The sequence below is a fragment of the Lynx canadensis genome, chromosome A2 (assembly GCF_007474595.2).
Source record: "Lynx canadensis isolate LIC74 chromosome A2, mLynCan4.pri.v2, whole genome shotgun sequence".
Lineage (NCBI taxonomy): Eukaryota > Metazoa > Chordata > Mammalia > Carnivora > Felidae > Lynx > Lynx canadensis.
The window spans coordinates 161235771-161524128 of record NC_044304.2 but is presented as its reverse complement, the minus strand read 5'-3'; the positions used below and the strand labels follow the sequence as shown (position 1 = coordinate 161524128).

Here is a 288358-nt window from a genome sequence, read left to right as displayed (position 1 = left end):
GGCTGTGGTTCCAGGGTGATGCTGGCCTCAGTGAATGACTTCGATAGTGTCCCCTCTTACTCTGTTTTTTGGAAGAGTTTGCATAGGATTGATATTAACTCTTCTTTAAATGTCTGGTAAAATTCACCAATAAAGTCATCTGATCCTGGATTTTCTTTGTTAGGAATCTTTCAAATTACTAATTCAGGAGCGCCTGGGTGGCTCAGTTGGTTAAGTGTCCGACTCTCGGTTTCGACTCAGGTCATAATCCCACAGTTCATGAGATCGAGCCCTGTGCTGATAACGCAGAGCCTGCTTGCGATTCTCTGTCTCCCCCTCTCTCTGCCCCTCCCCCACTCTCCCTTTCAGAATAAAGAAAAAACATTAAAAAAGTACTAATTCAATTTCTTTACTTGCTATAGGTATGCTGCAATTTATTTATTTATTATTAGGTATAATTGAGATAACATTATATTAGTCTCAGGTGTACAACATAATTATTCAATATTTGTATGTATTTCAAAATGGTCACCACAGTAAGTCCAGGAAACATGTCACTATATGTAGTTATAGAAAATTTGTGGGGTGCCTGGGTGGCTCAGTCGGTTGAGCGTCCGGCTTTGGCTCAGGTCACGATCTCACGGTTTGTGAGTTCGAGCCCCGCGTCGGGCTCTGTGCTGACGGCTCAAGAGCCTGGAGCCTGTAATGGATTCTGTGTCTCCCTCTCTCTCCGCTCCTCCCCTGCTTGTGCTCTCTCTCTCTCTCTCTCAAAAATAAATAAACATTAAAACAAAAAAAGAGAAAAAAGAAAATTTGTTTCTTGTGATGAGAACTTTCAAGATCCAGTTTTCTCGCTGGTTTCCAATCTGCAGTACAGTATTATTAACAATAGTCACCATGCTCTACATTACATCCTCTTGACTTACTCATTTTATAACCGAAAATTTGTACCTTTTGACCATCTTCACGCATTTTCCGCCCCCTCCCCCAAACCCCCTGCTCCAAGCAATTCTCTATCCGTGTGCTCGCAGCTTTCTGTTGTTTTGTTTTGTTTTGTCGTTGTTTTTTAGACTCCTCGTGTAAGTGAGATCGCACAATATTTATCTTTTTCTGTCTGACTTATTTCACTTAGTATAATGCCCTCAGGCTTCATTCATGTTGTTGCAAATGGCAAGGTTTCATTCGTAACGGTTGTATAATATTCCATTGTAAATATACAGTATATATACTATATACATAAAGAACATGTCGCACGGGTGCTCGGGTGGCTCTGTTGGGTAAGCGTCCGACTCTTGGTTTCAGCTCAGATCATGATCTTGCGGTTTCCTGAGTTGGAGCCCCGTGTTGGGCTCTGCTCTGGCAGCTTGGCGCCTGCTTGGGATCCTCTCTCTCTCTCCCTCTCTCTCTACCCCTCCCCCACTCGCACTGTGTCTCTCTCTCTCTCTCAAAATAAGTAAAGAAACTTAGAAAAACTTAAAAACATTCATCCATCGACGGGCACGGACGTTGCTTTCGTATCTGAGCTGTTGTAAATCATGCCGCAAGGACCATGGGGGGACAGATATTTTTTTGGAAGATGATGATTTCATTTTCTTCAGATAAATACCCAGAAGTGGAATTGCTGGGTCCTATGGCACCCCTGCGTCTCTGGATCTACGGTGAGCGTCTTATAAGCAGCATATGGTTGGAACGGGAAGCAATGACTTACGGGGCCACAGGGTATTCTTCTGGGGTGTTAACCCTGTCGACTGAACTTTTCATTTCAGGTATTGTACTTTCCAGCTGCGGACTTTCTCTCTGGTTCTTTATAAAAATAATCCCTATCTCTCTGTTAAGATTCCCTACTTTTTCACACTTCACACTCGAGATCTCCTTTAGATCTTTGTCCATGGCTCCTTTGGTTCTTGGGGCATATTTAACACAGTTCATCTGAAGACTTTGTCTCATAAGTCTAACGTCTGGGCTTCCGCAGGGATGGTTTCTGACAATTTTTGTCTTTCCTGTGGCTCAGCCATCCTGTTTCTTTGTATGCTTCATAATGTTTGGTGGAAAACTGGACAGTTTGAATATTGGAATGTGGTAACTCTGGAAATCAGATTTTTCTCCCTCTCTGGGGATTGATGTTGGTGCTTGGAAAGGCCGATAGTCATCTGTTTAGCGACTTTTCCGAACTGCTTTTGCTACGACTCTATTCTTTGTTATGTGTGGTCACCGAAGTCTCTTTTCCATCATCTCCATAGTCAGCCTGTGATCTGAATGCCTGAATCCAATAAGAAAAGAAAGGAACAAAAGGAACTATCTCTTTAAACTCTTTCCACAGAAGCTGCTTTGGCCCGAGTGGTTGAAACACGGCCAGATCCGTGTAGGTCTCTCAATGATTCACTAGGCACATCGAAACACACAACCTTGATTTTTGGAGGACAAAGTTTTTCTTGCCCACCCCAACACCATCACACCATGCCAAGAATGTGGGCCACCTTCTCTGAGGCTCCCGGCTGTGGGGCTGGGGGTCAGGGACTAGTAGCTGTTCCACAAACAAAAATCAAATGTTCTTCGGGATCTATTTTACAACAGTAATGACAACAATGACTAAGCAGCTGGGGTGTCCTCTGGCCCCCGGGGCTGATCAGTGTGCCACATGAGGCGGTGGTGCTCAGAAACCCACCCGGAGGTTCTTCAGAAGCATCCGTAACCGACAGCAAGGAGATCGTGCCACCGAGGAGGTAGGTTGTCACCAAAGAATCCAGCTTCCTGTGGTCGATTTTGTCTCTTTCCCAGTACAACCTCTGTTGTCGGTTAACTCCTTGCTGCAGTAGGAAGCTCACACTTCCGTTCTGCACAGATGGAAGCAAGGAAGGAAAAAGAATTATTTCTGGGGACGCCTGGGTGGTGCAGTCGGTTAGGTGTCCAACTTTGGCTCAGGTCGGGATCTCACGGTCTGTGGGTTCGAGCCCCGTGTCGGGCTCTGTGCTGACAGTTCAGAGCCTGGAGCCTGCTTCGGATTCTGTGTCTCCCTCTCTCTCTGCCCCTCCCCTGCTTACGCTCTCTCAAGAATAAATAAACATTTTTTTAAAAGGAATAAGCTATTAAACCAAGGCTTTGAAAATTTTGCATATTTGCTCAGTGGATTTTATGAAATATTTATTCACTCAATTGTTCATCCATTCCAGAGGCACATCTTTTTTAATTTAATGAGAATTTCATTTTCTTTCTTTCTTTTTTTTAATTTTATTTTGTTTAATGTTTATTATTTTTGAGAGACAGAGACAGAGTGTGAGTGGGGGAAGGGCAGAGAGAGAGGGAGACACGGAATCCGAAGCAGGCTCCAGGCTCTGAGCTGTCAGCACAGAGCCTGACACGGGGCTGAAACTCACGAACCACGAGATCATGACCTGAGCGAAATCAAGAATTGGATGCGTAACTGACTGAGCCACCCAGAGGCCCCCGAAACCCTTATCGAGCACCTGGGAAGTGGGAGTTTGGGTGCCGGGCACAAGGAATGCTTGGGGGAAAGAACTTGAGAAACACTAACTCTCCAGCCAGAAAAGTGGGTGGAGAATGAGAAAATGAGACCGTAGGGAGCAGGATAAGGGCCACACAGGGGACTCTGCCTGGAGGTGATGGAGGGTGTTTTTTGCCAAAGGCAGTGTGGCTGGGGGTTCAGAGATGGGGTGGGGGGTGGTGATCAGAGAGCTGGTCCCTGGAAAGCAAGACATTTGATATCTGGATCAAAACAATGATCAGTCCTTAAGGGACCACGCAGAGGAGACGTCGTGGGGCTGCTGCTACAAGCCCACTTTGCCACACAGTGTGAGTCTGTACACTGTTCTTGCTGTGCTTGTCTCTGGAACTCTGATCCCAACACACACACACACACACACACACACACACACACACACAAGAGCAGAGGCCATAATTCAAGCAACTGAGGAAACACTATTCAGATACAAAAGGCAAAGTGGTTTGGGGAGCAATGGGAAAGTTGCTTCAATTACTCAGATGTTTGTTTGCTCTGATTCGTCATTTCCTGTAACCAGTTGAAATCACGATGAAGTTTGGACTAGACATCATCTAAAGTGGTATTTCTGGGGGTGCAGCCTATTTGTATTTCTGTCACTCAGCCACCAGCCCTTGCCCCTCTTTCCCACTGCAGAAAAAAGAAACAGAAAAAGAAATATGTATTATTTTTGTCCACAATCGGGAGCTTTGGGGAATAAACATTACCCTTGTTATTTTCTCTGCCTTGCTCCAGTGGCCAGTCTTATTTTCTAGGAAGGAAAGATTATGCTGGTTTTATTATTGTTTTTAATCATCATTATTATTTTAAACTAAAGCAAATATAGTAGAACAGGGTGGGGGAGAAACTAGAGGGTTTCTCCCTCTTTGCCCCGCACCTTGGTTCTCATCCACAAACTCCTCTGAACAGAGTGGGGAGGGCTGAGCTGCCGAGAGATGCTCCCAGAGACAGATATTGACAAGCATTTGCAGCTCAAATAGGGGACCAGGACGGCCAGGAGAGCCTCGATCCTCAAAAGGGGACAAGCGGGGGAGATTGTCCGTAGTCCCCTGAAACCGCTCCTCCCTCCCCAGCAAACAGGCACCCTGTAGAGCCCTCCTTTTTCCTCAGCTGCCATCTGAGGCTCAACCCTCAGCTTTATCCCGGAGGGCTTCTACGGAGGAGATGGGCTTCAATCCCTGGAGCCGGAGGAAATTGTCTGGCATTTAGGCTAAGTACAAACAAAAGAATCAAACCTGCAAAAGACCATGTCGGGTTAAAAAAACAAAAAACAAAAAAACAGGAAAATAAAAGGGAGAGAGAGAGAGAGAGATTACATACCATCATAATTAAACCTAGAGGGGCGCCTAGGTGGCTTAGTCGGTTCAGCTTAGGTCATGATCTAACCTTCGTGGGTTCGAGCCCCACGTCGGGCTCTGTGCCGACAGCTCAGAGCCTGGAGCCCGAGTCCAGGATTCTGTGTCTCCCTCTCTCTCTGCCCCTCCCCTGCTCACGCTCTGCCTCCCTCTCTCTGAAAAATAAAAGAAATATTTTTAAAAATTACACAAAAGAGAACAAACTTAGACAAAAGAATAGTGTTGTTCCTGGTTGTTATACGTACACTCATTTTAAGACTGTTTTCCCCCAAAGCGAAAAGTTTGAAAAGTTATCTTTGTAATTGGTTAGAATGCAAGGCTATCTTTGTAATCGGACACAAAATCAAACCTAAAAAGCCAGTCAAATTTAGCAGTGGGGGGGTGTATACCAACTTTAGTGACACTAATGTTAATAAGTTCTGATACCCCACTGCCATCGGACCAGCCGAGAGGAGTACTTTCACTTTCGTTATATAAATCTCTTAAGTAGCTACTCCAAATAACTTAGGATGACATGTTTCAATAGGCTTTAACAAGGTTTCATGTTACAAGAACTGTACAGTTTGTTGGTACAAAAATGTATATGTTTCCCGATTATCGACTTTGAATGTTAGACAGTTTGACACAAACTGATATTCAAAATGAATGCAGTTGCATGATGGGAAATCGACACAAATGACCAGGTAGAAGCTTCTTGCCCTTCACAAATATCTCAGGACATTCAGGGCTCACAGAAAAAAATGAACATAGTTGGGCCAAGTATTTAGCAATAAAGGGAAAAAAAAGACGTGTAACGTCCGCAAAATGAGCTTCGATTTTTTTTTTTTTTTAAATCGTCCTCCTGTCTATAATCTGCAAAATGCCTTTCTGATTCGAGGCAGCAGCAGATGGCAGTAAACACACAGAAGATTCACTTTCTGTCCACTCGGTGCTAGCTAGAGCTTTGGCTAGAGAACTTCGTAGCCAAGAACAAGTTATTGTTCACACTCGGTATTTCCCAGAATTTTTCTTCCCTTCCTAATGATCCCTAATAGTTACAGTAGGTCAAATACTTATGCCACGTTTAATATGACCGTATCTTTCAGCTTTAAGACTGCTGTTACTATTTAGAAGTTGCCATAAAGTGCCCAAAATAGACTTTTACCAATGGTTTTGTTAGTGGAGTCCCACTCACTGGTTAGCTATGAGCCCCCCTGGCAAGAAATGGCACATGAACCGGGAAAAAGGGATCAAGAAATCTTAGTAATTTTTATCTTTGCCTGCCAAAGCTTTTGTTGTTGTTGTTGTTGTTGATCTGAAATTTACGGTCAAATTGGTTTCCATACAACACCCAGTGCTCATCCCAAGCCTGCCAAAGCTGAATTTTCCTGTTTTAAATATTTTAGAATGCTAAATGTTAAGTGAATTGAAGGTTTCAGGGACAGAAGAAAATGTGTGTTCAAGAGTGTAATTAACTTGGGGTGCCTGGGTGGCTCAGTGGGTTAAGTGTCCCACTTCGGCTCAGGTCATGATCTCACGGTTCAAGATCTCACGGTTCAAGATCTCACGGTTCGTGGGTTCGAGCCCCGCGTCGGGCCCTGTACTGACAGCTCAGAGCCTGGAGCCTGTTTCCGATTCGGTGTCTCCCTCTCTCTCTGCCCCTCCCCTGTTCACGCTCTGTCTCAAGAATAAATGAACATTAAAAAAAAAAAAAAAGAGTGTAATTAACTTGAATGCTTAAGAGATGTCACTTTGTAAGGAATAATGTTTGCCAATTTCATACGCATTGAGCTTGGCCAGTAACTGGAAGTTTTTTAAGTAACCAGAATGAGAATTAGTATAGCTCCCTGGGAACCGAGGCTCAGAGAAGGAAAGGGCTGAGACTTCGGGAGAGTGTAGACGGAAGATACTGTCTCTTGTCATCATCCTTATAATCTCTCATGCAGTGATGATAACTGATTGCCAAAATAGGTTAGCTGGGGTTTCCTGGAAGCCTGAGCCGTCCAAAATTATTCTCCCTTTCCCCACACTTGAGAGGTTTTTTCATTCATTTGGATGGAAGGCCACTCTGGTCTCCGACATCTCTCATCAAAATGTAGGTAATCAACCTCTGTTTAACATGGTAGCCTGCACACATGCAGTTTTTCTGAATTCCTTCTCGAATCCCCCTGTCGCTGAGTGAAATAATAGAAACAGGACAAAGAGAAGAGAAAGGAACCCCACTGCCCGGAATGGGGTTCGTTGCCTAGAGTTGGAAAAACCATCCCGAAAGCATGAGGACAGAGGCCCTCACTAAAGATGGCCTGAGACAAGGAGAAAGAAATCCTGGCACATTGACGTCACCTGGGCCTTGCTCCAGCCCTGGACACTGCTCAGCAACGTGCTTCCTGTGACACGAGGACATGAGGACAGTAAGCGTGCATGGGCTCAAGCCACTGTCATTTGGGTTTCTCTCTCTCTGCCCCTCCCTCCCTCTCACACTCACACACGCACTCTCTCTCTCTTCTCTCTCAAAATAAATAAATTAAATAAAAATAATTAATTAATTAATTAATTAAAGGAAAAAATAAGTATATTTTCTAAAAATTATTCGGGAAGACAAGGAACAAATTAGCAATAGATGCAACACCATGAATAATGTCAAGAACAATAGTGAACAAAAGAAGCCAGATCCAATGACAACATTTTTTTAAGTTTATTTGTTTTTGAGAGAGAGAGAGGGAGAACGAGTGAGCACTAGAGTTGGGGAGGGGCAGAGGGAGAGAGAGAGAGAATCTTAAGCAGACTCCAAGCTCAGCTCAGGGCCTGACTGGGGGTTCGATCTTATGACCATGAGATCATGACCTGAGCCAAAGTCAAGAGCTGGACACTTAACTGACTGACCCATCCAGGTGCCCCTAATGACAGTATGTATGTATGTATTTATTTTTGAGAGAGAGAGTGTGAGTGAGTGAGGGGCAGAGAGAGAGAGTGAGAGAGAGGGAGTGTGGAGCCCAAAGCAGGGCTTGAGCTCACCTGATTCGGTGCTTGAGCTCACAAACCCCAAGATCATCACCTGAGCCGAAGTTGGATGCTTAACCAACTGAGGCACCCAGGTGCCCCTAATGACAACATTTATATGAAATTCTAGAAAGGGGAAAACTGGTCTATGGTAAGAGAAGTAGATCTGTGGTTGTCCGGGATGGGGTGAGGACAGGAAAGGGCCCTAAAGGAACTGTTTTGAGGTGATGAAAATATTCTACATCTTGATCGTGATTTTGTGTATGTACACATTTGTCAAAACTCATTGACCTGTACGATTAAAATGGGTGCATCTTACTGTATACAGATTATTCCTCCCTAAGGATAAAAAATTAAAAAGAAGCATCTAAGTAAAACAAATCAACGTATTTAAAGAAAATATTGTGTAAGTAGCCATTAAAGCGGTGCTTGGATTTCACGAAACCCACAGGGTGGGTTTCACGTGGCTGTGACTCGAATGTCTCTAACTTCAGTGGGAGTTTAACCGGTGCTGAGCTCAGGGTCCTACAAATACAGCAGGAGCGCACGTTCCCTGGGCTGGAGGGGGTGGGGGTGGGGTGGGAGCTAGCGGGCAGCCCGGGGAAGGGGGTCCCAAAACAAGTGGAAAGGTAGATGATATCATTAGCCTACCTGAAGGCTGGGCTTTGGCCGACCTGGAAACACGGCAATTCTTTAGGAAAATGGGCCATTTGGTCACAGGGGTGAATACTTTTCAAGCGCTAACCTGTGCTTTTCTTTGGAATATACTGGAACCCCTTCCATGGCCCTTGCTGTCTTCAGATGACATTTATTTGTTTATTTGTTTATTTTATTATTTTTCAGATGACATTTAAATGCCCTTTTATTTATTTATTTTTTCAACGTTTATTTATTTTTGGGACAGAGAGAGACAGAGCATGAACGGGGGAAGGGCAGAGAGAGAGGGAGCCACAGAATCGGAAACAAGCTCCAGGCTCTGAGCCATTAGCCCAGAGCCCGATGCGGGGCTCGAACTCACGGACCGCGAGATCGTGACCTGGCTGAAGTCGGAAGCTTAACCGACTGCGCCACCCAGGCGCCCCTTAAATGCCCTTTTAAACGCACCTCTGGGTCCTGTCTTCCACAGGCCCATCTCTGCAGGCTGTCCACAGCCCTGCCCATGACCCCTGCTCTCCCGCCACACCCGAGAACCGCCTGCCATTAGCCCCCTGCTGTCCAGTTCCCATCCACCCTGCGGGTCACGGTCACGAGCTGCCTATTGGCCTGGAAGGAAAGCAAATAGCTATTTAGAGGGAATCTTTCTGTGGACAAAAACATCTGCAGCCAGCTCTGTCTAAGCCGGTCTCCCATATGCATTCCCCCTGTAAAAATCTCTGTGCTAGGACTGCCTGGCTGGCTCTGGCAATGGATCATGTGACTCTTGATCTTGGGGTTGTGAGTTCGAGCCCCATGTTGAATGTAGAGATTACTTAAAAATAAAATCTGAGGGGCGCCTGGGTGGCGCAGTCGGTTGAGCGTCCGACTTCAGCCAGGTCACGATCTCGCGGTCCGTGAGTTCGAGCCCCGCGTCGGGCTCTGGGCTGATGGCTCAGAGCCTGGAGCCTGTTTCCGGTTCTGTGTCTCCCTCTCTCTCTGCCCCTCCCCCGTTCATGCTCTGTCTCTCTCTGTCCCAAAAATAAATAAACGTTGAAAAAAAAAAAATTTAAAAAAAAAATAAATAAATAAATAAAATAAAAATAAAATCTGAAAAAACAAAAAAATCTCTGCTTTTGATCTCCAGGTCCTGAGTTCGAGCCCCACTTGAGGCATAGGGTTTTCTTAATGTTTATTTATTTTTGAGAGAGAGAGAAAGAGAGAGAGAGAGAGAATGGGTAGGAGAGGGGCAGAGAGAGAGGGAGACACAGAACCTGAAGCAGGCTCCAGGCTCTGAACTGTCAGCACAGAGCCCGACTCAGGGCTCCAACTCTCAAACGGTGAGATTATGACCTCAGCCAAAGTCACACATTCAACCGACTGAGTCACCCAGGCGCCCCAGAGTTTACTTAAAAAAAAAAAAAAAAAAAGAAGTTAAAAAATCTCTGTGCATGGGATGTAAACAGCCACCCTTCTGAAATGCTGGAGGAGAATGTAACTGTGGAAACAACAATAACAAAATGTCGCCTTTGGGCAGAGATCACCACGGAATGTGGGGGGAAAAAGGCAAGGGTGATGTTATAGTGATAGAAGGCCAGGACGTTCCCTTCCTTGCAAAAAGTGATTTGTAGGACACATTTTTGGGAGGGCGATAAAAACGTCCTAGAACCGGATTATGGCAATGGTTGGGCAGTTCTATAAGTTTACTAAGAATCACTGAATTGTATGGCACGTAAATTGTGCCTCAATACTCTGTAAGCTGGTTATAAGCTTTTACTTGTGCTCTGATACGATTTTAGCAACGAGTGAAACATTAGAAAGTAAAAAACAGGGGCGCCTGGGTGGCGCAGTCGGTTAAGCATCCGATTTCAGCCAGGTCACGATCTCGCGGTCCGTGAGTTCGAGCCCCGCGTCGGGCTCTGGGCTGATGGCTCAGAGCCTGGAGCCTGTTTCTGATTCTGTGTTTCCCTCTCTCTCTGCCCCTCCCCCGTTTATGCTCTGTCTCTCTCTGTCCCAAAAATAAATAAACGTTGAAAGTAAAAAACAAACAAAATCTAAAAAATCTGAACGGGAATCAGGTGCTTTATCATTTCAGTGGTCGTACAAACGTCTGGGGAGGTCGTGCTGGGTGTGGGGCCCTGCGTGGTGTGTGCCTGGAAGATGCTGGGATGATCAAGAAAGTTTATCTTCGGGGCGCCTGGGTGGCGCAGTCGGTTAAGCGTCCGACTTCAGCCAGGTCACGATCTCCCGGTTTTTGAGTTCGAGCCCCGCGTCGGGCTCTGGGCTGATGGCTCAGAGCCTGGAGCCTGTTTCCGATTCTGTGTCTCCCTCTCTCTCCGCCCCTCCCCCGTTCATGCTCTGTCTCTCTCTGTCCCAAAAATAAATAAACGTTGAAAAAAAAAATTAAAAAAAAAAAAAGAAAGCTTATCTTCTAGGAGCTCAGCTGAACGCCTCACCCGTGGACTGTGGTGTGTGCGACTCTCCAGGGCCAGACTGGATCCAAGTGATGAAACTTCTTTTTGCTTACTGGCAGGTGAATAATCACTTAATCCCTGAGAGCCGTGTCAGTCAGAAAGGAGGACCCCCCCCGACCCTGCTCCGAACGTGCGAGGCCAGACCTGGGGGTCCATGGAGGGGGTGCCACACGTCCGGCTGCTGGAAAGGAAGCGGCATTGGGGTTGGGGAACGTGGGCAGGCCATCTGGGGCCCTCACAGCATTGACTGAACCAGGGAAACAGGAGCTTGAGTCACTCAGGTGACGGAGCTACAGGTCAACCCGCGGAGACAGCCCGTGTTCACTGGGTTTTCTATTTATTTAGTTTTATTATTTTTTAAATGGTCATTTATTTTTGAGAGAGAGAGAGCATGCAGGTGAGCAGGGGAGGAGCAGAGAGAGAGGGAGAGAGAAGAAAATCCCAAGCAGGCTCATGCTGTCAGCTAAAAGCCCAACTTGGGGTTCAAACCCATGAACCGTGAGATCATGAACTGAGCAGAAACCAAAAATCCGGCCCTTAGCCAACTGAGACACCCAGGCGTCCCAATTAAGGGATGCGTCTTACAACCTCCTGGCCCCGACCAACCTATCCCTCTGTATTCCACACTCTATTATTGTTGGGCCTACCCTCCAGCCTCGGTGCATCAAACCACACCCCAGAGGCTCCTCTAAAGGCATCTTTGGGGTTCATCTGTCCCAGTAGAGAACAAACAGAGGGTTGCTGGAGGGGTTTTGGGAGGGGGACATGGGCTAAATGGGTAGGGGGCATTAAGGAATCTACTCCTGAAATCATTGTTGCACTGTATGCTAACTAACTTGGATGTAAATTTAAAAAAAATGAATTAAAAAAAACTGTGAAAACATTTTTAAAAATATTTATTTTGAGAGAGAGAGAGAGAATGAGAGAGAGAGACAGCATGCACCAGCAGGGGAGGGACAGAGAGAATCCCAAGCAGGTTCTGCACTGTCAGTAAGAAGCCCAACTCGGGGCTCGATCTCACAAACCGTGAGATTGTGACCTGAGCGGAGATCAAGAGTCAGATGCTTAGCTGACTGAGCCCCCAGACGCCCCAAAACCTTTTACAAATTATTACACTCTTTGGGTCTCTGATGAAAGTTATACATCTACGCTCACAAAAGTGCACACATTCAATATGCAATGTCAGAGTGTTCACCGACCCCCTAGCCTGACCACGAACTCAGCTTAAGAAAAGCTCTGAATCTGAATCCGAGGAATACGGATGGCCAGCTGCAAAAGTCATTCAGGTGTGTCACATCTTCCCTCCTTTTCTCCACCTGCTTCTCTGTCCCTCTGTCCCATCCAGAGCTGCCCTGGGGCAGCAGTGCCTGCCCAGCCTTCAAAATTACCACATCCCCCCCCCCCCCAGTCATAAAAACCCTTATTTCCCTAGATCACATCCAACAATAAGAAACGCATTAATATATTTTATACATCTAGTTGTGAGATGGAAAGTTACTCAGCTTTAAAGCTGAGAATTGTATAGGCACATGGGTGGCTCAGTCGGTTGAGCATCTGAGAATTGATTTCCACTTAGGTTCTGTCCCCAGGGTTGTGGGATCGAGCCCCGTGTCGGGCTCTGCACTGAGCATGGAGCTTGTGTAAGAGTCTCCCTCTGCCTCTCTCCCCCGCTCGTGCTCTCTCTCTCTCAAATTAGTTAGTTAATTAAATTGAAAATTGTTAAGCTGGGTGGTACAAAGGAAGTCTCCCACATAAAGTTCAGTGGGAAAACAGAAAGCAAAACAAAGACTGCACTTACAAGACAGACTAGCAGCAAATAAGAGTGTAGAGAATAAGCCAAGAAAACTGAAAATCCGAAGTTTGATATATCGGGACAGTGTCTGTTTCCTTTGCATCGCGTATATATAACCTCCAATACTCGTGTTGTAGTATTGTTTGGGTGATCATCAGAAATCTCATCCCTTCGTTGCTTCCAGCTGGGCTAGTCGGAATAACGAAAACAGAGTAAACAAATCCCCGTGTGGTGTAAACAACCCCACATAAACGTCTGTATCTGATGTAAATGGAATTCTCCAGACCCAAAATGAACCTGTAAAGGGACGTTAAGCAACCAGAACGTCACGAACCCTCTGTAAAGCTGAGCTGCGGCTTCTTCCCACGGTTTTCCCACTTGAAAAAGGAAACAAGCAGGATGAAACATTTTCAGGTGTTTCTTCCAAGCCAATCAGCCCTCCTCTTGGGGAGGCTTGGGTTTTGAAGGTGGCACTTGGTATTCACAGGCTGGGATCCTGAAGGATGTGGGCCCCAGGACAGCAGCCGGGGAGGGGCAGGGGGCGGGGGCGGGGTACTCCTGACACCTGCCTGGGCTCCTGCGCTGTGGGACAGGCGGTGTCAGGGTCTGCGCCTCCGGGGAAGGACTTTGTGCGAGGGTCTGCGGTGCTGAAAGCCCCCTTCCGGGGGCAGAGCAGCGGTTCTCGGTGTTTCCAGGGTTCTCCTTTAACAGGCTCCACCTGGAACTTGCAGCCGTTGTCGAGCAGGCCCCGGGCTGAGACAGGGCCGGGCGCGGGGAGCGCGGAGCCACCAACCACAGGGGACAGCCGGCCTTCATCCTTGTCCAGGGGAGAGGATCCATCCCGCGGCATCCTTTGGTGTCAGGTGAGGCGGCAAGGCCCCCGCAGACTAAAAACAGGAACGCTCCGGGCGTTCTGGTGTGGACAGGCTGACCCCTCGGGAGCTTTTTTCCGTTTTAAAATCTTACTTCTTTCTCCTCTGTACTCACCTCTTTCTTTCTGCCTACACCTCTTGCCCCATTCCCAGGACCAGCATTTCTGGCAGACCTCTACCTCCAGCAGGCCGTGCTGGGGTGGGAACGACCTGGGGGGGGGTGGGGTGCTTGGGGATCTGGTGTTTTCCCCCACTCTGCCACCCCTGGCTGTGTGGAACCCATTTTGTCTCTCTGCGGCTCTCTTCCCTCCTTTGTAAAACGGGAATGAGAATATCTTATGGGCCCAAATGGGCGGAAGTGTGAACGTGTAGGGGCCCTGAGGGGACCTGGTGCCACCGTTTGCTATGTTCCCAGTCTAGACTCGCCGTGGCCAGGACGCTCATCTTTCTCCTTTGTGACTCAAAACCAGTTCAAAAATTGCCTTGTTCAAAGTCTGCCTGTCGGTGAGTGCTACATTATTAAGGGGCACTTCTGGGAAGTTTTATTGCCTTTTTTTTTTTTGCATCTATGTTGAACTGTGTTCAAAGACAATCCTTTATAGTTGGAGTCAAATAATGTTGTCGAAAAGCATATAGTTTACAGCAAAACAGCGTTCAGCTCTGCAATATAGAAAATATCACGCCTATGAAACAGAGAGCAGGTAATAATAATAATTATTACAGTAGTCAGCATTAATTAAGCACTGGCTGCTTGGGACTGTGCTAAGAGCAGTCCTTTACCCTCCAGACAATTCTGTGAGATAGGACTATTGTTAGGCCTGTGTTTAAAACACTCAGATGCAACTGACCTGTAACCTTATGTTAGCATCAGGTATATGCCTAATGCAAATTCGCTATTTCCACACATTGTGAAATGGCCACAATAAGTCTGGTTAATATCTGTCAACACACACAGTTACATAGTCACAATTTTTTTTTTTTTCTCATGAGAACGTTTAAGATTTACTCTCAGGTGCCTCTGGGTGGCTCAGTAGGTTAAGCAGCTGACTCTTGATTTCGGCTCAGGTCGTGATTTCACAGTTCATGAGGTCCAGCCCCGCAGAAATAGGTCGCTTAACCAACTGAGCCACCCAGGTGCCCCTGGAGGTTTGTACTTTGGACCACTTTTACTCGTTTTGCCTAACCCCTCCCCCTCCCAACCCTCTCCATCCCCCTACCCCCACCTCTGGCAACCACCGATCTGTTTTCTGTATCTGTGATTTCGGTTTTTGTTTTTTGTCTTTTGGTTTAGATTCCACATATAAGTGAGATCATATAGGCATTTGTCTTTCTCTGTGTATTTCATTTAGCATAATGCTAAGGTCCATCCATGTTGTTGCCAATGGCAAGCTTTTCCTTCTTTTTTATGGCTGAATGATACCCCATCATATATGCCACAATTTCTTTGTCCGTTCGTCATCAAATGGACACTGAGTTTGTTTCCATGTCTTGACTATTGTCAGTAACGCTGCAGTGAACATGGGGGTGCGAATATCTTTTCAAGTTAGTGTTTTCATTTCCTTCTGATAAATACCAAGTAGCGCAATTATTGGATCGTAGGGTAGTTCTGTTTTTTAAATCTTGAGGAACGTCCACACTGTTTTCCATAGTGGATGTACTAGTTTGCATTCCCACACGCAGGGTACGAGGGCTCCCTTTCTCCACAGCCTCACCAACACATGTTGTTTCTTGTCTTTTTTATAATAACCATTGTAGGGGTGCCTGGGTGGCTCAGTCGTCTGACTTCGGCTCAGGTCATGATCTCGCAGTTTGTGAGTTCGAGCCTCACGTCGGGCTCTGTGCCAACAGCTCAGAGCCAGGAGCCTGCTTTGGATTCTGTGTCTCCCTCTCTCTCTGCCCCTCCCCTGCTCACACTCTGTCTCTCTCTGCCTTTCTCTCAAAACTAAAGACACATAAAAAAATTAAAAATAAAAAAACAAATATAATAACCATTGTAGCAGTTGTGAGGTGACGCCTCACTGTGATTTCGATTTACATTTTCCTGATGAAGAGTGATGCTAAGCACCTCTTCACGGACCTGGTGGCCATCTTTACGTCTTCTTTGGAGAAACGTCTATTCAGATCTTCTGCCCATTTTTAATTGGATTGTTTGTTGGTTTGCTATTAAGTTGTTTGGGTTCCTTATGTATTTTGCATTTTAATCCCTATCAGGTAGATAACTTGCAAATATTTTCTCCTATCCCACAAGTTGCCTTTTCATTCTATTGAAAGTTTCTTTTGCTGTTCAGAAGCTTTTTAGTTTGATGTAGGCCCACTGTTTATTTTTAATTTAGTTAATTAACTTAACGATCTTAATTTTTAAAAAGTAATCTCTACACTCAATATGGGGCTTGAACTTACAACCCCGAGGTCAAGAGTCGCATGCTCTACAGACTGAGTCATCCAGGTGCCCCCCACTGTTTATTTTTGCTTTTTCTTTTTTTTTTTTAATGTTTATTTATTTTTGAGAGAGAGAGACAGAATGTGAGGAGGGGAGGGGCAGAGAGAGAGGGAGACACAGAATCCAAAGCAGGTTCCAGGCTCTGAGCTGTCAGCACAGAGCCTGACATGGGGCTTGAACTCACAAGCTGTGAGATCATGACCTGAGCTGAAGTTGGACGCTTAACCGACTGAGCCACCCAGGTACCCGTATTTTTTGCTTTTGTTGCCTTTATTGATTGATTGATTGATTGATTAGTGTCAAATTAAAAAAAAAAATCATCACCAAGGCTGATGGTGAGGAGCTTACACCTGTTTTGTTACACTCATTTTATGTTTCATTTTTAAAAAGTTTATTTGAGAGACAGAGAGAGAGAGAGAGCACAAGCAAGGGAGGGACAGAGGGAGAGGGAGACGGAGAATCCCAAGCAGACTGCATGCTCAGCGTGGAACCTGATGCGGGGCTCAATCCCGCCACCCTGGGATCACGATCTGAGCCAAAATCACGCATCTGACTGAGCCGGCCAGGCGCCCCTATTCTTATACCCATTTTAATACTGAGAAAACTGAGCCTAACTTGTGCATGAGCACACGTTGCTGCTAGTAGTAGAAATGGAATCTGATGAGCTGTGTCTCAGTCAGCTCAGGCTACAAAAACAAATGACCATAGACTGGGGGGCTTGGACAGCAAGCTTTTGTTTCTCAGAGTTCTGAAGGCTGGAAGTCTAAGAGCAGGGCACCAGCAGATTTGATTTCTGGTGAGGGCTCTTCTCTTGGTTTGCAGAAGTCTGTCTTCTCACCGTGGCCTCGCAGGGTGGAGAGAGAGAGATCATCTCTCCTGTCTCTTTTTAGAAAGGCACTTGTCTCATTCATGGGGGCTCCACCCAAAGACACCACCACCAAATAACATTGTATTGGGGATTAGGGATTCAAAATACGGATTGAGGGGGACATAAACGTTCCGTCCCTAGCAAGGTGACAGCAGCCTTTTGGTTTTAGCCTAGCAACCTTCTCTAGGCACTCGGGACCTTTCTCTGTATGTGACATTGAGAGCAAGACACCCGCAATTAAGTCATTGGATCCTGACAGCACCTATGCTATAGAAAGTGGCATTCGTTTGTCATGAATATCCACCGGGTGTGCACTGAATACAGGAAGCTATAGGCATGCAACCTCACTTCTGCTGAGTGGTCTTGCTTATTTCCTCCCGGAGGAGGCCAGTGAAAATGACAAGCTATTTCAAGGAAAGCCAAGAGACTGTTGCCGCGTGCTCTGGCTATTTCCTTCCCCACGAAGTGACCTTGCGTGGCCTCAGAGAGCTCACTGTCCCCTGTTGTAGGCGGCCCTTTACCCTCCACATGCCTGGCGGTTTCCTCCTCCCTTTTTTTTTTTTTTTAAAGGTAATTTATTTATTTTGAGTGGGAGGGGGCAGGAGGCAGAGAGAGAGGGAAAAGGAATCCTCAGCAGGTTCTGTGCTGCCAGTGAAGAGCCCGATGTGGGCCTCGAATCCACAAACCGTGAGATCACGACCTGAGCTGAAACCAAGAGTCAGATGCTTGACCGACTGAGGCCCCCCGGGCGCCCCCTAGCAGTTTACTCCTAACCAAACTCTTAGCCACGAGCACATCCCTCCGTGCCTGATGGCATCACATGACCATCAATTCCCGTCAGTAATTGTCAGTCAAAAATTATATGTGTTCGGGGCGCCTGGGTGGCTCAGTCGGTTAAGCCTGCGACTTCAGCTCAGGTCACGATCTCACGGTCCGTGAGTTGGAGCCTCGCGTCCGGCTCTGGGCTGATGGCTCAGAGCCTGGAGCCTGCTTCCGATTCTGTGTCTCCCTCTCTCTCTGCCCCTCCCCCGTTCATGCTCTGTCTCTCTCTGTGTCAAAAATAAATAAATGTTAAAAAAAATTAAAAAAAATATTACATGTGTTCTTGGAAATATATTCTTTTGCTATTAACATTCCTTACTACATGTACTGTTACACTTTTAACGCAGCTATTTTCTTTAGCAATTTTCACAAACTGAATAGCCTACCCTATAAATTGCATTGTGCTTATAATTTTCTTTAAAATGCATTGAAGTCTCTGTCTTTTATTTTTATTTTATTTTTAAGTAATTTGCACACCCAACATGGGGCTCGAACTCATAACTCCAAGACCAAGAGTCACGTGCTCCTCGGACCGAGCCAGCCAGGTGCCCCTAAAATTCGGTAAAAGCTCTTCAAGTCATAAATAGTCTCTCTCTCTCCTTGGAAATTCCTCAGGCGGGATGTATATTTCAACACATCCGTCAGGATTTTGGGACGGGGCATCATGCTTCGCATCAGAAAAGTGGAGTTGAGTTCTGGTTGGGTCACTTCCCAGCCGTGCATCTTTGGGTGAACCGTCCAACCTCTCCAGTTTGAAGTCCCTGATCTGTCAACTGTGCTACGGGGACTTTACATCATACTTTAGTGTTCTCATAGACTTTGGACAGAAACATAGTGGCAGGTAAATCATTTATTTGGCTACTTGAGGACCGAGGGTTTTTCTCTTATGCGTTCCTTGCCACAGTGCTTGCTAAAAGCGGGTGCCAGTAACTATTGACAATCTCCTTATTAAAATGATGGTGTTCATGACTTCATGTAAAGGATGGAAAAGAGAGGAAAACTGAAGGGTTAGCTCATGGACTTGTAGGATCCATTCTGAATTCAGGTGCTTAGGGATTAAAGGAAGTCCCTGAGGGCCATTATTTAAATTCCTGAATAATGGCCAAATGAATACAAATCAAGGAACCATTTGAAAATAGCACTGTCCAACAAGAGTAGTCTGGGAACTCATCAAAATGGTCAAGTTCAGAGTGAATCCTCTGTCCTGCTGAGTTTCATCAATATTCTTAGCAGTTTGGAATCGCACAAGGTTGGCTGCAGCAGATTAAAGATTAGAAACTGAGCACCTTTTGGTGCTTGCATGACTTCTGAAGCCACCTAGATCCCGTCTATAGTTGAGAACGTGGATCCTTGGGGATGAAAACTGTTCATGCACTTAAAAGTATTCTTGGTGGGGCGCCTGGGTGGCGCAGTCGGTTAAGTGTCCGACTTCAGCCAGGTCATGATCTCGCGGTCCGTGAGTTCGAGCCCCGCGTCGGGCTCTGGGCTGATGGCTCAGAGCCTGGAGCCTGTTTCCGATTCTGTGTCTCCCTCTCTCTCTGCCCCTCCCCCGTTCATGCCCTGTCTCTCTCTGTCCCAAAAATAAATAAACGTTGAAAAAAAAAAAAAGTATTCTTGGGGTGCCTGGGTGGCTCAGTCGGTTAAGCGCTCAACTCTTGATTTCGGCTCAGATTGTGATCACAGGATTGTGGGATCGAGCCCTGTGTCTGTGCTGGGCTGGGTGTGGAGCGTGCTTAAGATTTATATTCTCTCTCGCTCTCGCTCTCTCTCATTCCTTAGAATAAGCAACGCTTGTGTACAAAGCGTTGCCGGGCTAATGAAATGGATACAATTGCATTCCCAGCACTAAAGAGGTTCTAATTTGCCTGGGGACATAAGACACATTTATAAATTATTATAGAACAACAAAGGATATGTCAAGTAGTAACATACAATAAAGGTATAAAAAGGGTCTTTTGTGGTTCCCAAGAGGAAGGAACAGACTTAAGGGAGAGAATTGTCCCAGGAAATGGAATCAGCAAGGACCTTGCCCTTGGTTATAACCAGAGGGAACACACCCAGCCAGGTACCCTCACAGACAAAAAAGGAAAAAGAAAAAGTAGGCTTCTCACTAAAGGAATGCTGTGAAGTAACTAGTCCTCTGAGGTTTCTAACAGGATAGCTGCTGTAAAGCCGTCTCCCAAAAGCCAGACTGCAAATCTGGCGTGAGTTTGGCTAGCATTCCAGTTGGACACATAAGACGCGGGTTAGCCCAATGAGCAGAAAGTTTTACTCAAAGTCTGATAGGTTACTTTAAAAAAAAAAATTGTCAGGTTTTACATAAAGACCCAAATCTGAATTTGCTTTTGTGAGCTTGTTCCTTCCTAAATTTGCCCAAACACAGATGCTTTGATTTCTTTTCCCTTCCTTCTCTTTTTTTATTTTTATTTTGTTTTAATGTTTATTTATCTTTGAGACAGAGAGAGACAGAGTGTGAGTAGGGGAGGGACAGGGAGAAAGGGAGACACAGAATCTGAAGCAGGCTCCAGGCTCTGAGCCATCAGCACAGAGCCCCACGCGGGGCTCAAACTCAAAAACTTCGAGATCCGGACCTGAGTCGAAGTCGGATACTCGACCAACTGAGCCACCCAGGCACCCCTCTTTTCCCTTCCCTTCAGGAGAATGTGTGAAAGAACAGTAATTTGATATTTTGTATATTTTCTAAACCCATCAAATCAAAATATTATCTGAGTAGAGGTGAAGTTTAACCACAACGAATAAGAAACTATACTTTGTTATTGTGTTGATATTATTGTATGAGACACAACTAGAAATCAGAGCAAACAAGCCAGATAGCTTTGTAATGAAGAGCAAAGACCCAAATCCGACTGCCTGGCTTAGATTCCTGCCCTGGCATTGGCTTTTTGTGCGCCCTGCCCTCCAGCAAACCCTCTCTGCCTCACTTTTCTGTCCATAAATCAGAGACGAGAGCACCTAACTCAGAGAGTAATCATCAGTGGACATGTCATACATTTGCTAGATACAAAGTAAACTCGGCACAATTCGTTCATTGAGTCATCTGTGTATTAAATCTAAAGCAAGCATTATCCCATTCACAATAATCGCCTTGGAAGAATCATTCCAGGGATGTAGTCATTGGCGAAAAGAGATCGGAAACCAAGTGAAATTGTCTTCGGAAGCTGTGCCATAGTCTTTTTTAGTATTCCTTGTGGTGGCGAATCTTCCTCTTTGGAAGGTAGGGGTTTTTTTTGTTTGTTTTTTGTGTTTGTTTTTTTTTAGAACTGTCAAACAAAGTCAAGAAGGGTGAATACAATGAGAAGACGCTGGGATTGGCAAAAATGAGGACTGATTAAGCAGTTCACTTTCTCGTGTGGATCAGCCCTTGAGACTTTGGAAACAGAAGCCTTTGGAAACAGAAGCCTTCGAGATCTGCTTAAGCAATGGCCGCGCTTTTTGGTAAAGGGCATGTATGTATCAGTTATCTGTTGCTGCCCAGGATTAAGCCCAAATTTAACAACGTAAGACAAGCATTGGCCTTCTCACCATCTCTGGGTCAGGAATCTGGCCAGGCTCGGGGTCTGTCACTCTGAAATGGGCTGAAATGCAGACATTAGCTGGGACTGTGGTCATCTCTAGGCTCCACTGGAGACAGCTGCTTTCAAGCTCATGGGGCCTCAAGCCTGACTGCTGTTGACTGCTGTTCTCTACCTTCTGGCCTCCTCCAAGAAAAGAGGAGAACGAGCAGGAAAGAGAGAGAGAGAGCACAAGAGCAAGCAAGAGAGTTCCAGCGGCCTCATAAAATCTACAGACTTTTTCCAGTCTAATCTTGGAGGTGACACCCATTATTTTTGCCTTATTCTTTTTCTTGGAAACGTGTCAATGCATTCAGGCCTCCCTCAAGGAGCTGGGAGTACACACGGGGATGGAGACTAAAAGGCAGGATCATTGAATAATTCCAGAAGTGACAAGGTTGGATGAAACCCTCATTTCCACAAGATCTCCCTCGAATTGATTTTTTTTTAATTTTATTATTTTATAAGGATGCTACATTTTTTCCCTATGATATAGATATCTTTGTGGGAAGATGACCTGACACTAACAACATGATCTGAGGCATTGGCATCATAGGCCTGAGTCATGGGTTGGAATTATATAAGCAAAAGCTTACTTCTAGCCATCTCCCACACCACAGACCTCACCGGACAGGTTTTGAGTCATCTGAAGCAGAGAATGAAATGCCCGTCATGTTTACAACATTGACCAAGCTTCTGGTATTCTAACATTTCTAGACAACCAGACTCCTCGAATTTGGAGACTTTGTATCTTAATTCTTTTTGATTCAGGATTTAACTTAAATATTAAGTTTAACAAGCCTGACTGGCAGGAAGCACCCATTTTCAACAAGCCTCCATCAGCCTGTGAATGCAACCTGCAGGTGCTTCCCAGATAAGTACCGTCCTCATTAACAAATGATGCCCTTTTTTGTCTGTCAAGATTTAGCGGACCTAGAACCTTTCCTTCGGATTTTTCAAGTGGGTTTTTTTTTTTTTTTTTCTTAAAGCACGTTCACAATAGAGGGTGCAGATTCTCAGCAAAGCTGTCGAGTTTATTTCCTAATGAAGTCGTCCAATGCGTTGCAACCTGTTGCTTAAATCTTAGTGTCAACTCTTAACAGATCACAGCAAAGAACCAACAAAATGACAGCTGCTGGCTGACAACTGAAAGGATGGATGAATGTTGAGCAGGAAGCCTTGATACGGAGTGGAAACTGACACCTCCTCTCCAACCTGGTTTTAAACTGGGTATTGATCCCCGACTGTGAAACCTACGCACTTTATATGTGAAATAAGCAAGCCTTCGTTAAAAGTGTACATTCTGAGCTTACTCCCAAATACCTACAAAATAATTAAATTTATGGCAACAAACTTTCTATACATATTTTTAATTCTGAAAGGTTCTTTAAATGCCCTCCTTGAGTTATGTAAACAGTGTTAACAATTCGATGTATATCTTCCAGATTTTTTCTATCCATCTACAAACATGCCTGTATTTATATACACAGATACATGAGATGATACTATACATATATTCTTGAAAGGAAGGTTCTTCAACTGATTTTTTTCCATCTTCCCTCCTGATTTATAATGAGAGATACATTGCTGTTTAGCCACAAGTTAACAATCTTCCTTATAGGATTTCTAAAATCCAAATATGCTCTTGAATAGGTTTAAAGCTAATCAAAACTATGTCATTCTTGTAGGTTGTTTTTGTTTTTGTTTTTCTGCAGGCACTTTGACGGTTAATGCATAAATGCTGCTGGCAAGCTATTTTTACTAAAAAAACTACAGACAACTAGATGATTTGGAAAGGCTTTTCCTTTTCACATCATAAACTAAGGTTACTTTCGTATGCACTTTGGTTAATTTATGTAAACATTGCCTATGGTGACCATTCTAGATGGGGCAAAAGGCAAAGCCAGTCAAGTGTGGTTGTCGGGGGGAGACACTGTTAAACAACTTAACAATAACCCACAACCCTCGGACCAACTATGAAGTAAGCTGCATCTCCGATTATTTATAGTTCCTATCCAGACTATTTTCTAAGTAAGGAGACTTTTCATGGCCTATGCCATAAGCATGAAAAATAAGGCGTGTACAACTTCCCTGTTAGAACAGAAGGTAAACCAAACAAAATCGCTATTTTTAAAGTCGTATCTGTAAGAATTACGTTACCTACTAACCTTTTTTGCATTTCGTTTTTACAAATGCATTGTGGGTAGTGCCTAGCTGAATATGAAAGTAAACCGGGAGGGTGGCTGGCAGCCACGAGGGTGAGGGTGGCGCCTGGGTCTGGGCGAGGACAGCTGGCCCCGGGCTGGGAGGGGTCGCGCGCTAAGCTGCAGAGGAAACCGAGCCACGCGCTCGTCTTGCGCCTGCAGGCGGGGCGCCCGGGGCTGTCCCGCTGTCCTGGTGGGTTTCGTGTCAGTGTCGCGAGCTTGTGGGCAGCCAGGGGAGGGAGGGGGCGCCGGCGCCGGCCTGCTGGTCGCTCTCCCGGGCCTGGCAGGTGCCACCTTTCAGCTTCGTTTTATCATTAGGAGCCCCTTCCCCCCAGATCCTGGACGTCTACACCCACGTCTCTAGTGGTTAGGGATTAAAGGTGAGTTAGGGAGTGAAACAGGTGGCTCCGGCAAGACTCCCTTCTCCCCCCCTCCCCAAACCTCGTGTGCACTAAAAGCCCTATCCTGGGAGTTCTTCAGCAGCTTGAATCACCCATAAATTACTTTTTCTAGACCCCCCCTCCCCCACCAGAGGCCCGGGGTATTCCTTTAAAAGCACTGATTAGGCAAATGCAAAACCATTGGTGACCTTTCAAAGCTTTAAATATTCGTGGTGAAAGTTAACAAACTGAGAGGAGATTGCCCGCGAAGTATTTTGCACTTAAAACACATTGCCAACGAACACTTGAAGTTCTTTTTCTTCAGGGAGAGGGCTTCGAGGGAGGATGTAGGGTTGAACCTTGGCTTTATACGTAAGATATGAATCACGCCCTGGAAACCAAAATGTGAAATAGATTTAATAAATGAGCCCTTCGGATATCGGCAGCATCTGAATTTTTTGGTAAGGATAGTTTCGATTTGTTTTTTTTTTTTTTTTTAATTAAAAAAAAATTCCTGTTGGGGAAACTGACAGATTTCCTGCACTTCGTCAAGCTAAAGCTCTTAAACAACATATTTCTTAGGGTTTTCCTACTAACTTACTGTTCTTTCTTCCTGTAAGGACAAAACCAGGAAATTATTCAGAAAAAGGCTGAGCTGACTTCCTAATTCCCTATTGTGATTAGTGAGAAAAACTTTGGAAATTGGGAATTTTGGGGCTGGGTTGAGAATTTTGGAAAAATGGAGAAAACCTCCAATTTAAGGTAGTAAGATTTGAAAATTGTACAGCTAAAAATGTTCGTACAAAAAACTTAGATTCTGAAGTCTGAAGTAGCTGTCTCGGTGATTAAAAATGTATATAATTTAAGAAAGGCAGTAGATTAAGAAAGGTATTAGGTCGTCAAATGCTGTATTTTAAAGGCGGATAATTACTCTAGTGGCATTCTTACAAATTTTAAGATTCTTTGTTTTGACAAAGGAATTTCTGTAGTAGTAATCTTTAGCTTGTACAACAACTCCACTTTTCTTTCTATATCTCTGGTATCTTTAGAAGTTGGTGAAGCACATCAGCTTTTCCTCCCCTTTGTAATGCTTACAGTACTTGAAGGGAATCTGGATATGTCACCCCAAAATATGCCACTTCGACACGAAATTATTTTGAGTTGAGGGCGACTGAGAATCCACAGAGGACTATCGACTTTCTGGAGTTTCCCTTATCTGACCAGAAGCAGCAACTTCCGGGAAATAGGGTTGCCATAAATTTCCTCTTTGGGGAAAGTCTACTTACTCATAAATGCCCTCCCTGGGAGAGTTTTATGGCTCTCCAGAAGACAGAAAGACCCCGCCCCCCAAACTTGTACAGACAACCATTATCACAAACTTCCTCATCTCTGCATTTGTTCTCCTGAAAACCTATCTGTCTTTCCGAAAGAATCCTGTGTGTTCTTCCCACAGAGCCTTCCCCTCCCACTTCCTCTCCCCTACTAAGTATATAAATTCCAAATTCTAACCCCCACCTTGGAGTTACTCATCACGGAGTGTTCCCTCGGCTCTGGGTGCTACACGCGCAAATCTACTCTGTTTTCTTCTCTTACTACTGTCTTTAGTCAGTGCAATTCATGGAGCGGGACACTGCAAGTGAGAGGGTCCAGGAAAAGCTTTTTCCTCCTCTACAGACCTGAAGGAATTAACAGGAAATCTCGGAGCAAGTATGATCAAAGAGGTTGATGGGGTGTGGGAGTCGGGGAGAGGAGGTTAGCCCTTGATCTTTATAGAAATGGTCTCGGGGCGCCTGGGTGGCGCAGTCGGTTAAGCATCCGACTTCAGCCAGGTCACGATCTCGCGGTCCGTGAGCTCGAGCCCCGCGTCGGGCTCTGGGCTGATGGCTCAGAGCCTGGAGCCTGGAGCCTGTTTCCGATTCTGTGTCTCCCTCTCTCTCTGCCCCTCCCCCGTTCATGCTCTGTTTCTCTCTGTCCCAAAAATAAATAAACGTTGAAAAAAAAAATTAAAAAAAAAAAAAAAAAAAAAATGGTCTCAGTCCTAGATCTGCAATGTCCAAGGTAAGCCAGCTCTCTTTTAATGTTTTTTTGGTTTTGTTTTGTTTTTCGAGATTTACTCCCCTGACGAGCACTGTACTGAGAGCTTTACTAGAGCTCATTTCACCCTCAAAACAACTCCATCAGGTCAGTAAATCAGAGAAAGTACATAACGTTTCCTGTTCTTTCTCTTGCGGTGGTTTGATGGAGTTTCAGGTTTTCTCGCTCTTTCTGGGCTATATGGTTCTTTCCAGGCTACTTTGTAGCAAGTTGAGTCCTGAGCATCAACTTCTACTGGAATCCAAAGATCTACAAGGAGCTTCGGTCTGTCAATAGGCTTTCAATGGTATAATATTTTGATAGTCTAGGATATTGGCTCTGTCTTGTCTTTTCTACCTTGATATCAGTGATTTGTGAGGAATCCTGTAGTTTGCATTCGAATGACTTCAGGATGCTTTAGTTCCACTTTTTGATTTGAGCCAAGGAAGCACTCGTAGGTTTTGAGTGTTGCCTGTGTGTTTGAGAAGCCTGAAGTCATTAAGATAAAACCTAACGGGGCGCCTGGGTGGCTCAGTTGGGTTAAGTGTCCGACTAGCGCTTTGTAGAGTAGGGCTATGTGCCGGCAGCTCGGACCCAGGAGCCTGCTTCGGATTCTCTGTGTGTGTGTGTCTTTCTCTTTCTCTGCCCTTTTCCCGCTCAGGCTCTCTTGCTCTCAAAAATAAATAAAAACATTTTTTAAAAGATGTTAAAAAAAAAAAAAGAAGGATAAAACCTAACATCAAATTGGAAGCCAAGTAACTTGTGCAGGAGGCACATAGAGAAAATACTGGGTGGTTTGGCTAGACCATAATTATAACTAGGGCAGGGTGCAAAGACTAGATTTTCTGGTTTTCAAAAATTGGAATCGTAATGCATTTTTTTTTGATGTGCTAGTTTAATTTTCAGTAGCAAATGTGTATGTAGAAGGTCTTATTAAAATTGAAACTTATTTGAAAACAAAACAAAACAAAACAAAACATCTCCTGGGGCCACGTACTGTAAAAAACGGAGCAGAGGGGGCGCCTGGGTGGCTCATTTGGTTGAGCATCTGACTCTTGATTTGTGCTCAGGTCATGATCTCACGGGGTTCATGGGATTGAGCCCCGAGTGGGGCTCTGTGCTGATGGCTCAGAGCCTGCTTGGGATTCTTTCTCTCCTCTCTCTCTGCGTCTCATGGTCTTTCTCTCTCTCTCTCTCAAAACAAATAAGTTAACAAAAAAAAAAAATGGAGTAGTTACCTTCTCTGAGCTACAGGGTGCTTAATCTAATGCCTCAATAAAGATTTGTTTGAATTCGTTCATTAGTGACTACTGAGTCTGATTCTCCAGAGTTTTAATTTTAATAACTGGCCAACATTGCATCAGTGTCCTCTTTTCCTTTCCTGTTATGTGTTTCTATTTTCCTGGATTTATGCTAATGATACCTCCTTTTCTCTTTAATAAATTTTTTCAATGTTTATTTATTTTGGAGAGAGAGAGGCAGAGTGTGAGCAGGGGAGTGGCAGAGAGAGAGGGAGACACGGAATCCGAAGCAGGCGCCAGGCACTGAGCCGTCAGCACAGAGCCTGACGAGGGGCTAGAACCCACAAACTGTGAGATCATGACCTGAGCCAAAGTCAGATGCTCAACCGACCGAGCCACCCAGGCACCCCTCCTTTTGTCCTTAAAGCTATCTAGTCAAATACAATTGACTCTTGAACAACGCAGGGTTGAACTTTGCGGGTCCACTTATAGGTATGTATTTTTTTATCATACAGTACTGTAAATGTATTTTCTTTTCCTGATGTTTTGGTTAATGACATTTTCTCCCTGTAGCTTATTTTATTGTAAGAATACAACCTGCAATATATATAACATACAAAATAAGTGTAAATCAACTATTATCGGTCAGGCTTCTGGTCAACAGTAGGCTATTAGTAGTTAGGTTTTGGGGGAGTCAGAAGTACTGTGCGTATTTTGGACTGTGGCAGGTGGGGGAGATCGACGCCCCTAACTCCTGAGTTGTTCAAGGGTCAACTGTATAGCCAGCCGTATTCATACAGCTAGAGAAAGACGTATCTGCCAGGTGGGCCACACATAGGAATGAGACAACTCAGGTTTTTTTATTTTTTATTATTATTTTTTTTTAATAAGAGAGAGCATGAGCAAGGGAGGGGCAGAGAGAGAGGGACAGAGTCCTAAACAAGGTCTGCACTGTCAACACAGAGCCTGACACAGGGCTTGAACCCATGAACCCTGAGATCGTGACCTGAGCTGAAGTTGGACGCTCAACCGACTGAGCCACCCAGGCGCCCCTCATTTAACTAACTGTTTGATCAATTTTATTTCAGTGTGAGTGATGAAAAACCAGTCTCTCACCTCCCTTGCCTGGCTGTTCCCTCTTAATTAAGGTTTCTAATTTCTGTGGGTTTTCTTAGCTTTAATGCATCTCCAGGTAGCGTTAAAATAGTTAAATTCTATGCTGTAGGTTATTTTCTGAGAACAACCTGTGCTCTTTCAAGAACTAACGTGCTGGGGCACCTGGGTGGCTCAGTCGGTTAAGCGTCCGACTTCAGCCAGGTCACGATCTCGCGGTCCGTGAGTTCGAGCCCCCGCGTCGGGCTCTGGGCTGATGGCTCAGAGCCTGGAGCCTGTTTCCGATTCTGTGTCTCCCTCTCTCTCTGCCCCTCCCCCGTTCATGCTCTGTCTCTCTCTGTCTCAAAACTAAATAAACGTTAAAAAAATAAAAAAAAAAAAAAAAAAGAACTAACGTGCTAAGTGACCCTGGGTAGCTCTTTCCACCAGCCTGGGCCCCAGAAATCCATAAAATGAGAGACACGCGCTGGACCTGCTTGCCCCCCGAACATCCTGAGAAGCGCAAGTTTGGCAAGGCTAAATGAGAGAGGAATCCCATGGGCACGTGTGTTTAGGCAATTCTGAGCTACATCAGGTGTAATTTTTACATTTTATTTTCCCTCTAATATTATCGGTTATTCGGTAGCATTTAGTGAACGCCTCCTAAGCCAGACATCATGCGAGGCGGAGCCCCCTCCCCCCGAGGAGACCCCGCCCAGTGAAGTTCATGGGTGTCACAAAAACACGCCATGGTGGATTCCAAGGGAGCTATGAGGGGGAGTCAGGGGGCAGCGGAGGGGCAGCCGTCAGGAGCTTGGAGCCCTGACAGTGGTAGGTTAGGGGAAAAAGTGGCAGAGAAAAACGCAAATAACATTTTATTTGCGGAGAGGGCACGGACTGCTGGAGAAATCGGAGAAAGGCCTGACTCCAGATCATTATGGAACTTTAAAAGCCTTTGGGGGGATTTGGGGCTGTGTCCTAGGGCAGAGACAAAAAGCTATCGAAAATTTTAACTGGGGGAGTGACGTTTGTGTGCATTGCAGACACCCTTCTGGCTGCTTTGTGGGGAATAGACAGAACCGATGGGAGGCCTGTGATATTTTAGAGGAGGGGTACCGGTGACGCTGGGTGATGGGTGTGAAAATGGGGCAAAAGCGGCCAGCTCTGAGAACAGCTCTGGGGAGGAATTGCAAGAAGTAAGGGAAAGAGCGTAGTTAGAAACAGCGCCCCGGTTTCTGGTGGGATTGGGGGGGATCTGGACACCCGTTCCAGGAGGGCGCCGCAAGTGATACTGATACGGAGAAGGTTTCTGAGGTGTGGAGGCCGATGCACTTGGTTTGGGAGCCGATACCGTGAGCCCATTTCTTCTTGGTAGAGCAGCCCTCTGGGCCAGGGTTCCACGGAACACGTTTTGGTAAACGCTGTACGAGTTGCTCTCAGAGGTCTATTCCAGCTCAGATAGTATCTTTTCCCACGATGCTAACAATGACCAGAAAGCAAACCGCACCGCCTGATGTGTTACACTTTGAAATTCAAGCGTAAGGGACTTACCAGGTGCACAACTGAATTCTTATAGGGAGCAGGCCTGTGTCACCGTCTGATCATCGGGTCTGTAAATCAAACAGCGGGTGGCCCCAGGGAGGCTGGAGGGGCTCAGTAGATCCCTCCCCGAACTCAGTGGCAGAGAGGGGCTTAGATGTCACCTCGGCCATCCCTGTACACGGAGTACAGCAAGAGTCTGGGGCACTCGGCTTCTTTCCTTGAAGAGAGGCTTGGTAACCAGCACGCGAACCGGAGGAGGGCCTTCATCTAGGGATGGCCTTGCCCGCCAGGCGGCCGCCGTACAATCTCAAGAAGAGAGGGAAGTGTCCTCATCCACCTGCCCAACAGCCTCCAGCGGCTCTTGATTCCCTGGGTTAACGATGGAACCACACAGGGTCAGTATTTCTAGGGTTAACGAGTGCTTGAACTTCACCCTCTGCTTCCTGCCTCGGGAATGGACTGTAGATGCTGATGCCTCCGAGAGAGGCAGCTGGTGGCAGTTCAGTGTCTGAATGAATGAATGAATGAATGAATGAGTGATTGACTTCCTGGACTGAAGCATGCCTCCCTACCTCTTTCCATGGTTGACTCTCCAATCTGCTGGCCCCATTTGCAACGTCTCACTCTCAGAGAAGCTATTCCTGTCCCCGGAGCGGGTCAGGCTCTCTCCTTCTATACATCACACCACCTTCTGCCCCCTCCTAACACTGAGCACCGTTCCCGTCAGCGCTGGGAGGCCCCAGGCCCGTGAGGAGGTTGAACAAGGTAGCCTAAGAGCGTGGCCGCTGACGTTAGACCTCTGGGTCCAAGTCTCTTGCTCCGTCTACTGCTTACTAGCTGTGTGACCTTGGGCAAGTTACCAAGCTTCTCTGTGCCTCCGATCCTTTACCCGCTGAATGAGGATCAGAGGATGCTCATCAGAGTCCTGCTGTGAAGAACAGAGGAGAATGTCCATGTAGAGTACGGGGCGCGCTGCTCCAAGAACCCGCGCTGGACGAATGAACGCTGAGTGCGTCTGGCTGTTCCCGCTGAAGGTGGAGGTTCTGGGAGGTCTGAACGTCCGAGGAGAGAGGCGGAAAAGCCAGCACGGGGTGGGGGAGGGCAACGGGAGGGAGACTGGGACTTCTACTACACGTTTCATTTCAGGGTAGGGCCTGACTTGCTTTTACTGTATAAAAACATGCTTCTGGGCACTTGTCCAGGTTAGAATGAGTCCGGCCGGTGTTTGGATATAAATGTCGCAGAGCCTGTCCTTTCTGCCGGCTTCTGTCATGGCAACGCGGGTGGGGGTCAACTCTGTTGGTGACATTTGGCTCCTGGTGGCTACTGAGTCTGATAACCTAGTGACAGTGTAGGACTGGAAAGGGTGGGGCTGGCCTCCGACGTGCATGTGATTCCTGTGGACGTTCGTCCTTCGCAAGGGGAGCAATCATGGGTCCTAGCACTGGAAAAGTCTTCTTGAATTCCTCTTTTTTTTTTTTTTAATTTTAAATGTTTATGGGGGCACCTGGGTGGCTCAGTCGGTTGAGCCTCCAACTTCGGCTCACGTCACGATATCACGGTTCGTGAGTTCGAGCCCCATGTGGGACTCTGTGCTGACAGTTCAGAGCCTGGAGCCTGCTTCGGATTCTGTGTCTCTGTCTCTCTCTGCCCGTCCCTCACTCGCTCGCTCGCTCTCTCTCTCTAATATAAATTTAAAAAAACATGAAAAAAATAAAATAAAATGCTTATGGATTTGGTCTCATTCTACACGAAAAATATTTTTACGGTTTGGGGCTGTGGAAGCAGCAGGAAATTTCCGAACAAGCCTTTTAGTTTCTGGCCTAGTTAATATGTGGTTTTGAAGACTGTGGGGACTTGTCAGTTCTCTAGATCACTTCCAGCCCCATAATTCTATGATCTAATAGAGGTTATAACAATATGTATTCCAGAAGTGACTTACTTTGAAGGGACTGCAGATGGTTCTGTAAGTATATACTTTTAGAAGAACATAATGCAATTTGCTTTCTAGCCCAGAGCCCTAAAAATAATTAGGTAGGAGTTCAGATGGGTGTTAAAAGGCAGTTGTTTCTGGTGAATCCAAATGGATTTAAAAAATCAATTTCCTTTATCCGCAGAGGAGGGCTTGCATTGTAGATTTCTTATGGTTTGTTGAGTGGTAGGTAAAGCACAGTGACCACACTCACATGAAAAAAGTAAGCGGGGAGAAAAATCAGTGCAACGCTGCAAGTTCAGATGAAGCATAATGGAGCAAGAAGGAATTTCAGAGTGCTGGAGCGAGCAGTGTAACCAAGGCCTCCAGTGTCTGCTTTTGGGGCTTCTTCTTTGGTCAGATGTGCGACTTCTACCTATGGCTTCCGTCTGATGACGTCTGTAGCCCCTCGTGCCTTGGAATCGCCCTGATCCATCTGGTTTCCTCTCATGAGATCTGAGGGAGACTCTGTCACTGAAGTTCAGGGCAGAGTTCAGCTTCCTCTGTGTGTAGAAGGGTGGAGACCGTTCGGAGGAGGCAGGCAGGGCAATTGAGGGCATGGGAACAGTGGTGGTCACATGGTGGAGAGTCTTTGTGGAAGCACGAGGGAGCCTTTTGGGGTCTTCTCTTCCATAACCTTTTATAGTAAAAGGAGGATACCTTTAATGTGGAAAAATTAGAAAAAACAGAGAAGTATAAAGAGGAAGTTATAATCTTGTGTTTTAGAGCCATTGTGATTGCTTCCCTTTTTTGTGGGGGGTGCTAGTGGTGGGGAGGGACATTATCCAAGTGATATTTTTAGGAACGAATATGACATGGCAATTTAGGGTGTACCAAGGGAAGAGCTAAGCCAGGGAGGCTATTTAGGAAGCTAATTCATGGGTCACTGGGCAAAATGGTGGTGGCAGCAGTGACTAAAAGGAGGAGGAGAAGATTTGAGGCAATTGGAAATGGGAGATCAGAGTCCGGATGAATTTAGATGTGGACAGAGAGACTGAGATGGAGTAAAGGTAATGTGGAGAGTTCCACTGGATGGTGGGAGAATACGACATTCGTTCATTCATTCATTCAACTGAAATGGATTGAGTTCCCACCACCTTCATGAAACTTACAGCCTAATGGAGGGGGACAGACAAAAAAGAAAAATAAATAACTAGAAGACATAGCGTGTTAGATGGTAGTGAGTGTTGTGGGGAAAATTAAGCAAATTGAAAACAACCTGATAATACAAAGCCAAGGTCAGAGCTAGGAACCATGGGTCAAGCTCGGCATTTCCCAAGAAGCCATGGCTGTACCGTTGTATTCTCATCTGGTGACTTACCTCGATGAAGGATTGATCCTGCTGTGGGGCAATACATGGCCCTGTCACCTTTATTTAAAATTTTTTTTAAAAAAGATTTAATTTTTAAGTAATCTGTATATCCAGCATGGGGCTCAAACTTAGAACCCTGAGGTCAAGAGTTGCATGCTCTACTGACTGAGCCAGCCAGACAAACCCCCCCCACCTTTATTTAAAAAATTTTTTTAATGCTTATTTATTTCTGAGAGAGAGAGAGAGAGAGACAGAGCACAAGCAGGGGAGGGGCAGAGAGAGAGAGGGAGACACAGAATCCGAAGCAGGCTCCAAGCTCTGAGCCATCAGTACAGAGCCTGACGTTTGGCTCGAACCCACGAACCGTGAGATCATGACCCGAGCCAAAGTCGGATGCTCAACCGACTGAGCCACCCAGGCACCCCATCCCTACCTTTATTTTAAAGGGTGGATGAATGAGTAGCCAATTTAAATCTGCTCTCCGGCCAATGTTGAAATTCAGAAGAGATTCTAATATTTAAAGGTTCTTATGCCTTTTTTTGCGGCGTCAAGAAAGTCCTTGAGAATACAATGGAAATTATGGATCTCGTTTCCCATAAAACTGGACTTATTCTCATTACGTGCGGTACCCACGAATTCACACGTGGGGAGTCAGCCAGCCCGTGAGGAGGTGGCCCACCGAGAACCTGAAGGCGTGGCCACATTTTTCCTATGAGAACTAATTAGAACTTCAAATCTTTACCCCAGAAAATACTGGGCCCACTTCATCTCCTATAGCAGGACAAAGAAGCTTTGGGCCTGGAAGTTTTCAAGGGCACCGGGGGGCCAGGGTGTCTGGTCAGGAGATGGCAGGCACCATTTAGGGGAGAGGCCATGAAGGCCCTACTGTGGCTCTGGGAAGGTCAAAGCCAACATACATTCAGGAAGGGCGTGGGTGGATCGGCTGCACAGAGAGTGAAGGAAAAAGGATACAAACAAGACTTGAGTAAGGGGTGCCTGGCTGGCTCAGCTGGTAGCACAGCCACCTCTCAATCTCAGGGTTGTGAGTTCAAGCCCCACGTTGGGCATGGAGCCTACTTAAAAAAGAAAAGGACTCTGGGCTTGCAAGAGAGGCCCCGTGACCTAAGGTAAACAAGGGAACAATTTTGATGGTAGGTTCCATTTGTTGCTTATAGAATCTTTGTCAAGCCCATACTCAGTTTGGAACCTTCTAACCCTAATCACTGAACTCGTAGACATGACAGAAATGATAAACCGCATTCACGGGCATTCTGAACTTTCCTTTCATGGCCAACATGGACTTTAACTGCTGTTAGCTTCCGAGGTGTAGCTCGTCTTTTTCTGTACGACATCGGTCTTCATTTGTCGTAAGACCTGTATGATTATATTGTACATAGTTGTGTAACAACAGGGCCCTAACGTTAAATGCAAATTGCTTTAAAAAGGTACTTATAGGGCATCTGGGTGGCTCAGTCGTCCCACTTCAGCTCAGGTCATGATCTCGTGGTTTGTGAGTTCGAGCCCTGCTTGGGGCTCTGTGTTGACAGCTGGGAGCCTGGAGCCTGCTTGTAATTCTGTGTCCCCCTCTCTCTGCCCCTCCCCTCCCTGTGCTCCCTCCCTCTCTCAAAAATAAATAAACATGAAAAAAAATTTTAAAGGGTACTTACAGTTTCTATCGAATACCCAACCTAAATCATAAAAGCTCAAAATTCTCGGAGCACAACGTGAAGAGGTTATACTGTGACGAAATTCAGATTGAATATACAGGCCATGTCTAAGGGGGAAAGGACAACCCTACAGGCTTATGGAGGCTTAGGTTTAGAAAGAGAGTGACGTTTAGAATGGGGTGAGTTGAGGGGATCTTTTGGATCTTTCAGTTTTAATTTTTTTTAAGGAGGCTCTGTCCCCAACGGGCGGGCTCGAACTCTTGACCCATTGACCCCGAGACCGAGAGTCACGTGCTCCACTGACTGAGCCATCCAGGCGCGCCTCATTTAAGTCTTTTATTTTTTTATTTCATTTTTTAAGTGTTTATTTATTTTTGAGAGAGAGGGAGACAGACGATCCAAAGCGGGCTCCGTGCTGATATATGTGCAGGGCTCAAACTCACGAACCGAGAGATCATGACCTGAGCCGAAGTCAGATGCTCAACCGACCGAGCCACCCGGGCGCCCCTCATTTGAATCTTTTAAATGGAGAGTGTAATTTACAAATTACTTGTAAAATTTAAAACAATCAAAGAAAAATGGAGGCAAAAACCTCAAGCTGGTGCAAATCGACACCTAGACCTTCTAGAAAGCGGTAAAGGTCAACTCATCCTCAGAACACTGTAGATAGACTTTTTTGTGGTCTTCAGTAAAACTTGTGCTCATTTGGTTTGCCGGTGTGAGGAGTAAAATCAGTGCTGCTTTCAGAATTTCTTCCTGAAGACGTAACCTGCCCTTCGGCAGTGCCCAGGACACGCTGTGCCAGGTGGCTGGACCCCCTCATGGGCCGGGATCTGTTCCACATCCACGCAAGGAATTGGCACCCTCGATGCGTTCTGCTCTCAGAATGTGACCGAACTTGTCCCGGGTGTGAACCACCAAATGACGGTTAATCATTGCCCCACCCTTTCTGAGCTGGTTTTAGAAAAGAATTGAACGGAAACAAATTATAACCAGAGTTTTCTAGTTATTTTACACAAAAGGCTCCCCACAGTCCTGTGGCACCTGCCTCACAGCCTGTTTTATTTTTTTATTATTTAAAAATTGCTTTAATCGTTATTTATTTTTGAGAGAGAGAGTGTGTGAGCGGGAAGGGGCAGAGAGAGAGGAAGACAGAATCCGAAGCAGGCTCCAGGCTCTGAGCTGTCAGCACAGAGCTTGATGTGGGGCTCGAACTCATGAACCATGAGATCGTGACCTGAGCCGAAGTTGGAGCTTAACCGACTGAGCCACCGAGGCGCCCCCCAGCCTGTTTTATACAGTGACAAAAACTCTCGGGAAGATGAGGGGTCTCGTCCAATGTCTACACGTGCCTGGGTCAGTCTCCTATGGCTGTTTTAACAAAGTGCCACCAGTTGGGGCGCTGAGAACAACAGAACTAGATTGTCAGACAGTTCTGGAGGCTGGAAGTCCAAAATCAAGGTGTCACCGGGGTCAACCTCTCTTTGAGACTCTGGGTAGAATCCTTCCTTGCCTCTTCCTGCTTCTGGTGTGGCTGGAAACCCTTGGTGTCCTTGGCTTGTAGATACATCTCTCCAACCCCTGCCTCCTCCAGTCTCTGCGTCTGCAGTCATGTGACATTCCCTTGTGTGTCCCATGGTGGTCTTCCTGCTTCTTGTAAGGACAGCAGCCATATTGGATTAAGGGCCCACTCTACTCCAGTATGACCCCATCATCACTAATTACATCTGCAAAAATCCTATTTCCAAATAAGTTCCCATTCTGAGGTGCTGGGGGCTAGGACTTCAATATATCTTTTTCCACCCCATAATAACATAACAAAGCTAGAACTAGGGCTCCGTTCTCTCCTTCCCACCAAACCAACCTTATAATGACTCACTTCCCATCGCTCCTCCCTTTAAAAAATCATTACCTGTAGACCTGGGTAACTGACAGTATCGGGTACACCAGGAAAGTTCTGGAGGGAGGATGTAGCACCTGCTGGGGGAACTAATCCTGGACAGAGGAGAATTTACCGGGGGGGGTGACATCCTGGCAGGAAATTGTGGTACGAACTCCTGGCTACTGTTAAAACACTTCTGACTCTTCATTGTGAGATTTTGCCAGCCGAGAACGTTGTAGTAGCCGTGGCTGACGTCATTTGAAATTCTGTAGGCTTGACATCTCATCAGCTGAGCGAGTGTGTGTGTGTGTGTGTGTGTGTGTGTGTGAGGTCGGGGTTTTGATGTGACGATGATGTCAGTAGACAGTCTCAGGATTTCTACAGAACATCTCCTGCTAAGGGAAGCCTGATCTAAAGCCTGTAGATTTGAATATTATGGCAAATTATGCGGAGGAGTTTAAGTGATTTTCTTCTTTTAGCGACTAGTAGAAGTCAGGATTATTATTCTTTTTTAAATGTTTATTTATTTTTAAGAGAAAGAGAGAGACAGAGTGTGAGTGGGGGAGGGGCAGAGAGGGAGGGAGACAACAGAATCCGAAACAGGCTCCAGGCTCTGAGCAGTCAGCACAGAGCCTGACGCGGGGCTTGAACTCACGGACTACGAGATCATGACCTGAGATGAAGTCAGACACTTAACCAATTGAACCACTCAGGCGCCCCTTTAATGTTTATTTTTGAGAGAGAGAGAGAGAGAGAGAAAGAGAGAAAGAGAGAAAGAGAGAAAGAGAGAGAGAGAACGAGTGGGGTCGGGGCAGAGAGAGAGGGAGACACAGAATCCGAAGCGGGCTCCAGGCTCCGAGCTGTCAGCGCAGAGCCCGACATGGGGCTCGAACCCACAAACTGTGAGATCATGGCCTGAGCTGAAGTCGGGCGCTTAACGGACTGAGCCACCCAGGCACCCCCAGGTGACCTTTTATTTATTTATTTATTTATTATTTTTTTTCCAGGTGACCTTTTAAATAAAGCTTTGGGATAAGAGTGGAGAGAGCATAAAAGCTACCATGGGAAAAATTAAGAACTAGTAGAAAGATTCATTTATATATTACAGAGTTCGTAATTAATTTCAAAATTTGTGTAAAAGATGTGTCATCCTTTTTAAAATTTTATTTTATTTTTAAATTTATTTTTATATTTTAATGCTTATTTATTTTTGAAAGAGAGAGAGAGGGGCGCCTGGGTGGCTCAGTCGGTTCAGCATCTGACTTAGGCTCAGGTCATGATCTCACGGTCTGTGAGTTCAAGCCCTGCATCGGGGTCTGTGCTGACAGCTCGGAGGCTGGAGCCTGCTTCGGATTCTGTGTCTCCCTTTCTCTCTGCCCTTCCCCCATTCACTCTCTCTCTCTCTCTCTCTCTCAAATAAATAAAACATTTAAAAAATTTAAAAAGAGACAGAGAGAGAGAGACAGAGTGCAAGCAGGGGAAGGGGCAGAGGAGAGGGAGACACAGAATCCAAAGCAGGCTTCAGGTTCTGAGATGGCAGCACAGAGCCCGACGTGGGGCTCGAGCTCATGAACTATGAGATCGTGACCTGAGCCATAATCAGTAGCTTAACCAACTGAGCCACCCAGGCGCCCCAAAAGGTGTATCATCTTAAATCCAACACTTGTGGTAGTTGTAAACATGTCTGTACATGTAAGGGTGTATTTACTATTAGACTGTGCATTGAAGGCATCTCTGATCACGGGATAGTGACCACCCTCCGTGAAAACTTGGGTCGCCTTGGAGCTGCCTCTCCGGTGAGAACGGTGGAGGTGTTCGTTGGGTCAGATTCACCAGGTCAGAAAGGAGAGAGCGGTGTTTTTAGAGATCAGACCATTCACCCCGAGGCTTGGATATTAGAGTCCGTAGTCTTAGGAAAGGAATCAACTATCCACTTAACCTCTTTACCGAATACATTGGTAAGACCAAAGTAAACTGTAGAAGTAAATTAAAGCAAGGCCTATAAAAAAATTCCTTTGGAGGCACAGCCAAATAAGTAGGGAGGTTTGCGTGTGAGGTAGAACTTCACCAAATCCTAAAGCCCCAGGAACTACAGTGAGACTGGATGTGAAACAGACACCCAATTCCTGGCAGGGTTTCTGGATAGATTTCCTCTCACATGGATGGTTGTGTTGGCATTTTCCAAGTCAGACTTAGGAAGTGGGTAAGCCCTTTATGGACAAAGAGGAATTTGAAAAATATGGCCAATATTAATATTATTCATATGTTAATTCAACAATGAAAATTTATTGAGTGTTTGCTCAATGCATGCATTTTCAGTACGTGCGATTTTTTAGACGCCTGCTTTTTAAATTATACTTCTCTTGCATTCCAAGACAGTGCTCTCTTTGTTTTGTTTTGTTTTGTTTCAGGAAAGCCTGTCTGATTTTATAAGGGTAGGATTCATTTAGCAGGAATTCAATTTAAGAAAACTTTAAAAAATTATAGTCAGTGTGAGGTAAGAGATGTCTACATCCACTGAGAAAGTGATATTAATAGGCACTTAATCAGCAAAAATGCTTACTTGATATCCAGTATGTGAGCTTAAATCACCAAAGAATAAAATGTTTCACAGTATGCTCTTTTTCTTTTTAAAGTTTATTTATTTATTTTGAGAGAGAGAAAAAGAGAGAGAGAGAGAGAGAGAGAGAGAGAGAGAGAGAATCTCAAGCAGGCTCTGTGCCATCAGCAAAGAGCCCAACGTGGGGCCCTAATCCCCCAAACCGTGAGATCATGACCTGAGCTGAAATCAAGAGTTGGGTGCCCCAGGTGCCCCCAGTATATTCTTTCTTAAAGGGAGAAACCGTGTCCTAAGAGACCTCTGCAAAGGCAGAGACCACACCCTTACTACCTTCGGTTCACCCACAGCCCCCAGCTCAGAACTTGGAATATATAAAACACGCTCCAAGCATGTTCTTGGAAGGAATGTTTGATTTGGGCATCCAAACCTGAAAGTGCCATTTCTTGACCTACGACTGTCAGTTGTTGTGTTTTTTTTTTAAATGACATTTTCCCTGCTCTCGGTGATAATTAATGCTCAGTTCAGACTGCAGGGTCTGGATGAAGAAATCTGAACAATAGCTAGGCAAGACAAAGCCTGTTAAATCTTCTGCAGGCTTCTCCCTGTACTAATGTGGTTTAGAATTATATGTTAGGAGCATTGTATACCAGAAGAATATTGATTGCATTTCAGATAATGCAATTTACAGTTAATAAGATGGTTAGGCTGGTCCAGGGAAATATTTGTTTTGTTCAATAACGTTAGACAGAAAACATACATTTTAATAAATACTGCATGAGAACAATCCTTTTGGGTGAACTTTAAGGAAATAAACATACTTACCATATGGCTACACGTCGGCAAATTTTCACATTTCTGAAATCTGGAGAGGTATATTCTCAGTAATTCTTTGCTTTACAAATATATGATTTTTCAATTGTTCTCGTTTTAGCATCAGAACCTTTGCCTGGCATTTCTTTTTTATGCAACCTTTAATATCTAAGGACAATTGTTACAGACTGGAATACATAGTATGATTCCATTGGTTTAAATATATATATTTAATATGTATATAAATATACATACACACATACACACATCTATAGGTACACATAGCTCTGGAAGATGATCTAACCTCAGTGCTCACGATGAGGAGCCGGGCAGAGTGAGATGAGACTTCTTTTTACCTTTCGAGTTACAGATTTCGATGAAACTCAAATTTTACAACAAGCGTGTATTTCCTTTGTAATCAGAAAAAGACATATTAATATACAGAGCTGAAGTGGGTGACATCGACAATAAAAACAATATTGCCAAGAGCTTGAAAGTAATCTACTTGCTATAATCCATCAAGATTGCTTCCTTCCTGCGTGCGCTGTCTGAAAGGGCAAAAGGTTTGCCACCATTTGAAAATCCATTGTCAGAGGGAGAGAAGGAGGACATTTGGATGTCTGTCTGTCTGGCCAGACTAGGAAAGGTGGGGGGCACGAGATGAGAAGCTGGTAAACCTTAAGGGGAGCTGTGTCACATGGGGGGGGGTGGCGAGGAGGGTTTGTGTCTTTGCCACATGGTTTTCAAAAATTTAATATTAAAAGGCTCTGTTTAGGGCCACCCCCTCCCCCCAGTTATCGGTCAGGATAGGACAGGATTCTGGTGGGATAGTTCTTGTCTCCCCCCGGTGGCCTTCTCCCAAGGGTGTCTGTTATATTCTTCCCCCAAACAGGGCTTCTCCAACCATTGAGGGGGAAACACCGGTTTTGTTTTGCCTTTTTTTGTTTCCCCCATGCCTTTGCAGACTGATACTTGAATAAAATCATTAAAAATGAATTGCTGGAGAGATGAAATTAAAAAAACAAGGAAGACATACAAAATTCAAGGTCCGATGTTTTTAGTATCGGATTGAAAAGATAGAAAATCCCTTGGGCAAATTGCTTTTAAAAAGGGGCTCTCGGGGCGCCTGGGTGGCGCAGTCGGTTAAGCGTCCGACTTCAGCCAGGTCACGATCTCGCGGTCCGTGAGTTCGAGCCCCGCGTCGGGCTCTGGGCTGATGGCTCAGAGCCTGGAGCCTGTTTCGGATTCTGTGTCTCCTTCTCTCTCTGCCCCTCCCCCGTTCATGCTCTGTCTCTCTCTGTCCCAAAAATAAATGTTGAAAAAAAAATTAAAAAAAAAAAAAGGGGGCTCTCAACTGGCAGGGGGGTGGGCATGATTCTGCGCCCAGGGGACAGGGGGCAATGTCTGGAGACATTTTTTGGCTGTTGCAGCTGGGGAGGGGGTGTTACTGGTGTCCGGTGGGCTGAGGCCAGGGATACTGCTAAATGTCCCACAATGCACAGCACGGGCCCCGGCCCCCACCCCACGAAGGAATAATCAGCCTCAAAATATCAGCAGTGTCAAGGTTGAAAAGCCTGGCCTTAGAAGTTTTGAGGTGGTTAGTTTTTGTATTTTTCTCTGGGCAGCTTGGTAACAGTTTGGACCCAGCTCCGCAGACTATGCTTTGGGAAGTCTGCCCTCCCTGATGTACTTGCTTTGAACGCTCACCCAGGAAGGTTGCTGGACACTTCCCAGCCAGAATTCTCTAATGCTTGAAATTTGTGAGACTTCTGCGTAAACAGGAGACTAGAATGAGCACAGGAACATGAAGTGTAGCCATGTGATCAAATGAAACAAGAACAAATTATTCTCGTAGACAGGCAGGAGGGGCTAGCTGAAGGAGCCTGGGAAGGCCTAGTTACTATCTCTGGGCCACCATTTTCGCGTCTGTGAAATGGGAACCCTGCCCTCTTCTTGAGGCGATTGCGAGGAAGAGGTGTGAATCAGAGGACCTGAAAACACCTGATCCACAGGGGCACCCTACACACAGCCTTAGGTTACTTCTCTCCGCAACTCCTCTGTCGAAGGACTCCACCTGACCCAGGCCATCGCCAACCTCAGAGCATTGTCCGTTCTTAATCTTTCCCTTTTTTGTGGTGGGGCGGCGCGCAACATTCCTGACACCTCTTTAGACAAGACCGGGGCTCACCAGAAGCTTTCGGCCTCCAAACCAGAGAAGGAGAGCAGGGCGGGAGCAAAGCCTACCTTTCCCTGGAAGACAGAAGGGACTAGTGATGCAGAAAGTACCAGGCAGATGGGAGGAGCCCCCCCCGCCTTGGTTCGGCGGATATTTACGAGATGCCTTCGAAAGAAAGCAGTGGGAAAGGAAACTCGAGGGAAAGAGAAAAGTCTCTACGAAACCTGCTGCCTGGTCACCAGCTGTGCCTTTTGTCCGACCCAGAGCTGTGTGAAGAGCGGAGCCAGGCTCCTGTTGGCTCACTGGCAAAAAGGACCGGGGAGGAAAAGACAATTAGGGGAGAAGCTTCTCGTACAACTCGTGAGGCAGCCGCGGGGCAACCAGCTCAGGCTTTGGCAGGACCTGCTGGCGAGGTGTCACCCAGCAGATTCCAGCTCCACCTTCACAAGTGACGTCCAGCTGGCTCTCGTCCTCCTGTGGGAAGGGAGCAGGAGGCCCAGTGCCTGGGACCTGGCACCGCTGACCGTGCTGTCCCCGATCTGGGAACGGGGAGGGGACGACGCGTGGCTGTGACAGTTGAACTGCCATCTCCCGTGGGTGGACGGGGGACTGCAGCTGGGATAGGAGATCCTGTCTGGGGGGGGGGGGAACCTCTCCCTTCTGCGCAGAAGGACCCCTGGCAAGGGTACGGCCCAACGGAGGTGCACTAAGATCTCTGCTTCCAGAACTCTTTTTCCGGAGAAAACGTCCCTCTCCTTCATCACTGCCACGTCCGAGTCAGGCTCCGGACTCCGCGGAAGCTGGTGGGAAGGAGGACCTGTGGTCGGAAGGCGGTTCTCTGCTCCCGTCTGAGTCTGCGGCAGGTGCTTCGGGGAGACGGCTGCCCCGGAGGCTGCCGTCGTCGGGCGGCGGGTAAGGAGGGCCTCACCCAGCAGTCCAGAGGCTAGAAGTTACCCCGCCGGCCGAGACAGGGATGGATGGGGAAGGTATGAATGAACGACAAATTTGTTAACAGTTACCCATAGCTGCCTGGGAGGAAAAATCTGTTCTGTTTCAAATCCCCATTATTTCGGCTCCCTCTTCACGTCTGCATCACCCACAGCATCTTTGTTGCTGTCGGTGGAGGGACTGGAGAAACACGGCTCATTGATCACCTTCTGTAGCCGAGGCACGGGCAGACCCTGGGTACATGAAGACAGTTAAGACATAATTTATCTCCCCACAGATGCTCACAGCCTAGACAGGGACATGAACTATAAACTAATAATGAGTATGCATGGGTCAAGTGCTATAAAAGTGCATTTCACAAGGATTTGGGAACAGAGGGGAAGGAGCCCATGAGCGTCCAGGAACAAAGAAATGGTCCCTGCGTGCTCCTGACACGTTTGGAGCCCACGATTGGTATCGTGCTCTGACGAGGTAGCAAACACTTTCTCATTTTATGACTCTTTAATTCTGATTCATATTCTCGGATTTTGCTACGGTGGCAAATCATACGGTCTGAAACTGTATCTTAAGCCCACTTACCCAGATTTTCTCCTGGTACATTATTGAAGCATGTTTTTACCCAGCACATGCTTGGTGTCGCTATCAACTTACATGCTGTATCACGTGCCTTTCGTTTCCAAAAGCAGTTCGTTCATACAAATGTTCCTACAGGTTATTAAGTGTTGTACCCTGGTACTGGGCGTAACTGGAGGCTGAATCTAATACACATCTGAAACCCACAATTCCAACACATACCCATACAACATTTGAGATCTCTTCCTATTTGCAAAGAAAGTGATGTATGAGTATATGCTATATACACATATGTATATATTATATATGTGTATGTGTATATATATCACTTATATGTGATGTATACTTTTATTTTGCATGTTAGTCTCAAATAATTATTTTTTTTCTATTAAATCAGGCAATGAGTGCCTTTCCAAGCCTGAGGGAGTTCTTGGTAGGTGAGCCCTGTGCTTTATCTATGCCACGATGAGATCTTCGAGGGGCTTTTAAAAACATGGAGACATTATTAGGACTAGCAAAAACAGCAACCTCAAAGTCATGCAAACTGAAAGTACAAAAAAAAAATCATTTTTAGCTTTTGATGGTTTGATGAAACTTTCTATTCACTGGCTTCATAATTCATAAGCATCAAAGTCAAGGAAATTGTGGTGACATAATTTGGCAGTTACAACTTCTGAGTCTCAGAAATGCGTCAGCTGAGTCGAATGTAATATTTCTTTCTCATTGAAAGTGGGTAAAATATAGATTCATGGTTTTAGAATCAGAATCCACTTAATGACTGGAAAAAGCCTTTGAGAAAATTTGTCCCAAGCCCCTCATGTAACAGATGAATACTATCAGAATACAGCTGGTTTATGACTGGAAGTTCCTTTCACCTGACACGGGTTGACTTCCTGGGCTGTGAAATGAGACATTGGGCTGTGTGAACACTTGATCCCCTACTGCTGCCACCATATTGTAGGATTCTAATGTATGGTTGTTGAATAATGCAGTTAATGCCCAGAGAGGCTGGTTGATTTGCCTGAGATCACACAGCTCGTCAGGGACAGATACAACTCTTCTGACTCTTAGCCTTTGGTTATTTATATAGCACAAGCTTAGAATAAAGACCTTGACTCTTGTAAAAGTAGACATTAATGGGGAATACATCATAAGAAAGACAGAGCAAAACCCAATTTAAATCTATACTAAAAGCAAGTCAAACAATCTTCCACTCACATTTCAATTATCTGCATATCCACTTTTTAATCATAGGCTGACTTCCTTTAGATAGCTTATGTCCCTTGTGTACAAGGGTTGTGGGTTAAATTGTGTCCCCCCCCCAAAAAAAAAACCATGTTGTAGTTCTTTTTTTTTTTTAATTTTTAATGTTTATTTATTTTTGAGAGACAGAGACAGAGCATGAGTGGGGGAGGGGCAGAGAGAGAGAGGGAGAGAATCCGAAGCAGGCTCCAGGCTCCGAGCTGTCAGCACAGAGCCCGACTCGGGGCTCGAACTCACAGACCGTGAGATCATGACCTGAGCCGAAGTTGGATACTTAACTGCCTGAGCCACCCAGGTGCCTCAATATGTTGCAGTTCTAACCCTCATTTGACCTTATCTGAAAATAAGATCTTTGTCATCAAGTTAGGATGAGGTTATTAAGGTGGGTCCAAATCCAGTCTAACCGGTGTCCTCAGCAGAGGAGGGAAATTGGACAGAGACAACAGTGAAGAAGGCCATGTGACATTGGAGGCAGAGATTGGAATCTTGTTGCCATTAAGCCAAGGAATACCTGGAACTACCAGAAGCTGGAAGAGGCAAGGAAGGACCCTCCCCTAGAGGTTTCAGGGGGAGCACGGCCCTGCTTACACCTTGATTTCAGACTTCTAGCATCGAGAGCTGTGAGAGAATGAATTTCTATTGTTTTTAGCCACGTGGTATATAGTACTGTGGGAGGGCAGCCCTAGGAAATGAACGTACCTCTCAAAGTTCTGTAGGCTTCCTGGGCTCAGTTGGGCCCTTCTCTCTCAGGAATCTCAGATGGTGGCTGGGACTGGAGTCATCTGCAGACCCAACGGGGTTGGATGTCCAAGATGGTATGTCTCCCATGGCCACAGTTGATGCTGTGTTTGGCTGGGGGCTTAGGCAGCGCTGTGGGCCGGAGCACCTGCGTGTGGCCTCTCCATGCAGCGCGGATTTCTTGCAGCAGGGCAGAAAATTCTCTTCCGTTCCCAAGAGGCGGGATGTGAAAACTTTAGGGCCAGGGAGGCTTTGGTCAGAAACTGCAATGACATCTCTTTTGCTGCGTCCTATTAGTCACACACATCAAGGGGATGGAACTCAACTCAAAGCCAAACTTTACTGACGGAAAGACAGTTCTTTGAGATGGTCTGCGCCACTGTCTCCGAGCTGTCCGCACAGAGCCCGACTTGGGGCTCGAACTCATGAACCATGACATCATGACCTGAGCTGAAGTCAAGCATCCGATGCTTAACCCAGGTGCCCCTCCTTGCTTTTGAATCACTTATTGCAACTGTTATACTATGTTCAGCGAGTCCCTAGCTGATGAGGAGAGAATCCCCCTACAGGCCTCACAATTCTTTGTTCAGTGTGCCTTTGTTAAATACCTCCGGGGGTTCTGCACTGTGTTGGCCCCTGAGACAAGGAAATAAATAGGAAATAAATAGGAATTTTAGTAGTTAAAAAAAAAAAATGCCTGCCCTCTAGGGAGACGGAACCAGGAAACCTCTTTTTCTCTTGCGTTCTCTTTTCTGAGCAATGGAAGGTGTAGGAGCTCCGGGCCCCAGAGCTGTCCTGGCCACATCTGTCTCTAAACACTCTTTCTCTTCCCGCAGGGTAGCTGGCCTGAGATGCTGTCTGGGCCGGAGGGGATCCCCCGGAGGTCTGGGGCAAACACGTTCTAGTTATGCGAGCTCCTTATGACCTGAGAGGTGTCAGGTGGGGCTAACGCCTGGAAGGATCGTCCTCTGGGCAGTAGATCCCTGCTATCCATTTGGGGGAGGAGTCCCAGGAACGGAAATCAGAGTGGGTGGAAGAAAGGGCCGCACCCCGTATGTAACGTACCCTGCGGAAGGCTGCTCTGGGTTCTTCACAGAAGGGGTTGTCCTCTCGTGGTGGGGATGGTGGCTTTCATACAGCCTGTGCCTTGAAAGACCCTTGGTGACATCAGGGACCTCCAAAGGGAAGAGTGAGGTGGGGGTTGGGGGGGACCAGAGACCCCTCATCCTTTCTAAAAGAAAATTTCTGGTGTCTGGGTGGCTCAGTCGGTTAAGCATCTGACTTTGGCTCAGATCATGATCTCGCGGACCATGAGTTCGAGCCCCACGTTGGCCTCTGTGCTGACAGTTCACTGCCTGGAGCCTGCTTCAGATTCTGTGTCTCCCTCTCTCTCTGCCCCTTCGCTGCTCATGCTCTGTCTCTGTCTCTCTCCAAAATAAACATTAAAACTTTTTTAGAAAATAAGAAAAGAAAATTTCCATGGACTTTATTTTTAGAGCAGTTTTAGGGTCACAGGAAAATTGGGAGGAAGGTACAGAGACTCCCCACATCCCTCTGCCCCCCACACACGCGTAACCTCCCCGCGGTCAACACCTCCTCCAGAGTGGGATGTTTCTTACAAGTGATGAACCCACACTGACGCATCATCACCAGTCAGAGTCCATAGCGGACTTTAGGGTTCGCTCTTGGTGTTGTACATCCTATGGGTTTGGACAAATGTTCAATGACACGTATCTGCCATTATAGTATTGTACAGAGCCATTTCTATACCCTAAAAATTCTCCGTGCTTCACCTGTTCATCTCTCCCTCTAACCCCCTGCAGCCACTGATTTTCTTACGGTCTCCATAGTTTTGCCTTTCCCTTTATCCTTTTCTAACCAGAACAGATCTGTTGTTTTTTTTAAGTGTAGTTAGGGGCACTGGGTGGCTCAGTTGGTCAAGTGTCCGACTCTTGGTTCCAGCTCAGGTCATGATCTCACGGTTCATGGGTTCAAGCCCCCCATCAGGTTCTGTGCTGATGGTGCAGAGCCTGCTTGGGATTCTCTCTCTCTCTGCCCCTCCCCAACTTGTGCTGTCTCTGCCTCTCTCAAAATAAAATAAATAAACTTAAAAAAAAAAGTGTATTTATTTTTTGAAGTAATCTCTACATCCAACGTGACGCTCAAACTCATGACCCCGAGATCAAGGGTCGCACGCTCTTCCGGCTGAACCAACCAGGCGCCCCATGAGAGCAGATCTGTTTTATATGCTGGGCTTTTGTTTCAGATTTCATTTGAAGACTAGGTTATGCTGCTTAAACCAGGGGGAAAAAAAACGGTTTATGTTAATGGGCAGTGTCTTGACCTCCTCCTTATTAGCTGTGTGACCTCGACAAGTCACTTCACCTCTCTGAGACTTGATTTCTCATGAGGTGGGGCTAATGAAGGCTGCCTCACATAAATCCTACTATGTATGTGTAGTGCCTGGCACACAGTAGGGCCTCAACCAGGGTGAATTTGCCTCTTTCTGCCGCTCGTGCTCACTTCCCACATTTAGTGCCCAAGGTCTGCCTATTTCATCTCTAGAATTCTAGAATTTCTCCCTTCTCTCATCTGTATTACAGCTCCTTTCTCGTCTAGCCTTGACCTGACGCAGCGTGTTTGAAAACAGGCCACACACCGCTGCTGAATGCTCACGTTTAACGCAAAGAAACAGGGAGACATTATTTAGCAATCCGGAGATGAACACGGGCAGAGCGTAGGCAGGAGTAGGCAGGCAGTTCTCTGGGGTCCTTCCCCCTCGCCCCCCACGGTCCCTTGACAAACCACCAGGACACCTGATGGTCCCTCCGAGTCTGAGGAGTTATCCTGGTGGTGGCATTTAGAGCCCCATCTCCAAGCTCCTTTCATGCCAGCCTATCTCTACCCTTGCTAGCCCTAACCTCACAAGAGGCAATGGGACAGAAACAACCACATCCACAGTCTTGGGGCGCCTGGGTGGCTCAGTCGGTCAAGTGTCCGACTTCGGCTCAGGTCATGATCTCACTGCTCATGAGTTCGAGCCCCGTGTTGGGCTCTGTGCTGACAAGTTCTGTCTCCATCTCCCTGCCCCTCCCCTGTTTACATTCTGTCTCTCTCTCTCTCTCTCAAATGTAAAATAAAACGTTAAAAAAAAAAAGAAACTGGGAATGAAATAAATTTTTGAGGAGAAATCTCAGCTCCCACAATTGGTGACAATGTCACCAAGTAGAACAGGGATCACAGGGAAACAAACACGCAGACTTGGGGACCTCTGCTCAGCACGTGGCACTTGTGGGACCCACGAGTACGGGTATCAATGTTGCCTCTAAGCTTCAGGGAGTCCCACGTGGGAAGGTGGCTTTGATCTACCCCAGCTGATTTTTTCTGTGTTTTAAGGGTCTCAGCTTCCTCTAATTTTTTATTTCTTGGGCAGGGATAATTCACTCTCACTCATGTCCTATTTATAAGACAATTCTTGTATGACTTGGCATCTAATGTGATGTTGGGGGAAATGCCAAGTATTTGCCTCTGAACTATTAGCTTATCATGTGGCTGAATTGACCGGTTACTAGCGTTTCGATGTGTGAAGACATATTACAAACATTGTGAAAGATTCACCTTATGTACAAGCGATAAGATCATAGATTCCTTCGAAAGGAGAATTAGATGTTGTATAATCCGATGCCCTCAAGCTATCAAGTAACTCAACATGCATTAATTGAGCACCCTCTGTGTGTATATGAACACATAGAGAGAAAATGAATGTGAAATGTTAACATTCAGGGAATCTCAGTGAAGGATGTATAAAAATTCTTTGCAGGACACCTGGGTGGCTCAGTCGGTTGAGCGACCGACTCTTGGGTTTCGGCTCAGGTCATGATCTCGTGGTTTCATAGGTTCGAGCCCCACATTGGGCTCCATGCTGGTGGTGAGGAGCCTGCTTGGGATTCTCCGTCTCCCTCCTGTCTCTGCTCCTCCCCTACGCGCGCTGTCTCTGTCTCTCTCAAAATAAACTTAAAAAAAAAATTATTTGCGCTATTTTTTCAATTTCTTTCTGTCTAAAATTTTTTTTCAAATTAAAAATAAAAAGAAGTTTAATACATGCTGCCTTACACCTTAAGGACTGAGAAGGGGTGTGGTTACGAGCTGTGCCAGTGGTGGGTAGGAAGCAAAAAACCTCAACAGGGTTTCCAAGAAATTGGTGATCGCACAGTCAGTTTCTACGTAATCACCTCAGCTTCTCAAATGTTTTGAGAAACAGTCTTTTTGGTTTTTTCTAGATGCAAAGAGATGTAGTTGAATAAATCAGAACAGAAAATGAAAAGATTCTCTAGTTGCTGCTATAGTGATTGTGAAATAGGTATAAATCTCAGCCCAGGAGGAATTAATGTGACTAACGTAGATGTAAAATCAAAATTAATAGGACCATAATCCCTTGGGGGATCTGTATTCGTTCTGAACGATCTTATCAAATGTTTTGGGGACACAGGACACGATATTATTGTTAAGCTACGCGGTGGGCTTGGCTGTGAGTCGGATGGAAGAAAGATACTGGTGGTCATGTGTTCGCCTGGCTTGGAGAAACCCGATGAAAGGTTGAGATACCAACTATAGAGCTTGGACTGTGGAACCGGGAACCTGACCCCAGGAGCCTCTTACAGATATGTTTACCCGGACTGCAACACAGATGTGGCCAGAGCATCTGGTCCTGATTTGTATCAGGGAACTGGAGGCTTATAGATGATCCCCTGCCTCAAAGGAAACAGAGAACACCCCTAAATGAGTTAAGGTCTTACCCCCCACCTTCTATTCTGAATGATAGTCTTGCTGGTTAAGGTCTTAATAAAGCCTAGCGAGATCTGCTCCCAAGGGGCAAGCCTCATCAGGAAGAGAGTCAAGGGAGGGCTGTTTATTCAGTATTAAATGAGTGCCTTCTATATATTTGGCACAATGCAGAACAATAGAATAATGAATGCACAATAGGATGAATAGCATCTACCCCATCTGGTGGCTTAGGAACCACCGGGACGGTTCCATGGCCCCCGCGCTAGACCTTCTACTCTTGTCTTAACCCAAATGCTGAACTTGCCCTAACGGTGCCCCCCCCCCCTCCCGCCCCGGCCCCACACCAAGACTGCTCACTACAGAGCAAACATGTATGTGGTGAAGAAAGTCAAGTGGTTTTCAAATGTGAATATATTCGGGCTGCAACAGTGATTTCAATTTGTAGATTTCACCACGGCTGTGCTATCAGGCAGTGTTCAGGTTTATTAATTTTATATGCATTGGAGTCTTTGAAATTGTTGGTTCATATGTATGGAAATAAATTTTCATGAAATGGACCACCAGCCCTGTTATCTAGGACAACTTTAATACTGGAGTAAAATAGCTTTTGCATTACTGGAATGGCAGGTTTCTGCGATACATTTGTAGAGAGAAAGGGGAGAGAAAGGAAAAGAAGAAGAAGAAAAGAAAGTAGATGTGAAATGGCTGTACTTCTGGTCAGGTTAAGGGAGAAATTTCCCCCTGGAACCCAGACCTGTCCCCACCCTATGAAGCCCCGTAAAGGCTGTGGTTATTTATGCTTGGGAGAAAAGTTGGGACGGCAAACCAAGTCGTTCCTGAACATAAATAAGCCACGGGGGCTGACGCTGAGCTAGAAGGAAACCATAAGGGGCCGAAGTAAGTTTGCGATTGTAGGCGGCCTCCAGCAAGCATCTGCTTCAGATAAATGGGCTCAGACTGGGAGTAAACAGGATCTCACAGTCACCGGGCTGGAACCGGAGCCCAGAGCCTCCCTGGATGGAACCAAGGCCCTGCCGGCTGAGCTGTGGCCCAGGGGGAGGGGTGGATGTGTCCCTTCCACGGTTCTCGCTGAGATCACATCGACGGCTCCGCCTGAGAATAGGGTTCTCAGACTGCTCTTTCCTCCTTTGAGTTCATTCCTCCGTCTGCCCTGGGCCACAGCTGTACGGGAGATATTTCAAGATGGCGCACAGAACGATCCAGGTTTTTACAAGATCAAAACTAGTGCAAAGTACAGGATCCCACGGACACCAAGAGAAGGAGTCACGGAGAACGTCCGTTGGTAGAGAGGAAATGTGGTAAGTTGAACCAGAAGCTTAGGATTTTTTTGTTTTTTAAAAAAAGCCTGAAGTTGCCCATGATGTTGCTTTACTGGACCGACAAAGAAGGCAAGAAGATCGAAAAGCAAATTCTCTTAATCTAGGCAGAGAAAAGAATTTCCTTTACGTTCCCCCCCCCCCATTTTCTGTTCTATTTCTTTTATATACTTGTTTTTCTCTGCCTAAGAATAAACTTTGAATCATCATTCTGTCTCACATTATTTCGAGGTGTGACTGCAGAGTAAGGATACTAATTCTCCCAGCCATGAATACAAATCACCGTTCTTATTTTATAATCAAAGCATACGCAGTCATCTGTTTCTGTAGAGTAGCAGATGTGATTTAGGACACACATCACTGGCAATCTCTGATTTTACTTGTTGGAACATGGAGTGAAGACTTAACTACCAATTCCAGCGCTTTGCATTTTCAAAAGAGGTTCCACTTCTAAAAGTCATCACGTATTATTTAATAACTTAACATTACGCCCTCCCCTTTGATGGCCCAAATGAGATTATTACCAGATTGTCTCAGATTACAGATTCTCAGCCTCGGGAGCCAGGTTCATGCAGTTTCCGTGTAAAATGCTCTGTAATCAGATGCTTGATAATGACTTTGCTTTGAAGAAGGAACTCAGTTTTTAACTTTTGGTCTCCGTATTTTCAACGTAACGAACCATGAAAATCTGATTTTTCTTGCTCTGCCATTTTAGATGTTCAGTTTCCTCGATGGCGAGCTCAGTTACGGAGAGATACTTAACTAGGTTCAGAATCAATTTCCCGGTCTCCCTTTCATCGAGTCGTGTTGTGGGCATGTGTTCCCTTTCTTGCCAATGAAATGCAAGAGGGAATCTTCAGGGAAGCTTCTTGAGTGTTTTTGCTTTTTTGCTACATGAGAAAGCAGTGGCTGACTCAGTAGTAGCTTCCCCCTTCTTTCTGCCTTGAAATTGCATGTGATACTTGGAACCACAGCAGCCATTTTGCAACCATGAGGTGACATGCCTGGGGATGATGGCCAATGTGCAAAGTGGAAAGACAGAAAGATTGAGGTTGTTGGTTTTTTTTTTTTTTTTAATGTTTTTATTTATTTTTCAGAGAGAGCAAGACAGAGCACGAGCAGGGGAGAAACAGAGGGAGACGCAGAATCTGAAGCAGGCTCCAGGCCCTGAGCTGTCAGCACAGAGCCCAAAGAGGGGCTTAAACCCATGAACTTTGTGAGATCATGACCTGAGCCGAAGCTGGATGCTTAATTGACGGAGCCACCCAGGCGCCCCTAATTCTGTCTTTTCAAAATGTACCAGCAGTATCTAGATGATGTTTTCATTGGATAACACTACCCTAGGATTATGCTAAAAACATACATGTAGGAAATGTTTGGGAAGAATCCGGAGTGGAAAGCATGAATCCTGTGGACCAAATAGTGTTCTTTCTGATATAAAGGATAGTGGACTTTACCTTATTTTTGGTTAACAATACTTAAATCAATAAACAGAAGTAATTATAGGAAAAGAGACATAATTAATGTAATTAATTTTAAGTGTACATGCTTTTCTGTTCCAAACATTACTATTTTTATAAACCCGTGCTATCCTATCCCATTGCCTACATACTGAAATAAAAAACTAATCTGCTAATTAAAGATTAGATTTTCGTTTCATGTTTTATTTATACTCTAGTAACTCACTCGGAAAATTGGAGGAAGGAGAAAGCATATTCTCCTCTAGTAAATTTGGTCACATTTTTTCTGGGCTATTTATGTAAACTTATGTATTACTTCATATGTATCTGTATCTGTTTTTATTTATGGATTCTAATTTTGAATTTTTATTTTTTTTTAAAGATTAAAAACAATTTTTTTAAATGTTGATTTATTCTCGAGGGAGAGAGAGAGAGAGACAGAGTGTGAGTGGGGGAGGGGCAGAGAGAGAGGGAGACACAGAATCCGAAGCGGGCTCCAGGCTCCGAGCTGTCAGCACAGAGCCTGACGCGGGGCTCGAACTCACGGGCAGTGAGATCACGACCTGAGCCGAAGTTGGTCGCTTAACCGACTGAGCCGCCCAGGCGGCCCTAAAGATTTTGTTAATGTTTATTTTGAGAAAGAGCACACACAAGCGGGGCCAGAGAGAGAGGTGGGGGGGAGGGGGGCGGGGGGACCAGAGGATCTGAAGGGGGCTCTGTGCTGACAGCAGAGAGCCCAACGTGGGGCTTGAACTCATGGACTGTAAGATCATGACCCGAGCCAAAGTCAGATGCTTAACCGACTGAGCCACCCAGGCGTCCCTATTTGTGGATTTTTTAAAAAAGCTTTCCTTACGGTACACCAAAAGCGAACGGACTGGAATTTCTCAGTTAGCTTTGGCTGTGTAACAAATGCCTCCCAAAGCTCAGTGGTTTTAACAGCAGTGATGTGACCACTGCTGTGTCTGCAGGTTGGTTGGTCCAGCCTGTGCTTGACTGGACTTGGCTCTGAGTTCCAGGCTGGATCCAGGTCTGCTTCACATTTCCTGGCCCAGCAGGCTGGCTGGGACACGTTTTTCCCATGGCAGGGACAGAAGTGCCAGCTGCTAGAGGGCGAGCCCAAATATACACTTCAAGCCTTTGCTTGTATCACACCCACAAACATGCCATTGGCCAGACTGAGTCATAGGGCCTCCAGGGTGTAGGAAAGGGACCTGAGTGCTGGTAGGAGGGACTATGCAGTCCGGGGCAGAGCTCACAGGAGGAGGGGGCAGAGGAGAACGAGAAGACAACGCCGCCCTGTAAGGGAAGGAGTTGGTACCAAAGGAACGGCCTCTGACGTTGTTCTGACACAGTTCTTAGAACCCGACAGGACTAAGAATTAAAGGAATTTTCTTCGGGGAGAGAGATGCCCAGCACTTCTAGTGTGGGAGATACAATTCCTCCTCCTGAACACAATTAGGCTATGCTTACAGGAACGATCTCAATAATGCTTTTCCAAAAGATCATCTACCATTGGTATTCTCTAGAACTAGCCGTGTTTCTGTGAAAGGAGATCAGTTATTTTATCATTATTATTGTCATGGTTTGTCTGTACTCTGAGGTGATATAGAGATTGTATTCACAAGATCCATCCGTGTTAATGACCACTATTTCTTTAAAAAAAATTTTTTTGGGGGGCGCCTGGGTGGCTCAGTCGGTTGGACGTCCGACTTCGGCTCAGGTCATGATCTCACGGTCTGTGAGTTCGAGTCCCGCGTCAGGCTCTGTGCTGACAGCTCAGAGCCTGGAGCCTGTTTCAGATTCTGTGTCTCCCTCTCTCTCTGCCCCTCCCCCGTTCATGCTCTGTCTCTCTCTGTCTCAAAAATAAACATTAAAACACATTTTTTTTAACGTTTATTTATTTTTGAGAGACAGAGATAGAGCACGAGCAGGGAGGGGCAGAGAGAGAGAGAGAGAACAGGAGACACAGAATCTGAAGCAGGCTCCAGGCTCTAGCTGTCAGCACAGAGCCTGATGCGGGGCTCAAACCCACAAACAGTGAGATCATGACCTGAGCTGAAGTCAGACGCCCAACCGACTGAGCCACCCAGGAGCCCCATGACCAGCATTTCTAACAATAATGGCTAAAACAATAGCCATATTCTTCCCATGCATTCTTTTGTTCAAATCTTCACCATAACCCTATGAAGTGGTAATTATTTATTATTTCCATTTCACAGATAAGGACATTGAGCCCCGGGGTGGTAAATAACCCGCCAAAGGTCCCAGGTCACAGAGCCAGAACATGAACCCGGTTAGGCTCAGTGAGCGCTTACGTGCTTAGCAAGACATGCTGTTCCTTCTTCTTCTCATGCCGGTGCTGTTCTAGCCCCGTCCGGCACGTGAGGCCGCTGCAGCCACATTGAGATCATGAAGTACAATGCTGTGAAATAAAATAAATCATGCACCTGCCTTGCATTTTTGTGTGTCGTAATACAGAAAATCGCCCACCTGAATTGCTTCTGAGCACTGGGTCCTGAGGATGTGGGTTGATTGCTAGCAAAAGAATGCATTTTGCAAAACAAGTGTGAATTTTTGAACACTCAGAGCCTTCTCACTGACCGGGGCCATGGTTTTCACTGGCCTCATTGGCGTCTCAATCCAACGTGGCCTGGGCCAGCCATGCTCACGGTGGACAAGCAGCCTGAAGCCTTGATCCCTGTCACTTTCTGCCATTCCTGGGTGGCAGAGCCCAGCCGCAGGGTCCCTTGCTCCCCCGTGGACCACCGAGGGGCGTCCGGGTGACTCTTCATGTGTCGTTGGTGCTTAAAAGCTTTTCATCTTTGTTCTCCTTGATTCTCCATCATGTTCCGTGTACTTTTCTGAAGGCTGGTGTTAGCTCTGCATGTGGAGCAAATTCACATCCTCAAGGAGCCTCCTTCTGGATCTGAATTTCGCTCTTCCATTTTCAAACTCATCCTTTGTTCATCGGTCCGAAAAAAATGAATGTCTGGACTTTCAAAGGTTTTCTTTAAAAAATTCATTCATTCATTCATTCATTCATTCATTCATTTTTATTTCATTTTAGAGGGGTGGTGGAGAGGGGCAGGGGCAGAATCTTAAGCAGGCTTCATACTGTGTGTAGAGCCTGATGGGGGGCTCAATCCCATGACCCTGGGATCATGACCTGAGCTGAAAACAAGAGTCCAACACTTGACTGACTGAGCCACCCAGGCGTCCCTTAAACATTTTCAGCAGTCACTTGAGTGATTGTCCTTTTCATTTCTTTTAAGCTATACAAATTAATTGCTTTAAAAAGGGCATTCTTGGGGCGCCTGGGTGGCTCAGTCAGTTGGGCATCTGACTTCAGCTCAGGTCATGATCTCACGGTCCGTGAGTTCGAGCCCCGCGTCGGGCTCTGTGCTGACAGCTCAGAGCGTGGAGCCTGTTTCAGATTCTGTGTCTCCCTCTCTCTCTGAACTTCCCCCATTCATGCTCTGTCTCTCTCTGTCTCAAAAATGAATAAACGTTAAAAAAAAATTTAAAAAAAAAAGGGTATTCTCAGGGGTGCCTGGGGGGCTCACTAGGTCAAGTGTCTGACTCTTGATTTCAGCTCAGGTCATGCTCTTACGGTTCGTGAGATCAAGCACTGCGTCCGGGCTCTGCGCTGACAGTGTGGAGCCTGCTTGGGATTCTCTCCCTCCCTCTCTCTGCCCTCCCCCTGTTCACGCTTTCTTTCTCTCTGTCTCTCTCTCTCTCAAAATAAATAAAATAAACTTAAAAAAAATACTTCTGCTATGAACTGGAAAGAGTAAAGCACATCTCTTAAGCCCAAGAATGTTTTCACATGACCCACAAGTCAACAGTTATTCCTTCAACTGTGTATTTTCGTGTAACGAGAATGGCATAATTTGGGGGGGGGGTCCTTTAGGGGGATGGCTAATGGAAATGGGAGGGCGATCAAGTCCTCTAGGGGGGTGAGGTTCAAATTATTTTCATAACTGGGACAGCGGAAGCGCTGACCCATCAGAATAGATACTGGTCACCAACAGCCCATGTGGCTGTTACCGATGTCACCTCACTAGCAGACAGGGCAGTTCCGGCAAGAGCTCCGCACCGCCCCCCCCCCCCCCAAGCTGGTTCCAAATTCCCTCAGGCGCTTTTGTAAATGGAACCGACTGTCGGGAGGAAAAGATTGGTCACCATTTAGGAGATTCCGTTTCTTTTTTTTTTTTTTTAATTTTTTTTAACGTTTATTTATTTTTGAGACACAGAGAGACAGAGCATGAACGGGGAGGGCCAGAGAGAGAGGGAGACACAGAATCGGAAACAGGCTCCAGGCTCTGAGCCATCAGCACAGAGCCCGATGCAGGGCTCGAACTCACGGAGCGCGAGATCGTGACCTGAGCCGAAGTCGGACGCTCAACCGACTGAGCCACCCAGGCGCCTCAGGGAGATTCTGTTTCTGAAGGCAATTTCAAAAGAAGGTTTTCAAAGAGAGTATGAGCAATGACTGAAAGAACTTATTCCTTCTTGAAGCCGACTGCTGGTTGCGAGAGTAGAAATTCTGCCATGTTTATTCAGGAACCGGTATTGTTATTTTGTCATACTTCCTGGTGACTGATCTACTTCGTAGCGGCTTCCTAGACGTGACTATCATTTTGATGAAATGTCAGGTCAGGTGACAAGATATCTGACTTATTTGGAGAAACCTAAGCCTAGAGAGGAAAGGAGATTATGGTCAGATTAGAACGGGACGTGTACAATGATCACGTTACAAAGAAGAAAGAGTCAAGCTTGGAAAGAGAAACCAGCTATCCCAGTCTGGCAAGCAGGGATAATGGGACAACCAACCCGTGCTGTCTGCGTCCAGCACGTGGCCTGAAAGATCGATGGTGTCTGGTGCGAAGCTAGAGCTCCGGAGCAGGATTGTGAAGAGCCTAGCCCTGGCTCAAGGCTTCTTTGGCCTCCAGAAGATATTCTTTTCACAGTGGATTTGCAAATAAGTTCTCTGAAAACAGAGCCAAGTGAAGACATGGGAAATGTGGGGTTGGCTCTGGAGTTTGTGACTATGCTAGAGTATTCCACCAAGGTGACTGCACCTTTGTCATATCATCTTATTTTTTTTTTTTAATTTTAACGTTTATTTATGTTTGAGACAGAGAGAGACAGAGCATGAACAGGGGAGGGCAGAGAGAGAGGGAGACACAGAATCCGAAACAGGCTCCAGGCTCTGAGCGGTCAGCACAGAGCCCGACGCGGGGCTCGAACTCACGGACCGTGAGATCATGACCTGAGCCGAAGTCGGATGCTTAACCGACCGAACCACCTAGGCGCCCCTCATATCAACTTATTTTAACTTTACCTAAAAAGGAAATGTAAAAATGCTATTTGTTCTAAAATGCCCACTCACCGGGGACAAGCTGAATAATTACAGCATGTCTGCAATATAGACTATTAATCAAGGGAAGCCTGGGTGCCTCAGTCTGTTAAACATCCGACTTCGGCTCAGGTCATGATCTCACAGTTAGTGGATTCTAGCCCCGCCTCGGGCTCTGTGCTGGTGGAGCAGAGCCTGCTTGGGGTTCTCTTGCTCCCTCTCTCTCTGCCCCTTCCCACTTGTGCTCTCTTTCTCTCTCCCTCTCTCTCTCTCAAAATAAATAGGGGCACCTGGGTGGCTCAGCCGGTTAAGCATCTGACTTCGGCTCAGGTCATGATCTCACAGCTTGGGAGTTCAAGCCCCGCGTCGGGCTCTGTGCTGACAGCTCAGAGCCTGAAGCCTACTTTGGATTCTGGGTCTCCCTCTCTCTCTGCCCCTCTCCCACTCACACTCTGTCTCTCAAAAATGAATAAATGTTAAAAAAACAAACTTAAAAAAAGAATATTAATCAGGCGTTAAAAGCTATGTTTTCAGAGGTGCCTGAATGGCTCAGTGGGTTGAGCGTCCGACTCTCGATTTAGGCTCAGGTCATGATCCAAGGGTGGTAGGACTGAGCCCGCATTGGTCTCCGTGCTGAGCTTGCAATCTGCTTGGAATTCTTTCTCTCTCTCCCTCTGCCCCTCTCCCCCGCACCCCTATCAAATAAACAAACAAAAGCCATGTTTTCAGCAAAGCAATGCTACATATTGTTCTGCACACACCTATGTTATGTAAATTGTCTAAAACCTGCACGGAAATGACAAACACCGAATTCAAATCAATGTGTTACTGATGGGGAGAGAGAAGGGACAATGGGGTTGAAGAGTGTGCAAACGGAGTTTATTAATCCGTAATTTACAACTGGGACAGCTCAAGCATTTCTCCAGCTGGATGGTGGGTCCATGGGTGTTCACCATATAAGTTTCCATGTTTTTGTATGCTCGAATTATTTAAAAAGTCATGTTTTCGGGGCTCCTGGATGGCTCAGTTGTTTGGGTGTGGGACTCTTGATTTCGGCTCCGATCGTGATCTCGAGGTTTGTGAGATCGAGCCCCGCGTTGGGCTCTGTGTGAGCTGACAGCACACGGCCTGCTGAGGATTCTCTCTTCCTCGCTGTTTGCCACTTCCACACTCATGCACTTGCTCTCTCTCTCTCTCTCTCTCTCTTTCAAAATTAACCAATAAAACATTTTTAGAAAACCATGTTTTCAAACTCTGATCACATGCTACTGTCATGATAAATATGAAATGAAAAATCAATCAGGGTATAAAATATATACGCAACATAATCTCAATTTTGTCTTAAAAATATGTATACAGGGGCACCTGGGTGGCTCAGTCGGTTGAGCGTCCGACTTCGGCTCAGGTCATGATCTCACGGTCTGTGAGTTCGAGCCCCGCATCGGGCTCTGTGCTGTCAGCTCAGAGCCTGGAGCCTGCTTTCGATTCTGTGTCTCCCTCTCTCTCTGCCCCTCCCCTGCTCATGCTCCGTCTCTCTCTCTCTCTGTCAAAAATAAATAAACATTAAAAAAAAAATTAAAAAAAATATATGTATACATATACATGTTTATCTGTATACATATACACATACATGAATAGAAGAAAGTACGAGAGGCTATCTCTGGTGATTTTTTATCTTCTTGATCCCATGTTTACGTTATCTGAATGTTTTATGATCACATGTCTTTCATCATCTAAGAGGTGGTATTTTTATTTTTATTATTTTTTTTAAATTTTTTTTTCCAACGTTTATTTATTTTTAAGACAGAGAGAGACAGAGCATGAATGGGGGAGGGGCAGAGAGAGAGGGAGACACAGAATCCGAAACAGGCTCCAGGCTCTGAGTCATCAGCCCAGAGCCTGACGCGGGGCTCGAACTCACGGACCGCGAGATCGTGACCTGAGCCGAAGTCGGACGCTTAACCGACTGCGCCACCCAGGCGCCCCGAGGTGGTATTTTTAAAGACTAAACGAATATGTTCTCTGACGGTGATGAAGCGCGTTGGACAGTTTCGCCTTTTAAAATTGTGTAAGTCATACATGAATTCGTTCTTACTATAAAGAGTCAGGTCAGCCACAGTGACCCTGAGCTGAGTGTGAGGCTCCCACCCCTCCGTCCCCCTCTGTGCTCCTGTCCCAGGGGGTGACAGTTTTGTGCACATCCTTCCAGCCCCTTTCTGTGCATTTTTCTTTGTATCTAGGTGTGTATGTGCATAGATGTGGTCATACCATACACGCTGTTCTAGAATTTACCTTTTTTCATTTTATACTGCGTCCTGGGAGATTTGTAAATATCAGTGTATGTAGGTTTACTTCCTATTTTTAATTCAAAACTTTAAAAAAGAAATTTGATCTAAATTCACTTAATCTCATTCATTTTAATAGCAACATAGTATTTGTAACATATATAAATATATATACGTAAAAGCTATATTACCCTTCATTTAACTCTACGCTTAATGATGGATATTAAGCTATTTGCTAATTTTTTCTATTATAAACAGTGTTTTGGTGACTATCCTTATCTTTAGGTGCATGAACAAGAATTTTTGTAGGAAAGATTCCTAAATGGAGGAATGGGCCCTCTGGGGGCCCATTATGCAATAATGATAAATATTCCCACACTGCCTTCCTGAAAGACTTGTCACTTAGCACTCCTGACAGGTATGAGTCCTGCGTCCTCGGTCCTCACGTTTCACTAACATCATATTTTGAAAAACACAAGTTTATCAAGAACGTTTGACCGAGCTTTGCGTCGGGCTCTGTGCTGACGGCTCAGAGCCTAGAGCTGCTTCAGATTCTATGTCTCCCTCTCTCTCTGCCCCTCCCCTGCTCATGCTCTGTCTCTCTCAAAAATTAAAAACATTTAAAAAAATTTAAAAAAAAGAAAAAAGTTTTACAATTAAATTGCAGCACGTGGTTGGCTTAGTCCGTAGAGCATGTGACTCTTGATCTTGGGTTTGTAAGTTCAAGCTTCACGTTGGGCGTAGGGACTACTTTAAAAAAAATAGGGGCACCTGGGTGGCTCAGTTGAGCTTCTGACTCTTGATTTCAGGTCAGTTCATGATCTCAGGTTCGTGGGATCGAACCCCATGTCTGGCTCTATGCTGAGGATGGACTTTGCTTGGGATTCTCCGTCTCTCTCCCCTTTGTTCGCATGTGCTCTCTCTCTCTCTCTCTCTCTCTCTCAAATAAAAATAAATTAAAAAAAATTAAAAATCTTAAAAAAATCAAACCAAAAAGTTGCTTTTCAAGACTGAAAGCAAATGCACCAAAATGGTGAAAGTGTTTCTCTTTGGGAGACAGGCTATGGGCAAGTTTCATTTCTTTATAATCTGAAGGGGAAAAAAAAAGTTATAATTAAAACAAGAACGTTAACGTTCAAACACAAATGTTACAGAAAACAAGACAGAGAGAGAGAGAGAGAGAGAGAGAGAGAGAGACGTCATAGGTCCTGTCTGGTTAGCCATGGGATAGAATAGAATTGGTTTGTTTATACTGTGAAGCAGTATTGGGACACTTGGTACACAAAAACAGTGATCTGGAATAGACACTGGTTCTTTAAGATATTGCTATTAAAAGGCATACGATTATTATGCTCTGAAAGTAGTGATGACTTAACAACCTAGCGAAAAATTTAGTAATCTCATTTTGTGCCAGAATCCAGCCTGCTTTAAAAGAACCTTGGCTTACAAAATAATATGAGGTCTGAGAAATAATAAAATTATGGGCGGAATGAGTGTCTTTTTACTGAGAAGTTCCTGCCAGTGTGCACTGACTGTTAGATACTATTTTCTTTTGCATTTATAACCTAAAAAGTATGGAGCAATTGATCATTCCCTTACGATTATCCTAGGATGATCTTGGTATGAAAGTATTCCAAAAGTGACTTATGAGGTCCATTTCCAGTAATGTTCTAAGCTTAGGGATTTTTTTGCAAACATTTCACAGGTGACATGGGTGTGACAGCAGCACACGATGAAGTGAATCAGCTCTATCATTGATATATTGTCCTTAGTTTAAAATGGCTGCTTTTTTTTAAACATATGGTTCCCGGCTGACGTTTTATCGCTGCTACGGGTTTTCCTCCCAAAAGATTATACACCACATTGATAAATTTCATCAGCGGGAAAATATTTTCTCCTCAAGTGAGGAATGAATTTCTGCAGTTGGAAACGCTCCTTATATTAAAAGTGTTGAATTGGAACATACTCTTCTTGTAATGGTAGGAACATCTTCAGTCAACAGTCAGAACATGGCAATTGTTTGCGGTTGCAAAGTGACACGTCAATAGAGTGTCGTGGAACTTGTACGAAGCCAGAGTTGCAAAAGGAATTGCCTTACTTGTCCATCCAGCCTGGTGTCCTGTGCCAGAGAAGGGGCAGGACGCCAGCCCTGAGTGTGTCCAGTAGCCTTCTGCCCACGGGTCCGCAGGGGCAGGAGGACACTGGGTGATCCAGAGAAATCTTCCGGCTGGGACTCACTATGACATACAGGAGTTCGAGGAGGGCACCACTCTGGAGTAGGAAAAGCAAGAAATCAGGTTGAGGATCTTGTTTCCGGAAAGATTTATTATCCAGAGAGAGAGAGAGAGAGAGAGAGAGCTCACCCCAGACTTAGAAATTCCCGTCAGAAACCTCATAGAGCCTGGTCCTGAGTTCAGGGTCCTGGGCACACACATTGCTGCTTCTGAGATCGTAGGCAACGAGGACTCTAGAGGACAGAGAATTAATCTTCTAGCCGCCCCTGCTCGCCCCTCCACCCCCACCATTCCCACTGGTCATAGGAAGGGGCTGCTGAATGGGTCCAGTTCACTCTGCTCTTGGGGGTGTCTACCTCACCTCATTGCTGACCTGGCCAACTTCGAACCTTGGCATCGCTAACTCCACTCGTCTGCTGCAAACCCCACATCTCTTTCATTCTTCCTTTCCTCCCATCCCATCCTTCCTTCCTTCTTTGATGTTTTGTTTTAAATGTTTATTTATTTTTGAGAGAGAGAGAGAGAGAGAGAGTGAGAGGGGGAGGAGCAGAGAGAGAGAGGGAGACACAGAATCCGAAGCAGGCTCCGGGCTCCGAGCCATCAGCACAGAGCCCGACACGGGGCTCGAACCCACGAACGGTGACATCATGACCTGAACCCAAGTCGGATGCTTAACCGGCTGAGCCACCCAGGCACCCCTCTTCTTGCTTTCTTGAGGAATCCTTCTCTGTGTCGTCTCCCTCTCTCTTCCCCCATCTGTATTTCTGATCTGGTACAAGCAGGGTGTGGACCAAAGCAAGCGTTAAGTAAATGCCCTTTGAATACATACATGAATGATCATGTATGGCTCAGACTTTTAAACATTTATGCAAACATTGTAAAGAAACTTTTATGTGTGTCTAATTATACTGTATTTTAGGGTAATGAGTTCCTTAAGCTTGCTACTTACCGAATGAAATCATTCTCAGTTGTGTTCAATATACATTGTGGAGAACGAAAGCCGTGCTTTTTAATTGAAACATCTTGGGAGTCATCGGAAAAACCTAGGTTCCCTTTATCCAGATGGCATGTGTTTTCAGAGAACTTGAACTCTTGATTCGTTTCTCCTCCTTTGTGTCTTCAGAAGACCATTGCCTGTCTTTATTGGGCAGAATTGCTTTTCTTTTCCTCCCTGGCCTCCACCTCCCTCTCTCCCTCTCTTAATCCTTCCAGGTACAGTGATCGAAAATGCTTGTTGTGTTTCCTTTTGTGGACACCTTGGAGTGTTTTGGTTTTGCTTTTAGGGGCTTTTTTTTTTTAGATTTTGTTTTTGTTATGAACAGCCCTAAACAAAATTCCATAGCGATACTGCCTGAGTATTTCAGGTAGCCAAGTTATAATAAAATATGCCACCAAATTAGAAGAAACCATATAGAAGACATTCTCTATTTCTTTAGCTACCAGGGTCAGACTTGTGAAAAGGAGGCATATATACAGGGATTTTGGAAAAACAAGTATTCATATAGCTCATTCACTCATTCTTTTATTCACCGACTGACTAATTCATGAAGTCCTTTATTTAATTGATTTTTATCAAGCACATCCCATACACAAGACACATTAAGTACAGCGAAGTATACAGAGATGAATGTAACAGGCCCTCTGCCATTAATAAGTATAACATTATCTGGAATTGAACTTGAACTAGTATGTAACTGGTAGTGAAATATTTGAACCACCTGAAACGAGGATAAAGCGTTTTGGTGGCAAAAGCTTATGTTCTTGAATTATGCAAAGGCGTCTCTGAACAGATTCTTGTCTCAGAAATTGTGTTTGGTTTTGCTTTTTCAGTTTGATGGTAAAAGACAAGCAGTGATTGTTGCCTTTTAGGCCGTAGGACTTCGCTTATAAACAACTGTCTTTCCAAGTGCCTTTTCTGAGGCTTCGGCTGATGGCCGAGAGGTCTTCTTTTCTTGTCTCAATTCTTTTTTCTTTTCTTTTAAACTTTTGTTTATTTTGAGAGAGAGAGATAGAGATAGAGAGAGGGAGTGAGGGGCAGAGAGAGAGAGGGAGAGAAAGAGTCCCAAGCAGGTTCCACGCTGTCAGCAAAGAGCTTGACTCGGGCTCAACCGTGAGATCATGACCTGAGCTCAAGTCAAGAGTCAGCCGCTTAACCGACTGAGCCATCTGGGCGCCCCTCTTGTCTGATTTCTTTCACTCAATGTTCTGTTGATCAGATTTATTCATACTGTTGCATGTAGCTGTAGACTGTTCATTCCCAATGTTGTAGGACATCCCATTATGTAAATTTACCACAATTTATTCGTTCTACTGTTGATGGGCATTTGGATGGTTTCCAGTTTGTGGCTTTTAGGAATAGTGCTCTTAGGAATATTCGGGTACATGTCTTTTGGTAAATATGTACATATACCTACTTATGTCCACATGTACATACCTGTTAGATCTATACTGAGCAGAATGACTAGCCTATAGAGTATTCAATATCTGTTCAAGTTCATTTCTTCTCAACCTTCCACAATGGTTGTATCAACTTATGCCCCTTGTTGGAGGAGGTAATTAAGAGGTCGCGGCTGTGGTTGAATTGAGAGCTGGACCTGGGCAGCTGGAGGCTCCTCAACCCCTCCCCTGCACTTGAATTGATGCCCCACCCGTTGTTCCCACAGTGGGAGCTATTCTGAGGACACCCCCTTGAGAGAGTAGGGTGTTGTGACAGCACAGGTGCTGAACCCCAGTAAGGCCTCTATATAAACTTTTTAATGTTTATATTTGAGAGAGAGAGAGAGAGAGAGAGAGAGAGCACAAGCAGGGGAGGGGCAGAGAGAGAGAGGGAGACACAGAATCCGAAGCAGGCTCCAGGCTCCGAGCTGTCAGCACAGAGCCGACGTGGGGCTCAAACTCACAGACCGTGAGATCATGACCTAAGCGGAAGTCGGAAGCTTAACCAACTAAGCCATCCAGGTGGCCCTAATTTTTTGAGTTTATTTTGAAAGAGACAGAGACAGCACGAGCAGGGGAGGGGCAGAGAGAGAATCGCAAGCAGGCTCCATGCTGTCCGCGCAGAGTCGGACGTGGGGCTTGAACTCAGGAAACCGTGAAATCGTGACCTGAGCTGAAGCCAAGAGTCGGACGCTTAACCAACTGAGCCCCCCAGGCGCCCCTATAAACTTTTAAGATTCTGGCAAGTGGATGTGGAGACCTAAGGCAGCTCAAGACAAGCCTCGTATGTAAGTTCCCTTGCTTATTAAAACCTCCAGTCACCCATCTGGACTGGTCTGCCTCTTTCTTTGGTCTCTCTCTGCCCTCTGAGTACAAGAGGCCAGTTTGCAAACCAGCTCTCCTATCGGCAGTCTATTAAGCATTTTGGGTGCCCCACATCTTTGCCAATGCTTGATATCTTCTGTATTTTGTTTGCTTGCTTTAGCCATTCTCGTAGGTACATAGGGCTGTGTATTATTTTATGGTTTTATTTGCATTTCTCTGATAACTGGTGATATTTCCCACCTTTTTATACGTGTATGGGACATTTGTGTATCTACTCTTTTGGGGTGCCCATTCCAGGTGTTGTGTTGTTTCTCTCCTGGCCATTTCCTAATACTTCGGCTTTTTAAAAAATTTAGGTTCTGTGGGAGCTCTTTATATAATACGATGACAAATCTGTTGTCAGATAGGAGTATAGTGGATTTCTTCTAATCTTTGGCCCGCTTTTTCGGCGTTTAATGGTGTCTTTTAAATAACAGAAGTTCCTAATTAAAAAAAAATTTTTTTTAATGTACACGTGAGAGAGAGAGAGAGAGAGAGAGAGAGAGAGAGAGAGAGTGAGTAGGGGAGGAACAGAGAGAGAGGAAGACATAAAATCCGAAGCAGGCCCCAGGCCCTGAGCTGTTAGCACAGAGTTGGACGCAGGGCTCCGACCTATGCACCGTGAGATCATGACCTGATACGAAGTCAGATGCTTAACCAACTGAGCCAGGTGCCCCAGAAGTTCCTCATTTTAATTTTGCTCAATTGATGATTGCCCCCCTTATGGTGAATACTTTTTGTGTCTTGTTTAAGCACTTTTTGCCTCCTCCAAGATCATAAAGATGTTTCTCTATGTTTTCTTACACATTTAGATCCGTAACCCATCTGGTGTGAGGTAGAAGGCCAAGATTTTTCCCCATGAGGATATCTAGCACCGATTATCACGAAGACCGTCCTTTCCCAACACACTGCTGGCTCACCTCTGCTATGAATCAAGTAGCCAAAAAGGTATGAGCCCGCTGCCAGGCTCTGTTTTGTCTCCCATTAGCGCCATTTTTGTGCCACTCTCACTGTTGTAATTACTATAACTTTAAAAAGCTTGGTTTGGGGCGCCTGGGTGGCGCAGTCGGTTAAGCGTCCGACTTCAGCCAGGTCACGATCTCGCGGTCCGTGAGTTCGAGCCCCGCGTCAGGCTCTGGGCTGAGGGCTCAGAGCCTGGAGCCTGTTTCCGATTCTGTGTCTCCCTCTCTCTCTGCCCCTCCCCCGTTCATGCTCTGTCTCTCTCTGTCCCAAAAAAAATAAATAAACGTTGAAAAAAAAAAATTAAAAAAAAAAAAAAAGCTTGGTTTGATATCCGGTTATGCTGACTCCCATGTTCGTCTTTAAGATTATCTCGGCTCCTCTCGGCCTTTTGTATTTCACATATATTTTGGAATCAACTTGCCAATTTTTAAAAAAATTTTTTTAATGTTTTATTTATTTTTAAGACAGAGAGAGACAGAGCATGAGTGGGGATGGGGCAGAGAGAGAGGGAGACACAGAATCTGAAGCAGGCTCCAGGCTCTGAGCTGTCAGCACAGAGCCTGATGCGGGGCTCGAACTCACACACTGTGAGATCATGACCTGGGCCAAAGTCGGACGCCCAACCGACTGAGCCACCCGGGCGCCCCTCAACTTGTCAATGTACACGTGCACATATGCACCCATAAACGCTGCAGGGATTTTGATGGGCGTTGTGTTGAATCCATGCACCTTCTAGATCATAAAAATGACATTGCCTCCACTTAAGTCTTTTTTCAGTTTTCCTCAATATTAGCTTATAATATTCAGCATATAGGTATTGTATATTCATTTCTCATCAGGTTTATTATGAGGTATTTGATGGTTTTCCAAAGGGAAGTGATTTCACTTTAAAAGTTTATTTCCGGGGCACCTGGGTGGCTCAGTCTGTTGAGTTTTCTGACTCTTGATTTCAGCTCAGGTCATGATTTGTGAGTTTGAGCCCCACATCAGGCTCTCTGCTGTCAGCACAGAGCCTGCTTCGGATCCTCTGTCTTCCTCTCTCTGCCCTTTCCCTGCTCATGCTCTGTGTCTCTCTCTCAAAAAGAAATAAACATTAAAAAAAAAAAAAAATAAAGGAGTGCCTGGGTGGCTCAGTCGGTTAAGTGTCCGACTTCAGCTCAGGTCATGATCTCACAGTTCGTGAGTTCGAGTCCCGTGTTGGGCTCTGTGCTGACAGCTCGGAGCCTAGAGCCTGCTTCAGAGTCTGTCTCTGTCTCTCTGTCTCTTAAATATAAAAAATAAAACATAAAAACAAAAAAAAAATAAAAAAATTAATTTTCTCTGTTTATTGGTGGCATATAGAAATTGATTTTTGTAAACTAGCCTTGAATCCAGTGACCTTGCTAAATGTACTCATTAACCCTGTTGTAATCATGAAATCGGTTATAATCCATTCATTGAACTTGATCAAATTTCTCTTTTAAAAGTCTTAAAATGAAATGGTAACATCTTGATCAATTCAGCTGAGTTTGTGTTCAGGAAAGCGAATAGTACAATATGGCTAGAATTTAGCGTAGTGGAAACATGAGACGAAACCGATATGACAGCTTGTTTCATCCAAAGAAGAAACGAGAGAGCCGTGGAGAGAGAGAGAGAGAGATGGAGAGAGAAAAAAGAGGTGGGGGTAGGTCCTAATTTCAGACGTGACGTTCTATCGCTCGCGTGGCTGTATTTTCTCGGTTAGAGGTGGGTCCCACCTGCACTCAAGGGGAATGGATGGCACAGGGCGTGAGTAGCAGAGGTGGTGATGACTGGGGCGCCTGCATGGCTCAGCTGGTTGAGGGACCCACTCTGGATTTCAGCTCAGGTCCTGGTCCCAGGGGTTGTGAGCTTGAGCCCCGGGTGGAGCTCTGTGCTGATGGCGAGGAGTCTGCTTGGGACGCTCTCACTCTCCCCCTCTCCTTGCCCCTTCCCAATGCGCACACATGGGCACGGGCTCTCTCTCAAAATAAACTTAAAAAAAATACATGATGACCAAATTAGGTATACACTTTTTTGTTAAAAAATTTTTTTTAATGTTTTTATACATTTTCTTCATCTAGGTGTCTATCCATCTATTTATTCCATTTTTTTTACATCCGAGTTAGGTAGCATTATAGTGCACTGATGATTCCAGGAGTGGAATCCAGGGTTGCACCCCCACCGTATAACCCCCAGTGCCCGTCCCCACAAGTGTCTTCCTTAATGCCCCTGACCCCTTTAGCCCCTCCCCCCTCCCCCAGCCCCTCCGGCAACCCTCAGTTTGCTCTCGGCATTTTGAGAGTCTCTTGTGGTTTGTCCCCCTCCTTGTTTTTCTATTATGTTTGCTTCCCTTCCCTTACGTTCATCTGTTTTGTATCTTAAATTCCACATATGAGTGAAGTCATATGACATTTGTCTTTCTCTGACTAATTTTGCTTAGCATAATACCCTCTGGTTCCATCCACGTAGTTGCGGTACATTTTTTTTCTCTTTACGCCACATCTTCCTTGGCCCAACCAGGGCTGCCTTCCAGCCTGCAGGGTAAGGCCACTCTTGTGTCTCAGGAGAGGCATCTCTCCTCAGACCTTAAACAGACACTCCTAGTTGGCGAGCTCACGTCTCTTACCCAAATTTATATCCCATGGCTCTCTGTTCTCAGAGAGAACGGTTCTCAGAACTTTTACCGTTTTTACTTTTGCTCTGTATGCCTAAAACCAAAAAAATTTTTAATTTATTTCATTTTTATAAAAATGTTTATTTTTGAGAGTGAGAGAGAGAGTGAGAGAGAATGAGCAGGGGAGGGGCTGTGAGACAGTGGTAGGATCTGAGAGCTAAAGTCGGAAGCTTAACCAACTGAGCCACCCAGGCGCCCCGCCAGTTTATCTCTTAACTCAGGCAAGACCCTGAGGGCGAAGCATCCCCTGAGGGGAACCAAACTATCCTTTGTAGCCCCTGGGCCAGCAAGACCCCACCTGTGATTGACCCCAGGACAATGATCCGACTTGACCCTTGCTCCACCTTTTCCTTATATAAACCCAGAAGTAGTTTCAGCACTTTGGAGCCAGTCTTTGAGACGCAAGTCTTCCCTGCGCTGGCTTCACTGAAATACACTCCTTTCTTGTTTCACCACTGCTCGTCTGTCTTTGGATTTTGTCAGCAGCGAGCGGCCAAACCCAGTCGGTTTGGGACTCCTGGGGCCAGGTGCTTGTGCACCCCTGCACCCGGCTACCACGTGACATCGCTACTTGGTTTTAAAATAGGCCTCTCAAACTCACTGTGTCCCAAGCCAAACTCTGATCTCCAAACCTCCATCCCCATCAACCCCTCCTGGTCCTACAGCCCCTGAAGCGTCCAACTCAGTTACGACTCACTTGCTCATCCACAGGCTTGCTTTCAACCTCTTTTTTTGCATCCTATATCCAATCTGTCAGCAAGTCCTATTGCCTATTCCTTCAAAATACATCCAGAATCTGATGTTTTCCTACCAGTTCCACTGTTACCACTCGGGCTCCCGGCCACGGTCACTTCTTGCCTGGATTGGTAGGAGAGGCTCAGAGCTGCTCCTCTGGTCTGGTCCCTGCCCCACGTCTGGCTACTCTCAACACAGCAACTGGAATGCTCTCGTTTTAAGTGCTGCCATCACCTTTCTGCTCAAAATCCTCTCCCTTAAGTAGAAAGTAAAGTCCTGGGGTGCCTGGGTGGCTCAGTTGGTTGAGCGTCCGACTTCAGCTCAGGTCACGATCTCGCAGTCCGTGGGTTCCAGCCCCTTGTCGGGCTCTGTGCTGACAGCTCGGAGCCTGGAGCCTGCTTCGGATTCTGTCTCTCTCTGCCCTTCTCCCTGCTCCCACTCTCTCGCTCTCAAAAATAAATACATGGTAAAAAAATTAAAAAAAAAAAAAAAAAAAAAAAGAAAGAGAGTCCAGTCCTAACTAAGGTCCTCAGAGGTCCTAAAAGGTCTGCCCGTGCCCCCTCACCTCTTCTGCCTCGGTCTCCGGTCCCCTCTCCCTTCCAGTTCCCAAAACACACGAGGCAGGCTCCCCCTTGGGGCCAGGCACTCACCCTTCCCTCTCTGTCAAGTATTTCTTCCAATGTCCTTTTCTGGGAGAGGTCTTCCCTACCAAGCCATTTTAAAATTACTGCATTTGCACTCAATTTACTCCTTTCGTGCCAGGTTTTTTGCCATATCATTGCCATTACCTCACATGCCACATCCTTTGTTTTTTGTTTGTTTCTCTTCACCAAAATGTCAGTTTCACCTTGGCAGGGATTTTTGCCTTGCTCACGTTGAATTCCTAGCACCCAGGACAGTGTCTTTCAACTAGTAAGCTCCTCCATAAACACTTGTTGAATGCAGAGTGAATAAATGAAATGTGTAGGAAGTAAATCCCATTCTTGGGGTAGAAAGGAATGCTCTGTGATGCTAATAGCCTTAACTTTGCACTTGACCTTCTCCTGTTCCCCCAGGAAAACCCTGGGGATAAATTGTGCGCCTGCAGTGATAGGCCCTTGGGAGTATAGTGCAGAGGTAACAACCCGACTTCGGAGCTGAACTGCCCAGTTTTGGTTTGCTCCCATAACTGAAATAGTTCATCTCTGTCTTCAACAGAGGACAGAATCACCTGCCAGGGGTAGTACAGCTGTAATCTGAACGTCTTTACAGAAACGAAAAAGCTTCGGGACTCTCACCCTTCACATTCACCTCGTGTTCAGCCTGGCTTTCTGTTTCTTTAAGCCCCCACAGTAGCTACCATTCACCCCCCCCCCCCCCACGCGCACACACACATTTTCTTGCTCTCCCTGCTTGGAAATCTTCAGAAAATTCTTCTTAGTATTGACCACAAAATACCTCCCCCTCCCAACTTTCCTGTATATGTCCATATACAAAATAGAATTGCAGCATACTGTATGCCCTCCATATATAATGAAATTCTCTTGCAAGGTTTTAAAATTATCCCTTTCTCCTGCCATCACCGTGACCTAAAATGTCTTGCTTACCCGAATGTCAGCACTGAACGAAGACAATATTGTCACCCATTGGCATCCCTACTTCCTGGTCCAAGTCAGCCTGCATATTGTATTGAACTTAAATATGTACCATATTATAAATATTATAATACAGCTCCACTTATTCTCTAAGCTACTCTCTTATTCTCCCAGTTGGGGCCCTCCCCTTTGTTATATTCTGCGAGTGGATGTTCATTCCCATTTCCAGTGCCCTCCCTGCCTCAATCTAGATCGTATGCTTTCTTCAGTCCAACTAAAATTTCCTTTTCTGAGTTTTGGTGGGGGAGGGGTGGGAGCGTTTTGATCTAACATCATTCCTTGATTTTAAATGCCTTAGCAATTCATATGCCGTTTCACACCATGCTGGATGTATTTAGATATGGCTTTGATTTGCATTCTGATAATCTGTTAATGTAATTTTCTTGATTTTTTCTTTCAATAATGTCCAGATTGTTTTAATGTTTAATATATAAAGTACAGGTAAAACTGATGTGATAAGCAACTTAGGGATGAGTAGTTAACTTTTGAGGTTTGAATTGCTGTTTAATGAAGCAATTGTAAATTGCTGGTCTAGATGAAGCTTTTTGCCTTGGAATATGAATGTGTTGGTGACTGTTGGGTATGATAGATGGGATTTTTATATTATTTTATGGTTACATCTCAGGTGCATTAACTCTTGCACTCTTCTTGTAATGTGTTCATAATTTTGCTTTTATTTGGGCACACGATTGTTTTCTCTGTGGCTCCCCTGCACATGTAATTCCAACACTGAATTGGTTCGGAATACACGTGAGGAATGGGATGGTGATTTAGGAAAAGGGGAAAATTACGGGTTAAATCATCAAACGAAGAATTATGGCCACTTAAAACCCTTAGTCAATTAAAAATACAACAAACACGATTTCTTTAGGCTTTTAACTCAGCAGTTCATAGGGGACCCTGTCTGAACGCACAATATGGGATCCCAGTTTACATGGGCGATTATTTTCCCGTGTAACTAAAAATAAATTCGGACTGATCTTAACTTCACTGACAGATAAAACCAAAGGGGAGCTTGTGTCCTCAACCGAATCCTCCTAATTCCTCTGGGTCGAGGCAGGTTTAGTCCCAGACCATCTTGTAATAATTGAAAAGTGTTGCAATTATCCTAACGTTTTCCAGGGGCATTAGCAGGAGGCAAGTGAAACACACTCATCCTTGATAAATGATTCTTCACGTTGACACGTGCACTGGAAGGCTCCGAACCAGGCGTCTTGAATGCGGAATGGGAAGTAGCTGTAACGTCGCTCTTGCCCCGGTCTCGCGGGCGATGGGCACTGCGGGCTCCAGCAGCCAGAGTCCCTCGGGCCGGGGGACCCAGCGGACAGAAGTAGCGGGCAGGTCGCTCGGGCAGGCGGCTCGCGGCTCCTCGCCGGCCGCGCGCCCGCCCGCCGGCCCCCGCTCCGCGCGCGGGGAAAAGAGCGCGGCAGTTGAAACCGTTACCACCCCCGAGTTTTTGAACTGGTTCAAACTTGGCTTTCGGCCCCGCCCCGCCTCTCCGGCCCGGGAACTCCGAGGCGGCGGTTCCCGCCAAGCGCCGCCAGCGCGCCGTCCCGCCCTCCGGCCGGTTCCCGCCACCCCACCCTCGCCGCCCCACCCCCGCCCAGGCTCCGAGCTCCAGGCTCCGGAGGCCCCCCCGTCCCCGCCCGCCTGCCCGCCGCCTTCCAGAGAGGCGCGGTGCGTTCAACGAAAGAACAAAGGAACGGCGCGGCGCTTCCACTCGGCGGCCGCGTCCCTCAGCGCCCGCCCGCGCCCGCGCGCACGCGCCGCCCGCCCGGCCCGGCCGAGTCCCGCGGGCGCCTCTGCGTGGGGCTGGCTCGGCGCCTCCGAGCCCGGCGGGCCCTGTGATTGGACGGGAGCCCGCCTCGCGTCCCGCCAATCGGGGCGGCGCTTGGTTGGACTGGGGGGGCCAAATAAAAGCGATGGCGATTGGGCTGCCGGGTTTGGCGCTCGGTCCGGGAGCGTCCGACACCCACTGGGACGCAGAAGGCGGTGGGGCCCCGGCGGCGGCGGCGGCGGCGGCGGCGGCGGCGCGCGAGAGCGGCGCGCGGGAGCGGCGCGGGCTGGGGCGCGGGGCGCAGGTAACGCGCCGCTGTCGGGCCGGCCGGCCGGCGGGGCGCTGGAGCCCGGCGAGGGGCGGCGGCGGCGGCGGCGGCGGCGCCGGGACATCCCCGCCGCCGCGTTGCCCGTCCGGGTGTCGCCCAGAGCGGGCTCTCCCGGGCGCCGCTTTTGGAGGCGGGGTGAGAGGAGACCCCTCGGCAGGGGGCCGCGGGGGTCGGGGCTGGCCCGCGCGCCCCCGCGAGCGGGCAGCGTCGGACCCCGGACACCCGAGGCGGGAGCAGGGGCGGGTGCCCGAGGGGGGCGTGCGGAGGGGTCCACTCGCGTGCCCGCCCCTCCCGAGGCGCCGGGGCTGGGCTGGGGGCGCTCCGGTGCCCGGGGCGGGCTGGCCGCCGGAGCCCAAGTCTCCTTTGTGTGGAGCGTCGCGGCGGGAGCGCCCGGGTGGGACGGGACACACACAAGTTGGTGGGACCTCGCCGCCGAGTGCGCACTCAGACAAAGGACGGACTGTGTCTCGGGGGAGCTCGGCGCGAGGAAGGGGCAGTGACACCGGGCCTGACAGCAGGCGGGAGAGGGGCGTGGGGAGCCCGGGCCGCGGGCGCGGGTGGGCGGGCTCGGCCCCACGCCCCCTCCCCGCGCGCGCGCGCGCAGGCTCGGCGGGGCCGCGGCGGCCGGGACGGCGTGCGGAGACGGGACTCGGAGGAGCCGCGCATCTGACGTTTCCCCCGGAGCCGCCTGAAATCTCTCCGGACCGGGCAGTCCCGGGCCGCCTTCGCCGCCTTGTCTGGCTTTCGGTTAAGTTTTCGGGAAGGGTCGGGCTGTTCGCCTCCTTTCTGGTTTGGCTCGTTTGGAGGGCTTTCCGTCGAGTTCCCGCGTCCTCGCGTATCCCCCTTCCAACCACCAGAAAGTCCGTGCCACGGGGTCACTTTTTGAAAACGGGAGAAATTGAGAAGCACAGTATTTTGGAAAACTTGGTGAACTCCCGCCCAGGGAGTTCCCACTTTCTAAAGAATCATAATCTTAAAAAAAAAAAAAAAATTACAAGCTGTTTTGGGCAACTTGTGTGATGCGTCCGAGAATGGCGACAGGTGCTAACGAAATCAACTGTCATTTAGGAAGCGATTACTCCCCAAATCCCTAGGGGTTGAATGAGGATGAAAGGTAGAAATAGTTGACGAAAATAAAACGCTTATGACAAATGCGCGTTTAGATGATACGCCTTGCAATTTCTTATTAATTGGTTTTATTTTCCGTGAACAATAGCTTTGGCGAGTTAGAAAAGACTGGTTGCAGAAATGTTTGTTGCCTACGAAATTGGATGTGTGCTGTCCACAGTTAAGCCAAACTTCCTTTGTTTATCACTCAGGGTCTTTGAAACTTAAATTCATTTGGAAATAAAAATCTGTCTTTGGAATTTAAAAATATTTTACTACAAGGTTTACTTTTCTTGGTTTCAAAGATGATCGTTTTAATTTTATGGCGTTTTAATATTACATAAAACAACATTTAAAAAAAACCTTTGGAAAACTCATGCTGGTACAGTTGGATATGCTTTTATGGGTTTTGGAGTTTATTTTCCATTACTCTTCATTTATGAGCATTAGCAATTTTAAATCATATTTAGGAATAAAATGAACAGGTGTTCAAACATGACTTGTTTATTGATAAGCATTTTCATTTAATTGCAAATAAAATTAAGATATATTTTGATTTTCTTTTCATAGTCTCTAAGTTGGGGATAGATGATAGCATTCTAGTCCTGGATATAAGGAATCCTGTCTTTTTGGAGGTGCATTAGGGTATGTAATGTTTAAAATCTTGGAAACGCTTAGAAAAATTGCATCTTCGGTTCTGATTTTTTGGAAAGTGAATAGATTCAAAGAAAAGGAATTCAGAAACACATAGGCGCTCTTCTGATTTGTGTTCTGAGAAAGATCTAATGTGCACGCACTATTTTTTTATGGTTTCATAAAAACGGGAGACAAAGAAATGCAGTGTAAAAGTCTTTATTATCCGTATTTTGCCGTGTTAGACACCACTGAACAGACTTTCCAGGGTTGAGATTATTAAATAATGTTTGCATTTAGTTGCTGATAATTGTATATTAAAAAATCCTGATAGTTTTTGTCTGTTGTTTCATGCGTTACGCAGGTTTTGGCAGAAATTTGGATCTTTTGGGATAAATTCTAGTTTTTCCCTTGTGTATTCTGTAATTGATAATTATTATCCTCAAACTTGCCCCAAGATTTTTTTTTAAAAGCCTTTTTGGGGAGCTGGCTTAAAATTTTTGTTTTAATTTATTTCTGGTTGAATTGTGAATGTATACAAATCAGTTTTAAGTAGCACTGATTTAAAAAAACAACACCACTTGTTGATTTAGGTCCCCCCAAAAAGTTCTAATACTTTCATACCAGCTTTGCCTTGCATGCGTGTATATATAAGTAATTGTCTTTGTATCAGCCATTTAAAAATTTTAAGCGGATTTCTCCAGGTCACAGATTTTTCTAGGATATCTTCTATCCCTTGAACTGGTATACTCAAGGAATGTGAATTAATTTCTGTATTGGTCTAAATAAATAGTGATTAAGAAAGTTGATCTGCTTTTTAAAAACTGACAAAAGTTTCTCCAGTGGTTTAATGTATTCTGGGGCCAATTAGAAATGATTTATGGATTTGCCTTGAAGTCTTTATGTCAGTACAAACGATGAAGACATTTTCTATGAGTTGTGAAGGATTCTGGACACAGGTGAGATCTTTAGTAGAGCCTCCGTGGAGAAGAACAGCTCATTAAATTCAGGGAAAGGTTCACAATGAGAGGATACCTTTACCTTCTAGGGGCCTTCCCTGAATTCCCAGGCACCCTTGTGTTCCACAGGGCTTTGTTCATACTTTATTATTAAAGCATGGATCAGATTGTATTGTAATCACTTGTTTATGCATCCGGCTCCCTCACTGCACTCTAAGCGCTTTGAGGCAGAGGCTTGTTTTTCTTTGTATACCTAGTAGTTGCTAGAGAATAGCAAACTATCATTTTCATTTCAAAATATGAAAATAATTTGACAAAGGAACTTTTTGCAAAGCACATAGGGTATGTTAATCCTTCCGTTGTGAACTTTGGGAGGTGTTTTTATCCCTCTTTGAGAAGCAGTGATTATAAAGAAAAATAATTGTCAAGGTGGATAAGTTCCAAGGTTTCTCCTAGTTATAATACTCGAAGACATTGAAAATTGTATATCCTTTAGGTATTCCATTGGTATTCAGATTTGGTATTTCAGGCAGCTAGAGAGAAACTTGATGAATGTCTGGGTACCTTGCATATACTATCTGCTTAATTTGATTTGATGTCAGTATTGATGGTCCTTGTACAGAAATAAAAGGAGGGGAAAGTGTTGGAGACAGTAGTAAATCCTTTAATTGAAAGGTGTCTAGTTAAATTGATGAGTTCTTTATTGAAATACTTCGAGGTGGGTTTTGGAGCTAAAACTGAAGGAAGTAGTGCCAGTGTAATTACAGATTATTTACTGGTGTAGCCTCTTCATTCTTTTAAAATGATAGGATAAATATAGATTAGCAAATCCAATAACCTCTCAAAAGGCATAGCTGATAAGTTTCTAAGATGGTCCCATATCTTGCCACTATACTACTTAGTACAAAGATATGACAAAAACAAAGATGAAAAAAGACATTAAAACACCTGCTGTTTGCCAGATGCTTTATTCATTGGCTGGTTTTGTTTCCTACTGTGGTAACATTTACGTGAGATGCTTTATTTTTAATTATTGTTAAAACCACCCTGCATCCATCAACCTGAGTGGATAAACAAATGGAGGAATACGCATACAGTGGAGTAGTACTCAGTCGTTAAAAGAGTGACATCCTGCCTGACACATGATACAGCAGCGTTGATGAACCTTGAAAACATGAGGGTAATAAGCCAGACACAAAAGGAGAAAAATTGTGTGATTCCGGCCATGGGAGATACTGAGAATTGGCAAACTCACAGAGAGAAAGGAGAATAGATGTTTCCAGGGCCCGAGAGCAGAGGGGAGTTGGGGAATTAGTGTTTAATGGGTACACAGAGTTCCTGTTTGGGATGATGCAAAAATTCTGGACGTGGATGGTGGTGATAGTTAAGCAGCATTTTGAATGTGCTTAATGCCGCTGAATTATACACTTAAAAATCGTTAAAACGTTAAATTTTGTGTATTTTTACAATGGGAAAAAACTAAACAATGGTGATAGCATTGCACTCTGCAAACCTTTACCGGTTAAGGAAACGTTGGTCTAAAGGGCTTAAGAATTTGTCCAGGATCATCCAGCTAGGGATTTGTAGTCAGGATCCCAGTTTAAATTGTTGGACTCCATATCATCTACTCCATATTATCTGCTGGTCTCCCGGATGATTAAAGACTTGTTGGTCCCAAGAAGAGAGTTTATTTGACTCCATCAGAAAGGTATATTTAAAAGTAGGTAATTTGTAGTTGTCTGGGAGGTACAGTCTGATGCCCTAGACAAACTAAAAGATGTCTTTGCAGATTTCTTTCTCAGCCAGAGCTTTAATGGTGTTTGCTCTAGGGAGGAGTACAGTTGAGTTTTAAGTGTGGTCTGTGGAGTCACTTTGTTTGGGCACAAGTTGTTAAATGGTTGATTTTTAGTTATTGTGCCAGTATTGATTTTGAGAATTAATATACTTTCTCATGAATGGAACTAAACACTTAGCAAGTTGAAATATGTGCTAAGGACCTATAAGTAAAGAATATGGTGCTACATATGCTTTATGTTAGAAATGTCTATTGATTGAGTAATAGGTGTTCAGTTTAAAATACTGAAACAATTTAGACTACAAAGTGAAAGCTTTCTCGATCCTTCCAATTCTAGTCCCTACCCGTAACAGTTTCCCCAACTTTTCAATGTATTCATATGAATATGCATTTATACATAAATTTTACAAGAATGGGATCAAGTTCTTTTGTCTGAGAACAGTTTTTTTTAGGTCAATAGAGACCTGTTCTTATTAAAAAATAACGAATATTTCTTTAGTGCTCACTGTGTCCTTGGCACTGTGCTCAGTGCTTCTGTTTACTTTATATATTTTATGTAGATACCGCAATAATGAGAAGTGCAGAGGGCGGGTGACAGCTAGGTAGCGGTAGCCTAAGGGTTTGGATTTGCACACTTTGTTTTCAGAGTTATGATCTCTCGCGTCCAGCCTGGGTTTTGTCTGTTATTTATTTTTTTGGTAGGGCCAATGAACTGCCAATGATTTTAGTATTTCTTAGAGTCGTAAAACAACAACAAGACTCCCAAAAAAGAATTCGCAAGGAGACTTGCACGTAGCCTGCTAAGCCTAAAATACTTCCGATGTGGCCCTTGATAGAAAAAGTGTGCCGTTTCCAACACTGAGCTATTAGGCCGTTTTGTTAAGTAGAATACGTCGTATTCCAGTTTATGAATGTGTCGTCACACGGTAAACCAGTTGTGATGGACACTGTGTTCTCTCCTCAAGAAGAGAACATCTTTCTCTATCTTTGATCATTTGTGAGACCACTTTCTACAAGGAGAATTGCTGTTTCAAGATTATGCACAGTTCAAGTTTTAGTAGACCTTGTCAAGTTGCCTTCTAGAAAGGTACCAGTTTTTTAGTTTGAAAAACCAGCTTCATTGAAGTATAACTTTCGTACAGTAAGATGAACACATTTGAAGACTACGGGCTGCAGAGTTTTTTTTTTTAAATTTTTTTTTTCAACGTTTTTTATTTATTTTGGGGACAGAGAGAGACAGAGCATGAACGGGGGAGGGGCAGAGAGAGAGGGAGACACAGAACCGGAAACAGGCTCCAGGCTCCGAGCCATCGGCCCGGAGCCCGACGCGGGGCTCGAACTCACGGACCGCGAGATCGTGACCTGGCTGAAGTCGGACGCGTAACCGACTGCGCCACCCAGGCGCCCCCGGGCTGCAGAGTTTTGACAAATGTATACATGTGTGTCACCGCCACCTCTGTCAAGGGGTGACGCTGGTGTCTTCAGAGTTCTTTTATGGTCTTTATACAGTCGTTTCCCTCTTTTGCTGCTGATCCCATTTTTCTCGTTCAAGAGTGTCCTAAAAACGGAGTGACACAGTGTATTCTCTTCTGTGACTGGCTTCTTTAATCCTGCATGTTTTTCAGATTTATCTGTGTTGTTGCCTGTTGCAGCGGTTTCTTCTTCATTTGAGTAGTAGTCCATTGTGTGACTGTACTGTTTTTTTAATTCATTTACGTGTTGGTGGACACATGGGCTGTTTCCAGTTTTTTTGGCTATTAATTCAGCTGTTAGGACCATTTGTCATATTTGCGGGCATATCTTTTAAATTCTCTTGGGGAAATACCTCGTAGTTGGATTGCTGGGTCATACGGTAAATACTGGTTTAACTTTGGAAGAAACTGCCGTACTCTTTTCCCACGTGTTTGTGCCATTTTACGCGAAGGGTTCTGGTTCCAGTTCCAGCTCCGTGGGTCTGAGTGCACTTGGTCGGCCCCTAAAAACTGTTAAGTATCTCATTGTGGTTTTAATTCAGATTTCCCAGGTGATCAGTGATGTTGAGTATCTTTTCATCTGTCTCATTGGCCATTCGTGTACGTTTTTTTGATCAAGACTTTTACCCATTTAAACTGCGTTTTTTTGTCTAAATGAGTTGTTGAGAGGTCTTTGTATATTCTTGGTACACATTCGGTATCATGTATATATTGCAAATGTTTACTAAATTTTTTGCTTTGGTTTTTGTGTGTTACTGACAATGTATAGGTCAAGTTAAGAATTGTTAATGCTGGAGGCATAATTGTTTAAATTCAGTTAAATTATGTGAAAATGAATTTATTCTTATTCCAAAAGTCATTTAGTTCTTACTGTAACAAACTGTTACGTGTTTGCAGAGACCTGAAAATGAAAAGGATATTATTTATGCGAATAATATTAGGTGTGTGGCATGGGGGATTTTAATTTTTTAGGTTTTTAATTTGGAATTTTTTTTTTTTTAATTTTTTTTTCAACGTTTTTTATTTATTTTTGGGACAGAGAGAGACAGAGCATGAACGGGGGAGGGGCAGAGAGAGAGGGAGACACAGAATCGGAAACAGGCTCCAGGCTCTGAGCCGTCAGCCCAGAGCCCGACGCGGGGCTCGAACTCACGGACCGCGAGATCGTGACCTGGCTGAAGTCGGACGCTTAACCGACTGCGCCACCCAGGCGCCCCTAATTTGGAATTTTTATTAAGTTTTTTGGGAATTTTTAAATTGAGCTGTTTTCGAAAGTAATAATATTTAGTAGTTCTTTAAATTTTCAATTTTGGGTAATTCAGACCTTTTCAGTTATTAGAATTAAAGGATAGAGAGAATATTAAGAGTCAGTCAAAAGTAATCCTCATCTTAGAATCTGGTGTGCAAAAGTGTAAGACTGCAAGCTTGGTCTACCTATTTTGACAGTTAAGTAAATTTTTTGTTATATACACAGATGGTTTTTTTTTTTTTTTTTTAATTTTTTTTTTCAACGTTTATTTATTTTTTTTGGGACAGAGAGAGACAGAGCATGAACGGGGTAGGGGCAGAGAGAGAGGGAGACACAGAATCGGAAACAGGCTCCAGGCTCCGAGCCATCAGCCCAGAGCCCGACGCGGGGCTCGAACTCACGGACCGCGAGATCGTGACCTGGCTGAAGTCGGACGCTTAACCGACTGCGCCACCCAGGCGCCCCTACACAGATGGTTTTTAAGAGCATATATACTTGATTTCTGCATCTGCTTGTTTTATCTCTGCAGAGTATCCGTTCTTTCTTTTGCTCAACAGCTGGATTACCCTCACAATTTTCAGTTTTTCTTCATCATACAAGTAATCCATTACTCCTCCCCCTCCTTATTTAGTAAAGGGCATGGGGGACGCAAGCCTCTGGGCTTCAGTTGGGCGTCCTAGACCTCTGCCAGTTACCATGCCCTTGCCCAACTCAGTCTTTCCCTGGGTGTCAGTTCCTGTAAGACACTCCTGAAGCTAGGCAGTCTGCAGAGCAGCCTGAACTCTTGTATCTTAACTGGTCTCCTCTCTGATAGCTTTCTTATCCCCTTCCTCTGTTGCACTCGATTGGTCTTTTTACTAGTCTCCAGGAAGTTTCCTGTGGAAAGTCTGTGCTCTGTCTTCTTTCTGGAATGCCTTCCCTGCCATTTTAGCATCTCAAGATACTGTTTAGTTTGTTTGGCTCAAAACACCCTTAAACTTTCCCAACCAAACCAGATAGTTTATCTCCTGCGTAGAAAGCAATACCACAGAACATCTCTTTGTTTCCCTCTCTCCTTCATTTTAAACATTATTTTACTCATCTGCGTGGTGCAGGTAGAAAAGGGTTTTGTACATAGTGGATAGAAATAAAGTTTTTGTGAAATGGATTTACGATCGCAGCCATGAAAACTTGGTAGATCGCTTCTTTAGAAGTGACTCAGTAAGTAATTTAAATAGCACCCCTGCCCCTAAAGCAGAGCCTTCTAGATTCTATCAAGTGAGTTTTACGTGGCTATATTATGTATCACTCAGTGAACTTTGTTACTTATTGTGAGGTATTATTATAAGATTTTAATTTATATCTTTAATATACCATTGATTAAGGGCAAAAAGGTTGAGAAACTGGAAGCAAGTGAGGAGTGTCAGATAGTAATTCTGCAAATTTATCTCAGGATGATCTTTATCCCTCAGTTGCATTCATGTGAGCTAAATTCATACATCAAGATGTCTAGTGAGTTTTAAAAATGTGTCAAAAAGACAAAACATCATGGCTATTTTATCTATAGTGCCTTTGTTTTTGGTACTAAAGACTGAGAAGTGCTTTGTAAGTAAACCCCCAAATTTAAGAAAATAAGATGATTTTCTTTAATATTTATTAAAAAAAATTTTTTTTTAACGTTTATTTATCTTTGAGACAGAGAGAGACAGAGCATGAACGGGAGAGGGTCAGAGAGAGAGGGAGACACAGAATCTGAAACAGGCTCCAGGCTCTGAGCGGTCAGCACAGAGCCCGACGCAGGGCTCGAACTCACGGACTGCAAGATCATGACCTGAGCCAAAGTCAGACACCCAACCGACTGAGCCACCCAGGCACCCCAAGATGATTTTCTTTAAACAGTTAAAGAGTTTCAGTCATTAAAGCAGCTTTTGTATGTTTTTGATGCCATAACTTAATAGTGAAATGTCCACCATATTTTATTTGTAGATACACGAATGCCTGCCATGTGCCTACAAATAATAGAACTAACAACTGTTCAGTGAGAATCTACCTTGTGCCTCATAAACATGGGGTCTCTAAACCAAACATTTTCCTTTTAAATTTTGTTGAAAATCATGCATTTTTAATTATTTTAAAATAAGCACTATATATTTGCTAAATGAAATATCTGTCCTTTGAATATTTTAAAGATTTTAGTGTGATAAACTTTAGAATTTTTTTACCACTGTACTGATCTGTCATCTTACTAGGTGGAAAGAAGCTGCAATGAGTATCCTTATTTATAAACTTTTGATGTAAATTGTTTCCATATTCAAATTATTTAATAGTACAAGCAAAAATAGCAAAACTGTTTAAAACAGTCCCAGTGGGTACTATAGGATATGTTCCTATGCAAAATGTTGACGAGTCAGAAAAGGTTGGGAAATGTCCTTCTAGAGAAATCAAGAAGACTTATAAATGGCAGAAACGTTGCTTGAACAGGCTGGGAAGGAAATGAGGAGTTGCTGTCCCGCTTTGGCCTGTAAGCAATTTGGCCTTTGGAGAATATCTGCCTGTAACACAGAGCTCAAGTTCTGTGAAGAAGGTATTTTTAAAGGGCAGCTTCCATTGGCAGCTAGATTTTGTGCAAAGAACTTTGGCTTTAGTCTAGGCTCTGCCATTAAACCAGTTGTGTCTCCTTAGCAAAGAGCTTTTGTGGACTTGATCTTCATTGCAAAAAGGAGACGGACAAGTAACTGAACAAGTTGTGATTATTGAGGACTTCCATGTGCCTTCAAAGAGGAAGTCGGTTTCGGAGGTAAAGAAGTGGGACCTTGGTGTGAGGGTAAGTAACTTGTATAGGCTCACGCAGCTAGGAGGACCAAAGTCCCTGAGCTTTTGCTGCCTCTGGGTCCTTTGTAGGACTCAAGGTGGTTGGTTTCTTTTTACCAATTTAGAGCCGTTTCTCTGGGGAGTTTGAGAAGCATTGGGCCGGAGGTCACATCCCTGTTGCAGGTGATTGTGCTTCCTCTTGGCTGGCATTTAACTGAGTTGTTACATGATACGCATTTCTCTCAAATTCTCTTTATTAATTCATTCATAAAATCTCTAATGGTGATTATAAGCCCGTTTTTTCCTCTTTTTTGTCTCTGCATTATAGGAATAAGCACCTAAAAGCTTTTTTAGGACTGTTATGTATCTGACTAAACTAACTTTGTAAACAATCAGATTGGTATATTGTGATTTGTAATCAGTTTATCCTGTATCTAGCACTGAGCACCTAAAACCCTTGGAATTTCGTAAGTGATGAAGGTGTCTTGATACTCACAACAAACCCCTTTGAATCTTACCTGAGTTTGTGCAAATGAAGTGACTTGGGAAAGCACCTATGGATGGGGCCAGTTCCTGGGGGAACTAATATTGGGATTAGAAGGGTTGGAACTTGCAGACCCTCCCTGTCCCCTGCGTCTGGGGAGGGAGTGGGGCTGGAGATACGGAGTTCAGTCATGCTAACCTAAGGAAGCCTCTGGAGAAACCCAGAAGGGCTGGGTTGGTGCCCACAAGGAGCTGCCGGGAGATTGCTGCCGCCCCCCCCCCCCCACAGTGGAAGCCCCGCCCCCTTTCCACGTGCCTCACCCCGTGCATCTCTTCTATCTGGCTCTTCCTGAGTTACATCCTTTTATAACAAACTGGTAACCTAGTAAAGAAACTGTTAGCCTGCGTTCGGTGAGCTGCCCTAGCAAATGAATTGAAACCAAGAAGGGGATCATGGGAGCCTACAGTCTGTAGCTAGTTGGTAGGAGCTCAGGTGACAATCTGGACTTGCAGTTGGCATCTGAAGTAGGGTGGGACAAATCTCTCCAGGTAGCTCGAGGTAGCATTGAGTTAAATTGTAGGACGGCCAGTTGGTGTCGCCACACATTTGGTGACCAGAAGTATCCAAAGTGCAGTACCATTCGGAGAGTATTGTGTGTAGTGAAAATAGTTTCTGTCCACACAGAACTGCACTGGCAAGTTCAAAGTTACTATTTTCCAGTTTTTCTTACAGAATTTACTCTTGTATTTAAAGAAATGAAATAGTTTTCTTCACCATTTGTCTGGTGTCATTTGTTAGCTGCTAACAGCATGCAACCAAATACTGGCTGTACCATACACATTTTCTGGAAAGGAAATTTCTTCCCACTGTTGGTTGCCTCAGTCTTCACCCATTAGGACTATTCAGATAAAGGGTGAGATGTTCGCCTCCTTACCCTGTGTAAAGAGGCCTTCTGTGCTAGTGAAAATACCAGTATTTAACTCTGGACTCCCAAAGTGCTGTGTTTCCTGGCCCCAGAGTCAGAGGCCTAGATGGTGGGTGCTCGTCCTAGCCTTCTCTTTCTCCTCTGCCACATGGAAGTGCTGGGATGGAAGTCTTTTTTCCTGCTTAAAAACCTTTGTGTCACTGTGGAAATTCCAGGGCGGTAACTGCAGGGATTATATGATGGGTTTCCCTGCAGTTGATGAATTCCTTATAGCATTTCCATAGATATTTGGAGGCTGAAAAAGAGATTTTTTTCCCCCCAGGGCGTTAAATATTAGTGATAAGTGATGTTATACTCATAAATTAGATAGATAACATATATGTTTGGTGAAACGTACTGAAAGATATCATTCGTTGTAAATGATGCTGTAAGGTTACCTGGTACCTTAATATAGAACCTCAGCAGTATAGTTCTATTCGTGAGAAACCTTAAGTGTAGGAAAGCCATGGAAATGTTTGTAGCCCCTAACTACCCCTACCTACCTCCTTGACTTCCATCTTGTCCCGAAACTACTATCATTCTTAGCAGGAAAATGAACGTTAGGGCCGAGATGAGCCAGAGGAGTTTCTGAAGGGTCTCACTCAATGAAGACTCCTGTGGGTGTCCATAGATGAAAGCGATGGCACTCGCACACGTTTTATCCCCCTGTGGTGTACGTGCAGGTGCCGAAACTGCCAGATAATGGTCACTTGGCTTGCAGGATGCCTGGAAATTCTGAGAGGTTCTGCACACGGTTTGGGCTTAGTAGTTTGAACTCCCCAGTCTTTTTTTTTTTTTTTTTTTTTTTTCAATTCAGAATTATTAAGATGATGTTTTTAAGTAATCTCTACACCCAAGATGGGGCTGAAACTCACAACCCCGAGATCAAGAAAGAGTTGCACGCTCCACCAACTGAGCCAGCTGGGTGCCCCAAAGAAAACTTTAATTTCTGAGTGTCACTTTAATCTGTTTTATAAAGTTGAAGCAGCTTCTTTACAATATTTATGATAGTTCAATTCTCTAATTGGTTTAAATTTATGGAACTTTTTTTTTTTTTAAGTAATCTCTACATGCAGCATGGGGCTCGAACTCATGACCCAGAGATCAAGAGTTGGATGCTCCACTGACTGAGCCAGCCAGGCACCCCCTCCAGTTGGTTTAAATTTAGATGGCCGTTTCTTTTCTAAGACTTGTCTTTGTAAACTGATAGCCTTTTCAGATAAACACAGGAATGCTGGTCTGTAAGCCTCCATGTTGAACTTCGAGTTTAGTTTAGTCTTCTGCTAGAGGAGGAGAGTGATCTTATTTTTGTGGAAAATGCATTAGTTTAGGGTCTACTCACATTCGCTGTAACAATCAAGTCAGTGTTTTCTATTCAGCCAAGATGCCACGTTACCGTAATTTTTCTGAGCCTTTTGACAGTACTGTGCATTTTTAGTATTACTTAAACCAGGGCTACAAATGAGATACGTGTTTTTGCCCTTATTTCTCTCTCTCCGTAGCCACTGGCTCATCTGTTTCCTCAACACTTGAACACAAATGCTGTTCATGATACTTGCTTATCTGTAGTTGCATGTCCGAGTGGTCTGCTAAAGTTTAGGCACCAAGATGCCTGTTGCAACACGGTGTTTAGATTTTCAGAATGCTCCATAAATTCTGGTTGATAATAGCTCTCATTTCTGGCTTTCCCAGGTCCTTCAAACAGAAGTTGTGGAAGTTTCTTCTGCTAGTGTTTTGCGTGTCGTTTGGGTGGAATGCTTGTGTCCAGCAGTAGTGAGCTTGCATATTTTTGTCATTTTTCTCCTTTCTAAATACAAGTAGAGGCATCCTAGGAATTGAAAAGGTCCCTGGAACAAGATTTTTATTTTATCTTTCTTTTATGGGAGCAGGGTGAAGTGTGAGTATGTGGGGCATTGGTTGGTAGGACGAGGTGGTTTTAGGTAGCTGGAGGGTCAGAAGAGTGACCGTGACCATTGATGATGCTTTCTTACAGTGGTGAAGGGTAGGACAGACAGATGGGTGAAAATAAGCAATTTCTTTATAATGCATCTTGCTAGACATAGGCCTCTCAAGTTTGAAAATAAGCAGTTTCTTTAAAATGCATTTTGTTAGACCTTAGTCTCTTAATTTGGCACAGACGAATGCCAAATCTTACCGTTTAGGTTCCATAGTTTGGCAGGGCAAAGTATCCCTCATTAAATATTCGTCACGTGGATTTTTGTTTTTAGTTGCAAGAACGGTGATTTCTAGGCCTTCGTTCTTGTAAGTGTGTCTTTTAGAAGTATGTAATTGGAATACATTGTCCATTCTAGGTGCTTTGCGAGGCAAATGGAAAGGAAGGGATTGTTAGGGTTCTGATTCATACGGTGTCTGGATGTACTTACGGTGGCTGTTCTCAAAGCACGGTCTGTGGACCTCAGAGGGTCTGTGAAGTCATCTTTGTAAAATACTAAAATGTCATTTGCCTCTTTCTTTTCCTTCCGTCCTTTCTTCCTTCCTTCCTCGTGTTGACATACGCAACTGTGGTGGAGAAGCAATAGTGGGTAAAAACCACGGGCACCTTAGAGCTAAACAAAACAAAACAAAACACCAAAAAGTTACAGAGAATGTCAAGTCGCTGATTTTATTAACTCTGATCCTGAGTGTGCATGTGTTAAATATCCTGTTGCACAGGATGGGAACGTGTAAAGTGCTGTGGACCAAAGTATGCCGGGTCTGGCCTCCAGGACGAGGACGGCGCTGACCTGATCGAGTTGCAGGCTGCATTGGCCGCTTTTTTCACGGAGAACATTTTTACTTGAAAGAGGGGTTGACAGACAGACTAAGATTATTCAGACAGGTATTTGGCAAACATTTTTCAGGGAGGGGAGCCTGTCCTTCAAGGAGAACAACAACTGTATTTGTCGCCGATGATAATGTTTGACCTTTCAAGCAAAAATTAGAATTTTCAGAAAATGTGTATCTGTCACCGAGCTTGACAGCTTCCCAGTAAATACTTAATAAAAAGACTTTTTTGATGAGCTCAGTGGCTTTACCAAATACGATTTTTGGAAATAGGTCAATTCCTGGAAAATCTGCATGACCCTGTGGACCAGTATTTCTCAGATGGGGGATGATGTTAAGGAACTACCACTGCTTGTGGAAGAATAGTGTGGTCTTGAGGACAAGTACTTAGGAGGTTGAAACTCAACTAGCTACTTTTTTCATAGGACAGTTTAAGTGTAATGAGATCCACAATGACCTCAAGGCTGTTCAGACACTTCCATTTTCTAGCTAAATACCTGTTTGGAAATGGATTTTCTTCATAGTCTTCAACCAAACCAGCATTGTAACAGATTGGATGCAGAAGCAGATAAGATCCAGCTGTCTTCTTTTAAGACAGATATTTTAAAAATTGGCAAAAATGTAGAACCATACACTTGCTGACTTTTTTTTAACAGAAAATAGTTTTTTAATTAAAAGGTGTTATTTCAATTAACATGTAATAACCTTGCTATTATTTTTAAATGAGTTGATTTTTTTTTAAGTTATTTATTTTGAGAGAGAGGGCGTGAATGAGGAGGGGTGGAGAGAGGGGGAGAGAAAGAATCCCAAGCAGCCCCTGCACTGTCAGCACGGAGCCCGACGTGGGCTTGAAACCATGGACTGTGAGATCATGACCTGAGCTGAAGTCAGATGCTCAACCTGCTGAGCCACCCATGTGCCCCAAATGAGTTGGTGGCTTAAAAATTTCTCAGGTTGTAATTTCTTTCTCTCTTTCTTTAATGTTTTATTATTTTTGAGAGAGAGCAGACAGAGGTGTGAACAGGGGGAGGGACAGAGAGAGAGGGAGACGCAGAATCCGAAGCAGGCTCTAGGCTCTGGGCTGTCAGCACAGAGCCTGACAGGGGGCTCGAACTCACAGACCGTGAGATCATCACCTGAGCTGAAATCAGGTGCTTAACCAGTGAGCCACCCAGGCGCCCCTCAGGTTGTAATTTCTAAGATGCTGGTACCTGCAGTTAGAGCCCGATGAACTAAAGGGGTCCTGAGACCAGATGCTTGAGAAGAAAGGTGTGTATGTTTCCTGTGAACCTTCCTGTGAAGGGTCCATCATTCTCTCTGCTGGGGACAACCCTGTGAGTAATTAATGTCTCAATCTGCATCATAAGTGCCAAATTCTTTGTCATCTAGATGGCTCACTTAAGGCCTTAACCTCTTTTGATCTGTCCTTTTCCTTCTCCTGTAAGTACAATCTGATTTTATTTTAGAATGTCTCTTGGTATCTTTTTTCTGCATTCACATTGCCGTTAACCCAGTCAGAGCACATAGTGCTCTATTCCTGAATTACTTAAGTGCCCCGGATTTTCCTAATATGTTCTTGGAACTCGAGTGTTAAATGGAATCTGAGAGTTGACTTGACTTTAATTTTGTTTATATATTCCCTGGAGATGTTACAGATAAAACTTCTTACGGTAAAACCAAAGCAGAGTTAGAAATTAAATAGGGTCAGATGAGCACGTATTTAATGATACTGTTTGGTTAAACTGAATAGCCAACATTAGAGCTTGTACAGAATGCTGTAGCCTCAGGACCAGTTTTACAAATCTGTTTCTTTAATTTGGCTTGATATAACGCTAACACAGATAATGAATATTTGCTAAATATATTTTATAAAATGGTGTGTTAACTTTTTATTCGGGATAATCAGACCTAGTAGTTAACCTGAACAGTGGCACCTGGCAATCCTTGAATGCCATCTTTAATGTCAGTGGAAAAGCCTATCAGGCTGTGTTGATCACTGGAGAATTGTAGAGTAACTGAAATCTACATCGGATAAATACTTAACTCCAATTATTTGGGAATCTCTCCGGGGAAATTTCCTTAAGTGTTTTAGCCCAGGTTCCTTTTTTTTGTCAGCTGACCACCCCTGTCTTTGGTTTGGGCGCTTTCATAGCACTTAACACTATCTTACATACTAAACATTTCACTTTGTTTTTTGATCATTTCCATCCAAGTAGATTTTAAGTTCATGGGTTGCAGATTTTTGTCTGTTTTGTTTACTGCTAATTCTTCAGTTTCTGCAATAGTACCCGGTATGTGTTAGATGTTCACTAAGTGTGTGTTGAATGAGTGAATGTATATTAACACTTCTCTCTGTTCAAATTCTAAACTCAAATGCTCTTTTCTCTGTGTAATGTGCTTAATGCTGTCTTCGCAGCTGGGGCAAAGATCTGTTTTTCTGGCTGTCTTAAGCACACCTAAACTGGACTTGAATTGTATAGAATCCTTTTGGTTCGTCTGATCAGTGCATGTGTATCAGAGCACAATTACTTTCCTTGGTTCAGATTCTGTAGTTCTATTAGTGCAGCCTAAATGTGCATTATCTTTTTAAGTAGACATCATCTTAAAGCTTTTATGGAGTTTTTTTTTTTCTTCCTTTTAAATTGTTCAAATACAAGGTTATCTCAGTTTTAAAATAGTACAATTATATGTGGGAATCTTCCCCTCAATTTTGTTTGAAGTTAAGGTTCATAAAAGTACCGGTTGCCCTTGATTACTGCCTGTTCTTTTTAACTTTGTTTTCAAATTAGTTCTAATCATTTTTTTGTTGTTTTTCCTATTTAACATTTTACATCGGATTTTAATACTTTTTAATGTATTTTTGTTCTGTTTATCATTTTATTTATTTATTTTTTTTTTTTGAGAGAGGCTGTGCAATTGCACAGGGAAGGGGCAGAGAGAATCCCAAGCAGGCTCCACACCATGCCCAGCGCAGACCCCTCCCTCGTGGGGCTCAATCTCATGATTGTGAAATCATGACTTGAGCTACCCTGATGTCCCTGTTTAGCATTTTAAAAAGTGGATGTCATTTTGTTTGTGTGTTTAAGGTTTTGTTATTAAGTAATCTCTATACCCCACCCTACGTGGGGCTCAAATTTATAATTCTGAGCTCGACAGTCACATGTTCCACCAGCTGAGCCTGCAGGCTACCCAAAAGTTGATGTCATTAAAAAATTTTTTAAAAAATGTTTTTATTTATTTTTGAGACGGAGGGAGACAGAGCATGAGCAGGGGAGGGGCAGAGAGAGAGGGAGACACAGAATCCAAAGCAGGCTCCAGGCTCTGAGCTGTCAGCACAGAGCCTGACGCGGGACTTGAACTCATGGACTGTGAGATCATGACCTGAGCTGAAGTCGGATGCTTAACTGACTGAGCCACCCAGGCGTCCAAGTCGATGTCATTGTAAAAGTGAATGTCTTTATATTTGGTTGTTGTAGAACTTAATTCTCTCTTTCTTTCTTTGTGTGTGTGTGTGTGTGTGTGTGTGTGTGTGTTTTAAAAACTTTATTTTGGAATAACTAGATTTCGGTAACCCTGGTACATTTGTCAAGATGTAGAAAGCAACATCAGTATGATACCGTTAATTAAACTAGAGACTTTATTTGGATTTTACCAGTTTTTCCACTGATGTTTGTTTTTTTTCTGTCCCAGGATCCAGGCCAGAGACCATACCACACTGAATGATCTTAGGGCCTGCCACATCTGTGACGGTTCCTCAGACTCTCCTTGCTTTCAAGTCCTCTTGATAGTTTTGAGGAATATTGGTCAAGTATTTTGCAGAAATGTCCTTTGTTTGGGTTTGTCTGATTTTTGTTTTTCTTTCTCCTGCTCTAGACTGAGGGCTATGGGCTGTGAGGTTTGGGGAAGGATACCACAGAAGTGACATCCCTTCTCATCACAATCGCGTTACATTGTGCATGACGACCGCGTGCTCTCCCGATCTTTTAACCATAATCACTTGAGGGTGGTGCCTTCGGGCTTCTGTGCTTGACCTTACTGTTTCCTGCGCCATACTCCTCCTGTGGCAGCCAGTTACTGAGTCCAGCCCGTGCTCACGGAAGAAGGGACCTGAGCTCTCCCTCTCCTGTTACAGAATTATTATTATTTGGAATTCCTTGTAAGGGAGATTCCCCCCCCCCCCATTAATTTATTAACCACTTATTTCTGTCATGGACTCATGGATACTTATTTTGTTAATTCGGTTACTCTAATCCCATTGTGATTTAGTTTGCTACTCAGATTCCAGCTTTGGCTGAGCAGACCGTACCCAGCCTGAGTCCTTGCAGACCGGGGGGGGGGGGGGGGGGGGGTGGCCTGAGACGGAGTCTTGACTGGTTTGGCTCCGGGTTTCTCGCTCACCGTCTTCCCTTCCTTTCATAGGACACACGGTCTTTATTTCCCCTCAGCAGGAGATCTGCTTCTCGGGCAATTAATTTTGTCTTACCAAGAGTAACATCGACATGTCGCTCTAAATTCTCTTTGTATCTGTCTCCTTCTTACCTGCAAATCTTAATTACTGTTAACTTATATTTGAGTTTATTAAAACAGTGGATTTTTAACTTAGAAAAATAAATGAAATTGGGCCTCCTGGCCAGCTCTTGATCTTGGGGTCGTGAGTTCAAGCCTCAACGTTGGCTGAGAGTTTAACTTGGAAAAAAATAAAATAAATGAAATTGTTAATGAGACAGCCGCCCTCAAAGCATTTTAAACATAAAAGCACTATTGAAGACTGGCAGTTTTTCAAAATGGGCAATTTTATGGCATTCTTACTCAAGTAAAAAGACATTCTAGTTAGGGAAGGACATCAAGAATATTGTCGTCGTCATATTTAAATTTTGTTAGGTTTGGATTTGACATTATTGAGTCTGGTAGTCCGTAAAGAGTCGAGTTAGTGCTATTAATTTAGTTAGGGAGGATAAGTAGTACATGTAGTTTATTATTTAGTTTTCTTAAGACAAGTAGAAACAGAACCGGGCAAGACTAACTACATGGCTAGTGCCTTGATTCAGCAAATCACTTAGGAATGAAGAACCTTTAAAGAGAGGCATCGGGGGAACAGAAAATGCCTAGGGAACTTCTTTTTTTTAATTCCTTGTCCTTGACTGAGTAAGGAGGGAGGGGCAGGGATACCATCTTCAGTAAAGGGCCCTCGCAGGTTGGACCCGGGGGACAGGAACGCTGGTTCTTTGGGCTGTGTGTCCTGTCCCCAGAGAGGTGGAGACGTGTGTCCTGGCATGTCGCAGGAGCTGTACAGACCAGAGGATGGAGGAGGCTCCTTACCAGGTGGGCAGCAGAGCCCCACTGTTGTAACTGGGCCCTCTGGTGATGCCCTCACCGTGACCGCGAGGAGATGCTCACCAGAACACATCTGTTAATTCGGTCAGGGTTGTGCGCGTACCTTCCACACGAGAATGTGTCTCAGGCCCCTCTGTCTCACGTGGCAGGAAAACCCGAGCCGAACTGGTTTACGACCCCCCAAAAAAGGAGGGCATTTCTTGGCTCGTGTAACTGAGGTTCTGGAGTTGGTTCGGCAAAGCTCGCCTGGTTCAGGTCTCAGTGAGGTGACGAGAGCCCAGGTCGCGGCTTTGCGTGTCTCTTCCTTTGCCGTTACTGACTCCATTTTTTGCAGGCTCTTTTCAAGCGTGCGGGTTTGCTTCCAGGGTTGTTTGGTAGCGTCCATCCAGGTTCGAGTCTCAGTGGAGGAGTGAGCATTCTTGTCCCTGCTTGGGAGGGAGCCTCCTGAGATTTTCCCTGTGACCAGACCGGTCTGGTCACGTGTCCGGACTGTGTGCCGGGAGCGGTGGGCTGCTGGGAAGGTCCGGAGCAAGTGAGCTGATGCCGGGTGGCAGAACAGCGCCACGTCTGCTCTAGGGGGACAGCTGGATGCCGGGGCTTGTGTTCCGAATATCGGGGTTTGGTTGATTCGTACAATAGCCTCGAGACTATGTAATTTTCCTTGATTTTATTTAACCTATAAGTAGGTAGGCTATTCTGTAAGGTTTTGCTGCATTGTATTACGGTTTCGACGGTCTCCTGCCATGATCGGGTCTGTCTTTTGAATTAAAGAATACCTGTTGTTTTGGTTTTACTGCATATAGGTAGAATCCTGTTTTAGTGACCACAGCTGTACTCTCTGTTTTGAATGAGAGAAGCTATTCATATTCTGGATAAAAGTCATATAGTACCATTTCACCTATGGAACTAAACAGATCTGTGAGAAATTCATAAATTGTATGTATTCGCAAATCCTCATCCATTTAGTGCCATGTCATTTATTTTTTAAAGTTTCAAGTTTGTTTATTTTGAGAGAGAAAGAGGGCCCTCAAGCAGGGGAAGGGCAGAGAGAGGGAGAGAGAGAGAGAATGTCAAGCAGGCTCCGTGCTGTGAGTGCATCGCCTGACTCGCTCAAAACCACGAACCGAGAGGTCGTGACCTGAGCCCAAGTCAAGTTGGACGCTCAACGGCCTTAGCCCCCCAGGCACCCTGCCGTGTCATTTTCACATAGGTTTCTTTCTGCTGATGTATGAATATTTGGAACTGTAGCTTAATATTTGGCTGGGCGTGGTTGTGGTGGAAAACAGTTGGAAATCTGATCCGAGGCTGCCACTCGCTGGGAAGGGTGAGGGCCGCCTGACATCTGGAGGCTCACTACTCCGTTTTTCTGCGTGTGTTTGGTGCTGGCGGCCAGCTGTGAGGTACTGATGTTACCCTTAGTTTGGTAAAGATCTGTAAGGTCACGTCAACTTCCTTAGTAAAAAGAATTCCAGAAGCTCCTGGTCGTATGCTCCGGACCTGTTGATGGGTGGGACATCTGGACCATAGGGTCCTAATTGTCTCTGAGACTCATCTCCTTGGGGGTTTCTCTGGAGTGGGGCACAGGAACTGTGCCCCTGCGTGGAAAGTCCTGCCCTTTTCCTACCTGGGCACAGCTGGACTCTGAGCAGTTCCCGGTCAGCATGCGTTAATAGACCTGTTGTCTGCGTTTGTTTTAAAATGTACTTGCCAGGCACACAGCCAGGCTCTGCGATTTTACAAATGAATAAAAATGGTTCTTGCTACTGAAGAACTTACAGTGGGGATGTGTTGGATTGAAAAACATGAAAATAGGATTTTAATATGTTGTAAATGCTGTGATAGTGGGAGAGGGTTTATTTTTATATAAACGTTCTTATAAATGGTGCCTTAATTTTATTAACTTTTTAGTGGACCAGCCTGTTTATCCCTGTGCTTTCAAACAGTCCAAACATTTTTAGATTTGTTTCTTAGATTGTTATTCAGAGGTCGTGATCCTTGTATTTGGATAATCTCCTGTAAGTGAATTACCATAATTTTACCTATTTCTTCTCTATTGGGCGTATGTACCAGACCATCCGGTAGCTTAAAGCCTTCACTGATGTACTTCTTTATTTGGAGGAGTTGTGTGAAATTTATAAACGTGGAAATTTATCCATACATGCTGTCTTACAGAGAGGTTGGTTCCATAATCGATTTTGAAATGTTCTCTTGTTGATCTTGCAACTTGTACATTTATACCTTTGGTCAGAGAGGCTGTTTTATTGTGACATACTTTATCAGAGATAAAGTTACTAATGGTAGAAATGCCATGGAAGGGATTCCAGACTATTCAACAGGAGGATTCTCGGCTGAAAACAGGAAATGGTGATTGATGGAATGATGCCCCTTCACCAGCACTAAAATGTGTACCTTAAAAAAATGAACTGTGGTAGTCCCTGTCTTCACATCAGAAGTGCCATGTTCTGCTGGAACTTTCCTCAGGTGCAGGGGTGCTACCTCCAAGGACCAAGAGTTTGTCAAGGCAGCAGATGGGGGTAGTTGTGATGAGTTATATGAGCTAATGAAAGCAGATAATCCCTTTTAGCTGATGGCTTTCCCTTCTATTCCTAGCCTTTGAAGTGCCGTAAGTCTGAAAAGGATTTGCACCGAGTTACCTGAGCTCATCTGTTAACTGGCAGATAGGAAAGCAGACGATTGCCACCAAGTTTATTTCTCAAATAAAGCCCCCAGTTTCTTCCTGCCTTTGGTGTCTTTCGCTCTGCCCTCAGCAAGCTTTCTGTCTTCCACACTGTGTGCTTTGCCATCAAAGATGGGGTCGCCCTCCTGAGTTCAGTCTTCTCGGGGTTAGGGCTGTTATCTTTGCTCTACGTCAGCAGCCCCAGCCCAAAGGTGAGGTCACACTATCCTTTTCACGTTTATCTCTGTGGCCTGCCTCCAGCTGACTTCTCTCAAGTTCTGAAGCCTGTTTATTCTCCTCATTCCCTCGGTGCTGTAATACGGGGTCCTCAGCTAGTTTGGTGACCGTCTTTGCTCATGGGGCCTGCCCGCTGGCCTGCCCGCCTTCAGAGTCCCGTATCTAGCTGTCCTCTGCTCATACCTTAGGGTCCCTTCCGATTTCTTTTGGCCTTTTGAAATCCAGCCCAACTTTGAAGGTTGAGTTGTCACCTTTGTTGCCCCTTCCCCCCCCCCCCCCCCCCCCCCCCCCCCCCCGCTTTTTCCTGTAAGTCTCAGTGTGTTTTCTTCTTTTCAGCCTTGTTGGGTGGGACCTAAGTTCCCTAAGGGCAAGTTCTGTGTCTTTGTGTAGTCTCGGTCTGGCCTATCTAGTCTATCACGCGCTTGTCTTGCCGCTCTTTCAGCCTGAGAAATCCACACATCTGCTTTCTTTGTCATCGGTGGGTGACTCTTCTGACAGAAAGTTACCCGCTGACCTTTGGGCTCCCTGCCTTCCTGCAGATCTTGTCTCCTTAGGCGCTTCTCTTTGCCCGAGGGCTTTCTCCGACGGGGAAGTGAAGCCCTGCTCAGTTGTCAGTTGCTCAATCCGGGGCATCATCCCCTCCTATACTTCAGTCTTCCCGAGTTTTCAGCAGTTCTTGTTCCTTTTCTCTCCTCACCAGTGTGGTCTCAGAAGCTGCCCTCACCTCTGTGCCCAGACCGTGTTGCAGCCCCCCAACCTCCTCTCTGCTGGTCTGCTGCTCTTTGCAAAATGTCAGTCTCCCTCTCCCCTTTTATTTATTCTGTGCTTTTCCCTTTGCTCTTAGATAAACTAAAGCAAACGTCCTTCGTGTTACGGCTTGCACCTTGCACCATCTGACAGAGGAACTGTCCTAATCTTTGAAGATAGCAAGTATGATTTCTATTTATTTATATTTAATTTTTTCACAAGTTTGATTTTAATACTTTGAGAAGCAGATGTTCTGGTTTAGACTTAAAATGGGGACTCTGTGTTACGACTTCGGCATCTGGGGAATGATGGTTGTCCCCACATGCAAACTAATTGCTTCCTAGAGCCCGCAACTACAGATAAGGTGGAAGAATTTACTCGGCATTTGCTGCATTTTTTGTTTGCTGGCCGGGACATCCCTCGTGTGAGTAGAGGTGGCACAGGGGGCAAAAGTACAGACTTTTCTCCCTGTGCTGAAGGTGAGAAGCCTGGTTAATTAAAAGTGTGCGGGGAGAATGCTTGAGTTTGCACCAGACGATGTACTGTGTACTTCCTACTGTGAGTGCTGTGTGTATATTTTGCTGTTTCAGATTTCCCTTTTTCAGTTACATTCTTCATTTATGCCTGTAGCTGCTAATTTAATGATCAAAAACTTAAAGTATGTGTCTGTTTTTTTGCTCCAGAAGTCTATAGACTAAAACCCAGCTTGTTCGAGTATTTCTGTAATAGAGTTATTTCCGTAATGGGGTCGATCACGTTTCTGTAAGACGGTTGTCCTTTGGGAGTAGAGAACCTTTGTAACTCAAAACGCCTCTTAAAAGTTGATTAAGAAACGTTTAAACTTTGAATGAAATGTTTTACATTTAACCCTACAGAACGAATGAGCACCCCCCCCTTCTTGGAAGTATCAACAGTGTCATGTATTATTTACTTTGTTTGTTAGTTTGCTGGGGATTGAAACGCAAGTGATCATGTTCAGGGGTTAGATTAGTGATTTAATATGAAACCATTGCTTTTAGAATAATCATGGGCCAGACTGGGAAGAAATCTGAGAAGGGACCGGTTTGTTGGCGCAAGCGTGTAAAATCAGAGTACATGCGGCTGCGGCAGCTCAAGAGGTTCAGGCGGGCTGACGAAGTTAAGGTACAGTTTATCTTTTGTGCAGTGCACCTACGGTTAGGGTCGTTCCCCCTCCCCGCCCCCCAAAGAGAAGTTTCAATTTGCAAAGGGTCCATTTTCAGCCAAGGTCATGTTTATAGTAAAGATAACCGAAGGCTTGGCCAGGGCTTGATGTCTTAATTAGCATAAGATTGTTACAGGCACCGTAAGTGAATGGAAAGCTGTAATAAGGGCTGTTCATGCTTAGATCACGTCTTTTTTTATTATTGTTTGCATTGTGTAGACTTGGACCCCCATACAAAGGAATGTGTTTCATGGTTTTGTTTCTAAAGTCATTGTGACTTCGTTTTATATCATGTTGACAAAATAATAGGTGTGGTGTGTTTGTGTTACTCGAATGTGGGGAAACTACAGTTTAGTGTAAAATCTATATGTGTTTGCAGGAATGCTCCTGATATTTTTGAGAAATCACTAGATTTTAACCTGCTTTGGAGATAACTACCAATTTTCTAACAATGAACAATTTCTTCTCCTCCTCCATTTTTTTAAAGAGTATGTTTAGTTCCAATCGTCAGAAAATTTTGGAAAGAACGGAAATCTTAAACCAAGAATGGAAACAGCGAAGGATACAGCCTGTCCACATCCTGACTTCTGTGAGCTCATTGCGCGGGACCAGGGAGGTTGGTTAACTCACGCACTGGAGTGATTATCAGTGCATTCTGGTTTTTGCTGTTGGAATGTTGGCTGGTTATTGATAGGAAGTCACTCACTTCTGGAAGTCCATCTGTTCACTGCTTTCTTTTTAATGTGCAACTAACTGTTGGTGGCTGCCTTAGGTAACACTACGAGCTACTCCTGTAAGAGAGCTGTAGCGTTTAGAATATATTTCACTGTTACCAGGTAGATTCGTAGATTTTTATAGGATTGTGGATTTTAAAAAGTTTTTAAACTAAATACTCTTTAATGTCCTCATCAGATCACTATTTAGAGCAAGGCTTTCTGACTCGTAGTTATCTTTTTTCTGCCCCTTAGTGTGAATTAGCCATGCTACAAGAAATGTTTCCTTTTCATGCATATTCACGCACTAAGAAAGTTTTGTTATTGGAACATTTTGTTCAAATTCTAAGGCTCTCTAAGAATTTTAAATTCAGTGTTGAGAGATCAGAAGTCCTTTTATATAGCATTTCTAAATGAAGAAAGTAGATCTTAATCCTATTTTCAAAAGAAGGTAATAAACGTATGGCAGATTTTATAATTAAATGACACATGAGACACAGTGGCAGCAAAATGAGAAGAAAATGGCAGAAGCTTAAAAACTGTAGAACCCAGTCAGTAGGGTTTTATGCAAAGCATTTGGTTTAAGTACCTGTTTATATAGGAGAAGATGGCATAGGAGGTGGAATGCTATTTGAAAGGGCATCAAAACAGAAAGAAGGAAGAAAGCGCTTTGGAGTTTATTAAGTTACACCGTGCAGTGGGTAATTGTTTATCTGAATGTCTAGACATGGAAAAAGCATCTAGACAGTGGGCTCTGTTCAGTGAGGTTATGATATTTATGAAATACTGTAATAAACAAGAATTTGCTACCGCGTGAGACCTGTTGAGATTGTGACACACTGGCTTCAGAGCAACTTGTCGGTGCTGTCACAGTAGCCCAGTCCTAGTGACTGGGTCATGGTGTGGTGGTCTCGGTGGTGACACATGACTTGGAATGATTCTTAGTCATTTATTCATTTTGCCAGGTGACTCCTCTTTAAAGCCTGGGCTCGCAGTTGTGTAGATAAATATCATATGCTGCTAACACCTTCCGCACCATCTGGGATAGGTCAGGGCCCGTGTGTTAGGGGTAAATGACTTCTATTCATATATTAAGGGTGAAAGGAATTCGTTTCTATGCTAGTCAGAATGTTCTCAAAAGGAATAAGGATGGGGCTTCTAAGTAATTATGTGAAAGTTTTGTCTGGTGACCTTTTGGAAACTTTGAGGTAAAGGAAAAGGAAACCTTGTTCCTTCTCCCCAGAGGAATAGATCTTAGAAATCTGGAGGAGGAAGTAGACACACGGAGTACATGCTTTTTGCCACCCATTGCAAATCTCAAAATGCTACCAAAAGTCCAGCTTTTATTTATAAGTAAAAGTTGATGGCAGTAATGATTTCTGACCCAGTGCTGGGTACTCTGCACACGTGAACCTCATTTAATGTTTGTGATGGTCATCTTATGCTCCCCACCCCCCCACCCCATGAGGACACTGAGCCTTGGAAGACTTCAGTCAGTTTGCTTGCTCTAATGATCTGATGTGGGCCTAGAAGAGTACACTTTGCTCAGACACGTTAAAAAAGGAGTCAAGTTCGCTGTTTATGTCCAAGTTGAATGTTCATGATGTAACCTTAAGTACAGATTATTCAAATGAATACTTACTGATTGAATTTTGCTTTTAATTTTGTCAAATGGAGATAAATTATTGAGTGTAAAGATATCTAACTTTTTAATGTGAGTTTATATGAGAAATTGTAGAAGAAGTTAGCATTTTAATAGAACAAAATTCTTTCTAAACTTAGTGCCCCATGCAGGTTGAGGAAAAACCATTTTCACAAAATAGGATGATGGGAAAGGAGGAAAATCACCCCCAGCCTCAGGAACTCTGTTTTGTTGCCTGGAACTCTGACCCGGTCAAATCTGTTAGTTTTCGAGCTACTCTTGAGAGCTGATTCTGCTTCAAATGATTCATTTTACTTCCCCTTTAAAACCATCATCACTGACATTTGGAAGCTGAACGTTTATTCGGTTTGTGATAAGCTTTTTGGCGTTCTCACAATAAAAATAATAAAATTTTAGGACTGAAAAGGACTTTAATGATCTCTGTCTGATCTCCTTACTTTTAAGATGAGAGTATATCCGTGTTTATCTTTCTTCGGTTTGAGCATTCCCAGCTGTACGTCAATTTCTTTTATATGCTTTAAAAGTTGGGAGTCCGAAGTAGGTCAGAAGCAGGAGGAGAAATAAGAGGTAGTGTTTTGCAAAGACTTTCCTAGTAGTAGGCTTGGCAGAAGTTCAGACTGCAATGTTGCTCCAAACACCTGACGTCTGTGGCCTTCAACATTGGGAAGTGCTGATAACATTGTTTTAATTAGCTGCTTATTTTATAAGCTGATCCTTTGCAAGTGCTGCGTAGTGCTGCGTCTTCAGTTGAAATCTTTTGTGGCCTGAACACCATTCAATGACAATTTTCAGTTTTTCACTCAAGTCTTAGACTTCAGTCCCTTCTGTGTTTGTAAAGTAGATGTGTTCAGTTTTAAAACGACAGGTTTTTGTCTGGGTTAATTTAGCGGAGACCGTCTGACACAGGCTGCTGTGACCCGATGGGGTGACCGCCCTCGGCGCCGACTTCAGATCAAGGGGCTCTGCAGTTGCACTTAGAGGCCACATCTTCCATGTGCCGTTTTCTTAGCGTGTGTCCCGAAGGCGCTTGCGGCCGCTCACTTTCCGGCGTCGAGGTTATAGAGCCTGTGCGGAAGTGCCCGTCGAACGTTGGCACAGGAGGCGCCCCTAGTTTTTTTTAAAAGTAGTTCTGACTTCTTGAAGACAGTGGCTGTATGTTTGACATTGATCTCCTTTGCCCTTCAGTTAATCTTTTGAAGGAGCTTTCATTTGAAAAATGTCACTAAGAGAAATACACACCAAGGGTTGTGCACCTTACCGATGTAATATGTGGCTGTTTATACAATCAGTTGCTTGTATAGGTGACTTTCATTAGTTTGTCTTCTCAGTCAAAAAACTTGATCTCCTGTAAGCCTTCGCGTCGGTAGTCCTGATCTTTGTCGTGTCTGTTTTCCAGTTTTCATGAAGAAACTGGTTTAGGAGCTACTCTTGTAGTTCTTATAGTGCATTTCTTTTGAACATTTGTCCATTTCTTGCTAAAAACCAGAGGGCGCTTTACTTCATCGATTGTTCATGTTGAGATTTTTATCATCTGTGTGTATTATGACTGAAAGAGGCTTGCGCAAATGACGTGTCTTCTGGCCAAGTGGTAGGATTGGTTTAGTAATTTAAAAATAGCCCGCCAATATGCATTTCCAGATTCTCAGGAGAATTTAATGTTCTTGTAAGAATTTTGTGTCATGTTTACTGATGAAAATGGCGAGAATTTTGTATGTCAATTTAAATGTGGAGCTACTTCAGGATGTCTGACACAAGCAGCATCATTAGAAAGACATCATAGTCTCATTTGTGAAGAGTTAAAAATTTTTAACATTTTTTTTATTTCTGAGAGCGCCAGCGGGGGCAGGGCAGACAGAGGGGGACGGAGGATCTGAAGCTGTCTCTGCGCTGACAGCAGCGAGCATATGCGGGGCTTGAACTCACGAACTGCGAGCTCATGACCTGATCCAAAGTCAGCCGCTCAACCCAGCTAGCCAGGTGCCAGGTGCCCGAAGAGTTAAACAATTTTAACAATTTAACAATTTGATTTTCCTAGTAATATTTGAAATGATTATGAGTTCATCACGTAACATTTAATGTTTACAGATTATTTTTTGGAGGGGGAAGAGGCTTCTATCAAAATAACAGTGTACGTTCTTTTATAGTTTGCAGTTTGGACTTGCTGTTTTTATTGAAGGAGACAAAAACGTGGTCTCTTTAGACATAAACACGTGATTGCATTATTTATTGATCATAATGCACTTTCCTCCGTTAATTGTAAATAGAAATTTAGTTACTGTTTACAAAGATATGCTAGTGTACCTAGTACATAATTTAGCCCTCTTCAGTACACCGTCAACTTTAAATACAGTAACGTGCTTTCTTTCCTTTGTAAATGGAGATTGTGGAACCAGGAGGTCTAGGTTCTCAGCCATTTGAGCAAATATGGTAGCGAGCTGGGTCATTTTTCTCATGTCTTAGAAATAAATGGATGGCTGTCAGTCTGAACATAGCCATCCTTTCTTGTTGCCTCAAGGAACTGGTTTCTAAGTCGCTTTCTGCTGCTTTTGCCTCTCTTGAGTGCGGTGGTGGTGTTTATTTGGAGAGTTCAGTTCTGTCTTCCTTAACTCTGCCAGTCCTTCCCACCATATTAACTTCTCACATCATTTCAGCTTTGCTTTCTGGATTTCTTTTCTTTTCTTCTTTTTTTTTTTTTTTTCCAATATATGAAGTTTATTGTCAAATTGGTTTCCATACTTTCTGGATTTCTTTAGGCTGAAATAGATGGAGCATTTTCTGAAGTGACCATAAAGGAGGCTTTCCTTTTATTTATTATTTTTTTGAAAGGAAACTAATGGGTTTTATAATGCTTTTCCAAAAGGACATTAAAAAAAAAGGTTACTTGAGATGTCGGAGTTTATATTATCAATATGCTGTAATTAAATATATATCATACACTTGATGTATGAGTTTTTTTTAAACTTAAGATTCTCTATCTTATTTGAAAAGTGAGTTTTTCAAAAATGTCAAATGTTATTTTGTGCAACGAATAAACCAGAAGTTGCTTTTAGTTTGCTGGTTTTCAGCTAGAACATTGTGTAAATAGTTGGTATTTTACATACATTGTCACCTTTAGTTGACTACAAAGATCAAGACCAAAAATCGTTGATCTACAAAGACCAGTTCTTTTCCCAAAAACAAGAAAATTTTGTGCAGCCATTTAAAGAACGAGTTGAGCCAGAAGAAGTGCTGTCTAGCTTGCATTGTTAAAAATTGTTATTGCTCTGAAGAAATAAGAGAAATAAGATTTTATTAGACCTTGAACTTCTGGGATAACATGGATGACTGAAATTTACTGCTTAGGATTCTGCTTTATCTTCTTTTAATAGATTTTATAAAAGAATACCACTTGAGTACCGTTTGGGGGGGTTGGGCAGAGTTCTCAGCTACCTATATCGATTGAGGCAGCTTTATACCAGGTCACATGAATCTGTTGGGTTAATGAAACTTCATTGTGTCTCTCAAAAAAGGCCATTGCAAAATGACTCTTGAAAATTCAGAGAAACACGGAAATAATATATAAAACAGACGGCAAAAGTTTCTGTAGCACAACCCGGTGTTTGATTTTTTCTGATCTCGTTCTCTATATATGAACATGTTAATAATGAAATATATTATATCATATACAAAAATTATGAATTTTGTATAAATAATTGTCATATATAAATAATACACTATTTTAAGAGGTTTCTGGCCAGGGATGCTGGCTGGCCAGTCAGTCTGAACCAGGATCTTAATATCAGGGTCCTGAGTTCAAGCTCCAGGTTGGGTGTGGAGCTTACTTAAAAAATAAAAGGGTTACTGGCCAGATAAAATGTGCCTGCCAATTTGGGCCATCACTGAAACAAAAAAACTATGTTTTAAAGTAAGTTGATATGGTTACATTAGTTTCAGGTGTATAACCTGTGATTTATCTTCTCTATACCTCATGCTGTGGTCACTACAAGTGTAGTCCCCATCTGTCACCATCATCATTGACGTCAGCCAGTCAGCCAGTATCATTGACGATATTCCCTATGTTGTGCCTTCTATTCCTGTGACTTTTTCCATAACTGGAAGCCTGTATCTCTCCCCCCATCACCCATTTTGCCCATCTTCCCACCCCCACATTTGGGCTGTCACTTTAAATCCTCTGTCCAGGTCCTCATTCTCTAAGAATGCAGTGTTCAGTGTTTGATGACTGGATATAACATCATTTATTGCCCTATTCTTTTTTTTTTTTGAAGGTTTATTAGTTTTGAAAGAGAGGGAGAGTGGGAGCAGGGAGGGGCAGAGAGAGAAAGAGATCCCAAGCAGGCTTCAGGTTTGGCACAGAGCCTGACTTGAGGCTCAACTCACTGACCACACAGGCTCCCTGCCCTATTCTTAATTGATAAACATTTATTTTTTAGTTTTTATTTTTGCAATTAGTATTTTAGCGAATACCCTTCATTGTACATCTTTGTATCATTGAGTAATTTTGTAGAAGTTCCTAGAAAGAATTACTCAGTCAAGAGGATATGCATTAAGTTAAATTTTTTTTTTTTTATTTTAGAATGCAAGGCGGGGAGAAGGGCAGAGGTAGGAGAGAGAGAATCTCAAGCAGGCTCCATTTTCAGTGCGGAGCCCAAAGCTGGGCTCAATCCCACAACCCTCGGATCATGGCCTGAGCCAATCAAGAGTTGGGACACTCAACCGGCTGAGCCACCTAGGCACCCTGCGTATTTAAATTTTTATAGATATTACCACATTGTTTCCCCAAAAGATTTTCCGTCTTCACCTTCCCAGCTGTTGATGGTAGTGTCTCTTCTTCCTCTCTGTTCCCAACGCTAATATACCAGTCTTTTGGATCTTTGTCAGTGTGATAGGTAAGACGTTATTACAGTTTGCTTGCTTTTCTTTACTCATTCAGTGAGGCTGAGTTTCTATTGTCTGTTTATATTTCTTCTCTGAAGTGACTGCTAGGGTGTTGGATCTATTAAATTAATTTGGGACGTTTCTTAGGATTTTTAAGGACTTTTGTATATTGTTAAATATTCAGTTATTTATCATGTTTTGCAGATTCCCACTCCCTTCTTCCCATTTTGATGTTATTCCTGGTGTATTTTGGTTCATGAAAGTTTTATTTTTTTTTTAATTAAAAAACGTTTAAAATGTTTATTTTGAGAGGGAGAGAGAGAGAAAGTGTGAGCAGGGAGGGGCAGAGAGAGGGGGGACAGAGGATCCGAAGCAGGCTCTGCACTGGCAGCAGAGAGCCTGATGTGGGGCTTGAACTCCTCAACCATGAGATCATGACCTGAGCTGAAATCAAAGTTGGATGCTTAAAACGACTGAGCCACCCAGGCACCCCAAAGCTTTAGTTATTTTAATTTTTCTCAGATGTGGGCAAATGTCACTTTCAATTTTTATTTTTAAAAAATTTTTAAAGTTTATTTTGAGAGAGAGCGCACACGCACATGTGTTGAGAGCTTGCGCGTGAGGTGGGGAGGGGCAGAGAACCAGAGAATCCCAAGTAGGCTCCACCCTTCAGCAATGAACCCGACCTGAGCCAAAATCAAGAGTTGTACGCTTCACTGACTGAGCCACCCAGGCGCTCCCTTTTTAAATTTTAGACAGGGCAAGCCTGAGAGGGGGAGAGGGCAGAGGGAGAGAGAGAATCCCAAGGAGGCTCCGTGCTCAGTGCAGAGCCTGACTCAGGGCTCAGTCCCACCACCCCGGATCATGACTTGAGCTGAAATCAAGGGTTGGATGCTCAACCAACTGAGCCACCCAGGCACCCCAAGACTGTCCAACATTTTAAAAGATGACTGGGCATATTTAGAATTTCAAAATAGTAGGATGTACCTTATAGGGAGAAGAAGAAATTCTTTATTCATACTATTAGGCAAATACCGGTTTATAGAAGTTTTAAACATTTACGTAGTCAAATTAGAATTTCTTTCGATTTCTGTGTTTCTAAAGGCTTAGAAAGTAAAGATTATAAATTACCTCTCTAGTTTTCATGTTTATATTTTATTTAAAAAAAATTTTTTTAAAGTTTATTTTGAGAGAGAGAGAGTGGGAAGGGGTGGAGAGAGAGAGGGAGAGAGACCATTGCAGGCGGGCTCTATACTGTCAGTACAGAGCTGGATGCCGGGCTCGAACTCACAAACTGTGAGATCATGACCTGAGCTGAAGTCAGAGGCTTAACTGACTGAGGCACCCAGTGTCCCTAAAGATTTTGTTTTATTTTATATTTTTAAAAATTTATTTATTGTAGAGAGAGAGAGAGTGTGGGTGCATGTGTGTGTCGGCGGGGGGTGGGGGGTGGGCAGAGAGGGAGAGAGAGAGTCCCAAGCAGGCTATGTGATATCAGTGTAGAGCCTGACGCTGGGCTCGATCTTGCATGAGATCACGACCTGAGCTGAAATCAAGAGTTGGACGCTCAACCACCTGAGCCACCCAGGTGCCCCTAAAGATTTTAGTTTTAAGCAATCTCTGTATCCACCATGGGGCTAGAACTCACAACCCCAAGGTCAAGAGTCACATGCTCCACCGACTGAGCCAGCCACATGCCCCTCACTTGTATATTTTGATACTTAACCTGTTAGGAATTTCCTTTGGTATGAAAAATGAGTGGGGATTTGGTTTTTAATATTTTTCTCTTTTAGCTTTTCTAGTTGTTTCAACCAACACTACTTAACTGAGTAGTCAGTGGACAGTAAAGGAGCAGTCACAAGTCTTTCCTGCAAAGATCAACCGAATTGGCCTACCCGAGTGGTGGTCCCCAGAGCAGATCTCCACCTGAGCCAGGACTTAGTGCCTCTCCTCAGAGACCACGGCCTAGTGCGGGTCTGGTGTCTCCAGCGTAACTCGGGCCTCTGGTGCCCTGACTTGTTCAGCCTCACGTCTGCTCCTGGAAGCAAGGCTTCAGAATGATCGTGGTGCCACGGCTTATGGAAACCAGGGACTTAAATAAACCTCTGTCTTCCATTTCTTAGTTTTTGCTTGTTTTTATTTTTTCAGTGACAAATGATATTTCTTGCTCATAGGACTGTTCTTGAGTTAGGTATTTGAGTTTGCATGGCTCTAGTTACCTGCTTCTGTGCCTTTTGTGTGTGTTTGTAGTTTTAAAAACTTATGTATTGACTTGTTCAATTTCTGATTTCCAGTTACATTAGCAAAACTGGAGTTTGTAGCAAAACTGCAGATTATGAGGAATGATTTACGGTAGCCCCCTTCTGGCCCCAGACTGCATTGGGTTTTCCCTGTGCATTGGGTTTTAATAGGATTAACGAGGTGGTATTTTTATGGTTGCTTTCATTCAGAATCAGGCTTTTGAAATTAGGATGCAGGGGAGAGTTTTAAGAGTTGAAATTTCCTGAAGTTGCATTCCAAATGTTCTGTGTTCTGTGTTAAATGCATTTGTGGTGTGTGTGTGTGTGTGTGTGTGTTGTGTGTTGTGTTTTTCTAAGAAGCATAGGAACTGGCCCTCAAAGGATCTTTCTGTGATGCTCGAGTGAACTCCCACAGGACCCCTGTGCTGCAGGTAGAGAGGTCCTTTCCCCAGTCGGTCGGCCGGCTCTATCACATACTGAACAGTGGAAGCACTGTACGACCTGGGATGAGCCACTCTTTGATTTCTTAGCTCCAACACCCTCGATTTGCTCCTTATACTAAATACGTCTGTGTCAGGCTCTGGTCAGGAATTTTTCTTCCCGGTTTTTCTTTCTGACCCTGTCCTGCTGGAGCCTCTCGTCTCTTGGACCCCCCCCTTCTCCTGATCCACTCCCGAGACCTGGTTAGGGACTCCCTTCTCTCTCACTTCTCTTGACCCAAACTTGGTATTTGTCTCATTCCAGTTTTTGTCTTCAGGACTTCCTTTGCATGAAAACAGTCTGAAATTAAATTGTGTACGCTATCATTTTCACCAGAAGGGCTGGCTAATTTAAAATTTGGGTGTGTTATCTTTTCTCTGCTGTGATTTGAAGAATAATAGAGGCAGTGTCAGAAATCCTCCTCGGCTTTTCTCTAGTTTGGGTGGCAGTTGACCCTTTCTTTCCTACGCCTTAGGTGTGAGATGGTTCCTTATTGTTTTTACTTGGAAAGACGATATCAACAGTTCATTGTGTCTCTGGCATGAATTAAATGGACCAACCAGTATCCAAGAATATTTTTAACTTGGCTAACTGTATTTTTTTCCCCCTACTATCCGGAAGTTGGACTTAACCCTTCTGATGTTAAAGATTGTTCAGAGACCAAATGGCCATGGCAATTTTCCTTTGGGATGTCCCACTGTGAAATGGGGAGTCATACCGACCTCATAGGGTAGTGGTGAATTTTAAAGAAGTTAACTTTGGTAAAGTCTCTAGCACAGTGCTTGGCACATAGTAGGGTGTGTTAATTTCTTTCCCTTCCCTGCAGGCCATTCACCTGCTCTTCCCTCTACGATTTTCCATAACACAGTTTTTACTTGGAACCAGCCTTCTGCCAAGAGTCTCAGTTTGGTTGTGTCCTCCTACAACTACTATTTTTGGCTTGACTTCCCTCTCCAGCTCCCAGTGGTCCAGCCACACAGTCGCCTATTGTACCAGCTGGTTGATGTAAGTCTATCCATCCTCAGAGGAACCCAGTTACTTACCAGTAAGCTGTGTTTCTCTGAAAATGTAGCATCCTTGATAAACCAATAGTTTTTTTTTTTTTTCCTTCTTTACTTACCATTGATGATGAATCATCTATAGTAACTTCCTTGTGTGATCCTCAAGTAGGAACTAGAATCGGAGAACTTTATTTGTTGATGTGTAGGTCTCCTAGTGAGTTCCTGAGTCCAGGACCCTTGACTGTGATCAGGTAAAATGCTTTGGAGACCCATGAGGTCAAAATCCTTTTCAGTATTCTGAGTGATATGAGACTTAATTACATAAACTGTCAAGGATGATACATTTTCAAAGAAAAAAAAGTTACTGGTAAGTAACTGGAATTTTTTGAGTAATTTTTCTGTTAAGTCAATAAATAAGAATTCCCAAACTTGTTTTACCAACAAATGCTTTTGCATTTGAATATTACTTCATAAATGAAAGGAATATGGTTATTAGTTAAGGTTAATAGTTAAGGAATGGGATCGGTTTCTAGACATAACTACATAGATCATGAGGTGTGGGTATAGGTCTTCAGTTTTCTAAGGAGGTGCTCCCTTAGCTTTAAAGGGAAATTGGAGTGAATCTCCATTAGGCAAAATTAGCAAATGCAGTCTGCTCATTCAGAAACATTTTTTGAGTGCCTACTCTTTTTTGAGACACTGTGCTGAGTATCATTGCGAGACAGAGAGGTAAAAACCACACTGTCTCAGCTGCTTTTGCTCTCAGAGAGCTGATTTCTGGCCCCTTGGTGACTGTAGGGCACAGGATTAAGGTGACGGGGTCATGGTATGACAGCGTCGTGGGGTTGGAGGTGGTCCTAAGTGCCACAGCCTTTGCCATCTTTTGTGCTTCTCGAAGTTCTTTCTGTTCAGGGGGAAACGTCAGCGGACCTCATTCAGTAGATTCAGAGTATTTTCTGCATCCTTAGAGCAAACAGATGAGGCAGAGCCAGCGTCCCTCCTGTCTAGTAGTAGAATTGAATATTAAGTCGTCTGACCTTAAGTATGACCTTGGGTTCAGACGCTGAGTAACGCAGGTGGATACATGAGAGTTGGAGAGGCAGCACGCTCTCCCTCACCCCCTGAGCTTTAAAGGAGGCTAATCTTGAGAGTTAAAGTCACAGTGTTAATTTACTTCCCCCAGGTGTAAAACAAAACCTCAAAACTCTAATTTTTTTTGGTAAGAAATTACAGTTACTGTGCACTTCAGATCACTGGACAGTGTATCGTACTTGATTCAGTAATTATAACCACTCCTTGCCCCAAAGCTTACCCAGTTAGGTAGGAGGAAGAGAGGCGCCTTGGTAGTACCAGGAATAAGAGAAGGGCCTGGGGGAAGAGGCGCCCCTCCCGTGTGGCGCCCAGTGCACAGTTGTGCTTGTTCGTTGACCCCGGGAGCCGCTCCACGGCGGGAGCCTCGCACAGCCAGGAAGCTCTTGGGTGTCGGAGGCAGATTTCGGCTTCCTTCCCGGCTTGGTAACTTACTACCTTTCTGACTAGGCAAGTTACTGAACTTCTCTGAACCTCAGTCTCCTCGTTTGTGAGGTGGCGATGCTAAAGGCTGACACGAGGAGTGGTTAAGATATATATAAAGCACTTAGCACAGTGCCTGCAACATAGTACGTGCTCAATAAATGTTAACTGCTAATATTATTGGATTATTGGACGGATGGATGAAGAATTGTATCAGAGGCCAAAGTGCGGAACAGGAGAAGATTGTGGCTCTGGAGTTTTAGTGAACTGTTCCCTACCTTCTCATTTACTTGAGCAGTGAGCTTTCTAGTGTTACAATCTTTGTCTTTGCCGTTTGGAAAGCAAATTAATGGATTAATCACTGTCACAGTTCTGTCTAACTACTCTGATCTCTAAACCGGCTTCCACCAGGAAGGAACTATTGTGCTGCAGTGACTGTGACCGACCATTGCACCATTATCCCCCTGGCCTGACGAGATGCTGAGGGCCAGGTGTGGCCTGTGCGCCAGAGATTTCACTGTGATTTCACCAAATCTAGCCCTGCTATTTTTAACACCTCTCAAATAGAAATGAAACATTTAATGTGTGTATACATAGGATTTTCCGTTTTGCTTACTACTTCTTTTTACTCGATTTTCACTGATTGTAGATCACAAATAGATGTCCAAGGGTATTTTTGAGAAGGTTCTTGGAAGCCTGATAATTGGGTAATGGTGCTCCTTAAGAAAAGGTGGATTCCTAGACAGGATAGAAGGTGCTGTGGTTAGTTGGGCACAGATTTTTACCGTATTTCATAGAATCAAAGATGCAAAATTTTGAACATTTTAACATCTGAAACTGGAATGCATCTTAGAATTGCTGTGATAAGAAAGCATTATGTTACAGTTTAACTGGCAACATTATTTTCTTAGTGATACAGAAAGTAATGGAATGCCTTGAAATTGATGTCATCGTAGGTTGGATGAAATACGGTATTTCAAGAGAGTATATGCACTTACACGTTATAGAGATATGGTATCGTGGCAGTATGTGTAGTGGGGAAGAGAGCAGAGGCTCCAGAGTCAGACTCTCTTTCTGGGTTTAAATTCCAGCCCTATCTAGTTAACGTATGGCTTACCTTATTTTTACCTGACTTTTCTCACCTGTAAAATGGGGGCTAAGAATTAGTCCCCATCTTACAGTGTTGTATTGAGGACAGAATATGATAAGACATGTGATGTGTTTAAAATAGTGCCTCACACGTAGAAAGTGCCTGATAATATTAGCTGTTATTATTAATGTCGAGATTATACTTTTGCAGGATTGATAGCACTCTGTTTTGTTGTGATCGAAATTCAGATCTGTTCTTACCCTTCGTATTTGTTTTCCGTCCGGTAGTATCAGCAAATGATGCTTGGGGTTTTGTTTTTGTTTTTGTTTTCGTTTTTAAGGGAAGATAAAAATAAGAAAGGTGAACCTAACAGTTTCCATATTCTTATTAAGTGAGATTTTTAAGAGACATATTGGTGTTATATGTTATTATTCCATGTGGTTGAGATGGAAAAGAAACTAAGCATCAAGCTAGGAAATTTATAGTGAAAGCAAGGAGCAGCTGACCTGAGGCTAACAAATACAGTTTTTGATTCTGATTGATGTTGGTAAGTATGGGAAGGGTTGGAGGCTTTTGGAAATTTGCAAAATCTGAAGCATTTTGTCACCCTAAGTAAAAGAGTAAAAAGGAGGGAATCCTTCATGGTTTTAGGAACTTTGTTGTCTTAGGTAAAGGAATTTCCTTTTCAAAATGATTTAAGTGGGCAGTGTCTCTTTAGAATATGGCTGCAGTTTAAGGCTGTCCTTTTATTCTTATGAGTCAATTTTATTTTCTCTGTTCTAGTGTTCAGTGACCAGTGACTTGGATTTTCCAACGCAAATCATCCCATTAAAGACTCTGAATGCAGTCGCTTCAGTACCCATAATGTATTCTTGGTCTCCCCTACAGCAGAATTTTATGGTATGTAAATCATGTATCATCTGCTTATTTGATAATCATTTATTTTCAATAAAACAATTTTCTTGTCGAGGTGAATCAAGAATGATAATAAGTAAAAAAAAAAAAAAAAGTTATCGAAATGAGAACACTTTGTGTTTTTTAATGGATAGATATATTTTAAGCCTTCACGGTGTTGTGGTTTTTCTAGTCTTTTCTAGTTAAAATATTCTCCAAAGGAAAAGTGTTAAGGAGAAATCATACCTGGGATTAAAAACGGTTAAAAGATGGACGCTTATAGTTCTTACCTTGGGAAGGTCGGGCAGTATTCTGTAATTTCAGTATGATTTTGAGGTTTTGTTAATTGAGAACTTATATTGAGAACAGTTTTAGGCAGCGTGTTATTAAATGATACTGAACAGTATGAAATATTCTCAGGGCTTATAAAACACAAACTTAAGCATATTTCCACAGATAACACTGGCCCAGTAGCTTTTGTAAAGAAATGCTGGTGTTTAATTCTTCATAGACGTAGGATGAAAGAGGATGGAACAAAAGAAATTTGAGTATGAATTCTTCACTTAGACTGTTAAATAAACAATAGTTTCATTATTTACTTGATATGTAAAAGTAAGGAAAAGTACTGATACAAGTCCTTGGTGAGCCTACTTTAGGAATTGCTTACTAGGTTTTTAAATTTTGTTTTTAAATTTTCTTTTTTTTAACATTTATTTTTGAGAGACAGAGCGTGAGTGGGGGGTGGGGGGGTAGAGAGAGAGGGAGACACAGAATTCAAAGCAGGTTCCACACTCTGAGCTGTTAGCACAGAGACAGATGCGGGGCTTGAACCCGTCGACCGCGAGATCGTGACTTGAGCCGAAGTCGGACACTTAACCGACTGAGCCACCCAGGCGCCCCTAATTTTTTTGTTTTTAAAGTAGGCTCCATAGCCAAGGTGGAGCTTGAACTCACAACCCAGAGATCAAGAGTCCCATGCTGTACCAACCGAGCCAGCCAGGCACCCTTAGATTTTTTTTTTTTTTTTTTTTTTAAATAGATGTTTCTAACGTCTTTAGTAACTTAAAGATTTTATAGTGGAAGATTAAAGACGAAGTTCAGATACTTTTCTATAATTGCTGAAACTTGTGTGTTTAAGGCCCTCTGCAAAAACATTTAGTTTAAGAATCCTATTGCAAGAGCTGAAGGGAGATTTCAGATATTCATAGACTGAAGTTCTGAAAGCAGATAGTATTTAAAGTCAAAATTATTTAGGGTTACCCATGGGTTTGCTGGTTACTGACCAAGGCAAATTAGGCAGACCCTGTGGTTAGGATACGTTTGAGGGAGCAAAGGTTACGTGGAATACAGTTGGGAAGACAAAATAGCAGTTTGTCACTTAATTGTGGCTTTTATCCAAAAAAACCCCTAATACTCCTAGTGCAAATGGGATTAGTGAAAAGTGGACTCTTGAGTTGTCTGTAAGTTTGGATCTGGATAGACCAGTACATTAAAATTTAAATCTTAATTTTTTTTATCCCCCTGTGTGCTTTCTCTCTCAATTTCCCTTTTTCCTATTTGTCTAAGATCCTGTTGTCTTTCTGAAGTCTTGTCCTAAATTTGTAACCTGGGGATTATCTGAGATTTTCCCCTTCTGGTTTTTCCTGCCTGCTGCTACGTGACAGTCCAAGTGCCTGGTGGCCTTTTCCTGGTGTGTTCTTCCCCCTCCGTCTTGGTCCCAGCCCGTGGCACCACTCCCTGGCTGCCCCCTTTCCTGGCCCCTCAGCCAGTCCGTTCTGTTGATTGGAGCTATCATTCTAAAATTCTGTTTTAAACCAATACCCGCCCCCCCTGCCCTTTGAAAGGCTTCTTAAGACAGCTCCGTCCTACTTTGTTTAAATATGGACTTCAGAACCCTATGGCCTTTATAATTACTGTCTTTTTTATTCTTTATTGAAAATTCTCTTCCTCCCACACATCTGCTTTCAGTCCCTGGTGTCCTTGAGTTCTCCCTTCTGCTTGAACTTTTTCTCGGATCAGTTCTTCCTTGCTAAGTTAGTGCCTTTTTCCCCCCTGTTGTCTTCCAGACCTTTATAGAAACTCCTCTGTCGTCTTGATTAGCATTATACAGAGATTGTTTATCTCTGTATCAAAATATTTATGTCATTGTAGAATGTTCTTATTTTACATATAAGAGTAAATCCTTTTGGCATAACCTTTATGATAATCTATTTTATATCCCCAGATTTTATTATATTGAAGGTCTCAGAATAACTAGATCATTAAGTGAAGTTTGGAAATCCTTACCTTTTTTACTTTGTATGGCTATTTATAAGTGGTTTTAATAAGCCTTATTTTATCGATTCTAAGACTCTGGGTTTGCCTTAAAATTGATGGGTCACAGCGTAATGTGCGACACTTCCTTTCTTGAGGTGCATAAAATAATGGTAAGTTTTAATGATTGATGACCTGTTAGATTAGGGAAATAGAGTATTTTCTCTTAAAATTTTTCCGCTGTGAACAGTTTTTTTCTTATATAATGCTTCTTGGTGGGAGGGGTCTTTTATTTTATTTTTTTTGTAGCTTTGAGTTTGTTGTTAGTTTAGATCTGGAGAACTGAGTAAAGACATCTACTTTAGAAATTGTATTTTACATTACATTGATTTTAATTTTATTTTTAAAGTTTGTCTATTTGGAGAGAGAGAGCATGAGCACAAGCCGGGGAGGGGCAGAGAGAGAATCCCAAGCAGGCTCCGCGCCATTAGCGCAGAGCCCGATGTGGGGCTTGAACCCGCGAACTGCGAGATCAGGAGCTGAGATCAAGAGTAGGACACTTAACCTACTGAGCCACCCAGTTGCCCCTACGTTGATTTAAAAAATATTTGATACTTAGGATAAGCCTGCTTTTAAAATACATTTTTTATTTTTAGGTGGAAGATGAAACGGTTTTACATAACATTCCTTATATGGGGGATGAAGTTTTAGACCAGGATGGGACTTTCATTGAAGAGCTAATAAAAAACTATGATGGAAAGTACACGGGGATAGAGGTGAGCCATGTGTTTAATCTCTTGGAAAAAGGGGCCAAAGCATTGAGAGAGATTCTGAATTTGTAAGCATAGGTGTGAACGTGGTTTTTTTTTAATATTAAAAGTAAGTTTATTGCTGGATTGGCCTGGGCTTACCAGCCTAAAAATTGTAATGTTTTCCCTACTTTTAAATTGAAGAATCATTTTTGCTGACTTAAAAATGATGCATAGTTGCTTATCTCATAAATTATAATGTCAGTAACATGTAAATTAGGTAGAATGGTTTGAGTGTATGTAGATTTTAAGATTCCTTCACAGTAAAATTAAGACCGGGGCTCTGCTTACATGTCACATGGGCTCCAGAAGGCCCTGTGCTCAGAAAGATGTCCCCCTTAGCTCCCGCAGTTCCTGCATTTCTGTCCCCGCGTTCACGGCTTCTGCGTTTGGTGTCCAGGGGACCCTGTCAGTGTCTGGCAGGAGGGTAGCGTGTGTAACGTCGTCATGGTCCCTTCTCTTCTGGGGAAAGTGAGGGCTGTCAGCTGCGGTGTTGGGAGGAGGCCGAGGCCACAGTTCGTTTCTAGGGCATCAGGTTATAGTGGCAGGCACTGGAGACTTCTGGCGGGGGTTGGGGGGTGAGTAAAGAGAAGATGACAGGTGTTGAAGATGAATTCTTCCTGACTTTGCCTCAGGCCAGCCTTGAAGGTGATCTCCCCCTCATTTGAACAGTGTTCAGTTCCAGTGCTAACAGGCTCTGGCTGTTTCTTCCACGTTAGAAACGGCGTCAACTTGGCATTACCACCTTCCTCTGTATATTTCTGATACTTGACTTGGAATTTCAGAATGCGGGTTTATAAATGATGAAATTTTTGTGGAGTTGGTGAATGCTCTTGGTCAGTACAATGATGATGATGATGATGATGAGGCGATGACCCTGATGAAAGAGAAAAAACAGAAAGATCTGGAGGAGAACAGAGATGGTAAGTTTCTTCATTAGGTTTGTGCAGTCCTGACAGCATCTTAGTGTCCTTTGTAACGTTTCATCCTGTACTTGAGTGTCTTTACTTCCTTTGCCTAACAAAAGAATGTACCGTTTGGGGGGATTTTGCAGGGTAGTTATCAGAATCGTCATTCCGATATATTGATCGTTGCACACAAGTAGTGTGCCAGTCACTTTACGTGCACCAGCGGTGGCTGTTGGCATCAGATCTATTATAGTCGAAGAGATGGGCTTAGTGCACTTAAGTAGCTTATTTAGTATGCTGTTGGAGGAAGAAACAGAACCCAGAACCCTGTGCTGGTCACCCCTCTGAATGGCTCGAGAGCCCTGCTTTTGAGCCCTATGCTAGTTACGGCTTCTCAGAGCGGCGCCCGATCCAGAGTCCATAGTCGGCGGAGACTTGGCAGAGCTCATCGGTAAACAGCACAGAAGAGCGTGGGGGAGCAACTGCGATTTCAAAGAAGCGAAATGTTTTTGTGACGGGCCGCGGTCATGTAGTTCATCTCCTTAGAGTTTACAAAGAAGAATCAGACCCCAGTGGGTAGGTGACCAGGCAAGAAGGTCACAGACCCAGTCAGTAGCCGAGCTGGGATTAGCCCCTGGGGCTTCTCCCTCCTGGTGCACCTGAAACTTCGCATATTTGATTTTAAGTGTTTTGTTCGTCCAGCCTACCGGCACTCCATGCAGACATGTGACATATGTTAGAAGTAAGTGAAACACAGAGTTGATAATTTTCGTAGAAAATTAGCTTTGTTAGATGTAGTTGTGTGGAGGAAATGCAAGATTGAAAGACTTGCTTTTCTTTCATCTTTTTTCCCTTCCTTATTTCCTGATACAGACAAAGAAAGCCGCCCGCCTCGGAAATTTCCTTCCGATAAAATTTTTGAAGCCATTTCTTCAATGTTTCCAGATAAGGGCACAGCAGAAGAACTAAAGGAAAAGTAAGATTTGCTCTTTTGAGGCAGTCTTGCCTTGTATGGTGCGTAGCTCAGCGTTTTGGTTTATCAGAAGTAGAACTCACGGAGCCGACGGCCCCCCGCGCTTCCTGTGTTCATGGTGCTGCGGGGTTCTCGACACCACGTACGTGAGGTGCTTCCCTGCACGGCGCTTACCGTGGTGCCAGTAAACACACGCGTGATTTCCGGTAGCGCTTGGAGAGGAGAACTTCTCTGGACACTTATAGAAATGTCAGTGTAGTTGATGTTTATTTTAATTAATGTATGTAACATTTTTCATGATTTGAATCCTATCCCTGAACTTGATTCTTTTTATGTATTATTTTGAGAGAGAGAGAGAGAGAGAGAGAGCGAGCACAAGTTGGGGAGGGGGGGAGAGAAGGAGAGACAGAATCCCAAGTATGGAGCCCAATGGAGGGACTCGAACCCACAAACTGAGATTGACCTGAGCCAAGATCAGGAGTCGGACGCTTAACTGACTGCGCCTTGATTCTTGATATACCGGACAGAATGTTTAATTGGCTCTTCATCTAAATAAGGATGGTTTTAGTTTTAGGTCAGACCTTTTCCTTGTGTGTGGCCGAGGCACGATGAACATCACAGATGCTATAGGGGACCTTTCAGAAACTTTATTTTCAGAGAAGGAGTTGTGGCCGTGCCCTCACCTCCCTTTTCCTGGGTCGCCGTCAGGTATAAAGAACTGACCGAGCAGCAGCTCCCGGGCGCACTTCCTCCTGAGTGCACCCCGAACATCGACGGGCCGAACGCCAAGTCCGTGCAGAGGGAGCAGAGCCTGCACTCTTTCCACACGCTCTTCTGCAGGCGGTGCTTCAAGTACGACTGCTTCCTGCACCGTAAGTGCGGCCGCCGCCGCCCTCGTTGGGTCTGTTGTGGGTCCCGTCGTCCAGCGCTGGGAAGCGGTGTCCTTGATCACAGCTAGAATTGATCATTTAGCCTGGCGGTTAAGACGGAGAACTATGCTAGGATCAGAGGACCGTTGTTGCGCAATTTGTTGCTTGACGGTTGCTGTGGAGTCTTTGACTTGGGCCACCCGGCTCCCACTAACGTGGAATACGGGTCAGTGGTGTTCCCATAAAGGCTCAACCTAGCACTTGTTTGTAGCGAAGCTCTGACCATGAACCATCTCAGAGCCTAGAGCAGCACTGCCGTATGGTTGAACGCATTTTGTTGAATGAGAAATGGGCTAAAAAGTGTTTGTAGGTATTTTGTCTGTTTAGTGTTCTTTTTTTTTTTTTTTTTGGTTCTCTGAGTAAGTTTCTTTTAAAAATATCTGCAGTTGACAGGCGCCTGGGTGGCTCAGTCGGTTTAAGCATGCAACTTGGGCTCAGTTCACCATCCCATGGTTCGTGAATTTGAGCCCCTGCATCGGGCTTTCTGTTGTCAGCGCGAAGCCTGCTTTGGATCCTCTGCTCGCCCTCTCATCTCTGCCCCATACCCACTTGTTCCCTCTTTCTCTCTTTACAATGATTTTTTAATTAAAAAAATATGTATTATTTAATGTTTTATTTTTTGAGAGAGTGAGCATAAATGGGGGAGGGGCAGAGAGAGAGAGAGCGCGCCATCTGAAGCAGGCTTTGTGCTGACAGGCCGACAACAGCCAAGTCCGATTTGGGCTTGAACTCACGAACCTTGAGATCATGACCTGAGGTGAAGTCGGTCACTCAACCGACTGAGCTACCCAGGTGCCCCTCATTTTTTTTATTTTTTAAAGATTTTATTATTGTTTAGAGTGAGAGAGAGGATATGAGCTGGGGGGAGAGGGAGAATCTGAAGCAGGCTCCACGCTCAGAGTGGAGCCCAGTGTGGGGCTCGATCCCACCACTCTGGGACCATGACCTAAGCTGAAATCAAGAGTCAGATGCTCGGCCAACTCAGCCACCTAGACGCCCCAAAGATTGTATTTTTTAAGTAATCTCTACCCCCTGTGTGGGGCTTGAACTCCTGACCCTGAGATCAAGAGTCACAAGCTCCACCGACTGAACCAGGCATCCCTACACCCAGTTGGTTTATAAAGTTGTGCCCAGTTCTTAAGAATATTATGAGTTGCATCCAAGTGTCACCATAGCGAATGGTCGCGTGGAAGCTCTACGTGGACAGTCAGTGAAATGTCCGTCCAGTTTGTAGACTTAGCATTCTCGTACCTTCCTTGTGCAAATGAATCAGGAAGTGGATGCTGCTTCTGAACATGATCAGATGAGTTATTTTATTGTGATCTTCAGATTGAGTAATAGTGATGAACCTTGAACCTGATCAGTCCCTCCTCCGTCAGGCGGGGAACATTGACTAGTGAGCTTCTCTCCGGTGGGAGGCGGGGCTGCCCACCCCGTGGCACGTGGAGCGGCGGGGTCCACAGCTGCTGCGCCCCTTGCTTCCTCGTTCACTAGGGCCGTCTCTTTGGGATTTCCGCCTCGACGGATCGTGAGGATTCATTGCTTTCCATCAACTTCAGCAGAATCTCACAGACTGTAAATGTTCTAGGCAAAATGAACCGTAAATACACTGTTAGATACACGTTAGCTATAGCATTTTGTGCCTAAGTTTTTTTCTCTCTGATAGAATAACATAGTGCTTCATAAGCTGTTGTGAAGATTAATTTTATTATTATGTGTAAAATACTTAAACAGTACTTGGCTTGTTTTTATTGTTATTTTTTAAACAGGTCGTCATTTACATGACCTACACTTCAGAAATGTATTAAAAGGTGTCCAGTGAATTCTCCCTGCCACCTCTGCCCCCCGTGCGTAGCGTTTGTACCTCCACTCCTTAAACCACTAACATCCGTTCTTCTGTATCTTTCTGTAGTATCTTCCGGCAAAATGCAAAGATGTTCTTTTCCTGACTGTCCTTCTCACAAGGTGCCATACTAGTGAGGCTTCTCCCTGTTTTGACTCATGGTGTAGACGCTCTTCCTGTCTGGAGAGCTGCGTAGCCTTCTGTCATAGGAGGCAGCGGAACCCTGCATTTGGATCGAGTTGCGCCTTTCGTTCCCACGGCGCTGCGGTGAATGACCTTGGCTGTACCTGCACAGCATTGCCATAAGTGCAAGTTAAGCTGGTCCACCGTGTATTGACTTCACTCTTTTGCATTTAACTCTTTGATCCTTTGGAAGCGAGTGATTCTGATAGAGTTTTGGATCCACTTCTCCCCACCTCCAAGGCTGCCTAGTCGTTTTCCATGCCACTTACTGGAAAGTTCCCTCTTCACTGCTGTGCCGCCCTCCTTGCCTGTTACCACGTGTGCTTGGGTCTTTTTTCTTTGTGTTCTCTTCCAGGAGTTTTATTCAGAGATCTCCTGCCTATTCTTTCTTGTTTTTTTTAATGTAAATTTTAGAATCAGTTTGTTTAATTAAAAAAAAAAAAAGTCTAGGTAGTATGTTTATTGGAATTCCATTAAACGTATAATTGCGGGGAAATTGACATTTTAAAATGAGGATTAAGTGTAACCATATGATCAAGTTCCTTTTGTGTCCTTTAGTAACCTTGAATTTTCTTCACGTAGTTCTTGTACATTCTTTTGTAAGATGATTCTAGGTATTAATGGATTGTTGCTGAGCTTTTTCTCTTTTTTTTTTTTTTTTTTTTAAATTTTTTTTTTTTCAACGTTTATTTATTTTTGGGACAGAGAGAGACAGAGCATGAATGGGGGAGGGGCAGAGAGAGAGGGAGACACAGAATCGGAAACAGGCTCCAGGCTCTGAGCCATCAGCCCAGAGCCCGACGCGGGGCTCGAACTCACGGACCGCGAGAGCGTGACCTGGCTGAAGTCGGACACTTAACCGACTGCGCCACCCAGGCGCCCCTGAGCTTTTTCTCTTTAAATGTTACATGTTTAATACCTTGATACCTTACTGAATTGTCCTTGTTTATAATAATTTCTCAGTGGATTCTTTGTTGAGTTTTCTAGTTCTGTAGGTAGACTATCGGCAATTACTGAGATTCTCTGTCTTTATGACTTTAATTTCTTTCCTTGTCTAATTACATTGGCTGATATCTTCAGTACGGTGTTAAATACCAGTGTACTAGCGTTTTCTATCACTTCTGGATCAGTTTTGAAAAGTTACCTATTTCACTCAAGTTTTGAAATTATTTGGATAAAGTTGACCTGAGTGCTCCAGTGATTTTTTTTTCCTGCTTAATAAATGTTTCGTTCTCCCATTTTTCTTGATGAACTTAAGTGGTTTCTGTATTTGTTTTAAAAATCTGTTTCCTATATTTTTCCCTCAGAATCAGCTACTGTATTAGTTTACTGTGTTTCTCTTTATGAGTCAGATTTTTGCATTGTTTCATTCTTCCCTCTTTTTTGGATGTATGTGGTTAACATACAATGAATCGTCTCTAGAGCACTGTTTCAGCCTCTTTTAGGTTCTGTTGTTTATTATTATTCTTCAGGAATTTTAAGGAACGTTTCAGGTTTTCTTTTTAACTCGTTGTCTAAGGGGGAATTTTTAAACTTCTGGGGAGAAGGGCCTTTTTGAACGTTCTCCTGTTTTAATTATTTCTGTGTGGTAGCCTCACTGATACCTGGTCTCACCTGTTACTTAGATGTCAGGGGTGTCTACCATGGCTGTCGGTAAGGAAGAAGTTTCGACGGTTAGGGGGATTTGCAGTTCATCCGAGCCAGAGCTGAGTATCTGTCTGACCATGGTCTTTTTTCTTAGACTTACATGTTCAAAGGAACGGTGAAGGATAAATGGTTTTGGTTTGGGAACAAATTCCACTTTGTATTCCAAATAACTTTTAGACCATGATCCATTTTGTAAATTGGAAAACGGGTTGTTCTGCAAACTTGGGAGTCCTGTAATTCCTTCTTGCTTGCTTTTTTCAAAGTTTATTTATTTTTGCGAGAGAGTGCATGCGAGTGGGGCAAGGGCAGAGAGCGAGGGAGAGAGAGAAGGCTCAGGTCCCACGAACCAGGAGATTGTGACCTGAGCCGAAATCAAGAGTTGACTGAGCCACCCAGGCGCCCCGATGTAATTCTTTATAAAAAGTTTTCAGCCTAAAATTGGCTGCCTAGTCTGTCTTTGACGCTTGTTAGAGGAACCAGGGTCAGCTCCTGAATTGATTGTGGTGGGTCTAAAGAGGTAACGCATTTCTGATAGGGAGGGAAGGAAGGCAGGCTGAGAAATTAAGGTTGGGAAATTTTATGTGCTTACATAGGATCGAAAGTAGAACCCTGGAATAAATGTTTGTTGGGGTTTTCTATATCTGAGTGGCCTACAGAGGAATCCATTTTAAGCATAAAACCCGTTTGTCATTTTTGATATTATGTAAGTCTATTTTTGGAATGCGTATTAATGCTAATTGTAGAGCTTTTAACATTTTTAATGGTTAGAATTTCAGAAACAGTGTTCCAAAGTTTGTAGCTGATGGTTGACTTTTTTTTTTTTTTTAGTTTTCAGATGTGTAATGATTAAAATTTAGACATATGGAGTTCATATTTGCCATGTAATTAACAGAGTGACTTAACCTCCCTACGTCTTGATTTTCCTCACCTATAAATGGGGGTGAGGATCCTAACGCCTGCAGGATTTTGTGGGGGATTCAGTGAGGTCATGCCTGGAGCCTCTTCCTGTGTGCTTTGAACACAGAAACTTTTATTGTTGGCTCCCGTCACTGCCTGCTGTTACTACTGTCCTATGCTCTGAGCATTGACACAGTCATTTTGTAAGATACTTAATAGTCTGAGATCTCTGATGTACAGAGAATTTATAGGATTACAGCTATTAAGTATGTATGTTCAGTAAGAATTCTTAATACCAAGTTCTAATCGGAGCAGACAAGATCAGTACTTTGGGCAGAAGTTAATGTATAAACTTGACACTTTGTACTTCCCTGTGATCATTTATTTTGTCATAATTATCACATGACAATGAGCTAAAGTGTTTGAGAAGTGTTGTATGTAGCGGGAAGGGAGGTGGCTCTTCCTGCAACGTGGTGAAGCATGCTGGTGCGGGTCTCAGCACCCCTGCCGCCAGCTAACCAGCTACTCAGATTATCTCTTTAGTCCTGTTTCCTAATCTGTAAAATCACCACTGGAAGTAGGTGACTGCGAAGGTTCGCTCCAGCTCTGTAATCCTTGGATTCCCCAGTTCTGCATTTGAGGCATCAATATTTGGTGAAACGTCAGAAGATTCTGAGGGGCTACTTAGTATTTGCAGCCGTTTTTTTAGAATCGCCAGTTTACTCAAATACAGGTGTTGGAACTGGATATGTAACAGTCTTCTTACCTTTGCTCGAAAACCGTAAGGTAAGATTTTTCATCAAGATTTTATAGGTTGCTTTGAAAAAAAACAAAACCAAAAGCCCTCCACGTTCTTTGCTCTCTCCTTCTGTCAAGTTTTAGAAAAAGTGCCCTGCTTGAAATTTTCTTTTAACAGTTTTCTTGATCAGGTTATTTTATGTAAAAATTCCCCTCAGAATCTTTATGAAAGATTCCCCTCAGATTATATTTAGCTTGAAATATATTTTAATAACTTAGTTGAAATATTAGTACTTTAAGACACCTATGTGAAAATATTAAGTACTCTGAAAATCTAAAATAGTCCAGACAATTCTGAAGAGGGAATTCTTTGTATCCTTAGTTTTCTTTTTTTTTTTTTTTCCCCAACGTTTATTTATTTTTGGGACAGAGAGAGACAGAGCATGAACGGGGGAGGGGCAGAGAGAGAGGGAGACACAGAATCGGAAACAGGCTCCAGGCTCTGAGCCATCCGCCCAGAGCCTGACGCGGGGCTCGAACTCACGGACCGCGAGATCGTGACCTGGCTGAAGTCGGACGCTTAAACCGACTGCGCCACCCAGGCGCCCCTGTATCCTTAGTTTTCTTAAACAATTGAAGTTTGAAATTCTGCTGAGGGAAGGCTAACAATGAGAATAGTTCTCTTTTTTGAGCTAAATGCAATGTGAAATTAACAGTGGTACTTCAAGCAATTTTTAAAGTGCCTTTTATCATCAATGTGTTATTTTTCTTTAGAGCTGAAACTTGACTCGTGAGTGTCCATTGCTTTTTTCCGGGCCTCTGCGGCATCTCTGTGGCCACTGTCTTCACTTGCGCACGTGTCTTATGTTTCTCACTGATTCAGGTGAAATTGAGAACTTCAGTCTTTAAGCAGAGGAGACATCCAGATTAAAAACGAATTTTACCAAAAATATATCACTCAGTATGTGCTGCTGATGTGGCCTTGACCTTCCGTAGGCTCCGACTTTGTATTTTAGGGGTCCTCAACTGTTCAAAAATGTAATCCAGTGCTAAATTAGTCATGGTATTGGTCTCTTCATTCCAGGGAAATCAACTCACTTGAAACAGAATTTGAGCCTTGAATTTCTACTTCAAGACCAACATCACTTTGTGTCTTTGTTTTCTTGATTTCCTCATCAGTCAGTTCATCTATCCCATTTAAGTTCTATGGATAGAAGTATGGCTTTTTACAGATGTTTTTTAAATGGTTCGTTTCATGAATATGTCACTTGTTTTTGTCCAAATTAGATAGTTTTCGTCTTGTAATTCTGAACAGGGCATTTGTAGCATTGCCTTGGTAGCTGGAACAGGCTTTCTCGAAGGTTTCTCCCAACTTCTCACTGCTGTGCATTCACGCTTCATTAGTTTGTCACTCTGCTATACTTTGAATCTTTTTGTTGTCAGTTATTTGGGGATTTTAAGTTTCAAACACTTTTGTTTCTAGAACCTGTTTTGTGTGACCACTTATTTCCTATAGAAGGGCGCTGACCGCAAGCCGTCTCTAGGTTCTGAATTGTGTCTGATCCAAAGCAATGGAGTTTCAGTAGGCTGAGGGTGTCCTCTTTATTTCTTATTACTTAAAAAAAAATTTTTTTTAAGTTTATTTGAGAGGGGTGAAGGGCAGAGAGAGTCTGAAGCAGGCTCCCCACTGTCAGTGCAGAGTCCGAAGCGGGGCTCCATCCCGCACACTGAGATCATGACCTGAGCCGGAACCGAGAGTTGCTTAACTGACTGAGCCACCCAGGTGCCCTGTCCTCTTTATTTATATTTTAAAAATTTTTTTGTAAAAAAATTTTTTTAACATTTATTTTTGAGAGAGAGCGCGCACGCGCGCACACGTGTGGGTGGAGGAGGGCAGAGAGAGAGGGAGACCCAGAATCTGAAGCGGGCTCCAGGTTCTGAGCTGTAGCACAGAGCCTGATGTGGGGCTCGAACCCACAAACCATGAGATCATGACCTGAAATGAAGTCAGATGCTTAACTTACTGAGCCACCCAGGCGCCCCCCCCCCCCACCAGCTGCCATCCTCTTTATTTTTAAAAACTAGTTTTAAACAAGTGCTGTCCCATTCTTGTCCCATTTGACAAGCTGGTTGCTGACCTTTATTTAGAAATCAAGAAATTGTAGATGCCAGAAATCTTGGGTAAAAATAGGAAACCTGATTTCATCGTAGAAGGGATATATCCGTTGTTTCTAATTAAAGACTCAAATGTTCGTGATCTGAGTTGAGAGTTTTATGTGCATCAATTACACTTGCAAGGAGAAAAGGAGGAAATCCCTAATCATTCCAGAATTTACTGTTTCCTCCCTGGTTAGGGGCTGGTGGGGAGGAGTGGTGGTTGTTTCAGGGGAGAGTTGAGGAGAGTACAATGAGATGATTCAGTTTAGGAAGAGCTCGAAGGAAAGTTCTGTAATGTAAAGCATACGTTGGCAAGGTTGTAATGTACCAGTTGTTTCCACTGAAACTGGAAACGACGAGTAAATATAGTTATATTTGGGTATTTTATGTTTATTTTGCAGCTTTTCACGCAACACCCAACACTTATAAGCGGAAGAACACAGAAACGGCTCTAGACAACAAGCCGTGTGGACCACAGTGTTACCAGCACTTGGTAAGCCTGAGGGCCGCACGCTCGGAAGGCACTCGCGGAGTGTCCCCGGTGAACGGTGGTGAGGTCTGCGGAGCCAGCGCTGACATGACACTCTTGCTCCTGTACCTCGGCCGTGTGGGGGGCAGGGACTCTCTCCCTTGCCCAAGTTGCTTTCCTCGCGGTTACACACTGCACGGTCTAGTCCTTCATCACTCGTTTCATTGGTTTCTCTGCGTTAATCGCTTCAGCAACCTTGCGAGGTTGTTAGGAGCAGGACTCTTCCGCCCGCCACAGGGTTTGTGAGCGTGAGAAGCACAGGTAGCCCCTTCAGCCCCAGAAGCTCGGTAATTGTACGGGGTAGTTCCGGAGCCTTCCTCAGAGTCACAGACCCATGGTGGTTGGAGTGAGGTGATCGGGCCCACAGGTTTTTTTTTGTTTTTTTTTTAATGATAAAGAAAAGATAAGGGTTTAGGAAGAGGTAGAAAAGTGTTTTATGGGCACTATCTTATTTTTACCATTTCCCCTCTTTGAACCAAGCCACTCCTACCTAGGAACTAAATGGGTATATATTGCCTGTTGGATTTTGGACAGAAGATTCATTGAATGGCACCTGCAGAAGGTATCCTATTTTTAAGCATTTTGGTTTTTGTAGAATGAAGTGTAAGACTGTTGGCTGCTCTCAAACTTCTCCCTTCTCCTGCCACTGTAAACACGGAGTCTTGAGCACAGTTTTATAATGCTCTGGGCCGGGCCGAATTTTACTGGGCTCCTCTAAGATGTTTCTGTGGTCTGTATAATCCGTGATCTTACCGTTGGCACATATTCTCCGAGACCGGGTTACTGGACTTGTTGATGTGGAAGTGTGCTGCTTTCACGATTTTGGGGGGCTGGGCATCCCTCCCAGGAAAAAGGGGGATGTTCTTTTTAATAGTAAGGCAGGATGGGACAAAGCCCAGCATGCTTATGTGATTCGTGTTCTTCTGGTATTCTTTAAATATCACCAGAGACGCTTCTTAAACCCTGAAATAGGAAAGTCTGGCTCCGCATGCACGGAGTGTGATGCTTCTCACGAATGTTCGTGTTTAAAGAGACTCACCTGTTTTTTTATATTTTGTTATAATCAGTTAATATGGTTCACAAGTTCACACAGAATTGTCGTGCCTGGTTTCGTACCCCTGTAGCACAAAGAGCACCTAGATCGATCTTTCGGAAATTTTCAAACTGTCAAAAGCAGATAGAAAACCAGGATGTGCAAATGATTATTGGTAAAAGTGGGTACCGTGAGAATTTACTGATGACCTGCTTGGTGCAATTCTTTTTCTCTCATGCAACAAAACGAGTTGGAGAACTTGACCTTGATGTCTACGTCCTTGACTTTATAGGAGGGAGCAAAGGAGTTTGCCGCTGCCCTCACCGCCGAGCGGATAAAGACGCCGCCGAAGCGGCCCGGAGGCCGCAGGAGAGGACGGCTCCCCAACAACAGCAGGCCCAGCACCCCCACCATTAACGTGCTGGAATCGAAAGACACAGACAGCGACCGGGAAGCGGGGACGGAGACGGGCGGGGAGAACAACGATAAAGAGGAGGAGGAGAAAAAAGACGAGACTTCCAGTTCCTCGGGTGAGATGCGGGTGACCGCTAGGAGACGGATTGAGTGCTTCTCTTAGTGGGCTAGTCGTCAGCACACTGACAACTCTCAGACCGGGGGACTCGTTCAGGGTGTGGAGCTGGCTTCTTGCCGCCCCTGCCCGCACCCCGGCCCCGGCCTGCGGAGACCGCTGCCCGCGTGCTGGGGAGGTGGAGGGTCCGGCGTGTGGTCACGTTCCGTGTCGCGTTCCTTTCTCATTCGGTGTAGTGGTGTTGACGTTCCGTGCGAGGTTTCTGTGCTTTCGGCCCTGTGACTTACCCGAGTGACAACAGGTTTCATTTTATTTATTATTACCTTTTTGAGTAAGCTCTATGCCCAGGGTGGGGCGTGTGAACCCGTAACCCCGAGATCAAGAGTCTCCTGCTCTATTGGCCGAGCCAGCCAGGCGCCCCCCAGCTTGCATTTAGAATGTTGTGTTAAAGGGGACCCAGCCTTGTGTTCTGTGGGAGGCTTAGTGATTGTTTCCAGCCTTCTCAAGATGATTCACTTCCTGCTTTTGTCCTAAGCACAACCCTGAGTTTTCTTTTTCTCTTCCTCCCTCCCTCCTTCCCTTCCTTGTTTATTTGGAGAGAGAGAGAACGAAGAGAGGCTCAGAGAGGGAGGGGGAGGGAGGGAGGGAGGGAATCCCAAGCAGGCTCCACGCTGTCAGTGCCGAGCCCGACGTGGGGATCGATCCCACGAACTGTGAGGTCATGACCTGAGCCCAGATCAGGAGTCAGACGCTGAACCCACTGGGCCACCCAGGTGCCCCCGGTTGTCATTTCGTGACCAGTGGGTAATTTCGGTTTTCTAGAAGCGAATTCTCGATGTCAAACGCCAATAAAGATGAAGCCAAATATCGAGCCTCCCGAAAACGTGGAGTGGAGTGGTGCCGAGGCCTCGATGTTCAGGGTCCTCATTGGCACGTATTATGACAATTTCTGTGCCATTGCCAGGCTCATCGGGACCAAAACTTGTAGGCAGGTAAGTATATCTGGTAAAACACTGTTCAAGAACTTCAGAGGGAAAACAGGCAGTCCCTGTCCAAACAGAAGAACGTTCTTGGTTATTCTTAAGCTCCTGTTCGTCTCCCAAAAAGCATGTTGATCTTTTTTCCACTGAGCGGGAACTGACGGAAAATGATTCTTCCGACTTTAGATCTCTCAGGGCTGGTCTAAAGGGCCAGGAAGACTAGGTGGTGAGCCTTGCGACTCTCGGTCAGAGTGTGGGTTGGGTCAGTGTCTTTTTGACTTTCCGCTCTGTCCCCACGCCTGGCAGCTGCCGGGGGTGGGGAAGGGGGGAGGGTAACACTGGTTTGACTGAACACACGCTCCTCGTGGCCCCGTGGCTGTGCCTCTTGCCAGGTGTATGAGTTCCGTGTCAAAGAATCCAGCATCATAGCTCCGGTGCCGGCCGAGGATGTGGACACCCCTCCAAGGAAGAAGAAGAGGAAACACCGGTAAGTCAGTGTGTGGCCGATCCGACAGGTCCCCGAGCCACTTCCAAGGGCAGCGGTCCGCCTTCGCTCGGTGACAGAATGTGGAGTCTTGTCGGCCTAGGTAGTCGCTGGTATTTTTCTCTTAAGAACACAGTACCCTGCAATCGATGTGGTGTGTTAAGGAGAACCTAATAGAAGCTTCTGTAGTAATGGCTCCATCAGCGCTTGAGCATTTACTCTAACATGTGTTCTTGGGTGTGAGTGTTGAGAGCTGAGGGGGGCGCCGGCCTGGTTTTTATTCTAGGAGCCTGAATTCTCTACGTGTGTGGTGTCAATTTCTGTTCTTAAAAAATTCTTTTTAATGTTTATTTTTGAGAGAGTGCACATCAGGGGAGGGGCAGAGAGAGAGGGAGACACAGAACCCGAAGCCGCCTCCAGGCTCCGAGCTGTCAGCACGGAGCCTGACGCGGGGCTCCATCCCACGAACCGTGAGATCATGACCTGAGCTTGGACGCTTAACCATCTGAGCCACCCAGGTGTCCCATGTCATTTTATACTCTTGACACCTTGCATTAAGCCTCTGTGAAGGTCACCCTTCACAAAGGCTTACCTGGAAGGGAGTTTTCAGGAAGACTTGATTTATTTGTTGAAGTTTATTTATTTTGACAGAGACAGAGCAAGCAGGGGAGGGGCAGAGAGAGAGAGAATCCCTAGAGTCTGATGTGGGGCTCAAACCCATAAACTGAGCGAGCTCATGACCTGAGCCAAAACCAAGAGTGAGGTGCTCAACCGACTGAGCTGCCGAGGCGCCCCAAGGCAGACTTGATTTGTTCGTGCAGAGCCAGAAACTGTGGAAGTCTCGGTCTAATTTCCATCCCCTTTCCCGCGTTCTTGAGAGAAACGTGGTTGGGTGTGAAGTAAAGGACTGCCACACTTTGAAAGTTGTGTATGTGCTCGTGTTGTCTTTCTTTAAGAAAGGTAGGGCCCACTGGATTTAGAACTTGAAGAACTTAGCAGTTCTTCCCACAGGAATTTGGGCTGGGTGTCAGTTTCTTGCTTGAATTCCGATCACACGGCTCAATGGAATTATTAAAGATGCCTAAAGTTAGAGAAACTGTACTATTTCTGGTTCATCTGCATCCGAATAAGCCCAACCCCGAGTCCTGCCTGGGGGAGGTGGGAAGGGCCATGGCCGGGTGGGGGGGCCGGGTCTCTTTTTTTTGTGGTTACAGCTGACCCTTGAACAACACGAGTCCGAACTGCCTGGGTTCATATACATGTGTGTTGCAGGGGGTGGTAGGGTTAAGTACAGGCCTGGAAATAGTATTTTATGATTTTCTCAACACACTCTTCTGCAGCTTTATCGTAAGAACACAGTATATGGCACATGTATTGTACAAAATACGTATTAGCCAATTAGTATCGTAAGGCTTATAAGTTTTGGGGGAGTCAAAAGGTAGATGCAGATTTTTGATGGTGCGGGGGGTTCGCGCCCCTCACCGCGCGTTGTTCAAGGGTCAGCCGTACTGGGATTCAGAGCACAGCTACGTTCGTGGCCCACCCTGACCCGCTGAAGCGGCTTCTGTTGGATCTGTGCGGTGGCTACTCCCTGGCTTCACAAAGACGACCTTGATTTTCTGTGTTTTACAGGTTGTGGGCTGCACACTGCAGAAAGATACAGCTGAAAAAGGGTTAGCGTCTTTCCGTTCAACTTACGATTAACTTAAAAAGGTCTACTCATCTGTTTCCGAACAGTAACTGGATTAGTGTTGGGGAATATTCTGGTAGAATTGACTTCTGTACGTTAAACCCATTTAAATGGAGGATGTCTGGTGATGAAGTTCCGGTCAGTCCTGTGGTGCAGTGGGAGCTGGTCGGATGGAGGGAGTCAGTCAGTCAGTGACGGGAGGACTCTGGGATTGGGGGGTGGGGGGTAGTGTTCTGGACTTCCCCAGCACTTGGGGGATGGGAAGTGACATCTGCCATCGCTCTGTAAACAGAAACGTGTCACGTTGTAAATACAGGGAGGAAAATTGCCGCCCTTGAGTGTAACGCGGAAGAGATTCTCGTTCTTTATGTGCGATCGATCCCGCCACACCTCCGGGTGACCTGTGTGCCGTTGTTCTCTCTGTGCAGATGGCTCCTCTAACCACGTTTACAACTACCAGCCCTGTGACCATCCGCGTCAGCCTTGTGACAGTTCGTGCCCTTGTGTGATAGCACAAAATTTTTGTGAAAAGTTTTGTCAGTGTAGTTCAGAGTGTAAGTATTTGTTTTGCTTTGATGAATTGCATGAGAGTTTAGTCATGTTGAATTGCCGACCAAATCAAAGCAAGGACATGACAGCTCTTGCTTGGGGTTTCCTTTTTAGGGCCTCCACTCATCCTACGAGGATTTGTGGGCCCCCGTAACGGGCTCCGTGCTAGTGGCCAGCCGGTCTCCTGGCCGGTGCGTGTCTGTGGGCAGGTTAGGCAAAAGTGGGTTTGATACGGGAGCTGTTCTTTGATCGTTTACATGAAATCGCAGTAAGGCCGCATGGAATAGTAAGGTTACAGGGCGTCTAGAGTTGGCTACCCAGATACTCTGGCTACCAGAAACCGTCCGCGGGATTTAGAACTCAGCATAAAGGAACGTGTGCGTAAGCGTCCTGACTGCACGCGTGTTGTGAAACTGCACAGGCAGTGCGGATTCCAGGGAAATACCTAGAATCTGGACTCTTAAAATGGTTACGAACCATGGCTGCTACTGTTATTTTTTCGTTTTTAAATGTTTATTTTTGAGAGAGAGCGTGCGCGCATAAGCGGGGGGAGGCGCAGAGAGAGAACGAGGGAGACCGAATCCAAAGCAGGTTCTGCGCCGTCAGCGGAGAGCCCGACGCGGGTCTCGAACTCGTGAGCCGTGAGACCGTGACCTGAGCCGAAGTCGGACGCTCAGCCGACCGAGCCCCTCAGGCACCCCTCCGTGGCTCATCTTTAGCCCACGTTTTTCCTTCACACTTAGGGCATCAGAGAGCTTTGAAGTACGCATGCCGTTCGGCGAGTAAAAGCGGAAAAGCAGGAGCCCGGGGTGGTGGTTCTCAGTAGTGACCGCTGTAACTTGTGTCCTGGTGTTTCCTCTTCTGTCCGGGGGGGGGGGGGGGGGGTGGAGGGCGGGAGGGGCGGGTCACAGGAGTCAGGCAGGGCTCCACGCAGGGCTCCACGTGACGTTGACCCCGCGGTGGTGACAGGACCGTCTCTCTCGAAGGTCAGAACCGCTTTCCCGGCTGCCGCTGCAAAGCCCAGTGCAACACCAAGCAGTGCCCGTGCTACCTGGCCGTGCGCGAGTGCGACCCCGACCTCTGCCTCACCTGTGGTGCGGCCGACCACTGGGACAGCAAAAACGTGTCCTGCAAGAACTGTAGCATCCAGAGGGGCTCCAAGAAGGTAGGGCTCGTCCCCCCGGGTGCTGGGGGTTGCCCGGCTCTTAAGGGCCGACGGCGAAGCGATTATCACATGGTTCGGCCGACCGAGAAGCGTTGGGTTTTCTTTGGGGAATGTGCCCGAGGCAGGCTGCTCCGTTCTGTCCGGGATGCCTTACAGTGCTGTCACCTGAACCAGTCAGTTCTGCCAAAGCAGCCGTGAAAGGCATCAGATTTAGAAGAGGGATTTTGCTAGTTGTTTCTAGAACTGGATGGCCTCCACGTAAATAAATGGTGTTCCTTCCTGTCAGAACCTAGAGACTTGTTTTTCTCAGATAACATCCAAGGTTCTTTTTTGTGCGGAGTGCAAAAGAAAGAGGACTTTGCACACTGGAAATAGTTCCAGTTTCTTTAATAATCTTGAAAACAACACAGCGGGAATTTCACGCGGGTGCTTTTAACCGTAGCAACCAGGAGGTTTATTGCTGAACAAAAGAAATTGACAACGCGTACTTGGGAAATTCTGTATCTTCTGTTTTTAGGGTAGGTAGATGAAGGGCTTCTTCAGTTACAGACAGCTGATATTTTATTTGTGAAAGAGCGAGCGCAAGCGGGGGAGGGGCGGGGTGGGAGGACACGCACAGCTCCGGTCACCGAGCTGTCGTGAGCGGTCGTGTGCCGTAACTGAGGCCGCACCGCTGGGCGTAGGGCCCTCCCGCCAGACACTGTGTTCGGGCGGTGGCAGCTGTTTTATTTTTTTGGCTGTGACGGTTTCAGGGGTTGGGCCGTCGTATTCTAGGCAGGTCGTGTCATCGTCACAGGGCCGCCGGCACCACTGCTCAGCCCTAAGAATCTCATCGCCCCCCCCCGCATGACAGCCTCCTTCCTGCTCACGTGGACGTGGCTTCTTTTAGCTCCTCCAACAGAAAAGAGCATACTTTTTACCGACCGGGTTTCGTTCGCGTAAGGGCATTCATTACCAGAGATGGCTTTATTTACCCAAAAAAGCCCACTGTTTTTGTGGCTTCTCCGAGCTGCCGGCAGCACCGGGGAGCCGGCCCCTCGGTGGAGCCCTCCCGATGTCATCATCTGCCTCAGTGGCTGTGTGAGGACGGGTCTGAGTCCTCGGGGCGTTAAGCCGTCGGGCTTCGCCCTCCTTTGCTGACCGGTCGGTGCCGGGCGCTTTCTTCTCTAGCACCTGCTGCTGGCGCCGTCCGACGTGGCGGGCTGGGGGATTTTCATCAAAGATCCCGTACAGAAAAACGAATTCATCTCGGAGTACTGTGGAGAGGTAAGGCGGGGCTCACCCGGTCTCGGGGGGCCAGCACGTACAGACCGCGGGGACTCGCGTCGTGTGTAGTAACTTGCCTTTGCCTGGGATGGGGTTTCACGGGGTAGGTCTGTGGGGTTCAGTTAGCCACGAAGTCATAAAAAATGCCTTTTCAGCTTGGACTTGACTCCTGCCGGTGGGCTTGGCCTGCCTGGCCCTAGGCTGCTTCGGTCCTCGTCACATTTCGCATTTAGCATCTGGGGACGAGGGGGAGAACCAGAGCTTCGTTTCGTGCTGGAGAGTCCGCCCTACTCGGTCCAGAGGCTGATCGATAAGGACCTAGAAACAACAGTGTCATTGATTATATACTTTTGTAGCCGCAGAGTTACAGAAGACCCGTTGGGCTGGCATCGTTTTGGAAACACCCACCCGCCCCCCGTTTGTATTTTTGGTCGATCAATCGCTGTCTCCAGGCACGATTCCTTTAGATGTGGGAATGGTGTTTCTGGGTCAACACTGTTCTGAAACATCAGCACGTAGACTGAACGCAGGAGAGGAACCAGCCGTAGGACCGTCTGTCGGGTTGCGTCAGGAAGGTGGGGAAACGTCTGTGGTCCCCTTCGAGCTTGGGTCACCTAATCCACAACCGTCTTGCTTTTTAGATTATATCTCAAGATGAAGCAGACAGAAGAGGGAAAGTCTACGACAAATACATGTGCAGCTTTCTGTTCAACTTGAACAATGGTAGGTCTGAGGGGGTGGCAATCTGCGAGCCAGGGGTCCTTTCGGGGCTGCAGGGAGCGTCTCCGCCTCACTTCCAAGCGTCGGGCGTTTCTCACCGCCCGGAAACAGGCTGTTGGCGAGGCCACCAGGCTGAACCGGATGGTTCAGAGCCGCTGGCCGCTAGTGCTGCGCCGGCTCCAGCTGGGAGACGTGCTGCGGGTTTGCCCCGGGGCCTCGGCGGCGGGGTGGGGGGAGTCTGCCGGGTCTCATCGGGCCCTCTGACCTGGGAAGGGTGGGGAGCCCTGAAGGTGGACGCATCCCCAGAACTTCCCTGCTTGTTCTCAGAAGGTCTGGGAGAATGAGGAAGCTGCTTTCCAGACGCTGTCTTGGGGCAGCGAACGTGAGGCCGTGGGGGGTGGGGGCGCCCCTCACCCCCGATACCATCAGAGTAACTTTGCGCCGAAGCAAGTAGGTCTTTCTGCGAACATGTTCCGCAGGCTGTCGAGTAAAAAAAGTAAAAGGTGAAATGGCATATCAAGAATGCACATTTTTCGTAAAAGCCAGCCCTGAACAACCCTGACCCGTGGCTTCTCCAGAACCGTAGTAACTTCGTGTTTACTGATTTCGGACTGAAATTGTTCACTGCATTAGGTTCTCTTTCTCTCTTCAGATTTTGTGGTGGATGCAACCCGCAAGGGTAACAAGATTCGTTTTGCAAACCATTCAGTAAATCCAAACTGCTATGCAAAAGGTAGGTGCTAGAGGGACCAGGATTGCCAACAGAACCCCCTTTCAGACCAGTGACCGTGAACTTGAACAGCCCTGGGACAGAGGTGGATTATGTGCCCAAGTCAGACCCTCCCTGGGGCCCGTCCTCATCCAGCTCACTGACCCCAGTGTGTGTATCTCTTTCCAGTTATGATGGTTAACGGCGATCACAGGATAGGGATTTTTGCTAAGAGAGCCATCCAGACTGGTGAAGAGCTGTTTTTTGATTACAGGTTGGTAACAGCGTATTTCTAGTGTGACCTGAGGGCTTTTTCTTCCTGGACTCTAAGCTGTGGGGAAAGCCTGGCTTTTAGCTCTTTGTTGGATCTTCCGGTCTTAGAGGGATTGATTTCTGGTCATTATTTGTCAGGGGTGTGGGGGGGAAGTTACACAAGTAAGGCTTTACTTTCGAAATACAGGCATACCTCGGCGTTATCGCGGGTTCGGTTCCAGGCCCCTGCACTAAAGCGAATCCCAATCCTCTTGCCGGGGGGTGCTTGCCAGACAGTGACGGCATCTAGAACAGTGGCTCAACCTCGTGGCTTTCAGTCGCCTTGTGACCCGTGTTTCTCAAATACTAGACTCGAAGGCCGAGGTGGCCGCCTGAGGCACAGGCTGCAGGATGGCGGGGGTGGCGGCAGGCACGAGCACGACCCTCATCCCGTCCGTCTCCGTCAGAGCTCTGGGATGTGACCGGGTGCACCGCCAGGGAGCTGCCCCCTCTTGAAAGGGATCTCTGGCTGAGCAGAACTCAGCAGCCAGCGTCCCCCGCTCAGCGACCGTGCTGGAGACCGACGGGCTTCGTCGTGCGTTCGCAGAGCGCAGGCGGAGCAGACCTCCCGCCGTTCGCGGGGGCCTCGGGTGTTCGGAACGGTCACCGAGCCCCGGCTGCCGGTCCAGGTCACTGCCGCGTCAGCCCCCGACGAGGGAGTCAGCCCCGGGCACGGACTTCTCTCTGGCTCTGAAGGCCCGGCTGGCGTCTTCCGGGAGAAGGCTGTTGTGTCTCCACCGGAGGGGTGGGTGTCGTGCGGCCCCCGCATTCGTTCCGGCCGCTGGGCCTTCCGGCCGGCCTGCCGCTTCGCCCTGCGCTTGTGTGCTGTGGAGACGGCGCCTTTCCCGGAACCTCCTGACCCACCTCTGCCAGCTTCAGGCTTCTCCTCTGCAGCTGCCTCACCTCTCTCCGCCTTCACGGAGTCGGAGAGAGTCGGGGCCTGGCTCCGGATTAGGCTCTGGCCTCAGGGGACGTGTGGCCGGCGCGACCTTCCGTCCAGACCCCTGCAACCCTCTCCACACGAGCGGAAGGCCGCGTTGCCTTCTTAGCACCTGTGTGTTCCCGGAGGAGCACTTTTCTTTTCCTTCCCGAGCTTTTCCTTCCGCCTTCACAACGTGGCTCACTGATGGCCCGAGACCTAGCTTCTGGCCCATCTTGGTTTTCAAAATGCCTTCCTCGCCGAGCTCAGTCGCGTCTAGTTGTTTTATTCAAAGTGAGAGACGCATGACCCTTCCTTTCACTTGCACACTGAGGGGCCCCCAGTGGATGGCTCACTGGCCTCATTTCCATATTGGTGCATCTCAGGGACTCCCCTCCCCTCCCCCCCGCCAGCAGAGGGAGAGGGGTGGGGGCAGGGCCAGGCAGGGAAGCGGCCAGGCCAGACCACCTGTAACGTGTAGCCGTTAGACACCCCCCCCCCCCATGGGTGCAGTTCGAGATGCCCCGTGACAGTGCCAGCAGTCACTTCCAGGTCACCAGTCACCTGAACGGGCCTGATGTTAACGAGAGGGTTTGAAATAATGCACGAATGGCTAAACGTGCCAGACACGGAAAGATGGCACCGGCCTGTTCGCCGTCAGGCTGCCACAAACCTTCAGTCCCCGCCCCCCCCAAAAACAAGTAATGTTTGCGAAGCGCAATAAAACGAGGTATGCCTGTATGAAGAAGAGTGGAGAAAGCCCACTTTCACCCTCGCCCTTCGTGCAGCCTTACGCACTCGCTTTTGGCAGAGGTTCTGTTTCCCTCCAGCGCAGTTAGAGCGATGTCATTGCCTGCGACGGCCGAGGCACCCGCCGCGCCATCGGTGTTTAGTATTTTAACGGTTAAGGCACTGGTGGCCAGCGTCCTACCTGGTCACCTCTGGGTCCTTTCTGTGGGAAGTCCCGCGGGCCGTCAGGGAGCAGAGGACACGCAGCCCCCGGTGGTGGGGACACGGCGTCAGGCTCTGCGGGGTAAATTGCCGAGAACATATTTAGATGCGAGCAGATGCCTGTTGAGCAAACTACATCCTGTGGCCAAATACGGGCCCCCCCGGGGGAGCGCAGCTCTTGGGTGCGGCGGCGGCAAAACCGGGCCGCGTGTCGCCACTTACTACGGTGGCCTTCGGCACCACATCCGACAGGCCCCCAGTGGACCCCTGCCTCGGGGAGGTCGCGGCAGCCACGGCGCTCCGTTTTGGGCGTCCCGTCCCCTGGGTCCGGGTTCTTCACGCGGAGGCCGGGGCTCCTGTTTGGTCTGGTGCGGGGCCGGCCGTGGTGACGCGGACCCACCTTCCCGGGCCCGCGGGGATGGCAGGGGGTGGGGGCCGTTCCAACAGGCTTGTCCAGTTCTCAGAGTAGAAGCGAGTTTCTGCCCACGCTGCGGGAGGCGGGCGGGGTGGGGGCCGGTCTCCCCCGTGCTGGCTCGCGGGTCACCGCGTTTTTGTGCTCTTTCAGATACAGCCAGGCCGACGCCCTCAAGTACGTGGGCATCGAGAGAGAAATGGAAATCCCTTGACATCGGCTACCTCCTCCCCCCCCTCCTCCTTTCTGGAACAGCTGCCTTAGCTTCAGGAACCTCGAGTACTGTGGGCAATTTAGAAGAATAAAATGCAGTTTGAAATTCTGAATTTGCAAAGTACTGTAAGAATAATTTATAGTAATGAGTTTAAAAATCAACTTTTTATTGCCTTCTCACCAGCTGCAAAGTGTTTTGTACCAGTGAATTTTTGCAATAATGCAGTATGGTACATTTTTCAACTTTGAATAAAAGAATACTTGAACTTCTCCCTGGTGTCGTCATTGATCGTACCGAGTTGTCCGCGGAGGGGACAGCACACTCACCCTGAAATCCTGGGGTGTCTTTCTGTGGGTCCCGATTTAAAGGCTATTAATTACCTGTATTAACTTGCCCAGTTATTATTTCACATAACATGACAAGATAGCTGGCGTCCTGGGGCCTGGGCGGGCGGGTCCCAGCGGCCTGGCGCACAGGAGCCTTGAAGCCTCCATCTCTGTGTAGACAATCATGGAGCTGGACGAGGTGGCCGTTCGGAAATCCCATAGTGGATTTTGCCTTCCTGCCTACGAAAGGTGATGGGTGACAACCAGACCGGTGTCAGGTCTTAAAGGCTGGTAAACCCCTCCAAGTGTCCCGGAAGTGGGGCTCTTGCCTTGGACTCGTCATGACAGCTGTGATCGGTCTACGCGGTCCAGTTGCCTTTTCCGGAATTAGAGGACATTTTTGTGGATTTACACAGCGTGATGCTATTTCGTGTGAAGCTTAATCAAATCTTCCCTTTCCAACCACGCAAACCTTGACGAGACTGGTCTCTGCCGCATGTGGGCGCGTCAGCCCTGGCAACGCCGGTCCTCACTCGAGCGCTAACTGGCCATTTCGCTTTGGGGCCAGAAAACCTGGCCCAACGCGCCAATCTCCCGTGCCGCGCTTTCATTCTCTGCCACGTCTGGTGCCGAAAGACACTGGGGTAGACGGTCTCCCAACCCCCGTGTCCGGGAAGTGGCGCCACACGCTTGCGGGGACCGTCGCGGACGGACTCTGTCACTGTTACGTCCCGCCCCGGACGCTCGCCGTGAGTGGAGCCCTCCCCCCCCCCCCCCCCCCGGGGTCACACGCGGGCCTGTTGAGGACAGCGCGGGGACCACCGCTCCAGTGGGGTCTACGGGCCTGGAGCTTCTTCCGGCCACAGCCTTCCTGCCGTTGACCGCCGCCAGCCCGTCCCCGCGTGTGAACAGCTGGGAGCGGAGCCTGGAGTCCAGGGAGGTTCTCGCTCGACGCTCCAGACACCCGGATCCGTGGCCGAGACAAGAGTTGTTTTAGTGGAGAGCAGGGAGTTGCGAGCACAGCACGGCGAGCTTCTTGTGCCCGCATCCGAAACGCCCGTCTCCGGTGTCCTCTCTACACCGCTTCTCTCGGCACAAACGCCGGCCACGCACCCAGTCGCAAGGGCCTCTTACCTCCGATCCGGTCGGCTTTAGATTCGCCTTTGTTTGTAACGCGCAGGCGGGCACAGGGCTAGACACGTGACGTATTCAAATACCCAGTAACAAAGCCAAAACGTGAGGGAAGAACTAACTTTAAAAATCGTGTGCCTCCCCCACTGCCGTACCCCCCACGGAGAGGAAGCCGGACGCGGGCCTCCCCGGCGGAGGGGACTAGGAGGTGGGTAGCGGCTGTACCAGGACAGAGAGGCTTCGGACAGTTTAGGAACATCCGATGCTGGAACGGATGACGACAGCCTGACATGACAACAGGTGGCCCTGCCGGCCAATTTCTGTGGTCCCTTCTTGACCTCTTCCCCCCGCCGCTGGTCGTAACCCCAGGCAGGTGCCCCAGGGCGGTGACGACGGTCCCAACATCCACGTCTAGGCGGTGGCCCCTTGCCCACAGACGGACGCCCAGGCAAACCTGAGGGCACCGTGAGTAACCGGTTTGTCAAAATGCTTTCCGGTCCGGATTTAGTGGTTTCTTACAAAAGCGTGCAGACTACGATCCATCTAGATGCTGCTTGCTTTTCTGTATCGTCTTGGTTCATTCAGGCTCCGGCCTTCGCAGTATCCATTCGGTGACTCGAGTCCTGGCTCCCACCTCTGCCCAAGAGGCCGTCAATCCCACGTGAACCAACGAGTCGTGTGACTTACACTCGCAGACAGGTCGTCGAGACAGGTTCCCCATGTGAACGTTGTCAAAGAACCCGAGTATTCGGTTGAAAACTCTAGGAGCTTTGGGCCCTTCACGGACACGGAAATCGCTGCGAATGCTGGCTTCTACCTCGGCTCCCTGTGGTAAAGGATTCCAGGAGGGTGGGTATCAGAAGCGGTCTGAGACATCACGTAGGTAGAGCTTTTTACGAACCAGGACCTCCATAAAGCGGCTTAAGAAGAGCCCACACTCAGTCGGGGCAAGTCAGCGTGTGGTCAGCCACGGACGAGGGCGTGAGCCGGAAAGCTGACGTTCAGGGAATCAAACGAAGTCGCCCAGCCGGCCGCGTTACTGCGATTCCTGGGACAGCGGTCTTCGGAAGGGAGGGTCCGTGCAGAGACCGGCAAGCACGTTTGGGTTTTCGTCCGCGTGTGGTAAAACCGCGAGTTCTTTCAAAGGGACGTCAGATACCGGTGTTCGGCAGGGAGACCGGCCACCTTGAGATGCTCAGGCCGTGGCAACATTTGTTGCCTTTTTGTGTAGACTCAAATCCACGTGAGTTAACGTCTAGCGAACAGAAACCGTTTAGGCCGCAGGTGCCCGTTCCTGTACCTACTGGTGTCCCCCCCCCCCCCCCTCCCCCCCGCCTTGGCGGTGCTGCTCGGGCCTGTACCCGCCACCTTCCCGGCCGCTGGCCCGCAAAGGCGCCGGCGAGCGACGGGCCAGCGGTCTGTCTACACAGGCACGTCCGACCGCGGCCCCGACCCCGGCGAACCCGTTACCCTCACGGGCCGCGGACCACGGCCCTACCTCGTCCGTCCCCCTCCTGGGCGCGCAGCCTGGAACGCGGTGGTGGTGCCTCGACCGACAGCCCGGTGGCCTCTCTCTCCTCGGCGCCCTTCGCGACGGCCGGGTGTCTCCCCGGAAGCAGCTTCCGACGACCGCGCCTTCGCTCGTCCGTTCCTGGTAGGAGACGGGCGGTGGATCAGCACACACCGGAGCCGGACGGCAGCGGCCACACGAAGGCAAAGCGCGTGGGGCTCCGCCCCCGCGCCCCCCCTCCCCCCGCCAGACGGCGCACGCCTGGCGTGAGGGGGGCGGGGCGCGGACGTGGGGGGCCGCCGGACTCGGCCGCCCCTCAGGGCCCCTTCGCCGGCCGCTCTGCGCGTCCCGCCGTACACCCAGGGGTGCTCTCGAGCCCGGAGGGACCGGAGACCGGGCACCGGCTCCTGAGGTCGCTTCCCGCGCGCGTTCAACGGGGCTCCAACACAGCTTCGCACGGGGGGCTCCGTGGTTGCAGCACGTGTGTCCCGGAGCGGGTCAAGGCACGGCGGTGGGAAGTGGGGGGTGGGTGGAGGCCGGCGTGCGCGGGGAGCCCGCCACCCCGGGAGCCGGGGGGGGGGGGGGGGGAGGGTGCCATGGGTGTGCGCGCGGGGGGCGGGGGGGGGGTCCTGCTTTCTGCCTGGTTTTCAAAGCGGGGGGTGGGGGTGGCGTCTGTGAAACTGGAAAAGCTGAAGACGCTGTGGAAACTGACAAACTCTGTCTCCACTGCTACTACCTTTTAACCCGTTTGGCCTGTAACTTTTTTAATTTTTGAGAGAGAAGAGATGAAGTGCAAGTGAGGGAGGGGCAGAGAGAGAGACACACACACAGAATCCGAAGAGGGCTCCGGGCTCCGAGCTGTCAGCACAGAGTCCGAGGCCGGGCTCGAACTCACGGACCCTGAGATCATGACCAGAGCTGCTTAACCGAGCCACCCAGGCGCCCCCAACTTGTAACTTTTTAAACTAACCTGTCAGGCCCAGATTGCTCCAGGGAACTGGGAGAACTTCCCTCGCACTTCTTTGGCTTGTGACCCTGACCCAGGGTGGGCGCAGGGCAGGCTTGCTCGAGGCCACGAGGCGTCAGGTGGGGTTCGCGAGAACGACGACGCAGCAGGGCCCGGGGAGAGTCTCCACCAACACCTCCCGGGTTCGTCTGTCCCTCAGCCAGGAAGGGACTGCGGAAGGGGCTCACTAGCAAGTGACTCAGCCGGGGGAGCGCGGCCTAGAGCTCGGAGGGGCCCCCGCGACCGGATGGGCGCAGGGCGCGCTCCCCAGGCCTCTGGTCTCCCCTCCGCCTACCAGGAGGCGCCTGGAAGCGACAGCTTCCGTCTGCGTGGCCCACCCACCCCGGGGTGCTCGCCTTGGGCCACCGGCCTGGCCACTCTCCTCGGTCGGGGGCCGGGCGGTCTTACCAGGAAAAGCTGGCGAGTTCGCCCGGACCGGCTGCTCCCTGCGCGCAGACAACCGGCTGGAACCAGGAGGGAGCGGCCAGGTCCCGGGCCAGGCTCTCCGGGCTGGGGCCGCGCCCCTTCCTCTGGCCTCGGTTTCTCCACCACGCGAGGACGTCAGGATTAACCCACCGGGTCCTCCCAAGCGTCAAACAGAATCAACAGGCGGTTGCCTTCCAGGCCCTGCGGCAAGTCCTAGAAATGAGCAGGAGCGTCTGGGGGAAAAGACTGTAAGAGGCCTTCAAGTTTTAAGAGCTTCGAGTCTCAACCCACAGGATGCGGCCTGTTAGACTACAGGAAGACACGGGATTATAAATCCGCACAATCATTACGTCTTTTATTTACACGTAGACATCAGTAAGACTTGAGACAAAACCAAATGCGACCTGTACGGAAATTCTTTAATTCTCTTTATTTTCACACATTAAAAAATGAAACACACTATACAAATGGTTTTTCATAGCAGACTAACGTGGGTCCGTGAGACTTGCTCTCAAAGGGGGTGCTGCCAACGCCGATGCCCGAGGACGGCGGCCGTCGGCCTCGCAGCCAATGGACTGGTTTAAATGCGGTAGCATGCAGCCCTCGGGGCGCGACGCCCCTCTTCTTAAATTAGGTTAAATGGCGTCGGTGTCCGTATTTACAGACTTGAAACGTGTCAATCCTGAGCAGTTCTGATGTTCGTCTGAGACCGGCCGGTGGGGCCTCGGCCTCGGTTTTAAAAAGGGAGGTCCGGACGGCGCCAGGCTGGCTGCTGCGAGCTGGGTGGAGCTCTTCTCTCGGCCGGAACCACCTGCTGCGGCTCGCACAGGCAGACCCTTCCGGAAGGGCTAAGCCAAGTAACTGTAGGTGTCCTTTTCCCCATCAACTCGCTCCAGATATTCCTTCTCGATCAGAATGTCAATGCATTTCTGGGCATCATTTTAAAAAAGAGAGAAGTCGTGACAGGAGGAAAAAAACCACACATATTACCGAAGAGATGGGCCACCCTCACCGGGGATCTCCCCTGCACCACCGAGAGCCCAGTCAGGGCAATGCAGCCCATCCACCACGTCCCCGAGTGGAGTCCCCTCAGTGCCCGTCTCCTTAACGGCCTCGCTGAGGCGACCGAGTGTCTTTAGAGCCGGCACGGGGCCACAGCCTCCCAGCACCCCAGGCGCCGGGCCGCCCGGGCCGGGTGCTGCGGAGGCCACGGGGCGGGAACCTCGCGGTCGCTCTGTCCTGAGTCACCGGCAGGGACTGGGGGGCGGTGGGGACTCCTGAACAAGCCAGCGCCCCACCGTCAGGGCCCCCGCACCGGCTGCCGGTGACCCGAGCGGTCTCAGGACGCCTCGGACTTGCTACCTGGAAGAAGCCCGCGGCTGCCCCTGGAGCCGGTGCTCACACAGCGAGGGGGAGCACCCCGTGGCCGGACTACAACTGGGACACAGCCGAGCGGGAACCCTACAGGTCATTTACACAGAGTCCCGAGGGAGGCGGAACCCTGTGATTCGGGCCACGGGGCAATGTGGGGGAGGCAGCGAGGGGAAGCTTCGGGAACGCTGGTCACCTTCTAACTCTCGATTTGGGTCTTGGTGTACGTGTTTCGATAAAAGGTTTTAAGCTTAAGCCCATTTCCTTTCGTAGAAACCTAGTACGTATGGATATGCCAAGGGCCGTCGGCCTCGTTTTCGTTACACCTTGCTCTCCTAAAACGACACACGGGCAGCTTCTGCCGTGTGGCTCTTGTACCTTGATCACTGGGACCCGCGGCTTGAACCTCGAGGACAGCTGAGTCAGCACTTCTCCGAGCAGCTGCTGGTGCTTCAAGACCTTCCGCATCTTCATGATCCTCACGATGGCCGCCTGGTCACCCGTCACCCGGGGAGGAAAAACCGGGACACGTCACGGTTACAACCGTTCCGGAACATTCGGGACAACTAGCAAACGGGTCGCCGAGGGCCGTGTCCGCGCAGAGGACTGCGATTTCACACACGGTCACAAACGCACGGTAGGATATGTGTTTCAACTCTAACATAATAAACACGGTATACTTTGGTCTCCTCGGCAGTTTTAATAATTTCACCCGACTACAGAGCGTTTTAAAAATGAGAAAACACGTCCCGAGATCACTGTTGCACTATCGGCTAACTTGGATGTCAATTAAAAAATTCATTTTTATATAGAGCATGGGGTGGGGGGTGGGGAGAAAACACGAGTCTGCAGAGCCGCAGAAGATGCCTCGCTGTGACCCCCTCCCCTGCCCCGTCGGACGCGAACTCGCCACGTTCTCTGCGTCCACCCGCTTCCTTCCTCTGCTCCACTCGGGGCCCGTCACCGTCCCTGCACCCGCTCCCAAGTCCCAGCCACCCCACGACCCCGCGGGGCGCCAGAGCGGCGTCACTCTCTGTGAGGGGTCGCCACCCCGCGCGGGCCCCAAATCACCTGAATCAGCAGCTTGCGGTCCTCCTCGATATTTTTGTGTGTGGTCTCCTGTTCCTGCTTCTGTTCGGTTTTCATCGGCACGTTGATGTTAACCCTTAACTTTTTACTGCCGGGAAAACGGAGGAGACCGATCGCTGTCGCTTTAAAGGACAGGTGCTCAAGGCCCGTGTGTGACCTTTTAAGAAACCTCTGCTACCCGAGCCCCGTCCCCGCATCCCACTGGCCGGCCCCCCCGCCCCCCGAGGTAGTTTCCACCTCTGTGAGAAGCTCGGCCCCCAGCAGGCCCCAGGCCGCCGCCACTCAGTGGCTTCCTGCCCGGCCAGTAACAGGCCACCTGTGTCACGGGAGAGCCGGTGCCTCCGTCTGCTCTCCCCAATTTCGTCAAATGAGACAAACTCGAGGCACTGGGACAGACAGAGGCCCAAAGGTCCCCGGCCAGCCATTTAAGGGGACGCTTGCCCGGTGGAGAAACCGCCAGACACGGAACCGGAGGCAAGCGGCAGACGACCGAGGCCCACGCCGTGCCCAGCCTCCGTCCGCAGGGACGCGAGGGGACGAGTCTGTGGTCCAGGACCATCCACCTGGCAGATTTTCCTTACTTTTTATAACCGAGATACAATTTGATTAAGGTGTCTGGCTTCAATTCCACCTCATCAACGTTCGCGTTCTCGTCTTCCAGAACCTACAGGACAACAGCTGTTACCACATCATCTCAGGAAAAGGCTCTCGTCTAGCTCAACACGGAACGTGCACAGACATACCAGTAACTTCGACTTCAATAAAATCTGTAGGACTTGTGCCAAAATGTCCTGCAATTGAAGAGAAAAAGGTAAGTCGCATTTTTCTTTGCAACACAAACCACACACACACGACCTCATAGTTGATTTTTGGCAGGAACACAGGAGTCCCCCCCCAGACAGGAGAATGTACCCAGGGAGAAGGAGGTGGTGACTAGGAGGTCCCCTAAGTTCACTACCGCCAGCGCCTACTCGTCAAAGGGAAGCCAACCCCTCTGTGGCTCTGACCACCTCGTGGTAAAAACTGCCGATTCAGTTACAAACGTTAGAAGCCACGCTGATCTCGTCACTACAGGAACCTATCCGTCCATCCTGGACACGGTCACCACAAAAGCAACGTCCGAGGGCTCCCGCACGGCGGCGGAGGATGCTGCTCATGGACGCGAGGGACTCGGCGGTGGTGACCCCGTCCTCCACCTCCTGCGGGGAGCCCCAGGCGCCACGCGGGGCCGCCGGCCGATTCCTCGCCTGTAAACGCAGCTGGCGGGTCTTGGCCTCCTCCTCCTTCAACTCTGTGACCCCGTGACGTGGACACCACCACCTGCCCAACTTCAGTCCCCCGGACGCACCCCATACCTCCTACCCCGGCGCACGGAACACCCCCCGCCCTTCATGGACACCCATTCTGGTCACGTGACCAGCCCAGATTCAACACCCCCCCCCCCCCGCAGGTCTGGGGCACTGCCGGCCACATCCACGGCGCCGCCACCAGAGGCCGCACTTCCGAGCCTGACCTGACGGGAGTGCTGAGCTCGGAGGCCAAGGCCAATGGCCCTGTCAGCCCCGTGGGGCGGGGCCGAGGGCGGCCTGAGCCTCCACCTGAGTCCAGCCCTCCTGACGAGATGAGACAGACTCTTACACACAAAGGGGCAAATTCACCCTGTCATTAGAATTTGAAGATGTACTCTGGATTGACTTGAAGCATCATCAAAAAATAAACACTTTCCTGAGGCCCCTGGGTGGCTCAGTCGCTCTGCTGTCTGGCTCTGGGTTTCGGCTCAGGTCATGATCTCACGGTTCATGAGTTCGAGCCCCCACATCGGGCTCTGCGCTGGCACCCTGGAGCCTGCTTGGGCTTCTCCCTCTCCTCTGACCCTTCCCTGCTTGCTCTCTCTCAAAATAAATAAAACAAAAAATAAATACTTCCCTAAGTGACATTCAATAAGGCCAGTGTTACCCTGTCAGCAAAACCAGACAAAAACATCCCAAGAGAACAGACCAATAACACTCCTATGAATGTAGATGTAAACTTCCTCAAGAAAATACTAGCAAACCAAGCCCAGCGCATAAAGAATATCATATACATACCCAAGTGGGGTTTACCCCAAGAAGGCAAGGGTGGCGATGTAAGAAAAGCAATGACTATAATATACCATATTAATAGACAAAAAGCATATTTTTATCTCGACAGAGCAGAAAAAGCAGTTGAACAAAATGCAACACTCTTTCATCATGGAAAGATTAAAAAAAAAAACAAGACTAGAAGGGAACTTCTTTAATAAAGGGAATCTAAGAAAAACCTACAGCGATTGTCACCCTTAATAGTAACAAACTGAAGCTTTCCCCCAAGGTCAGGAACAAGACAAGGGTGCCTGTTCTCACCACCTCTAGTCAACACTGCATGGGAAATTCCAGCCAGAACAATCAGGCAAGAAGAAAAAATAAAAGGCATCCAAATAGGGAAAGGAAGAAGTAAAACTAGCTGTATCTGCAGATGACATGATACTGTAAAACCCCTAAAGAAGCCTCAAAAAAAAAAAAAAAAAAAAAGTTCAGCCAGGTTGCAACATATAAAATCAATATGCAATAATCAATTATATTTCCATATCCAGAAATGAACAATTCTGTTTCCAAAAGTACCAAACACAACACTTAGGAATAAATTGAACCAAAGTGCAGGCTTACACACTCAAAACTGAAACACGTGAGAGGAATGAAACACAACCTACATAAAGAGAAAGCCGCTCACGCCACGGACTGGAAGGCCCCCGCTGGCAGGACGGGGACACCCCCCAAAGCAGCCCAAAGCTTTGATGCGTCTCTATCACAGCAACAGCTGCCTTCTTTTGGACACAGACCAGCTAATTCTGAAATTCACATGGAAATGCAAGAGACCCAGAGGAGCCAACACAATTCTGACAAAGAACAAAGCTGGAGGTCTCTGTTTCAAAACTTGCTACAAAATAACCGCAAACAGGGGCGCCTGGGTGGCGCAGTCGGTTAAGCGTCCGACTTCAGCCAGGTCACGATCTCGCGGTCCGTGAGTTCGAGCCCCGCGTCAGGCTCTGGGCTGATGGCTCAGAGCCTGGAGCCTGTTTCCGATTCTGTGTCTCCCTCTCTCTGCCCCTCCCCCGTTCATGCTCTGTCTCTCTCTGTCCCAAAAATAAATAAACGTTGGAAAAAAAAAAAAAATAACCGCCAACAAGGCACTGTGGATTAAAGAACTACAGATCACCGGAAAAGAACGAAGAATCCAGAAATTAGCCCATTCACCTACGGCCATCTGATTTTCAACAAGGCAGTCCCAATCAACGGGGAAAGACGTCTACGTCTCTAACCCTGAATCAGGCCCCGGCTCCTTAGCCCTGACCCTAAAGGCATGCGCGACAAAAGAAAAAGGGGCTCTGGGTACACAATATATAAGGAATTCTTACAACTCAACAGTAAGGGCAACCCAAATAAAAAACGGGCATGGGCAGAGCGTCTGAATAGACATCTCTCCAAAGAATAGATATAAACGGCCAGGAAGAACACGAAAAGACACGTCATCAGCTGTCGGAGAAATGCAAATCAAACTACCGACGAGGTATTACGTCATACCCACTAGGCCATAATAGCCGTAAAGAAAGGAAGCCAGGGTCGGGGGGCCCTCCCATGCTGCTGGTGGTGTGCCCGTGAACTGGTGCCTGGCAGTGGCTCGGAAGTTAAATCTGTCACAACTCGAACGTTCCAGTCCTTGGCATCCACCCAAGAAAACTGAAAACAGGTTCTTACAGAGACGCGCATGTGAATGCGCAGAGCATTGTTATTCCCAATAACCACACGTAGAAACAACCCCAAGGCCCACCAACTGATGAGGGGGTCCACATAACGTGGTCCACGCAGACGCTGGAACGTATTTCAGCCGGTAACAGAATGAAACATACACGCCATCACGTGGAGAAACCCTGGAAACATGCCAAGTCAAAGGCACACACGCTCTGACGCCATTATCGTGAAGAGCCCAGAGCGGGCAAATCCGGAGAGACAGGAAGTAAGTTAATGGGACTCAGCGGCTGAGGAGAGGAGCAGAGGGTAGTTCCTGCTAACGACTAACGGGTCTCTTTTCGGGATGACAGGCGTGTTCGGGAAACGAGACAGCGATGGTGGCTGTACGACCTTGTGAATAAACACTCAACTGTCTACTTTAAGATGCTGAATTTTATGTACGTGAAATACAGCTCAATAAAAAATACGGCCAATAAACAGGAAGAAAGACACTGTAATCAAGTGACGTTTAAGCCTCCAAGGAAAAGCTAAGCTGGGAAGAGGGTTAACGCTGGGTTAAAGGAACGCGCGAAAGCAGGTCATGTGCATCCGTGTGAAATCAGAGACCTCCGCGCCGTCTCCCCACCCCCTCCCTTCAATGCTCACAAGAGACGGGAACTGGACACGTCACAGGGGCCAAGTAACGGGAAGGTACCATTTTGATCTGAGTGCTGTCAGTCAGCTGCTGCACAGCATACGCGTCTTCCGTGTTGTACTGAAGCAGGATCGCCATCTGGAAGGTGGATGCCTTCGAGGCCCCCCATATAAGAGAAAGAGAAACGGAATTTAAATGCGTGGAAAAGCCTCCAAAAATACACAGCTTAAGGCTGAAGAAGTTACGTATGAAACAAATTCTTGCAAAACACGCACAACAGCAGGTCTATTTAAAAGAGAACACAAAGTGTCACAGCTCCACCGCGATGCACCGCTCTCCCGAAAGACGTCACTTACCGCCTTTCGAAGGTTAAAATAATTTGGAACTTTCTTCTAAGACGTTTTGTCTACGCAAATACACACTATTTATGCATCCACGCTCATTTACATAAGCACGCGTAAAACACACAAATCCTCTTCAGGGGAAGAGACCCTAACGGACATCTTCCCTCTGCCACATATACACCGGGATCGCTAGGAGGCCGCTCCAGTTACCCCGGGCCTCAGCCTCTCCCGTAGAACTGAAATGGGAGTCACGCTAGTACTCAGTGCTGCCGAGAGCACCGAGGGTCAATATTAGCAGGAAACTGCTTTGCCAAAGGAAAAGGGCTATCGTCGTAATTCATTACAGGAAACTCTGGCTTTTTGAGCTACGCAGTGTGCATCGGGCAGGATCTGTGCCAAGTGCTTATTAAACACATTATTTTACTTAATCTTCACGTCACTTCCAAGGTATAAGCACTGGCACCCCCGTTTTATGGAGAATAAAACTGAGGCATCGGTGTATCACCTGCCCCTCAGCGGGAAAGCATCCGAACTCCTCCGACTCTGAGAACCGCACTTCGCCGGAAGCTCGACCCTAGATTCTGACGCACGAATCACTGGATTCCAATTTCTACAACTTGTCTTATCCTCATTTAGACTAAAAAAATATATTCCGAAACAGAGGGTGATCTTACCTGCAAAGTGTATCGATTTTTGAAGCAGTTGGTTACCAATTCTCCTTTGGACAGCTGATACAGCCAGGTCAGTTTTCTGCCACTGTGACGGCTAGCGTAAAAAGCTGTGAATCGCTGATAACTGCGTTCCAGCTGGATAAAAGAATAGCATTGTGTGGAATACGTATCTCACCCCAGTCCGTAGTCAGCACTTCCACATAAACACACCTCCAAACGTACGGTACAAAACGCTCACTACATAAACGTGAAACCCGAGCGGCGGGGGGCGGGGGGTGGGGGTGGGGGTGGGGGGTGTGACTCTTGCAAGGCACACCGGTTGAGGCACAAGAGGAGAACGCGGAAACGCACTCTGACGGTCAGGCAGGCGGCCACCGCCACGGGGTTCGGCAGAGCACGGACGAGGCTCCGTGTCCGTGAGCCAGCTCGCGGGCCGTGTGGGCTGGCGCGGAGGAGGCCGGCCTCCGGACACCCCGCCCTGCCCGCCGCGCACTCGCCGTGGGCTCGCGGCCAAGGCCGCCCTTTGCGTTCCGCCGGGCACTAGCAGAACGCGAGACGGAGCCGCCCTCACCTCTGACGGCAAGGCGAACGTGCAGGACTGCTGGAAGGGCCACGACCCGGAGCTTAGCACCTGGATGCTGAAGTCCACTGAGGCGGGGTGAAAAGGCAGGAACACGGTTAGTCCCACACTGAAAGATGCTGCCGTTCAAATAAACGTGGATTGCTTCGTATTAAAAGAAGCACACCGAATGAAAACACTCTGCTTCAGTAGGAAATTAAGAACCGGATGTATTTCAGTCAAATGATTTTACTCCGCGAAAAGTAGTGAAAGGTCAAAGAGCCAGAAACTCTTTTCCTCAGAGCTACGACATCAGATGCCCGCCCCGCTTCCTGTGTGTCAGCGCCCTGCCGGCCTGGGGTCCGCTCAGGCGCCCCCAGCTCGCCGGGCACGGACACCGCGGCAGCCGCAACTCAGGAAGTAAAATCCCCAGACGTGAACAGCTACCTTCGGTGTGTTTCCTGTACGCCCACTACTGCCGACACCACTGCCCCCCCAACACTACACGTCACACAAACTAAATAGAACAAAAGTCTCATCAGTACCAATAGCTGACGAGCTCACTGGCAGAACTGCCAAGTTTAACAGTGGAATAGCGCTTCAGCTTTGGGGAGAAATGAAATTCCCATTTTTCATGTGAAAAGACAACATTAACAAGTAATGATGTCTGCATCGTCCGCCAACATCCCCCAGAGCGGACCTGACGGGGGGCGGGGGGGGGGGGGAAGTGGCCCTGGGAGCGAGTCCTGGCACCGTAGCGATCGGGAGCCATGGAGTCTTTGGTTAGTTTGACTCTGTAATCTATACACCAAGTCAGTCTCTTATAATTCACCAAAAAAAAAAAAAAAAAAGGCAAGAACTGATCCCAACTAAGGTTAAAGAAATTTATGAAGTATTAAACCGTGTGGAGCCCTGAGCTGGCAGATATCCCGGGTGGGGTGGCCACGCCAGCAAGTGGAAAAGCCCAGGGCTCAGCCCTGGGTCCCCTGGGAGAGGCCGGTCATCTCCTAGGCTCACACGCGACTCAGGAAGACCATCTGGGAGGTGGCACTTGCTGTCCGTCCATCCCTGAATCCCTGACAAAGCACCGACCACCCTCACATAACACTGTCATCTCTGTCGCCTGCCACATAGGGCACGGACTTCCCGAAGAACACTGCCTGTAAAAGCGGCTCATAAACACGTGTGTACTCACAGTCTAGCGGTTCTGAGTTCGTCAGGTGCTTTTTGAACTGCTCATTCAAATCTTTGCTCACACCAATGTCTTGAAACATCCGCTGAAGTTTAGAGGTATATTCAAAACCACAAGCTTGCTGAAATGAACCCAGACAACCGTCTCATTAATTTCTATTAGAAACAGAAGTGTATATAAGGGAATCTGATGGAAATCACACACGACATAGGCTTAACCGTAGAAAATGACTACTGAAGCTAGTAACACTGAACCACATCTCACAGCATCAGTATGTGCAGATTCAAACCAGGAGGCTACTATTCACACAGTAAGTATCATCTGAGCACCTAAGAGCAAGGGTCTCTAACGGAGTGCGAAGAGGACATACTTTGTTTACTACTCTTACCCACTGTTATCAGCTGACACGTGTGCCCCCCAAACTCCGGCGCTAAAGCCCTAACCCCCAGTGTGATGGTATCTGGAGGCGGGGTCATGAGGAAATGATTACGTTTAGATGGAGTCACGAGGATGGGATCCTCGTGATGGGATTAGCGCCCGTGTAACAAGGGACCAGCGTGCTCTCTGCCTGCCACGTGAGGACACGGCGAGAAGGTGGCCGTCACCAGGTTGGGAAGAGAGTCCTCACCAGAAACGACCTCAGCCGGCCCCTCGACCTTGGTCTTCCCTGCCTCCAGAACTGGGAGGATAGACCTGGGTGGTTCCAGCCTCTAGTCTGTGGTATTTTGTTACGGCAGCTTGAGCAGAATTAGCTACCCACACGACAGTAATTTCAGGTCTCAGACACGTGACAGCGCCTGGCAGGCCAGGAGGCACCGAAACAAGAGCAGGCAGAGGGCAGAGGGCAGAGGTGGCTGAATGACAAAACAGGTGCTCAACGGTGGAGTCCGATGCCTTCTGTCCTCCTGAGGATGCGACCACTGAGGATGCGAACTAAACCCAGAGCAAAACAAAACACCCGCCAACTCAAAGTCGACCCAACACACGTGTGGGCTGAGCCACTGGAGCAGTTCGGGGGGAGACGGGGGTGGGGTGGGGTGGGGTGGGGGGGTGGGGTGGGGTGGGGGGGTGGGAACCAGCTGGCGCTCCGGTGGCCAGTGTGGCACAGCCCGGCCAACGGAACCGAGGGGCCCCCGAGGGCGGGGCGGATGGTCAGCAAAGCATGCGGGGCCCAGGACAGCCCGTGCCGTTTGAACTCCATTAGCTACAGACCACTGACGACAACCTGGGACAATGAAAATCTTTCACAGCGATTTAAAAACTTTTTTTTTTTCCCCGGAAATGATGAAATTTACCTTTAGTTTAGAGATCATGCTTGCTTCGGCATCATCACTGGCACTGTTCTGATGTACTAGTCTTTTGGCCAGCATCTTTGCATAGAATTTCTGGAACACGTCTTTATCCTCTATATACTTGAAGACCACCATCTAGTGAAGTCACCGAGAGAGCACACTTAGTGCACTGAAAAGCCACAGTCACCGAACACATGCCGGCAGCTGACACGCGTGCTTTGTTTTGTCTGGCCTGTGTGCCAACGTTTACGACGGCTACAAATACCACCCGTAGTCTTGAAATATTTTTGTCAACCACTGAAACCACATTAACTTGGTCTAGACTCGGCACTAATGAGGAAAGTACAAATGCTAAAATTCATGACTCAGTTTAGGGAGTAAAACCACAGATTCAAAGCAAAATAAATGACCCAATGACTTTTCACATTCCAGACACCCTGTACCAATAACCTTAAAGGCTGCAGAGAAATGGCTACCGGGAACGGTGCGTTAGCAAGCGCCTTACCACTTGGTTGAGCGTGTCTTCTAACTCTGCTTCTTCTGGGTTCTTGGAACTGAAATGTAAAAAGAAGGCATACTGTTTTCAAACAGATCAGCCAACAGTTGTTAATGAGCAAGCACCACTCGGCTAACACAACAGAATGTGGCTGTGAACACTCGAACACTCACTTCTGTTCAGATGAACGCGTGAAGACAGAGGCAAAGTTGTCTTACCTACGGCTGTGTGGCGATCTTATGCTGAAACTACCGCGGAAGAACCCACTTACAAAATAATCAACATCCAAGATGAAAAGCAACGGAAGACACTTATAAAAAGCTCCTCCAGACATTCAAGTTTTCCTTTCAGATGATCTATTTAAATACAAATAAATAAAAGCCGACGGCCTTCTACAATATGCTCTAACTTTGAAAAAAATGAAAAAGGCATTTAGTTTTTCAGTGGCCTAAACATTAAAGATAATGAAAGGATCTCAAGCACTAAAGCACCACCTTCCTCTGGGGTTATGTCTACACAACAGAGAGGTGTCTTTAACAACCGACTGATTCATTCTATTCTATGAACAAGTATTAACTGAAAGGTTACTTCAGGGTAAATGCAATTTTTCAGGGTCTACGAGTCCCTCATAGACAGATTCCCCATAAATTTACATCGAATGATCCAGCCACCAACCAAGCTCTGGAGAGGTGCCTCTACCTAAGAACACATGGCTCAGAAAACCCAGCCCCCCTCTTCACAGGGCCAGGCCGGGGCCACTGCCCCCTGCGGGAGAGCCTCCCTTCTGAGCCCCCTTCACTCGGGAGGAGCGTGTGCTCACGGACGTGGTGCTCCCAGCGGCCTGCCGTCTGTCTGCTGCCCCAGCCTCAATTACAACAACATAGCAAGAGACTTGATGAGGGAGGGCCCCTTAGGAAAAGGCAATGCATAAAAGGGACAAGTGCCACCAAACGAAATGAGGGCCTACTAAAACATGTAATTAAAAAACACTGAAGATTTTTATGTAATAGCCTAAAGAAAAAAAAAGTTAACAGCAGGTCAGAAGAGGCATTCCAATGTGAAGGCCATGTTCATTCCTGGAAAGAATACCTGCATGGATCTGACTACAACTGCTAAATACTACACTGACCAGCACTGCAAGAAACAGAGGAAACCCCCCGAATACTCCATTCTCACTGGCCTTGGGGAAACGGCTTTCTGGCAAAGTTCAAGAGCTAGCTAGTGACCTCATCAAAGGTTTCCCCATGTCTGTCAGGAAGACCACACAGTTGTTAACACAGTAAGTTACGTTAAATTTGCCACCACTGAGCCATCGCTAGAAAGCTACTGTGTTCTGGAGAATTATTCTTAGTTCCCTGATAAATTTAGCTTGCTAACATTTGACTTAAGATTTCCCTGACTCTACTCTAGGAGAGACTTGTTCGCGGTGTTTTTCTCGGTACGGGCAGGCGTTCTCCGTCTTTTCGCAAGGGGGCTACGCAAGCTCGTGAGAGCTAGTACGTTAACATCAAAACCAGGACCGTGTGGAAGCGCGGACAACGCCTGCAGCAGCATTTGCCGAGAGACTCTGGAAAAGTGAGACAAACCTTGAGCACTTCCGAACCGAGAGGAGCCGTCCAAGTGAACGAGAAACGAGAAGCTAAGAACACCCAAACAGACGCGCAAAACCCGGAATGCTGGAAGCACAAGGCACACAGAGACCCACGCCGGTCGTGCTTCTAGCTCTCACTACACCTGCACACACACGCGCGCACACACACACACACACACACACACACACACACACACACCCTGAGCAGGAAGAAGAGCAGGTGAGAAACCTGGCGGCTGAAATACAAAGAGCACGAGGGGCCCCTGGCTGGCTCAGTCGAAGAGCCCACCACCCTTGAGCTCAGGGTCATGAGTTGGAGCCCCATGTGAGGTGTAGAGATTACGTACATACATAAACTTAAAAAACAGAGAGAAAACAGAGAATGGCAATAAAACAAACTCATTAAGCGAAGATCAACGTTAGAAGCGCAAACGACAATGCAAGCGCCACAGTAGCGCTGAGTCTCGTGTCAGGAACGGCCAGTGGGAGCTCCCAAAGCAGCCTCACCCGGAAACACAAGTGAGCTGGGCCCAGAGAACCGGGGAGCACAAGAGAGACGCTGACTTCCCGCGTCCTTTCCGCCCTTGTAACCACCGCTCGGCCAGCCCACGGAACTGGATTCAGCTAAAGGGGCCACACTGCTTGCAGTTCTCAAAGCCAACCCAACGGTGACATTAAAAAAAAATGAACTGGGCCTAGAGTATAGGACTTGAAGTATCTTTCAAAGAGACAAGGAAGATGTATTAGGTTTGAAGTATTTTCTCAAAGGTACAAAAATTACAACAGAAGTAAAACGTAATATAAAGTTTAATTCCTCATATATAAGCTGAGAGTTTAAATAGATTTACTAAGAATAAAACACAATGTCACTTAATACCTTTTCTTCAACAAGGAGTCGCAGTATCGAGCCAGCAACTCGGGGGATTTACTGGACGACTGGGCCATTTTGGTAACTGCGTTGTTGTTGATGAAGCGACCACAGGCCTGTGGAGCACACAAAACACGGTCAGAGGCCACGCACCACCCCTGCCACCTGCATCGCAGGAGAGACTCCTTCTGACACACCCACCTTGTCAAGTGCAGCCACAAAACCAGCATCGTTGTTGAACGCCGACATCACCAGGGCATTGTATTTTTTGTGAACATCCAACACTGTCTGTACATACATCTTGGGGTCCTCCAGTGGGGGAAAACAGAAACAAAAGCTGGTTACTGGGGATTAAATGGTATATTAATGGGCTACTATAAAATATTCCGTAAGGTTTAGAAATTGCTTCAAAGATGCCAACAAATAAGACTAAGTAATAGTTCTGGTTCCATCATCAAAACACATAAGGCATTTTGTTTACAGATACAAAATAAAATACATTCCTATACTTGAAATTAAATACTGATTTCAAGCTTTGTATAAAAGTGATTTCTCAAATTATTTGAAAATTCCAAAGGATCACAGAAAACAAAATTTCTCAAAGTGATAGTCTGCTTAGCCCATTTTTGCTGCTGTTAAAAATTCAAATTCTGGACTTTGCTGGGCGAACCGATCAGCCAGTAAGCTCAGTAATCAGCCGGTTATCCTGCACTTGGCTGGGCAGATGTGAGAACAGCATAGGGTTAAGGTCGGAGGAATTGCGGGCAAGGGTGTGAGAGTCAGACGAGGCGGAGAAGAAGGTCTGACTCACACACGCCACCACATCGCAGGACTGGATGGGACAGGCCAGGGCCCAGGAGATAGGCAGGGCACGTTGTGGGGCGGCGGGCGGGGGGGGGAGGGGGCGGGTGGTTGGACTTGGCAGGGTGGGCACGTGGGAGCTCTGGACAAAGAAACAAGTAACAGGAATGCAATGGAAAGATGAGCCACAGGAAAGGCCCTGGGAATGACACACAAGGAAGACAGGAGGGTGGGGAAGACGGAGGGGAGGGTGGGGACAGGGACACAATGGAGACCAGCCTCAGTGATAACCACAGAACGGCTGATGCTGGGGACTCACTGCAAGTCGTGGTGCCAAGTCCCACAAAGGGACAGTCACAACCGTACTATGAGGTCAGTGTTGCCTGCATTCCCACTCGACAGGTGAAAAAACTAAGTCAGTCAGGCATCTGGCCAAGGGCTTTAGGGATGGCAGCCAGGCTGGACCCCAGGCAGCCTGACTCCCGAGCCGGCATCTCCACGGCCCTGAGAAGGGACAAGGCCTGGAGGACCGGGACCAGTCGGAGGAGGGGTGGTGCGGGCAGGCAGCACCATGGACAGACGGCTTGTGCCAGGAGGGCACCGGAGGCTGGCCCTTCACAAACAGGAGGCCCGAGGGTGGGGTGCTTAAATGGTGGCAGGTGACTGCAAATTTCTGACAGATAGGAATTCTCAGGATTCAGGGATGAGAAACCAGAATTCTCCAAATTTAATTATTCTGTATCTTGTAATACTTTTAAAAAATATATATATTTATTTATTTGGGGCACAGCGCAAGTGGCAGCGGGGCAGAGAGAAGGGGACAGAGGATCCCAAGTGGGCTCTGTACTGATAGGCTGACAGCAGCGAGCCCGACGTGGGGCTCAGACCCACGAACTGCAAGATCATGACCTAGGCCGAAGTCAGATGCTCAACCGAATGAGCTACCCAGGCACCCCCATCTTATAATGTTTTTTAAAAAAATAATGAGAAAGCACTGAGATCAAATCGTTTTCCTGTGATAGGGTTGGACTAAGAGTTTCACAGGTCCTCTGTTAAAAAATAATATATAATAAAAATGCAAAGTTTATCCTTACTATGAATACACTGTGACAAGACTATAACGTCAACAACATGTAAAGTGGCCTCTACCTGATAAGACATTTAGTAAGAGAAAATGTTAAAAGGGAATACAAAATAACTGCCAAATGAAAATTACCTAAAATATATGTAAAATCTAAATCTAAATCTAAAATATATGTAAGATCTAAAAATTATCTACCTTAAAATGTTACAACACAGCATTGACTGCCCCATCAGATAATCTTGTTTCATGGTAACTATTCCAGATGTGGAAAAATGTCTCCCATTTTGCCCTCAGGGTTTAATCCACAACTGCCTCCGAAGGCATCTTCCAATTGGCATACATCTTATTTCGTATAAACTCATTTCTTCTTTTAACAACAAAAATATTGTCTGCCTGACTTAATCTTGGGTTTGCCACTGAAATGGATATTGCGTTTTGCTCATTTGGGTTTGAGACTGCTTTCTGATTTCATGTCAAACGACCTCACAACATACACGTGTTTTTCCTTTGCATTTCTTCTGTTAAAAGTATTTACAAAGAACCTGAGCCTACAGTGAGTATTCAAGCACTGGAGAATGCCAGTAAGTGTCGCTGGGTAGTATTTGAATGAGGTAACATTCAAGGTTAAGGTCAACAGCATTACAGAGAATCATATGTCAAAACTGCCAACGTAAGCACTTACTGTGCCTCCAACGTGTGCTGTTTCTTGGAACACCACTCAAAAGGATTTACGTGAAGTATGTTATATAAACATACTAACACGTATTTTATTTGTAAGAGGGGAGCGCACACCCATTTGTAACCCGGCATCACCCACAAAGAAGATCCTTCAGACCGTTGCTTCTCCGGCATGTGCATTCACCAAGGTTCCCAGAGACGTCCGCCTTAACCTCCGACTCCGTAAGCACCCCCTGCCCCTGCCATTAGTGGGCTCTTCCGAACCAGGAACGTATCTGTGTGGACCATCACGCCTGGAGGAGAATGATGCTGTTCTCTCTTTTCCTGAGTTCTTTAACGATTTTTCTCAGATTCAGAATTTGGAAAAACATCAATGTCCCACTGACTGCCAGCAAGGAATTCCCCCATGGAAAGACCAACGAGACCTATCCTCCCCTAGGACACAGAAGGCTTCGGACTCCGATTCCAAGCTTCTTTCTACTACAGGAGGAGACCCAGCCAGCAGTCTCACTGGTGAGAACTGAGGGTCTGACAGGAACCCACAGAGGGTAAAGTATGAAGCATCAGCCTTGGGAATCTGAAGTCCTGAGAGAAGCCGCTTGGGAACTTGGCAAGAATGGACAAAGACAGAAACGCACAGGGTCGTACAGAGCAAACAGGAGGTGCTTCCGAGGCTACCGCATCGCAACAGAGGCGAGGAGAGAGGACAGAGCAGCTAGAACAAATACATGTTTTTCATGAAATCTGCAAACTTTTGGTGTTTAAAAATATTAACGGAGTAGTAACTGCTTTGATTTATGACCACCTGTTTACTGGACAGTACACGAGGGCTTTCCGCGTAAGAAACACGACACCTCTCAGGGCTCGTCCCTGAGGGATGTCACCCAACTCCTACATGATCTCACTTGTCTTTATTATGCCAGTGACGGTCACATTTATTTCTAGCCCAGACCAGACTTCCCCACTCAGCTCACACTACTTGCCCTTGGCTGTTTCGTGGGGTTCCCAAACTCTACACGTCAGAGCTGACCCGGTCTCCGCCCTGAACCTGCCTCTCTTCCGGATCTCTTTCCATTTCCTTTCTTTCAATGTTTTATTGTAGACAAATTGAAATCTCTGCAAAATCACAAAGAATAGTAAAATACACTCCATGAACCCATCATCCAGCATCAACAATGATCGGGCACAAACACCGGTACCTCACAGAGTCTAAGTTCCTAAGGCCTTCTTCTCCCCACCCCCAGCCTCACCAACCCATGCCATCTTCCGTTTGACCACCCAAACAGGCCTAGCCATACACTCACACTCTTCTTCCTTTTAAGCTCTCTTTTATACGATACAGATCGTTTAGAAAATAAAAATCTGATTGTATCGATTTCGCGTTTGTTACAACCATGACCTGCTTTCCTCTTGCCCCTAGGACTAAGGCAGTGTCATTAACATGGCTTTCAAGGTCTCCTGGCCTGGCCAGCCGGTGCCTGCCCTTTTACTTTCCCTGTGCCACCTTCCCTTCTTCTCAAGTCGTACCAGACTTCTGGGTTCTCAGAATGGGCCATGTTTATGCTCACTGAGGGGCTTCGCTCTGTCTAGGACCCCCTGCTTATTAGTTAGCTTCAGCTCCTCCACTGGCCTCAAATACTTCCTCGGGGAAGCTCTCGGAACTGGCAGGACAGAGCAGGCCTCCTGTTACACGCGACACCCGAACCCCCCCTGGAAGGCCAACCACACTCGCGAGTCCCTGCTACTGGCGGCCTCTCCTGCCGGGACCGTGTCCACCTTGCTTAGAAGCATACAGGGTAGTGGCACGCACCAACTCTTCTTAAACGGCTGGATCAGAAACCAGGATGATCGTGACTGAAATACTACCTTTTATCCCATACACGGCCACTAAAAAAATAATCCTAAAGACCAATTTCACCAAAAGAAACGTATGGAGCCTCGCTTCCACTTTCCCGTCTCCCATCTTCCTTAAAGCAGCACCGCACACACAGCAGCTGAGGTCTGAGGGCATCGTCTCACGGAGAGCTGGTATATGGTAGGAGTTCTCAGGATCACCTGTGACCCTAACGTTCTAACGCCGCCCAAAGAGGTACGCTGGGGGGTGACAGGCTCGAGAGGCTCACCCTCACCACTTCAGGTACGTAAGGTGGTGCTCTCCAGGCCAGCATCGGATGTGACCCATCCCCAGAGACGTGCTCTCACCTAGAGCTACCTCTGAGGGACACCTGACCCCCACATCTCCCGTCCAGCCCGGACTAAGGCAGCTTTACGAGAGCCTTCTGAGGATGGCCGTCACCACCCAGCACCCACAGGATGTGTGGGGCCCGGCCAGACACTGTGTCACAACCTCACCTGGAGACGATTATTCTTGAAGAAGGAGAAGAAACCAAGTCTTGGTTAATGAAAACACACCATGCAGAGTAATTCTACACCCACCCCCCCCAACACCCCCGAGCATTAGCATTTGGTCCTTGGAGAACATCATCTCCACACCCAACACAGAGAAGCCAAAGTTTCAGGAAAGGAACAATCACAAACCAGCCACTACAGAGAAAAGCAGGTAAGAGTCCGTGGGCACACAGATTACCACCGTGACCATTACCTGTGGGCAGTTTTAACCCTAGACTGGCGTTCCCCCTTCCCCCTATATCTGAGGTTTTCCCTCCTCTACGGGTCTCTGTGCGCTCAGAGAGTAAGACTAATTTTTGTATTAAATAATAGGCAAAACCCAAAACACTGGAGATAACAGAGGCGCCTCACACGCCACCTAGCGATGTGACAGTCTCGTACTTTTTTACTGGTTTTTTTCTCTTCCATCATCTAATCTCTTCTGATAAGCAGAAATCACCAGTTGTTCTGAGTGTAGTTTAGAGTTGAAAATACCAAGACCAAAAGACCTACCAATTTTAACTAGTGCTCCATGTTCTCATCACTGTAACTTCTGTCCACCTGCTACTTTTTGCTTCAATCACATATATTTATCTTGTAATCATGGCTCTGATTCCAGTTATGTAACTGGGTGGGCTTTCATCACTGACCCTGGCCTCTGTTCCTCCCTGGTTACTCCCCTTGATCTGAGCCAAGGCTGGAGGCCCTGTCCGCACCCCTTCGGTACTCCCTGGTCGGCACTGAAGCCCTAAGTTGACTACATTCAGGCACAGAGCGATAGTGATAGAAAATTCTGAAAGCGGAGCTAAGTGGGACTTGCCAGGAAAAGCAATCACTCCTCTCAGAGAAAGAATGCCGTTGCAGAGTGTAATTACATTCGTTCAGAAACAGATGTGGTACACCTAGGAGGTTAAGTGGGGGACCAGGTGGTCTTGCTCATCTCCACAAGGGGCAGTTGGTAAGAGAAGTTCATGGGTGGTCTTGAACTGGTCTGAAGGCCAAGCAAGGGCCATCAGGACTTAAAAATACACAGCAAAGATTAAACCAAAATGTAGTTTGATATGGGATGTAAACTCAAGATTTGGGTAGCGAGAGGCTTCCGTAACTGGTCTGCCTGTGAAAAGATGACAGACTTGCCTACAGCTCAAAGAAGGAAAGGTACAGCCTGGATATAAAAATCCAAGAGTGAGTCTTCTCAGAGCCTGGTTATCCCAAACCAAAAATGAACACTCGTGTATTTTTCCTTTTAAAGAAAATGGTAATTCTTTTCATCTCACATCAAGACAGAAAACAGACCCACAAATTCAACTCTAGGCTTTCTGAACCGATTTCCATTATCAGTTTTTTGTAATTAAATTTGTCAGTGTGAATTACTATATAAAACTGCTTTGTTCTGTCCTAAAACACCTCCTTGATCCCCCCCCCCCCCGCTCTTCCTCCTTTCCCACATCTACTACATCAAAACTGGTACATTTTTTTCCGTTTGCTTTTTAAAAAATGTTTTATTATGGACGACTTTCAAACCTAATTAACATAAGAAAGAATAGTAAAGTCAGTCCCAATACTCCATCGCTCAGCTTTGAGGGACAGCCTGTAGCCGTGCAAGCCCAGAATCTTCTTACCCTGCCCTCCTCCTACGTAAGATTTCAGGGGTGTGCACCCCATCCCCTCTGACCAGGTGAAGCAGGTCAGACTCCAAATCTAAGATTCCCTGGCCAATTTTATCACCGTGTGGGTAATTTTCTTCTATTACCGGCACCCACAGAATGGCTGAGTCAGAACCAAGTTATTTAAACATTTGGGTCCAGAAGAGAAAGGGAGTCTTGGATGTATGAATGAAACCCACATCTGCCTGTGCTGGGCTACCCTGCTGCTTCTGGTGCAAGTTGATACGAACAGTTGGGTTCCCGTAATTATTTCTAACTCAGCTTCTCAACCCAAACACAGCAATTCTGATAAGGTCCGAGATTTGTCACTCCTTAGTCTTACACAGAAAAATATGCCGTCAGAGTTTCCTGACTGTATTTCTGCCTGTACACTTGTCCATTTCAAGTGCTCCCTTTTTTAACCCTGATTGTTCTTGGAGCCAGAGCCCCGGGCAGCTCCTGAAAACGTCTCCCCCCACTGTAAGCACACACTCTCTCTCCAGGCTGCCAGTACACTTTCGTGGCTGTGCTCCCCAGTCCATCTCTGCAGCCCGACATCCCCACTGTTAGACCAATGGCCCCGCTGGACACCAAAGTATCTACAAGCCTACTCTTGCTGGATTACACTTCAATCCCAGTTAGACTGAGGTTACTAAATCAAGATATGGTTTCAAAGACAGCTTTGCGCTTATCTGTTGCCGTTTCTGCCCTGAAGACAGACAGTAATGAAATATTCTCTTCTAACCTGGTTTATGTTTACGTACGAAGCCCTCTTTGTAGGGATGTACAATAGCACCCAGATTACTGGGAGATCGTGCACTGATTAAAAATTCAACATGGAACCAACTGTATCGTTAAGCATTCATTAGCAGGTACTTACACGTCTGCACAGACTCTTTTCCTAAACTCTGTTTTGGTATTTTGTTATAAGCTAGTGTCAAGGGAAATCGCAAAGCTGTCCAATGAACTGGTGTCACATTTACTTTTAAGTGTAATGTTGATGACTGCCCACGTGACTGGTGTTTTCTTTAGGATGGGCCACGGGGGAAAGTATTCTTAGTTCTGAATGGCAACAAACTCGCTCTTCTGAGTTACAGGCTTATTCTTTTTTTTTTTTTTTTTTTAATTTTTTTTTTTTTTTTAACGTTTATTTATTTTTGGGACAGAGAGAGACAGAGCATGAACGGGCGAGGGGCAGAGAGAGAGGGAGACACAGAATCGGAAACAGGCTCCAGGCTCTGAGCCATCAGCCCAGAGCCCGACGCGGGGCTCGAACTCATGGACCGCGAGATCGTGACCTGGCTGAAGTCGGACGCTTAACCGACTGCGCCACCCAGGCGCCCCAGGCTTATTCTTTATGGTCACCACGAATCTAGGAGCTGACTGTCCCTCACATTACCCATTGCCTTTACCAGTAAGCACTCGGACTGACCGCAAAGAACTGGAGGCACGTTTGTGACCCATCTCTAGCAAAAATACTAGACTCCGCTGTCTTAACACTTAGCTTCGTTTGGGTTTCCTATCCTTATTTTGCTTCCCTCTCTTACATCCCTTTGTCTTTTCTGTATTGTGTAAGCAGCCTTGAATCCTGCTGGGAACGACGAGGAGTACTAGTAAACGTAAGTACTGTATGCGGAGAGCCCATACTGTACAAGGCACCGTGCTAAGTTGTGCAGAAATGAAGACAGATAAAGCCACTCTTACAGAAGATATTTACACAGAGATCTAACACACAAAGCAGTGTGAATATGAACAGTCCAACATGCTACCATTTCAAAGGGATGATTGGGAAAGGCTGGTGGATGGCATGTCATTTGAGCTGGGTTTTGGAAGATAAACAGGCGTTTAACGCGTAGGAAAAAAAAAAAAAACGGAATGTGTTTGAGCAGAGAGAAGAGCGAGGCAGGTAGAGCAAGGCATAATCACAAACGGTGAGCATTCAGGTGCTGATGGGGAGACGACGAAGACGCAGAGTAACACAGGATAAAAGGGGAGAGCTGGGGCGCCTGGGGGGTTCAGCTGGCTGGGCATCTGACTTCAGCTCAGGTCATGGTCTCCCGGTTCCTGAGTTCCAGCCCCACATCGGGCTGTCAGCACAGAGCCCGCTTCAGATCCTCTGTCCCCTTCTCTCTCTGCCCCTCCCCCACTAGAGCTCGCTTGCTCTCTCTCGAACGTGCTCTCTCTAAAAAACAAACGTTAAAAAATTTAAAAAAAAAACCAAAAAAACAAAAACGGAAAGGACATTTTGGCCCCGTAGCAAATGGCTCTTCCTCCATCATTATCATCGTCACCATCATCAAGAAATATCTGTCACACAAGACACCAGCACTAAAACTAGAGTATCAACTATAATGAGGTGCCAGCTGTATCCTCAGGGAGTTACAATCAACGGTGGAGTGACAGGAAACACAGAAGTGACATACAAATACAGAGTGGCACAGGAGAGATTTTTAGAAATGTCATAAAAGTAAAGGACGGGGGGCAGTGCTTCGGGCTAGAGGAGCTAGCAGAGAATTGTTTTAAGCAAAGAGGGTTTGCGCTGGGCTCGAAAACAGGACAGAGTGAGCAGAAAGCAAGGAGGACGTGTCACCAGCGGAGAGGGCAGTGATTTGGCGGGGAAGACAATGGGGTAAGTATGAAGAGGGTTCTGACTTAACAGAATACTGTAGATTTAATATATTATCAGAGAGGAGAGGTTTTATTTTGCTTTGTTAAAAACAAGATGATCGTGGAGTAACACGGTCAGTGTGCAGAGGACTTCTGAGGACTGAAGCGAAGCATCATGGGGGACGAACGGGAAAGGAGAGCCGGACGACCGTGTGGAGCACGAGGGGACGGGGCCCAGGTGAACACGGCGGCACCGGGCCCGGACAGAGAGCCCTCGCAGGCGGGGAAGGGGCCGTGTCCACGCCCTGTGGACTCATCACAGAGGGCGGGGCGGAGGCAGGGCTGGTGGGCAGGCGGCCCTACTGGTGTGAGAGGACGCTGAGGCCAGGTCCGGGCTCGGCGGAAAATCACACCATTTTAGGTTACAGATGTTGTCACGGGCAAAGTGGCACGCCCTACACGGAGGAAGGAAAATGTGAGCGTAAAAATGAACGAGCAGTCTAGGCCCTAGGCAGACGGAGTCAGGGGGGCTGGATGAGATGGCAGAGGTGAAGCATTTCAACGTGGGATCCCTGCCATCAATCCCATCACAGGAATGCCATAAATGCTCGCTCAAGGGATGGAAACGGAGGTTTCAATTTGATCTGTGGTGTCTGCTGGCCCTTTAAGCTGCACGGGTGTCCAGCGTCACACAGCCAGCTGCTCTGACAGCTAGACAACCCGAGAACCAACACGGGGCCGATGTGTGGGCTCTGCTTTCAGGATGCTCCCCCTTAAGACCTAAGTGGACGGGCCATCCTCCCTCTAGATGTTAATACAGATTATTTTTCTAGTTACTACACTGCCAACGTCTGAACACAAATGTAGTGCTGTGGCCCATCTATGTAATAAGCACATACGATCTTTCAAATCCTGACTTCGAGAAGAGTGTGAGGGCCACGTCAATAGGCTAACTTACCAAGCCGCCCCCATGTTTTCAGTCCGGAAGCCATGCATGGGAAACTCGCCTATAAAACAAACCCGTCTATTTAAAAATGATTTATCCAGTTCCTCGCTGAGCTCTAAACCAGCTTTAAATCCCATCCTGGAACATTTTTTGTGTCCAAGGTTCCCGAAGTCCTGCTGGGTGTCCCAATGCAATATGCTAGCTTACCTTGCATCAGTTACACACAAATCAGTTAGCGTATCAGTTAAGCATCAATGTGCTCAATCATGAGGACCTCTAAAGGCTAGAGAGCTCTTCCCAATACAGCGGAACTTTGCACACTGGTGGTAAGATGGGCCTGCACTGATCTGCTCCGGTGCCATTCAGTCTGAAGCTCCCTGTGCTCCCAGGGCTCCCTGAGCCCTGATCCACACCGCCTTCCCAAGTGCTCACTGGTCTGGGTGTCGGGGCAGGTACGAGCAGCGGCACATCTAAAAATAGCGCGTGTGTTAAGGGCTCTCTTTCAGTGACGCTTCACGAGGACACGAGGACTGCCAGTTCTTACTTAGGTAAAGAGAGGGAGATTCACCTTGTGACAGGTAGGTAGGTTTTGAAGGTTCTAATACATGAAATGTTATTTTAAATCACACTACAAATTTGGAACCTGTGATAATTACAGTCTAGGCCAAACTAATTGGTAGTAAATCTAATTTTCTAATCCATACTTTTTCAAGACCAGCTAAAACAGAAATCCACCAGAAGTCCAAAGTAAATCATTTCTCTGTGAAAACTTCACCTGTTTTGTTTGGTAAAAATGGAAGCACGGGACTTTTTAGTCCTTAAAAAATCATCTAAGGGGAGCCTGAGTGGCTCAGTCGCTTAAGCATCTGACTTGGCTCAGGGCACGATCTCGCGGTTTGAGTTCAAGCCCTGCGTCAGACTCTGTGCTGACAGCCCAGAGCCTAGAGCCTCCTTCGGATTCTGTGTCTCCCTCTCTCTCTCTGCCCCTCCCCCGCTCGTGCTCTCTCAAAAATAAACATTAAAAAAAATCATTTAAGCAGTGCCTCGTATGACATTTAATACGCTCACTGTAAATGATTTTCATACACTACGATTCAACTCCAGTAAGCAACAATTTTCAAACATTAAAAACTGTAAAAAAGTAACTACATCCCACTTAGAATTATGTATACTAGCTTTTTTTTTTCCCCTTTAAACTAACGCAAACAATCTCTTTCCTCTGCTGCTTTTTCTCCAGCATCAATGGGCTTTGGAAAACCATCATGGTTTGGGTTCTAGTATCTTTTACATTTACCACATTCATGATAAAAATACCTACCTGAAGTTATTTTTTTTTTTTTTAACTTTAGAGAGAGAGAAAAAGCACGGGTGGGGGAGGGGTGGAGGAGGAAGAGAGCGAGAGCGACAGAAAACCAAGAGTTGGACGCTCAACCGACTGAGCCACCTGGGCACCCCTAAAATTATTTGTGTTTTAAGCAGCGGTATTTATTCTTTCTTACAAGAGTACTTGAGCAACTCCTATGTGCCAGGCTAAGCGCTGGGTACACATGCTGTTGTGTGAGCTTCTTCAAGCTTTGCGGGCTTTCCCTCATTGCTGACTAAGGGTGGCAGGCTGGGGAAGTTTCTGCAGGAAACTCAGGCACCACTTAGATGGCACTGCAACCTCATGAGTTCAACTGAAACTCAAGAAATAAAAGAATAAAATGGAAATTGAGGAAAAACTCCTGCAGAAAACAGAGAATGTATCTGCTATCCTCAAGAAACAATTTTCTTCACAAGAATAACTTGGAAAACCAGTTTCACAAGTTCAATATAAAAATAGTTCTTATGGAAATAATTATAATTATTCACATTATTTTATGATCAATGATGTATTTAAAAAAAGAAATGTCTGACTTCTGAAAGTTAAAGCAGATGCCCTAAATTTATCAAGCTATATAGATTATTCTCCACAAAAGAAAACCTTGTTTGTTTTTTAAGTTCATGCGAATCACTGGCTTATGTTCAAGTAATAAAAGGATTATTTAAAAGTTTAATTTCTGGGGCGCCTGGGCGGCTCAAGTCGGTTAAGCGTCTGACTCTTGATTCTGGCTCAGGTCATGATCTCAGGGTTTGTTGGGTTTGAGCCCCACACTGTCAGTGCAGAGACTGCTTGTGATTATCTCTGTCTCTGCTCCTCCCAGGCCTGTGTGAGGGCAAGCATGCTCTTTCTCCCAAAACAAATAAACTTAAAAACATTTTTTATAACAGTTTAATTTCCAGTAAAATATAACTGCTGGTAAGGATGGTTTATTTGTGCTGTTTATTGCTGACAGATGAAGGTTCCACACATAAAGAAACAATTTTACTTAGAAACTACACTTTTGCTTTAACTGGCCATGAAAAAGTAAATGCCAGATTTAAGATTCACTGACCAAGTCAACTGGCAGGGGATCGTATCAAAAAGAACAGCAGTACTTGGAATTATAGCGCAATTATTTCCCCAGTTAGGACCTTACTTTGGTCTGGAAAAGGTGGATATCAGAAGTAACGCCCCATCATTCCCGTGAAAATTATCTAACTGCGTTCATCTGCACCACGGACCGCTGCGGGCCTCTCACAGCACAGACGTGATTCACAATGGTTCATGTCAAAAAGCCAATTCTAGGGGTGCCTGGGTGGCTCAGTCGGTTGAGCCTCCGACTTTGGCTCAGGTCACGATCTCACGGTTCATGGGTTTGAGCCCCACGTCGGGCTCTGTGCTGACAGCTCAGGGCCTGGAGCCTGCTTGGGATTCTGTGTCTCCCTCTCTCTCTGCCCCTCCCCTGCTCATGCTCTGTCTCTCTCTCTCTCAAAAATAAATAAAGATTAAAAAATAAATTAAAAAAAAAAAAAAGCCAACTCTGCTTCACACAGCCGCTCTCCCAACCTGCGACTGACCAAATAACAGACTCCCCACCACTTAACTCATTTCAAGGAAAGGAAGTCATTTACTTGGCTCCGCTGCTCATACGGCTCAATTGAGTTTTGAATTAACCACGGCGGAAACACCAGACACTGTGGCTGAAAAGCGACCTTCATCAAGCTGGCCGCTCCTGAGCCACATGTATGTGCGTGTATGTGTCTCAGGCCCTTTAAAAGGGAACATTTAGTTTGGAAATAAGGTCATCAAGATGGAAGGATGATTTTTAAATGAGTTTTTGAACTTAAATAAAACTGTCATCACTGCGGAGCACTTAGCACTTATGTTCCCAGATATAATAAGCACCTCACAAGGATCATGTGTTTGCAAAAACCCTGAGGCAGCCATCATCACCATTCCATTAAAAAAAACAAAAACCAAAAACCAAAAACCCAACTGACAGACAGGAAAAACCATGTCAGCAGCAAGGTCCCACAAGTGGGGTTGGGATGTGAACCCAGGAGGACCGTCAGGGATGTGACTCCGTCGTGCCAGGTGACAATATGTCCCGACACTGGGACATCACACTAAGGCTTCTACTGACACCTGGAGATCTCCTTCACAACACCCACCATCAAGCCAGTTCCCTTCCGTCTCGGAAGTGTAAAATTAATTATTTTATCAACCTAAAGGAAGGGGTTTACATCTATCCCTTTAATAATTCATGGATGTGCCAAAAGGGAGGCAGCAACCCCACAATTACAAGGAAACTTGCAGGGGCACCTGGGTGGCTCAGTTGGTTAAGCATCGGACTCTTGGTTTCGGCTTAGGTCGTGATCTCACGGTTCATGGGATCGAGCCCTGCATCTGCCTCTGCGCTGACAGTATGGAGGCTGCCTGGGATTGTCTCTCTCCACCCCTCCCTTGCTCACACGCGCATGCATGCTCTCTCTCAAAATAAATACATAAACTTTAAAAGGAACCTTGCAAAGTTAACAGGGAAATGAAGACTTTAAAAAATGTATAAAGACAGTACTGTCAAAAATAACATCAAATGATAAAATCAGAGAGTTTTCTGATTTAGATATATAAGAACCAAGTTCTAGAAGCTTTTCTTCTTCATTAGTTCTCCAAAACACTATCAAAATTGAAGTTCACGACAGGGCCAAAACCCTACGACAACTTACCCATCTTTTAGAAATACGAGGTATTCCCTATGTAAAATTATCACCTGAATCATAGCTCAGCTAGCAGGAATATTCCATGAGCCTCCTTGGGGTGGTGGTGGCAAGGATCATGAGAAATGCTACACATTACAGGGCCTATCCAGGGCAAACAGCCCTGTTACCTTCCGCTGGAGGGTCGCCCTCAGATCAAGTCACCAACAGGTGCAGCCTGTGGTCTGTGGCTGCCAGAGCCACATGTCTAGGAGGCTTGGGCCTGTTCCTTCTATGGAAGATCTTTGCTCTTCTAGTGCAAGGAATGGAAGCGTGAGAAGAAATGAAAGGGGGGAAAAAAATCAAGAAATGATATCCTCAATGCCTAAGAAGTGCCCGAGAAGAGTTTGTGGAGGAACTTCCTAAGCAAAGAGGCCTATCAACCTTCTACATCAAAACACCAAACCAAGGTTACTCATGAGAGTTCTGGGGAAAACCTGACCACCTGGACTGGTCAACGCAAGCATACGACACACACCTGCAGCTCGTGTGCAGAACCGGTGAAGCCCGACTACTCTCAGGAACGGTACTTACATTTAGAGCAGCTTCTCCACACTTTTCAATGGCTGCGAGACCCTGATTATGGATGTGTGTCTCTAGAAGTTTTTTCAATTCTCCTAGGCCATCCTGGATTCTAGATACGAGATTATACATGCGCCCCAAATCTGAAAGAAGAAGGTGCCACGTCTTATGCACTGAAACAAACTTTGCATATCCATTCCGCCAAGTATGTACGTATACTGTGATCACAGATGCCTTGAGATAAAATGGTGTTTTTTGATCGAAATCATCAACATCGTTTTAATTGTAACTGAATTGTATACATGTAGTTAGCTGAAAGTAACAACGAAACCGTCCTCTCATGAAAATTTATTTTTCCCTTTACTATGAGAAACATCTAACAATAGAAAAAAAGTCTTTTTATCAGAAGCTGCATCAGATACTTCCTCAAATTCTCAAGACCGAGATATTACTTATGCTAGATACATAACAGGCACTCATGTACTGACTTTAAAAGAGGAATAAATTTAAAGAGTATTTGAGTATCTATCCCAACTATACAAACGAGTCACAAAAGGGCCCCCGAATTCTTCGAATGGCATATGGTTAATTTACGAAGGCCAAAGAGAAAACTTCTGAACCCAAACATCAATCTTTCATTGAGCTCCTTGTATCTCCCAGTAAAACCTGAAGGGTAAGAGAAATGCTATCACAAAATACTAGCCTTCTCATCTTGAAGAATTTTCAGAAGAAAAACAGTCAAGGACAAGTCAGGGGTAGCGTCAGTCAATGCCAGAGTATACGGGACGAGTAACCCTCCAAAGAACGCTGACTGAAAAGATGTTCTTCTCCCAAAGTCCTCCCCACAACACTCCACAGAGCTCTGACATCAGTGCACAACCAGGCTCACCGCGCACTAATCTCTTCAAAACCAGCTGTTGGTGATGCTGTCAGCTCTGACTCTAGAGTTTCAACCAACCTCAAAACTGCAGATCGTGAGAAACCCAGGTCTGGAGAGAGTCTGAGTGGCTCACCTTCATTTTTGTCAGCATCCAACAAATTCTGGAATTCTGTGTGGAAAATCTCCAGGTGTTTTTCAATGAGCACTTGCTCGCACTTCCTTGCTAGTTCATCTTGTGTGCTTTCGTGAAGGTAGACCTGGACTCTTCGTTGTTCTTCGAGCAGACGGGCCTCTGCCTGCAGGAATTAATTCGAGTGAACCGTCTGGATTCACTTCTAAAGAACTGCTACACGAATAATGGCAAATTAAATTCACAAGCTCTAATACATTAAGAGAAAAGGGAAGGGGTCCTGTGACGTTAGGTGAATGCCAACCATGTTTAAGTGGTCACTGATGTGCTCCATTTTCTCTGCAACAGATTTCCACCTCTAGCTCCTTTTCAAATGACTTCACAAGATTATCTTTGTTAGTTCAGATGTGTTCACGTCAACTTTCGTCCTTCAGGTAAGTGGCTTTTCACCTTCTGGGGGCAGTATCCCTATTCTACACTCTGAGACACCTATGGACCCTCTCTTATCCGTGGACACCATGTTCAGAACCCCTATTTTTGACTGAAAGCCACCTGAAGTCAAGAGTCACATGAATCTATTCCCTGAAATGACCACATGGAAAGAGTTATTAGTAATCAGACTTTTAAACAAATTTTAAGGAAAAGTATCATGGCCTTCTCTTGCCAACCATTGAGTATATACCTCTGTAACTACTGGATTATTTATGCATTTCAATTTCTTACCATTCCCTTCAAGGAAGAGAGGAAAACAAAGATGTAATTTAACAGAGCAGCAAAATAAATAGAAGTCCGTATATTTTATAGTGTATCAACAGAAATAGGTGTGGTATAAAGCATCACCGAGGAATCACTAAATTATCAAAGCAACGACGATATTTCAATGATAATCTCAAATTAATCAGGTGAGAAAGAGAAATACTATACTTAGTACTGTAAAAGTGCCCTACTTTCCAAAATGATTTTAGATTTGGTATAATTTGGGAGAAATCTATAAAAATTCAACTGGAAGAATAAACACTCAAGAGCCAAGAAACAAAAAATGCAGGCGGGATTTATGCTGTCAAGAATTACTAACAATGAAACGGTTATTTAAACAACAGAAGTCAGAACCTTATTACACATTCCAAATGGTCAAATGTGAACAAAATAAACCTGGAAATTATCTGGAGTATTTATCAAAATGTCAAGGTCCTCGACACAGAATGATCCCTGAAAAATTAGTTAAGTTCATCCAAATAAAAAAAACGTGAAAGGAAAAGGAATAATTTATAAAAGAAGACATATAAAAAAACCTCAAGTTTCTGGTAGGAAGTAATGAAAGCATAGCATATTTGGCTGATGGAATACTATTATCCAGTAAAATAAGTAACAATAAAATATGTTAATGTAACAAATTAGTTGGCGGGGGGGGGGGGGGGGGGGGGGGGGGGGGACACAAGTTACCAAAAAACCTACAGAATTATTCCTAACTGGTTTTATATACATACTTAGCGTTCCAAGCTTGCAGGTTTATGTTCCTTGTATTTTCCAAAAAGCCTACAGTAATTAATGTGTATGTATTCTCTGATTATGAAGTTATTTTAAACCATACGGGATCGTTTGTGCTTTAACTGAGAAGTTCTACGTTAAGCGCTTACTGCTTAAGATCTGATACTCACTAAGCCTCAAGAATGCAAGCGATATAGTAAAATACAGGACATGCAAACCAAAAAGCACTTCTTTTTCTGTTTGAAGTTATACCTGTTTCCTAGAAGAACATAAATCACCTTGGGCAGCAGAAACTCCTGTTTCAAACTCTGCTTTCTCCTAAAACAAACTTTTACCCCTGCCCAGATGAAAGGTACAGCCTTGGTGGGACTGCTGACTCATTCTCTGGGGGGGGGGGGGGGGGTCACAGTGGCTTTCCAACTCAGGCACTGTGTGGTAGGGGCAGCGTTCCGCCACAGGACCCTCCCGCAGGGGCCGAGAAGGAAGGAGAGAGTAAACTGGCCCCTGAGTGACTAAAAAACATTAAAGGACAGAGGGGCCTCAGTAACAGCTTGTTTTAAATATAAAGAAACCAAAGTATCCAGTGTCGTGTCATCACGTTTGTGGATTCTAGGTCAAGTAAGCTCTTGACCATCACTGTCCAGAACACCAGGATCAAATTCAATTTTTTAAAAAATTTATTTATTTTGAAAGCACAAGAGCACAAGTGGGGGAAAGGCAGAGAGAGAGAGACAGAGAGACAGAGGGAGGGAGGGAGGGAGGGAATCCCAAGCAGGCTCCGCAGTCTGTTCTGAGCCCAACTCAGGGCTCGATCCCAGGACCGTGAGATCATGACTTGGGCTGCTATCAAGAGTCGGACGCTTAACTGACTGAGCCACCCAGGTGCCCCCAGGACCAAGTTCAAAATGACTAAATAAAACGAAGCAATTAAGGGGCACCTGGGTGGCGCAGTCGGTTAAGCGTCCGACTTCAGCCAGGTCACGATCTCGTGAGTTCGAGCCCCGCGTCAGGCTCTGGGCTGATGGCTCAGAACCTGGAGCCTGTTTCCGATTCTGTGTCTCCCTCTCTCTCTGCCCCTCCCCCGTTCATACTCTGTCTCTCTCTGTCCCAAAAATAAATAAACGTTGAAAAAAAAAATTAAAAAACAAAAACAAAAACAAAAAAACGAAGCAATTAAAGACTGTCCCTGTTAATTCTACTAGGATGGGTTCCGCAGGAAAAACAAAAGGAAAAGCAGGCCCACTCCCTGCCAAAAAAGGAAATCAATGAAATACTGAACATCTGACATCAGTAACCTAGAACAGTCAACAAATCTTTTGTAGCTCACACGAGTCTCAATCACATGAGACAGCATGATGTGTTAAAAACCCTAATGTGGCTTTGGGTCGTTAATTCATCAAAGCCATCCCTACTGAAGATTCTCAAACGTTTCCACTAAAATATCCCTCAAATCACAGAAAAGGGAACGTAGACCCCTCAGGGAATTTGCACACCTAGCCCAAACTAGCGGCTAAAAGCAGAGTATTTTTTAAAGGTTCATGTTTTATCTCAATATTGTTCAGGAGTTTTGTATATTATTTCCTGACAGACTGTTTTAATATAAACATAATTTCCCCTGAAGTTACTGAATAAAACGTGCCACTTTTTATCCTCTGGTTTTGCATATTCTCAGGCATCTACTGGAGGTTCTGAATGATGAATGCTTATATCATGCTTACTATCTGCCAAGCACCAAATATATATGTATTACAAAATAAAAATCATTACGTGACACCTGGGTGGCTCAGTTGGTGGAGCATGTGACTCTTGATCTTGGGGTTGTGAGTTCAAGCTCCATGTTGGCTGTAGAGATTAGTTAAAAATAAAATCTTAAAAACGAACAAAAAATTACTACCCCCATTTTACAGATGAAGAAACTGAGGACCTGGGGCACCTGGGCGGCTCAGTAGGTTAAGTGTCTGACTTCAGCTCAGGTTATGATCTCACAGTCCGTGAGTATGAGCCCGTGTCCGGCTCTGTGCTGACAGCATGGAGCCTGGAGTCTGCCTCAGATTGTGTCTCCCTCTCTCTGCCCCTCCCCCACTCACTCTGTCTCTCAAAACTGAGTAAATTTTAAAATAATAATAATAATAGTAAGATAAAGCCTTAAAAACAAACTAAAACTTATTACCCTCATTTTACAGATGAAGAAACTGAGGACCAGGGGCCCCTGGGTGGCTCAGTTAAGGGTCCACTCTTAATTTTGGTTCAGGTCACGATCTCACGGTTCATGAGATGAAGCCCCACATCAGGCTCTGCACTGTCAGAGCTTGAATATATGCTCTGGATTCTCTTGGTCTCAAAAATAAATGGATGCGCAGAAGGGAGAGAGGGGGGGAGGGGAGGGAGTGGGGGAGGGAGGGGGAGGGGAGGGGAGGGAGGGAGGGAGGGAGGGGAGGGAATGGGGGAGGGAGGGGAGGGAGGGAGGGAATGGGGGAGGGAGGGGAGGGGAGGGAGGGAGGGAAGGGGGGAGGGAGGGAGGGGGAGGGAGGGAAGGGGGGGAGGGAGGTAGGGGGAGGGAGGGAGGTGGGGGGGGAGGGAGGGAAGGGAGGGGAGGAGGGACGGACTGAGGACCAGAAAGGTTAGGTCAACTCCCCAGGAAATGACTGAATAGGGATTTAAAATGACATTTGCAGCCCAAGGCTCTAGGTAGGAGAATTGTTCATACAGCTAAATTCCAATTTTATGCTCACAGATCCTCTACGTTATGGACTTCCAGAATGTGAGGGAAGTCATGTTTGGTAAGATCCAGCCGGATCCGGGCCCAACCTGTAAGCCCTGTACGAAGGAATCCCCTCTAAGAGCACCGGGGCGCAGGAAGCATGCTGCAGCCCCGAAGGCAGGGCTCACACCGGAAACCTCTGCTCTTCAAGCTGCCTCTGGTTCCAGGCCTGATCTAAAAAAGAGACTTCCCCACTGTGGGGGCGCTCAAGTCTCTGGCCTGAAGAGCAGACCCCGTCGTGTCACCACCACCTTCCCGGGAGTGGATAATGGAGGTGACGGGAACCCAGCGTCGCTCTTGTCGATGTGCACCCTGAGAAAAGACCCCACTTTTAAAAGAATCACCAGATGCACGAGGGTCGAGAAGAGATGTGATCATGAAAACGACACTGCCAAACGAAAAACCCGCAATAACAGGCGATGCTGACACTGAAAACAGATTCTGCTCCGAAAGTTCATTTGTCAGGCGACCGACACTCAGAATGAGCTGGTTAGGTCCCGGGTCGGCACACCAAAAAGCTAACAACCCACAGACAGACACAAAGAGCTGACACTGTTCCAAGGATAGTATTTCCGAAGACTTCCCTTTTTGTTAGGTTTTGAGATGTCAGAAATCTGTTCGTCAAGGACTTTCAACTGCACACTTCTCCAGCCCACTGACAACCATGACGTCCTAGGGGAAAAGGCAGCCAGTCACACACACTGGGCGGGGCTGTGTGCCTAGAGAGGCACACTGCTCACACTGCTGCCCTGGAGGGCTGACCGGCTACCTCGATTGCAGCACCTGCCCTGAGTGGCTGTGTGGTCCCCTCCTCTCCCGGCCAACAGAGAATAAAGGGCAAAGCAGAGATGAGGCACGGTCGGCCCAGGCTCCCTGGAGATGTCCTCGGACGTCTCGGTCAGGGGTCAGCAAACTATAGCCTACGGGCCAATTCCTGCCTCTAAGTCACATTTTACTGGAACACAGCCGCACGCATCTGTTTACATGTTGCCATGGCTGCTCTCCCCTCAAAGGCAGAGCTGAACAGCTGCCAGACCACGTGGGGCGCAAATATTTGCCCTCTGCCCCTTCACAGAACAGGTGTGCTGATTCCTAACCTAGGTCACTCCTCACGGAGAAAAGTCCGGGACACCTGTATTCCCAAGAAAGAGAACCAAAAAAAAAAAAACACACCAGAACTTCGCTGGAACATCACCCAGTACTGAAAAAGACTTACGGTACAGTTTGTGACCAATCTTAGATCCTGTGGTTTCAGCACAATCTCCTGTACTGTAAACTTGAAGGCTGTACCGGAGACTGTTAGGGAACAGTTCAGAAGGGAAAACAGCAAAGTTCGCAAACCTAGCAACAGCTGGTACTTCGAAACTTATCTTCGCGTTGACTGAAGCCTGTGGCTTCTATTAGCTTACAGCTACCCATGCTAGGAGAGCAAGTTCAAAACACAGAAGCCACACAGCTCTGACAGTCAGATCCTCAGAGCCCTGGAGAGAACACGGAGCCGCGACAGTCAGATGAAGTTATTATGAAAGCTCCTTGGTGCGCGGGGAGAAGCATCTGTACGGGCTACGGACACTGCAGGGGAACACTGCCCAAGACATGATCTGTGGAAAGAGCTGTGCACGTCAAAGAGAATAACCCACTGGAGCGGCGAGAACCGTGTTAGCTGAAGCCTACCGTATGCGCCGTACGTAAGCGTACCTTTTTCATATATTCAGTCACTGGGTTCTGCTGCAAGAATTCAGTGCTCTCCCTGGTATAAAATCTCTCCGTGTCGGCCAAAAACTGAGATTCAAAGGACTCTTTATACACTGTCAGCGTAGGGCCCTTGGCAAAGGCGTCGTCTTCATTCAGCCCCAACTCCACTAGAAACAGATAGGAACTGTATTTCAATTACCCTAGTTTTTGTTACATTTTACCCCACATACCCATGAGTAACATTCAGCTTAAGTTACGTTTAAAAGGTAAATGGAAAACGGCAGGACATAAGGTAAGCCTGCTATTCACCGGTGTGCACTGAAGTACACGGCTTCAATGAAAGAAAAAAGAAATAAAATCCAAGACATAAAAGGAAGTAATTCTGACCCGTGGCCAAGCATGCTTCAAAGTTATCGTGAAGTTCACTTAAAAAACTTATTAAAATGACATTTCTTTTTTCTAAACGTTTATTTTTGAGAGAGAGAGAGAGAGAGAGAGAAGGAGAGAGAGAACGTATGCGAGCGAGTGGGGGGGGGGGCAGAGAGCGAGGGAGACACAGAATCCAAAGCAGGCTCCAGGCTCTGAGCTGTCAGCACAGAGCCCGACGCGGGGCTCGAACCCACAGACCGCGAGATCAAGACGTGAACCGAAGTTAGATGCTTAACCGACAGAGCCACCCAAGTGTCCCAACACGACATTTATTTCTAATTGAAGTGTAGCTGACGTACAGTAGCCTATCAGTTCCAGGAGGTCATCACAGGGATTTGATATTTGTGAATATGACAAAATGATCCCCACAGTGAAGTACGGCCACCACCTGTCACCTTAAAAAGTTACTGTATTATCGCCTACGTTCCCTATGCTGTACCTTACACCCCCCATGACATTTCTTTTATAACTAGAGGTTTATCTCTTAATCACCTTCACTGATTTCAACTGCCTCCCCACAAGGACTAAATGTAAACTTTCAGAGAAACACGAGGCCACTCAAGTTTTCCGAACATTGCATTAGCTCATCAGTTGCTCAATCTCAACTTTTCAGGCTGACCCAGGTCTCTGGTCCTCTTCCCACTCCATTAATGACACTCCATCATATTATATATCCAGTCATTCAGCAGTATGAGAGCAGAAAATAATTCAAATGTCGAGTTCCTCAAAAGTCCCATGAGAAACAAAGATCAAACAATTTTTGTGAGGGGTAAAATCAAACAGAATCACACTCACTTAAAGAGAGTTTTTTGAGGGCCCTTGTACATGCAAACAATATTTTCACAACAGCTCAAATATCTGTCAACGAATCTGTCAGAACACGGTTAGGATTGCCATTTGACACGAAAACTCTGAGTAGGTGAAAGGGAAATGGTTTACCGTAAGACTGTACAACTCCACTTATCAGTCTTGTGTTGATGGTTTCACCGTTTCTTTCCTTTTCAATCAGTTTTAAAACAGCATTTGTTACCTTTAGGAAGGATAAAGGGAAAAGACCTGTAGATTACAGACTACAGCACGTATATTACTACACATCTCTTGGACTCTGAGAACATTACACAATGCAAGGTGCCAGATACTCTTAGGGCATTCTAAAGCTGTGAGGAGACAACGCCTACGAAATGAAATCTGTAAGGGGGTTTTAACAGGACGACACGCACACTCTCACACAAGTGCGTACCTGTTTATTCAATGGCCTGAACAGACAATCTCTCCAAGTCACCAACGCAAGCTGGATGAAAAGAAAAAGGAGAAGTGTAAGAGGTCTACACTTTCACCACGTTTTTCTAAGACTGAAGTCCTAGGAATCAGTCTGAATCTCATCTATCAGTATTTCTAGATTATAACTGGGTAAAAATCTATCATGACGACATCAGAGATGCTCGAGTTAGCAACTTCAAGATTTTTCGAAATACAGCCGCTTATCAGCTCCCATTTTAATAATTCAGACACAAAGAAAACGTGGATTTTAGGAGACCAAACATATCAGCTTACAGGGTGTCAGTGGAGTCAACTTCTAACACTGTTCCCTGGCCCAAATTTAATTTTTCATCTAAATGAAGATAATTCCAGTTATCATAGTTTCCTAATACTCGATAAATTAAGTAACAGATGATAAAAATTCAGCATGTTGTGTATCTTACTTGTGGTGATTTGTGTTGCACGGATGCACACGGCTGGAAACGCACCAAACTGCACACTTTAAATAGACGTGGTTCATTATATAGGAATTGCTCAGATTTCCCATTTTACTTGCACTCATGTGTGTTGGAGTCTCTGATGCATTTCTAAAACTTTCCACAGAAGTTATGCCAGAAAATCACTATAAAAATGCTCCCCCAAGGGGAACGGTTATAATTCATAAATGATTTTCAGCTGTTTATTGAGAGAGGTAGTATTCAGAGTAAAATTCAAATTTTTAACAATTCAATATTCAAATATAAACTGGTGAGGAACTCACTTAGACATAAATGCTTTCAGTCTTATTTTTCCTAAATTTAACCACAAATAAGACTAGGTTGATGTAAGATGTATTTCAGAGAAAATTATGTGTAATTTAATTTATGCAATAAGCCCTGAGTAATGTTCCTACCACACACACAAAAAAAGGCAACATGAAAAGCAATATTTAAGAGAAAACTACTTTTTAAATCCGTTTATTTATTATTCAAAAAGTTTGGGGGGCGCCTGGGTAGTTCAGTTAAGTGTCCGAGACTTCGGCTCAGGTCATCATCTCGCGGTTTGTGAGTTCGAGCCCCACGTCGGTCTCGGTGTTGACAGCTCGGAGCCTGGAACCTGCTTCAGATTCTGTGTCTCCCTCTCTCTCTGCCCCTCCCCTGCTTGCGTTCTGTCTCTCTCTCTCTCAAAAAATAAAGATTAAAAAATTAAAAACTTTTTTTGAATTCCAGTGCAGTTAACAGTGTTATACCAGTTTCACGTGTCCAACAATTCTATGCGCGACCTGGTGCTCATCGCTGTAAGTGGACTCTCAATCCCCTTCACCCATTTCAGCCCTGCCCCGGCCCACCTCCCCTCTGGGAACCATCAGCCTGTTCCCTAGAGTTAACAGTCTGTTTTTCGGTTTGTCTCTTTTTCTTGGTTCATTTGTTTTGTTTCATAAATTCCACATACGAGTGAGACTGTACGATATTGGTCTTTCTCTGACTTATCTTGCTTTAACATTACACTCTCTGGCTCCATCCATGTTGTTGCAAAAGGCAAGATTTCATTCTAAGAGAAAACTATTTTTTTTTTTAATATTTTTTTCAACGTTTATTTATTTTTGGGACAGAGAGAGACAGAGCATGAACGGGGGAGGGGCAGAGAGAGAGGGAGACACAGAATCGGAAACAGGCTCCAGGCTCTGAACCATCAGCCCAGAGCCCGACGCGGGGCTCGAACTCACGGACCGCGAGATCGTGACCTGGCTGAAGTCGGACGCTTAACCGACTGCGCCACCCAGGCGCCCCAATAGAAAACTATTTTTAATTAAGCACGAACAATACATACTCATGTAATGTTTCCATAAAAATAAGATTTCAGAATTAGAAACTATGATGTCCAAGAAGATGTTAGAAGGGAAGAGCCTCATTTTTCAGGAGAAAGGCAAGCCTGGGGCGATTTTCCCTGTGCAAATTCTGCCTCCTCGAGTCTTAGACTTCTTTTTTTTTTTTTTTTTTTAATTTTTTTTTAACGTTTATTTTTGAGACAGAGAGAGACAGAGCATGAACGGGGGAGGGGCAGAGAGAGAGGGAGACACAGAATCGGAAGCAGGCTCCAGGCTCTGAGCCATCAGCCCAGAGCCCGACGTGGGGCTCGAACCCACGGACCGCGAGATCGTGACCTGAGCTGAAGTCAGACGCTTAACCGACTGAGCCACACAGGCGCCCCAAGACTTCTTTAAAGCAAGAGTAAGGAGGGAAAATGCAATGCCATGGCCATGAACTTCTAGTAAAGATATACTACACCTTTAAAAATAACTTTTTTTCCAAACATTGTTCTAAATCAAGACAGCCTTAGGCAAGTCTAATTTGACTCTGGATAACTTGTCACTTTGAAGGAAGAAAGGAAGCAGAGATGCCAAGATAAGAAAGCAAGGCCAAATGTACACCAGACAAAGTTCAGACGAACAAGGAACGGAGTCCAGGAAAAAATCTTGCTCCGTCACTTTAATGTATCAATAATGAAATTAATTTACGTCCTCTGGTGGACAGGAAAGGAAAACAATAACTTTCTATAATTAAAAAGGAAGAAAGGATTATTAGGGAAAAAAAAAAGGTAAAACTTTATATTGTGCGACAAAGCATCCCCACCTTCTGGAACTCCTGGAAAATACAATGAGAGATCACTGTGTCCAACTGTTCCTCTGTGTCAACTGATGCTTGAACTTTATGAATTCAACAGGTTCACTGAAGAGCATACAGAGGAAATACTGTTTCTAGACAGGGGTATTCACTGGCCTTTGCTAAAACTTACGGCTGCATATTGTATTTCCAAACGGTTACTACAGACAGTATTTAAGGATGTAGAAGGTATGAATTTTCAAAGTAAATAAAAAATAGAAGCTGAAAATCGTAGCCTATGAAGTATACGTGAACTTCTTTCTATTTTCTCTGTTCTTGAATATAGCACACAGGAAGTTCAGGTGTAACGATTTTTAGGAGTCTGTGACGTTACTGCAGGGTTCGTGTGGTGTTTTAGGTCAAGGTGGCATCCAAGAAGAAATCACCCAAATCATGCCGATTCGTAAAGAAAGCATTTGTGAGTGGAAAAGAAAAAGGAAAGTACAAAAGGCTCAACTCAAAATACTAAATCCACAAAGTTTTGTTCATTATACATATCACATATATAGGATATATATAAATGATACTAGTTTGTCATGAATCTATGATACATTACATTTTCCTTTTATTAAATCTGTCCAAAATAAAGCAATAAAGTACTGCTAATATACCAGCATTCTGGGAGATGGAGATAATCTCATTATGCAGAACTTAACATGTTCACATCACTGGTTCAAGAAGAGGACAGTCTGTGCATCTGATAGCCCGTTCCGAACAGACAGGCCTTCTGTCGAGTCCTTCCCCTCCACTGGTCTACGACATCAGTCCCCAAAGCTGACTGGACATCACAGTCCTCTCAAGGGACTCCAACAGTCTGCTGACCCCCACCTCCAGGGTTTCTAGTAAGTTGAGGCTGGGGCCCAGTAATGTGCATTGCTAACAAGTTCCCAGGTTTCCATGATGTGGCAGGTTTGGGGACCACACCTTGAAAACCAATGAAACTAAGAAACATATTAATGAAAGTGATTCAGTCACTCGACTTCTGCCTTTTCACAATCTATTTTCATGCCGTCTAAAAAGAACCTTCAACTTCCAACTCTGTCAGTATCGTATTATTTTGTAAAGAGAGAAGGCAGGGCATCTCACCACACGGTCCTCTCCCTAAACAGCTTCCCAAACCACAGAGGCCACGAGGGCTGACCTGGGAGGCTCGGGTCCCCGGCTCGGGACTGGATCAGCCTGACACAGCCAGCACGTGGGATGCCCAGCGCTACAAGCGGGACAGTTCCAGGCTAGACTGGACGGCTGGTCGAGTAACTGCGGAAGAAACTTATCAGTAAATGCAGAGGTGTGGAGGCTGTATTTCAGAACTCCAATTTACTCATCCTTTCCTGCCACAAAATATCTAAGAGTCATCTGTCGATAAATTAAAGCAAAGGAAATTAGCCTCCGGGTGTGAAAACAGCTTCGCTACTCGCCTAGCTCCCCCTACTGACAGATGAGGCAGCACTAAGAAAGCACACACGTGAAAGGTGTTTAAAAAAATCTTACAGAATAGATTTCATATATTCCTTTCCGTCCCTCGTCACATTCACGGCGAACCCAATGTCTATTGAGGTAGGCACAGATTCCGTTCAGCACTTTGCTGGAAAATCGATAATCCTCCCATTGTTGAGTGTAGAACTTCAGTACGCTCTCATCCATCAAATCTTCTCCATCCTAAAAACAAGTGAACCCAAGCTTTAAGGACTAATTTGTCACATGATAACTTAAAAGTTCACTAAAACAAACCTACGGCATTAAAAATACATCCATGTGTTCGGTTTTAGATGAGCTTTTTATTTTGTATACAAAAACATGCTCATTAACACCTATTCTCATAAGAATATAGCTTGTGAGGAACAGACTATAGAGAGAATTTTAGTGAAAATTCTTTCAAAATGGAAACTTTCCACGGTGGAATATTATGTATCATATACACTCATACAAAATACCTCCAACTTTTAGAATGAAGGGAATAAGGAATTTACCTCAAAATCAGCTCCGTTTTTGATATTTTTCAGTTAAAGTTAATTAAAATGTCCTATTAGCAATTTAGACCACAGGGCCAATACTACTCGATTTTTTAATGCATCTGCTTCCTTCATTAAATTTACTTAAAAACTATAAATTAATAGTTTTTACAATAATCTGTTGCATTTCTGTAAAAATAAGTGTAACGGTACAATATTTCTTCTTTAACAAGATCTCAAGGGGAAAATGTGCATTCACTAAAATTATTTTTACCCAGATTTCCACAAGGTAAACCACAAATTGTTATGTGAAGGATCAACCAGAGATTTTTTTCCTCCGGTATTAATGACATCCGCAAGGTAAATCTGCCTCCTTAAAAACTGCATATTCCACTTCAGTGTCCCTGAAATACGCTGCAGCAAGAAAGCACAGAGGTGACAAACGAGGGACGCAGCCCCGCCATGAACCGAGGGCCTGGGAAGGCCACCCGCTCGCCCTGCCTCAGTGTCGTCAACCTCAGAACTGAGGCCCCACAAACACGTGGCACACAAGTGAGCCCATAAGCCACAGGAAAACCTGACCAGATCTTGATACAACCAGATTTTTGCTCACTTAAATTTCAGTAAGAAATGAACTATCAAATGTAAAGGTTTGCCACTCTGGCTTATAGCACAGGACCTTTTCCAAAATGCAAAGATATCACTGATAGAGCACAGCTCCCAATACTTTGATACAACACAATATACTCCTGTTCCCACTTTAATGCTGAAGAATAATCAATTCCAGTATTCACTTTACAAAGTGTTCTGAATAAACAGAAGGACACAGCGGTTTCAGCAAAACTCTACGAAACACACGGTTTAGGGAACATGAAAATCATGCTATCTTAGTCACAATTTGTGGTCAATCAACTAGGGTCTGTTAGAATGATACTAAGTTTCCAATTGCCTTGTGAAATAGATTAAGAAAAACAATTTTGAAGCATGCTGAAAATTTTGCATAATGTCTGTGTAAACAAAAAATCTTTAAAGCATATACACAGAGCACAGACTTCCCAGGGTCGAGAGTATAGATGTCTTCACTCACTCTATGTGACATGTGTAGCACCAGATGAAGGAGCACTTGCCCATCCTGTGGCTGGATGGAAGGCAGGCACCACACTGCCTTTCCTACAGAGGATGGAGACTGAGGAAGGAAAAGGCAGAAGATGAAGGGGAAAAACTATCATTGTCCGAGCAACGGCTCGGAGCAGGAGGAACCATACTCCAAGGCCATGGATGTTCGTAGAGAAACCCATCCTAGCCAAGGGCATGATTTCATCGTAGCTCTGAAATACACTACATGACCATGTGCAAAAGGAGGTCACAGTGGAAAAATGTGATCACCAAAGGTTAGATAACCTTACGATCATTTGTACATTTTTAGACAAAACAACACACTGGGGTCAAAATACAACACAGGTGATCTGAATTCATAATTAGATGCTCGAAGTGAAAAGGTCCGTTAATTTCTAACAACCAAATACAAAATGGTTAGTGATTTAAGGAAAAGTACTAATCGGATATAAAGCTATCAAAGCCTTGTAGTTTAACAAATTAAAAAACAGAATATAGCTTAGGAAAGCTTCATCTTCGTAACAGGTAAAAGACTAAGCAAGAGCAAAATAGCTTCATGCAAACATCAATGCCGAAAACAATGAACAAATAACAGTGAGAGATTTAGCATTCAATCGAGTTAGAACCATCATTTCACTATTTTCTTTTACATTCTATTATAAAGAGTAAGTATAAATATACACGTACAACGTCTTACCTTAAGAAGATTTGTCAAGTAATTCTTCAAAAATTCTTTAAGTCGTTTGTATAATTCCAAGCCAACAAACTGAGCTCCCCCAGGCGTCTGACCCTTTTTCGATTTGGAGGGAGGGACGCCAGCCCCTCGGGCCTGGTTTGACTGGTGAACACTCGTGCAGTAGTTATAAACGTGACTTGGGAGAAAAGTTAAGGAAATCAACATGCATCATCAATGCCAACAGGGATTAATACCGAAATATTTTTAAAGAAAATATGCTTTACAATACCAATATGCCAATATGGTACATACATACCAATATGCTTACAATACATCAACAAAAGTCTGTTAACACGACAGTGAAGGGGCGCCTGGGTGGCTCAGTCGGTTAAGCGTCCGACTTCGGCTCAGGTCATGATCTCGTGGTTTCTGAGTTCAAGCCCCGCGTCGGGCTCTGGGGCTGACAGCTCAGAGCCTGGAGTCGATTTCAATTCTGTGGCTCCCTCTCGCTCTGCCCCTCCCCTGCCCATGCTGTGTCTCTCAAAAATAAATAGTAACAACAACAAAAAAAATTATAAAAAAAAAAAAACTACAGTGAAAATAAGACCCCATCCACCACAGCAATGAAGCTAGACATCAGCCAGCCCCACTTACAAGCCTGTCGGCACGCCCAGGGACCAGCCTGCTGCGAATGAAGGAATGTTCTGAGGAAGGTCACCAAGGAAACACAGGACCTTCTAAGATCACGTAATGTGACTGACCTTGTGGGAAACTGTCCTTCAGAAGGCATGAAAAGAACTGGCAATCGGTACAAAGGTTCCATACAAGAGAAAAAAAAGCAATGATCTCCTTCAAGAAAAACAACAAGCTATAACCAGAGTCTATTTTGATGCCTAGCTATATTTCTAGAAGCATGTATTATAAATATCAAAATAACTAAAGCTTTATTTTAAAATTATTCATAAACGAATGTAAACAAAGCTACACTTTGTGGACGAAGGACAAAAAGCAGCAGAAATGGCAGTGCAAGAAACCTCTTATCACAGGAAGTCACAAATGTCTAAAATTGATCAATCGCAGATGTGCAGCACGCATGCGCAGTACTGACAGGGAGGGAGCTGCGTAAGTCACAGGATAGACAGCGGAAGTCTGAAACAGCTGGAGGGGAGCTGCTGAGGACTGGGAGGCGGGGAAGGCAGAGAACCATGCTACTTTGTTATACAACCTTTCATACGATTTCAGTTCATCTGCACGTATTACCACTTGGATAAAACTAACAGACAACATGGACTCAGCAAGAAAAATCATTAAGACAATAAATCCTGGCCTGTTTCAGGTTAGTGCGTAAAGACAGAGGTGATTTCCAAACACATTCCATACTCCAAAATACATGACACAGAAGGGTTAAGACTTAAAATATACAAACCTAAACCATAAAACGAAGAAAATACCCACGAACTGTTTCCTGATCTCAGATTGGAGAAAGGTTTTCTAAGCAAAGTCATCTAAACACTTAATCTGAGATTCTGAAAATATCTTAGTAAAAGAGATCTTCAACGAGTTACTATCTTTAATCAATTAAGAGAATTAAAAACGTGAAAAAGTTAACCTCCACAGAAACATGGGGAGAGCATACCAACAGAAAATCCCAAAGCTGAAAGAAATACATACTAGTGGTTAAAAAGCTGAAAAAAAATCTTTAGCTTCAGTAATCAAAGAACTCTGCCTTAAAACAACCAATCACTTCATTAAACATTTCAAATGTACAGGGAATCACAGTTTATAACATACAATGAACTCTTATAAACTGATGATGCAGTTTGGACAAATCTCCTACTCCCATGGTCTCATTCCAGCTACACCTCCCTCAACTTTTTAGGAAATTAAATAGTACAGGTTCTGCAAGAGACCTGCTTTGTACTGTTCCCCAGTGTCTCCCTTCCTTCTGCTTTCCCTAGGGGCAAATACCCCATGATGTGGTGCACAGCACTTCCTACGAATGTTTTTATATCTTACTGTAACACTGTACCTGACATTACCATTCCGTATGTTTTCAAGTTTTAGATACAGCGTAGACCTTACAATAAGTCCTCTGTTTTCTTGTTGATGGACCCTACGAACGATCACTTTGGTTGAGGTCCAGGTTTTGGTAGTTCCCAACAAAGCTGCAAAGAACGGTACTATTAAGTTCTCTTGCATACATACAGGTTTGAGTTTCTCACACTACACAACTGGCAGGTGATGGGAGAAAGGGGTCCATCATAAACTTCACTACCTGTTGTCAGATGTGCTGTCGCTGGACAGCCACCAGTGCTGTTTAACAGCCAACAGCCTCTTCCACACATTTGTACTGCGGGTCGCCACGGTGTTAATACGCATTTCTCTGACTACAGCGAGGCGAAGATTCTCCTGAGTTTATGATTTTCACGTTCTCTTCTGTATATTACGTCATATCCTTCACAATCTTTTAAAAAAAAGAGTTTGCTCAGACACTGATGATGACAGTGTAATACATAATCACTTCAGAAAAATCTTTTGTTTTTTTAAATGTTTATTTTGAGGGGCGCCTGGGTGGCGCAGTCGGTTAAGCGTCCGACTTCAGCCAGGTCACGATCTCGCGGTCCGTGAGTTCGAGCCCCGCGTCGGGCTCTGGGCTGATGGCTCAGAGCCTGGAGCCTGTTTCCGATTCTGTGACTCCCTCTCTCTCTGCCCCTCCCCTGTTCATGCTCTGTCTCTCTCTGTCCCAAAAATAAATAAACGTTGAAAAAAAAAAATTTTAAATGTTTATTTTGAGAGAGAGTGCACACGCGCCTGAGTTGGAGGAAGGACAGGGAGGGAGAGAAGAGAGAGAATCCCAGGTAGGTTCTGCGCTCTCAGCACACAGCCCAGTTGCAGGGCTCGATCTCACAAGTGAGGCGAAATCAACACTTAGATGCTCAACTGACCGAGCCACCCAGGTGCCCCTGGCAGTTTCTTGTAGAAATCACGGTGTATGTACAGAGTAGACTACTATTCAGCAGTTTAATGAACTACTGTACTGATATACCATGAGTCAGTCTTAAAAACATGTTGAAGGAAAAAAGCCAGATATCTATGGTTTTACTTATACGAAGTTCTAAAACAGGGAAAATTATTTCTATGGTGATAGAAATCAAGAGTGACTTCCTTTTCCTTGAAGGGCAAAGACTGACCAACAGGTGCTCCAGGGAACTTTCTGTATTCTTGATTAGGGTATGGTTTACCTGAGCGTATATGCCTGTCAAAAAGAATTCAAACTATCCACTTAAGATCTGTGCACTTTGCAGTATGTGAATTTTGCCTGGAAAACATTTTTTAAAATGTAAGCCCGTAATAAGTATTACGGACTGACTAATCTAATACTGAGCTGTCTTTTTGACCTGGCAGTTTTTCATTGTGAAAATCCCTACTGTATCATCATATATCGCAATTCGTACATTCTTGGAGTTTGCAGCCTAACTTCTTTTAATGGAAAGCATTATGTAAAGAGAAATTCTTAATTTGTCATCAAATTTATACAAATTTTCTTTTATGGCTTATGCTTTAATTTTTATTTAGGAAATCTTCTCTCCCAAGGCACGAATTCTAGTGCATTATTTTTTTCACCTGATTTCACATTGAGATTTCTCATCTTCCTGAAGTAAAACTGTGTATGAGGAAGAAATGTAATTTTATATTTGTCTGCATGGATACACAACGGTTCACAAACCATGTATTTTACATGGTCTATTCTTTCCCCACCGTAGGTATTGCTGCTTTTAGAAAACTGCCCATTTCAAGTGAATTTTTCAAGTACACTGTCCAGTTGTCAATTGGTTCTTTTAAAAAACCTGTTGTTTCTGTGAGGTCTTGTATTTATTTTAAATATTTTTATGATTAATTCTGCAGAGAACCAGTTTGGGATTTATTTCTGTTTATCTTTATTTCATTTCTGTTCTTTTTCATGTACCTCTTTTATAATTGTTCTCCTCCTAGAAATTCTTGTTTTGGTCTATTGGCTTTGTAATCTTTCCTCTTTGTTTTAACGTAAGCATTTAAAACTACAGGTTTTCTTCTCCATACCACTCAGGCTGCATCGCCTAAGTCTGATCCGTATGGGTTTCCCTTACATTCAGCTGCATATTGTTTTTTCCGTTATTAATAGTTCTCTTAAGAGTTAATTTAGGGCACCTGGGTAGCTCAGTCGGTTAAATGTCTGATTTTGGCTCACACCACAATCTTTTTTTTTTTATTTTTTTTTATTTTTCAACGTGTATTTATTTTTGGGACAGAGAGAGACAGAGCATGAACAGGGGAGGGGCAGAGAGAGAGGGAGACACAGTATCAGAAACAGGCTCCAGGCTCTGAGCCATCAGCCCAGAGCCCGACGCAGGGCTCGAACTCACAGACCGTATGATCGTGACCTGGCTGAAGTCGGACGCTTAACCGACTGCGCCACCCAGGTGCCCCTCACACCACAATCTTGAGGTTTGTGGGTTCGAGCCCCGCATCGGGCTCTGTGCTGACAGCTCGCTCAGAGCCTGGAGTCTGCTTTGGAATCTGTCTCCCTCCTCAGCTCATGCTCGCTCTCTCTGTCTTTCTCTCTGTCTCTCTCAAAAGAAATAAACATTAAAAAAAAAAAAAAAGTTAAATTTTATTTCCAAAGGGTACTTTTAAAAAATCTTTTTTAAAAACCTCTTAATTTCACTTTAGAATTAATCAGAGAATATTATCTTTTGGTAGTTTCTTTAAAACGTGATGAGACCTACAGCTGAATATGTGATTTTCTTTACATCTGCCTGAAAAGAATGTCCATTCTCTAATGGATATAAGATCCCATTAGAGCAAGCTGGTCAATTCTGTTTTTCACATCTAATATATTGTCAGCCATTTCTCTGGGTATTAATTACTGAGAATTTTTAATGGAAATCTTCCTAATTATAGATTTGTCAGTTTCTCTTATACCTCTCTAAAATATTAGTCCTATATTTTGAGGCCCTGTTAACAAGTATATAAACTTTTGAATTATATTCCTGGTCTCTTGGTCTTATTAGTAGGAAGTAACCATGTTTCCTTCTCACAATAGTGCCTGAGGAAATCCACGGGACCGGATGTTAGTATGGTTATTCCCATCTCTGGTTAGAATTTACCCCAAGTACACCGGTTCCATCTCTTTACTTTTCTACTTTTACATCTACTGCAAACCACAGAAAAACGCGCTCTTAAACAAATGGAGTTTGATGGTCTCCAATGGATAAATTTGGTTTTATTATAAAACCCAAATATAAATACACTGTTATATACTGTTTTATACATTGCTATTTGGATTATTTTTTACCATCTTATTTTGATTATTTTTTAAAAAAATTTTATTTTGGGGCGCCTGGGTGGCGCAGTCGGTTAAGCGTCCGACTTCAGCCAGGTCACGATCTCGCGGTCCGTGAGTTCGAGCCCCGCGTCGGGCTCTGGGCTGATGGCTCGGAGCCTGGAGCCTGTTTCCGATTCTGTGTCTCCCTCTCTCTCTGTCCCTCCCCCGTTCATGCTCTGTCTCTCTCTGTCCCAAAAATAAATAAACGTTGAAAAAAAAAATTTAAAAAAAAAAAAAAAAAAAAAAAAAAAAAAAAAAAAAAAAAAAAAAAAAAAAAAAAAAAAAAAAAATTTTATTTTCTATTTTCTTTGCTTTTGTTTTCTCCTTTTTCTTTTACCAGGTTGATGGCTTCCTTATTCCACTGTAGTTCTTACATCGCTCTGGAGTTCCTTATTTGGTTACCCTTAAAATCTGATATGCATACTTTGCCTTTCACTAATTCTAGAAAATTCTTGGGTTGTCAACTCTTCAAATATTTGTTCCCCTATTTTCTACTACATGTAGGTTGGACATTTTCATGTTCTTTGTTCAAACTTTCTAATTTTTCTTGATTTATCATCTGGTTAAGTGATTCTTTCAACCGTGTCAAATTTGCTGTTTACTTTTAAACATCTTAGTTTACATCTGTAGAGTTTCCCAGTTTCTTCTTAAAGTCTGTCTTATTTCTATTTTGTTCCGCAGTATTTTTGTTTCTTTGATGTAACCATTTTTCACACTTAGGGGCACACTCTAAAGATCCTTTTCTTTGACATTCTTGGGGCTCTCATTCTGCTGTTCGTTCTATGTGCTGACTTGTTCTGGTGGGATCTCTCCTCTGCTTGGTAACTTTTTTTCAGCTCATTTTTAGTGGGGTCTTTGTATTAATTTCCCTGCTTGGGGAAATCCTCCCCCCAAAGGTGGTAATACAAACTCCAACCCCAAACACGCCGAAGGTAACAAATTCTCAGGACATACGTTCCCCACCCCCCTCACACCCAGAACTTATCTCAAACTACTTTCTAGTTGCCTCCGTGGGAGAGAAAGTCCGTTATTTTTCCAGTTCACCTTGTCACTAAAGATCTCCATGGAAACGGCAGCTCTCTCCCTCCTCGCCCAGGCACAAGGCTTTGTCTCCTTTTCTGTGTGGCCTCTGTCCTCCAGCGCACCCCTCCCCATATCATATCCTCCTGCTTCCACACAGAGGCTCATACTTTTTACCAAGCACACAGTTCTAGGTGTTTGGTTCCGGGGAACTTCTTAGGTAACCTCGTTCGGACTGACTTCTGTCTCGTGGCAATATATTCATCTCCCAGTTATTAAATTAACAAAGGTCTTTAAAGAAACAATGAAGCCCAATGATAGCCAAAGTGCAGGAAAATGGGAGCTTCTATCCATTGGGGGTCAGAGAGTACACAGTTAGGATTTTTTCTGGAATAAAATTTAGAAATATTCAAAAGCCTTAAAGCACATTCCTTTTGATACAACAACTATATGCATTTATCATGGGGAAATTATCACAGAATTATAAAAATACTTAGCTAGCAAACTATCACAGCATTGCTCACAGTGGAAAAAACCTTGTAACAATCTATACGGCAAACATAGGGAATTAGGTAAATACCCTGTTAGATTCATCTGAGGATACGGTATGCAGCTTTTAACAATGTCGAAGAACATAGAGTGGCTATAAAACCTGTGATGTATTGACCAAATTTCATCTAAGACACCAATCATAATACATATCATCACACTAAGAAAATGCTACCAGTTAAAATACAACATCCTTCGATGGAATTTTTAGGTTTAAAGATTAGCTGTTTAGACTCAAACAGATTTACCCTAACACTCTTTGTAAGTAAAGAAAAGTTAAATGAATTGGTTAAGACACTCCTCGGAGGTTTTACGCAGTCTCACTCCGCTGAACCTTTAAGACCCTAGTCAAGGAGGGCTGTGTTTTCCACCCGTCACCGTGCTCTGTGAGCACCAAGGGCGTGAGTACTGCCCGTGAGCTTCCGGTCACAGAGGAACTAAGCATTTCCTGCTCATCTGCTCCCACCCATTTTGTAAGTTTAGGTCCTGAGCTTGCTTGTATTAAAAGGTTTTTTTAGGGCAAATTCTTCAAAAGGTCCTTAATGCTGACAGAACAGAGGATAGTCAAGTTTGCACAGGTGCAGGTAATGACCACTGTGTCGTGACTGACACCCGACCAACTACGGTCCTGTGCCACCCACGGGATGAAGCACTTAAAAAACAAACAATAGTGGGGCGCCTGGGTGGCGCAGTCGGTTAAGCGTCCGACTTCAGCCAGGTCACGATCTCGCGGTCCGTGAGTTCGAGCCCCGCGTCGGGCTCTGGGCTGATGGCTCGGAGCCTGGAGCCTGTTTCCGATTCTGTGTCTCCCTCTCTCTCTGCCCCTCCCCCGTTCATGCTCTGTCTCTCTCTGTCCCAAAAATAAATAAAAAACGTTGAAAAAAAAAATTAAAAAAAAAAAAAAAACAAACAATAGCAACAACAACAACAACAAAACCCAAAATCTTAGAATCACTAACTGGTATATTCATAGAGCCATATGAAAATATGCTAAAAAGACACAAATAAGTAAAAAAGGAACCTAAAAGAATAGCATCTAATATGCTATTCTACGCATACTAAGCTTCATGCTATTGGGCATGAAGATAAAAGTTGATGTATCTGCTTGGCCTTTATTATTATTTTTATTTATTTAAGTAATCTCTCCACCCAACGTGGGGTTGAACTCACGATCCCAAGATCAAGAGTTCTATGCTCTTCCGACTGGGCCTGCCAGGTGCCCCTCTGGACTTCAACAGCTGTTACTTCTGAAGGTGGGGGAGGGGGTTAATAAAAACCTTTTAGGCACACAATTCTTTCTTCTTCACCAAGTACTCTTTCCAGAGGAAAGGCCGGAGCACAGGACATACTCTCCCCCCGCTACCAATCATTCCTCCCAGCCTCACCTCCTCAGAGAGGACTGGACACAATGCAAGGAACCTGGTCTCACAGAACAAACCAAAAGGCACAATTTTAACAAAAGGAAACCTCTTAAAATCGGTCTTCAAGTTTCTATCCAGACTTGAACTTCACATTCGTTCCCAAATTAGGATTACCCTTCCCATTACCCAGAGTCTGGCGTGGAAAGCATTAGTCAGTAGTGGCTAGAGACAGTAGTGGTTAGATTTCCTGCTTGCTAAAATTTGAGTTTTCTTCTAAGAACTTATACCTTAGGTAAGTAATGCAGAAAAACTTACAATAAAAAGCAAGAGTGCTACGGTTCACCCTTTCCCACCTTCAGTAGCAACCACTCTTTTTTTTTTTACATTTATTCATTTTTGAGAGACAGAGAGAGACAGAGCACAAGCAGGGGAGGGGCAGAGAGAGAGAGAGAGAGAGAGAGAGAGAGAGAGAGAATCCAAAGCAGGCTCCAGGCTCCAAGCTGTCAGCACAGAGCCCGACGCGGGGCTCGAACTCAAGAGCTGTGAGATCATGACTTGAGCCAAAGTTGGATGCCCAACCGACTGAGCCACCCAGGCACCCCAATAGCAACCACTCTTTTATTTCTTTATTTTTTAAAGCAGGCTCCAGAGCCCAATGCAGGGCTTGAACTCATGACACTGGAATCAAGAGACAAACACTTAGCCAACTGAGCCACCCAGGCATCCCCTTCTTTAATTTTTTTTTTTTTTAAAGTAGCAACCACTCTTAATTTTTTTTCAATTTAGGAGGTGATTTGTCCAAGCAGATATGCACATATCTTCAAATCACATGCCTATACTGTTCTTTGACCAATTGACCTTTGTGTAAGTTACTGAATTCCTGCTGACAGAAAATACGGTTCACTGCAAACCCCTACCTCCAATCTGACTTCATCCCAACACTCACATCACTGTGGAGGCTGTTTTAGTCAACATGGAAACTTTAAGTTATACTTAAACTATGGTTCTGCGATTGGTACCAGTGTATCTAACCACAATTTCTGGCAAAAAGTAACTAAACTAGAATAAATATAAAACCAACTGTCTGAAGCCACCAGAGAACAAAAAGAAGTTTATACTGAAGGGTAGCCTAGTATCAGAAGGAGGGAATGGCACAATCCAATTTTGCTCATATAAAAAGAAACAAGAAAATGAGACCCACCCTCAAGAGAAGAGATAATCGAGAGACTAATCTGGAGAGGACCCAATGTTGGAATTAGGAGACAATGTACCTATATCTATACTCAAGGATATGAACGAAAACATGGTCATAATAAGTGAAAACTAACTGCAGTAAAAAATAGTAACTATGAAGAAAAATTCTAGAACTGAATATTATCTAGAATAACTTATTTATTGGACGGGCTTGACAACAGAATGAGGAGATAAGACTTACACAGAGAGACCATCAAAAATGATCAATTCTGAAGAAGAGAGAAAGAAAAAGAAAATAAACTGCTGAAAACCAAAAGGGAGAAGAAATTCTTGAAAGCCAACTGGGAAAAGTTACTTGTAACATACCAAACAAGAATTAAAATTACCACTAAGTTTTCATTAACAAATACAAAGGCCAGAAGACAGAGTAGTAACATCTTTAAATGTTGAAGAGGGGGAAAGCCCATCAATCAAAAATTCTTTTTCCGGGGCGCCTGGGTGGCGCAGTCGGTTGAGCGTCCGACTTCAGCCAGGTCACGATCTCGCGGTCCGTGAGTTCGAGCCCCGCGTCAGGCTCTGGGCTGATGGCCCGGAGCCTGGAGCCTGTTTCCGATTCTGTGTCTCCCTCTCTCTCTGCCCCTCCCCCGTTCATGCTCTGTCTCTCTCTGTCCCACAAATAAATAAACGTTGAAAAAAAAATAAAAAAAAAAAATAAATGCTTCTTTAAAAAAAAAAAAAAAAAAAAAAAAAAAAATTCTTTTTCCAGTGAAAATATTCTCCAAAAATAAAACTAAGGGACTTCACATAGTACAGACTTGCATTTCAGGCGGAAGGGAATTGATACTAGATGGAACTTTAGATCTTCAGAAAGAAATGAAAACCATTAGAAACAGTAAATATAAGTATCAAGATTATTATAAAGTAAATATAAAGTATAAAAGATTGCTTTTCTTAATTCTTTAAAATACAGAGGATGGTTTAAACCAAAAACTTATAATACTGTCTGTGGGTTTAAAGCATACATAGATGTATCATACAACAGGCTAGTGGGACAGTAAATGGAACTGTACAGTTGAAGGTTTCTACATTCTCCATGAGGTCACATGATACGAACTCTAAGTACAGTTCACTCTCGAACAATGTGGGGGTTAAGGGTGCTGACCCTCCATGCGGTACAAAATCCACATATAACTTTTGACTCCCCCCAAACTGGACTATTATTAGTCTACTGTTCACCAGAAGCCTTACTGACAACATAAACAGTTAATTAGCACACATTCTGTACGTTACATGTATTATTCTTACAATTCGTAAGGTAGAGAAAAGAAAATCATAAAGAGAAAATACATTTAAATACTGTACTTATTGAAAAAAATATGACAGTAAGTTGACCCACACAGTGCAAACTCCAGGGTCAACTCTAGGCAAAAAGGAAAAAGAGAAAAAAAAAAAAAAAAAGAACACCATAATCCTTAGAATAAGAACACACACAACCTCAGATGAATACCTAAAAGGCCAACAGATACATTAAAATGCAATTCTAAACAATTCCAAATAATGCAAAAAAAGAGAGGAGAGTAGGAACAAAGAAATGTTTTAAAGAACAGGAAAAAAAAAAAAAGGTAGATCTAAAAATCAACCTATTAATACTTCCAATAAATGTTAACAGATAGACTAAAACCTACAATCCAAAGACAAGGACGATCGGAAGGGACAAAGACGGGGAGGACTCTCTATGCTATTACAGACGACACAACGGAAGTGCAAAGACACAGATAGGTTGAAAGTGAACAGATGGGGAAAGATGATCACGCAAACTAAGCCAAAGAAGGTTAAAGAGACCGTAATAGTACTGGACAAAACAGACTTGAAGGAAATAATACCGGAGATCAGAGAGACATTTCGTACTAATTAGAGGGTCAATTTATTAAAAAGACCATCATGAATGTATATTCTTCTAACAGAGCTTCAAAATACACCAAACCAAATGTGGCGTAATCCTCCCGCCAAGGCAGATTTCCAGCTCCTAACGGGACATTACTGAGCAGGGGCTTGGGGAGAGAAGTGCACCCTCACCTCCCACAAGCCGACGGGATCCTGCTCCAGCACAACACCGTCTACACCTAATGAATCCATATCCTTTTTTTTTTTTTTAAAGTTTTTATTTTGAGAGAAAGAGAGAGAGAGAGCGTGAGAGCGCAAACAAGAGAGGGGCAGAGAGGGAGGGAGACAAGAGGATCTGAATTGGGCTCTGGGCTGACAGCAGAGACCGATGCGGGGGTCAAACTCATGAACCGTGAGATCATGACCTGAGCCGAAACCGAGTCGGACGCTTAACTGACTGAGCCACCCAGGCGCCCCTCCATATCCTTTTCAACAGTCCACCGTATGCTCATCAAATAGGCTATTTTCTGGGCCATTAAAATGGCCCTTTCTACATTTTTAAAGACTGAAATCATACAGAGTGTTCTCTGACCAAAATGGAATTATATTAGAAATCAGGAACAATGAGCTACCCTGGAAAGCCTCAACCATTTCTAATTAAACAATATTTCTATATAATGTAAGAGTCAAAAAAGAAATAACAAGGAAAATTATAAAATGTTTTGAACTAAATCATAATGAAAACAAAACACCAAAATTGGTGGAATAAAGGTAAAAATTCCTCTGAGAAATTTATACCTTCAAATACTTCCGTAAAAAAAGGTAGGAGGGCAGTATTACTAGGATGGCAATAGTCCGCACACTGATATACACGTCCAGTGCAACCCCAATCAGCATCCCAGCTGGTTTCTTTGTAGAAAGCGACAAGCACCTTCTGATACTCATATGGAATTGCAAGGAACCCAAAACAGTCTTGAAAAAACAAAGTTGGAGTACTCATACTTCAAATATTTAAACAGTTCCTACACCGCACAAATCAAGACAGAGAGGTACTGGCAAAGGACAGACATATAGATCAGTGGAACAGAACTGAGAATCCAGAAATAAACCCAGGTGTCTGTGGACAACTGGTTTTCAACAAAAATGCCAAGACCATTCAAGGGGGGAAAATGAAAATGGCCTTTCAACAACTGGTGCTGGGACAAGTCAGACAGCCACAGGCAAACGAATGAATTTTCAACCCTTACTCCTCACACCATACAAACTCAAAATGGGTCAAAAACCTAAATGTCTACCCTAAAACTATAAACCACTTAGCAGAAAACAGAACGCTCAATCATGATCTTTGATGTGGCAAGGGATTCTTTTTTTTTTAAATTTTTTTTTTTTTTTTCAACGTTTATTTATTTTTGGGACAGAGAGAGACAGAGCATGAACGGGGGAGGGGCAGAGAGAGAGGGAGACACAGAATCGGAAACAGGCTCCAGGCTCTGAGCCATCAGCCCAGAGCCCGACGCGGGGCTCGAACTCACGGACCGCGAGATCGTGACCTGGCTGAAGTCGGACGCTTAACCGACTGCGCCACCCAGGCGCCCCAAGGGATTCTTAAATGTAACAACAAAAAGTAACCAATGAAAAAAATGAATTGGACTTCAACATTTTTAAAACTTTTATATCAAAGAACAATCAAGATAATGAAAAGTCAACCCACAGAATAGGAGAAAATATTTACAAATATTTACAAATCTGATAAAGTATTTGTGTGTAGTATTAAAAACCTTTAAAACTCAATCAAAAGACAACCGAGTTAAAAAATGGGCAAAGAGAGGTGCCTGGGTGGCTCAGTTGGTTGTGTCCGACTCTTGATTTTGGCTCAGGTCATGATCCCAGGGTCGTGGGAATGAGGTCCACGAGGGGCTCTGGGCTGAGTGTGGAGACTACTTAACACTCTCTCTCTTTTTCTCTTTCTCCCTCTGCCCCTCATCCTTTCACAAGGGTGCACTCTCTCTCATTAAAAAAAAAAAAGGCAAAGGATTTTAACTGACATTTCTCTAAGCAAGGTAGACACATCATTAGTCATCAGGGAAACGTAAATCAAAACCACAATGAGTAAACTTCATGTCCATCAGGATGATGGCTAGAATAAAAAAAAAAAAAATAGTACCAAGTGTTGGTCAGGATGTGAAGAAACTGGAAGGCTCACACACAGCTGGTGGGAAAGTAGAATGATATGGCCACTTTGGAAAATAGTTATGCAAACAGTTAGCCATACAGCTACCATTTGACCCCCAAATTCCACTTTGGTTATCTACCCAAGAGCATGAAAATGTACGTCTATATAAAAACCTGTTCACGGATGTTTAGAGCAGCACTATTCATAATAGCAAAGAGGCAGAAATAACCCAAATGTCCATCAATTGATGGATGGATACACGAAATGTGATAAACCCAGTCAGTGGGTTATTATATGGGGCCATAAAAATGAACAAAATATTGATATATGCTACAATATGGATGAAGTTTGAAAACATTATGGTAAATGGAAGATGCCAGTCACAGAAGGCATATATTATTAGTCTACTCAGGCTGCTAAAACAATGCCATAGACTGGGTGGCTTAAACAACAGATATTTATTTTCTCACTGTTCTGGAGGCTAGAAGTCCAAGATCAAGGTGCCATCAGGGTTGGCTCCTGGTGAGAGCTCTCTTCCGGCTTGCAGACGGCTGCCCCATCCCTGTATGCTCACATGGCCTTTCCTCTGTTCCTACTTGGGGTTGGGGGGGAGACCGCATTCTCTGGGGTCTCTTCCTCTTGAGGACATCACCCCTACAGGCTTAGGGCCCCACCATATGATCTCATTTAACCTTAATTATTCCCCCAAAGGCCCAAACTTCAAATACTATAAAACTGAGGGCTAGGGCTTCAACATATGAATTTGGGGAGCACACAATCCTGCCCATAAAGCACCTCTCACCACCCTCTAAACCAGGGCTTCCTATATTCTGGTAATCAGTTACCCCGCCTCCTTATGCCTTCCATCTTCAAAAAAAAAAAAAAAAAAAAAAAAAAAAAAATTTTTTTTTCAAGTTTTTATTTTCATTCCAGTTAGTTAACATACAGTATAATATTAGTTTCAGGTGTAGAACTTAGTGATTCATCGCTCACATACAACACCCAGTGCTCATTATTAACAAGTGCCGCCTTTCTATTCCAGAATAGACAAATCTACTGAGACAGATTTAGAGACAGAAAGATTAGTGGAGGTGAAGAGAGTAAGGGATGGTAGCTAAAGGGTACAGGGTTTTTGAGGTAATGACAATGGTTCAAAAATTTTCTGTAGTGATGGTTGAGCACATCTGAATATATTAAAAATCACTGAAAAACTAATTAAACGGATGAATTCTAAGGCTTATGAATGGCATCTCAATAAAATCATTATTAAAAAATTCAATACAATCCCAATTTTAATTCCAGCAGTTTTTAGAGAAGAAATTGACAAGCTAAATATGGACCTAACAATAAGTGGGGGGGCGGGGGGGAAACAAAGTTGGGAAGACTTATACTACCTGACTTCTAAGAGTTTTCATAATGCGACAGTTATCAAAAACAAAAATGCAAACAGCAATTAATATCCCACATGAACACAGATGCAAAAATATTTCACAAAACAAATCAATAATGTATCATTCCTTTAGGATGGATATAGAGATCAATGAAACAATATTCTAGAAATAGAACCATACCTGTATTATCATTTAATTTTAACAAAGGCATCAAAGCAATCTATGGGGACAAGTCTTTACAACAAACAATGCAGAAATAAAAATGGATGTCCATACAGTGGAAAAACTAACCTCAAGCCTACCTCACACCATATACAAAAGTTATATGGATGGATCAGAGGCCTAAATGTAAAAGCCCAAACCATGAATTTTTGAGAAAAACACATTATCTTTATCGTCTAGGGGAAAGGATTCTTAAAGGTCACAGAAGGCAGGAACTGTAAAAGAAAATTAAATTAGGTTTCCTCAAAATAAAATAGACCTACTCATCCAAAGACACCATTCAGAAAAGGAGTAGCAAGCATTGGACTGGGAGAAAATATTAGCAAAACCTATGCGACCAAACACTGGTGCCCTAAATACATAGAGAACTCCTACAACTCAATAATAAAAGACTTGGACACTGTACGGGGGAAAAGGATGTTAAATTACGTTCATCTTCCTTAACTGTGCCTCTGTGAAGGACAGCTTAGGGCTTTGCACATGGGTAATTTCAAGTTGGATTTTACTCATCGTATCCATGGTCTTAATTCTTGCAACAATCACAATGGCTCCCTGGTCTTCTAGCTCTGATACACACTGGCTGCTCTCTAGACCAATCGGACAATACTAATCCTGGAACTTTACCCTGCTCCCTTAAATCTAATCCATGGGTTCGTGGAGATCTCATAATTCTCTGCGCACAGAAATTTCATAATTTTTCCCCTAGTATCAATCTTCTCATTATTTTGGGCACTAGAGATTTAGCATCTTCAATTTTGAGAAATGATTTTATATGCTCTTTACAGAAAGATACCATAAGTTTAAAAAAAATCTCTTCTGCTTTTCTCCAGAATTCCTAACGGTCAGATATTAGGCCTCCTGGGTTAGTTCTCAGGCACCAAAGCTTTGTGCCCTTTCACTCTTCACTTTCGCCTATTCTCCTAGCTCTGTTACTTTCCTTAAAATCAGAGTTCTCATTTGAAATAAGGGTTCTTTTTTCATAGCATCCTGTTCCTACTCTACTACTGTAGTAAGAATCTCTTATATCTGATGATGCTGACTTTCAAAACTTTTTCTTCTGTTGCCGGTATTAACAGTTTCTCCTATCCCTTTTCATTCTATGGTTGTTTAGTCTGTTCTTTCAAAACACAGCTATTCATGCTTATACTCATAACGATAAGGAACTGCAATGCCAGCTGGAAACACCACTGGCCTGAGAGAGACTGGAGGGCCACAGCACGTGAGGTGGCCACTTCGCTGCTGCCGCCTTGCATGGCGATAAATGGATGTGCCCTTCAGGGCCGTTCATTCTTCCTGAGAGCTATTCAGTCTCCAGCATCACCACCAGTGTTTTGCAATGGAATTGGGGACCAATCATTCTAAATGCTAACTTTCTGTCATAGCCAGTGCTCATAGTTCCTACTTATGCCAACGTCCAAGCCTCCTGCCCTAAATTTCTGACACAGTCTCCTTCAATGTGTTCGAAGTACACACAAGAGTTCTGTCTGGGACACAGGATATGCTCTTGGCTGCCAAATGATCTGTACTTGGGAGTAGAGGGGATGATGGGCTGTTAATTTTACAGATTTTGAATTTATTCATCATCTCCCAGGCACCGCCCCATCTCACACTACCTTCTGCCAAACTGGAGGCTTCATATCCCGAGCTTCTCCAGTTCTGCAGGAACAGTGGCTTTCCTGCTGCAGCACCTCTCACCACCCTCTAAACCAGGGCTTCCTATATTCTGGTAATCAGTTACCCCGCCTCCTTATGCCTTCCATCTTCAAAAAAAAAAAAAAAAAAAAAAAAATTTTTTTTTTCAAGTTTTTATTTTCATTCCAGTTAGTTAACATACAGTATAATATTAGTTTCAGGTGTAGAACTTAGTGATTCATCGCTCACATACAACACCCAGTGCTCATTATTAACAAGTGCCGCCTTTCTATTCCAGAACACCTACGGTGTTTATTCTCTTCCATTCTTCGTCTTCACTGATCTTAAAATTCTTTTACTACCGTTTTAGTGATGTCGCAAAGGGGAAAGTCAAAACGTAATTTTCATCTTTAACCAGAAGCCCAGAAACTGGCGCTTTTGTTTTCTGTTTCTATTGCCACTACCCCAGTTCAGAACTTCCACAACACCCGTGTGGAATACTACTACTCAGACCAAGTTGGTCTCTGGTTGCCTTTGACTTCTTCCTGTTTTAATCCCATTTGGTTTTGAGATTAATCCTATTTCTAGATTAATCCTCCTAAAATCTGTTTACATCAAGTCATTCATTCTCAAGTCATATATCCAATCTCTATGAACCTACACTTTCAAAACAAAACAAAAACAAGGAAACAAGTGCAAACTCACTCACCTGGTTTTCAAGGTTCACCAAAATGGGGCACCATCCTTTATCCAAGCAATTAAATCAACCAATTCGTCTGGTTATTTTTGTGCCATTCAAGCTGGCCGACGCCGTGTCCAGTGCCATGTTCGCTAGCAGTGCTACTCCCACTTTCTCATTCATCCTTCTCTCTCCAGCCAAATTCACCAAGATTCTCATTCGTTGTTTTCTGCGCATCCATAGCCATTCTTTGAAGTCCATCTCAATAGCCCTGGTTCATGAACATTTCTAACCTTGCCAGGGTCAAATTCTTTCTCCCTCCTCCGGTATCATCCTGTGCAATATTTCCTGTCTGCACTACCACCAAAATATCCCATCATAAATATTCCATCACACACACCCCCCCACATGCACCTACACATCCACCATTTCATTAGGCATTTGACATAACTTATAAGAATACCTGAAACAGACGGGTGGGGGATGGGCTAGATGGATGATGGTATTAAGGAGGGCACTCGTGATGAGCGCTGGGTGTTGTATCTAAGTGATGAATCACTGAATTCTACTCCTGAAATCAATGCTTCACTGTATATTAACTAATTTGAATCTAAAACAACAACAACAACAAAACCCCTGCAACATAACAGTACAAAACAGGCCAGAATAAACATCTACAAGAACAGGAAAATAAAACAGGATACAAAAATTATAATGTCTATGCCAGAATCCTAAAATCTACCTAAACAAATATGAATTACAAAAAAAAAAAAAAAAACATTACACATTTGGAGGGCTATCTGCCAGAAGTAATTTTGATTTCAGAGTATTTATCTCCAGCATTTCTAACAGCATTTGAGTATCATGACTGTTGAGTCAATTCCTAATTCTGACTAAAGTGCAAATATTATCAAAGTAATCAAGGAAAATAAATTTTAACAAAGATGCTTGTTTCCAGATGACACAACGACAATCACAAGAGGTGAGCTACAAGCTAAGCCTGGTATGAGGTCAAGAGACCATCTCTGTTCACTCACAGGGATGTTTCGGAGCAAATTCTCTGTAAGGATCAACCACCGGGGTACCATGTGCATAAAAACCAAACCCTACAGATTACTTGTTTACTTGCAATTGAGAATTTGTGTTAAAGGTTATTTTTAAGTTAATATAAACATCCATTTTCTCCGCACAAGTATGTGTGTGCACGCGCGTGTGCAGGTATCACACAGAGAGATGTGAACGAGACAGAGCCCAAACTGTAGGGACCGCTGGTATGGCCAAGACTCCGATGGAAGACGGAAGGAAAGGAAGTACTGCTCACTGTGTGCCTTTTTGGCCTGCTAAATTTTACAACAGGATTATTGATCTGAAAAACAAAAATTCCATTTTAAAAAGCCCCCAAATAGACCTACTCTTGGGTTCATGTAGTTTTTCCTACAGGTAGTTGTAAAGTGAGTGGCTGTGTCCGACCGTGGAAGAGTTCAGCCGAAAGCCCAGCTATTCCTCATGAAAAATGCTGGTCCAGGGAACCCCTACTTGCTGTTTTTGTGAAGAGGAAACAGACACGAAGCTTATATGGGAGACAATAACAGGTGTATGCTTTTGAGGGAGTAGTGAACCACCTCTCACAAAAAAATGACACCAATCGTGCTTTGAATCCAGGCCGAGTCCTCAGAAAGGCAAGAAATCAGAGCCAACCCATCTGGACAGACTTTACACAGCTTTGACAACACACAAGCTTCAGTTTGTATTTTTTTACTCTTAGCTTTCAATCAACTGCACTATGTGGGGAAATGTTATCGGAAAAGGAAAAAGATGCTTAGTGTGTATCAGAAGCTGCTAGAGAGAAATCATCCTTCCAGGGGAACTAGTCCTTCCTTGAATCAGCCTCGAGTCAGATGTGAGGACGGGCATCCCCAGATTATTTCGAGTACATTATGCGAAAGGGAGAATAATCCACGTCTAAAGAAAGACTCTGAAACGGATGCATTCCTGAATTACTGAGTGTGGTTTTTCTGTGCTGTGGGGAAACCGCAGCCCTCCGGCTTCCAGATGCTTTCTCTCCATACGAAGTGGGGCTCCTTCTACTACTCTGCTTACAGAGACCACACTTACCACCCGCCGTTCCAACACATGCAGAACTGCGTGTTAATAAATCATTTACTTTAGACGAAGAGTAGAAAAACAAAACAGGACTAATGTTTACAAGAAAATGGGTCACATCTAAAATTATTTTTGGGGCGCCTGGGTGGCGCAGTCGGTTAAGCGTCCGACTTCAGCCAGGTCACGATCTCGCGGTCCGTGAGTTCGAGCCCCGCGTCAGGCTCTGGGCTGATGGCTCAGAGCCTGGAGCCTGTTTCCGATTCTGTGTCTCCCTCTCTCTCTGCCCCTCCCCCGTTCATGCTCTGTCTCTCTCTGTCCCAAAAATAAATAAAAACATTGAAAAAAAAATTTAAAAAAAAAAAATTATTTTTAAAGCAAAAATAATTAAAATAGAATTTGAGGATTAAATATAGGAATTAAGAGGAAACCATCCAGAGGTAAAAATAAACTAGAAGCCTAAAAAGTAATAAAATAGAATTGAAGCTTCATTCAATAGTCAATGGGTTAGTTGTTTGACGCTAAGGCAGCCAGAGTCTAACAAACCCACATATTTGCCTTTTAAAACTTTGGAGAGTCTTTTCAAAAAGCTCCCTGGGGTTTCTTTGGCAACACAGCCAGCGGCAGAAAGCGGAAGGGGATCCAAGCGGACACGGGGCCTCTCGCTCAGAGGTCTGTCCAAGCCTCGCGGCCACGGCAGGCTGGAAAGGAGTCGGTGGGGTGGCGGCTCGCGTTAAGGAGCCAAGCCTGGTTCTGCCTCCAAAATGGGCCAAGTCGCTCTCTGTCACCCCACAACCGTTCAACCATTTCCGAGGTATACTTCTGCGTGACTGGTGGGGACAAGTCACGGAAAGGGGTCACATCAGATACAAAGGGGTCTAGGGCCAAGTCACACACGCGCACATTTCTGTAGATGTTTGCAGAGCACCTTCCCCGCAGCGGGGGCCGCAAGGGACGGCTCAGTTCATCTCCCGCTGACATGTCCCGCCGGAAGACAGGGGGGTTACTGCCAGCGCTTAAAGGAGAGGAGGGGGACTCTGGTGACGGTCACCCCCAGCACCACGCCTCCGACTTAAACACATCTGGGGAATCGCTCCGCGACTCTGAGTTACCACCAAACGCAAACCATTTTCATCTTCTAACGGAAAAGTCAATTCAATTAAAGAAGCAAACCTAAACAGAACTATTTCCTACCACCGCTTCTTACCCAACGGGAACTTACAGTGGAATCTTGAACAGCTAGCTTGTATTATAATCATCTGGAAAGGCTACACTGAAAGTTGCATTAAAAATTCTATCTATCTTCACATGTCAACAAACGTGCCGGGACAACTGGCAGGAGCAGCAAATCCACCTCCCACTTGGCACAGCTGGTCTGTAAAGTTAGGAAAGAATCAAGCCGTCGCTGGGCCACTGTCGGTACAGTTCCGAAAAGGATGTCCCGTATAAAGCAAATGCACATCCACAGCCTATCTCAAAAGCCAAGTCTGCCTGCAACTGATAGTGATTAACTATAAAATCTGGTGTAAAATTTGAAAATGCTCAAAGCAGTCTAAATACGTACACCAGGATTCACATTTAGAAGGAAAAGAACCTGAACATAGCACATTTGTACAACTAATTAACAAAATATCACTTCTAGAGGCAATGATGCAATATCATTTCTGTGGGTTCTCCCTCAAAGATAAATATAGTTTCTCAATCCTAAAAATTATTATTTTTTTTGAGACAGAGCTAGTGAGTGAATACAGGGGAGGAGAGAGAGGGAGAGAGGGAGAGAGGGAGAGAAAAAGATAACCTTAAGCGGGCTCCACGCCTACCATGGAGCCAGAGGAGGGGTTCAATCCCACAACCGTGAGATCATGACCACAGCCAAAATCAAGAGTCAGATGCTTCACCAACTAAACCACCCACGCACCCCTTACAAACTATTTTAAAAGTATTAGGTCAGTGGTGAAAGGCAGAGTTTTGCAAGTAAGTGTAACTAGGACTTATATTTGCATAATGAAAACAAATAACTAATAAATGGTATTTTAATATGCATGTTCTACACTGAAAGTCTAGAAAGCACAGAAGATCATTTAAAAATGTACCATCTAGGGACGCCCGGGTGGCTCAGTCAGTTGAGTGTCTGACTCTTGATTTCAGCTCAGGTCACGATCCCAGGGTTGTGGGATCGAGCCCCGCGGAGTGTGAGGCCTGTGTGAGATTCCCTCTCTCCCTCTGCCCCTCTGCTCAGCTCACGTGTGTGCTCTCTCACTCTCTCCAGAGTAAATTAAAAAAAAGAAATTAGCATCTATTAAAAAAAAAATACCAGTGATAAGCCCCATACCTCTGGAGAGCTACCTTCAATACGGGGCGATGTGGTTTTTCACAAGCAGAGAGGATGCACTGAGGGTTCACAGAACACGTACCACTTTGCATCCGGCTTCTCCCTTGTTACAGACATTATTACATGTCCAAGAATATCCTGCAGTGTATCTCTATTGGCTGTTTATAACCTTTAAATACCATTTCATCTTTAGTGATGAAGACTGAGGTTGGTTTCCACGGTTTCCTATTACTAAAATATTCTGAATAGCCTTGTACGTACAATTTGAATACCACGACTTCCTTAGAACAGAGTTAAAAGTTAAAAAGCCAAAACACTGTCTTTATATTTCTAAATGTCTCCCCAGAAAGATCACAGCAAACTAACGTTTCCATCTGACGACAGGAACTTCACCTCCCTCTGTAGTCTGCCAAACACTGGTTACAATCACTTCTTTTAAAACGGTTTTCAGTTTTGGTGTAAAAAATTTAATTCTTCATTTCTGTAACAATTACAAGTTGTAACATTTTCTCATACGCCTACACACCATTTGCATTTCTTCTATGAATCAGTTATGTCCTTTAGAACCTCACTCTAAAAGTCTGGATAAATACATAGGAGAACGGTAGCTACATTTGGAAAAACTGTAAAATACCTTTATGTTTAGGTTTATCTGATGTTAGCCACATTCATTAGGTGAGCCAAACATATCCATGTGAGACTATTAAAAAAAAAAAAGTACAAGATGAAAACATCCAAATGCATTCGTTGGGCTGGATGGTTATTTCTTTTTTTTTTTTTTTTTAATTTTTTTTTCAACGTTTTTATTTATTTGTGGGACAGAGAGAGACAGAGCATGAACGGGGGAGGGGCAGAGAGAGAGGGAGACACAGAATCGGAAACAGGCTCCAGGCTCCGAGCCATCAGCCCAGAGCCTGACGCGGGGCTCGAACTCACGAGATCGTGACCTGGCTGAAGTCAGACGCTTAACCGACTGCGCCACCCAGGCGCCCCCTGGATGGTTATTTCAAAGAAGACACGGGTCATCATGAATCTGTTGTGAAAGAATTTGTTATTCTTTCAGTTTGATCAGCTTTTCTAGGAGATTCTGAGCTTTCTCTAAAGGTAAGAGGGAATCTGGCAGCAGGTAGGCTGAGCTACTGGAATATTCCCCACGGCTCCTAGGAAGAGCTGGCCAGGGCCAGAGCATGTCAGCCTGACGAGTGACAGCAGCAGCTGGGACGTGACCACGCAGCTGGCAGGCACTGGCCGCGGTAGGACCAGCACGTCCTGGCACGTTGTGCCTGCGAAGCATGCGCGGCCGAGGGCTCAGTCACTCTGGGTGCAAAGGTGCCCCCAGGCCCAGGGACCGTGAACTGTGTCACAGAACATCAGGACGGAGAGTAAATATGAATCCTGACTAGGTCTGCTTTCACTTACTGCGAGGTGAACGGCCAAGACTTGGAAATAGGAACGGGATCCTGAGTGTACTGCTGGGGAAAAAGAAGACTTCGAAAAACAAACAAAAAACGAGGCTAATAAAACAGGATAAACTAATTCAGCTCACAGCACCACAGGGAAAAATCCGAACTCCAGTGTTGAGAACTTTCGTAGGCATAAGGAAACAATGAAAGACACCAACGTGGAGGTTTCTCTGGATCCCAGGGGAAGGCAAAACATGGTCTGCGGTGTATACTGACCAAGGGAAAAAAGGCCTGTGATCTGGAAAGGAGGGCAGGCAGATCTGGCGCCCAGCGAAACCAGAAACTTCTACCACACTCGACCAGATGGGCCGCTCTCAGTTCCGCCACAAGGACCCTCCATCATCCTGCGTTCTCACCATAAACGTTTGCTCCACTCATCAAGACCCACGCTTGCTCTGAGCGAAGCATGACACCTGAAGTGTCAATAAACCGACTAAGAAATTACATTACCTAATTTTTCAAAAAGGAAGAAGTCTACTATTGTTTACCCACCTATTACATACCCACCAGCACAGAACGCACGCCTGTATTTTACTGGGAAAAAAAAAAGTTGCTGTATTGACTTTTTAAAAAAACTTGACTTTAAAAAAAAACAAACATGTATTTTCAAGGTTTGTTTCTTTTTGAGAGAGAGACAAGAGTGTGAGTGGGGGATGGGCGGAGAGAGGGCGACACAGAATAGGAAGCAGGCTCCAGGCTCTGAGCTGTCACCACAGAGCCCTATGCGGGGCTTGAACCCATGAACTGCGAGATCATGACCTGAGCTGCAGTTGGACACCCAACCGACTGAGCCACTCAGGCGCCCCAACAGTTGACTCTTGAACAAGAAGGTTGAACTGAACGGGTTTGCTTAAATGTGATTTGTTTTCGCTACATACAGTAGTGTAAATGTATTTTCTCTTATGATTTTCTTAGTATTTTCTTTTCTCTAGCTTATTGTGAGAACACAGTAAACAATACATATGACATAAATGTGTGTTAATCGACTGTTTATGTTCTTAGTTGGGTTTCCACAGTTGAAAGTACTTGGCTATTAAATTTTGGGGGGGGTCAAGCTATATGCGGCTTTTTCACTGCACAGGAGGTCAATGCCCCTAACTCCCGTGCTGTTCCAGGGTCGGCTGTATAGTACGTAAGACATCAAGGAAAGTTAGAAGCGAGGAGACAAAGACTGGACAGACAGACATGCCGGGAGGAGCAAGGGCTTGAGGCTCAAACTGTAGAAGAAAAATGAAGCCCCTGAGAGTAGCGGCTGGAAACAAAGGTGAGTGAACTAGATCTTTCTGACTGCAGATGCTCTGGGACTGTTTTCTTTCCAAAAACACCTTTCTCTTTCCTTTGCCATTTTGAGTTAAAAAGTCAAGAAAAATGTTTACACTGTATAATAAGGCTCTAAGAATATTTGTTTCACATTCAAAAGCTGGGTATTTTCTCTAGAAAGCAAGTCACATATGTTTCTCCAGGATAAACAAAGGGTAAAAATTGAGCCGTTAGCCCCCAGCCAGAGTTAGGAAGGAAAAGGATCCCTCTTTTCTCTCAACCAGCTTTTCCTCTCGCCTGATTCTAACCCATTCTCGGTCAGCAACTATCGCCAAGGACGCTCTGACCTTGCAGAGTGAACGGTGGGTGCATAGTCTGCTCCCTCCTCCCAGGACCAAAAGCACCCGCTAACCTGAAACACAACCTGACAACCGCCAAGTGTCAGATGTCACTGTAAACCAGCCCGGAGGAGATTATTTTAAAAGGCGAGTCAGCAAGTGGTTAACACGGAGACCGAACACACACCCGAAGAGAAAATTTCACAAAAATCTGCAGTGTTCCGCAAACGGAGGCGGGGCTAGCACTGCCGCGGTGTCTCCAACAGCACCCGGTCTTAGGGGACCCTCAACGCAAGTGACCACATGCTCCGGAAAAGCGTGCGCGACGCCCCAAAGTTCTAGTTGTGACAATAACACCACCAATACTGCAAATACTTTGAGCAACAGGATTCACTCAGATACAGAATCTGAAGGTAGCGGATAAAGGCAGGTTTCTAGGGTCAGGCTACTGCGCATTTTAGTACTGCCATCATTTACTGTGGCTGCCGTAATCAAGCAAGTTACATGAGCCTTTGGGGAAGTGGTTTCTGACACCAACAGAGGAGGGTCACTCCCACCAGCCCTCGGGGGCAATGCAAGCCTTGAGGAAGACGAAGATGCTTCCTGGCCCAAGGCCTGACACATAAGACTCCAACTGTAGCTGTTATTTCATAAATACCTGAAGAATTAAAGTAAGATATTTTAGACTCAGTCGGCCTCTCCACTCGTAATAAATGTATAAAGCTGTTATGTTGTCAAACGCAACTGGGAGGAAAAGAATACTCAATTGAAGGGCAGCATTTCCGAAAAAATTTAAAAACTGCAGAACTACACATTCTAATTATTTACAGAATAAAAGAAGCCAGTAACTGCTGTCTCTACATTCTCAGAGTTCTGAGAGCATGGCATGGTCCTGGACAGAGGACCAATCTGATTTAGCCAAAAATCACATGTGAAGAAATTCCCCAGAGACAAATCAGCAATTAGACGTCTTTGGTCTCCACACCGGGGCTCCCTGGGCTTTCCGCACACCAGAAACCCAGCCAAGTGGCTTGTCTCGCCACTGAAATCACCACCTTCAGCCGTATTACTTACAAGATTAAACAAAAACAAAAAAGATCATAAAGGTCATACACCTAGGTAAGCCACAACCCTCGAGTGGAGGAACCTCCTCTCTTCTGTCAAAGATCCTATCCTCCTTAAAGGCTTTCTCTATGTCCTGTGACCCAGCAATCCACTCCCAGCTATCCACCCAAGATAACAATATTCACAACAGCATAGTTCAGTAAGAGCCAAAGGGTGGAATCAACCCAGGCGGCCCATCACTGACGAACGGATGAACAAAACGCGGTATGTGTCCCTGCGATCCAGCCGTCAGGAGGATGTGCGGACATGTGACACAAGGCTGAAGCCACAAACACCGTGCTAAGTGAAAAAAGCCGGTCTCAAAAAGCTAAACATTGTGTGATTCCATTTTTCTAAAATGTCCAGAACAGGCAAATGCACAGACAGAAAGTTGATTAGTGGTTGCCGGGGACCGAGGGGAGCGAGAACGACAGTGACTGCTCATGGGTACGGATCTTCTCTCGGCGGTGATGGAAATGTCCTAAAATGAGACCATGTTGGTGGCTGCACGGCCCTGGGAATATACTAAAAACCACTTAAAGAAGAGTGAATTTTACAGTATGGGAGTTATATCTCAATTAAGTTGGTTTTTTAACAACGTAAATGTACACGCACATAGGAATATGCACACAACTATAATTACTTTTAAGTTAATTCTGAGTTAGACATGAAGCTTCATGTCTATTTAAAGTAATGCTAATTTGGGGGGACGATCCTAAAATGTTAGCAGAGCTGAGGGTACACTGGAATATCACATAGCCAAGTTTGACAACTACGGATACATACTAAAAATCTAAGATTAAATCTCCACTGAACTAGCAACTTTAAACTACTAGAACCAGCAAAGTGGTAGCAATCTGCTGTCTAGGGAGTTAGCTTAAATTTCAATTTCTTATATTTGAATGGAATCAAGAAACTTACAAGTTAAAAAGTGTATCGTCAAGTACATACTAGAGAACAGGAGCTATGTCTTTTACACCCTCATGACCTTTGTGGCAGGCAGACAGTCCCTTGCACACACCATGGACCACATAACGAGCGAATGAGATACTTTAATACCGTATTTGTAAAACAAGGTCGTGACTGTCAAGCTTTTTGCTCTATGTGGTAACCCTTTAGATAAGGGTCAGCGAACTGTTCCCATAAAGGGCGAGACAGCAGATATTTCTGGCTTTGTGGGCCAGACTGTTTTTATTTTTTCTTTTAACGTTTATTTATTTTTTTTAGAGAGTGAGCGTGGGGCAGAGAGAGGAAAACAGGATCTGAAGCAGGCCCCGCACTGTCAGCGCAGAGGCCAGTGCGGGCCTTGAACCACGTCCTGAGCCACGGAGGACCAGACCATTTCTGATGCAAGCACCCTGCTCAGGCCCTGAAGCACAAAGGCGACCGCAGACAACACAGAAACCAGCGCTCCCCTGCTTTCACTGGCGCGGTCCGATGGAACTTTCCACAGCGACGGAAGTAGTGTGCCATCTATCAAGCACCTGAAGTACAGATACCGTGACTTAGGAACTGTTCATTTTAGTGACTGCCAATGTAAACAGCCACACGTAGTCAGTAACGACTGCACTGCACAGCACTGCTTTGGACTAACCAACTAGCCAATTTTACCTCTGGTCAAAAGACTTAAAGAGTGTGAGTTAATTTTTAAAGCTAAAAAAGGACTCTGAGTATATCACAGGGTGAAAATGGAAAGAGAAAACACGATGTAAAATTTCTAACCATTCACAGATCATACTAGTAAATAACTGAACTTCTAAGCAAATTAATCTCAGCTCAAGCAGTAGGATACGTGTAGAGCTCCATGTATCTGGATTTCGCCATACTTTGTCTGGTATATACTTGCTGGATTCCAGCGCGGAGGTCGTCCCAGATCTGGTCAAGGCCAATCTGCTTCAGTCCATGGGGATTCTGACTCCTGTTTGATGACATCGTGAGCGATATTCTTAGGTCGTCCAGTGCAGCAATCCAAACTCAAGGTACAGCTAATTCTCCATCAGATGAAAATATACAGTATCATTCCAAATTTATTCACAGCAGCTCAGAAAGGATGTCCTTTGTATGTAGAGAATGAAATCTCATTGCAGGCAAACCTAAGGAAGAAATAAAGCCAATTAATTCTTTCTCGACATCCTGGGGTGGGTAATGGGGTGCCTGCCACGCACACAGAAATATTCAGTCTGTGGGCATTAGTGGGCACCACTCTAATCTAGAGAATATTTCTCTTTCTCTGTGGAAACAAACTCATGTTAGATGGTCTACGTACAGAGATAAGCTTACTTATCAGGGATTTAGGTCGGAATCCTATGAACTCACAAGAAAAGTGTTCACAAGAAAAGCCGGGTGAAACTGCAGAAGCACAGCTAACACTGTTGCTCTTTTTTGCCTCCTGAAGGTATCAAAACTTAAACTTAACCACTTGGCCTGCATAACAACTAGAAAGATAAACTCAAAGGAAAAAAGGCAAAGCTAACTCCCAGAAAGCGAAACACAAACACCTAAAAAGTAGGAAAAACCAACCGCACTAGTTACCTGTGAATTCTAACAGTTTTTCACTTAGCACTTTGCAGGAATGCAGATGTTGGGGAGGTTGAAGGTGCAGGGAAACGGTCACTCCCCCTTTTAGAAGGGAATTTGGCAGGAATCATCAAAATTTAAAATGTCCCCTAAATTCAGTGGCCGGGGTCTGAAGCTCAGCTCCACACCTACTAGGTATGAGGTCTTCGACAAGGTACTTCACTTCTCAGCCTCGATTTCTTAATCCTCAAAAGGGGGGGGCAGATCATTTTTCTCAGACAGTTACTGTGAAGTCTAAATAAGATAATGCCTCTGTCATTTACTACCTTATCGATATTTAACACATAGTCAACGCTTCACAATTAATACTGGCTATTATTTCCAAGTGTATAAGGCTCCTGCAAAATAGAATTTAATGCTTCAGGATTTCAGATCCATAGATAAAGGGCCGGAGGTATTCCATAGCCTAGTAACTCAGTACTTCTCAATACGTAATACTACAGTCACACCTTAAGGATCATCTACGTACATCACACTGAAATGTGGAGGTTTTTAAACAAGTACTTCTATTGTCAAATTAAGAAACATTGAATTATTTGAATGGCTCCATACAATAAATGTTGGAGGTAAATGATGTCTGGAGCAGTAAGAATGGGTTGTCAAAGCTTGCCAGTGCAAATTTGAGTTCAGCAAGTAATTCGGTACATTCTCCATCTTCCATGGCATTGGCGCTCCCTGTAGGCTAAGGCACATTTGAGGAGAATGTAGTTCATACTTGTGGATCAAGTCCGAAAACCAAATCATCTCTAATATTTATTTAGCTTTTACGGAGGCTTCACGCCCAGTGTGGAGCCCAACGCGGGGCTTGAACTCACGACCCTGAGATCAAGACCTGAGCCAAAATCAAGAGTCAGACGCTTAACCAACTGATGCACCCAGGCACCCCTCTACTAATTATAATCTAAGCTCTGGGACCTACTATTTTATGAAGCCACACTACCACTCTTGATCCTGCAAGTATTCTACAGCATACGCTCAAAGAAGTATGCTCAAATGTAGAACATAAACGTATCTGACAGAAGAATTCCCTCAAGTTTTAGGGAAACCAACCACCCAGCAGCCACTTCGCAAATGCTCCCGGAATCTATGTTCCATCTGCCTTTCCTTCCATCTCCCTTGGGAGGATCATACCCACCAACACCCCACTTGACAGTGTGCTTGGACCCGTAGTAGCGCCTGGTGGTGCGACCTATTTAAACCCGCACTCCTTGTGTTCCACCCGGGGGCAATCATCACGTCAACTCCCCGGACTCACACACACTTCAGTTAATTCTAACTTAGATAAGCCTTCTCAGACCCATCCAGATCTCTTTTACTCCTCTTTCTTCCCGTTTAATTCCTAGCAGCAACCGGGAAAAATGTTCCACTCTTTCCATTTTCACCTTTTCCTCACCGTATCACTTCCACTGGGCCGCATAAAAGTACCTTCAAGTTCAACGGGTTACTACGGGGACGTGTCCCAACCTCCTTCCTTCAAACCCCCACCTGCCAGTGACTCACGAAGTGTATCTCCAACCCAAACTGCTTCTCTCGAGTCCAGGCCCATCTACACATCTCAGTGCCCAGTTCACACCCCCTCCTAGACCTCGCACACCCAGCAGGCATACAGCTGAACGCAGGAGCTGCCCCCAGATCCCCCGTTCACCGGTGCTGCCCATCTCAGTGAGTGCCAGAAACCTGGGATAACTCGAATGCCTCGTTCCTGTTCTTTCACATCTGAGCGCTACTGATTTTAACCTTCGAGGTCACGTCACATCCACTCACTACTACCTCCGTTTCCTTCCCCAGCGGTCACTGTCGTCATCGTCGTCGTCATCATCATCATCACCGCCGCCACTCCCCAGGCTGCTTGTGCCCGGAAAGCTCCTGTGCTTCCCCGCCCACGTCCAGCCAGGTGACACTCACTAGAAGTCCCAGACCAGTGAGGTGCGCCCACCTCGTGGGACTTTCCCTTCTGAACTCTCATTCCTGGTAATCCCAGGCCTGTGTCTCTCCCTTCTCTGTAGAGAAGGATTCATGGCACAGAGACCATCTCTTTTGCTGAGAACCTAGTGCGGAGCCTGGCACACAGATCAATGTTGTATATGAATAAATGAAATTAACAAACTGGGGAACTGAAAAGCTGTATGTTTTTAAAGGATTTAGAAATAATGAAATATCACCATTATAAAGCATCTGAACTTACCCTCGAACCCTCACTTAGAATCTCCATTAAATTCTATCTTGTTTCTTCACTTTTTCCTTCAAACACTAGATTTTAGGCTGAAATTTTTCTTACTGATTCATTTACTAATGTTGTTATTCTGCTCACTACAAACGTATACATATTTTAACACAGTGTTTAAACAGACTTGTAAGACGCCCAGGAGTTCAGTGATCAGTAATATTTTACTGAACGAATATTTAGTACGAAACTACCACGTGCCAGGCACTATTGTGGGTACTGTCTTATGTACTCTTAATAATAGTAAATCAGGGGCGCCTGGGTGGCGCAGTCGGTTAAGCGTCCGACTTCAGCCAGGTCACGATCTCGCGGTCCGGGAGTTCGAGCCCCGCGTCAGGCTCTGGGCTGATGGCTCAGAGCCTGGAGCCTGTTTCCGATTCTGTGTCCCTCTCTCTCTGCCCCTCCCCCGTTCATGCTCTGTCTCTCTCTGTCCCAAAAATAAATAAACGTTGAAAAAAAAAAATTTAAAAAAAAAATAAAAAAATAATAGTAAATCAAAACAGACACAACTCTACTGCTGTGGAATAAAGCACCTAAGAAGCTAACCCATTAACTTTTGGTATGTGACACACTTGTAAAGTGGAAAATTTATGTACTACGCATTTGTGTACCAAAAATATTTGCTAAGAACCAATTACAGTAAGATTGGAGGTTAACTTTAAAGATAGTTAGTTCTGGCCCTCCCTTTTACGGAAGCAATCAAACCTAACCAATGTTACAACGCTAGAAAGTGTCAGAACCACAAGCCTGACATCTGGATTCTGAAAAGTCAGTATTCCTCAATACCCTGGTGTGAATTTTAGGTTCTTTCATTTTTAGGGTCTCAACAAATAGGGAACCAATTTCAACAGTCACAAACCAATCAATGTGATACATCACAACAATGAAAAAGGATACGAAACCATATGATCATTGCAGTAGATGCAGAAAAAGCATTTGACAAAGTACAACATCCATTCATGATAAAAACCCTCAACAAAGTAGGTTTGGAGGAAACACACCTCAACATAATAAAGGCCATTTATGAAATCCCATGGCCAACATCATACTCAATGGGGAGAAACTGAGAGCCTTTCCCCCAAGGTCAGGAACAAGACAAGGATGTCCACTCTCACCACTTTCATTCAACATAGTCCTGCAAGTCCTAGCCACAGTTATCAGACCAGAAAAATAAATAAAAAGCATCCAAAGCAACAAGGAAGAACTAAAACTCTATTTGCAGACGACATGACACTATCTAAAGAAAACCCTAAAGACTCCACCAAAAAACTAGACCTGATAAAGGAATTCAGTGAACTCGGCAAAATCAAGGTACAGAAACCTGTTGCATGTCTATGCACTAATAATGAAGCAGCAGAGAGAGAACTTAAGGGAATAATTCCATTTACAACTGCACCAAAAATAATAAAATACCTAGGAATAAACTTAACCAAAGAGGTGAAAGGCCTGTACTCTGAAAACTATAAAACACTGATGAAAGAGATGGAAGACAACACAAATGGCAAGACATTCCATGCTCACGAACTGGAAGAACAAATACTGTTAAAACGTCTACACCACCCAAACAATCTACAGATTTAATGCAATCCCTATCAATACCTACACATTTTTCATAGAACTAGGACAAACAATCCTAAAATTTGTATGGAACCACAAAAGACCCCAGATAGCCAAAGCAGTCTTGACAAAGAAATACAAAACTGGAGGCATCACAATTCCAGACTACATGTTATATTACAAAGTTATAGTGATCGAGACAGTACAATACTGGCACAAAAACAGACACATAGATCAGTGGGACAGAAGAGAAAACCCAGAAATAAACCCACAATCATATGGTCAATTAATCTTCAACAAAGAAGGCAAGAATATGCAAGAGGAAAAAGACCATCTCTTTAATAAATAAATGGTGCTGGGAAAACTGGACAACTACATGCAAAAGAAGGAAACCAGGCCACTTTCTCACACCATACACAAAAATAAACTCAAATGGATTAAAGACCTAAATGTGAGACCTGAAATCACAAAATCCTAGACAAGAGCACCGACAGTATTACTACTTCTACGACATCAGCTAGAGCAACGTTTTTCTAGATATGTCTCCTGAGGCAAGAGCAATAAAAGCACAAATAAACTGTTGGGACTACATAAAAATAAAACCTTCCACATGCAAAGAAAACAACAAAACTGCAAGGCAACCTACTGAATGGAAGAAGATATTTGCAAATGACATGTGATAAAGGGTTAGTACCCAAAATATATAAAGAACTGATACAACTCAACACCAAAAAGACCCCAAATAAACCAATTGAAAAATGTGCAGAAGATGAAAAGACATTTCTCCAAAAAAGACACCTAGTTGGCCAACAGACGCATGGAAAGATGTTCAACATCACTCATCATGAGGGAATACAAATCAAACTACAATGAGATAGATCACCTCACACCGATCAGAATGGCTAAAATCAAAAACAGAAGAAACAAGTGTCGGCCAGGATGTGGAGAAAAAGGGACCTTCTTGCACTGCTTGTGGGAATGTAAACTGGTGCAGCCGCTGTGGAAAACAGTATGGAGGTTCCTTAAAACACAACTACCCTATGATCCGGTAATCGTACTAAGTACCCACAAAATACAAAAATACTAATGCAAAGGGATACATGTACTCCTATGTTATTGCAGCATTTATAACAGTAAAATTATGGAAGTGGCCCAAGTGTCCATCAACTGATGAACGGATAAAGATGTGGTGCATATATACAACGGAGTATTATTCAGCCATAAAAGAAGAATGAAATCTTGTCATCTGCAACAACATGGATGGAGCCAGAGTATAATGCTAAGCAAAATAAGCCAGAGAAAGATAAATACCATATGGTATCACTCATAAGTGGAATTTAAGAAACCAAACAAATGAGCAGAGAAAAAAGGAGAGACAAACCAAGAAACAGACTTACCTATAGAGAACAAACTGATGCTAACCAGAGGGGAAGTGGGTGGGGGGACGGATGAAATAGCCGATGGGGATTAAAGAGTACACTTCTCACGAGGAGCACTGAGCAGAGAGAATTTGTTGACTCACCGTACTGTACGCCTGAAGCTAACAGAACATGGTATCTTAACAATACTGGAGTTAAAATAAAAAACTTTTATTTTATTATAAAATAATAATACTCCACTCTCCTAACTCAGCATCGGCATCCAAATATGCCCAAACACGTTCTTTCTGTGCTCTTTCTTCCTCTACTACACTTCCCATTCCAGTTCTAAGTCTTTACACCAAGACTCACTCACACTCTAGAAGATCAAACACAACCTTTTCATGTTAAAATGTCAGGTTGACAGCACTCATCATCGGGGAAAGACAAATCAAAACCACGGTGAGATACCACCTCGCACCTGTCAGAATGGCTAACATGAACAACTCAGGCAACGACGGATGTTGGCGAGGATGCGGAGAAAGAGCAACGCTTCTGCACGGCGGGTGGGAATGCAAACTGGTGCAGCCGCTCTGGAAAACAGGATGGAGGATCCTCAAAAAACTAAAAATAGAACTACCCCACGACCCAGCAATTGCACTACTAGGCATTTATCCACAGGATACAGGTGTGCTGTTTCAAAGGGACACACGCACCCCCATGTTTATAGCAGCACCATCGACAATAGCCAAAGGATGGAAAGAGCCCAAACGTCCATCGATGGATGAATGGATAAAGAACATGTGGTATATATACGTATATACAATGGAGTATTACAATGGCAATTACTGCCATTTGGAACTAGAGGGTATTATGCTAAATGAAACTAGTCAGAGAAAGACAAATATCGTGATTTCACTCATATGAGGACTTTAAGAGACAAAACAGATGAACATATGGGAAGGGAAGCAAAAATAATATAAAAACAGGGAGGGGGACAAAACAGAAGAGACTCTTAAATACAGAGAACAAACTTAGGGTTGCTGGAGGGGTGGTGGGGTGGGGGGTGGGCTAAATGGGTAAGGGGCATTAAGGAATCTACTCCTGAAATCATCGTCGTGCTATATGCTAACTCAGACATAAATTTAAAAAATAAATTAAGTTAAAAATAAATAAATAAAAATACAATGCCAAGTTGACTCTACTACACACACTTTGCGTCTAGTTCTATACGTGTAACTTTGTACCACGGCACACCTCAGTTTATATGCAGAATATGCTGGAAAATAAGCAAACTAGTCTATTTGAAACTACCTGCTCTAGTTTTCTATCATCCCCACTGAGTATTCAGGGTTCATACATAGCTGACGTGAGGTTCTCAAAAATTCACAACGTCCTCACCTATTTAAGCAAATAGTTTAAAGAGGACATCCTTACCTCGTAGTCTCAGTATCCCCCTAGGGAGTCTCACACCCTTACGCTTCAACATTTATTACTAATATGACAGAAGAGGAATCCAGAACTTAGTCGACAAGGAGACGTTCCAAGTAAGCACATGAGGAAAATGTCTTCGAGGTGAGGCCATGCGCTGACAGCAACAGCCCACCTGCTGGTGTCTGGGTGGCCCCTCTGGGGCAGAGGCAGGGACAGAGTTTGGGTGGGAGATGCTTCTTAGGAATGAAGCGTCTGCCCCCCGCAACACCCCCCACCCCGGCCCCCAGCTCTGCAGTCAGCCCTGTCAATGCTACACACAAGGCCGCACGGGCCTCAGTGGCTGGAAGTGGGCCAGGCCGGGCAGCTCTCTGCGGCCGAGGCGGGCCTGGAGGAGCTGAAAGCCGGGGCCGTCTGCTGCCCGTGCCGCCCACGCTGGCAGTCAAGTCCCCTCTCGAAGGGGCAGCCAGGTGGGGCACCCGCGTATCCACCAGGCTGTCCCAACGGACACACGGCGCTCTGGTAAGCGGTTCTCCACTTCGGGGCGAGGGGGCAAGGGGCTAATCTGCGCGTGCGTCGCCCAAGTGTCTGGTGAACTAAACGGACAGGAAGACTGCTTGGGGTGATAACCCACGACGCAGGCGCCCACGAGGCCTTATCTGCCAGGACTGCAACTTCGGAGACAGAGCACTTTACAAACGGGACAGCCTCCACCTCACGACCAGGCCATCCAAACTGCCCATGGCCTTGAGCAGACTTCATAAAAAGAGTTTCGAGTGGTTTTTAAGTAAGGAGTAAAAATATTTTAGCTAAAAACCTTTGGAGGTCCAAAAAGCCAATCAATACAAGAAACAAATGGCAAAAGTCAACCAGATATCTATTCAGGAAACCAGGCAGTTTTCAAGAGTATTCTGGTATCGCAAACCCCTGATGTTACAGCGTTCACGTCTGCGGTCACGAACATCCAGGAGAAACGCCGATTTATACAGGAAACCGAGGCACAAAACGCAACCGGTCAAGGACAGGAAGCAGAGGCAGCCCAGCTGCACCTCACGAAACTGAACAAATCACCACAAATGCAGACACCCCGCGCTCTTCTCCTTTGTGTCCGCCTAGGAAAGCAAGACGGCGGAATGGGACACGAGTCAGAATAAACAGCCTAACAGGAGAAAGGAGGTTGTCTATTTAAGGACTCCCCTCAAAGACCGTGTTGTTCCAAAGGGACAGAAAAGTCAACGGAATCCGTAGTAAACAGACTTTCTAACAATTCACACTGTGAACCAACCAAACAGCCGATTTCTCAACATTAATGGTGCACAGGATGTCTTCGCTGAGGAGGAGTGCTAGGTAAACAACCTCCAGGAATCCTGAAAAACACCTCCTCTTTGCTATGAGGAAGTCAGAGTTTCAGTAGTAATAAAAGGGCTCTTTTAAATGAGCACTTACAACAGCCTACCACTGAACGCTGACTGAATATCAACTGAATGGAGCATCAAGGGATACGGGAGACGCTAACTGCGGCGAAGTTGACAAGTTCGTTGGCTACGAGACTCGAGAGGCCTTAATAAGCGGATGCCTCTTGTGAATCTCCGTCAAAACGACAGTATAAAGCACTTCTCATTCGAGCGGACTTGGCCATAGAGTGCTTTTTCCTGAACAGATCTCAGGTTTCTTCAAGAAAACTAATGTTTTGGGGCGCCTGGGTGGCGCAGTCGGTTAAGCGTCCGACTTCAGCCAGGTCACGATCTCGCGGTCCGTGAGTTCGAGCCCCGCGTCGGGCTCTGGGCTGATGGCTCGGAGCCTGGAGTCTGTTTCCGATTCTGTGTCTCCCTCTCTCTCTGCCCCTCCCCCGTTCATGCTCTGTCTCTCTCTGTCCCAAAAATAAATAAACGTTGAAAAAAAAAAAAAAAATTTAGAGTGCTTTTTCCTGAACAGATCTCAGGTTTCTTCAAGAAAACTAATGTTTTGGGGCGCCTGGGTGGCGCAGTCGGTTAAGCGTCCGACTTCAGCCAGGTCACGATCTCGCGGTCCGTGAGTTCGAGCCCCGCGTCGGGCTCTGGGCTGATGGCTCGGAGCCTGGAGTCTGTTTCCGATTCTGTGTCTCCCTCTCTCTCTGCCCCTCCCCTGTTCATGCTCTGTCTCTCTCTGTCCCAAAAATAAATAAACGTTGAAAAAAAAAATTAAAAAAAAAAAAAAAAGAAAACTAATGTTTTAAGGAACAACACAGCTTTATTTACTTATTTATTTTTAAAGATTACTCTGCACTGGTCCCTACTCATTTCTAACTAACGCTCACAGAGCTGACCACACACTTTTGCAACTTTTTCTTTAATAACGAAATACATCTCACTTAATGAAATGTATCTCGTTTTTGTGAGCTAAAATCCTATTGTTCATCAAACTAGTCCCCTGCTAAAGAGCTTTAGGTGTTTACTTTAACAGTTGTGACACTGTAGCAGGCAGCCTTCTAAGGATTTCTCTTCTGCTGACTTGAGTGTGCGTGATAAACGCCTATATGTATCATCTATGTGATAAATGCACGACGGAACCACCTACCAGGTCAGAACACAGTGGAGGAGGAACAGATTGGTGGGAGGCAGTTTACTTTTGGACACGGTGGATCTGAGAAGCATCACAGAAGCATCCTGGGAAGCTGGGCTCTGGAGAGATCATTCTGACAGGTGCTACTGGAGTCTGAGAACCAGCGTTAATCAGAGAAATTGCAGAAAGAGATGGGCCCAAAGTCAGCCCTGAGAACATTTAGAAACTGACTAGATGATGGGGAACCACAGAGTCTGTACCTGCAAAGTTACAGCCCCAAACAATGAGAGGAGCCCCACTCCAGAGGCCAAGGGAAGAAAAGGCCATGGCGGGCAGGGCCTCATCGTGGTCCTACAAAAGGCTCTGCCCTCTACTTCTTGTATGATCTTGGGTAAATCACTTAATGTATCTCAGAGGGGTCAGGATTAAGTGAGGCAGCACAGTGAATAAAGGCTATTATTTTCATCGTCATCGTATCTGAAATGCAGCTTCTGGTTTCAGTTCTATTTAAGCCACTGGGGACGCTTCAGCAAGGAAAGTCTCACTGCAGCCTTCAGGACAGAAATCAACTGGAACGGGTTGGAAGACACAGAAATGCAGACCGTTTTGGCCAAGAAGGGGTGAAGAAAGCGGGAAGAGGGGTGTGAGGTCTGAGAAAGGCCGAGAGACAGGACAGAAGGCTGGCGCTAGTATTTGGCAGCGGCCCGCCAGATCGACGACGCTGAAAGTGGGGTGGTCTGTTGACAAGGCCGAGGCTGAGGGCCCCGGCCTGAGAACAACGGGAACACGGTGGAGCTCAAGGAAGTGAAGGTCAAGGCACCAGGAGCACCGTCCCCATAGGCAGTGAGTCATCTGAGATGATGGTGCTGAGGAACGGAGCGGAAGACCGAGCTGGGCGCCAGACTGCCCGGTGAATTTCGCCAGTCCTTGGCGACAGGCGACCACTACTGGGAGCAGAGCGGGCGGGGCCTCCAGAGAGTGAGTCTCTGACCACGGCCCGTCAACACCGGGCGGGGTCGGGGGCACTGAGCCACCTTCAACCTGGAGGCTGGTGGAATGTGGGAGAACACGAACAGCCACAGCTTGGCTTCCAGGAGGCTTCAGCTCCGGAGATGAGCGAGAAAGTTTAAGGATGTGGACAGAGGCTACAGAGGGGCGTCCTCGTCACGGGGTCAGACTCCAGGGAGCTCTGCGGAGAAGTAGGTGGGGGCAGAAGTGAGGGGAGGGGGGCACGGTTCTGGCAGAGAGGCCGTGCAATGCAGCTGTGGGGGTGCTAGGTGTCACCGCGGCCACTGGGAGACACAGAGGCGATTTACCGATTTAAGCGTCTAGTTGCAGGAAGGAGGGTGGCCTCCACTTTATGAGACTCGGCCCCCAAACTGGACTACAGGGCCAAGCGTTTCTTCACCAGACATCTAAGCAATTAAGCTTTTCTGTGTTCTCCTAAGGTATCAGTCCCCTGACAGTTCCTCAAGCACAACAGGTAGGAATATACATTCTCAAGACCCTTAAGGAACAAAACTACATCTCTACTCCGGGGGAGAAACCCACCTTATCCCTTATCCCCACCTCACTTTCACCTCAACTGCTCCAAAGGCCAGATAACCGCTTTTGCCTGTTAATGAAGTCCTGATATTTGCCCCCATTTCTGAAGACCAAACACTTCTAGCAGGTACTGTTGCAGCAGCCAATGCTGAGGAGTGTGAGAGCAAGATCATTCAGATCCGAGTTGTGACAGGAGTGCAAACGACAAGGTTTTTCCAAAAAAAAAAACAAACGACTATTTCTAGTGCTTCAGTTAGGTGGATGGCTTTTAAAAAGTAGAAAGATTAAAAAAAAACACTGACTTAAAATGTTAGTTTTTTCTAAACGTAAAGGCTATATTAGAGTCAGTGAAAATGTAATAAAATTCACCGTTAAAAAACAAGTTCTTTCTGTAAGTGGTCTGAGGTGATCGATGAAAATGATCCGTTATTCACACGACCCAGGAAACCCCACAAAACCATGCAAATCCAGTGACTCAAATCTCCGCGTTCACCTTAAGAACATTTGTGAAACTGCCCGGGCCGTCACCGGTATGCACACCTGAAAAGCCACCAAGTATCAGAAGGAGGTCACTTTGCAGAAGCAATGTGTGCCATTCTGTCGTTAAAATGGTGGAGCTGGGCACATGTGCCACCAAAGGGGGGGCGGGATGCAGGGCCGGTGGCCCACAGAGTCCTGAACTTTTTCTGCACGCGCTTAAAACCAGAGTCGCTGAAACGAAAGGTTGAGATGCAGCTTCCCTGGTCACCGAGCACAGCCAGGTGAGGAAATCCCAGAGCTCATGGCCGGGTTTACCCCCTCGGGAGCATCTCCTGCCAGTCTGGGATGATCCTGACTGAAAGGGAGCAGACTGTCCCCTAAACCAGGGGGAAGAGGTCGCATGGAGTGGAAAAGGTTTCCCGCAAGAAACCGAAGACACAGAAACGAGAAGGAATTTAGCTTTTCTGGTTCAGTTAACATTTTAAATCTGATTCAAAATTTACATGATCCTGGGTATTACTCAACCAAGGAATTACTTCTTTTCTAACACTTGGGTAAAAGAACGCATAACCCCCCCCCCCCCCCGGCTCTGATTTGCAACATGGCACGTGAGACACGAACGAACCGCAGGATGGTTTACACCCAGAGGAACTTGTGTGTGCGTGCGCGCGTGTGCACACCAAACACGTGCTTTCACTGTATTGCCTTGTATGAGCGACAACAAAAACCCAAACCTGCAAACAACCCACACGTCCACTAACAGGAGAAATCAAAACTAAACCGGCGGACACGCACACAACAGACGAGTTTCGGAAAGACTCGCGAGCAAAACAGGTGACAGAAAAAGGAGTACGTACAGAACGATAATGTTTTTATATAGAATACTGGTTTTTTACACAAGAGTACGTCTAGGAGAGGAGAGAGGGCCGCCCCCCCCCCCCAAGAACGGGAAGGCCCTTGCCTGGCGGGGGGCACGGCCACTGCGGTTTCACGGTGCTGGAGCGGAAGAACAGCAACAACAAAATACCAGATTTGTTAGGGACACATTCTGTCATGCATGAAATGACAGGATGGCCGGGATTTACTCCAAAATACGGCAGGAAAGAGAAGCTGAGTGACAGATGCGTACGTTCTATCTGTACACTGTGTTCTATCTTCCATGATAAAAAGCTAACAGAAACCTGAGCAAACCTACCCGACGGGCGAAGTAAAAAAAAAAAAAAAAAAAAAAAAAAAAAAAAAAGCCGGACGGAAAGCAAGAGAATGGGAGGGAGGACAATTCAAGCCCGGGCTGCCGGGAAGGGATGGGAATGGGAAGCGGCCCACGCGGAGCTTGGGGGGTGGGGCGGAACAGGAAGTGGACTATTCCAGAAGGTAGCAGGGGGGCTCCCCCGTGTCACTGCAGAGGTCTGTAGGGTCGTAAAGCCGCAGCAGAGGCTCGGGTTCCTCGCGATCTGGCTGGTCCAGAAACACACCAGAAAACAATCCAGCAGGTTAAAGGTACTTAAAGGTACTCAACGCCATTTACAACGGACACCGCAGCGTCGCCAGGCTGAGATATTCTTAAATTTTATTAGAAATTCTTCAATCCCCGGGCGCCTGGGTGGCTCAGTCGGTTAAGCGTCCGACTTCTCTCAGGTCACGATCTCACAGGCTGTGGGTTCGAGCCCCGCGTCGGGCTCTGTGCTGACAGCTGGGAGTCCGGAGCCTGCTTCAGGTTCTGTGTCTCCCTCTCTCTCTGCCCCTCACCCGCTCACACTCTCTCTCTCTCAAAAATAAACGTTAAAAAAAAAAAAAGAAAGAAATTCTTAAATCCCCCCGAAGTGTCAGCCCACGGGATGCCTGGACAAGAGGCCGGAGAGGCCAGCCGGGGTTTGACGCGCGGCTGAGAGGAGGTGAAAACAGAGCAGCCGCCTCCGGCCCCACTGGCCCCCCTCGCAGCGTGGGGTGGCGGCCCCTCCGCTCCGCCGCGGCCGCAAAACCCTGTGCACACTGGCAGCCGCACGCCGCCCCTCAACCCGGCTCCTGGTCCTCCCTTCCTGCCCGCTCTCAGGGTCCAGGACCCAACGCCGCCCCCGCTGCCTCTCCTCCCACCTGGGTTCCGGGAGCCTCGGCTGCGCAACTCAAAATCCCGGCGGTCACGAAAGCACCCTTTCCCCTCGAAGGGCCCTACGCCTTCGCCGCCTTCGCCGCCCCGCACGGACGCGCCCCTCCATCCGGGACCCCTGCCGACACTTCCGGGGGGGGGGGCCCTCCCCGGGCCTCCCGACTGGTCTCTCCACGTTCAACCTGACCAACTCCCTTCCGCGTTTCCCACGTTGCGAAGACAAGTCAGCTTTGACCCCTCCCTGTCCTCACCTCGTCGTAAAGTCGGGGCTCCCCTCCTAGCTCCCGCGTCCCCACGGCTCTCCGTACCCACTACACGACTCCAGTCCCCGCGCTCTCGTCTCACCTGGGTCACTAACACAAGCCTCTTCGCCGACCTCGCTGTCGCCAGTCTTACCCCTTCCGATCCACCCTCCACACTGCCGCCCGAGTTACTTTCTAAAACACCAACAGCGATTCGTTCTGGTGAATGAATTCATTCCAGTGACCTTCGTCTACACTCCACCGCATCCCTGACCGCCCACCCCCGGTGCGCATCAAGTAGGACTGCTCCACGTGGGTGTCTTATCTGTGTAGGGAAAGGACAGAGTATTTTACTGCAGGCTACGATGCGAGGCTCTGTACCAACAGGAGCTTTAATACCTTCTCTCCCTTAATCCTCACAATAACTATACCTTCTGCACGTATCATCTCTTACGAATGAGGAAACTCAGACTCAAAGATACTCATTTGCCCCAAGTCACTGCAAATAAGTAGCAAGGACTCAGAACACTAAATGTTTAGAGTCCAAAGCCATGTTCTGTCCATCACCCCATCCCACACTGCTTGCTCCCTTACTAAGGTGAGATTTCTTCCTCCACTTCGTTAAGAAGCATGCTACCAAGAGATTACACAACCTGGCTTCCAAAAGAACCACACAAAATGCCAAGTGAAAACTGCATGATGAGAATACGTAACAAGTTCAAATGACTGCAAACGCAAGATCACGGAAGAACTAGCAAATTCACGAAACAGACATTTATACTTACACTCCCAAATCTGTTTAAAACGGTTTCATTTGAATATTCATAAATTATCATTTGAATGTTAATTATTTAAAATTTTAACCTTTTTAATCAAGAAGGAATCTTAAAGATGCTAGAACAGGGGCTAATATCTTATAAATGTAGGCCAACAATGTGCACATTCAAGAATGAGGGTTTCACTTGTACATCTATAAGCAAAGGCATTTACCACCTTAGAAGTTTACATGGCTTCATGACTGAAATTCAAGGCTTGCCAAATTTACTTACTTATAAAGTATATTATTACATTTCTATATAGAACTAAGGGATCACAATAAAGTTCAAGCAATTACAGTGGACAAGAAGTATAAAAAAATTCAATTAATATCTTAATAGATGGCTTTTAGAGACATTATCTGAATTGTCTCTCTACTTACTTGAAGTCATTCAAACATTTAAATCCATAGCTATAAAGTAAGAGAAGCAACAGAACCACACGGCCAAATGGGAAGTGGTTCTATTTCCTAAACAACCAATTCAAAGCCAAATCCCCAAGACCTGAATGTATCTTGAGTGCCTGAATTGCCTTATGTCTTCACTCAAAGATTTAAACATTTGGGGCATTACAAGACCAGGTTCAGTTAACATACTTACCACATGACCCATCAATTCCAGTGCTAGATATCCACCAAAAATAACCAAGAAAACATACGTCCACCTAAAGACCTATATACAAATACTCACAGCACATTTTTATTTATTTTAATTTTCCATAGCACATTTTTTAAAATTTAAGAGAGAGAGAGTGCGAGCGCAGGGGAGGGGCTGAGAGAGAGGGAGACAGAATCCCAAGCAGGCTCCACCTGCTGGTCTCGAACTCATGAACCACAAGACCTGAACCAAAATCACGAGTCAGATGGTCAACCAACTAAGTCATCCAGGCACCCCTCATAGCACATTTTTCTAACAGCCCCGAAGTGGAACAACCCAAAATGTCCAGTAACAGGTAAATGGATAAGCAAAATATCATCTATTCCCAAAAGAATACAATTTGGCAATAAAAACCAAAGTACTGACACGTGCTACAGCATGAACTCCCGAAACATCATGTTACATGAAAACCAGAACCAAGAGACCACAGACTATGTGATTCCATTCATTGTACAAAATGTCCAGAACAGACAAACTCTAGGGACAGGCAGTAGATAGGTGCCGGGCTGGGGATCAAGAGTGACTGCCAACAGGTACAACAGGATCTCTTCTAGGTGATGGAAATGCTCTAAAACCGATCTGTGTGATGGCTGCACAACTCTTGTCGCTTTACTAAAAATCAATTATTATGCATTTAAAACTGAACTTTATTTATGGTATGTGAATTATACCTCAATAAAGCTGTTAAGAAAAAAAAACAGCTTTAAAGCATGCCAGCAACACATTTTTGTGGGTCAAATTCAGTTCATTTCTAGAAAGGAATGTATCTCTCTACACAATGACCAGGTTTCTGCAAACATATGGCGCTCAGCCCAAGCAGCAGTATTATCAAGTATTCTACCAGAAAGACAACTTTCAGAACTGCTATTTAAGATGCTGCCCAGAGAGGGGCTTATATTCTCCTGCAACACACAGAAGCAAGTGAAAATGTTAATTTGAAAGGCTTAGCTGAAGGTCCCAGAAGAGATGCCCTATGGCACGTATGATTTACTGCCACATTAACAACACAGACAAAAACCGCACCAGGAGCTCAGCGGGTCTGAAAGAAATCACTCCTGGCTGCAATGATCAAGAAGGCTTCACAAGATGTGTGCTCTGAACCGCTTCTTGGGGGATGAACAGGATTTGAAGGGCAGGAGAGCGAGTGGAGGGTGCTTCACGAGGAACGAAGGGCATGAGGCAGGAAAACGAATCCCACGAGGCTGGGGGTGCAGGCACAGGACCCCAGGCCTCTGTTGTGAGTGGGCAGCGCAGGGAAGAGAGGTGTCTGATGTGACTTTGGAGACGGCAGCCGGGAGGCTCTGTGGACCTGGGATCCAAGTGCGCCTAAAGGCAGAGGAATGGATCTGGAGGCGATCAGAGCTCAGACACCGGCTGGACCTCGACTCCCAGCAACGGGAAAAGGCAAGCTGGATGCTCGAAACCACCCCAAGCAGGCACAGCGGGAGCAGGGCTGACCGGAAACGGGAGCACAGGCAGGAAAGAATGAAACATGGCAAGGCCTGCTTCTCAAACTTCTACCTACAAGCCTCCACAAATTTATCTCTGGATTCCAGAATTTGGCAGACCTTACGTTAAAAATTCACAACAACTTAACTATGGCTGATGGGAACTCTCGACACAAACGCTCCCTTGGCCGGGTCTGATGACATCACGGCCGCATTTACCCTCGGACCCAGCGACCTCACTTCTAGCACCGTGTCCCCAAAATAAACTGGCCCAAGCCCACACGAGGTTGTCAACTCTAGTTTAGTCGCTGCGAAAGCCTGGAAATTAAGCCCAAATCCACCGCCAGGGGGCAGGATTGACGGACGGCACGTCCACACAAGGGGCCACTGTGCAGACCTCGACGGCCGATAACAGGGATTTCTCCGTGTGCGCCCAGACCGGAAACGGCACAGTTCCTTCTGTGCGTCGGGGGGTAAATGCTAACACGCACGTTACGGATACGCTTTTCTTTTTCAGAAAGAAAAAAAATGGGAGGGTAAACCAAAAACTAGTAAGAATGCTACCCATGGGGGAGGGTGGAGGTGGGGGGCCCATGGACAGAATTCAGGGTGATTGTGATTGTAGATGGGGAAAGAGTACATCCTATTTTCCACTAACCTCTAGCTGAAACTTGGCAATTCCTCCGATCGTGAACGTGGGTAACAGACCACAGTAGTTATGGCAGTACCTCTGTGCCACCAAAAATGCACAGATACTTTGCTTATTCTTTGACAGTTCTTGCCAGTATCATCTATGCTCATCCTTACTTTGGAATTACGGTAGTTATAAAACCCATTCACACCGTAAGTAGGAAATAATGTTAAATGGGTTAACGTGTAATTCTCGGTGGTAGGCATGTTTGCTGTACTTTATTTAACATCTTTCATGATTAAAAAAAAAGTTATAAAACATCTGTGTCTCCCAGGAATCTCAACCGATCACACCCCCTGCTTTAGGCAGTCACTTGGCAACAATATAATTGTACTTTTTTTTTTTTTTAAGTAGGCTCCACGCCAAACATGAGGCTTGAACTCACAACCCCAAGATCAAGCACCATCCCATGCTCTCCTGACACAGCCAGAGGATCAACACTATAAATAAGTATTCATAAAAATAAATACTGTTTACACTGTAAATAAATACGAACTCATAAGCGCAAAGTCTCATGGCAGTTCTAGGTTAAATGATGATCATCCACTCATAAATCTGTCTTTATGAAATTTTTAATATCACTAAATTCAACACTTACTGAAAAAGTTCTCATGCTGGCAAAACCCCAAGGGTTAAAGGGATTAAAGAGAACCCCCGAGAGAAAGGTGATATTATTAAGAAAATGTTACGTTTAGAAGCCTAAATCTAAAGGGAAAATAAAGAGCTTCCTTTTCATACACTGAATGGGATTTAAAAAAAAAAAAAAAAAAGAACACCAAAATGAAACACCCAAGGCAGTTAAAAAATACAGAACCGGGGGCGCCTGGGTGGCGCAGTCGGTTAAGCGTCCGACTTCAGCCAGGTCACGATCTCGCGGTCCGTGAGTTCGAGCCCCGCGTCAGGCTCTGGGCTGATGGCTCGGAGCCTGGAGCCTGTTTCCGATTCTGTGTCTCCCTCTCTCTCTGCCCCTCCCCCGTTCATGCTCTGTCTCTCTCTGTCCCAAAAATAAATAAACGTTGAAAAAAAAAAAATTAAAAAAAAAAATAAAAAAATACAGAACCGGATTCCAAAGGAAACACACCTGAAGAAATGTATTTAGTACTTTACAAAAATGTAAGTTGTCTTCAACAACGCAGATCAAATCTTCAAAGCATAAAGAACAAAGAAAGGTGGCGACTAGAGCATGCACGTAAAGGACACAGGGGAAATGAGTCCCTGCCTCTCAGCCACCAAAAGGAGAGAGCGCTGCAAAGAGGGAACACACGGGTGGGAGAACCAGGGAGCCAGGGGAGGGCAGGATTATGAAATTCCAGCCCTCGACAGCGTCAAAGGTCTGCGAAACATCAAGGAAAGGGTCTGTGAGGAGAAAGTCACTGACTGCAGTAGTCCCAGGGAACGGTGGTCTTCGAGAATGTAGCTCCCACAGAGCAGAAGCCACGCGACAGCCAGGCGCAAACGGCCCACTGCTCAGAATGACGTGAGAGGACGCCGGACTCCATGTGGAGCCTGCCAGAGGCCTGCCTCCCCTGGTATCTGGTGTCGCAGGGGGTTCCTGGGACGAGCTGGGACCACGTGCTGACTCATCACCCCCATTTACCATGACGGAATAAAAGTGCGAGCAGGACACGAATTTTCCCTTGAGGTTCTAAAGCCAGCATACAAGCATGAATATTACAAACGTATAAATGAAGACGCACAGGACAACCAGCATGCTTCAGCTTCTACAACAAACCACATACCTTATTCAAAAATAACGTACAACCAACGAGAATGACTTACAACAGCGGTCTCCTAGAACAACTTCTTTGCAAGCCTCACAGCTGAACTTCACGTAACCCTGAATTCAAAGTCTGATAGCAAGTTGACTATATTCTGCCTGCATTCATGCTTCCTACTGCCCTCTACAAGGGGGTCCTCTGGGTGATCTCACCATGACCCCCCCCCCCCCCGCCACCTCAGTTCACCTCCAGGTGGGATTGAGAAAATACCATGCCATCCGCTGCAGAGAATCAAAATCCAGTGAGCACTGCCAATCACATTCACTTAGAAGGCAACATGTGGTTCCTTCAACAATGCCAGTTCTAATGCTGTTAACTCATTTTAAATTAAAGACCCAAATACCAACTGGAGATTCAGATGAGACATAAATCAGATGTAAAAATGCCTAGTTCTCTGCCTGGCCCATTGCAGAAATTCCCTCAAATGGTAGCTTGCTTTCTTCCCCCTAAAAATATAGTAAGGGGGTAGGAGATGATCCTTAAAGACCCATCTAATTCACCTGATTTCAGTCAGAAAATGATGAAAACCCATTAAGTGCATAAATACAAGGACACTTTTAATATGTCAAACATTATTCATGTAGTGTTTGTAAAACCTTCCTTAAAAATAAAAATGGAGCAAAATGAAACACCTCCCAGAAGATCACAGGAGAAAACCTAGATGGGCCTTGGGTGTGATGCCTTTTTGGATACAACACCAGAGGCACGATCCACAAAGGAAATCACTGATAAACTGGACTTCATGAAAATTTGAAACTTCTATGAAAGACAATGTCCAGAGAATGAGAAGACGAGCCACAGGGGGAGAGAAAGCATTTGCAAAAGACACATTTTATAAGGGACTGCTAACCAAAATATACAAAGCACTCTTAAAACTCAGTTAGAAAACCACTTGATTAAGAAATGGGCCGAGGCCCCTGGGTGGCTCACTTGGTTAAGTGTCAGATTTTGGCTCAGGTCATGATCTCACGGTTTGTGAGTTCGAGCCCCGCGTCGGGCTCTGTGTTGACAGCTCAGAGCCTGGAGCCTGCTTCAGATTCTGTCTCCCCCCTGTCTCTCTCTCTCTCTCAAAAATAAACATAAAAAAAAAAAAAAATGGGCGAAAGACCTTACCAAAGATATACAGACAGCAAACGAGCCTATGAAAAAACGTTCCATATCATGTGTCATCAGGGAGATGCAAATTAGAACAAGATACCTCCTACACATCTATTAGAATGGCCAAAATCTGGAACACTGACACCACCAAACGCTGGTTAAGAATATGGAGCACCAGGGGCCCTCATACACAGCCGGTGGGAATGCAGAATGGTACAGCCACCTTGGAAGACAATCGGCTGGTTTCTCAGAAAACTAAACATACTTTTACCCTATGATCCGCATCTACGCTGCTTGCTATTCACCTAAAGGAGCCGAAGACTTACGTCCACACAAAAACCTGCCCGTTTTATTCTTAACTTCCAAAAGTTGGAAGCAACCAAGATGTCCTTCAGTGGATGAATGGCTGAGTCACTAACGTGTGGTACATCCAGACAACGGAGTATTAGTCTTTACTAAAAAGAAATGAACTATTGGGTCACGAAAAGACAGAGGAATCTTAAAGGCATGTGATGAAGTCAAAGAAGCCCATCTCAAGAGGCTACACACTGTATAATTCCAACTGTAGGACATTCTGGAAAAGGCAAAACTATAGAAACAGTGAAAAGATCAGCGGTTGGTTGCCAGGGGGTTGGGGTTGGGGGAGATAGAACACAGAGGATTTCTAGGGCAGTGAAATTACCCTGCATGATACTATAATGATGGATACAGGTCACTATTCCTTTGTCCAAAACCATACAATGTACCTCACCAAGGTAGGTGATGGCATCAGCTACGGACTTTGAGCGATTTTGATGTGTCAATGTAGGTTATGGACCACTCTGGTGCAAGATGTTAATAACAGGGTGAGGCTGCGTATGTGGCAGAGGTATGTGGGAAATCTCTGTGCCTTCCTCTTTAATTCTGCTGTGGACCTACAACTGCTCTTTAAAAAAAAAAAAAAAAGTCTTTGAAAAAAAATGAGAGTAGGGGCTCATTTTTTATTTTCCTATTTCATTCATGAAATACACTTATATTTTATAATCTGGAAAGCGTGAGGAAACAAAAAGCAAATATCAAATACCATATTTGCTTGCTTTCCTGAATTCAAAATTAGGCTACTTTGCTAAGAATTACTGCTATTTGAGTAACAGAGGTTTCGATAAAGAAAACGGACACCTCTAGCTGTTACTACCAAAACGGAAAACGCAGCAGTAAGGAAGGGTCCTTCTCTGAAAACCAGGACGTCTCTTCTAGGACCAGGCCGGGGCTGGGGGGCAGGGGCCTGGGCCTCGTTCACAGTTGAGTCCTCGGCACCGAACGCAAGGCCTCAGCGCACCGCAAGAGCTCCGGAGATACTGGTGAGTCTGCTACTCCAAGGGTTTAAGACGACACCTGAATCTCCGAGGATACTTAACACGAACCGACACAAAACCCACGCAGCCCACTGGCACGCAAAACTACTACGGACATGCTGTCACCCAGCCGCGGACGGGTGCTCTCAATTCCTGCAGGCAGAGCCGGGGCTGAGAGAGAGGAGGTACGTTCACAGGATGTAGAGGCCTTAGGCACAGCTCTGACAAGAATTACTGAAACGAGCCATAAAAAATCTAACAGCGATGGCTTTAACAAAGTTAAGAAACAAGGCCAGGACTCACCGCTGTGGGGTGGGGTAAGCACAAAAGGATTTCAAGTTTCACAGCTTAGTTCTCTCTCGGCCTTTCCCCGCTCTCTAAAAACTCGCAGAGGTTTGAAATTAGCAGGCCCTCACACTTCTACCAAATGAATCAATAGAGCTGCCTTCTCGTGTTCAATCTTTGTCTTTCTAATTATAAATATGTGCGCATGCTAATTCAATTCATTCCCCAACACACCCACACACAGGATTTTGTAATAATGAGAAATTTCAGATGTCATTAAGCACAGAATTTTCTCCTCTGAACATCTTAGGCATTAAATAATTTTTCTTCTTCAGCTTGAGTACTTGAACATTTAAACCAAGAGAGTCCTTTCAAATCCTAAAAACCCACATACTGCACTCAAAGCCCTAAGTATCATTCAATTCATAACTGAACCTCCATTCAGCCAGCACATAGACCCTTCCTACTTTCATTACCACGTGACTTCCAAGGAGGGCGACCCGAGCTTCGCCAGTGTCAAGTGCTTTAGAAAACTTGGAAACCCACAGAAGACCTGTTACTACTTAACAGGTGCTGTACAGACTGACGGGTTTGTCCACAGAAACTGGTTTCCACTGCTGAAGACTGAATTGCAGATCTCAGCTTTGGCACAATGCTCCCGCAGATTTATTCAAGGATCTCGTCTGGTGCTGCCGTGTATTTTATTTCCAAGCATTTCTGTTTGCTTTAAAACAAAGAAAAACGGCATCAGATTGAATCACGATTATCTACATGTATGCTTTTCAAGCTGAGGGCTACAATTCATTCACGTGCGGATCACGAGATCAACTTTGTAAATGGCAACCGGAACTTTTTAATAAAGTAAAATAGGAAAAAAGAGCTCACAGAACATAACAAGAAGGTAAGGATTACTCAGTGCATCTTTTATCTCAGTTACGCCTGTGTATGTCCGGGTTTTCTCCATAAAATGTATTTCCTACTGTAGAAACAATTCAAGAAGTGTGGATCAGGGGGTGTCTGGGTGGCTCAGTCGGTTGGGCGTCTGACTTCGGCTCAGGTCACGATCTCACGGTTCGTGGGTTCGAGCCCCGCATCGGGCTCTGCGCTGACAGCTTGGAGCCTGTTTTGGATTCTGTGTCTCCCTCTCTGCCCCTCCCCCACTCATGCTCGGTCTCGCTCAAAAAAAGAAAAAAAAAAAGCGTGGATCGGCGTTACACAGGGCCATGACTTTTTCAAATACTGTAGTTAATACATAAACGTATGTAGACTTCAATTTTCTAGCTTCACGACCCAACCAGCTACGTGGGCTTGCACAAATTCCTCGCCTTGTGTGCCTATAGTTATGTGTCATGGGCAATAAACAATACTGACCTCACAGGGGTGTTGAAAGCAACAGACGAGTTACGTAAATACAATGTTTAGAAGAGCACCCTGCACGTAGGAGACACTTGCTTTTATTTGTAGTAACACTTCCACAAAGGTTATCAGGTGTCCTTGAAATTCCTAACAGTGGTACTTAAATTTAAAATACAACGAAAAACTTCTCAGGGGAGAAACGTCAAAGCGAGCATGTTCATATATATTTTTTTAAGTCAAAATGAGGTAAATTAATGTTGCCTGAAAACGTCTTAATACCCTTGATAACTGATAATACCAAGAGCAGTACTTCCCAAAGATTCCCCTCAAAGTGTATCTGTCATCAAGAAGGTGGAAGCTTTGTATTCTGACGGACCTGGCGATCCAGTTGCTAACAGCTCAAATTTTCTTTGAAATCTCAATCTTTTTAATTTTTTCATGTTTATTTATTTTTGAGAGAGAGAGACAGAGCACGAGTGGGGGAGGGGCAGAGAGAGGGGGAGACACAGAACCTGAAGAAGGCTCCAGGCTGTCAGCACAGAGCCGGACGCGGGGCTCGAACCCACCAACCCACCAACCGTGCGATCATGCCGGAGCCGAAGTTAGACACTTAACCGACTGAGCCACCCAAGTGCCCTGCAACCGACCTCCTTCTCTCTTAAAACTCACCCGAATCTTTCATTCTACCACCAAATATGTCCAACAGGATGCTTTAAAACGCCAGCTTAAAGAACGCTTCTTACCTATCTTGCCAGTTAACGGGTGCGTTGCTGTCCTATTGAAGCCACGAAGGCTGGAAAACCCACAACCGAAGAGTTTTCAGTGCTCAACGGCACCCAAGAGATTCCTCTTCCGTGCTGGCGCCGCAGCAATTTCGGGACCCAGGCTAACAGACAGATACACACAGCGAGTCACGGGGGCCCTGGAGGTGAGCGGGATGCTGGCGGTCCAGGAAACATCCTAAGGCCACAGGGCCGTGCGTGTGCAGACGAGGGCGTGCGTGTGCAGACACGTGCCCTTGGCTGGGGAGGCACCATCACGGGCCGCGTGCAGGGGGCCGGTCTCTCCCTCCCTGGGGAGGTTCACGCACGAGGGCCGCTTCACTGAGAGGTGCTTATTTTACCACAACTGCCTGTCACCCTTCGTTTAAATGAAGTCTCAACTCCTAGTTCCCACGGTGGCGTTCAAGTACTCGCCCAATTTTCTGCATGCGGGGCGAACGGCTTCCCTCTCGTGGGTCAGTGCTAAGTCCTTAACCGGCATCGGCCACAAGGCAGGCTGCCAAAGCTGCCGCATCGCCAGGCGAACGAGACCGTCACCCAGTCCGGGGTTTCTCAAGCCTTTTCATTGCTTCACTCACCGCGGCTACTCAAACAGTCGACCCTGAGTCAAAAATTCTGGTCAGCAACTGCCCTGAGCTAGGTGAACTTTGAAAGACACTTCTCATTTCGCTACAAATTGGTTTAAAAAGGACACAGAGTCCTACCTCAACACTCTAGCTGATGCAGAGTTTTTACATTTTGATTTGAATACATTCTAAAACTGTATTCACCCTACTGAAGACACCAAGAGAAATCAAGAATCACCTTCCTTTAGCTGAAATGTTTCTGGTGCGTGGACAATAGTCTTTATCTATTTTGAGAGAACAACAGAGAAAAAAGAGAGAGGGGGGGGGGGGACTATTCCACGGGGCTGGATCCCACAACTGTGAAATCATGATCTGAGCTGAAATCAAGAGTTGGTCGCTTAACTGACTGAGCCACCCAGGCGCCCCTGGACGAGGGTCTTGATTCCCGGGGTTTCTAGGAGCTTGATTTCGCCTACTGCTCCTGTGGGCCCACCTGTCAGACCTGCACCCCCTTCTGTGTACATGTTCAGTCACTGCCCCGAAAAATACCAGCTTGTTGAGAAAGTCCTTAGTAGCTATTACAATATCAAGTACTTATGTCCTCTGACATTGCAAATACTGGGGAAAAGCTATGTGAGTGATACATAATATACGTGTATTGAACCTGGGCTTTGAGTCAATCAAATGTAATTAGATTATAAATCCAGTCTCTCAATTATCTGAGTAAATCATCTGAGCTCACAGAAAACGTGCCATTTGACGATGACCTTCAGTAACAGAGGGTTTTTTTTTTTTCTTGAAGGCAGGTGAGGGTTGCTTTTTGTTGTTGTTTTTTAATCTTGCTCCCCACGAAGAGTCAGAACAACCTGCCATATGCATAACAAAGGAAAAAATGTGGTAAACCCGTACCATCAGCTACCCCTAAGAGGATTCTGAAACAGATTTACACTTAGTATTTTTACCTTAAAAAAAAAAAAAAAAATGGAACTGCTCCTAATCAAGACAGTTCTAGTTGCAAAAATCTGTAGTGAATTTCTCTCAGGGTACACAACTGGTTTTTGTAGTCACTATGATACTGGTGATTTTTAGGTTGTTTAGAGGCAGAATAAGAAACAGAAAAGTGGCTCTTTTGCACCTCTACAATAATTAAACCCCACACATAAATACGCATAAAGAACATTCTACATATTAAGACTGTGACTGATATTTTAAAATTTTTTAATGTTTTATTTTTGAGAGAGAGAGAGAGAGAAAGAGAGAAACACGAACGAGCGGGGAAGGGACAGAAAGAGACAGAATCTGAAGCAGGCTGCAGGCTCTGAGCTCAGCACAGAACCTGACGGGGGCCTCGAACCAGTGAACCGTGAGATCATGACCTGAGGGGAATTTGGATGCCTAACCAACTGAGCCACCCAGGAGCCCCATGATTTCTATCAACACACTAGTTTTGACTGGGGAAGTACTAATGTCTTCATTGTCAAACTCAAGTCTAACGTGGGAGGCCTCAAAGAAATGTCCGCCAATATTCTTGATTTCACATAATGTACTTCATTAACTTACGTTTTTCTTTCTCAAAGCTTTCAAGCTTATGCATCAAATAGCTTATTTTGAAAACCATCAAGCCATGTTTCCAGTTGAAAATGAGTATTTTTTAAAGAACACCAAAATCACAAAATCCAGATCCCCTCGCGGTTCTGTAAGGGGGGAAAACACATGTATAAAAAAGGACATTTCAGAGGGCCTGAGCTTCACAAACAACTCAATTTTCTAAGATAAAACTTACACATCAACACTTTGTAAAGAAACCAACTTATGCAAGGTATAAATGCAATAACTGTAGAAAGCAGCACATTTTAGGAGCAATTTTTTCCAAACCGGACACAGAGTATGTGTTCACTTAAGTCTATACTAGGCCTTCAATACCTCAAAACCCTCTCCTCCACGTTTAAAAAAAAAAAAAAATCCTTTTTTTAATGTGAAACTGCAGTTCCATTCATTGCTGCCAAGACAGTCATCTGAATGTTTTAAAATTACTTTTCACTACAACTATTACGGGAATCTACTGTCCTACGTACAAACACGCACACTCACCTAATACACCTACCAACAAAGCAACCGGTCGGATGTTTACCTTACACCACACCCAAACGTTCACAAGGAAATTTTAGTGCGCCATGGTTTGTTGGTTACAGTCTGTGAATCCTTCAACCACAGACATTTTCTAAAAATCAGCTCATCATTAGAAAATGTCTACATCATAGGTAAAATCTCAAAGTTAAAAGAACTCCTACGAACCGGTCTGATTTACTGGAATGCCATTAAGTTGTGTTCCAGAAGCATCGGGCCGGCCCGACACGCCCCTGGTGCCCGCCGTCTAGGAGCCCGTCGGGGAGCCGGGAGCGGGGAGGCGGGCGGCCTGCGGCTCTGCGCCCAGCGCCGGGCCACAGGGTTTTTCTGAGCTTCCGGGGAGCAGAGGGGATCGCAAGCGGGAGGACGCTCGAGAACCGCAAGCAGAGCCCAATCCACGAAACCACGGGGACTCCCAGCCGCACTGGGGGCAGGCTGTCGTCGCGGGACACGCGGCTGAGCCTGAACACAGGTGCAGCAGCGCGAGGAGGTCACGAAGCCGGCACCGGGACCAAAAAGGAAGGTGCGAGTACACAGCATTGTGGAGGAAGAACTGGGTAACTGGCTCACGGAATATGGAGTCTCTGCTAGGCGGCTAGCGAGAGAGAAGTTGGGCCCGGGGCAGGGAGCGAGACGGGAGGTCAGTGTGGATGGAGCTCGGCAGAAGCCAGTGAGCCAGCGGTTAGAAGCATCACAACTACCTCCGCGGAAGCAAAACCGGGAAGCCCCACAGCAAAATAAACTGGAACAGAGAATCAAGTCAGGAGAGAGCTCCTGAACGTCCACTAAAAGATACAACTAGAAGAGCAACATATTCTCCGCAGAAGCTAATGTCAAGAGATCTTTCAAGCAAAAAAAAAAAAAAAAAAAAAGGGCGAACTGGCTGAAAACTTTGGGAATCACTGCCTGTTAAATTCCCTCCTTGAAAAGGCCAAAATGCTCCAGAAAACAGACCTGGTTATGCTTCCCAAACTAATCCGGCCTAACACCTCCTGAGAACACTGTTCACACCCTGGAAACCACCGAGCTCGAAATGCAGGAGCACCCATGGGAGAGAGCAGGGAAGAATCCAAGGCCATAAAGTGACACCACTTCTGATTTTCAACGGACTGAAATTTCCAGTCCAGGCAGTTTCAAGTTATAAAGAAAAAAATTTCTGACCTATCTTTGTAGTGAATGCCATAAACCAGTATTTTCCAGGTTTAAAAAGTACTTTTAGCAGGACCCCACCAAGAAAACGTCGGGTGACGCACGCTTTGACTGTGTTGGTGTTCCTCAGCACTGACTATAAATTAATGCTAATCCATGTGCTTAAAAAAATTGTTTTAAGATACTTCCCGTAAGAGCATTTAGGATTCAGACACGGAATAAAGTGAAGCAGAAATTGCTTCTAGACAACTCCACACCTAACCGGATTCGTCAGGATCCCAGGCTCTACGGCACCTCGCACACAGTGCTCCCAAGAACACACGGGCCTCCAGACTCCATTATCGGTGCTTGCCAAAGACACAACAAAAATGAACACGTCGATTTACTGAGATCACTTGCTACTTCAAGGCATGTTGTCACCTATGAGTCTAAAATCAATGTGTTCTACAAAACAAAATACATTCTTTAATATGGTAGAAGGGTTTTCTTCCCTCAAAGGCTGTATTAAGGGTCCACCTTATACAGACACACAGACACACACACCCTGGAAGACATATATCCCCTGGAAGATCTAGATCTCCCTGTGACAAGAGCAACATATACTAACATGTCAAAGGTCCCTCAGTGTGCAACCAAGTATTTCCTAAATGTATTTATTCACAGATCTTCTCTCTCACCCCCGTCACTTACATGTCACAGAACACAGATGGACAATTACGGCTCCAAATGACAACAGTGAAAATGCAGTAAACGTGTAAAGTGGAACACCTTCGTGATAAGAGTGACGCCCCAAAACCCCACAAAAGCAAATGAAGCTTCACAATATCAAGCTGATTGTATGACACGCCTCACCAGAGGAATGCCCCAGCTCACCTACAGACATCAAAAAACAACCCGTATGCGGCAAAGTCACCAACACACAGAACATTTACAAAGTACCACTGAAGGGAAGACTGGGCAAATTGCTCAACAGGCTGAGTATCTACCGCATCACTAAGCCTTCCCCCGACCCTGCCTTTGTGTCTTTTGAGGCCCCTGTTGGTGCTCTTTCTTCACTGTGTCAAATAGGAGACGCTGACCGGGGGACTCTCTGAACACGGGTAAAATGTCCCGGCACTGCGTCCAAGTTCACCACCAACCAGGAAGGTGAAGGAGAGGCTTCCGTCCCAAGTGAGGCACTTCCAAGGAGCAGAAAGCCAAGGGAGTCCAGCTCCAAAGTCACCAACGAGGGTCCAGCCTGGTCTCTGGCGCTGAGTAAATGCTGAGTAAAAAGTGGTGCTACTACACCTAAGATGAACCCACAAGGAAACCTCCTAGATTTTGAATGTTTCACATGGTGGAAGTCAGAAAACACCACTCTGGGACTTCCTCTTCTCCACCCTCCCGCAGGTGGTGAAGCACTCGACTTCTCTCCGGTCCAGCACAACTGGACTCTGGGCCGGAAGGAAGGCAGGCCTCCTTCCATCCAGCAGGGAGGGCAGTTCGGGCTCCGGCCTTTCCCCCACGTCCTGACTTCCGGCTGCTTCTCGGGAACACTTAACTACTTCAGTCACGACACGGTTAACTAACCCCTACATAGTAAAGGCATTTGAGTCCTGGCATTTGGTGCCATGTTTCCTCGATGTACCTCTTTTATCCTAAGTCCAACTGCATTCTTCATTTGTGTCATTTAGAATACACACTCAATTTAAAACTGCACCTATTACTAGGAGTTATGAAGTCAGCAAAAAAGGATAGGAAGCTCACAGCATCACTAAGGAAGCTTCCACACCGAAGACAACCGGTCAGTAATGAATCCAGTGTGAGAATTTACTAAAATCTCAAAATTATGAGTTTCATGAGATTAAGGTGGTTTCAGGGAGAGCATGAACCGTGAGGGGACTTGAAGTAGCTGAAGGATGAAGGTGTGGGGGAAAGAACGGGAAATCGGGCAGCCCTCCCTGCACACACCGAACCGTCAGTGACAGCACGCCGGCGCACAAAGCCAACACCAAGGCCATTTCCACGCAAAACCAAGCAGAACCGCCTCGCTCCAAGGAGACCCACCAGCTCCACTGTTCTTTCTGTGGTAGTTTTTACAAATTAATCCACTGTATTATACATACACGTGCACTGTAGAAAACGGGAGGAAAAAATGAAAACCAGAAAAACTAAACTAAAAATAGTCCATAAATCCACTGCTCAGAGATCATCACTATGACTTCTTGGTTTGTCATCTTTTTATTTAAGGTATGTACTCACATATCACAACCCTAAAATTTTAGACATTACAGATGGTTTTTTTTTTAATTTTTTTTTTTAAACGTTTACTTATTTTTGAGACAGAGAGAGACAGAGCATGAGCGGAGGAGGGTCAGAGAGAGAGGGAGACACAGAATCCGAAACAGGCTCCAGGCTCTGAGCTGTCAGCACAGGGCCCGACGCGGGGCTCAAACTCACGGACCATGAGATCGTGACCTGAGCCGAAGTCGGACGCTTAACTGACTGAGCCACTCAGGCGCCCCTACAAATAGTTTTATAGCATGTTTCTGTCACTTGATGCTCAGTGAATAATCATTAATACAGAATTACAGAAATGCAAAGTTATTTAAAAATGATGAAATAATTGTCCTTAACAGCAAAACACTGAAAACAAACGCTCAAATGATGGTGTTAAATAAGTGTCCTCATGAGAGCATCAATCTATTCATCATTTCCGCTCTTAAATTTTAGAGTGAGTGATTTCAAAGGGCACACATAGTTTGTAAGCTTGTGTCAACAGATTTCTCTCGGAAAAGTCATACTAAATTACTCTTTCTAGTAACGCACGAGTGGGCTCGTTTCTCCATATCCTCACCTGAAGCAGTTTATTTTTTTCTTCTATGCCAAAATTTTTAAGAACAGGATCTCCCTGATTGGCATTTCTAGGAGTACTGCTGGTGGAGCTGAAACTTTCGTGTTTCCTGCTCCTTCTTTTAGAAAGTACTTGTTGGCGCGTTTTTTTTTTTTTTTTCCCCCATGGCAGAGGAAGGTGCCTTCTATATCCTATTGGTTTACAAGTCCTCTTTCTGTAAGGAAAGTTAAATTGCTTGTAAGTTTATAACATCTCTCTGTTTGCCATGTGTCCTTCTGTTTCTGGCATTTTAACGTCCAGAAACTTAATTATTCTGATTTTTTCCTTTACAGGAATTGTTTTCCCTTACAGTTCCTACTTTTGGTAGTGTGCTGGGAGAGGCCTTCGCCATCTTAAGATCATTTGGTTTCTTAAAAAATTTTTCTATCTATTGTTTCTGAAAACATTTTTTGGGAAGACATTAAAAAGCACACGAGTTCACCACCCTAGAATTACAGCCAGTTTGCACTACTTTAAATATTTTCACCAGCGCCTACACACTTCATGCACACAAGATTTTAAATGGCTGCACACATTCATTCTAGGTCTTCCAAAATACTTTCTGACACAGGCCTTTTTAAAAATCACAACTTGTTAGATCTGAACAGTCTTAAAAGGGTTTTATACGTTTTTGCAAGGCCGATGAATCACACCCAATTTAACAGTCCTGAAGTTCCAGAACTGTTCATTTCTTTCTTTTTATTTATTTTTTTGAGAGACGGTGTGCAAAAGGGGAAGGGGCAGAGAGAGGGAGATCAAGGATCTGAAGCAGGCTCTGTGCTGACAGCAGAGAGCCCGATGCAGGACTTGAACTCAGCATGAGTTCATGACCTGACCGAAGTCAGACGCTTGACCAACTGGGCCACCCAGGTGCCCCCTGAACTGTTCACTTCTATCCCATTAGTGCCTAATGACTCTCCTTCTGTGTCCACCAGTTGCTGAAAGACCAAGAAGAATAAGCATTCTTGGCGGTCAAGCAGAGTTCTGCACAATGAATTCGGTTGTCGTGATGGGTTATCAATCTTTAAGGCACTTCCATTCTGATCTCTTCTCTTTCATAGAAAACACTCAGGAAGCAGCTGTCTGCAGTCCTGAGCTCCGGAGTCTCTCCGCCTCGTCCTAGGCTTCACCACCTACTAGGTCTGACCTTCCGTACTCAGAGCCTCAGTTTCTTTAGCTCTATGCTGTAAGGTAGATTAGGCAGCGGTACCCACACTTTATGAAGTCTGGTAAAAATTCCAGGTGGGAGTCTGTTCTTGAACACAGTAGGAGTTAAATGAATGTAGACACAGGCAGGGTGCTAGGTACAGGGGACAGATGGATGGCATACGTTCCCAGCCCTGACGGAGGTCCATCTAGGGGGAGAAACCACCCAGTCCAATCAGAGGGTAAATTGCTGGGACAGGGACCCAGGCCAGGCCTCATGGGATGGCGAAGGGCGGGGAGGAGGAGCGCGGGGGGTCTCCTAGCCCTGGATGGGATGGGACAAGAGGTCAGGGCCTAAGTGGAACCATTTTGAAGGAGGAGTCCGTCAGGTGGCAGAGGGGAAGCTCGAGCAAAAGCAGGGGACAAAAGGCCAGCACGGGGAAACGGCCATAGTGTTGCTGGAGCAGGGAGTGGAAGTCAGTGAGGGGACTCTGCTTACTTGATCCAAGTTGCCCAAAGGAAAAAATTTAAATGACTATCAAACTGAGGTTTCACAAGTCTGTTTTTCACACATGAGTAAGAGTATGCTTTAGAGGACAGTTTTTCAAATGCTGTTAAAAGCTGTGACATTCCCATGGCATCCACACACTTTGAAGGCCTAAAGAAGTCTTAAAATAGTATCAATTAAAAACCATCTTATTTTACAAATAAGGAAATACAGGCCCAGCAAAGTTAAGCTGGAATCAGACCCCAGGTCTTCTCTATCAAGCAAAATGTTCTATGCAAAACGTCCTCGGCAAAAATAAGTGAATAAATAACATACATATGGTGGGAAAATATCTGTGTGAATAAAAAACCTTAACATCATTAGGCATCATAATTCTGTTTAAAGCATGCATTATTAAACGTACGTGTTATAAACAGGGAGCTGAAAGTCCTTGTTAATAAACATAAGGGCCTTCCTTCCAAATTTCATTTACTCTTCATTTAATGTTTGCCCCTGAGTTTTGAAAAACAAAAGACCACTTTACTGACAAAGTACCAGGTAACAGGAAAAAGAGCAAGGTGAACCCAGAATTGGCCCTTAAAAATGGGACACTCTTTTCTCTTGGTACATCTCAATGAGAAGTTCGAAATAAGCCAATGCTCCCCTGAAGACCTCATATTCCAGATTGACTCTACTGCTGAAGATAGAAGGCCAGGGGCTTTGGGAACTATGTGGGGCTGAAACAGCAAAGAAGAAAAACACAAATACATTCCTAAGTTTCTGGGGGCCCTGATTTTTAACTTGAAGAATGGCAAGTAACAGCCCCTCAATTTAAAGTGCCTTCTTTTGGGACACCTGGGTGGCTCAGTCGGTTGAGCATCTGACTTCGGCTTAGGTCATGATCTTGCGGTTTGGGGGGGGGGGGCGCTTCGCATTCTGTGTCTCCCTCTCTCTGCCCCTCCCTTCCTCTCCCTCTGTCTCAGTCTCTCAAAAATGAATATAAAAAAAATTCAAGTACCTTCATTTTAATTTTCCATGCTGAAAGAAAGGCCCACTGTGCCTCCTGGGGATACTAGGAGGGAGTTTCTTAAAACAGAAACAAAAACCAAAAAAACAAACAAAAAAGGGCCTCAAGGAAAGAATGGCCTTTCCGAGAGGTGAGGTCACATAAGACTCCAGTACCTCCGCTGGGCGCACCTCAGCTCTTCAACAGGGAAGGGCCTCAGCTCCCAAGGGATTTCATTTCAAAGGCAAGGCTGCAAATACTTAACCTGGCGGAAAATACTTCAATCTTGTTGCAATCGATCAATTGATAAATAAATAGTTTTTTTAAAACTGTAAAGCTGCACCTTAAAACTAGTTCTGAAGGGGGGAAAAATGCTAATTAAAGTTTTGCCACTTGTTTTCTTAACACTTTCCTGGATTTCCACAAAGAAAACCCGGGCATTTTTCCTTTGGGGCACTGTATCGGATCCTGGGCTAACAGCAATTGTAATGAAATTTGCATTCCTACCAGCACAAGGGCAGTGCTTTCTGCAGCCCCCATCAGAAGTGGCCACAGCCCGGGGATCAGAACTGTTTTGGATTTATTGATTCAAAAAACAACTGAGGTACCCACGGCCGAGGTCTATCCTATCGTGGGGGTGCACAAATAAGGTATATCCCTTGCCTTCAAGGACTTCATAGTCTGAAAAGTGTGAAGGCTGTAATGACAATCAACACTAAGTTACTTACCTCGTGGATACTCAGCAAGAGGCAAAGGAGTCTTAGGGGCTGTTAATTAAGGTGGAAGGAAACTGCAGAATCAGCTGAGGCATTCGTGTGTCCCTTCGGCTTCCTGATGTGGTCTCCCAGACATTAGGACTGGGAGACACCGCTGCAAAGACCTGAGCATGTGGCTCGGAGGGGAGGCATGAGAAATTCAAATACTAGGCTAGCTACCGTGTTTTTCTTTTTTGGCAAAATTGTTTTTAAAAGATGGCGCCAACCACGGAAAAAAAAGCTTAATATTTTCAGAGTAATTCAGCCACCCGTCTCAAACTTAATGAGCACTCTCCAGAAACCCCCCCAAATGGGCATCCTAGGGTTAAAGTTTGTGTGCTTTGGAATTGGAAATGCGATTCCTCTTACCAGGGAAAGCAACAAACAGCACTGCCAAGTAAAAAAAAAAAAAAACAAAAAACAAAACCAAAAAATTCTAATATCCAAGAACCTTTTTAAACAAAATGTCCTATCCGACCCCCCAAATTCCCTGACAAAACTGGTTTTGCTTTTCAAACATTTCCTAGTTTGCTACACAAGCCATAATAAATTCTCCAGGATCTCAGAAAATCAGGTAGGCAACGTGGCCACAAAAAGAAGTTTTAAACTTAAAACTGCACACAGTTTAGGTCCTAAAAACTCAGGGCTTAGGGGCGCCTGGGTGGCGCAGTCGGTTAAGCGTCCGACTTCAGCCAGGTCACGATCTCGCGGTCCGGGAGTTCGAGCCCCGCGTCAGGCTCTGGGCTGACGGCTCAGAGCCTGGAGCCTGTTTCCGATTCTGTGTCTCCCTCTCTCTCTGCCCCTCCCCCGTTCATGCTCTGTCTCTCTCTGTCCGAAAAATAAATAAACGTTGAAAAAAAAAAAAAAAAAAAAATTTTAAAAACTCAGGGCTTAAAGTTAAAAAAGTGAATTTAGTTCCCCTTCTGCCACTCGGAATAAGTGCATTTCAAAAACAGCGTGACCATTTACTCCACTCCTAACTTTGACTGTTTTAATGCCACTTCGGGGAAGGGCAACTACACACAGCACATAAATAACTTAACTGCAATTCCGTATTTGCACACTTACCACTAACGCCAGCTACGAACTAAAAGCAACAACAGCGATCCAATCGGAAAAGAGAATCCCGGTTTTGGCAAAGAGCTCGCTAAAGAGAGAAAACCCTTAACTTTGGGGATCGGTCTCAAGGAATGTTCCTAAAGCAACTCCCTCTCTCTCAGCCGTTCCGTCCAGGGACCCAACGCGGCACAGGTGGCGGAACCAGGCTGCCGGCGACCCCGCCCCACGCCGGCGCCCCGGGTTACCTGCAGGGTCAGCGCGCGCTCCCGCCGGGCGCAGGGCCGGGGGCGCGCCGAGGCCCGGCCCGACTCGCGGGCACCGGGGCGGAGTGGGGGGGGGGCCTCATTCCCGTTCGGCCGCCGCACTCGCATCCCTGCGCCCCTCCCCGGTCCGCTCCCCCGAGAGAACGGGGCAAAGGGGCAACTGTGACCCGATAATAGCGTCCTGCACAGTCGCAACAATGCAGGCGGGGAGCCGGAGAGCCTGCGGGCGGGGAACCGGAAAGCACAGCCCGGCTCCGCGGCTCCTCCTGCGCGCGAGCCCAGTACTTTCCTGAGAGCACGAGTCGGGGGGAAAAGCGCCGCACGGGGGACTAGCGGTCCCGAGGGGTGGGGGGGGGGGGAGAAAGGGCACTAGCCCGGGCGCCCCGCGGGGTCGCCGTACGAAAGGGGCCGAGGGGGGGGCGAGGCGCGCACGCCCGGGCTGCCCCGAGCCGTTCGCTCGCCCGCCCAGCCCCGCAGCCCGAGGCCGGTCGCGGCCAGGAGAGAGGCCGGCGCCACCAGGCCGCCGCCTCGGGTGCGATGAATCGGGTGTTTTTTTTTTTTTCTCCCCCCCCCCCCGCTCCCCCCTCCAGTGCGTAGTCCAGGCCTGGTCGCTCGGAGCCCGCGGCCGCGGCCCGGCCAGGCCCGAGCCGGCCGGGGTGACTCAGGGCCGGGCCCCGCTCGCTTCCCCTCCCACCCCAGCGTCCTCCGCCCACGAGTCCCCGGGCCCGGCCGCCATTCCGCTCCGCTGCGGCTCGGCTCGGCGGCTCAGGCCTCGCCGGGCGCCTGGGCTCGGCCGCCGCGGCCCCAGTCACTGCGACACCGCGGCTCCGGCCCGGGCCTGCGCCGCCGCCGCCGCCTCCCCTCGGCCCCGGCGCCGCCGCCACTCACCCTCATTTCCCTTGGTGCCTAAATGGCTCGGGCGATGTCTCCACCTGGTCGCTGAGCCCGGGCCCCGGTTAAATCCCCGTCCCGCCAAGGTCTGGCTGCGTCCCTCAGCCGCCGGGGCTGCCCCGCCTGGAGCTGCGTGCGACACGGCTCCCGCCTCCTCCTCCTCCTCCTCCTCCCCTGCCCGCCCGCCGGCCCTCCTCCCACCGCCGCCGCCGCCGCCTGCACCACGCAACCTCCGCCCTCTCGCCTTTCGTCCTCGGCTCCCCGCCCTCCCGGCCTCACCGGCTCCGGCTACCGTGGGGGAGAAGCTGGTGGGGGAGGGCCGGAACGCACCGCCATCGGCGTCCGGGGCGGGGGAGCCGGGAAACCGTCGCCGCCATCTCCCCACAAGCCCGAGGCGCGGGAGGGGCCCGGAAACCTCCCGCCCGGCGCGGCCACTGCCCCGGGGTCGCCCCCCGCGCCGGCCGGGGCCCCGCGAGCGGGAGCGTGTTTCTACCTGAAAGCCCGCGGCCCCTTCCCCTGGGCGCCCGCGCCGTCCCCGGCCCCGCGCACCGGCTCCTCCTCCGGATTTTAGAGCCTCCCTCGCCCTCGGGAGCCTCTGAGGACCCGGCTTCCCGCCACTTCGGACCTCGCGAGGAGGGGGTCACCTTTTTTAGGTTGGGGGCACCGGAGCAACCGCCCCAGAACACCCTGGAAGAGAGGGTCTTGCACCTCCGCCCGCCCCGCCGCTGTGCGCGCACACACCGCACAACGCCCCGAACCAGCATGGAAACACCACCGCCACGACACCCGGTTAAGAAGACGCCCCCCCCCCACCCCCCCGCAACATCCCCGACGGGCCGTCGAGCAAGTCCGGGCCGGGCAAGAGGCCCCGAAAACCGGGCACAGGCTTCAGAGAAACGTGTCGTGGGTTCTCGAGCCCCTCTGCCCCCGCAGGCCGTGGCCCGCAGCGCCTGAAAGCCTGCGCTTCTGTGTGTGCGCGTCTCTCTTTAAAATCGTTTCTAAAGGAAAAGCTAGCGAGGCTCCCCTAGGTCAACTCTTTGACCAAGTCTCTTTTGGCAAACGACCGAGCATCACCTTATCGTTAATCTGGGTGGGGGGCCAGTCAGGAACAGAATAAGGATTGACAGGTGGGGATGGGGTGAGGCGACTAAAAAAATAGTTTTCAGGTGTAACCCGGAGTCGTTAATGGCATTCAGTCGGGATTAACTGTCACTTGGGCACTTGAAACACGCTAAACGCTAATTTTTGGAGCACCAAGAGCCCCTGGGCTTCCTCTGCTGAGAGAGGGTGGAGAAAGCATGGACTTGGGCTCAGTGAGGGGCTCCTGCTTCAATATCACGGTTCCCAACATACCAGAGAGCGGGCTGATTCCATGACCAAGAAAGGATTTCCAATGATCCCAGCTGGGCGAAAGATGCGGGCGCATGTCACTTCCCGTTTTGCTTCAAACCAAAACAGGACGGAGATTCTAGGACCCCCTTGGGGTCGAAATCCTAGGCCCCGAGCAAAAGCTGCCCCTCAGAGTCCACAGTTTGTCCTGAGTAACATGGGTTTTTCTTAGAAGTATCGCACTGGTAACGCGTGGCTCCCTCTATTCGAAATGTGGTCTTCTGTCAACATCTAAGTACCTTCAGAAGTACCGCATCCGTAGGGGCGCCTGGGTGGCTCAGTTGGTTAAGTGTGCCACTTCCCCGTTCAGGTCATGATCTCCCGGTTTGTGGGTTCAAGCCCCGCATTGGGCTCTGCTCTCTCAGGGCAGCACCAGCTTGGGATTCACCGTCTCCCTCTCTCTGCCCCTCCCCCCACTTGCACTCTCTCTCAAAATAAATAAGCATTAAAAAATAATAAAATAAGTAGATTACCCTGTCAAAAGAACACTTTGATGTATTTAACAACTTTTTATGGGCCTGCCGTAAGATGGACGCTAAAACTGGGAGGCTTGACCCTGTGGAGGATGGTTTCCACTATACCTATACAGCTTCTTTGATATCATCATTTCTTCCCCTTACCGGAGCCTGTGCTTTCCTCTGACAACGGTCTATCTCATTTCCATCTTCCTAACCTGTGTTCTTCAATGTTAGCATTCGGCATGTTCTCCTTGTCTTTGACCTCCCACCGCTAATATACCAGCCAACTCTCCCTTTACTGTTCGTTTTTCCCATTTTCTACTTTTCTTTGGTGGAAGTATTTCATCCACCTACACCACCCTCTCTACTTCTCCCTGCCTCGGTGCCTGGTGGTTAACTGGCTTGTATCGTTTACTTGCCACCCACCTGCGCTATCATTCTTAGCCGGTTAAACTATTCCATTGGCTTTTATAGCCACTTTACGACCAGGCTGCGTCTACACATCTACTTGAGGCGGGTAACCTTGACTTATACCTAATAGATCAAGGGCGTCTACTCTCTTTCCACTCCAAAAAATCCTTCCTCCAACTTTCTCCCCCATCTCAGCAAAATTGATGGCCGCCTTTCAGATGACACAAAGTTTGGAGGGATGATTGCCTGGCTAGATGTCAGAATCAAACCTCAAAATAGTCTCGGACTAGAACATTAGGTATAAACCAGTGAAATAAAATAGAACTTTACAAATCTAAAGCCATACGATGAAGTTCAAAAAGCCCAAGTTTTCGATTCAGGCGGACCCTGATTTATACCCAAACGACTCTCTTTTCCTCTAGTTAAGCCAACTGTTAAATGGGGATAAAAATACTTACCTCCTAAGGTTGTTGTGAAGGGTAATGCGTTTATAATTCCTGCATGATTCTTGAAACACCAAGTATTGGTTCCCTTTCTTTCCTTGTCTTCCATAAAATGTCTTCCATTTTCTAAGTCACAGGGACCTGAAAACTCAAAATTCTGACCTGTCACCATCCCGGGCACCATCCTAGAGAAATCTTTTGTCTATTTTCGCTCACTCTGTGAGAGCAGGAATTATCATAATCATACCCATCTTCCAGCGAAGAAACTCAGGACTTAGAAAGTAGGCAATTTGCTCCAAATCACTCAGCTTGGTCGATGGCATAACCCGATCCAGTGACTCCCCGGTCCATGTGTATCCACTCTTTCTCTAAGATATTTTCCCACGCTAGAATGTGCCTTCAACCTCATTTTCCTGGTTCTGATCTCTTCTCTCTCCTTCCAGCCTGCGCAGTGACTGGCTGCAGATTGTTCTTTCCCGGCTGATAGCTTTGCCCTCGTATTTTGTCCTTTCAAACTTTTTAATACACACCCTTGCCGCCCTCCGTTGTTCATAGGGTTGCTCTGACCTGGCACTTAAGGTTCACCAGAATCTTGTCCTAACTTACTTTTCCAAATGTATTTCCAGCCACCTCCCAAAAGGAAGTCCTAACTTCATCCAGTCTTGTTGGGCCTATTTGTTGGCCCATAAATACCAGCCTTAAAGCACTATTTCTGAGTGCTTGCTTCCTCCTTGAACAGAAAAATTTCCCTGTTCCTTTCATACGTTTGCAAACCCTGCTCCCATTTTGAGCTCACATCCCCTTCTAGGAACCCTGCTTTGCACCTTCTACCCAGGCTTTTGTGATCTCTTCCTAATGGCCAACTTCTCACAAGTGCCTTTAAACTAGATGATCTGTGCCTTGGGTCATGCAGCATTTCTTAAAGTTCACCAGGCCCCTCAGCATTGTCCCTAAAGAACACTGAAGAATATTCAAACATATATGTTTACTGATCCGATGAAAGGGTACCGCGCCACTGGAGTAGCCATATGAGCTATTATTTCTAAGACATGCGTAAGGAATTAGCCATCCAGTGCAAAGTAAGTTCACTTAATGGGATGGTTCCCCAAACTGCCTTTGCTTCAGAATCACCTGGGGACTTGAATACTGATTTTAGGGCTCCTTCCAGATCGACTGAGTCCAAATTGGGTGGGCAGGGGCAGGGAGGGAATTTGAAACTGCCAGAGTTTGTTTATATCCTGGCTTTACTACTTATGATGTGGGTGACTTTGAGGAGGTTACTTAATCTCTCTGTGCCTCAGTTTCTTCATCTATGAAAAGGCGGTGATAAATGTTCTCATAGGAGGTTGTTGTAAATTACGTACTTAATAAACATAACCGATGATGCTGATGATGACGACAAAGAGAAAAAAGAAAGAATTGCCCAGAGCTAATCTGGTGACTTGAGTTTGGGAACCACTGATCTAACGCTAACGTGTCAAATTGTATGACCTTAAAACTTCTGGTATTAGCATTAGGACATATTACAATAAGTCTTATTTTGAAAGAGCGTATTTTAAGGCGGAGGAGCCTGGTAAACAGTTTTCAATGAAATTCGTTCATTTAATCCAAATCATGAGATGTCTATGATGTGTGATTTTTTTTTTTTTTTTTTGGAAATACCGGTTCCTCTTAGAAAAATAACTACACACGTGCTGTAACTACTATACAGCTTCAACCAGCTCAGTTTTCTTTTTTTTTTTTAAATTTTTTTTTCAATGTTTATTTATTTTTGGGACAGAGAGAGACAGAGCATGAACGGGGGAGGGGCAGAGAGAGAGGGAGACACAGAATCGGAAGCAGGCTCCAGGCTCTGAGCCATCAGCCCAGAGCCTGACGCGGGGCTCGAACTCACGGACCGCGAGATCGTGACCTGGCTGAAGTCGGACACTTAACCAACTGCGCCACCCAGGCGCCCCAACCAGCTCAGCTTTCAAAGGAAGCAGGAAAGAGATGGAATGATACCAACATTTCTTCCACTGAGGACAAGTCATACATCCTTGAAGAAGCAGATTTTTAAATCTTCTACTACTGTAATTCATGAGAAAAGATGCTAAATGTAAGTGTATATAAATCGAGAAGCAGAAATTTACTGACTCAGGCGGCAAACTAAATAAGTCTGAATGGGAAACATCGGAGAGGTAGCCCCGCCTTCTCAACTCCTGACTTATAAATGACCTATATAAACAAATACACAAAGGCCTTGTTTTTTATTACCTGTAAGTCCACCAGAGATTTGTGGGATCCGGCTCTTAAAGACTTAAATGGCTCTAAGAGTCATTCGCACATAAGGATTAACTACTTCAATCAGTTTGCTTTTTTTTTTTTTTTTTTTTTCCTAACACGGATCAGTCAGTAGCACCTCAAGAAGGGAAAGCTTTGGGCAAATCAGGATTCAAGAAACAATGAGCACCTTGCAGCAGGGCCGAAGGCCTTGAGGCCGGAGGTTTTGGGGAGAGGAGCTTAAGCAAAAGCATAGAAAGGGAAAACAAGATGGAAGTATTTAAAAACCGTACCTGTCCAGCTTCAGATTTTGCATATTGAGAAGTCCTAGGCTGCTTACTTTGGGGACCCATAAGCCTGAAAATACCGTGGTAAGGTAGTCATGAGGTATGAAGGTCTTCGAGGTCTGACCTGGGAGACCTGCCCCCCATTGTAACATTCTGTGAGGTTGGATCACATTAAATTACAACTCATGTTCAAGTGATCCGACCTAACCTCTATGAGATATTCGGAGTTCCAAAAAAATGTCCTGAATCACCTCTCCCAGGAAGCCTTCTGTGACAACCCAGGGCATTAGGTGCCTCTCTTGGGTGATTTTTTTTTTAATTTTTTTTAATGTTTAAAAAACATTTGAGAGAAAGAGCATGCACGAGCAGGGGAGGGGCAGGGGGAGAGGGAGATACAGAATCCGAAGCAGGCTCCAGGCTCTGAGCTGTCAGCACGGAGCCTGACGCAGGGCTTGAACTCACAAAACTGCAAGATCATGACCTGAGCCAAAGTCAGACACTTAACCGACTGAGCCCCCCAGGCGCCCCTTGTGAGATTCTTTTCCACCATACACTTAACTTATTAAATAATTCATCAATATTGCATTATAATTCTCTCCTTCTCTATCTCCAGCTCCCTCCCAGGCTGTGAGCTCCTTGAATTCAGAGACTGTGTGCTTTTATTACCACATCTACAATACTTAGCCTAGTGCCTGGCACATGGTATACAGAAAGAATGATAGGAGCCTAACTCATGGATTAGTTAGGATAGTTTGTACTCTGAAACCCAATCATGCCCCTTTCCTGCTCAAAGAAATAATTCTCTGTTTCCTGCTAAAAGAATGACACGCACCTCCTTCCTAACCTTAAAACACCCCTACACTTTGGCTTCCAGGGATCTATCCGCACCTGTCGTTTCCGTTTTCTTAGGCATACCGAGCTGAATCCAGCCTGGGCTCCTGCAAATGTCCGAATAGGCTCCGGGCGTTTCTTCATGCAACAACGCTTTCCCTTTTGATTGCTTTTCCCTGGTCACTGCTTACCCAGATACCTTACCCACGGCTTACCCTCCGGCCTTACCTTGAGCACAACCCACCCACACTGCTAAGGGCAACCTTCTTTACTCAAAGTCCATTGATTTAAGTGTTCATTGCATCCAAAAAACATTCTCACAGAAATATCCCGAATAACGTTTGCCTAAATATCAGGGTGCTATGGCCCAGCCAAGTTGACACGTGAAAGTAACGTTTGTAAGCACTGAGCAGGGTATCCTGCACAGAGCAAATAGCCATTTTTATATCTTTAGAAAATAGCTTAGACTCATCGCCTCTAGTTGCTTACTTCTGGGGCACTCCTCAAGGCGACTTTTACCCACTGATTTATTCTACCCACCTAGTTAGTTCAACAGTTTCTCTTCTGCATGTGTTCCTTGAATTGCCTGCCCTCCCCTCTTGAAACTAGTCATTCTTTGGCTCCCAAGCCCCTATGGTCTCATGGTAACTTTCTTCATCCGGCTCCTTCCACTCGCCCCTTGACCGTGAGTTCCTGAAGGTTTTGTTCCTTGTGATCTTTTCTTGCTACCTGCTCTCTTCGTGCAGTCTTGTCATTCCCAGGGCGTCAGTGGTCAACTGTATCAAATGATCACCTCCAACTCAATCCAGGGATACACCAAGGTTTATGAGACTTGATGTTTATGCAATTTGGCGGGGGGGAGGGCGTTCTTTTACAAAATTTCTGTACTAAGATGGCTAGCAGGAACTTAACTAGACACTGAAGCCGTCCAGATGTAGCCCGTTAATCCCCAACTACAGGTGTTCTTAACTCGGCATCCTCCTAAACAGGTTCGCCCCATGCCTGGGGCACTCCGGTGCCCTTGGATCTGAGGGGAAGGTCGGTGGGAAGGAGGAGGGGTGGAAGGAGGTAACAGTCATGGTTTGGATCAATGTCAGCTCCAACCACCTACTTCTGAAAGGCTCCCAAACACACCTGACCCCACGAATAATAAAGAGGCGGGGTCTTTATAAAGAGACCAGGGGCCTGGAGGGTTCACGTATGGGAGAAGCCCCGAAGCTAAAACTCCACGACCTTCAGGAATGTCCACCTCCGCCTCTGTGTTCAGCCTCGACGTCCCCCGCGCTCCAAGTCGGTTATTTCACCTGTGAGCAGACGCCTCTACTCGAATGTCCCTCCTGTGTGAAATCATTTGGCCTCGGACAAAGCCACACCGTCTTCTTTCTTCTCCCCCTGACCCATCCTGTGTCTTCCCTGTTTCCCATCTCTGGAACTGAAAGCGCCACTCACCCAGTCATTCAAAGGAGATGAGTCGGTAGTTTTTCCTTCTGCCCCCTTGTTTTCACCTCTATCTCCACTTGTTCATGAAATCCTATCAACCTGAGGCCTGTGTGAGCTTTCACTGGGACTACTGCGGTGGCCTCCGTGCGGGCCTCCCTGCCTCCTGTCTCTCTCCTCATTCATCCCCCCACGGGGCCACGGGATTATCTTTCTAAAATAGGTAATGACTTCCTCGGGAAGCAAAGCAGCACGGGCTCTGGAGCTGGACGCCCTGGGTTTAAATCTTGGCCCCACTGCTTCGCGGCCGTTTGGCCTTGCAAACGTTATGTCATCGGCTGGCGTCTCCGTTTCTTTGCCTGTAAAATGGGGAGAGCACACACTTCCCAGGATGGTTCTAAGAAATAAATTACAGCGTGCCAGGGTGGGGGATATCGGGCCCAGAGCAAGCATCTGCCATGAAGTCGCCGCTGTGTGTGGCTCTCCTGTGACACACGTCCGATGATCTCACGTTCCGTAAGAAGAGCTTCGGCGATCATCTTCACGACGCGCCCTCTGTCTCCCTTCCCGGCTCCCACCCCAGCCCCAGCCACATCTCCCCGACCCTGGGCTACAGCCACACTCCCCAAGCAGGCAGATCTCCCTGGGAAGTTTAGGGACTGCTGTTAGGGTTCTTTGGTGCGAGTGTCCTCCTTCCTTCCTCCTTCCTGAAGAAAGCTGAATCACTCCCCAGGTCCCTGATTTCATGCCATCTTCCCTACGAGGCCCCCTCAGCCTCTTCTCTACCCTCTCTGTGTCCTGATGTTTTTTGCGTGAACGTTGGCCACAAGTCCTCCGCGAAATCTCCTCTCCCCCCGAACTTTCTTTTTTGATTGCCAGCAGTGGCGTTTCGGGGTTGAGCCACTATTCCTGTATTTTCGTATGTAATGGATGTTGTACAAAGCGTATCTTGGAGTATTCCAAGTTTTTCTTGGCCTACGTCGGAGAGGACATTCTAGTCGTGAATGATGGAGTGTGTTTTCCAGGTCATACGATGTCTGCGCCAGGAAAAACTTGAGAGCCCATCGGCACCATTTGTTTATATGATATATTTTAAAGAACAGCTGTTGTAGTTAGATAACACGTACAGAGAATTTAGGAAATTCCAAGGACCTTAGAGCCCGGTTTTCTGGGTCTGGGAGGCCAGTTGCTTTGACTCCATATTCACTTTGGGGAGGAAAAAATCAGGGCTAAATGGACGCTAAAGAGCTAAAGGAGGCTGCAGCCTGGAGTCCTTGAAGGACAGATAATACCCAACAAAGACATCAGACTGCCATTTTATGAGGGAAATAATCCCCTGCCCATGAACGGTCTCTGGGGGACGGCAAGTGAAGAGACCTTTTTTGGAATTTGCATGATCCCTCTGACCATTTTTTAAGAACGTGTGTTTAATTTAGACTTGGAATCTGGATGAGGAGTTCCTGGTGGGGCAGTCGTGCTGGCAGATCAAGTTCAGAAACCAAACTCGAGTCGAGTGAAGGGCTACAGTTCAGTTTTGCTGATAATGTCGCAGAGACTTGGGGCAAGTGTGGCTCTGTGAGCTTAAGGGGTTAAGGGAAATTCTGGGATGGAACAGGAATTGCAGACACCCCCCGCCCCCCAGAATAACTTGCTTGGGGAGCAACAGCTAAATACCCAAAATAGACACTCAGATTTTCCTCCCATTCAGGAAGCCCATCCATCTCTCCATTCTTTTTTGGGGGCGGTGGGAGGGGGCAGAGAGACAGAGGGAGAAAGAAAGGGGGCTGGGGGTGGGAATCTCGAGCAGGCTCCACACCCAGCCCAGGGCTCCATCCCAGATCCCCCGAACCTGGGATTATGACCGGAGCTGAAATCAAATGTCAACTCTCAGCCGACTGAGCCAACCAGGCGCCCCTTCTCCCTCCCGTTCTTTCTTTCGTCAATGATACTTTCTTTCATTTCTCCCTCTAACCGTTCTCACCTTTTACCAGAAGATTAGAACTCGGTAAATATCCAGCAATTTGCTCCCCTAGTTGTTAAAAGACTGCTGACTTGTGTGCCTTTAAATTAGCAAATGCTACTTGGACGGAGCGGAAGGATTGCCACCTCCCAGCTACCAGCAAGACCTCCTGAAAGAAACTGGCAATGGGATGAAATATACTTGGAACCAGAGACCCTTCAGTTTTCCTGATAGAATTAGGTCAGTAGATGTAAAGAGTGGATGTAAAACTCTAATGGTCAAAATAAACTGAGCTTTTTTTTAAATCCCAGGGTATCCACGGTTTTGAAAAGCAGAGTAAAGCATTTACTGTGATGTGTTTCTTGAGGAAGCACTTCACAAACCACTTGCTAACTGACCTACTTTCTCCCCCTGCGGCTAAAATACTACCCCGTAGTTCATACCTGGGAAGCAGGGGTGGCTCTTCCCTTGCACAAAGCGGGGATCGGCGGCGGATCGATCCCCCTGAAACACTACGGCAGGTGAGTTTCTGCAGCCCCGCCCTCAGTCTGAGAAAGGCCTTGGGAAGAAGCAAGGAAGAGACGCCCATGGGAAAGAGACAGACTCAGGTGTCCCAGCCTGGGCCTAAGATGGGGGGACAGAAGCGGGAAAGCTTCCAGAAGGGGCCCTGTAGCTCCTCCCTCCTGCTCCCCTTCGGGCAATGCCCCCCAGAACAGATGGACATCTTGCATCATGGCCCCTGGCCAAATAATCTTCTTCTTACCGAGGTCCAGAGCTCCCCCCACCCCCTGACCCCGCACCCCCGCCAGGGTTCTCTGCACCTCTCACTGTACTTAACATTCTCTGGCCTCGCGGGCTTTGGGCACAGGGGCTATATGCGCAGGGCACTCGGTTGCACTATTTGTCCCACCTTTCCAGGCTCACTTCCCACTTGGCTCCTCCCACGCACCGGGCTACGAACCGGGTAAACATCCTTGCACTTTTTTTCCCTTCTGGCCTTTGCTCATTCTGCCTGGGATCCTCTTCATACTTCTGGGTCCATCTGTTGCAATCCTGCTTGCCTTTCAAATCCCGGTTTACTTATCACCTCCTCTGACTCCTCCGACCCCCTTGGCTGAAATTAATCTCCTTCTCTGTGTTCTAAGCATGTTGCCTGTCCCTCTGGGATAGACGCGGATTCTTGGAGTCTGTGTTTCTGCCGCACTAGCCTCCAGGCTTCCCCGTCTTTCATCCTCTTAACCTGGTCGTCCAAGTTTTTAATTTTGATGATGTGCAGTGCATCAGACTGTCCTCTTATGCGTCATGCTTAGGGTGGGCCGAACCACACCTTCTCCAACGAGATCCGAACCCCTTCCAAGCTTGCCCTTCCTTGGGTCCTCTCCCTTCCGCCGGGGCACCACAAAGAGATTCCTTCTATCTTACAGCCTCCCTTTCATCACAATTAATAATTCTTTATATTCAGCTTCCCTGTTTAACCCACCCTGTGGCTTCTATCTCCTGAGCAGACCCAGACTGCACACTCGGTCAGCCACGACTGACATCTGTCGGGGTCCCTTCTCCATTCATGCCACAATGCTCCTAGTCATAGCTCTGAGAGCTGTAACTTACGCATCGGTGTGAATGAAGTCAGCCTGTTAGGGTGGAAAGCTCCAGGACCTTGAAATAAAAAGCCCAGAGTTTCAGTTTGGCCCCTACCGTTTACTCGTTGAGCAATATTCAACAGGACACGGGCCATCTTGGTCAAGTCACTTTATCCATTGCACCTTACCAGGAGAAAGACTCTGACGATCGTGCTTCACGGCTTTGATGTGCCGACGAAATGGCGAGGTGCGTACGACAGGGTTCATTCCTTATGATGTTCCACACAACTAGAAATCATTTTCATTTAACCTTAAGACAAACCATGGAGCGAAACACCATGACTCCTGCTGGGTAAATTTCAAACACAGGAAGAGTGGACGATTTCTTCCGAAATCATAGCACAGAAGCAGTCTCCCTGGCATAACATCCATCTAAAATGCTGCCTCTCCCCAAAGACTTTAACAGATACGCTCCCAATAACAGGTAAAATAATGATTCTTGACTTTATTTGAAAGACAAGGAAAAGGAAGCTAAATATAATGGAAATATTAGAGAAGGAACATTGCTGTGTTCACATTATTTAATTAAGATTTCTTGCTGTTTAGGGGCACCTGGGTGGCTCAGTTGGTTGAGCATCCGACTTCAGCTCAGGTCATGATCTCACGGTTCGTGAGTTCGAGCCCCACGTTGGGCTCTGTGCTGACAGCTCAGAGCCTGAAGCCTGCTTCAGATTCTGTGTCTCTCTCTCCCTCTCTCTCTCTGTCCCTCTCCCCCTCATACTCTGTCTCTTTCTCTCAAAAATAAGTAAACATTAAAAAAAATTTAAAAAAAAGATTTCTTCTGTTTAGAAGGTCAACTAGTTAAGGATACATACATGTGAAAGAACAGGGACACATTAAATGTGTTTTTGGCCCAAACTTCTGAGTATGGAATAACTGTCATAAGATAAGCATGATGTCAAAACAGATCTTTAAAAAAAATTTTTTTTAACGTTTATTTATTTTTTGAGAGACAGACACAGTGCAAATGGGGGAGGGGCAGAAAGAGAAGGAGACACAGACTCCGAAGCAGGCTCCAGGCTCCGAGCTGTCAGCACAGAGCTCGATGCGGGGCTCAAACCCGTGAACCATGAGATTATGACCTGAGCCGAAGTCGGAAGCCCAACTGACTAAGCCACCCAGGCACCTCTTAAATCAGATCTTAACAAGTAATTTTTAGAAACTGGTGATTGAAATGTGTCAAAAGAAATGCAAAAAACAAGAAAACAATGTTACAGAAAGGATTTCTCAAGAATTTCTGAATGTCTGAGGCAACTTTAGTCTGGGTTGCAATGCTGTATTTTAGTCTGGTTGAAATATATACACACTTAACGGGCAGGGAATTCAATACGCTAGTAAATAATGTACAAAGAAAACTCCAAATTACAGCTATAAATATGATATTCAGTATGCTTAGAATACTTTTTATAAATCATGACATAGAGTATATTAAGATTATTTTCAATATGATTATCTGAAAATATCACTTTGTTGAGAGATGAATTTTCTGAATGTTAATTTTTCATCGTGACTGGTATTCTCAAAGAAAATAGTAAGAATGCAAAGAGTTTGTCTAATGTCAAAGTCAGCAGCGATGTGGCTTTTACCAAAGTCAGTGGTCATCCGTTAACACACGTTACCTATATGGGTACGATTGTATAATATTTTATTTGCTTTCACGTCACTTCTCTGCATTCAAAGAGATGTCAGCCTCTGACCTATAGCAGTCCTCAGAGTTAATGCTCCTTATGATGATTTTACTCGGCATCCACAAAGTGTTTTATACTCCTCACTTTAAGGGGTGGAGCCATATTCCTCTCCCTCTAAGTGTGTGCTCAACTTAATAATGACTCGCTTCTAAATAAACTGGAAGCAACACGGTGAGCCTCAGGAGACTGGGTCACAAAAGCCACTGTGGCTTCTTCTCGCTCTCTTGGATGGCTTGATCTGGGGGAAGTTGGCTACCATGTTGTGAGGAGAGCTCCACGTGGTGAGAAGCTGAGGTCTCCTGCCAGTAGCCACATGAGGGCACCATCTCAGAAACAGATCCCCCGGCCCCAGTCAAAAGAAGACACGATCTCTCCGCTCTTGGAGCTTACAAGAGAGGGTGAACTGAGTAACCACATAAATATATTTGTAAACTTCAACTGTGATAATGGCAAGGGAGAAGGACACGGTGCTGTGAGGGATTATTACTGGGCGATGAATTGGCGGTGGGGGTGGAGGGAGGGCTCCCTCTTCAGGGAAGTCAGGCCTGCTTCCTGAGGAATCTGTCAGAGTCGAGAAGGAAGGATGTAGAGGAGTTAGCTGAGGGGGTGGGGGTGGGGGGGCAAGAAGGCTGTTTGCAGAGGAAACAATGGCTGGGGGCTCCATAGCGGGAGTGTGGTATTTTCAAGGCACTCAGAGAAGGCCAGTGTGGCTAGAACAGCGAGGGCAGGAGACAAAGCCAGAGAAGGGGAGAGATGCCAGACCACAGAAGGCCTTGGAAGCAGGCCCGATGGTCAGCCAATCTGTACCAATATGGCCATGCTGTCATTAAGACAGTAACATACTTCTGTACAGTTGATAAATGTAGCTGCTACGCTGAGCTACTCCAGTGTTCCCCCACCCCCTCCACGAGTCCCGCTGCCCAGCCCCTCCTCTGGACTTTCCCCGTGATCCAGTAACCAGACGAGTAACGCCTGGCATAAGGGGGCAGGAAATGCAGATTCTTAAAATGCTGATCCAAGATGCCGGCATCTGTTCTGATGACCAGTACCTGTGTAGTATTACCTGTTAAGTGTCTGGACAGTTTTTGATACGCTCCCTGCCTATAGGCCAAGTAACAAGTTTGGTGTTCAATCCAAGAACGATGAGATACCTTCGGAGAAGAGGCCATGATCACGTCCTCTTTTGCTCACCATTGTACCCACAGTGCCAACCCAGTGACTGGCACACACTAGGTGACCCATAAATATTTGTTGAAGAAATGAACGAAAAGCCAAACTCAGTACCTTTCCTTCTCAAGCCCATTCTTTCCGAATCTCCCATCTTGGCTAATGGCATCATCCCCCAGGTGCCGTGGCAAGAGACTTAGGGGTCATCCTAGGTTCTCCTTCTCTATTCCATCATGAAGGGAGACACCAGATCCCGTGGGTTTTATCTCTTTGAGCCGTTACTGGCCCGGCTCAGGTTGTGTCATTTCTTGTTTGGACCAGAGCAGACATCTCGCGTCCACTTTTCCATCTGCCTGCTCCATGCTTCCTACTGCCCAAGTTCAAACTCCCTCACGATCTGGGTCCTGCTCACCTCCGAGGCCAGTTGTCCGTGACGACTCATCGTGCGTCTCCTGCCCTCTCGTTTTTCCTTGAGTGGGAAAGAGTGAGGCTGGAAACAACACCAGGTTCGTTCATCTCTATTCTTAGGACTCAGCATCATTTCTGGTGTGGACAGGGCAAACACACAAACGTTTGTGGTACTGAATGGAGATGAGTAAGAATTATTTTCGTCCTGGACACACTATCTGTCACAACAGCGGAGCGTGGCGACGAATGTTCGTAAGGATGCCAATAAGTCATTACGAAGTGGATGAAATTATAAACTGAATGTAATACATCCCGCAAAGCACTGACATGAGAGTCGTTATGATTTTAAAGCTTTCTTTTTTTTTTTTTATTTTTTATTTAAAAAAAAAATTTTTTTTTTCAACGTTTTTTATTTATTTTTGGGACAGAGAGAGACAGAGCATGAACGGGGGAGGGGCAGAGAGAGAGGGAGACACAGAATCGGAAACAGGCTCCAGGCTCTGAGCCATCAGCCCAGAGCCCGACGCGGGGCTCGAACTCACGGACCGCGAGATCGTGACCTGGCTGAAGTCGGATGCTTAACCGACTGCGCCACCCAGGCGCCCCTAAAGCTTTCTTTTTTTTTTAATTTTTAAAATTTTTGGAAAGTTTGTATGTATGTATGTATGTATTTTGAGAGAGACAGACAGTGTGAGTGGGAGAAGGACAGAGAGAGAGAGAGAGAGAGAGAGAATTCCAAGCAGAATCCCGATGGGGAGCTCGAACCCACAAAACTGGGGTTCTGTATTCTTCTCACTCATGAGATCATGACCTGGGCCAGTATCAAGAGTCGAACGCTTAACCAACCGAGCCACCCAAAGTTTTGATTCTTAAAGGCATCCCTGTTGAACCGTCGGGGAAAGTCAGCTGTACCAAGTTGCATTGTTTATGTCCTCTGGATATTGGGGCAATTTGACTATGGTTTAATAATAATGCGTGTGCGTGCACGCGCACAGGTTTAGCAACATTTGTGAGTTTCACGCACCCTTTCTTAAGTTCCACACTGACACCATTTTTCTGTTTCTTCAAATTGCTGTCAAATCAGAAACTTGCAAACTTCTAATTACTTGTTTTTATTTGCTGCTCTGAGAGATTGTGTTTGGAAATTAAAATTAAGTTTAGGTGTAATTTAAAGTGTGGCTAGAGCAGGCCATGGGCAAAAAACGTATGTGATTCCACATGAAATGGGAAAAAAATGACGCCAGCAGGTACCATAGCAGATGCTGCCTTCAAAAGGGACCACATTTCCATCTGTTGAAGGCAGCTGGCCCAACAAGACAGAGAAATAAAAATCGAAAGAAGAGGCCTTCAGATCTATGGTCTAAATCTCCTTTAAACTGGGAAACTCCAACCAGAAGCTGAACAGCATAATTTTAAGAAGCGATTTTGGTGAGGGGTGGGGCATTGTCTGGGGAACAGCTGAAGTCTGAATAAGACACTATAATTATAGCATTTGCAACGCTACAACTTTTCAAATATGTAGTGTGAACAATTAAGATGATTAAGTGACAAATGCCTCAATTTTCTTACCAGAAAGCTGACTTTTGTCTAAAGGTAAGTAACCATGGCATCAACCATGTCAACACGGATCCCCACGTTCAACTCGAAAATTGCCTCTGGGATGAAGGTGCTGCCTTAGCCTCTGGTCATTTCTCTTCCGATAATCAACATAAGGCATTGGCTCACTGAGGCCACCTCCTTGGAAGTCACCTTTGCAAAATTCTGTGAATGTATCAGGTTTGGCCAGCGTTCATGCTGTGGGCAATGAGCTTACAGGACTGGCCGAGAGACAATTGTCACTATGAATTTTACTTACAGGACAATCTCAGCTTTTGGACCTGATTAATTTGCACAGGGCCTAACTTGCCTTTTACCATGACACCGTCTTTGTGAAAACCAAGTCAGCATTTTTGATAAGATGTCAAAGGGAAGAAATAATTTCCGGTCACACCCCGAAGGGCTTAGAAACACCATTTACACACATCTTATTATCCTGGTTATCACATCACCATTGTTTTTTCATAAAACAATTTCTTTGGGGGGCGTCTGGGCTGGTCAGTCGGTTAAGCGTCAGACTTCAGCTCGGGTCATGATCTCGCAGTTTGTGGGTTCGAGCCTTGGGTCAGGCTCTGTGCTGACAGCTCGGAGCCCGGAGCCTGCTTCGGATTCTGTGTCTCCCTCTCTAGAGACACAATGTCTCTCTCTAGAGACAGAATGTCCCTCCCCTGCTCATACTGTCTCTCTCTCTCTCTCAAAAATAAACATTAAAAAAAATTAAAAAAAAAAAAACACAAGTTCTTTTAGTAGCTAGTAATTTGCCGCTGCACGTCAGTTTTCACATCAATACACGTTTGTTAAACACATTCTATGTGCTTAATACTATGTTCAGCATTGTTGGGGATAAAAAAATAAACATTAAGGAGGCAATAATGTGTTTGGCAGGATAGAGCTCTCTCCCATGAATATTTTTGTAACAAAATGAGAGAGGATATAATCATAGTGTATGTAAATGGTGTTGTGATGAAGTACGGCAGAAGTTCAAGTGGGAAATAGCCATGTGCTCTGGGGTAGTGAGGACGGACAGGCTTTCTGGAGGATGCTTGCCATGTGGATGAAAATGCAACTTCAGTCCTTTCAAAAAAATTACAGTCTCGGGGCGCCTGGGTGGCTCAGTGGGTGAAACGGCCGACTTCAGCTCAGGTCATGATCTCATGGTCCGTGAGTTCGAGCCCTGCGTTGGGCTCCGTGCTGACAGGTCAGGGCCTGGAACCTGTTGCGGATGCTGTGTCTCCCTCTCTGCCCCACCCCTGCTCGTGCTCTGTCTCTCTGTTACTCTTGAAAACAAATAAACATCAAAACAAAAAATTACAGTCTAGACTCGCACCAGTTTGTGAAGGACTTTCCTGCGTTTAATTCTAATTATTGAGATCAGCTTTTCTGGAGGACCGAGATAGGAGCAAAATACTGAGAAGTCCCTTTCCATCCCTGCAAGTCCTTGGGGTCTTCAGGATGTCCCCTGGGCTGTCCTGTTCCAAACCACCAACCCTTAGGACTGAGGCTGCGGAAATACTCAGGAACTCTTACCGCCGGCTACCATGGGGCATAAACACACACACACACACACACACACACACACACAATTTATGTGTCTCCTGATGCTCCAAGATTTCCTCTCAAAATACGTTTTTGGCAAGGACAAAACTTTTCTTTTGCATTTCCTCTGCTACAACATAACCAATTTTCCATTTGCACTGAAATCTTCCCTCTTGCTTGGGAGAGACATTTACTGTCTTTGCCTGCTCGGCATCCATTCTCCCTAATTCTGATAACAGATGACCTCTCCTTCTGCAGTATTTGCCCACTGGTATGCTACAGCTGGCTCATACTGGTTCACGAGAGCCGAATATGAAAATATCAGGAATCTGGCCAGCTCGTGGTTGGACACAGCCATTACTTACCATTAAATTCTACATACTTGAGATTAAATACATTGTATTTAAAACAAAGCAGCACGTGCTCAAAACTCTGTAAGGTACTAATTAACTGCATTTTATTATTGTCATTGATCTCCAGGTTATTTACGTTTATTTGTCTGTACGGTAGAAATATTACCTCATGGGTGTTCCCGCACATCTCATCCCAACTCGGTGCTCTGGGACCACCTGGGGAGAGCTTGAGATCTACCGTGGAAACTGCTAGGCTTTACAAATGAGGACGCCATTCCCCGCCCCCAGAACCGGTTGCCAAATATTTACGGGCACAGCGCTGGGTGTCCCTCACTGTGCCCAGCTCAGCTTATGTGGCTCAAGTTGTGGGACCACGTGTTCCTGCCCCAGGAATGGGGACAAGCCCGGAACAGCGTGCAGAAACTATTCCTTGGGCGTCCCTAAGTTAGTAGGATGTAAGTTAGGAGCAGGTGATAGCCTGTTTGTCACCACAGAGAGACTGGCTGAGAAGGAAACCAACACAGGAGAAAGCAAGGTGGAAAGATGGAAACCGATTCTTTCTGTTTTTTTTTTAATTTGTTTTAACGTTTATTTATTTTTTTTAAATTTTTTTTCAATGTTTATTTATTTTTGGGACAGAGAGAGACAGAGCATGAACAGGGGAGGGGCAGAGAGAGAGGGAGACACAGAATCGGAAACAGGCTCCAGGCTCTGAGCCATCAGCCCAGAGCCTGACGCGGGGCTCGAACTCACGGACCGCGAGATCGTGACCTGGCTGAAGTCGGATGCTTAACCGACTGTGCCACCCAGGCACCCCTAACGTTTATTTATTTTTGAGAGACAGAGAGAGACGGAGCGTGAGCAGGGGAGGGGCAGAGAGAGAGGGACACAGAGAATCCGAAGCAGGCTCCAGGCTCCGAGCTGTCAGCACAGAGCCTGACGTGGGGCTTGAACTCACGAACCGCGAGACCGTGACCTGAGACGAAGTCGGTGCTTAACTGACAGAGCCACCCAGGTGCCCCAATTCCTCAACATTTTTAAGACTTGAAACTAAAAGAATACGCCCAATTTGTGGAAAGATCCCTGGATTAGAAACCCAGGGATTTGTTTTCCAATTGAGAATTCCCCACAACTGTGGGCAAAACGTCTCACTTCTCTGGGCCTCAGTTTCCTTTTCCGGATTAAGATGCTGAGGCTAAATGAGTTCGGTAGCGCCTTCCACTACCCCACATTCTAGGATTGCATTTTAAACACATAGCACAGGGGCGCCTGGGTGGCTCAGTCGGTTGAGCGTCCGACTTCAGCTCAGGTCATGATCTCACAGCTCGTGAGTTCGAGCCCCGTGTCAGACTCTGTGCTGACAGCTCAGAGCCTGGAACCTGCTTCTGATTCTGGGCCTCCCTCTTTCTCTGCCCTTCTCTTGCTCGGGCTCTGACTCTCTCTCTCTCTCAAGAATAAATAAACATTGGGGCGCCTGGGTGGCGCAGTCGGTTAAGCGTCCGACTTCAGCCAGGTCACGATCTCGCGTTCCGTGAGTTCGAGCCCCGCGTCAGGCTCTGGGCTGATGGCTCAGAGCCTGGAGCCTGTTTCCGATTCTGTGTCTCCCTCTCTCTCTGCCCCTCGCCCGTTCATGCTCTGTCTCTCTCTCTGTCCCAAAAATAAATAAACGTTGAAAAAAAAAATTAAAAAAAAAAAAAAGAATAAATAAACATTAAAAAAAAAAACACATAGCACAAAGTATTTGCTCTAGGATTCTCAAATCTTCTCTCACCAAAGCAAACAAAATCCTTGGATAAATTGTCACAGTCTAGAAAGGCTCATATTTTCTTTCTTTCTTTCCTTTTTTTTTTTTTTTTTTGCAACCCAGGAGAAAGTGCTAAGAGGTGAAGACGGGAATACACAAGAGGCCTCACCCTGAAAGAAGACGGAGAGTAAGAGCCTGAGAGATGTTTGCTGTGCGGGAAGGAAGCTTCTCACTCTTCCTTCAGCAGCCTGTGAGGCCAGGTGCTAATTAAATTAATAAAAAGGCATTTTGTTCAAACATGTGCCCCACACCTGCTGTGTCACCAGGCACAGGTTGCTTGCCTGTTGTGACGGAACTGTTTTACTGCTTAACAATGAAGGCAAAAAGCAAATAGCGCGAGGGAGAAGTCGAATTGTAGCCAATATGTCCCTGATTTCCCCAACAAATGCCTATTAATTTGGGATGACACATTAGGAAAACACTCATTTCGAATTTGACAATTCTCAATTATTTAGGGCGTGACAGTTTTGTTTAATAGTTACTGTAATTACTAGAAATAACATCCTGTCCTCACCCAATTAAGGACGAGGATGATAAATTGAGAAATTATAGCTTATAAAAATAAAGCTTCGGATACAAACAAGGAACGCATTCATCTCTCCGTGATGATGCTCTTTCCTGAATGGTCTGGAGGTCATTTATCGGCAGTCATTTTAAGAAGTTCTAGTAACATCTCGTCTTCCATCTGAAAGCAGATACCTGGGTTTCTGTTCGAGGAAGATACATTGAAAAAAATCCTAGCTGTAGCTACATTTTATGTTAAAAATGGGCATGCCCCGATATATTATCATTAGATTTCGTTGTGAGAGACAAAAAAAAAAAAAAATCCAAATTAAGGATTTATTTCCCGCCTCATCTAGAAATCGGGGCACAATGTTCGAGTCCAGACAGAAGGCGCTCCGTGGTGTCCAGACCAGGCCCTTCCCAATTCATTGCTCTGCTGTGCGCGGCCTCTGCACTCAGGCTGATCTCACGGTTCCAGATAAAGTTGTACCCAACTTCCTCTTATATCTTACTGGCAACGCTTCACCACATGACATCATCACTAGCAGGTGGGGACATGAGGTCCCTATTCCAGGCAGCCGTGCACAGAGCTCAGAATTGCGTGTTCTATTAATATAGAGCAAACTATAATTAATATAGTTGCCTATTAATATAGGGCAAACTCTTTCTGTTAAGGGCCAGATAGAAAATATTTTAGGCTTTCTGAGCCCATGGCCTCTGTCTCAGCTACTTAACTCTGCTGTTGTGTGTGAAAGCAGCCACAGATGTTACGCATATGAACGCTCGTGGCTGCGTTCTAATGGCCACCTTATTTATGAGAACAGGTGATTGGCTGGATTTGGGCCCCAGGCTGACCCTTCCTAAAGAAGACGAATAAAATAGGGGCGCCGGGGTGGCCCCGTCGGTTCAGTGTCCGACTTCAGCTCAGGTCACGGTCTCACGGTTCACGAGTTCGAGCCCCGCGTCGGGCTCGGTGCCGACGGCTCGGAGCCTGGAGCCCGCTTCGGAGTCTGTGTCTCCCTCTCTCTCTGCCCCTCCCCTGCCCGTGCTCTGTGTCTCTCTCTTTCTCTCAAAAATAAATACACGTCAAGAAGATGGGTAAAACAGATCCTGGGGAAAGCTAGAACTTCTACACCAGGTAGCAGAGATATTAGCAACATTAACTTTGGCAAGTCCCTTCCTCCCCCCCCTCCCCTTCCCCCCCCCCCCTTTTAATATGGTTAGCGCCAGTAACTAATTTAAATCAACAAAATGACGCTGTGCAGGGGCACATTTGCTTAAGGCTCTCGTTGAGAGACTAGTTGGTAAATTTCAATTATGCTTTTATTTGTCACGCTGACTGTTCTTTTACTAGGCAAACCTCCTGCCTTGTTTTTCGTCTTGGTGACAGAATGGCTGTTGTCTCAACCCAGGGCCTGGGAGAAGGGAGATGCCATGAGGTGGGCCGAGTGCCCCGAAGAGAACACAGAGGACGCGCTGAGAGAATTCCCTGAGACAAGGATTGTGGCTTTCCCCTTCTCCTTGGCAGATGGGACAGGCCTGTGATCGTGCACTTAATTACATGTCACTTTAAGATACAGAGTCTCCCCGGTGGACACGGAGAAGAGACAGGGGCACCCTGGAGAGCTCTCACTGGAGCAAAGTAAACCCTGTAGGGGATGGATCAGAATTCATTGTGGTAGTTAATTACATTTAGCAGTGAGCTTTGTTTTACCTTTTATTTCGTAAATTTTGTCTTTTTCCTGGATTCAAGGAGAGCAGGAGAGCACACGATTTAACTTGTCAAATGTAATAAATAAATAAATCCAGTAAATGTGTCTCCCATCACCCACCCCTCCCAGTCTCTTCCAGACTTTTTTTTTTTTTTTTTTTAAGATTTCATTTTTCGGGGGTGCCTGGGTGGCTCAGTCGGTTAAGCAGCCGACTTCGGCTCAGGTCACGATCTCGCGGTCCGTGAGTTCGAGCCCCACGTCCGGCTCTGTGCTGACCGCTCAGAACCTGGAGCCTGTTTCAGATTCTGTGTCTCCCTCTCTCTGACCCTCCCCCGTTCATGCTCTCTCTCGGTCTCAAAAATAAATAAACGTTGAAAAAAAATTTAAAGATTTCATTTTTCGTAAGTTTATTTATTTTGGAGAGAGAGATAGAAAGCAAGCAGGGGAGGGGCAGAGACAGAATCCAAAGCAGGTTCCACACTGTCACCACAGAGTCTGATAACGGGGCTCAAACTCATGAACCGTGAGATCATGGCCTGAGCCGAAATCAAGGGTCGGACGCTTAACCGACTGAGCCACCCAGACGCTCCTAAGATTTCATTTTTACAAGTAATCTCCACATCCAATGCGGGGCTCAGACTTACAACCTAGAGTTAAGAGTCACACACTCCACCGACTGAGCCAGCCAAGTGCTCTCCAGATGTTTCTATACGCCTGTCCTAACGATCAGTGTGCCAGGACGGTGAGGTCACAGTAGCCTCTGTTGCTACTAGAACTCTCAAAAGTGAGGGAAGCGGGCGCCTGGGTGGCTCAGTCGGTTGAGCATCTGACTTCGGCTCAGGTCATGATCTCACGGTTCGTGGGTTCAAGTCCCGTGTCGGGCTCTGTGCTGACAGCTCAGAGCCTGGAGCCTGCTTCGGATTCTGTGTGGGCCTCCCCCTCGCACTCTCTCTCTCTCTCAAAAATAAATAAACGTTTAAAAATGTTAATGAAAAAAACGGGGTAAGCTATTCTGTAAACGGGCTTCCTAGTTCCTTTCCCTTCATTTAAGATCTTTAGTAGAGGAATATTAAGCTTCAAGATCTTCCTTTTTCCTAGTACTGACTACTGTGAAAGCCACTTTTAGCACTTCCCCAAATCCTAATTTTGTGTCCGGTACAGAAGATACTTTAATTAGACTGGCCCACATTTTTACCACACGGATTTGAGACTAGAGGGATAGGTAGACTGTCCACATCTATATCTATCTATCTATCTATCTATCTATTTTAATGTTTATTTATTTTTGAGAGACAGAGCGTGAGGAGGGAGGGGCAGAGAGAGAGAGAGAGAGAGACACACACAGAATCCGAAGCAGGCTCCAGGCTCTGAGCTGTCAGCACAGAGCCCGACGTGGGGCTCGAACTCACAAGCCGTGAGATCATGACCTGAGCTGAAGTCGGACGCTTCACCGTCTGAGCCACCCAGGTGCCCCTACCTTTCCATATCTATAAACGGCAACTTAGAAAGTGAGAAGAGAACAGTGGAGCTAAAAAGAACTTAAGAGATCATTTAGTCCAAATTCCTTAATTACAGAGAGGAAGTGAGAGTCAGAGAAGGAGAGTGATGTGCCCTGGATCGCACAGCTAATTAATAATCGAATTCAGTGGAAACTCAGGTCTTCTAGTCCACAGAAACACTCAAAGGTCCACCCTGCTTCCCAGCAGGCTGAACGCCCAGTGGGTGTGGAAACTTTCTAGCCGATGGGGAGCGGGGGGACCACGGCCGGCCCCTGGTCAGGCATTAAGATATCTGGCTTCTCTATTTCTTCCTGCAAAAGCGGTACACGAGGAGAACCTTCGCTTCTTCTGGAAAGGCCCTCTGTTCTCTGGGACAGGGACCCAGCGTGGTGGCTGCATGGAGACCTGACCGAGACAAGTAGACAGTATACAATGTAAGAAGCACAAGGTGGTCCTCACTAGGATGTCTGGGCCTGCCTCTGTAACATTCTTGTCTCTGGGTTTTTCACGTGATCTCACCGAATTACCCCCGAATCCAGAATGCATTTCATTTACTTTGGTGAAGTATGGCAGTTTTTGGAAGAAAGGAAAGGAATCAAGTTTAGATCAAACAAAAAGGTTACCAACACTTCCCACAAGGTTGGTGATCACTAAGAATTAAAAATTCAGATCAAGGGGGCGCCTGGGTGGCTCAGTCAGTTGAGCGTCTGACTTCGGCTCAGGTCATGATCTCACAGTCTGTGAGTTCGAGCCCTGAATCGGGCTCTGTGCTGACAGCTCGGAGCCTGGAGCCTGCTTTGGATTCTGTGTCTCCCTCTCTCTCTGCCCCTCCCCAGCTCAGACTCTGTCTCTGTCTGTCTCTCTCTCAAGAATAAATAAACATTAAAAAAAAGATCGGATTAATATATATGGTAGTGTAGCTTCATAAGGGACATAAATGTCTAGTATATTCTAACATGTGTATTAATTTCCAGGGTCATCTTCATAAATGGGTAAAGCTTCCATAGATTCATAGGAACATATGGCCATGTATTCATATTATGTATACATAATATACGTATGTAATACACACACACATATATATATATATACAAATGTATACCTATATATTTATATAATACATATTTATTACATGTATATTACATATATGCACTCACATATGGGACATATATTAATATGAATATGTTATTCATATGTATATATCACATGCATATATTACAGAATATACGTATGTTATGTACACATAATATGTATATGTGTGTGTATCCTTATATACACATCCATATATTCATATGCAAATGTGGAAATTTTACCCATTTATGAAGATGGCCTTGGAAATTAATAAACATGTTGGGACATACTAAGTATTTATATATATATATATATATATGCACATACATACAAACATATACATGCATATATTAATAGATTACATATGCATATATGCAAACCCTTCTTTCTCAATATATGAGAATGCTGTGGGATCCCTCTCCCTTCACATGCATATATACGTGTGTATGTTGTATACTTTTCTCTTTCTTATTTTTTTTCTTTTCTTTTTCCTCAAGAAGAGGAAGGGAGAGAACAAAGAGAGGAGGGTTGACCCAAAAATGTTCACACATTAATAAGAGAAGAATAAATGCTTAATCATAATACTTAGTGACACACACCCTTTTAAAATCTCATCTGTTTTCGCCTAAAGGAAAGATATTGTAAAAGAACATTCTAAAATGAAAGAAACTCTTTTTTTCTATTTTCTAAAACCAACAAAGGCTACCTTGTATTGAAAGTCATTAGGGCAAAAGCATTAGGAAGGAAGGACCGTTTCAAGTTAAATCTGTCATTAATTTACTAACTCCTCACTTGAATCTCATAAATAATTTTAAGTAGAAAAGGTTGTCCAATGTGATTAAGGCCATTATTTCATGCTGAAGTAGCCCACAGGCTTTTCTAGGGTAAAAATCTCTCCATAAAAAGAAGAACTAAGGTTTCTTCAAGGTTAAGGGTCTTTGGAGCCTATTCCGTGAGATATATTACCGTAGAGATGATGGAGTGTGTAGAAGTCGTCTGAGAAGATTACACCAGGCTTCCCAAGGTGAGAGGTATCTGAACGAAAACAGATTATATTATTTTAAGAAGATTTGCTGGTGTTCGATTTCCCAAATGAATCATAATGCTGTCTGCTTCCTAAAAACCTAACATCCGTATTGAGAAAATGATAGCCTTGGTGTCATTTAGTTCATTCAACAAATATTTATTGAACACGTCCTGTGTGCCAGACAGATTTCTGGGTTCTTGGGATCCAGCAGTGAACCAGATGAAGTCCCTGCCCCCAAAGACCTCATAACCTAATGGGAGGCAACGAAAAGATAAAGCAATGAATGTAAAAGCCAGCAGAACTCCTACTCCATCAAGAAACAGACAAGTAGGCCACGAAAAGCTCCGTGGCGAGCTTGTTGGACAAGGAGAGGATTGAGAGGAGACAGGCTGTCTTTCCAGAGCAAGTGATGTTGAGCTGAGACCCGAAGGCTGAGGGGGAGCTGGTACAGCCAATGTAGGTGGGGGTCTGAGGTGGAGGGAAGGAAGGAGTGTTGCCGGCCAGATCACGCGGGACCTTGTAGACCGCGTTCAGGAATTTGAAATTTATTTTCAGAGCAGCGGGAAGCCACCGTGGAGTTTTTAGTAGCCAAGTGACCTGGGAAAATTTTGTTTCATAAGATCCTCTTGATGGGAGTTGGAGGAGGGACAAGACCCCAGATAGGAAGGGCATCAGGATTCAGCCAGGGAAGAGACAACAGCGCATGGCCTGGCTCTGGAGAGTGGCAGCGAGAGCTAAGACAAGAGCCAGTACCTTCCTTGTGCCAAATATTCTTCTAAGTGCTCACATGCACCATCTCCTTGAATCTTCATAGCATCCTCACCAGGAAGGTCTATTATTACCACCTACGTTCTCTAAATGAGGAAACCAGAGAGGCCGAGTTACTTGCATAACCAAGTGGTAGATGTGGGACTTGAATCTACTTCAGCTGGCTGCAAGTTTAACCACTTCCCTACAGATCTCTCTCAAGAGGGAGGCTCATTAGAGGGATATTGAGAAAGTGGACTTGAGAGCGTTCAGTGACTGCGGTTGGGTCATGAGGAAGGATGATGCCCGGGCGGGGGTATTGCCTTCCAATGGGAGGAGAATGGAAGGTTTTTTTTTGGGGGGGGGGGGGTGGAGGATGGGGGCGAGGGGGAGGTGTCCAGTTGAATTACAGATCTAGTGCTCCAGTGCCAGTTCTGGACTGGAAGTGTAGACTTGGGAGTCCTCTCAACCTGATCGTAATTAGACTCAAGGGAGTAGACGAACTTACCTAGCGAGAGTGTGTACGGTGACCGGAGAAGATAGCTTAGCGCCCCCCGAAGACCCCAACACGTAGGGAATGGGTGACTTGAAAAAGACTGACAGGATGTACCCAGAGAAGTCGGAGAAAATCAGAGGACTTGGTCGTCATCGAAATCAAGGTGATGTTTCCAGAAGTCGAGGACTGCTGGGCAGGGTCAGATGCTGTCCAGCAAGGTGAGGACTCCACTGGGCTTAACAGCAATGAGGTCCCTAGTGAGAACACTGTAGCGGACTGGAGGTAGTAGGCGGACTGCGGTGGGGAACGAAGATAATGAGTGTAGGAGTGAGGTGGTTGGGGAAGGGGACACGGGGAAAGGGGGAGGAAGTTGGTTTGATTTTTAAATACAGGAACCACCTGTGTTCTTCTCCTCGGGTGCTGACGGCAAGGGGGTGGCTCAGAAAAAAATGACAGATGGAGCAGAGAGGGGACCAAACAAAGAACGGGCTCTTTGAGACGAGGTGGAGTTTAGAGTCCGGCTGGAAGGGGTGGGTGCGGAGGCGGATGTGTCCACAGGCTTGGTGGTGGGTGGTCAAGGGCTTTCCTGTTAGAGGCATTGACTTCATAAAGGGGAGGTGTGTTGAGGTCAGAAGCGTGAGGGGGGAGAAGCATGAGTCAACTGGAGCAGCGGCCCTGTGAGAGAGCGGATCGCAGGCAACACGGAGGGCCCCGTGGAGTCTGGCAGTCATGAATTTATGGTGGCACCAGTCTGCGAGGTCATCTGATCTTCTCAAGCAGAGTTCAGCAGCCCAGGTGTACAAAGAGCTCAGAAACTGTGGCATGATCCGAGGTGAGGTTTTTCCGGGTGTTTGGGGAGGGTGGACGATACGAGACGACGAAGCAAGAGAGGTGCGGGTCCGCGAGGGCCTGGCTGAGGGGGCAGATCGTGGAATCTCAGCTGGATGGGGAAAATAGGGAGTGAGGGGGCAAATCCTTGCTCTGACTTTCTCATGGACTCTGTTACTTCGGGCAAATTGCCACAGATCTCTGGGATTCGGTCCCCCCCCACCCACCCCCCGCTTGTAAGTGAGGGTGTTGGCTCGTTTGGTCAACATCCCTCCCAGTTCCAAAGTTCTGCGGTTCAATTTTGCAAAAATGCAGGCACTCTCAGGCCATGAGTGAGAAACAGCTGCCAGTTCTTTCTAATCACCGGGGTCAAACGATCTGCACTATGCTGGAGAAGCACATTCCATTAATGTTTCTAGACCATCGATGCAACTCTTTAATTTTCTCATGCAAAGATGAAAAATGCTCAGGGCCCTTCCCCTAAATCAAGCCTAACCGTCTCAGGGACGTTGGTGATCCAGCCCTGCTGTGTACTTCCCAATCTGCACTTGACTCAATTAGATTCAACTTAAAAACAGATCGATGAGTGTCTACGCTGCATGAGATACCGAGACAGCAGTTGCAGGGGATACAAAGAGAGCTACAGTCCTTGCCCTGTTATAGTCTAGGAGGAAGAATAAGACCGGTACAGAAATAAATGTGTTGGGATGTGAATCTTTGCATTCAACTCAGGAAACCATTTCTTTCTATATTTCTCTCTAACAACGTAATTTCTGTTTTGAGCCTGCTTTTTACCAGATTGGAATAAACTCAGTGGGGGTCCCCACCATTTTGGGGGTCATGACTAATTCTCAGGACTTACATAATCTTAAGGCATCAGTTATGAGGTGCCTTTATGGTCCTCAATACTATCTGTCAGCACCATCCGTTGAAACATCCATTGCCCCCCTGTGGTTCTACATTATCAGTTCATGCAGGTGTCCGTAGGGACATACTCATTTGCTCTGCATCGTCCCTTTAGGACTTTTTGTTTCTCTCTGCTACTTCTAGGCCTTTCTGGGCTACATGGTAATCACTGGGACTCTTCCCGGCATGCTTAAACACACCATTATGGACTGAATGTTTGTGTCCCCTCTACCCCCACAATTTCTGTGTTGAAATCCTAACCCCCAAAATAATGGCACCAGGAGGTGGGGCCTTTGGGAGGTGATTAGGTCATGAGGGAAGAGCCCTCATGAATGGGATTAACACCCTTATAAAGGAGATCCCAGAGACTTCCCTCAATCCTCCTGCCACATGAGGACACATTGAGAAAACAGCCATCTGTGAACCGGGAAGTTGGGTTCTCGCCACATACCAAATCTTCTGGTGCTTTGATCCTGGACTTCCAACTTCTAGAACTCTGAACAATACGTTTCTGTTGTTTATAGGCCACCCGGTCTATGACACTTCATTATAGCAGCCCGAAAAGACTAAGACACACGCCCTCCATTAATTTTCCTCAGAGGATCTTACTACGTCCCCCAACGTCCTATGTGGAACAGGAGATCAAATGTCCCTCCAGGACCAATTGACATTTGGGCTCTCCTCTCCTCACTTGCCCTCCTTTTTTCCTTCTAACTTCCAGCCCTGAGCAAAGGGGAAAAAGAATGCAGGGAAACCGTGGGCCCCATTTCATACAAGGCAGAAATAGGGTGTGTTACGAGATGGACGGGCGCTGTGCTCTGGGATTCAAACTGAATCAGTGGAGATATTCAGTTGCACAGGGAAGAAATGAACATTGGCTAACTGGAGGAAAGAAAAACACGGGGTTCATTCGAAGGATTCTGGGCAGCTCGCTGAAGAGGAAAGGGAGAGCTTAACAGATGCTTTGAGAATAACGGGAACCAGGCCAGTGGTGGTGGTTGCGACAGGAGGAATCCAGGAGTGTGGTGACCAAATGACTCAGCTCCAACCACCCTCCGACTGCTGTGTTACCACTCAGGAGAAAAGCCTCAGGAGGTTGGATCTGATTGGCGGAGCTTGGGTCACATGACGATACCTGTAGCCAAAGCTTCTCTACCTGGAAGTTCCAGCAGACCTAATGGAAAGGGGGAGAAGCCGAGCTCCCGAGAAGAGGGGAAGTACAGGAACGTAGGGGTGGGTGGAGGTGAACAAAACGGCTAACGCCTGCTCAGGAGGAATGAGAACATCTCCGTTGAAGAAACCAGGCAAGTTGAGAGGAAAGGGCATTTGTGAAGGACTTGGAAGGTTGGGTGCTGACGGCCCGGAGACAGGTAATAGGAGACTCTCAGAAACTATCTGAGAACAGTTTTGCTAGGGGTTAGTATAGGAGTCAGGGAAGGAGACAAGGTTGATAGGGTTAAAAAGGTGGACTTTGGAGCCACAGAAAGAAATCTGAGTGGGGGGTTGTTATGGAGTGAATTGTGTCCCTTGAAAAATTCATATGGTAAAGACCTCACTCCCAATAGCTCAGAATGTGACTGTGTTTGGAGATAGGATTTTTAAAAATTTTGTTAAAAATGTCTATTGATTTATTTTGAGACAGAGAGAGAGAGAACAAGCAGGGGAGGGGCAGAGAGAGAGAGAGAGAGAGAGAGAGAGAATCCCAAGGCGGCTCCGTGCGGTCAGCGCAGAGCCCAGCGTGGGGCTCGATCTCACGGATCAGATTGTGAGATCGTGACCCGAGCTGATATCAAGAGTCAGACGCTTAACCCACTGAGCATCCCTGGCATCCCGGAGATGGGAGTTTTAAAGAGGTAACTAGGTTAAACTGAGGTCATTGGGGGAGGGGGGCTGATTCAATATGACTGGTGTCCTTATGAGAAGAAGAGTTTTGGACACAGCCGCGCACAAAGGGCCGACCGTGCGAAGATACGGGATAAAGATGGCCATCTACCAGCCTGGCAGAGGCCTCAGAAGAAACCAATGCTGCCAGCACTTTGATCCTAGATTTCTTGCTCCAGAAACATGAGAAAATGAATTTCTGCCGTTTAAGCCCCCGTTATGGAAGCTCTAGCAAACTCATATGGGCTTTTTTTTTTTTCTTATTTTCAAAGCAATGGGTATTTAAAATTTTTTTTTTTTTGAACGTTTATTTATTTTTTTTGGGGACAGAGAGAGACAGAGCATGAGCGGGGGAGGGGCAGAGAGAGACGGAGACACAGAATCGGAAACAGGCTCCAGGCTCCGAGCCATCAGCCCAGAGCCTGACGCGGGGCTCGAACTCACGGACCGCGAGATCGTGACCTGGCTGAAGTCGGACGCTTAACCGACTGCGCCACCCAGGCGCCCCAGCAATGGGTATTTAAAGAGGAGAGTTGCACAGTCAAACTTATGCTTCAGGGAAACAGGTGTAGCCATGGTATATAAGGGGAGGAAGGAGGCAGCGCCTGGAGACCGGGAGATCGTGAGAAGGCTATCGCATTTGTCTTCGGAAGGGTAGCTGACGACACTCGCTTGGGGAGTAGCGTGTGGGTGGAGAAGAGGCTAGGGATATGGCCTCCGCGATGGGAATGCGACTCCCAAGGTTTGGTCACAAACTGAACGCTGGAGGAGAGGGAACTAGAGAGTTAGAGGTGTTTTAGATTTTTCTAACATGTTATCGCTTCTCGGCCTTTTGGCTAAGATCAAGTGTAGATTTTTCTAACATGTTAACCAGGAGGATGGGGTACCAAAAGGGGACTCTTGACTACGAGTGACAAAAATAACCCAGTTCAAATTAGCTCAGGAAACATGGAGTCAATTAGCTGATGTCATTGTGAAATCCAGGGGTGGGGGGGGGAGCCACCGATTTTCCACAGCCCTGGTTTCAGGTGCTCAGAGGCTGTTGTTAGTGCCTGACCCTCCCTCTGTCTTGGCTTCGCTTCCTTTGTGTGTCTTGTCTTCCTTCCATGTTTTCTGTGCGGCCGGGAAAGGCGGTTACGCCATCCTGACAGTTGATGACCTAAGAAGAGACCCTCCAGCTGCCTCTCCATACCCATAGGCCAACTCCTGCTGAGGTCAGGTGCTAAGTCTTTGGTCCCATCGGTGTGAGCCGGAAGATGCGACACCGCCCATCGGTGAAAGCTTGGTCATGCCTCCTCCCGGTCGGGCTAAGCGGGGAAACCGACTGGCAGTCCCACTAGACGAAAAGGCAGTAGTCTGCCAGCGAAAACCGAGACACGGGGCAGACAGAAACAGGAGATACCCACGCCAGCGAGTTTGGGTTTGGATATTTTACGTTTGGACACGTCAACATCGAGTCACGGCTGGGGTGCGGGGAAGGTGCGGCGACGGAGCGCTGGGCGATAGCCTGGGTTCGGCGCACAAGAGAGGGAGGTCACCCCCACAGAGGCTGCGGTGAGGACCACCGTCGTGGGTATGTGTTCCGAAAGGGAGAGTGGCCGTGGGCAACGAGGGCTGAGGGAGTGACTGAAACGTTAGGGAATTTCTACGTTTGGTAAAAGAGAAAAGGAAGAAAATACAGGAGCAGTTGGAGAGGACAGGCTGCGCAGAGCATGTAAATTTATGGAAGCCAAGTGAGCACAGTGTTTCAAGGAGGGAGTGATAATGAGTAGACTTCAGAGGCAGAGGCGGATGACCGAGGAAAGACGGGAGATTAGTAGACACTTAGGGGCTGACGGTGTCCTCCTAATGCCTTTGGGGATAATGAGCAGTGCCACTGGAGAATGGCTACATTTTTTTTAAGTGTTTATTTATTTTTGAGAGAGAGAGAGAGAGAGAGAGAGAGAGAGAGAGAGAGGGTGGGGGAGGAGCAGAGAGAGAGGAGGACAGAGGATCCGAAGTGGGCTCTGTGCTGACGGCAGCGAACAAGATGCAGGGTTCAAACCCACGAACCGTGAGATCATGACCTGAGGCCACGTCAGACGCTCCACGAATTGAGCCACCCAAAGTGCCCAAGAATGGTTACGTTTCTACAACTTCCATTTTGAGGGGCAACCCTCACCGACAAAGTTCATGGGCAGGGCAAGGTATTCGGATGTGGACTCAGAACTTTCAACTTTAGGGGCATGTTAGTAAGAGATTGTGCGAACTCGTCGAGGTATCCTCAGCTAGCTTATGAGGAAACTGAGGCCCAGAGGCGGCCACGGCTTGCGTGAGACCCCCGTGGGGTCTGGTAGAAGAATGAGGGTGGCCAACCAAAGCCTTGAACCCGGGTGGGCACACAACCCTAGGCTTCCCGCGCTGGGGCCCGCCTCTACACCGGGAGGCACCTGCTCAGATGCTTCTGGAAGGTAAAACAAATACGTGAAGCAGGTGACCGTGACCCCGGAGAGACCATGCCCCGTTAGCGGTGACCCTGTTCATTCCGCTCAACTGACCACTGCCACAGGAGAATGAGGGGTGTTGTCCAGATTTCGTTTTCCAAGAGAAGCAGTTCATCTGAATTTTCATGGGACACTGCACACTCTTTAGGCAGCCAACTTAAAAACATGAAAATCCTGGCGTGAACAAAACAAGTTTGTGGTTCGGCTGCCAGTTTACGTCCTTGGCTCTAAACCTTGATGATGGGGGGAGAGGGAACTGGCCAAGACGCGGAGGAAAGCTAGCGTAGGCTGGCTTCACCTCCTGCTTACTTTTGCTGGAGGCTTGGGTGGGCACAAGGTTCCCCGGGGCTCCTGAAAACCAGGATACTCCAGTACAGCAGGACAGCGTGTGGGACTTTCGCAGCCATCCGTGGTCCGCGTGACCTCCCTCTTATCTTTCGTGTGAGGCTGGGAAATTCTTTAGTGATCGCCGTTCTTTCCGTGCTGGAGTGAAAGATACTAACGTGGTCTGGGAGAAGGTGGGGCGGAAGGTTTTGTGAATTTTGCAGTTACGATTAACGCTGGGACATCTCGTTCACTCTGCTCTTGATTGTTGCCCGCTATGGACGAGATAACGAGTTACACCTTGTAGGGTGTGTGAGATTACGATCCTGTTGCTGTGTGTAAAATGAGGCAGGGCGGAGGACTGTCTTGGACAGATCAGGCATTCAGGGAGTTGGGGACTTGCCTCACGGCCTCCACACATAGGGATCTGACTGGACTCCTACTGGAAAGAAACAAACCACGTCATCCATAGGATGTAGGCTGTACGAATTACTTCAAAGTGTTTGTTTCACTTCTGGTATTCAGAGTCAGGAGACCAAATATTTAAACATGAGAATTGCAGTAACACCTTGGTTTGCGAGCACAATTCCTCCCAGAAACATGCTCGTCATCCAAAGCACTCATCTATATCGAAAGCAACTTTCAAGAACCATTGGTTCCGTTGCGACCATGTGACCTTCGGCATCACGTGCCACGCGTATTGCAAGACATCGCTCGTCTACCAAGTTGCAACTTTTTAGAAATGTGTGCTCGTCTTTCGGAACCCTCGCAGAAGCAGCTACCTGCAGTCCCAGGTTTTGCTGTATTTGCTACCGCGATCCATACAAAAATTGCCTTTTGTTATTCTGCCATTAGTGATTCTTTTTCACTACGTGGTAGGGGCCACGTTTCAGAAGGGGATTTAATGGTGAGAATCCGTTATCCGCTTACACTGAATTTTATCACCCGGGTGACTATTGAATGTTTACAATACGCATAAGTAGCTATAGGAGTTTGTAAAGAAAAGGGATGCTTTTTATCTTTGGTTTGTAGAAATCAGTATCGCTGTCTTGATTCACAGTGAAAAAGAAAAATACCAATCAGAGGGAAGGTGTGGCTTCACTCTTGGCAGAGACAGGATAACAGCAGGTCACGAAGAGTCTTGGCTTATACCCTGCGGCATTCCAGGTGGGATTCCGTGGGGCCTCCCACAAGTGAAGGTCACAGGCTGGGGGCCAGACATGTTTGCTTGCTCTACTGACATGTATGTGGTTCCCATGCACTCTATCATAAACATATGTGGGGTTTTCAGCCAATTTTTGGTAAGAGACATTGTATTTCAGGGCCTTCTATCGGCCAAATGTGACGGAAACATTACCAGATATTTTCAAATAAAAATAATGTTGTACCAAGTAAAATGTAAAGTCCATTGAATTAGTTCACCATCACGAACTTGAACTCTTGTGAATATGAGTCGTCACCTGCCAATGCCGGGGCGACCGTGCCATCCTTGTGTGAGCCCTGAGCGTCCTGATCCCCAGGGCTCCACCCCACGAGATTATTCTGCCCTACAGACCCCATCACTGCCCGGCTCAGGTTCAGAGGCACACATCGTGTTCTGGCACCAGCTCCTGGAGCTCAGTGTCTGGCTGGAGCAGAGCTGGACACGACACGCAGATCTCTTGAAAAAGTGAATGACACAGGATTGTGACAAGGGATGAATTCTAAGGCCGTATCAATCGCACATCTGACTCTGAGCGGTAGGGAATATGAGAAAGGCAGGAAACGTAGGTAGGAAGGAGGGGACTGGAAGGGGAACTTGGAACAGCCTGGCTTATGGGGTCTCATGCGACCTCCGGAAACACCAAGGAACGTTCTTTCTCTCTTTGCTGTCCTTCCACACACCCATATTTGGGGAAAATTCCAGTTGAAAGTCCTCAGGCACCACCGCTTAGTCTTTTTTTTCTTACTTATTTTTTATTTTTTTTTATTTTGAGAGAGAGCGTGTGTGCGGGGGAGCAGAGAAGAGAGAGAGAGAGAGAGAAAAAGACTCACAAGCAGGCTCTGTGCTGACAGCGCAGAGCCCGATGTGGGGCTCGTCCCCCAAACTGAGATCGTGACCCGAGCCGAAATCAAGAGTCTGACGCTTAACTGACTAAGCCACCCAGGCACCCCAGTCTTTTCTTTTTTTTAAATATAGTGTGTCCTTTAGTGAGTTTTTCTCAAAATGCATTGGTGAAAATATTTAAATATGCAGAAAAGTTGGAAGAACTTTATTGTGAACACCCATATACCCACCAGCTGGACTGTCCCAATTAGTATTTTACTGTGTTTGCTTTATCACATATTTTCTGTCTCTCCATTGATCAATTCCTTTATTTTTCAGATGCATTTCAAAGTAAATTGTCATATCCTTTTTCTCCTAAACACGTGGGCACGTATATCATTAACTAGGGTTTAGTATTTCTTTTTTTTTTTTTTTCCTCTTGAGATAAAATTTACATCCAATGAAATGCATAGATCTTAGGTATATTTTTTCATCAATTTTGACAAAGTCCACATGCCTGTGTAACCCAAGCCCTTAATAAGACATAGAGCATTACCATCATACCAGAACCTTCCCCTTGTGCTTTTTCCCAGTTAATCCTCACCATCATCTGCCCCTTCCCAAGCAGTTACTGCTCTGACTTTTCCCACTACTGATCAGTTTCATTTGTTCTAGAACTTCATAAAATGGAATCAAAGAGTATATACTCTTTTGTCTGGCTTCCTTTGCTCAGCGTAATGTCTGTGAGAGCCATCTCCTGGTCGTGTGAATATCAGAAGTATTTCTGACCAGCATTCTGGATATATCATAGTTTGCTTATTCATTCTCCCGTTAATGGGCACCTTGGTCTGTTTCTAGTTTTTGAATGTTATATATAAAGCTGCTACGGACATTCTTGTACAGATTTTTTGGTGTGGATATGTGTTCATTTCTCTTGGGTAAATACCTAGGAATGGAACCCACAGTGGGATTTTAAATGGTTTAATTTAGCACTAGATGGTGATGTCACTGTAGCTCAGAATACCTCATGCCTCTACCCCTCCATCCATCTTATTTTCTCTCTTTTCTTCTTCCTTTTCTACTGATTCCTTTCTTCCACATCCCTATTTTCTTTCTATAAGCCACC

The 288358-nt window shown here is 45.8% G+C and overlaps 2 protein-coding genes and 1 long non-coding RNA gene across 5 annotated transcripts; 1 reads left to right on the top strand and 2 right to left on the bottom strand.

The window, feature by feature from the left end:
- Positions 1-97454: 97454 nt before the first annotated feature.
- EZH2 (enhancer of zeste 2 polycomb repressive complex 2 subunit) lies at positions 97455-139561 on the top strand. Its single transcript, XM_030308687.2, is given in 21 exon segments — positions 97455-98025; positions 98862-98985; positions 99513-99614; positions 113383-113499; positions 116403-116505; positions 116508-116522; positions 117341-117478; positions 118337-118439; positions 119145-119308; positions 127232-127323; positions 128685-128922; positions 129744-129913; positions 130294-130388; positions 132018-132058; positions 132504-132629; positions 133611-133789; positions 134960-135055; positions 135697-135778; positions 136428-136508; positions 136674-136758; positions 139232-139561. Coding segments are annotated over 20 exon segments (2205 nt in total). The 5' UTR covers positions 97455-98025; positions 98862-98868; the 3' UTR covers positions 139293-139561.
- A 4532-nt stretch (positions 139562-144093) lies between these two features.
- On the bottom strand, positions 144094-252443 carry CUL1 (cullin 1). 2 transcript variants are annotated; one of them, XM_030308686.1, is made up of 22 exons: positions 252056-252211; positions 215224-215524; positions 187386-187560; positions 185112-185279; positions 180959-181009; positions 180658-180748; positions 179293-179456; positions 173349-173511; positions 172348-172478; positions 157767-157874; positions 157575-157681; positions 155116-155164; positions 154614-154745; positions 153322-153439; positions 152139-152215; positions 151571-151702; positions 150613-150705; positions 146895-146942; positions 146733-146815; positions 146134-146239; positions 145441-145554; positions 144094-144620 (listed from the first exon to the last, which is right to left on the bottom strand). In XM_030308686.1, exons 2-22 carry the CDS (start codon positions 215361-215363, stop codon positions 144540-144542), a joined length of 2331 nt encoding a protein of 776 aa, XP_030164546.1. In that variant the 5' UTR covers positions 215364-215524; positions 252056-252211; the 3' UTR covers positions 144094-144539. The 2 variants fall into 2 exon arrangements, with proteins under 2 accessions (XP_030164546.1, XP_032448364.1); XM_032592473.1 differs by lacking the exon at positions 252056-252211 and adding an exon at positions 252338-252443 and having other exon boundaries at positions 144099-144620.
- Positions 188844-204362, bottom strand: LOC115509336. Of its 2 annotated transcripts, XR_003967305.1 has the most exons (3): positions 204137-204362; positions 189640-189828; positions 188844-189529 (listed from the first exon to the last, which is right to left on the bottom strand). It is a non-coding gene; the product is annotated as an uncharacterized LOC115509336 (long non-coding RNA). The 2 variants fall into 2 exon arrangements; XR_004343324.1 differs by lacking the exon at positions 204137-204362 and having other exon boundaries at positions 189640-189907.
- Positions 252444-288358: the final 35915 nt, after the last annotated feature.

Bases quoted from the DNA above. Each gene is read 5' to 3' on its own strand.
- CUL1 (XM_032592473.1), bottom strand. From the start codon at position 215,363: ATGTCATCAAACAGGAGTCAGAATCCCCATGGACTGAAGCAGATTGGC. The intron at 185,280-187,385 runs GTAAGACGTTGT...ACTTGTTTTTAG, and splicing joins ACTTGACAAATCTTCTTAAG to GATGGAGAAGATTTGATGGA. The intron at 146,240-146,732 runs GTAAGGAAAATC...TTTTCCCGGCAG, and splicing joins TTGTATCTCGGTTATAAAAA to TAAAAAGTTAAGGGTTAACA.